Source organism: Delphinapterus leucas, chromosome 15 (genome assembly GCF_059928025.1).
Source record: "Delphinapterus leucas isolate spDelLeu-1000000601 "Yukka" chromosome 15, BTC_Dleu_Yukka2, whole genome shotgun sequence".
Lineage (NCBI taxonomy): Eukaryota > Metazoa > Chordata > Mammalia > Artiodactyla > Monodontidae > Delphinapterus > Delphinapterus leucas.
Window position 1 is genome coordinate 58,700,649 of NC_143143.1, and position 269,765 is coordinate 58,970,413.

Here is a 269,765-nt window from a genome sequence, read left to right on the forward strand (position 1 = left end):
TCCTCCTGAGTGTCTTGGAACACTTGCACTGGGGAAATCCAGCTGCCTTAAAAGAAGTCTAGCTACTCTAAGACTGCCATGCTGTGAGGAAGCCAGCCCACAGACATTCAAGTCTTCCAAGTTGAGGCCCCAGACATTCATGAAGCAGAGGGGTATCATCTCTGCTGAACCCACCCCAAATTACAGGTACACGAGCAAAATAAATAAGTGTACTTTTTAAGGCACTAAATTTGTTACACAGCAATAGATTACCAGAATACTGTGTAACTTGCTTCCGCCAAAAACAAGTCTTGTGAGGTAAACTTGATTAAGAATTGATCAAGAATGGCTGTATAATTATGTATACAAATATCATGTATAGCTAGTCATCTGTATATAATACTAAGTGGGTTCTGGTATAATATCCAGTCACTCCTAACGAAAGGGATCACTGCAGCTCTGGAAGCACTTCTGTTGGACTCCTTATTCCTTATCACCAAGGTACTGTGGCTGTTCTACCTGAAATCCCATGCCACCTGTTTCTCCACTAGTCCTTATCAAAGCAGCCAGCTCCAGGTCCCAGAAACATTAATGCCAACAGCAAAGAATTCTTAGCCTTTGATCTGGAACTGTTCTAAGTCCAGACTCTAAATAACATAGTTCTTACTAACTGCATGGCCAGGGACATTTGCTACTAAGATGGTTTGAAGTTGCCTCTGCCGGTTTTATGGTTTTTTGTTTTTTTCACTCAAGAAAAGCATTCTCTCCGTGTGGCCCTTCTGCTCTCTCTGATTTCATGTCATCATTTTCTATATCTTTGCTTGCATTATAACATTGTCTCCAGGTCATGGACATGGATGAATTTTTATATTTTTTTATTCATGCAGTGTCTTAGGTCTGTTTCCCTAGGAGCAGACCCTGAAACAGGATTTGAGTGCATAATTTATTGGGAGAGTACTCTTAGGAGAAAGGCAATAAAGGAAGCAGGATAGAGCAGGGAAGGTAGCTGATAAGATGTGGTCTTATTTGGAGCTTCAGCCTGATCTTATGGAGAGCTGTGGAGCATGAATTGTACCATAGAGTTGATCCCACCTTGAGGCAAAAGGGCCAGGATTTAGCAGCCATCACTCACAGTAGTAAGAAGGATCCAGTAAAGGAAATTTGGGAGGGGTACCAGCAGTTTACTACATACAACGAATATTTATTGAGCACTATATAGCAAGGATGAATGCTTCCCTGGTAAGATCTATCTGATCAGCTGTCTGACCTTCCCTAAGCATCAAAAGACCTTTCTCTGAACTGTTTGAAACATCAACATATTTTAGTATGCCAAAGGTCTTCTTATGCTTCTAGTGTACATGAAATGAAGTAATTCCCTGATTACACGTGTCAGGATCTCACCTAACAGGTAAGGTACTATATTGCCTGTGAAAAAGGCTGATCCTGAAACTTTGGAACAATCACAACTGGGAGGGTTCTATGTAGGAATGAAGCTTATTGAGTAGCAGCTCCCATGTGAGGGATAGGTCAACTTACAAACATAAGATCCCAATACTCTTTGGCAGGCTCTAAGGGAAAGTATTTAGGGATCCTGGACCTGGGAATGCAGAATTAGCCCCCTGAGCTATGGCAGAGCCCCTATGGCCTCCATAGACAAGCCTCACAAATATAGGAAGTGACCTTTACATCAGCTCAAGGGACAAAGCCCAGTCTTGGGAAGACATGACCAATTTAAAGGCAGAGGACTTGAAATTTCTATTGGATGAGCTGGATGCATGCCCCTTTCCCCAAATTTCTATGATAGAGAACTAAAAGCCTTCTCCTGTACATAGATTAGATGTTATGAAAACAATAATAACATTAAAAGACAACTGGCCTTGCTAAATAGTACACCCATGAAGAATGACTTCAAATTAGAGCTTCCCAAACTAAAGCCATTTTTCCCCAATTTTATTGAGATATGATTAACATACAGCATTGTATAAGTTTAAGGTGTACAGCATAATGATTTGACTTCCATACATCATGAAATGATTATCACAGTAAATTTAGTGAACATCTATCATCTCATATAGGTATAAAATTAAAGAAATAGAAAAATATTTTTCCTTATAATAAGAACTCTTAGGATTTACCCTCTTAACAATTTTCATATAACATACAAGAGAGTTTATTATATTAATCATGATGTATATTACATCCCAGCACTTATTTATCTTATACCTGGAAGTTTGTACCTTTTGACCACTTTCATCCAATTCCCCCACCCCACAACCTCCACCTCTGATAACCACAAATCTGACCTCTTTTTCTATAAGTGTGTTTATTTGTTTGTTTGTTTTTCAAGTGTAATTGACCCACAACACTGTTAGTTCCTAGTGTACAACATAGTGCTCAGTATTTCTTTTTTTTTTTCTCCAGCTTTATTGGGATAGAATTGACATATAACATCATGTAAGTTTAAGGTGTACAACATGTTGATTTGATACACTTATATTGCAAAATTATTACCACCATAGTATTAGCTAACACCTCCATCCCATCACATAATTACCATTTCTTTTTTTGTTGGTGAGAACATTTAAGATTTCCTCTCTTAGCAACTTTCAAGTATATAACTCAGTATCATTAGCTATAACATAGTGATCAGTATTTCTATACCTTCTAAAATGATCACCATGATGTCTAGTTACCATCTGTCACCATAAAGTTATTACATTATTATTGACTGTATTCCCCACACTGTACATTTCATACCTGTGACATTTATTTAGTAACTGGAAGTTTGTCCCTCTTAATCTCCCTCATCTATTTCTTTCATCCTCCCACCTCACACCCGAAGCCATCCTTTTTGATAAAAACTTCTCAGAATTATGGGTAACAGCCTGTATTAGTTTTCTGTGAGTGTTGTAACAAATTACCAAAATCTTGGTGGCATAAAACAACAAGAATTTATTCTCTCACAGTTCTGGGTTTCAGCAGGGCTGCATTCCCTCTGGAGACTTCAGGGGAGAATGCTTCCTTGACTGTTCTAGCTTCTGCTGGCTGTTGGCATTCCTTGTCCTCCTTGGCTTGTGACCACATCACTCCAATCTTTGTCATCACATTGCCTTCTCCTCTGTGTTGTCTTCTTCTGTGCATATCTCTCTTATAAGAACACTTGTCGGGCTTCCCTGGTAGCGCAGTGGTTAAAAATCCACCTGCCAATGCAGGATGCAGGGGACACGGGTCCAAACACTGGTCCGCGAAGATCCCACATGCTGTGGAGCAACTAAGCCCATGAGCCACAACTACTGAGCCTGCGCTCTAGAGCCCATGAGCCACAACTACTGAAGCCCACGTGCCACAACTACTGAAGCCCATGCCAATGCTCTGCAACAAGAGAAGCCACCACAATGAGAAGCCTGTGCACCACAACAAAGAGTAGCCCCCACTCCACTGCAACTAAAGAAAGCCCGCACAGCAAGGAAGACCCAACGCAGCGAAAAGTAAATAAATAAATAAAAATAAAGTTCCCTTAAAAAAAAAAAGAACACTTATCATTAGACTTAGGGCCCACCTGGGTAATCTAGGATGACCTCTTCATCTCAAGATCCTTAATTAATTTCATCTACAAAGACCCTTTTCCAATTATGGTAACATTCACGGGTTCTTGGGTAAGGATGTGGACAGATCTTTTGCGGTACCACTGTTCAGCCCACTACACAACCCTATACATGAAGTCAACTCATTCAATTTATTCATTTATGCAACTAATACTCATTGAGTGGCTACTATGTACCAGAGATTGACCTAGGCTCTGGGGAGGCAGCAGTGAAAAAGCATATGAAAGAAAATCCCTGCTCTTCCTCACGTCCATTAGAATGACTACTATCAAACAAATAAACAAACAAACAAAATCCAGAATAACAAATGGCAAGAATGTGGAGAAATTGGAATCACCGTGCACTGTTAGTGGGAGCGTAAAATTGTACAGCCACTATGGTAAATGGTTTGGCAGTTCCTGGAAACATTAAAAATAGAATTACTGTATGATCCAGCAATACCACTTGTGTATATATATATATATATATCCAAAATAATTGAAAGCAGGCTCTTGAAGAGATATTTGCATACCCATGTTCATTGCAACATTATTCACATTAGCCAAGAGGTGGAAGCAGCCCAAGCATCTATCAATGGATGAGTGGATGAACAAAATGTGGTAAATAAATACAATAGAATAGTATTCAGCCTTAAAAAGGAAAGAAATTTTGACACATGCTATAACATGGATGAACCTTAGAAACATTATGTTAAGTGAACAAAAAGATAAATACTGTATGATTCTACTTACATGAGGTAACTGGGAGGAGGGGAAAGTGGGCAGTGGTTGTTTAATGGATATAGAGTTTGAGTTTTGCAAGATGAAAAAGTTCTGGACATCTGTTGTACAACAATGTGAATATGCTTAACAATACTGAACTGTGCACTTACAGATGGTTAAGATGGTAAATTTTATTATATGTGTTTTTTTTTAACCACAACAATTTAAAAATTGTGTTAAAAAATCCCTGCCTTCATAGAACTAATTAGGCATACACACACACACACACACACATATTTTTTTTTTTTTTTTTTGGTGCACCACTCGGCTTGAGGGATCTGAGTTCCCTAACCAGGGATTGAACCCCAGCCCTGACAGTGAAAGTGCCGAGTCCTAATCACTGGAACACCAGGGAATTTCCTCTCCTGACTTCTTACACTATAGATTAGTTTTGCCAGTTTTTTACTTTATGTAAATGGAATGCTACAGTATGGACTCTTTTGTGACTGGCTTTCACTTAGCGTTATGTTTGTGAGATTCATCCATATTGTTGTATCTAGTAGGTCATTTATTTTCATTCCTCTACTATGAACAGTCTAGGAATCTAGCACAGGTCACTTGGTGAACATATGTACACATTTCTGTTGGGTATATACCAGAGATATACTGATAAATGTTTAACAACCAGCTTGCTAGGGGGAAAAGAAGCTTTCATGTGTAGCATTTGTTGATTCCTACAGTGTAAATACTCCCGTCATGACCTATTTCAAGCTACCAACATGATGTCACTGAATGTGGAGCTAGGAAGGTGGTGCACAGAATCTGCTCCCACAAGCCAGTGGGAATCAGCTCCAGCACTGTGAATGCCTGGGAGGCCTACCAAGAAACAGACAGATGCCAAAACAGAATTAGTTCAAGAGACTTATTAGGAGAAACATCTGTGAAGGATAAAGAGAAAGGAAGCAGGAAAAGGCAGGAAGAGGAATCAGACTGGAATAAAAAACTGACAGCTGTGAAAGAAAGGGGGAAAGCAGGACTGGTTAAGAAGAGTCTCAGACTGCAGTGCAGTTCCAAGAAAGGCTTGTCCAGGCCAAAGGTGAGTGTTGGAGCCAAAGTTTCCTGTTGGAGTGGCCCTGAATTTCACAGGAAGAGGCCTACATTAGCACAAATGTGGTGGTGGAGCCAGACTGGCGGCCGCTGGGCTGCCAGTCAGTTACACTCCACACAGCAGGAGATCTGACCATTGTATTTTCATGATCTCCACACCTGACAATATTCCTTCGTGCCACCTCCCTGGAGATGAGTGGGATGGCTTCTCAATCAGTGTCTTCTCTACACTTACTTTTCACAAGCTAGATGCACAACCCTGACTTGGCTGACTTGTTTGGAAGCTGGACTGGCCACTTTAGACTGAATAAGCCCCAGGTTTCTTGGGTAATTCACTGAAAGAGAGGGATTCTAGAGGAAGACATTCTAGGATTTCCTCCTAATAAGGGCAGATAAGTGTTCTAGTTATTAATTAAAGTAATAGGAGTTGACCATACTATATTCCTAACGGATGGTTTGTACCTTACTGATTACTTAAGGAAAGAATAGAAAAATGGAGTAGCTAGTCAGAAATAGAAGCTGGAAAAGACCTTATAATCCAAGTTATAGTTAGCTATTGAACTAAAAGCAATGTGGTACTTTTAAAAAATGTCCACAAATTCTTTGATACTCCCTTTATCTTTATAAGTTGGAGTTTAATTCCTCTCCTAGAATGTAGGCCAGGTTTTAGTGACTCACTTCTAACAAATAGAATGTGGTAGAATGCGACCATACAAAGGATAGTCAGTCTCTCTCTCTCTCCCCACCATCCCACTTCTTTTTCTCTCTCTTCACTTGCTTTGGAAAAAGCCAGTCATCATATCATGAGGCCACTCAAACAGCCTGTGGAGAGGCCCAGGTGGTGAGGAATTGAGGCCTCCCATCAAGAGCCAGCACAAACTTGCCAGATACCTGTGTGAGCCAACATGGAAGTGGATCTTTTAGTCCCCATCAAGTCTTCAGATGATGGAAGCCCTGGCCAACATCTTAACTGACCTCATTAAAGACCCTAAACCAGGATTGCCTAGTCAAGCTGCCCTCAAATTTCTGACCCACAGGAACCATGAGGATAGTAAATTGTTCTTGTAAGCCACTGAATTTGGGGGTAATTTATCTCATGGCAATAAATAACTTATACAGGCAACAAGAGTTTGGAAGTCCCCCTGCATACAACCAATGCCATAACAGAAGATATTAGCATTGAGACAACATGGCAAATCCATGGAAGATGTCCATTTCCTCATTTCCTGCTTTGGCTCAGAGAGAAGCCGTCTCCTCTCCGAGCTGACTCCCATCAAAGTCCACTGTCCTGGTGCCACTAGAAACACCATCTCTATTTCTAGAGCTCGCCCAAGGCCATAATACAGATTATTGCCTGGGTTGTGATCAAGGCCTCTGTCGCCTATGCAGAGGTCCAAGTTTCATGTTGCTGCTGAGCCACTGGCACCAGCTCCCATCATCTGAGAAGCCACTGGCAGTAATGCAGACTTCCTAACAGCGAAGTGGTTCTTGCATTCACTTGTACTGTGACTGTGGCAGGAACCCCAAGGTGGGTGAGGAGCGGCAGGTAACCCTGTATACAGAGCCAGCTGACCAAAAGCCTGGCCTGTGACTAGAGGTATGGCCCAGATTGCAGTGTTTACCAAGTTAAACAGGCTAAAGCCAGATCAGCATATAAAAAGTGGCTCAAGGAACAGGGAGAGTTTAGCTATGAACCCCAGCAAGTCAGGGCCAAGGGTATGGATTATGGACAAGATTCAAAGAAGACAGAAAAAAAGCAGACCTGCAGGAGGTCCATGGGGCAGCTTTGAAGCCTCTGCCTAAGGCCATGGTCTGGGCTTCCCCACCTGCAGGGCTGGCTTGAAACCATCAGGGCCCTTCTTCCATATACATTTCAAGGGAGTCTAAAGGTTTTTTTTCATGTGGGAAAAACTCCCCACAGAGTTGCCGGGGTTCAGACTTTGTCCCATGCTGGCACGGAAGCTTGAACATTTTATATTAACTTAGGTTCCCTCAGAAGAAAGCCCTGAGGCGAGTATTCAAGGTTACTGTGGGAGGTAATCCTAGGAAGCTGGTAGGGGAGTGGGGAAGTGAGACATGGAAGGGAAGGGAAGTCAACACAGGGTGCTTTACCAAACCAGTTTCTGGTTTCAAGGGAAACTCTGGGAAATGGTGTAGGACACAACCCCCAGGGAGGCAACAGGACTGGCGTATTTGGGGGTATTTATACACCAACTCCAGTCAGCCATTGTTGAGAGCTGCTAGGGGAAGAGGTGTCAATTACTGTGGTGACCAAAACAGAGTTGCACATATTGGTCAATCAATCTTTTTTTGTTTATAGGTCATTTAGGTGAATTGTGCGTTCATATACTTTTTGAATTGTGTGTTCATATCCATTGCCCATTTTTCTATTGGTTTATAGTTTTATTATTGATTGATATATTTAGATACTAATCTTTTCTTCATTATATGTGTGACAAATACCATTTTCTAGATTTTTGTTCAAATTTTCACTTTCTTTATGGTATCACTCAATAAAGAGACTTTATTTTTAGTGTAGATTAATTTATCAATTTTTATAGTCTGTGCTTTTTGAGTCTTGTTTAAGAAATCCTTTCCTGGGTCTTCCCTGGTGGTCCAGTGGTTAAGACTCTGCGGTCCCAATGCAGGGGGCCCAGGTTCAGTCCCTGGTCAGGAAACTAGATCCCGCATGCTGCAACTAAAGATCTCGCATGCCGCAACTATGACCCGACACAGCCAAATAAATAAATAAATATATATATTTAAAATCCTTTCCTTTCTTGAAGTTACAAAGATGATAATTTGCCAGGCATTTTTTGCTTTTTACAGATAGTCTTTAACATACCTGGCAAGTTTTTATATGATGATGCAATATTTAATTTTTAGAGATTCAATATTTAATTTTTATCATGAAAAACATCAAACATACACAAAAATGGAATAGTACGATGAACCCAGTACCCAGCCTCAAAAATTATTAACTTGTTTTAGTTGATCACTGCTGTGCAGCAAATTATGCCCCAAACTAGCAAATTAAACCAATAATAAACATTTTTATCTCACACAATTTCTGTGGGTCAGGGTTTCAGGAGCGACTTAACTGGGTGGTTCTGGCTCAGGCTCTGTCATGAGGCTGCAAATGGTTGGCCTGAGCTACAGTCATCTGAAGCCTTAACTGAGGCTAAAGGATCTATTTCAAGGTGGCTCATACCTATGGCTGGTAAGGTGTTAGCAGGAGGCACCAGTTTCTTGTGGCCTGGGCCTCTCCTAGAGCTGCTGGTGTGTCATCATGGCATGGTGGCTGGCTTCCCCCAGAATGAATGATCCGAGAGACAGCAAGGTGGAAGTTGCAATGCTTTTATAATGTAGTCTTGGAAGACATACAAGATCACTTCTACTACATTGTATTCATTAGAAATGAGTCACTAAGTCCCATCCACATCCAAGGTGGGGGGTGGAGGGGTTAGGTTCTACCTTTTGAAGAGAGGAATATCGAAAAGTTACTGGACATTTTTAAAACCAGCACATAACTCATGGTTAATCTTGTTTCAGCTATGCCTTCATCCACTTTCCTTTACCAACTGGATTATTATGAAGAAAATCCCAGGTATCATATCATTTCATGTATAAGGACCTTAGTATGATTTTCTGAAAGGTAAGTCCAGAAGAATCATAATGACTATACCATTATCTCACAAAAAGTTAACAATATGACAATAATTGCTTAGTATCACCCAACAGCCAGTTAGCATTTCAAACTTCCCTGATTTAGGGACTTCCCTGGTGGTGTGATGGTTAAGAATCCATCTGCCAATGCAGGGGACACGAGTTTGAGCCCTGGTCGGGGAAGATCCTACATGCCGTGGAGCAGCTAAGCCCGTGCACCACAATTACTAAGCCTCCGCTCTAGAGCCCATGAGCCACAACTACTGATCCCGCGTGCTGCAACTACTGAAGCCCGCGTGCCTAGAGCCCGTACTCTGCAACAGGAGAAGCCACCACAATGAGAAGCCTGCGCACCCCAACAGAGAGTAGCCCCTGCTCACCGCAACTAGAGAAAGCCCACACACAGCAATGAAGACCCAATGCAGCCAAAAATTAATTAATTAATTAATTAAAAGAAACTTCCCTGATTTATTTTGCCCTTCTCCCCTGCCCCTCTCCCTTTATACAGTTTGTATCAGACACCTCTGTGCGTAACTCCAGATCCTCTGGGGATCACCTGTCTCTTAATTCAGCAGTTGTTGCCTAGATCAGTTCTGCACAGCTCTGCACAGTTCAACACACAGGTACAGCCCGGAACCTGCTCCTGGTTTCTCTTTAATGCTGCAGTGTGGGCTACTGTGGAAATCTGCTTGGCACCCAGGCATGCACAACCCAGAAGTGCCAAGGACTTAACACTCTTTGAGGTAAACTTTGACCAGTGGAGAATGAGAACCAATGAACAACTGTTTCCCTTTCATCCCCAGAGCAACAGACCTAAGACACAGTACATGCAGCCTCTTAGGAGGTCTACAGGATTAAGGAATCACCTTTAGTGGTGGCCATCTTGATCATGCTTTCTTGTGTTGGATTTCCTTGTTTCCTTGTTTCACTTAGCATCCCTCACGCCTGCTCCCTGAGGTCACACTGCTCAATAAAGTGTGTTGGCACAGACAGAGGAATGGATAAAGAAGATATGGTACATATATACAATGGAATATTACTCAGCCATAAAAAAGAATGAAATAATGCCATTTGCAGCAACATGGATGGACCTAGAGATTGTCATACTGAGTGAAGTAAGTCAGAGAAGGACAAATATATGATATCCCTTATATGTGGAATCTAAAAAAATGTTACAAATGAACTTATTTACAAAATAGAAATAGAGTCACAGATGTAAGAAAAAAACTTATGGTTACCAGGGGGGAATGGAGGGTGGGAGGGATAAATTGGGAGATTGGAATTGACATATACACTGCACTATATATAAAATAGATAACTAATAAGGACCTACTGTTTGGCACAGGGAACTCTACTCAATACTCTGTAATGACCTATATGGTAAAAGAATCTAAAAAAGAGTGGATATATATATATGTATAACTGATTCACTTTGCTGTACAGCAGAAACTAACACAATGTTTTAAATCAACTATACTCAAATAAAAAGAATTTTTTTAAATAAATTTAGTTAGTTAGTTAGTTTTGGCTACATTGGGTCTCAGTTTCTGCATGCAGGATTTCTCTCGTTGCGGTGAGCGGGGGCCACTCCTCGTTGCAGTGCACGGGCTTTTCATTACAGTGGCTTCTCTTGTGGAGCACGGGCTCTAGGCATGCAGGCTTCAGTAGTTGCAGCACGTGGGCTCACAAGTTGTGGCTCATGGGCTCCAGAGTGCAGGCTCAGTAGTTGTGGCACATGGGCTTTTGTGGCACATGGGCTTTTGTGGCACATGGGCTTAGCTGCTCCACAGCATGTGGGATCTTCCTGGACCAGGGCTCGAACCCGTGTCCCCTGCATTGGCAGGTGGATTCTTAACCACTGCACCACCAGAGGAGTCCCTCCAATAAAACTTTAAAAAAAAAATTGAAGCAGAAAGAGGGACGCACACAAAGGGACCCATGACTGAGACAGAAGAGCTGGTTCCTTCCAGTTGTGGTGGAAGAAAGTCGCCTGCCATATCAGTAAACAAAGGATGTTGCGTCCATCTAGTCATCAGCCACTAAAGCCACCCTGAATGTTCACCCTGAGGGGATTCACTATGGAAAAAAACAGGATACTGGCCCTAGATAGTTAAGGTGCATATCAAAGGAATGATTTCAATGAGCCCAGACTCTTGCATGTTCCCATACAAAGTGCTAAATTCATTAACTCGAGATATCTGGTTTTCTTTAATTAACAGTAAACTATTGATGCTGACTACCCAGTTTTTCTTACAAAAACTCCTATAATCCTGGCTCCTCACTTACCTCTTTGGAAACATCCCTCAGAGCTGAGAGGCTGCCTCCCAGGCTTAAGTCCTCAGTGTGTCTGCTGAATAAAACATAATTCACAGCTTTAAAAAAAAAAAAATCTATGTGTTCGCACATAGATTTTTTTTTAATTATTTAATTAATTAATTTTTGGCTGCATTGGATCTTTGTTGCTGCACACGGGCTTTCTCTAGTTGTGGCAAGACGAGGCTACTCTTCCTTGAGGTGTGCAGGCTTCTCATTGCAGTGGCTTCTCTTGTTGTGGAGCACCAGCTCTAGGCATGCGGGCTCAGTAGTTGTGGCACTCAGGCTCAGTAGTTGTGGCTCGGGGGCTCTAGAGCACAGGCTCTGTAGTTGTGGTGCACAGGCTTAGTTGCTCCGCAGCATGTGGGATCTTCCTGGACCAGGGCTCAGACCCTTGTACTCTGTATTGGCAGGCGGATTCTTAACCATTGCACCACCGGGGAAGTCCCGCACATAGCTTTTTTAAAAATCAGGTTATGCTTTCTGGGGGACCCAGACTAAGACATAATTGGTTCCAAATAAGGTCCACCCTTTGCATTTGACTGGTCTGTCTTTTAGCTCTCTAATCTACAGGTTTCATGCCCTTCCATTTCTTGTCTCTTGCACTTATTTGGTTATCATAATAAATCATATTGTTTGTTCTGATGAGTTTACCACATTCTAGATTTTGCTGATCTCTCTTGCTATGGTGTTGTTTATCATGTTCCTCTGTTCCCTATGTTTCCTAAACTGATAGTTAGATCTAGAAGCTTGATCAGATCAGATTCTGGTTTCATTTTTTGGCAAGAATACTTCATAGGTAGTATTACATACTTCCTGTTTTATCACATCAGTAGACATAATGTCTGTTTGTCTCTTTTTGTGATTTTAAGATTAATCAGTAAATTCTTTTCTCCCCCCCGCAACACTGCATAGCATATGGGATCTTAGTTCCCCGACCAGGGATCGAACCCGCATCCCCAGCATTGGAAGCTCGGAGTCTTAACAGCTGGACCGCCATGGAAATCCCAATCAGTACATTCAAGGGTAGTCACTCTAATCCATCCATTATAAACTCCCCACCAGTCTTTCACCTAATGATTTTAACAGCCAAAACGAATCATGCCATAGAACTGTACTGTCCAATACAATAGCAACTAGCTACATGTGGCTATTTAAATTGAATGAAAACTGAATAAAATTAAAACTTCAGTTCCTTAGTCACACTAGCCCCATTTAAAGTGCTCAGTAGCTACAGAGGCTACTGTATTGAACAATGCAAATAAGAGTATTTCCATCATCCAGAAAGCTATATTAGACAGAACTAGCCTAGAGTCATTATTTCATTTTAATTATATTTATAATTTCTAATATTTCATTCTATCATCCTTTATGCATTTGTTAACTGTGATTGTTCTATAAAGAATAATATTCCTCCATCAACTATTTAGTTATTCTGAGGTATAGTTTGTACAGTAGAAGTATGATAAGTGCTTATGAGCCTTTGTTTACCAGTATTCAGACCAATGAAATAATTCCCTGGCATCCTCCAAAGCTGATCAAAGCATTTTGTTGTTCTATTGTTTTGAATATCATTATGAACTCATGTGCAACATGTTTGATGTCTTTCAGTTCATTACAATCACTCTTCTTTTTGATTCTCAAATTGTCCCATATAGTAAGTCAGCTCCTACAGTAGTATTTAAAGTCTGCCCCCCCCCCCCCCGTCCCCCATCCCTACCCCAAGCCAAGCGAGGCTTGTGGGATCTTAGTTCCCTAACCAGGGATTAAACCCAGGCCACGGCAGTGAAAGTGCACCGAGTCCCAACCACTGGACCACCAGGGAATTCCCTAAAGGTTTTACATTTCTAATGCAAGATGTTTCAGGTCATCTTGTACATTTTCTGCCCTAGACATGGAATCATTTTTTCAAATAGTCCTGGTCCCTTTTAGAGAAAAACAGTATTTAGAGATCACAATCTAGGGGCTAGGGGTACTCATTCCTAGAGACATGGCTGTTTTTGCTTTTAGTATACAGAGCTAGAAAAAATTTGTTTGTTTTTTTAAAGAAAATTCATCTTAAGTTCATGTCGATTTCCAAGTTCAAATTTAGGGCAACAAGGTTTCACAAAATTTTGATTCTATGTTTGTATTTCTGAAAAGAGGTACAGGAGAAATTCTGTTCTGAGAATCTTGATTCCTAATGTTATCAACACAAGTACTCATTTTCTTTGTCCTATAATACCTATAATAATTTCTGATTGAGCTGTGTCCATAATGTACTGATTGTTAAATATCTTGAATATCACCCTTACCTTATGACCTTCAAACGCTGCGAGTTAATTATTCTCTCCCTGAATTTCCTCATTTGGGGGGAACTGCTATTTTCCTACCCGTGATTTAGTAAACCTGTCAGCCGAGGAACTTGGCCTCCCCTTCTATAGGAGTGGAAAAGAATCCCAGGTCATGAGGGAGTTAACACCACATGTGTGAACTTTGGCCAGTGTAAGAAAAGAGACAGGAGAGAACCAGGAAATAATCTTTCTTTTTCACCCCTCAGTGGAACATTCCAAGACATGGCGGGTTTGCATAACTTTTAAAGAAGACTCCTGTGTAACTAAGCAACCAGGTATGTTTTCTTGACGCTTTGGTGAGCCCAGCAATAGACCACCTTGCATTTGCTTTCTTTCCTTCCCCTATTTCTATCTTTTGTTGCTCTGGGATTGTACCTCCCATTAAGGCCCCACTATGAAACCTTTGCCTCCTGCTCTGTTCCTTAGGGAATCCAGGCAAAGACAATTTCCCAGGATCTTTTCCTTTAGAACAGTGAAGAGCAGTGCTGGGAATTTAGGTTTTTAATAAGCACCCCAATTGAGTCTTATGATCAGGCAAGTATGGCTGACAATACCTTAAATCATCCTAAGGCCTCAGATCTCACATCAACAGGAAATGACCTGCTAAAGCTGTACAGAATTCAGAAGGGGATCCATTCCAGAAACCTTTTAGATATGGCCATGGAGGACAGCACAGAGAGTAGCCAGGAGGCAGTGAGATGGACTGACCAAGGAACATTGTCAGCTGTCAAAGCAAAGAACACTTCTATCAATTGTAAGTAGTCATTTATTTGGGAGGTAAAGGAGAATACTGGTAGAAGTGTAAGGAAGTGACACAGGAAAAGTAAGAGAACAAATATAGGGTGTATTATAATGCCAGTTACCATTGTGTACAATTAGATCTTAATCCCACGGTAAACTCTGGGAGCCACTGTAGGACATGCACCACAGTGTTTTTCCACTACAAAGAGTAAGGGAGCTGAAGTGTTTGTACATCAACTCCTGTCATCCACTGGTTGAGAGCAGCTCCCAGGAAGGGAAAAACATTAATTCCTCTGTACTTCTGGCCTGCTGTTCAGGTGACAAAATAGGGAACAATCAGAGAAAGCCCTTATTCAGAGAAGCACACATACTGGCAGCTGGAAGTCAGGCCAGTATGCACTAAAGTGGTAAGGACAAGGGACTTTGGGAAAGGCAATGATAGCATCTGCTGCAAGAAGTGAGAGTTTCTCTTCAATTGTGAGCTAACTGCATTATCTTAGATGGGGGCATTTAAAAAGTTGTAGGCGTGTGTGTGAGTTCTGAAGGGAACAGCAGACAATATCTGATTCTGCTTTTCAGAATCGCCCTTCTCCCATTGCATATGATTCTGGTGGGGCTGTCACTCAAAAGGCTTATCTCCTTTGTCACAAGGCATACAAATGACCCAAGTAGGCCAATCATGCTAAATCATTGTAGTAGACACTGTTGGCACCTCAGTTAGATTCCCTTTACTGATCAGGGCACCCATCCTTCAGTTCAGGTGAGTGTTGCTGACAGCTGCACTTTTCTTCAGAGAATTGCCTGCAGCAGGAGAGGGCCGATTTGCACACCACAGCCCCCCCCATCCCCATTCCACATCTAAAGATAAGGAGACCCAAGGGAAGAGAGGAGAGACAATTCTGCATGACGATTTATGCTTCAGCGCTCCCCAAGAGATGAGGTTAGACTGCAGCTGGACCCTCACCTTTGCCTAGTCTCTTCCCTGGCCCTATTCTGTTTCCCTCACTCCCTTATAAGATTTTCCTGAGAGCACTCTTCAATCAGGTGCAGCTGAATCCCTGGCTCAGGCTCTGCTCCTAGGATACCCAACCAAAAACCCATTCAGTGAGATACAATGATGGATTGGCCCAGGGGAAGACACAGGCCCTGGCATTGCTAGAGTCTTTGGGCACGTCTTTGGGCACGTCTTTGGGCACATTGATATGGACTCCGGGAAATCTGTCTGTCTTTAAAGTTATGAGCTACATTTAAGAACATTGTGGTAGATATATGTTTACTCCCTAACATATATTTCACTCTTCCTCATCAAGGATGAGGGAAACCTAGGGCTGCTGGAGGCCATAATGAGGAACCTGAGTATAAAGCCAGCACAGCAGAAGGCAGGATACTGTGGAGGGAGTGAAATGAGTCCTAGTTGATGTTGTTGGAGCTCTTAGTTCAAGCTCCACTCAGAGAGTCTTACTTTAGATTACACCTCTTTGATTACACAGGCTAATCAGTTCCCTTCTTTGTTTAAACCAGTTTGGGCTGGATTTTATAACACTTACAATCAAAACAGTTATGACAAATACAATGAGGGCAGCCCTCAGCTGCAGGAAAATATATTGCTGCCATGTAAAGAGACCCTTGGTGACAACGAAACCTACTCATAAGAAAGAAAGAATTCAAACTAAGAGATGGAGAGAAGGAGAGCAAGCAATTGCTATGGGCAATGTCTAAGCACCATAATGCTGCCATTCCTGAAATATGTTGCTCCTTTGGGTTCTCAATTATTTGAACACAAAAATTCCCCACTTTTTTCCTTAAAGGAGTACGAGTTAAGCTTTATTACTTTCAAAGGAAAGAGTTCTAACACAATACCCTTTTCTCATTTTTCCTTTGAGCCGTTTTATTTTTTCCTTACTGATCTGAAGGCTTTCTGTATATATTCTGAACTTGATCTTTTGTCCATTGTTTGCTGTAAATAATATCTTTTACTTTGTTTATGGTATTTCTCATTATTGAGAAGGTTATGGTTTTACGGAGTTTAAATCAACAAGCTTCACCTTTATCATCTTTGGATTATTGGACATGGTTCTTTGGTTGAAAGTGATGCAAGCCCAACTCAATCTAGTTCTGATAAAAAGACAATTTACTGGCTAACAAAATTGGGAATTCTAGAGGTATTTAGTCCTAAGCCACAATGAGAATCATAACTCCAACCATGTCATTAGGACCATTTCTCTCTTGGTCTATCAGTTCCCTGGGCTTCTTTCCCACTGAAGTTTCCTTCATCTTTCTGGAAACATGGCCCATATTATTACACTTCCTGGTTCCAAAGGAAGGGAGAAGGACTCTCCTGATGGATTGGGCATAGGAATTCCAGGAGAACCTGCTTGCTATTGTGGGCACCCTGACCAGTATGTATTATATATCTATTCCTGTGTCTGGTGGCTGGTTCAGTCATTTCAGACTACTCAGAATGGGCTCCACATGGACTGAAAGAGTTTGGTTATGGAAGAACTGGAGGAGGGAAAACCTGGTAAGCGTATGATAGCTACCATACTCACCTCCATCTTTTGTGTCTTGTTTATGAAAACCTTCCTTTTCCCAAATTATATTTGTATATATTTTATATATATGTATGTTTATATATTTTTTAATCTGCTCATTTTTTTTACTTTTAAAAAATTGTTTTCTTATTTCAGATCTGTATTCCATCCGAATGTATTTTTATTCATGGCATGAGGTAGATATCTAACTTAATTTTTTTCCCATATGTAAAACCTATTGTCCTAAAACCATATGTTGAATAGTCTATCTTTTCCCCACCAGTTGTAAATGTCACATTCATTACAAACTAGATTCTACATTTATATAGTTCTGTTACTTGACTATGTATTGCTCCATTGACCTGGTTTTCTATCCCTGTAATAATTCCATGTTGTTTAAATGAGTTAACTTCATTGAGAAGCCCTGCTTTTCACCTGCCCCTAAACTTCTGGCAGGCATATTTTGGTTTTGTTTTTTTGGTTTTTTTTGCGGTACGCGGGCCTCTTACTGCTGTGGCCTCTCCCGCTGCGGAGCACAGGCTCCGGACGCGCAGGCTCAGCGGCCATGGCTCACGGGCCCAGCGCCTCCGCGGCATGTGGGATCCTCCCGGACCGGGTCACGAACCCGTGTCCCCTGCATCGGGAGGCGGACTCTCAACCACTGCACCACCAGGGAAGCCCTGGCAGGCATATTTTGGGCTCTGGTTCTCTTTGATCCTATCTCCATTAATCTGATTCTTTCAATTTTTCTTTATTCAATAATTTAAAATTTCATTTAGGGAATTCCCTGGCTGTCCGGTGGTTAAGATTCTGCGTGCTTTCACTGTACAGGGCACGGGTTCGATCCCTGGAAGGGGAGCTAAAAACAAAACAAAAAAAGACAAGAAAAGAGAAAGAGAGAAGGAAAGAACAGACAAACAACAGGCCCACTGACTTATTTTGACTGTTTTGTCAGTTCCTGAGAGCTCCTGAGAGAAGTATGTTAAAATGGCTCACCTGAGAGAAGTATGTTAAAATGGCTTACCATGATTGTGCACATATCTATTTCGCTTTCAAGTCCTATCAATCCAGCTTTTTTTTTTTTTTAAACATGGACTAAGCTTTTTTTTTTTTTCAGATGTTGGCGGTAGGAGTTTATTAATTAATTAATTAATTTTTGCTGTGTTGGGTCTTCATTTCTGTGTGAGGGCTTTCTCTAGTTGTGGCAAGCGGGGGTCACTCTTCATGGCGGTGCGCGGGCCTCTCACTATCGCGGCCTCTCTTGTTGCGGAGCACAGGCTCTGGACGCGCAGGCTCAGCGGCCATGGCTCACGGGCCTAGCCGCTCCGCGGCATGTGGGATCTTCCCGGACCGGGGCACGAACCCATGTCCCCTGCATCGGCAGGTGGACTCTCAACCACTGCGCCACCAGGGAAGCCCCCCAACCTAGCTTTTAACATTGAGGACCATGTTATTAGGTGCCCACAAATTTATGATTATTATATCTTCCTGGCAAATTGCACATTTTGCCATTATGAAAAAATCTCTATTTCTAGATATTCTGTTTGCCTTAAAGTTTATTTTGTCTGATATGAATATAGCTACAGTAGCTTTCTTTTGGTTAACATTTGCATGGTATGTATTTCCCATCCTTTTTTATTCAAATTTTCTCAGTCTTTCCTTGTTTTCTTGACCTTTCTCTGTGAAGAGTACTGACTAAATATTTTGTAGAATATTTTGTCCCTTAATTTGGGCTTGTCTGATGTTTTCCTCATGACTTGACTGTGGTTATAGGGTTTGGGGATAAAAAACACAGCGGTAAAGTAACCTTCTTATCACATCATATCAGAGACACATATCAACACAACTTATTACTGATGATATTAACCTTGATCACTTGGTCAAGGTGGTGTTCTCCATTGTAAAGTTACTATTTTTCCCCCTTCCATGTTCTATCATTTGGAAGTAAGTCACCAAGTCCAGCCCACACTCAAAGGGGACAGTGAAAGGAATTAAACTCTACATTCTGCAAAGGGAGAAGCATGTCTTTGTGTATTATTTGAAATTATTCCTTAAAGGAGATTTGTCCCATCTCCCCCATTTGTTTATGTATTCAATCACCTTATTGATTTAAGGATCAATAAATATATATATCAAGTATATTTATTTTATACTCTGTGTTATAATTCAATATTACATTATTTATTTTGTTTCCCAATTTGTTTCAGCTTTGGCCATTAGGAACTCCTCCAAGTTGGCTCTGGTATCCCTTTGACTTGCCCCACCGTTTGTTGTTGTTGTTGTTGTAGTTTCTGAGCAATTTCTTTATTTCTGGTTCTATAAAATTCTCTAGGATCATTTTGTAGTTTCTTGACCCCAGACCTAAATTCAGTCCATTTCTCCAAGGAATTCTGGTTCCTTTGATTGGAGAATGATATTAGAAACCAAGATCTCAGCACTGGGTGTACTTGTTTCTATTGTAGTGTCAGTGCTCCCAGGATTTCTCAGTAGAAAGGGGAAATATACATACGTAGACTAACCCATGTAGACATGCATTTATTTCTAAAGTTATTTCTGTACCTATTCATCTGTATATGTGTTAAGCTAAACATGAGTTCATATATATTTTTTTTAATTTTTATTTATTTATCTTATATTTATTTTTGGCTGTGTTGGGTCTTCGTTTCTGTGTGAGGGCTTTCTCCAGTTGCGGCGAGCGGGGGCCACTCTTCATCGCGGTGCGTGGGCCTCTCACTATCATGGCCTCTCTTGTTGCGGAGCACAGGCTCCAGATGCGCAGGCCCAGTAGTTGTGGCACATGGGCTTAGCTGCTCCGTGGCATGTGGGATCTTCCCGGACCAGGGCTCGAACCCGTGTCCCCTGCATTAGCAGGCGGACCCTCAACCACTGCGCCACCAGGGAAGCCCATGAGTTCATATTGATTGCCTGGGTTTATATTTTTAAATTCATTCATTATGCTGGAATCATGATGAGACCTTTCCAACCAGAAGCTTCAATTTTGAGATTTGGATTATATTCTTGAAAGTTTCCTCCCACCATTTTCTTATTTCTCTCTCTGTCTCTCGTCCTTCTCTCTGTCTCTCTCTCTCTCTCTCTCTGTCTCTCTCTCTCTCTCTGTCTCTCTCTCTCTCTCTGTTCTATCTCACTATCTTTGCCTCTGTCTCCCTCTGTCTGAATTTAGCTGGTATTTCAAGGATGTGCTGGCCAGGTGCCTATTTGCTTATATATCCACTCCCTGCCTGCCCATCTTGTGCTTTCAGGGGACTGACCCTCATAGCTTCTCAAGCTCCCTTGGCCTGTGGGAGGCACTGGCAGGAGACTGGAAGGTGGGAAGAATTTCCTCAAGTTCCTTTTTTCAGTTTGTTTAGGTCTCTGATTTCCATGTTAGCAGCTGTTAGGTGACCTATGGCCATCTGTTCATATACACATGAACTAGAGTTTTAGGTTTGTGGATGGAGTTTATTGATTGTGGCCTCATAGTAACAGATGAGCAGGGCCCTGGAAATCTCCTAGGGGGACTCCCCAAAAGGTCAATTTCTGTAGGTATTTTTCTCTGGGCTGGCCAGTTTCTCTAGAGAAGGCTCCTCCTATGATCTGCCTGGTAGGGGACAGTGTATGTGTGAGTAGAAGGGAGACAGTGGATAGTGGTAGAATCCGCATGGCTCAGAGCAGGGGATGACTTCACTCAATTCCCCCATATCCACTCTAGCAGCATCACCCCCAACTGTGCCTGATCTCCCTAAGCTAAGAGCTTTGGGATCCAACCTTTCCAGATGGCAAATTCTAGTTTTCTGTCCTGATAGATGAGGACCAAGATTTTCAGCTATGTCCCCCATTCCCACCATGAGATGTGGTATTTCCAATCTCTGAGCCTTTCTGGAGTACTAAAGCACAAATTGGTTTTTCCTCTTGTTGGCTCACCCCAATTTACTTTGCAGAACTGAGAAAACTGAAAGCAATGTTAAAGCAAAATTCTAAAACGAAGAGATTGTGAGCATTTATCAAAATTAGATTTAATTCCTTAAGGAAAAAAACAGCAGGTAGAAAAAAAAAAAAAAAGGCTGGTTTTCCAGTGCTTGAAAAACAGAAGTGTGTATGTGTATAAACAGACACTGAGTTAGAGTTAATGAAAGGAATTCCAAAGACATAGGTAAGATTTCATCTGATTTTATTTATTTATTTATGACATCTTGCTAGGTAAGATTCGAGACCGGTTAACTTTCTACATGGCATTAAAATCCTTGTGTTTAACTATACAACCAGGCTGTAAAATCATAGAATCTGTTGGTTTCTAAAGTTAAACTATAACTATAGTAGACCATAAAACTGTCTGTTCCTTCAATAGCTGTGAATCAATTAGACATCTTGTGGCAATGGATTACATTCCTCAGGACTCTAGTTTCAGCTTTCATTCAAACTGGGCATTTAAGGTGTTTCCTCGAGGTATCAGGAATTGATCAATCATAATTTTGCCTTTTTTTCTGAGCGTGGAATCATTTTCTCTTTCTCTCCTATGCCAGGTAAAAAACATCTAAAATATTATGGGCATCACTAACCCAGTCTTGCCTCAGTGCCTGTTCTTTTTTCCTTGTGGGTTTTGTGTTTGTTTTTGTTGTTTTTTCTAATTTACTGTTATTTTAGTGAGGTTAGGAGAGGAAGCAGGCATTAACACATGAGCTCAATTCCTCCTTTTTTTAACCACACATTGCTTTCTGCTCTCTATCTTCCAGGAGTTTCTTAGACTGTCTGGCCTATTGGTTTTTCAGTTTCCTGATGCTTCTATAAAACTATTAGTTTCTCTTTTTCATGTTTTTTCTGGATGTCATTGGGATACCAGCAGGGATGACACTGTATACTCATGCTTTCTATATGCCATCCTCATCTAGGCTTTTTCTTAATTATATCAATGTTTGGTTCCAGATATCATCCCCACCTTTGGGGATAGAAGCCAATGGTTCCCATTATTCAAAAAAACATTGCTGTAAAGGAAATAGTAGCTATCTCGCCTCCCAGCCTCTCCACTTCTTACTCATCCCTCTCTACCCACGGAAGACAGACTTGCTGGTATTCTGGTCTTCCTTGCCTCAAAGGAGCAGCCTTTTCACATTTTAGGATTATTGCCTTGGCGGGGGTCGGGGGGGTGGGGACCACTGTTAACATAAACCCCTCAGATGGTCCTTTGGAAGGGCTTCTCTTCAGCCTTTAAAACTTTAATGGACATAAGTAGCACTAGGGGGAGCCAGTTATAAAGGCAGAACCCCAGACTCCACTCCCAGACAATGGAGGAGGTGCCTTGGAATCTACATTTTAAAGAGAGCCCCATGTCAAATCTGAGGTCATGCCAGCCGCAAATGAATAATGCAGAATGGGTTATAATATATTGAGTAAAAAGGAATCCATCCATCTATATTGATATGAACTCAACACATTTGAAGGGAGATAAAAAGGAAAGTTCTTCATAGAAGATTATCAACTAGTCAATGTGGAAGGAATTATAGAAATGGAAAAATCATTTTATAAGAATTCTAGTACTAATTGATTCAGACAGGAATCATCAATGAAAGATAAAACCATTGCAATGAAAGAGTTTGGGGAAAAGATAGTGAAAAGACCTGAAAGTGTCACCCTAAGGATATTTAGTAATTGCAAAGAGGAAAAAGTACCATTACCGTAGAGAGATCTGGTAGTCACCATCTTGATCAAGGGATTACACTTAGCATCACCACTAATGTGACAAGCTGACTGATGTGATGCACTGAGATGGATACAGTATCACTTAATATTTCTATCAAAAATCTGAATCCAGTTTTGTTTTTAATAAAATCAGATGAAATCAAGGCCCTGTGTATCATGATGTCATAGTGCTTTTAAACACAATGTCTTATTTAATGGATATGATCAATACTTTGAAATTTTCAGTTCCCTTCTACCATAGCCTCCCTTATTTTCTGGAAAAGACCAGGGAAGACTCTTGTGTAATCCTCTCAGAATCTTCCATTCTTCCTCTGGAATTGTTACCCGCCAGGCCTCTGTCGTATGAAAAGAATGAGCATGGTCTCTGTCCCATTTCTTATATCGTTGTGAAATGTGTCCAATGACAAGATCACTCTGTGTTGAAACTGCTGAAATATACCTTGAGGCCGCTTTCTTACGTGATGGTCCTAAAAGGACTACTTTAGACTTGCAGCATCTCACCAAGATTTTATGTGACAACCACTCAGTTTTTGTTCTCTCTCCTGTGTCCCTAGGACTGAGGAATGGGTCCATAGGCACTTGCCAGAGGAAAGTGGCTTAGTCAGCACTGTCTTTTAGACTTGCCTTCTGAGGCACAGGCTTCTCCTTCCATCTACCCCTCCCCAGTCATCCAGCTCACTCTGGAACTCTCTCACCAGCCCACTTGACACCTTAGAGTATCATAACACAAGGAATTGTTCCACAAGAAGACACAAAGGCCTGTGGATGGAAAGGTTGCCAAAGCAGAAGAGTGGAACGTGAGAGAGTCAGTGGTCAGCAGCCTCCTTTACCCTCATTTCTCTCTGTTCCTCCAACAGGACGTTTCTGTGTTTCCCTGGGACCTCAAGAAACAGGCTTTCCTGCAAATTCCCTGTTTCCCTCTGTTATCAAAACTACACCCCTCCCCTTTTTGTTTATATTAATGATAGAACAATAGGCACATGGTTCTACATCTTGATTTTTTTCTTTTAATGATGTATTTTGAAGATCATTGCTTATCAATACCTGTGGGTGTTCCTCATTTATCTTTCTTGCTACAGAGTATTTTGTTGCATGTGTGTACCATCACTTATTTACCCTGTCTTCTGTTGATGGACGTTTAGATTGTTTTCAATTTTATTGGTAATGCAGCAATTGATATTACCATAAAAATCTTTTGATTCAGTGAGGATTGCTTTTGGCTCAAGGTAAAAAAGAAAACTCAACTTTAAAAAACTTAAATAGAGTGTATTTTTCTCTTACAGAAAGGAGTCCAGAGGAAGGAATTCCAGAACAGAGACAGTTGCTCAATGCCATCTTCATGAAGCCAGGCTCCTCTTCCCCTCTCTGCCTTCCTTAGTGTATGACTTTCATCTTCATACTTACAGAATGGCTGCTGCTCCTCCAGGCATTGCTTCTGCATTCCAGACCAGAAAAAAGAGGGCAAAGAGCCAAAAGACAGGCCCATGAGTTCTGTCCTTCTCAAAGAACTTTCCTTGAATTCCAACCAATGTCTTTTGCTTATTGACCATAACTGAGTCATGTGGCTACCCAGGCTGCAAGGTGATATGTTTTTATTGGGTTTATTGTCACCTTGAACAAAATCAAGTTTCTTTTATAAGAAAGAAAAGGAAAATGGATATTGGTAGATAGCAGTATCTGCCACATACTTAAACAGATAAAATTTCACACATATATGAAACAAATCTATAGCATAGATTCCCAGAAGTGGAAATTTCTAGGTCAAAAGACATGTCCAGTGTGTATATTTGTGATTTTTTTAGATGTCAAATTGCCCTCCATAGACCAATAGTACCAGTTTCCACATTACCAGCAAATATGAGTGCCCATTGTCTTAACTTTGATAATCTTAGCAAAAATTAAACTTTAATTTGTATTTCTATTATAAAAGATGTTGAATATATTTTCTGTGTTCAGTTTGTTTATATCCTTTATCTTTGTCTTCTATACCTATCTTTTATTTTCCAATTTTATACTTTAGATTTTTTTAAATTTATTAGCTAGTTGTCAAGAACAATATTAAATAATGGTGGTGATAATGGGTGTTTGTTATTTTAATGAGAATGTTTCTAGTGTTACACTGCTGGTTTTTGTTTTTAGATATAAATTATTAGTCGTTTGGGAATTCCCTGGTGGTCCAGTGGTTAGGACTCGGTGCTTTCACTGCCTAGGGCCCGGGTTCAGTCCCTGGTCAGGGACTGCAAGCTGTACGGCACAGCCAGAAAAAGAAAAAAATTTATTTGTCATATTAAGATGAATCAATTAATATCTGCTTAATTAAGAATTATGTTAGGAACTGATGTTACATTTCTTCAAATGCCTTTTCAACATCTATGGACATGATTAGATATTTTTTCTTCTTTGTGCTATTAGCACAGTGAATTATATTAATAAATTTTCTAATATTTAACCATCCTTACATTTCATAAGCTTGCCTGTAGTGTGTAATTCTTTGATTTGTGGCTGACTTTTATAACCAATATTTTTTATTGTGATAAAATATACATAACATAAAATTTACCAGTTTTAAGTGTGCAGCTCAGTGGCATTAAGTACATTCATATTGTTGTACAACCACCACTGTCATCCATCTCCAGAACACTTTCACTTCCCCAGTTGAAATTCTGTACTCATAAAATAATAAGTTCCCATTTCCTCCTCCCCAACCCCTGGCAACCACCATTCTACTTTCTGTCTATAAATTTGACCACTCAAGGTACCTCATATAAGTAGATAAACAGTATTTCTGACAGGCTTATTTCACTTAGCATAATGTTCCCAAGATTCATCCATATTGTAGCATGTGCCAGAATTTCCTTCCTCTTTAAGGCTGAATAATATTCCATTGTATGTATAAGGACCTTTACATGCAGCCCAAAGTATCCACGTCATAGGTTGGGTTCTCTGGAATCAGATACTGAGATGGAGTTTGGGGTGCAAGACATTTATTATGGAAAAGAAGGGGACAGAAGCCAGACTGGGCAGAGGAAGAAATCAAACTATGATGCAGGCCCAGTGGAGCCTCAGCTAACCTGGCAGGGAATTTTTGAGTGAGTACTGCCCATGAAAGTGTCCCACATTAGACCAGAATAGCCAGGCCTTTACACCTCCACCTGACCCAGTCACTGCACATAGGCTGACTTGGGAAGGGCACGACCATGGAAGGGGTGGTTTTTTCAGCTAAGGCAGACCCTGAGGGAGCTGACAGTTGGAGGCTGGCTGCTGACATGCTCTCTGAAGCTGGGCAGCCAGTCCTTCTGGAAGGGGGATCTGAGCAACACATCTCCATGTCCACCACAATTCATCCCTCCTGGTGGGGTGCTGGTGAAGATTTGATTTTTTCCAGGACATAAACAAAGAGGATTTTTTTTCAACTTTGGACATTCACAACAGTTTTGCTGCATATCAATAGGCTCCAAAGCAAGGCATTGTCGAGAGGGAAATAATTTTCTAAATTCCATTAGCTCCATTTGACATAACAATAGCTATCTGATTGAAGCATTTCCTCCATAGTGTGCTTTCACAACCTAGGCCTTGGCCTGACAGTATCATGGAGAAGAAAAGGAGGGAGGGGCTGCAGAGAGATGATATGGAATTCACAGGCTCTAGCCTCTCTGTTCCAGACTTCAGCCTGGAGAAAGAGTTCAAGAATTCAGCTATGATTCAAGGGTGGGAGAAATCACTCTATTCCCTATTTGGGGTTCTGGGAAGAGGCCACCATGTAGAGGAGCAATGCTTTAACCTGCTAGAACCTGCTAAAGAGCAATGTACAGAGTGGCCAAAAAGGGATGCAGCTTTTCTTGGGCTCCTGTCATGACTCCCATGATCCTTGGGTGGAGCAAATGCTAGGTGAGAGCCAGTGGGTCTGTCATGGGGCAGCAGGGGCTGATGGGTGGACTGACCACCACGGACAGGGACAGAGGAGACAGGACAATGACTCAGAGTTGTCCAAAGACCAAGTAAAACCCAGTGGGAGGCTAAAGACACCAGACCAAGCTCAAACTGAGAAAGAGAATTGATCTCATCAGCTATAGATGTCAGCAGGTAGGAGATGGACACGTAAGTCCACCTCCTTATGGTCATCCACATGTCCTCTTTGAAAGTGAGATGGGTGCAAAAAGCTAAAAATCTGACCATTTCTTCTTAAAAAGACACTTTTAGTTATACTCCTGCTACACAACAGTCCTAAATCATGGTGATTTTTAACAACAAGCTTTGATTCCTTACTCATAGGTTTGAAGTTCAGTTGAGCTCTTTTGGCTTCAACTGGGATCATCTGAACTTGGCTCCAGGCCATGAGTAGGATCCAAGTCTGTTCCACAAGTCTCCTCATTTTGGGGCCAGCGGCTACTGTAACATGCTCTTCTCATGACAGAAGACAGGGTTGCAAAAAGTCAAGCCAAACCACACTCACATTTAAAGCCTCTGCTCATACCACATCCACCAACATTCCACTAGCCAGTGTAAATCTTATAGCCAAGTCCAAAGTCAATGGGTCAGGAAGTATAATGTATATTAGGGAGGGAGTGAAGAATTGGGAACAATAATCCAATCTACTGCAGGGACTAGGTATTACCTAAAAGGACCATCTAAATTATTACATTAGACTAAGGTTTCTGGACAGGACAACTTGTCTTGGGTCAAGTTCACTAGAAGGAGAGCCTGAGACGGGGATTCTTGTGCACATAATGAAAGATATATATCAGGGAAGCAGTGAAGAATATGGTCTCAGCTGAAGTCTAGTCTTAGCCTGATCCCACAGGGGAGTTCTGGAGTGAGAACTGTACCACTGAATTATCCGCCATGAGGCAACAGTTGGGCTTTTTTACCCCATGTCAGTAAACCGTTGGCTGTCTGTCTCTCCCCTGGAGTGGGTATAACCTCCCAGGCACTTCTTTGTGATGTAGCAGCTGTAGGCCAAAGACAATTCTTTGAAGAAGGTAGCAGCTGTAATCTGAGATCAACCAAAACTCACAACAGCTAGGGATTGTATGCGGAATCTGGTAAGGGCACCTACAACATCTAACATATCGTTCATGAAAGACCATATCAAAATAAAATTACAGGGGCTTCCCTGGTGGCGCAGTGGTTGAGGGTCTGCCTGCCGATGCAGGGAACACGGGTTCGTGCCCCAGTCCAGGAGGATCCCACATGCCGTGGAGCAGCTGGGCCTGTGAGCCATGGCCACTGAGCCTGCGTGTCTGGAGCCTGTGCTCCGCAACGGGAGACGCCACAACAGTGAGGAGCCCGTGTACCGCAAAAATAATAATAATAATAAAATAAAATAAAATTACATTTTCTCTACACACCCATAACAAATACTGCTATTTCTTTCCTAATATTCATTCTTCCCTATTTCCTTTACCAAAAAGAAAAACAAACAAGATAACTTAGCTGAACCAGAATAAAAATTACATTTCTCAGACTCCCTTCTAACTAGGCATGTCCACATACCTAGGTTCAGGACACCAGATGAAGGCAGAACGTCATATGGAAGCTTCCAGGAAGCCTCCTTGAGAGACAGCTATTGTCATCCTTTGCTCTTTCTTCTTTGTCCTTTCCTCTATTCTGCTGTGTGATGGCTGGAGCATGAACAGACATCTAGGGAATGAAAGCCAGCAGATGCACAATTAGAAGGGACCTTGGTTTCTGACATCACTGTGCCACAGCCACCACACCTTCAACATAGAAAGACTCTTCCACCGAGGCTAAACTACTGTTAATTAACTTTTACAGGGTAAAATTCATTCACAGAGTAGTATAATCCTAATCAGTCCAATATTCAAGCCAGATTGAAAAAGAATTTGAGAACCTGCTACATATATTTTGCCAGAGAGCCCTCCGGCAAGATTGTACCCATTTTTACTCCATTTAGCAGATATCAGAGTGTTTATTTCTCCACACTGCTTGTTATGTTTTTAGGATGGATTTAGTTAAGAAGCAAGAAGCCATCTTACTGTTGTTTCAATTTTCCTTTCCCAGATTTCTGGTCAAGTTGAACATATTTTCATCTTTTTTATTTTGACTGTTTGTATTTCTGAAACAGGAGGGAAGGGGGCAGGGCACAACCTTTAAAAGAATACCACAACCCAAAGACATGTCATAAACTGATTAGAACCAAATAGGTCCAAGATGGCAAACAAGTTGACTTCCACTAGACCTTAAACCTCAGGATACACTCACTGTAAATACATCAACAAGCTAAATGACACACCCACAGGTGCCATGACAGTTCCAAGGCTGACCATAAAGGTCAAAAAGTAGGCAATGGCCTAATTTCTGGAAATCCCTACCCCTTCCCAAAAATAGCTGGAATATTCCTCCCACTCATTAGCCTATGAAATTACCCACCTCTATAAAAACTGATAACCCCATACCCTGGGGTTGCTCTTGCTTTCTGAGATGGCCTATACTCTGTCTGTGGAGTTTGTTTGTTTCTCTCTAAATAAATCTACTTCTTAACTATCACTTTGTCTCTCACTGAATTCTTTCTGTGAAGCTCAGAACCTGAGCTTCATTAAGTCCTGAGACCAGGTGTGTGATCTCAGTTAAAAGATTGTGGGTTTGGGGGCTTCCCTGGTGGCGCAGTGGTTGAGAGTCCTCCTGCCGATGCAGGGGACACGGGTTCGTGCCCCGGTCCGGGAGGATCCCACATGCCGCGGAGCGGCTGTGCCCCTGAGCCATAGCCGCTGGGCCTGCGCGTCCGGAGCCTGTGCTCCGCAACGGGAGAGGCCACAGCAGTGAGAGGCCTGCGTACCGGAAAAAAAAAAAAGGACTGTGGGTTTGAGTCCCAGTCTGGGATTTGGCTGGATTCAAGTCCCAGTCTGAGATGCACAGTTTCATTTCTTCCTTTGTAAATTGCCTGTTCATATCATTTGTCCATTTTCTATGGGGGAGGGGGGTTATATTTTCATAGTGATTTAGAGGTTCTTGTTTATTGGAAAAAATATAAATATGTTGATAAGAATAAGGAAGGTTGATATAAAAAATTACCTGGGTACCAATCACCCAAATGAACAAATGTTGATATTCTGTCATATTTGATTCAAATCTTCTTTTAAAGAAATAAAACATTGTAGATGAAGATATATTCACCAAGTTTACCTTCCCCAGTCTCAGAAACAACAACTGTCATATTTTTATACTTTTGCTGCAATATACATGATATCATTTCAGATATGTTTATTTTAATTTACATTAATTGTGTTGTGGTGGTTAACTTTATGTGTCAATTTAACTGGGTCACAGGGTGCCCAGGTATTTGATTAAATAATCTTTCTCTGTTTATCCACGAGGATGTTTTGGGATGAAATTAGCATCTGAATCAATAGACTGAGTAAAGCAAATTGCCCTCTGCAAGGTGGGTGTGAATCATCCAATTAGTTGAGGGCCTGAGTAGAAAAAAAGGTGGAGAAAGGAAGAATTCACTCTCTCTGCCTGACCACTTGAGTTAAGACATCAGTCATCTGCTCTCAGACCGGAATTTTTATACCATTAGCACTCCTGGCCCTCAGGCCGTCGGAACCAGACTGAAACTATACTACGAGCTTTCCTGAGTCTTCAGTTTGCAGACAGCAAATTGTGGGACTTCTTGGCCTCTGTAATTGCATGAGCCAATTCCTTATAATAATATGTATATAAAACTGGTTTGGTTTCTCTGGAAAACCAAAACTATTACAAGTGTCATATAGAAAATATTCTTTTGTAGCTTACTGAACTCTGTGTTTTTGAGATTTATCCATATTCATTTAATTGTTGTATAATATAACATTGAATGAATATTCCATATTTGATTCATATTTCACACCTGATCCCCTACTGATGGATATTAAATCCCCCCTCCCGAATTTTACTATTACAATGTGGCATAAACATCTATGGACTTACTTCATATATTCCCATATGAAAAAAAAATTTTGAAGTGGAATTGCTGGATTATAGGGACATGTAAACATCTTTACTAGATATTACTAAATTGTGGTGCAAAGTGGTTATATGAATTTATACTCCCACCAGAAGCGTTCAAGAGGTCCCATTTTTCCATATCCTGACAACATTGAATAATGTGAAGCTTTTTAAAGTTTTTTTCCCAAATTAATAGGTGTGATGATATCTCATTATTTTAATTTTCTTCTCCCTCATTACTAATGATGTTGAGCATATTTACGTATGTTTATTGAATTTCCTCATCTTTGAAATGTCTATTCCAATTCTTTATGCATTTTTATATTGGGTTGTTTGTCATTTTTATTGCTTTACAGAATTCTTTGATATAATCTGTCAATAATATTCACTGCAAATATCTTCTCCCAGTGTGTGGCTTACCTTTAAAAAAAAAAAAAGTTTTTTAAAGAAATAATTCAGGGACTTCCCTGGTGGCGCAGTGGTTGAGAGTCCACCTGTCAATGCAGGGGACACAGGTTCGATCCCCGGTCCGGGAAGATCTCACATGCCACGGGGCAACTAAGCCCGTGTGCCACAAATACTGAACCTGTGCTCTAGAGCCTGTGAGCCACAACTACTGATCCCATGTGCCACAAGTACTGAAGCCCGCGCACCTAGAGCCTGTGCTCCGAAACAAGAGAACCCACCACAATGAGAAGGCCGCACACCGCAACGAAGAGCAGCCTTGGTTCGCCGCAACTAGAGAAAGCCCGCTCGCAGCAACAAAGACCCAATGCAGCCAAAAATTAAAAAAAAAAGAATTCACATACCATGAAATTCACCCATTTAAAGTATACAATCTGGGCTTCCCTGGTGGCGCAGTGGTTGAGAGTCCGCCTGCCAATGCAGGGGACACGGGCTCGTGCCCCTGTCTGCGAAGATCCCACATGCCGCGGAGCGGCTGGGCCCGTGAGCCATGGCCGCTGAGCCTGTGCTCCGCAACGGGAGAGGCCACAACAGTGAGAGGCTCGCATACCGCAAAAAATAAAAAATAAAAATAAAAAACTAAAGTATACAATCCATTGCTTTTTTTAAAAAATATTTATTTGGCTGCATTGCGTCTTAGCTGGGCACACAGGCTCTTCATTGCAGCACGCGGGCTCAGTAGTCATCCTACACTGGCTCTCTAGTTGTGGTGCACAGGTTCTAGAGCGTGTGGGCTTAGTCACCCGTGGCATGTGGGATCTTAGTTCCCCAACCAGGGATCGAATCTGTGTCCCCTGCATTGGAAGGTGGATTCTTAACTGCTGGACTACCAGGGAAGTCCCCATTGGGTTTCAATATAGTCACAAAGTTGTACAATCATCACTACAATCTAATTTTAGAGTATGTTCGTCATCACCCAAAGAAATCCAGAAGCAGTCACTCTCCATTCCCCCTCTCCTCCAAGCCGCTGGCAACTAATAATCTGCTTTCTGTCACTACAGATTTGCTTATTTTAGATCTTCCATTAAAAGGAAATCAAATAGGGCTTCCCTAGTGGCACAGTGGTTGAGAATCCGCCTGCCAATGCAGGGGACACGGGTTCAAGCCCTGGTCCGGGAAGGTCCCACATGCCGCCGGAGCAATTGAGCCCGCCAGCCACAGCTACTGAGCCCACGTGCCACAACTACTGAAGCCCGCGCGCCTAGAGCCCATGCTCCACAACAAGAGAAGCCACCACAGTGAGAAGCCTGTGCACCACAACGAAGAGTAGCCCCTACTTGCCGCAACTAGAGAAAGCCCACGTGCAGCAACGAAGACCCAACGCAGTCAAAAATAAAATAAATAGATTTCTAAAGATGGCGGAAGAGTAAGATGTGGAGATCACCTTCCTCCCCACAAATACATCAGAAATACATCTACATGTGGAACAACTCCTACAGAAGACCTACCGAACACTGGCAGAAGACCTCAGACCTCCCAAAGGCAAGAAACTCCCCACGTACCTAGGTTGGGCAAAAGAAAAAAGAAAAGACAGAGACAAAAGAATAGGGAGGGGACCTGCACCAGTGGGAGGGAGCTGTGAAGGAGGAAAGGTTTCCACACACTAGGAAGCCCCTTCGCGGGCGGAGACTGCGGGTGGCGGAGGGGGGAAGCTTCGGAGCCACAGAGGAGAGAGCAGCAACAGGGGTGCGGAGGGCAAAGCGGAGAGATTCCCGCGCAGAGGATCGCTGCCAACCAGCACTCACCAGCCTGAGAGGCTTGTCTGCTCACCTGCCGGGGCAGGTGGGGGCTGGGAGCTGAGCTCGGGCTTAGCAGGTCAGACCCCAGGGAGAGGACTGGGGTTGGCTGCGCGAACACAGCCTGAAGGGGGCTAGTGCGCCACAGCTAGTCGTGAGGGAGTCTGGGAAAAAGTCTGGAACTGCCTAAGACGCAATAGACCTTTCTTTTGGGGTGCGCAAGGAGAGGGGATTCAGAGTGCTGCCTAAACGAGCTCCAGAGACGGGTGCAAGCCGCAGCTATCAGTGCGGACACCAGAGATAGGCATGAAACGTTAAGGCTGCTGCTACAGCCACCAAAAAGCCTGTGCGCAAGCACAGTTCACTATCCACACCACCCCTCCCGGGAGCATTATGCAGCCCGCCACTGCCAGGGTCCCGTGATGCAAGGACAACTTCCTGGGGAGAACACACGACACGCCTCAGGCTGGTGCAGCTTCACGTTGGCCTCTGCCGCCGCAGGCTTGCCCTGCACTCCGTACCCCTCCCTCCCCCCGGCCTGAGTGAGCCAGAGCCCCCTAATCAACTGCTCCTTTAACCCCGTCCTGTCTGAGCGAAGAACAGATGCCCTCAGGCGACCTACGCGCAGATGCGGGGCCAAATGCAAAGCTGAACCCCAGGAGCTGTGCGAACAGAGAAACGGAAATCACTCCCAGCAGACTCAGGAGCAGCGGATTAAATCTCCACAATCAACTTGATGTACGCTGCATCTCTGGAATACCTGAATAGACAACGAATCATCCCAAATTGAGGTGGTGGACTTTGGGAGCAACAATATATATATACATTTTTCCTTTTTCTCTTTTAGTGAGTGTGTATGTGTATGCTTCTGTATGTGATTTTGTCTATATACCTTTGCTTTTACCATTTGTCCTAGGGTTCTGTCTGCCCCTTTTTTTTTTTTCTGTAGTTTTAGAGCTTGTTATCATTCGTGGATTTGTTTTTTGGTTTGGTTGCTCTCTTCCTTCTTTCTTTCTTTCCTTTTTTTAAAATTATTTTTTAATTTTTAATAATTATTTTTTATTTTAACAAGTTTATATTATTTTATTTTATTATTTTTCTTTCTTTCTTCCTTTTTTCTCCCTTCTATTCTGAGCCATGTGGATGACAGGGTCTTGGTGCTCCAGCCGGGTGTCAGGCCTGTGCCTCTGAGGTGGGAGAGCCGAGTTCAGGACATGGGTCCACCAGAGACCTCTCAGCTCCACATAATATCAAAAGGTGAAAATCTCCCAGAGATCTCCATCTCAACACCAAGACCCAGCTCCACTCAATGACCAGCAAGCTACCGTGCTGGACACCCTATGCCAAACAACTAGCAAGACAGGAACACAAGCCCACGCACTAGCAGAAGGGCTGCCTAAAATCATAAATAAGGTCACAGACACCCCAAAACACACCACCGGATGTGGACCAGCCCAACAGAAAGACAAGATCCAGCCTCATCCACCAGAACACAGGCACTAGTCACCTCCATCAGGAAGCCTACACACCCCACTGAACCAACCTTAGCCACTGGGAGCAGACACCAAAAACAATGGGAATTAAGAACCGGCAGCCTGCAAAAAGGAGACCCCAAACACAGTAAGTGAAGCAAAATGAGAGGACAGAGAAACACACGGCAGATGAAGGAGCAAGGTAAAAACCAACCAGACCAAACAAATGAAGAGGAAATAGGCAGTATACCTGAAAAATAATTCAGAGTAATGATAGTAAAGATGATCCAAAATCTTGGAAATAGAATGGAGAAAATAAAAGAAACGTTTAACAGGGACCTAGAAGAACTAAAGAGCAAACAAACAATGATGAACAACACAGTAAATGAAATTAAAAATTCTCTAGAAGGAATCAGTAGCAGAATAACTGAGGCAGAAGAATGGATAAGTGACCTGGAAGATAAAATAGTGGAAATAACTACCTCAGAGCAGGATAAAGAAAAAAGAATGAAAAGAATTGACGACAGTCTCAGAGACCTCTGGGACAACATTAAACACACCAACATTCGAATTATTGGGGTCCCAGAAGAAGAAGAGAAAAAGAAAGGGACTGAGAAAATATTTGAGGAGATTATAGTTGAAAATTTCCCTACTATGGGAAAGGAAATAGTTAATCAAGTCCAGGCAGCACAGAGAGTCCCATACAGGATAAATCCAAGGAGAAACACGCCAAGACACATATTAATCAAACCATCAAAAATTAAATACAAAGAAAAAAAAATTAAAAGCAGCAAGGGAAAAACAACCAATAATATACAAGGGAATCCCCATAAGGTTAACAGCTGATCTTTCAGAAGAAACTCTGCAAGCCAGAAGCGAGTGGCAGGACATATTTAAAGTGATTAAAGGGAAAACCTACAACCAAGGTTACTCTACCCAGCAAGGATCTCATTCAGATTCGACAGAGAAATTAAAACCTTTACAGACAAGCAAAAACTAAGAGAATTCAGCACCACCAAACTAGCTTTACAACAAATGCTGAGGGAACTTCTCTAGGCGGGAAACACAAGAGAAGGAAAAGACCTACAATAACGAACCCAAAACAATTAAGAAAATGGTAATAAGAACATATGTACTGATAATTACCTTAAATGTAAATGGATTAAATGCTCCAACCAAAAGACATAGACTGGCTAAATGGATACAAAACCAAGACCCGTACATATGCTGTCTAGAAAAGACCCACTTCAGACCTAGGGACACATACAGACTGAAAATGAGGGGATGGAAAAAGATATTCCATGCAATTGGAAATCAAAATAAAGCTGGAGTAGCAATTCTAATATCATATAAAATAGACTTTAAAATAAAGTCTATTACAAGAGACAAAGAAGGACACTACATAATGATCAAGGGATCAATCCAAGAAGAAGATATAACAATTGTAAATATGCATCCAACATAAGAGCACCTCAATACATAAGGCAAATGCTAACAGCCATAAAAGGGGAAATCGACAGTAACAAAATCATAGTAGGGGACTTCAACACCCCACTTTCACCAATGGACAGATCATCCAAAATGAAAATAAATAAGGAAACACAAGCTTTAAATGATACATTAAACAAGGTGGACTTAGTTGATATTTATAGGGCATTCCATCTGAAAACAACAGAATACACTTTCTTCTCAAGTGCTCATGGAACATTCTCCAGGATAGATCATATTTTGGGTCACAAATCAAGCCCTGGTAAATTTAAGAAAATTGAAATCATATCAAGTATCTTTTCTGACCACAACACTATGAGACTAGATATCAATTACAGGAAAAAAATCTGTAAAAAATACAAACAAATGGAGGCTAAACAATACACTACTTAATAATCAAGAGATCACTGAAGAAATCAAAGAGGAAATCAAAAAATACCTAGAAACAAATGAGAATGAAAACACGACCACCCAAAACCTATGGGATGCAGCAAAAGCAGTTCTAAGAGGGAAGTTTATAGCAATATAATGCTACCTTGAGAAACAAGAAACATCTCAAATAAACAACCTAACCTTACACCTAAGGCAATTAGAGAAAGAAGAACAAAAAAAAAAAAAAAAACCAAAGGTAGCAGAAGGAAAGAAATCATAAAGATCAGATCAGAAATAAATGAAAAAGAAATGAAGGAAACAATAGCAAATATCAATAAAACTAAAAGCTGGTTCTTTGAGAAGATAAACAAAATTGATAAACCATTAGCCAGACTCATCAAGAAAAAAAGGGAAGAGACTCAAATCAATAGAATTAGAAATGAAAAAGGAGAATTAATAACTGACACTGCAGAAATACAAAGGATCATGAGAGATTACTACAAGCAACTATATGCCAATAAAATGGACAACCTGGAAGAAATGGACAAATTCTTAGAAAAGCACAACCTTCTGAGACTGAGCCAGGAAGAAATAGAAAATATAAACAGACCAATCGGGGCTTCCCTGTAGGCGCAGTGGTTGAGAGTCCGCCTGCCGATGCAGGGGACACGGGTTCGTGCCCCGGTCCGGGAGGGTCCCACATGCCGCGGAGCGGCTGGGCCCATGAGCCATGGCCGCTGGGCCTGTGTGTCCGGAGCCTGTGCTCTGAAACAGGAGAGGCCACAGCAGTGAGAGGCCCATGTACCGCAAAAAAAAGAAAAAAAAAGGAAAAACAGACCAATTATAAGCACTGAAATTGAAACTGTGATTAAAAATCTTCCAACAAACAAAAGCCCAGACCAGATAGCTTCACAGGCGAATTCTACCAAACATTTAGAGAAGAGCTAACATCTATCCTTCTCAAACTCTTCCAAAATATAGCAGAGGGAGGAACACTCCCAAACTCATTCTACGAGGCCACCGTCACCCCGATACCAAAACCAGACAAAGATGTCACAAAGAAAGAAAACTACAGGCCAATATCACTGATGAACATAGATGCAAAAATCCTCAACAAAGTACTAGCAAACAGAATCCAACAACACATTAAAAGGATCACACACCATGAACAAGTGGGGTTTATCTCAGGAATTGAAAGATTCTTCAATATACGTGAGTCAATCTATGTGATACACCATATGAACAAATTGAAGAATAAAAACCATATGATCATCTCAATAGATGCAGAAAAAGCTTTTGACAAAATTCAACACCAATTTATGATAAAAACCCTCCAGAAAGTGGGAATAGAGGGAACTTATCTCAACATAATAAAGGCCATATATGAGAAACCCACAGCCAACATCGTTGTCAATGGTGAAAAACTGAAACCATTTCCATTAAGATCAGGAACAAGACAAGGTTGCCCACTCTCACCACTATTATTCAACATTGTTTTGGAAGTTTTAGCCACATCAATCAGAGAAGAAAAAGAAATAAAAGGAATCCAAATGGGAAAAGAAGAAGTAAAGCTGTCACTGTTTGCAGGTGACATGATACTATACACAGAGAATCCTAAAGATGCTAGCAGAAAACTACTAGAGCTAATCAATGAATTTGGTAAAGTAGCAGGATACAAAATTAATGCACAGATATCTCTTGCATTCCTATACACTAATGATGAAAAATCTGAAAGAGAAATTAAGGAAACATTCCCATTTACCACTGCAACAAAACATATGTAATACCTAGGAATAAACCTACCTAAGGAGACAAAAGACCTGTATGCAGAAAACTATAAGACACTGATGAAAGAAATTAAAGATGATACCAACAGATGGAGAGATATACCATGTTCTTGGATTGGAAGAATCAACATTGTGAAAATTACTATACTACCCAAAGCAATCGACAGATTCAATGCAATCCCTGTCAAACTACCAATGGCATTTTTCACAGAACTAGAACAAAAAATTTCACAATTTGTATGGAAACACAAAAGACCCCGAATAGCCAAAGCAATCTTGAGAAAGGAAAATGGAGCTGGAGGAATCAGGCTCCCTGACTGCAGACTATACTACAAAGCTACAGTAATCAAGACAATATGGTACTGGTACAAAAACAGAAATATAGATCAATGGAATAGGATAGAAAGCCCAGAGATAAACCCATGTAACTAATCTATGACAAAGGAGGGCAAAGATATACAATGGAGAAAAGACAGTCTCTTCAAAAAGTGGTGCTGGGAACACTGGACAGCTACATGTAAAAGAATGAAATTAGAACACTCCCTAACACCATACACAAAAATAAACTCAAAATGGATTAAAGACCTAAATGTAAGGCCAGAAACTATCAAACTCTTAGAGGAAAACATAGGCGGAACACTCTACAACATAAATCAGAGCAAGATCCTTTTTGACCTACCTCCTACGGAAATGGAAATTAAAAAAATAAATAAACAAATGGGACCTAATGAAACTTAAATGCTTTTGCACAGCAAAGGAAACCATAAACAAGACGAAAAGACAACTCTCAGAATGGGAGAAAATATTTGCAAATGAAGCAACTGACAGAGGATTAATCTCCAGAATTTACAAGCAGCACATGCAGCTCAATATAAAAAAAACAACAACCCAATCCAAAAATGGGCAGAAGACCTAAATAGACATTTCTCCAAAGAAGATATACAGATTGCCAACAAACACGTGAAAGAATGCCCAACATCATTAATCATTAGAGAAATGCAAATCAAAACCACAATGAGGTATCACATCACACCACTCAGAATGGCCATCATCAAAGAATCTAGAAACAATAAATTCTGGAGAGGGTGTGGAGAAAAGGGAACACTCTTGCATTGCTGGTGGGAATGTAAATTGATACAGCCACTATGGAGAACAGTATGGAGGTTCCTTAGAAAACTAAAAAGAGAAAAACTATACGACCCAGCAATCCCACTACTGGGCATATACCCTGAGAAAACCATAATTCAAAAAGAGTCATGTACCACAATGTTCATTGCAGCTCTATTTAGAATAGCCAGGACATGGAAGCAACTTAAGTGTCCATCAAGAGTTGAATGGATAAAGAAGATGTGGCACATATATACAATGGGATATTACTCAGCCATAAAAAGAAATGAAATTGAGTTATCTGTAGTGAGGTGGATGGACCTAGAGTCTGTCATACAGAGTGAAGTAAGTCAGAAAGAGAAAAACAAGTGCTGTATGCTAACACATATATATGGAATCTAAAAAAAAAAGAAGGTCATGAAGAACCTAAGGGGAAGATGGGAATAAAGACACAGACCTACTAGAGAATGGACTTGTGGACACGGGGAGGGGGAAGGGTAAGCTGGGACGAAGTGAGAGAGTGGCATGGACATATATACGTTACCAAATGTAAAATAGATAGCTAGTGGGAAGCAGCCGCATAGCACAGGGAGATCAGGTCCGTGCTTTGTGACCACGTAGAGGGGTGGGATAGGGAGGGTGGGAGGGAGGGAGATGCAAGAGGAAAGAGATATGGGGATATATGTATATGTATAGCTGATTCACTTTGTTATAAAGCAGAAACTAACACACCATTGTAAAGCAATTATACTCCAATAAAGATGTTAAAATAAATAAATAAATAAAATTTACGTATGAAAAAAGGAATCAAACAATATGTGGTCTTCTACAATTGGCTTCTTTTATTTAGCATAATGCTTTCAAGTTTCATCCATGTTATAGCATGGATGGTCAAGTTGGTTATACTATGTATTGTTGTACATATGTTTTGAATTTTGATTTGATCAAATGTATCAGTCTTTTCTTTAGATTTCTGATTTTTGTCTTACTTAAGAAATCCTCCCCTTTCTCTGAGTTATAAACATTAATATATTCTTTAATAATTGCAAGTTTTGTTTTTCATATTTAAATTACCTGCAGTTTATTTTGCATATGTCACATAAAGATTTAATTCTTTTACACATTGGTAGTCAATTGTCCAGCACTACTTATTGAATAGTACATCGATTCCCCCATTGTTTTGTAATGCCTCGTGTATTATACAATAAGGTCTCATATATGTTTAGGACTGTTTACCCTGTGCCATTATGATAGATTTATAGTAAATCTTAAGAGAGAAAAGGCATTAAATTTGGTAGGGCAAGTGTCCTATCCTTTTTCTTCTTTTTTGCAACTGACTTTAATGTTAATGACCATAGGGATCAGTTTTTTTAAGTTCCATTAAAAATATCCTGTTAGAATTTTGTTGGAAATTTCATTTAATTCATAGAGTAATTTGGAAAGAATCAACATTTTAATGTGCAGTTGAATAAACATTGGCTATATTACCTCTTATTCCATCTGTTGGAGTCTCTAGTCCTCCCTTTCCCCCTGCTCAGAGGTAGACCCTGAGATGAGAATTTGAGTGTAAGTCCCCCCTTATCCTCACTTTTGCTTTCCAAGGTTTAAGTTACCTGCCGTCAACCTCAGTCCAAAAATATTGAATGGAAAATTCTGGAAATAATTCATAAATTTTAGATTGCATGCCCTTCTGAGTAGCATGATCAAATCTTATGCTGCCCTACTCTGTCCTGCCCAGGACGTGAATCATCCTTTTGTCCTTCATATCCCGCCCAATAGTTTTGGTTATCAGACTGACTGATGCAGCATCGCAGTGCGGTGTTCAAGTAATCCTTATTTTACTTAATAATGGCTCCAAGGGCAAGAGTAGTGACACCGGCAATTCTGATACTCCAAAGAGAAGTCGTAGAGTGCTTCCTTTAAGTGAAAAGGTGAATATTCTCAACTTAATAAGAAAAGAAAAAAAGTCAGACGCTGGGGTTGCTAAAATCTACAGTGAGAACAAATCTTCCGTCTGTGAAATTGTGAAGGAAAAAGGAAGTCCGTGCTAGTTTTGTTGTCACACCTCAAACTGCAAAAGTTACAGCCACAGTGCGTAAGTGCTTAGTTAAGATGAAAAAGGCATTAAATTTGTACAATAAGATATTTTCAGAGAGACCACATTCACATAACTTTTATTACAGTATATTGTTATAATTGTTCTATTTTGTTATTAGTTATTGTTGTTAATCTCTTACTGTGCCTAATTTATAAATTAAACTTTATATGTATGTATAGGGAAAAATATACTATATAGAGAGTTTGGTACTATCCTCAGTTACAGGCATCCAACTGGGAATCTTGGAACATATCCCTCATGGACAAGGGTGGACAACTGTTCCTTGTTTGTGAGGTAATCACAGGAAAAATCATCAGGAGAATGGGGAAGAGACTCAGGGAAGGGAAAGCAGTCAATGGAGTACCCTTTCTCAAGCAAGTTATCACTATGGGCAACTAGAGCTTAATCCTGGGGAATCTTGAGAAATGTTGTGGAACACACACCTCGGAATCATCCCACCTGAGGAGTGAGAAGCTGGGGTATTTATACAACAACTCCTTTCAGTCACTGAGGGTTTCCAGCAGGCATTAATTTCCCAGCCCTTCCAGCCTGCTCACATGGAAGGTGGCTAGCATGCAAGGAAATGGTAAGTGCCAAGGAGCACCAACAGTGTCTGCTAAATCACCAAAAGATCTTTTGAAGGTTCAGATATAGCATGTCTCTCCCCTGCCTAAAGTTTTTTGTTTTTTGTTTTTTTTTACTGTAGAGGAATCCAAAATTGTTGGCATGACTTACAGGTTTCTTTCTTTTTAAAAATATATTTATTTATTTATTTATTTTTGGCTGTGTCGGGTCTTCATTGCTGTGTGCGGGCTTTCTCAAGTTGCAGCGAGTGGGGGCTACTCTTCGTTGTGGTGCATGGACTTCTAATTGCGGTGGCTTCTCTTGTGGCGCAGCACAGGCTCTAGGTGCGCAGGCTTCAGTAGCTGTGGCACGCGGGCTCAGTAGCTGGCGTGCACGGGCTTATTTGCTCCACGGCATGTGGGATCTTCCTGGAACAGGGCTTGAACCCGTGTCCCCTGTGTTGGCAGAAGGATTCTTAACCACTGCACCACCAGGGAAGCCCTGACTTACAGATTTCTATACACCAAATACCAGCTCCTTTCCCAAGAAGTTTGTTCTCTAGCCATATTCAAGCAGCTGGATCCTGCCAAACCCTCAGTTCTTTGCATTTGTTGTTTTCTCTGCCTCTAATGCTCTTCCCTTATTCTCTTCCTAGAAAACCCTTCAAAGAGGCAGAGCATTGGAGAAAGATAGAGCTAGAAGTAAAACTCTGTTCTAATAGTGCCAGTATTTGCTTTGCTTAGTGGGAAATGCATGACAGGATATAGAGAGGAGTGTGTAAAGTTGGGCAGCCTTGGGTTTTTTGAGTGAAGTTACAGCATTAGAGAAAAATTAAGGAGGTTCAAGAAAGCCTGAAGAGATTTGTTATCTAAGCTGTGATGTTTCCCTTTATTATTTCTTCACGGAAATTGAAAAAAAAAATTAAATTATTTGTCAAGGGAAAAAATTCTACTCTGATACTTATTTGGGCAAGTTCCTTAACCTTTCTGAAGTCCAGTTTTCTTACCTGTTTAATGGAGGAGACTATACAAAGGCCTGAATATAGGAGGTGAGAATCACTGGGGGCCAGCTTGGAGGTTGGCTACCACAAAGAAGTACACGAAAGGTGCTTGGGACACAGTGTGTTTTTAAATAATAGCTTTTATTATCACTCATTTTCTGGACCCGCTGCACAAATGTCACTTCTACTGAGAAGCCTTCCAGACCACCATAGGTAGTTATGTAATAGCTTTGCCAAAAGAATCAAACTTCAATCTGTTCAAGCTTTTATTATTCTGCATGTTCAAGACTGTGATTAGAGGCTTTGAGCGGGGGGTGGGGATCAATACCTCAGGTAAGGACTCATAGCTGGTCCAGGCCTTCCTACCTCTTCTTGTTCCTACAGCCCCAATACCATAGCTAGCCACATTTACTTCTTAAATAAAAATAAATTAGACTTCATGAAAATTAAAGCATTCTGTTTCATAAAAGATACCGCTTAAGAAAATGAAAATGCAACCCTCAGACTAGGAGAAAAAATTCCCAATGCATATATCTGGGAAACAAATCATATTCAAAATACATTTTAAAATTCCTTTCATTCAGTAATAAAATATATACAACTTAATTTTAAAAAGTGGGCAAAATAGGGCTTCCCTGGTGGCGCAGTGGTTGAGAGTCTGCCTGCCGATGCAGGGGACACGGGTTTGTGCCCTGGTCCGGGAGGATCCCACATGCCGCGGAGCGGCTGGGCCCGTTAGCCATGGCCGCTGAGCCTGCGCGTCCGGAGCCTGTGCTCCGCAATGGGAGAGGCCACAACAATGAGGCCCGCGTACTGCAAAAAAAAAAAAAAAAAGTGGGCAAAATACTTAAAAGTCACTTCACAACAGAAGATATTCAGATGCTAAATAAGAACATGAAAAGGTACCCAACATCATTATCATTAGGGAAATGCAAATTAAAACCCCACTGGGATACCACTGCATAGCCAGGAGAATGAAAGTTAAAAATTGGCACTACCAAGTGTTGGTGAGGTTATGGAACAACTGGAATTGTCCTGCACTGCAGGTGGGAATGTAAAATGAAAACAAACACTTTGTAAAACTGTGTGATGGTTTCTTATAAAGCTAAATATACGTGTACCATATGACCCAGCAATTCCACTCTTATTTACCCAAGAAAAATTAAAACATAAGGTCATGCAAAGACTTACACATAAATGTTTATAGGAGTTTACACATAATAGCCCCAAACTGGAAACAACTGAAATGTCTACCAACTAGTAAATGGATAAACAAATTACATTTTGTCCAAACTATGGAAAACTACTCGTCAGTAAAAAGGAGCAAACTACTGATATGTATAACAAAATGAATAAATCCCAAAATCATTATACTGATTCCATTTATATAAATTTCAAGAGCAGATAAAATTAATCTATGGCCATTAAAATCAAATCAGTAATTGTCTGGGGCCGAGGTGGGGATTTGATTGCAAAGCAGTCTCAGGGAACTTTCCTATGGTCATGGAAATGTTCTGTATCCTAGCTGGGGGGGGGGGGGGGGGCAGGGCACAAAGATTCTAAAACTGTAAACATTTGTTAAAATTCATTGAACTGTACTGTATTTTATTATCCATTTTATTGTAAGGAAATTATACTTCCATTAAAAAAAGATTATTGGGGAAAAACTTTGAAGAAGATCCTCTTAACTGGGTAACACATAGTATCTCAGATCATTTATGAGTAGGGTTGCCAGATTTAGCAAATGAAAAACAGGGGGGCTCAGTTAAATTTGAATAATATCTAATTGCTTATGCATATCTACATTGATAGAAAAGAAAAATATTGCGTGGTACATATACTTTAAAAGTATTTGTTATTCATAGAAAATAAATTATAAGTATCTAAATCATACATTTTTGTAATTATATTCTTCTGATCATTTGGTTCTTTTCAATAATTCCTTGTTTTGTGGTATTTGCTTATAAAATTCCTTGCAGACACAGTCTATGTTCATTTTCTTTGTATCATAGCTTCTACAGTGGTCACATCTAACTTCTTTAGTTCTTTTGTCTATTGAACATTCATTAATAAGAAAATATACTCAACATTAGCATTATGAGCCAATATACTGAACATATACTAGGATGAAGTTAACAACCCTGATAATTGCTCTTCAAATATGGCTTGTTGAAGCAAATACCATCTTTCATGGAATGAGATGGTTTTTCATTTTTCAGTATTATGTTGCATCTCTTGATAAATAACTTTTTATTTATTTTTTATAAATTTATTTATTTTTGGCTGTACTGGGTCTTCATTGCTGTGCACGGGCTTTCTCTAGTTGGGGCGAGCAGGGACTACTGTTTGTTGCAGTGTGTGGGCTTCTCATTGTGGTGGCTTCTCTCGTTGTGGAGCAGGGATCCAGTAGTTGTGGCACGCAGTCTCAGTAGTTGTGGCTCATGGGCTCTAGAGCACAGGTTCAGTAGTTGTGGCGCACGGGCTTAGTTGCTCCGTGGCATGTGGGATCTTCCCACACCAGGGCTCGAACTTGCATCCCCTGCATGGGCAGGCGGATTCTCACCCACTGCGCCACCAGGGAAGGCCCTGATCAATAACTTTTTAAAATGTTATCCAGTAACAGAAAAAGAACATTGTCATCAATTTTTCTTCCTTTCTTCTTCAACACTATACATGATGGTTCCACTGGTTCCCATGCCGGAAGAGTATTTAGTTCTTGTACAAGAATCAAATTCTTCATGAGATGGTAGTCATGAAAAATAGAACTACCATACGACCCAGCAACCCCACTACTGGGCATATACCCTAAGAAAACCATAATTCAAAAAGAGTCATGTACCATAATGTTCATTGCAGCTCTATTTACAATAGCCAGGACATGGAAGCAACTTAAGTGTCCATCAACAGATGAATGGATAAAGAAGATGTGGCACATATATACAATGGAATATTACTCAGCCGTAAAAAGAAATGAAATTGAGTTATCTGTAGTGAGGTGGATGGACCTAGAGTCTGTCATACAGAGTGAAGTAAGTCAGAAAGAGAAAAACAAATACCATAAGCTAACACATATATATGGAATCTAAAAAAAAAAAAGGTTCTGAAGAACCTAGGGGTAGGACAGGAATAAAGACACAGACGTAGAGAATGGACTTGAGGACACCGAGAGTGGGAAGGGTAAGCTGGGACGAAGTGCGAGAGTGTCATGGACATATATACACTAAATGTAAAATAGATAGCTAGTGGGAAGCAGCCACATAGCACAGGGAGATCAGCTCAGTGCTTTGTGACCACCTAGAGGGGTGGGATAGGGAGGGTGAGAGGGAGAGGCAAGAGGGAGGAGATATGGGGATATATGTATATGTATAGCTGATTCACTTTGTTATAAAGCAGAAACTAACACACCATTGTAAAGCAATTATACTCCAATAAAGATGTTTAAAAAAAATCATTCTTTAGTGCATTTTACACTTCCCTTAAGCAATGGAGTGCTTCAACAACACTGGTTTCTCTTCTTTCACTTTGCATAATCTATTGCTAAAGAGGTATTATAAACTATCAACAAGAGGTAACTAAGTTTCCCTTAAAGTCAATAAGAATTTGAGGGTCATTTTCTTTAGGATTAAAGTATGATTCAGAACTTCAAATAAACTGAGGATTCTCCATTTATTAAAGCAAGCTAACAAGTTTCTGAATGCAAGAGAAATGAACAGTACTGAATGCCAACAAAATCACAAAAATTCCTCAGTTGTTCAGTTGGCGCTTAAGAAAAAATTTCATGACAATTACATCAAAGTCAACAGGAAAGACATCAGATGTTGTAAGAGCAGCACCATGTAGAATATGAGCCAGATAGCCAAACGGCTTCCGAAGAAACATTCGTGCTTTACTTCAGCTTTGAATAAACAATGTCTGCACTTTTATGTGAACAGCTACCAACATTTGTATTGGTATCATCTCCACCAAAAGCAGTACAATTTTCTTTGTTAACTCCTAAGTCAATAAGAGAGTCTCTGCAAAAATTTGCTCTTGTTTCTGAAGTCTCATCTGGAAGAGTCTTTACTTAAAATAACCTTACAAGTGAGCCTTTTCACAAGAAGGTTATTGCACAAGCAAATTTTTCTGCTTTGTCATTACTTGAATCCATAAAAAGATGAGGCATTTAGGGCTTTGATAATCACTGCAATAGTAAATGGAGTTATTATATTTTTAATTATTGCAGTAGGTTTTGTCCTGGCATTTGAAATTTTGCTTCCAGTTTTGGAATTAGAAAATCCTCCTGGTAGCAGTACATTCAAAGAGTCATTTGAGCTGAAAGACTGATGACAATATACAATGTGGGAGACTGTTACAACTTCTGCTGTGATTATTTTATGTTCTTCATCTACATTTCTTTTAATCAAAATTTTATTTTATCACTTTCTTTGATACAAGTTGAAGAAATCACACATCTTTTACTCTAAGCTGATAGTATATGCTCGTTTATATCTGACTTTCCACCATTTTCAATACTGAATGAACACTTGCATACTGCACAAAGAGCTTCAAAAGGAATTTTCCTCATTTAATTCAGAAAATGTATCATGAAATTCACACTTGCATTTTGGCATTTAGGGGTTCAAATATAGCAAATAAAAACGAGGTAACAATTTATTTTCAACAAGGGTGCCAAGACAACTTAATGGGAAAAGAAATGGTGCTGAGACAACTGGATAGCCACATGCAAAAGAATGAAGCTGAACTTCTACCTCATATCAAGTACAAAATTTAACTCAAATAGATCAAATACCTATATGTAAGAGCCAAAACTACTAAACTCTTACAAGAAAATGTAGGGGTAAATCCCTGGATTAGGCAATGGTTTCTTACATATGACACCAAAAGCACAAGCAACAAAAGAAAAAAATAAATTGGATACCATCAAAAATAAAAATTGTGTGCTTCATAGGACACTATCAAGGATGTGAAAAAAAAATCCACAGAGTGCAAGAAAAATTTTGCAAGTTGTATACCTGATAAGGGACTTGTATTTAGGCTATATAAAGAACTATTACAACTTAATAAAAAGACAACCCAATTAAAACATGGGCAAAAGATCTGAACAGACATTTCTCCATAAAAACATAAAAATGTCTAGTAGGTATAGGAAAAGATGCTCAACATCATTAGCTGTCAGGGAAATGCAAATCAAAGCCACAGTGAGATGCCACGTCACAGCTACTAGGGTGGCTATGAACAAAAAGACAGATAGTAAGTGTTGGTAAGGAGGTGGAGAAACTGGAACTCTCATACATTGCTGGTGGGACTGTGAATGGTCCAACTGCTTTGGAAAACAGTTTGGAAGTTCCTCAAAAGATAGAGTTACCCAGCAATTCCACTCCTAAGTTATATACCCAAGAGACTTGAAAACATGTGCCCACAGGAGAACTTGTACACGAATGTTCACAGCACCATTAGCTAAAAAAAAAAAAAAAAAAGTAAAAAAGTGGAAGCAACACAAATGTCCATCACCTGAGAAATGGATAAGAAATATGTGAGATAACCATGCAATAGAATATTATTCAACCATAAAAATGAAATCCTTGTACATCCTACAACACAGATGAGCCTTGCAAACATTATGCTAAATGAAATGTCAGTAACAAAGGACCACATACTGTATGATTCCATTTATGTGAAACGTTCAGAATTGGCAAATCCATAGAAGGGGGGCGGGAAGAGAGAGAGAGAGAGAAAGGTAGATTAGTGGTTGCCTATGGCTGGGATGGTTGGGAAGAAATGGGGGAATGACTACTAAAAGGTATAGGGTTTCTTTTGGGCGTGCTGAAAATGTTCTAAAATGACAGTAGTGGTGATCGCACAACTTTGTGAATACACCCATTGAATTATAAAAGAAAAAAATTGGTAATAGCGACCAACGCAAGAACTGAAAAAGTTGTATTTAATAAATCTCATGGCTGCATCATTGCATCTGTCACAAGCCCAAATTCATATCTAACGGTAAGGTGGGAGTTGAGTCGTGAAAGGGTTGCGAACTTAATTTTACGAAAAGCAAATTGAACTCAAAGGTGAATATCTAGTCTGCCTGCAAAGGAGAGCTGTACTTGTAAGGAACAGTCTCCCTTAACAAAGTCGGAGCTGAGCCAACCCAATCCAATGTTTTGGGAAGCTAGCTTTCCGGGACTGGCAGTATTTCAGAAGCGTGAGCGTCTAGCGATTGACGGGCTTCCAGCTTTGTTAGTGTGGTTACTGGAGTAAGGAAGCTGATTACCTGTTAACTATCAGAAGCCTGGTCCCTGGAGTGAGGCACTTGCTGATTGGTTGTTGTCTAGAAGCATGGAGCTGTCAATGATTGGCTGACTTTCAGAAGCTCTGGACTGTCGTTGATTTACGAACTTTCAGAAGCCTAGCTACCGGAGTGAAGCTGTTGTTGACTGGCTGATTTTCAGAAGCCACTGGAGTGAGGCTGTCGCTGATTGGCTGGTTTGTAGAGCCTGTGTACTGATGTGAAGTTATCTCTAAATAATGGTGGTTACTTGATCAGGACTTAGAACTTGAGCAAAAAAAGTCCTTTCCTTTCTTGAATATGAAAAATAAGTACTTGTAATTTCTAGTTCCTTCTTTTGGTCTTCCCTCAGCTAAACTCGCTGGAGACACCGTAGACACTGTACAGATCTTTTATTTGTAAAGGTAGGATTTTCAGTTAGTGATTTAAGCACCAATTACTGTGGCGGAAAAATAGCTCTAATAGTTTTTAATTGATTATAAAAAGATAAATACAGGACATTTAAGGCATCCTGACAAAGTCAGTATACGACGCAGGACAAAATCATTAAATACGTCCTGTATATACAGGATGCCTGGAAACTGTCAATTACACCGAAGACTGACGCTCGCTGGGATTAGGTTTCTTGCATACGGCCCTGCAGTCAGAAACGGGTCGAGTCAGAATCTGAACTGTAAAGGGCAGGGATCCTCTGGGCCCCTGTGAGCCCCTAACGTCTGCGCAAGGTTGGGCGCGCACCGCTAACCTTAGGTCGGCTAGAAATCGGCTGAACGTCTGAAGGGAGGGTGCACAATTGACTAGCAGCGGGTGAGGAAACAGCAGCAAGGAACCGGCCTGGGAGACCGGGTCACGAAAGCCGAGCACCAGGGCGGTTCAGATCTCCGCGCCAGGGACCTGCTGCGGCAGCAGAAGGCTTTGCTGGAGGCCGAAGTGGACTGGGCGGGGCGGAACGAGGCCCCGCCCCCAGGCGCGCCAGTGTGCGTGGCTGGGGGCGCCGCAGAGTCCCACTCCACGATGCGAAGCCTGAGGACAGGCCAGAGCGGCGGCGCGGTAGCTTTCACTCTGGGCACCCACGCTCCCAACGTCCAACCTGGCCGCCTCGAAGCTTAAGAAAGACTCGACCCGCAGCCGTGCGCTTGCCTCCACCCCCAACCCGTCCCGACGCCCCCATCCGCGCTCTTTGCGCGCGCCCAGCTCCGCCCCCTCCCCCGGCTCCGCCCCCGCCCCCGACGTGCCCCCGCCCCCCACGTGCCCCCGCGCACTGCGCCCCCCGCCCACCCGGCACGCCCAGCCGCCCCACCCGGCCGTAGCGGGCCAGGAGACGCCCGCAGGCCTGAGTGACCCTCGCAGCGGCGGCGTCCTCCTCCGCCTCTCGCAGCCATGGACGTGTACCCCCCACACCGGCTGGGACTGCCCCGCGCACGGTCCCCCGGCGGCCCTGGCCGCGGGTCGCCCTCCGTCAGGTACGCGGGGCTGAGGCAGCAGAGGGGCTGGCGGGCGGGCAGGCAGTTGCGGGCTGTTGGGGTCTGGAGACGCCTCCCGCCGAAGGGCGTGGCCCGATATGGCTTCCTTGCGGACGTTTTTTTCCTGAACGGTTCCCTGACGAACGTTTCCCGAGGAGCGGCTCTCGGTGCAGAGGCTCCCACAATGGCTCCTGTATCGACAACCCCACAACGGCTCCTCTGTGAAGACCCCCTATTATGACATCCCCAACCCCATAGAACATTTCCCCCCGGAAAGATTCGCCTATCGAGAACCTCCACAGTGCCTTCTGTATGATTAATTCACTTGTCTTCCCCATAGGATATTTTCCCCAGAAACGGCCATCTATGGAGACGTCCCCTCACAATAGCTCCCCTTATAGAACCCCCAAATGGGTTTCCCTCGAAATGGCTTACCTCTCATGCTCCCCTACAGTAGGTCTCCTTTAGAGCCTTTCCCTCTCACTGCGCCTTCCCTAGAGAGTACCTCCCTCCCGCCCCATAGAAACACCCACACGGACAGCATCTTCCCTGTTGCGCGTTTCCCCACCTCCCCCTGCCCCAGCCCGAGGCTCCCTCACTCCACGATGGGGAGCTCAGGTTGAGGACAGGTGGAGGTCATTAGGGGCCTGGATAAGGAAAAAGGGGCCAGAATCCCCGAAAGCTGCGGATCCCAGGCCACAGAGCCTAGAGATAGAGCCCCCGGGTGCCTCAGTATAGGGAGGGTCCCCGCCCGCTTTCGATATATGAAGATTTGTTTCTGCTGTCTGCTTCCTGTGCCTTTGGAGCTGACCTTGATAGTCTCGGTATTATTCGTGATGGAGCTGGTTTGGGGCCGCCAGTGGAGTGTGGAGGTTGGAATGATGGAGGGGTTGTGGCAGAGACCATTGAGAGGAAGGGAGGAAGAGAGAGAAATGGGCTTTGGTTCTGCTAAACTGTCATTAAACCAGAAGAGGGTTTTTATTTGTTTTGTTTGCTTTTTCTTTATTCTAGCTACTTAACAAAGCAAATACGGTGTTGTTTCCTTGAACGAAGGTTGTCAGCTTAACATGTGAGAATGGTCTTTCCTGTATCCTTGTTATGGTATTTAAGGCATTGTATTGGAATTTTTGCTCTCAAATCTGTTTTTTTCTTTGTTTTGTTTTGTTTTTATTTTGTTTTAACTCCACCAGATTCATGGAGAACAAGAACTGAATCTTAAAATCCAGTCCCTCTCTTACTTACCGACATTCCTTCTTTCACCTCAGTTACTAACACATGTTGGTTGAGTAAGTAAAGGATGGGGAGGTGGGCCTAGATACCCTTAGTTGCATTTGGGAGTCCTAATTTGCTTCTGATTTGGCAGGTGACATTAGGTGACATATTTGGACTCCTGTTCTGCTCTTCAGTGGAATTTCAGTGGGCTTTACAGTTGCAAGTGTTTAGCAGCTTATGGTAACCATCTCCAGTCTGTCCTAACGTTTCTGGCAGCCAGTTTCACTGTTAGAAAGTATTTAAACTTTGAATAAAATAGAAACTGCACAGGATACTTTAGAACTTGAAGCAGCCACACTTTAAATCCAGGGTCTATGTAGACTTGGTGTTCATCCCATATCATCTTGAGCTTTGAAGTCTGGAGTCTTTGAGACTTTTAGGGAAAAAAGAGCTTCTGAATAAAATCCATCTCTAAAATAACTGCTTCCTTCCTTGCTTCTGGTAGCATGTCAGTATACATTTTTTTTTGTACGTAGTGTTTTTATGTTAAAAAGATCAATGTTGGCTAACTTTACTAATCATACTCAAACTCCGAATTTTCCATCACGTGGTTTGAGTGAAACTTGTTAGTCTTCAGACATGGGGTAGTGCAAGGAACCCCAAGGCCTGGAGGTTGTATACCTTTGGTAAAAGAAATTTTGTGAAAGTTTCCCACCTTTCCCTGCCGTTTTTAACTGAACGTGTTTTTCTTACTCATTCAGTTAAGCCTTTCCCAGATTTTGACATTGAACGTTTCTAGAAGGTTTGTGCTCAGCACTTTCCTGTCACCCATATTTGGCTTCTTTGCTGCACTCTGACACCTGAGTGATGAAAGAGGCGGGCCTAACTGGTGAAGCTACATTCCTAGAGACCCATAGATAGTACTTTGCAAGTGAGTGGTTCTCTTCTAGCAATGGAGTTCATTTTCACAGATGAGCAGTAGAGATCAGGAGTTAAAATATTGTTGCTTAGACCTAAAAGCTTCTTTTTAATGATATGATAGTCATCAGTGCTGTCCATCAAATATCTTTGGTTTCTGTCTCCTGGGCATGTGGTACCATTGTACTTGCTTGCACCCTTGAAGATGGATATGGCGTTGTTAGTTGCTTTTGGTCAGTGAAATGTGCACAGGAATGATGTGTATCCCTTCATGGTAAAAACTTCTGGTGTGTGATTTGCCACTCTTTCCCTCTGTTTTGGTGATTGTTGGTGCTCCGGATGGTGGCTAGTCTCAGTCTGGGAACCAGAGCAAGCTTCCAGGTGACCTATGTTTGACATGTAGAGTGAGCAAGAAGTAAGCCTTTGTTTCAAGCCACTGAGATTTTGGAGTTATTACCAAATAACTATCTTTACTTGTACTAAGGAACCAGTGGAAATAGTTGAAATATGCTTTCCTACTTCAGATCTTTTCCTGCAGAGGAATCTGATCCTGCTCAGGACTTGTTTAACAGTTTAAATTTCACTCCCGCTTTATGCAAATAATCCAACATACACTGTGCTAGGTGCTGTGGATTCAGAGCAATAAGGCAGGCCTCTGCCCTCCAAGAGCTCCTTTGTAAGTGGAGAGAGGTAAAAATCATAATACAGAGTGGTGAGAAGTAAATATTGGGGAGGAAATAGGGCTGAAGGAACAATAATGTAAGAAAGCATAGTCAATTTGGGGCTCAGCAGTTGGAAGAATGGAGTTGCCATTTACTGATATTGGGAGCATTGGAATAAGAGCAGATTTGTGGAGAAAATAGAGTTCAATTTTGGCCTTGTTCATTTGAGTTTCCTAATAGATAACAGATAGCCAAGTGGAGATATTGGATTAGCAGTTGGATATATTAGTCTGTAGTTCAGGAGAGAGATTGAAACTGGAAATACCACCCATATTACTGGTGACTCCAAAATTTTTTTTTAAAGCTATGAGACTAGATAGAGACCCAAGGAGTAAATGTAGATAGAGAGGAGGACCAACATCCAAGCCCTGGGATATCCTATGTAAAAAAGGCAGTGTAGCAGTGTCTTCCAAATTCTGAGGGGAAATGGTTTCCTACCTCTGAGATAGGGGAAGAATCAAGGATAGTCAAATGATAAATGCAAGAATAGACTATTAGATTTGGTAATGTGGAGGTCATTGGCGACCTTGACAAGAACAGTTTTGGTGCAGTGGGTTCAAGAGGATATAGAAGAGGAATTGAAGAGTGTGAGTATAGATAGTAACAGTGATGTTGTTTCAAGGATTTCTATAAGGGAGAGCAGAGTAATAGGGCTGTGACTGGAAGGGCACGAAGTGTTAGAGTTCTTTTTGTTTTTAGGTGGGCAGATAGCATGTTTGTAAGTTAATGGGAATGGTGGAGTATAAAGAGACAAATTGATGATTAAAGAGAGAGAAGGAACAGTTGCAGGGGTGGAGTCCTTGAGTAGATGAGAGGGAATGGCATCTAGGATATAAATGGATATGTTGACCTTAAGCTCAATAGCTACATGGGCAGTTCATCTGTGGTGATTATATTGACCCAAATACTGGTGAATTGGTAGCTTGGTAGTGGGACAGAGTGAATGTTCACTTCTGATTACTTCCATATTCTCAGTTAAATAAGAAGGAAGGTCTTTAGCTAAAAATGAAGAGTGGGGGAGGTGTTGGAAGTTTGAAGAGAAAGAAGGTGTAAAATTCATCCAGGAGAGTGGGAAAAAATGAGTTGAATAAGGAAATATTTTAGGGCACCAGGTGCCCATTTGGCATTTGTAGTCATAAATTTAAGGTGGTTGAGACCCAGTTAGCATGGTTGAATGCTTCCCCTTCAGCTGTGTTGAGCTGCTTGGATGTGGGCACTGTGGGAGGGAGTGGCTGAGGTAGGATAGAGGACGTAATTGGAAAATAGGAGTAAAGGAACTGAGAGGTAAGGATAGTGGAAGGGTTATCTCAGTGCATATTGAGATCATCGTGAATTAAGATGGGAGTAGTAATAGCAAAGAGACAATGATCCAGAAGCTAAATCTTGAGGGAATGTGGAGGACTGAGTGACCTACAGGTTTGTAGGTGTCTGTAACAAGGAGGGGTAGTGGGTGGTTATTGTTTGTTGGCATGAAGAAATCATCCAAAATAAAATAGTTTCTCACAAATAAAGGTGTGTTTCTAGATTAAAAGGACGCTCCAAGAATCCAGCACAATTAATTTAAAAATATCCATGCCAAGGCACATCATCATGAAATTTTTTTTTTCAGAAATTTATTTTTTATTTGTTTATTTTTGGCTGCATTGGGTCTTCATTGCTACACGTGGGCTTTCTCTGGTTGCAGCCAGCGGGGGCTACTCTTTGTTGCGGTGCACCGGCTTCTCATTGTGGTGGCTTCTCTTGTTGTGGAGCACGGGCTCTAGGTGCATGTGCTTCAGTAGTTGTGGCGTGTGGGCTCAGTAGTTGTGGCTCACAGGCTCTAGAGCACAGGCTCAGTAGTTGTGGCGCACGGGCTTAGTTGCTCTGTGGCATGTGGGATCTTCCCGGACCAGGGCTCGAACCCGTGTCCCCTGCATTGGCAGGAGGATTCTTAACCACTGTGCCACCAGGGAAGTCCCCATATAATGAAATTTTTGAGCACTATGAAGACAGAAGAATATCTATAAATCACATAGAGTCATGAATCATTAGATTGTAGCAAGAATGGACACTAGAAGATAATGGAGCAAGGAGTACCTTCTAAAAGAAAATGAGTTCCCACCCAGAATTCTGTATCCAGCCAAACTCTCAGGCAGGTGTGAGGGAACAATAAAGACATTTCACACATGCGAGGTCTCATAGTTTGACTTTCCATGCGCCCTTTAAGAACTCACTGGGTGGCGTGTGCTCTAGCAAAAAATTCTGACCGAGGAGTTCCTGTGCTGGTCTTCTTCTATACCATGTATAGGTGGGATTTTTTCCTTGTTAAGGGACTCATAAGAAAGGACCTTCTTTGTTGCTTCTGGAAATTACCAAAGGGCTGGAACCTTTTTTTTTAAATTAATTAATTGATTTATTTATTTATGGCTGCGTTGGGTCTTTGTTGCTGCGTGTGGGCTTTCTGTAGTTGGGGTGAGCAGGGGCTGCTCTTCGTTGCGGTGTGCCGGCTTCTCATTGTGGTGGCTTCTCTTTTGCGAAGCACAGGCTCTAGGCACGCGGGCTTCAGTAGTTGTGGCACGTGGGCTCAGTAGTTGTGGCTCACGGGCTTAGTTGCTTCGTGGCATGTGGGATCTTCCCAGACCACGGCTCGAACCCATGTCCCCTGCACTGGCAGGCGGATTGCTAACCACTGTGCCACCAGAGAAGCCCCGGGCTGGGACCATTTTTTATTGCCATTTCCCATATTGCTTGCCCTAGTGCTTAGGTCAGTGTCTGGCACATAGTCAGTACTCACTAAATGTGAACTGCTGTTGTTAGCCATTATGAAACACTGCTTGCACTAATTATTTATTGAATGAATAAAGAATAATTACAGGTGAAACTCTGGGCTAAGGGTGTTCAGAGAATGAAGAATCACAGTTGTAAGCTAGATGGTGGGAAGGTGGGTCACCATAGTGATTTTCTATAGAGAGCGCTTACATAAAGCCTCACAGAGACAGGTTATCTCTTCAGGTGATGTTTATTGGTCAGGTACCAATACCCGTGGTTCTCCTTTGGGTTTACAGATCTACAGAAGTGGTAATTGTCCCTGCTTTAAGAAAACTCAAAATACAGAGCAAGACTATGACCTTGTGTGTCTGAAAATGTGAAGTTTCACCTTCAGTATACTTGCTTGGATTCTGGCCAGGGAGGCTTGGTTTGGTGCTTATAGAAGTAAAAAGGGTTTGCTTAGTTACGTTTTTATGACCTTATTTCTGGCCCGGGGTGGAGGTCTAAGTATGGGTTTCCCCCAGCTATCAGAAAGTAGAGCCTTCCTAGGAAACCTTTTGTAAGGTGAAACAGCCTAAAGTGAAGGAGCAATTACCTAGGAACACATCTTGCTAACAGAGGCACAAAATAAATCAGGATAAAGCACAGATGCTCACAGACACAGTTCAAAACTATGGAGGCTTGTTGCTGTAATGCTGAGTGTAGTTACCAGGGAAGGAGCTTGACAGTGCCACTCTCATTGCTCCACTGCAAAACAGATGCTGGCTATCTTTGCTTTTCACCTTTTTTCATAAAAGCAAAAACCCTCTTCAGATTTCTTTCAGTTAGTGAAAACAGGTAGGTCTTATGTAAAAGCGAACTTTGAAAAGCAGGGGATGCCCCTGTCTGCATTTTCACATATGTCTGGGATGACTGTGTTCTGAGGACTCTTATTTAGTGAGTATAGTTGCATTAATAGTGCACAATATTGTAACAGTGTTTCCTAGCTCTTGGGCTCTTCTGTGATATTCTAATTTTTGGAGAGGGGGAGTAGATGAGATGCAGATGCCCTCAAGAGTTCCACAGCTTAAATATTGTTTTGCCCTGAAATAAAAAAGAAAAAGCAGAGTTTGCTACTTGGGTATTTAAAACTGTTTTCTGTGATTTTGAACCTAGTTCAATGGAAAGTTAGCTAATTTGGCATGCTTTTTGCTTTCAACTTGTTTGAAATAATATTAGGTTTATAGATGAGTTGCAAATATGGTACATAGGGTTCCTATAAGGCCTTCGCTCTGCTTCGTCTAACGTTAACATGGTGCATTTATCAAAACTAAGAAATTAATATTTGTACCGTACATTAGTTTACTGTAAACTTTGTTTACTTAGTAAATTTGTTTTTATTTGGAGTTTATTACTCCAGACTTTATTTGCCCAGTCTTTCCACTAATGTCTTTTTTCTATTCCAAGATCCAATCCAGGATTCCACAGTGCATTTATATTTGGCATGCTTTTAATAGTCAAAGAAGTGAGGGAAAGTACTTGTGGATGCCTTTTGAATGAAGACCTGTGAAACTGACTTTACAAAGAGCAGATTGTGTGTGGAAATGCTCAGAGACATCTGGAGAAAAGGAAGAAAATGGAAAATAATATATTGTTACAGTGGAACATAGCGACAGACTTTGAAATAACATTTTCCATTTGTGGTGGGGAGCATTCTCTGAAGTTCTCAGATTTAGTTTGTAGAGAGTCTTATATACTCCAATTTGTGAAATATGCATAGACATGAATTGCAATTGGGTACAAGTTTTAACTATTTTAGATAAGGTGACCTGTCAGGAACCATGTTTGGCAGCTGGTAGAAGATGCTTAACAATGACTTAACTGAGGTTTACTCTCTCTTGGAAAAGATGTCTATCTAGAGGAGGGCAGGCTAGTCCTGGTATGAAGTCATCAGGGAACCAGGCCACTTCCGTGTTTGTATTTAGCAAATGGATTCCATTTTCTTCATAGCTTCATGGTCACAAAATGGCTGCAGGAACTCTAGCCATCAGGTCTGTCAGGCAAGAAGGGGAAAGAAAAGCAGCATTTTTCCTAGTTGAGTCAGTTATTTCCCTTCAGCAAACTTTCCCAGAAGCCTCCACCTGATCGCTTTTGCATGTCTCATTGGTCAGCTCTAGAAGCAAAGGAGCTGTGCCTATTGCTGCTCCAAATAAAATTGGGATACTATTGGGTTGGCCAAAAGGTTCGTTCGGTTTTTTCCGTAAGTGGCTCTAGTAGTGCTTCGTTGTCTTTAACTTCATTCGAAACAATTTTGTTAGATTGTATTATGACAGCTATCATATCAGCATGCATTTAAAAAAAAAACTTATCAGGACTTCCCTGGTGGCACAGTAGTTAAGAATCCACCTGCCAGTGCAGGGGACACGGGTTTGAGCCCTGGTCCCAGAAGATCCCACATGCCGTGGAGCAGCTAAGCCCGTGTGCCACAACTACTGAAGCCCGCGCGCCTAGAGCCCGTGCTCCACAACAAGAGAAGCCACTGCAATGAGAAGCCCGTGCACCTCAACGAAGAGTAGCCCCTGCTCGCTGCAACTAGAGAAAGCCCGTGCACAGCAATGAAGACCCAATGCACCCATAGATAGATAGATATATAGATAGATAGATAGATAAATAAATTTTATTTAAGTAAATAAAAAATGTATCAAAATTTGTGAATTTTTGTGTAGCCACTTTAATATTGAAGATGGAAGAAAAACAACATTTTCAGCATATTATGCTTTATTATTTCAAGAAAGGTGGAAATGCAACTGAAACGCAAAAAAAGATTGTGCAGTGTATGGAGAAGGTGCTGTGACTGATCAATGTGTCAAAAGTGGTTTGTGAAGTTTCCTGCTGGAGATTTCTCGCTGGACAATGCTCCACAGTCGGGTAGACCAGTTGAAGTTGATAGCAATCAAGTCAAGACTTTAATTGAGAACAGTCGACATCATACCACGCAGGAGATAGCTGACATACTCAAAATATCCAAATCAAGCGTTGAAAATCATTTGCACCAGCTTGGTTATGTTCGTCACTTTGATTGGGTTCCACACAAGTTAAGTGAAAAAAATCTTCTTGACTGTATTTCTGCATGCGATTCTCTACTTAAACGTAACGAAAACATTCTGTTTTTAAAACAAATTGTGACGGGCGATGAAAAGTGGATACTGTACAATAATGTGGAATGGAAGGGATCGTGGGGCAAGCGAAATGAACCACCATCAGCCATACCAAAGGCCGGTCTTCATCCAGAGAAGTGATGTTGTGTATAAGGTGGGGTTGGAAGGGAGTCCTCTATTATGAGCTCCTTTTAGAAAACGGAACGATTAATTCCAACAAGTACTGCTCCCAGTTAGACCAGCTGAAAGCAGCACTCGACAAAAAGCGTCCGGAATTAGTCAACAGAAAATGCATAATCTTCCATCAGGATAACGCAAGACCTCATGTTTCTTTGATGACCAGGCAAAAACTGTTACAGCTTGGGTGGGAATTTTTGATTCATCCACCGTATTCACCAGACATTGCACCTTCAGGTTTCCATTTATTTTGGTCTTTACAAAATTCTCTTAATGGAAAAAATTTCAGTTCCCTGGAAGACTGTAAAAGACACCGGGAACCTTTGCTCAAAAAGTTTTGGGAAGATGGAATTATGAAGTTGCCTGAAAAATGACAGAAGGTAGTGGAACAAAACGGTGACTATGTTGTTCAATAAAGTTCTTGGCGAAAATGAAAAATGTGTCTTTTATTTTTACTTAAAAACCAAAGGCACTTTTTGGCCAACCCATTATTAGTTAAAAAAAAAAGGGGGGGAGAATGGATATGGATTAGGCACCTGTTTGTCCCTACCACAGAGAGGTAGCTGTGTGGAATGAAAGTTATATTGCTTAGGATTACTAATGGCTGTGATGAGCTACATGAAAATGCTGGGAGAAAATTCAAGTCATGGAATAGTTAAATGATGCCAACACATTTTCAGTCGTGTGTGTGTGTGTGTGTGTGTGTGTGTGTGGTGTGTATCCCTTCAGTTTGAGTCACTTTATGGTCACTGGTTAACCATGCTGGTCATGATAGCAGTAATGTTGCCTTTGCTTTTTACATTGCAAGTTGTTGCTCCAGAAAGGACATCAGTGGGAAAGGACATTTATTGACTTGAGACACATCCTGCCTTCTTGGCTTTCTTCCAAGTCTGTTTTATGGAGGGAATAAATAGTTGCCACTTTAATGCAGGGCCAACTTTCTTAAGCCCTTAAACCCTTTTCTTAGCAGTCCTGCCATAGCTTCTTGTAATCAGTACCTGAAGTCTGAATTAATGCTGATATGATAATATGTTGTATTACTCCTGCTGTTGATTTTCCCCCCAATATTTTATTATGAAAACTGTTTGGAAGTACAGAAAAGTTGAAAGAATTGTTCAGTGGACATTCATGTATATTCATACCTAGATTCTCTGCTTAATGTATTTGCTCTGTTTGCCTTATCATATAGTCATCCTGCTATCCATCCAGCAATCCATCCTATGTTTTAATGCTTTTCAAAGTAAGTTACAGACATTGGTATGCTTCAACCCTAAACATTTCCTGGGTTTGATTTCATAATAGGAAGAATGCTCTCTATTTCAAGTGACAGAAACCCAACTCAAAAGATTAAAGTAAAAAAGGGAGTGAATGTATTGGCTTACTTGGCTGGAAGGAATAGTGGGGATATAGACTTGTAGGAAGACCTGTAAGAACTAGGGCCTCAGGAACTGGAACCAAGACTCTGCTATCAAAATAGGTGCCTCTATCCATAATAACCTGAAATCCACATTCTTCCTGCACTGTGACCCTAGAGGCCATTTCTCTTCTACCTCTAAAATAGGAAATCCCTGGAAAGGACTCCAGCTGACCTGGCTTGCTTCTGGGTGAGTCATGATTGGATGCTGTGGCAGAGAAGGGGCACAGTGTATGTTACCAAGGGAAATGAAAATGGAAAGCATGCTAAGTGAAGTATATACCTCAGAAAGCTTTCCATTTGTTCTCTCATGCTGGCATAATGCTGGTGTTTGACTAGGAGAGTACAAAGGAGAACTACAAATGCAAAAGTCCTAAATAAAATAATATTACAGCCAGCCCTTCATATCCACAGGTTCTTCAAACATGGATTCAACTACCCCAATCAAAAATATATTTTTTGGGCTTCCCTGGTGGCGCAGTGGTTAAGAATCCGCCTGCCAATGCAGGGGACACGGGTTCGAGCCCTGGTCCAGGAAGATCCCACATGCCGCGGAGCGACTAAGCCCGTGCGCCACAGCTACTGAGCCTGCGCTCTAGAGACCATGAGCCACAACTACTAAGCCCACGTGCCACAACTACTGAAGCCCGCACACGTAGAGCCCATGCTCCACAACGGGAGAGGCCACCGCAATGAGAAGCCCTCGCACCACAACGAAGGGTAGCCCCCATTCGCCGCAACTAGAGAAAGCCCAGGCACAGCAACAGAGACCCAATGCAGCCATAAATAAATAAATAAATAAATGGGGAAAAAATATATATATTTTTAATTTGAGAAAGTTCCAAAAAGCCAAACTTGAATTTGCTGCACACAAGCAACTATTTATATAGCATTTACACTGTATTTACAACTGTTCACTTAGCACTTATATTAGGTATAAGTAATCTAGAGATGATTTTTTTTTTAATTTTTGGCTGCACTGTGTGGCATGTAGGATCTTAGTTCCCTGACCAGGGATCGAACCCATGCCCCATGCATTGGAAGCCAGAGTCTTAACCACTGGACTGCCAGGGAGGTCCCTAGAGATGATTTAAAGTGTACCGGAGGATGTGCATAGGTTATATGCAAATACTATGCCATTTTATATAAGGGACTTGAGCATCTGCATATTTTGGTATCTGAGGGGGTCCTGGAACCAATCCTCCATGTATAACAAGGGACAACTGTATAACAATGAAAATTCTAACCACACATGGTTTAGAAGTTATGGGGAAACAGGTACTCTGGTATATTGTAGGTGAACGTTTTAAGAAGACAATTTGGCAAGATCTATCAAAGTTTTAAATGCAGATAGCTCTTAACCTGGCAATGCTAGTCTCTACCTTGCAGAAACTTTAGTACTTGTGCCAAAGATGGCTATATAAGGTTGTTCAATGAAGCATTGTTTGCTATTTGCAAAAATAATAAAAATCCTGAATGTTCAATTATAGTGTCTGGTTAAATAAAAACAAAAGAACATAGTACAACAGTTTTAAAAATGAGGTTGTGTTCTATTTACTAGCTTGGAAAGATCTTAAGGTACAATGTTAAGTGAAAACACGTTGCAGAGCAGTTACATATGTCGTTATTATGATTTTATGTAAAACAACTCTCTCCCCCAAAAACTCACCCAAACTATGTATTACTGAGAGATTCACATCACATTGTTCACAGCAGTTTTATAAGATAAAGTGATTCAGATTGGTATGAGGATTCACTTTGTAAAACATTCAAAGCACAAAGCATATAGAATATAAGGAGGATTATTCATGTTTTAATTGTTTAATTTGAAAATCAAAAACCATAAATTATGGAGGAAAAACAGGCAGAAATAAAATTTTCAAATTTTCTCCTTCATTTCCAGGGAACCAGGATAATGAAACACAAACAAACAAGAAAATATATTTGGCTGTGTATACAGTAATTGTTACAAAAGCAGTGAGCAGTGAATTAACTATTATATATAAAATGGAAGATGGGGAGAACAGAGATGATTGTTTAGAATTCAGAAATATGGTATCTGAGGCTAACTTTATTGTCAGGAAATCAGTGAGATATATCAGGAGAAGTTCAGAGTCGGTGCCTGGTCATTCAGGTCCTGGGGCTGTTAATCTTTACTCAGCCTTGTGATCTTGGGCAAACTGCTTCTCTTTGGGTCTTGTTTTTGTCTTGTCATCTATAATGTCTAGATTTTGAGCCTGAATCCAAGGAAAGTGAGAAATACAGTATAGCATACAAGCAGCATGTTTGATATCAACAGTATTACTGGGTATATGTTGAGTCTACAGGTATTCTAAAGGAGGAACTTTGTAAAGTCGTGGGTGACCACAGGCCATCTACCCAGGATGTGCCACCTGTGCTCAGGTAGACCTGGAAGCTACAGGGCAGTGCTATTGCTGGGCTTGGTGTGTGTTTGAAAGTTTCTATTGAAAAAAAGGAAAAAAAGAGTGGGTGGTTACACAACAAACTCATAGTGGTGACCTCCGGGGGTGGGGAACAGTGAAGACTTTAGTTTTATATGTGATATTCCATTTTTTTAAATAAAAAAGGATGATAAATTAATATTTTACATAATTCAAAAAGGCACTAACATAGGTTAATTCTAGGTGCTGTAAATATGAGTGATTGTGGTTTTCTTTATACTTACCAGGTGTTTTTTTGGTTTTTGTTTTTTTTTCGGTACACGGGCCTCTCACTGTTGTGGCCTCTTCTGTTGCGGAGCACAGGCTCCGGACGCACAGGCTCAGTGGCCATGGCTCAGGGCCTAGCCGCTCCGTGGCATGTGGGATCTTCCCAGACCGGGGCACGAACCCACGTCCCTGCCTCAGCAGGCAGACTCTCAACCACAGCGCCACCAGGGAAGCCCTACCAGATGTTTTTTAATAGGTAAATACTTCAGTAAGTGAAAAGTTTAATGGTTCAGTGACAAATAATAGGCTATATTCTGGTTAAAAACTAAATTTGGGAAGGAAGAAAATATTCAAAGGAAAAAAACTAAATTTAGTTCTACCCATTAGACAAGAGAATACTATGATAATGTTTTACTCTGGGAAGAGGAAGGTCTTTCTACATTTTATATGCTTTCACTTTGTTTTACTTTTCCCTTTATTTATTTCCCAAAACAGTTGCAGGGAAAAAATCCTCTTTTTGCTCCTGTCTTCAGTATTGTCTTGGCTTCCCACCGCAGTAGTTGGGGAGCTGTTTGTTTCCTGGTCACATGACCTGTTAATGCTTTTTGTCACTGGCTGATTCTAAGTTTGAAAGCCCAAGAGCTCTTGGTAAACTTGGTAGTCAGCTAGGGTTGCGCCATGGACCAAAGGACCAACTTAATGAAATATTTGTCATGTAGAGAATGATTGAAAACTGAATCTTATATTAAACATGAGAAAGTGGGGAGGGACAGGCAACCATTTCCCAGGGAAAGAAGTTTTCTTACTTTAATCTTAGTCATCTTGCAGCTTAAATTCTGCTACTTCCAAACCCTGAGTTACTCCACATCTCCTTACCTCCAGCTCCAAATTTTTATTATGAAAATGTTTGAACAATACAGAAAAGATGAAAACATAGTACAGTGAATACTCTATGCCCATCGCTTAGATTCACCAATTTTAACTTTTTACCTTATGTGCATTCTTTACTTTTTCTTTTCTTTTCATTCTTCTTTTCTGTTAAACGTTTTTCAATTTGCAGATATAATGACACTTTGCTCCTGAGTACTGCCTCATGCATCTGCTAAGAAAAAGGACATTCTACTTTGTAACCACCATAATATTATCTCAGCTAAGAAAATTAATAGTCAATTTGAATATGCCCTGGATAATAGATAATAATATTATAATAATATATAATTATTACCTATTATACAAGGCATATTCAAATTTCCTCAGATGTCTCATAGATGTTTCCCTGGGTTTTTGTTTGTTTGTTTAAATCGAATTAAGGTTCATAAATTGCGTCTTATTATTCTTTAATCTCTTTTACATAAGAAGAGTTCTCCCTCTCTTCTTTCTGTTTTACATCACATTGGCTTTTAACTTAAAATTTAACTTAAAATTTTTTTAATTATGGTAAAATACACATGAAATTTACCATCTTAACTGTTTTAAGTGTACAATTTAGTGGTATTAAGTACATTCACATTGTTGTGCTACATTCACCAGTATCTATCCACAGAATTCTTCATCTTGCAAAACTGAAACTCTGGTACCTCTTAAACAGTAACTCCCCACTCGTTCCCTCTGGCCCGTGGCAACCATCTTTCTACTTTCTGTCTTTGTGAATTTGGCTGTTGTAGGTACCTCATAAAAATGGAATCATATAATATTTGTCCTTTTGTGACTGGCTTATTTCACTTATTATAATGTCCTTAAAGTTCATCCATGTTTTAGCATATGTCAGAATTTCTGTCCTTTTTTAAGATTGAATGATATTCCATTGTATTATGTATATACCACAGTTTATCTGTGTCCATAGACATATGGGTTGCTTCTACCTTTTGACTATTGCAAATAATGCTGCTATGAACTTGGGCGTACAGATATCTCTTTGAGTCTTGCTTTCATTTCTTTGGGGTGTATACCCAGAAGTGGAATTGCTGGATCGTATGGTAATTCTGTGTTTAATTTTCTGAGGATCACTGTGCTGTTTTCCACAGCAACTGCAATATTTTACATTCTCACCAACGGTGCACAAAGTTTCTGATTTCTCTTCATCCTTGCTAAACTTTATATTTTCTGCTTTTTTGATAGTAGCCATGTTAATTTGCATGGCAGTAATACCTCGTTGTGGTTTTGCTTTGCATTTCCCTGATGATTAGTGATATTGAGCATCTTTTATCTTTTCATGTGCTTATTGGCCATTTATGTATCTTCTCTGGAGAAATGTCTATTCATGTTCTCTGCCCATTTTGAATTGTTTGTTGTTGTTGAGTTATAGAGGTTCTTTATGTATTCTGGATATTAGCCTCTTAATAGATATATGATTTGCATATATTTTCTCTCATTCTGTGGGTTGTCTTTTCACTCTGTTAATTGTGTCCTTTAATGAACATAAGTTTTTAATTTTGATAAAGTCTAATTTATGTATCTTTCCATTTGTCATCTGTGCTTTTGGTGTCATTGGAAAATGACAGAAAATCATTGCCAACTCTAATGTCATGAAGCTTTTCCCATATGTTTTCTTCTAAAAATTTTATAGTTTTAGGTTTACATTTAGGTCTTTATTCTGAGTTAAATTTTGTATATGGTGTAAAGTCAGAGTTTGAATCCTTTTTTTTTTTTTTTTTTAATTTGCATGTGACTATACAGTTTTCCCAAAACCATTTGTTGAAAAAAACTCTCCTTTCTCAATCCTGGTACCCTTGTCAAAAATCATTTGACCATGAGCACATTATAGTAAGTGAAATAAGCCAGTCACAAAAAGAGTTTATTACTGGGCTCTCTATTCTATTCCATTGTTCTATAATCAGTGGTCCCCAGCCTTTTTGGCACCACGGACAGGTTTCGTGGAAGACAGTTTTTCCACGGACCAGGTGTGGGGGGGATGGTTCAGGGGGTAATTAACGTGAGTGATGGGGAGCTGCAGATGACGCTTTGCTCGCTCGCCCGCCGCTCACCTCCTGCTGTGTGGTTGGGTTCCTAACAGGCCGCGGACCCTTACCGGTCCACAGCCCGGGGATTGGGGACCCCTGTTCTATATGTCTATCTTTATGCCAGTACCAAACTGTTATGGTTAGCTTTGTAATAACTTTTGAAATCAGGAAGTGTTTCCTCCAGCTTTATCCTTCTTTTTCAATATTGTTTTGTCTATTCTGGGTTCCTTGAAATTACTATGAATTTTAGGATGGATTTTTCTGTTTCTTCAAAAAAAGTTTCTGGAGTGGAGGGGAGGGATAAATTGGAAAATTGGGATTGACACATATACACTACTATATATAAAATAGATAACTAATAAGGACCTACTGTATAGCACAGGGAACTCTACTCAATACTTTGTAATGGCCTATAAGGGAAAAGAATCTAATAAAAAGAGTGGATATGTGTATTTGTATAACAGATTCACTTTGCTGTACACCTGAAGCTAACACAACATTGTAAATCAATTATGACCCAATAAAAATTTATATATATATATATATATATATATATATATATATATATAAAACTATATATATAAGTTCCTGGAATTGTGATGGAGATTATATTGAATCTGTAGATTGTTTTGTATAGTATTGATAGCTTAACAGTATTAAGTCTTCCAATGCATGAACATGAATGTATTTCCATTATTGGTGTCTTCTTTAATTTACTTCAGAAGTCTGTGAATGATTCAGTTTCTCTGAATCCTCACCAGCATTTCAGTATCGTCACCATTTGTTATGGATATTTTAGCTTTTCTAATAGATGTGTAGTAATACATCATTGTGGTTTTAACTTGGATTTCCCTAATGGATAATGATGTTGAACATGTTTTCATGTGCTTATGTGCCATCTCTGTATCCTCTTTGAGAAAATGTTTTTTCATGCCTTTGGCCTGTTTTCTAATTGGATTGTTTTTTTACTGTTGAGTTTGGAGAGTTTCTTCTGTATTCTGCTTGGTTAGGTAAGTGATTTGCAAATATGTTCTCCCAGTCTGTAGCTTGTCTTTTCATTCTCCCAACAGGTTCTTTCACAAAGCAAAGTTTAAAATTTTGATGAAGTCTAATTTATCAAATTTTTAATGGATCATACTTTTGGTATCAAGCCTAAGAACTTCATTAAATCCTAAGCCCTGAATATTTATTCTTTTTTCTTCTAAAGATTTTATAGTTTTATATTAAAAATTTTAAATCTATGATCTATCTTAATTTTTGTGAAAGTTATAAAGTTTAGGTTGAGGTTCATGTTTTTGTCTATGGATATGCAGTTGTTTCAGCACCATTTATTGAAGAGACTATTTTTCCTCTATTGAATCACTTTCCACCCTTTGTCAAATATTAATTGGCTATATTTTTGTGGGCCTATTTCTGGCTATTTTGTTCCGTTCCATTGATCTATGTGTCTGTCTCTCAGCCAGAACCACAGTCTTGATTACTTTAGCTATATAATAAGTTTTTTTAATTTTTTTGAATTTTATTTTATTTTTTTATATAGCAGGTTCTTATTAGTTACCTGTTTTATACGTGTTAGTGTATATATGTCAATCCCAATCATCCCAATTCATCCCACCACCCCCACCACCCTGCTTTCCCCCCTTGGTGTCCATACTTTCGTCCTCTACCTCTCTGTCTCTGTTTCTGCCTTGCAGACTGGTTCATCTGTACCATTTTTCTAGATTCCACATATATGCATTAATATAAAATATTTGTTTTTCTCTTTCTGACTTGCTTCACTCTGTATGACAGTGTATAGGTCCATCCAAGTCTCTGCAAATGACCCAGTTTCATTCATTTTATGGCTGAGTAATATTCCATTGCATATATGTACCACATTTTCTTTATCCATTTATCTGTCTATGGGCATTTAGGTTGCTTCCATGACCTGGCTTTGTAAATAGTGCTGCAGTGAACATTGAGGTGCATGTGTCTTTTTGAATTATGGTTTTCTCTGGGTATATGCCCAGTAGTGGGATTGCTGGGTCTTATGGTAATTCTATTTTTAGTTTTTTAAGGAATGTCCATACTGTTCTCCATAGTGGCTGTATCAATTTACATTCCCACCAACAGTGCAAGGGAGTTCCCTTTTCTCCACACCCTCTCCAGCCTTTGTTGTTTGTAGATTTTCTGATGATGCCCATTCTAACCGGTGTGAGGTGATACCTCATTGTCGTTTTTTTTTTTTTTTTAAGATTTTGTTTTTGTTTTTTTGATGTGGACCGTTTTTAGTCTTTGTTGAATTTGTTACAGTATTGCTTCAGTTTTTATGTTTTTGGTTTTTTGCCTGTGAGGCATGTAGGATCTTAGTTTCCCGGCCAGGGATTGAACCCACATCCCCTGCGTTGGAAGGCGAAGTCTTAACCACTGGACCGCCAGGGAAGTCCCCTCTTTGTAGTTTTGATTTGCATTTCTCTAATAGTGATGTTGAGCAGCTTTTCATGTGCCTCTTGGCCATCTGTATGTCTTCTTTGGAGAAATGTCTATTTAGGTCTTCTGCCCATTTTTTGATTAGGTTGTTTGTTTTTTTATTATTGAGCTGCATGAGCTTATATATATTTTGGAGATTAATCCTTTGTCCGTTGATTCATTTGCAAATATTTTCTCCCATTCTGAGGGTTGTCTTTCTGTCTTGTTTATACTTTTCTTTGCTGTGCAAAAGCTTCTAAATTTCATTAGGTCCCATTTGTTTATTTTTGTTTTTATTTCCATTATTCTAGGAGGTGGGTCAAAAAAGATCTTGCTGTGATTTATGTCAAAGAGTGTTCTTCCTATGTTTTTCTCTAAGAGTTCTATAGTGTTCGGTCTTATATTGAGGTCTTTAATCCATTTTGAGATTATTTTTGTGTATGGTGTTAGGGAGTGTTCTAATTTCATTCTTTTACATGTGGCTGTCCAGTTTTCCCAGCACCACTTTTAGAAGAGACTGTCTTTTCTCCATTGTATATCCTTGCCCTCCTTTGTCATAGATTACTTGCGTGGGTTTATCTCTGGGCTTTCTGTTCTGTTCCATTGATCTATATTTCTGTTTTTGTGCCAGTACCATATTGTCTTGATTAGTGTAGCTTTGTAGTGTAGTCTGAAGTCAGGGAGTCTGATTCCTCCAGCTCCTTTTTTTTCCCTCAAGATTGCTTTGGTTATTCAGGGTGGCATCTTTAGGATTTTCTATATATAGTTTCATGTCACCTGCAAACAGTGACAGTTTTACTTCTTCTTTTCCAATTTGTATACCTTTTGTTTCTTTTTCTTCTCTGATTGCTGTGGCTAGGGCTTCTGAAACTATGTTGAATAATAGTGGCGAGAGTGGACATCCTTGTCTTGTTCCTGATCTTAGATGAAATGCTTTCAGTTTTTCACCACTGAGAATGATGTTTGCTGTGGGTTTGTCGTATGTGGCCTTTATTATGTTGAGGTAGGTTCTCTCTATTCCCACTTTCTGGAGAGGTATTATCATGAATGGGTGTTGAGTTTTGTCAAAAGCTTTTTCTGCATGTGTTGAGATGATCATATGGTTTTTCTTCTTCAATTTGTTAATATGGTGTATCACATTGATTTGTGTATATTGAAGAATCCTTGCATCCCTGCGATAAATCCCACTTGATCATGGTGTATGATCCTTTTAATGTGTTGTTGGATTCTGCTTGTTATTATTTTTTTGAGGATTTTTGCATCTATATTCATCAGTAGTCTTGGTCTGTAATTTTCTTTTTTTGTACTATCTGTCTGGTTTTGGTATCAGGGTGATGCTGGCCTCATAGAATGAGTTTGGGAGTGTTCCTTCCTCTGCAGTTTTTTGAAAGAATTTGAGAAGCTCTTCTCTAAATGTTTGATAGAATTCACCTGTGAAGCCATCTGGTCCTGGACTTTTGTTTGTTGGAAGAATTTTAATCACAGTTTCAACTTCATTACTTGTGATTGTTCTGTTCTTATTTTCTATGTCTTCCTGGTTCAGTCTTGGAAGGTTATACCTTTCTGAGAATTTGTCCATTTCTTCCAGGTTTTCCATTTTATTGGCATAGAGTTTCTTGTAGTAGTCTCTTATGATGCTTTGTATTTCTGTGGTGTCCATTGTAATTTCTCCTTTTTCATTTCTAATTTTACTGATTTGAGTCCTCTCCCTTTTTTTCTTGATGAGTCTGGTTAAAGATTTATCAATTTTGTTTATCTTCTCAAAGAACCAGCTTTTAGTTTTATTGATCTTTGCTATTGTTTTCTTTCTTTCTATTTCATTTATTTCTGCTCTGATCTTTATGATTTCTTTCCTTCTGCTAACTTTGGGTTTTGTTTGTTCTTCTTTCTCTAGTTCCTTTAGGTGTAAGGTTAGATTGTTTATTTGAGATTTTTCTTGTTTCTTGAGGTAGGCTTGTATAGCTATAAACTTCACTCTTAGAACTGCTTTTGCTGCATCCCATAGGTTTTGGATCGTCGTGTTTTCATTGTCATTTGTCTCTAGGTATTTTTTGATTTCCTGTTTGATTTCTTCAGTGATCTCTTGGTGATTTAGTAACTTATTGTTTAGCCTCCATGTGTTTGCATTTTTTACGTTTTTCTCCCTGTAATTCATTTCTAATCTCATAGTGTTGTGGTCAGAAAAGATTCTTGATATGATTGCAGTTTTCTTAAATTTAGTGAGGCTTGATTTGTGACCCAAGATGTAATCTATCTTGGAGAATGTTCCGTGCACACTTGAGAAGAAAGTGTAATCTGCTGGTTTTGGATGGAATGTCCTATAAATATCAATTAAATCTATCTGGTCTATTGTGTCATTTAAAGCTTGTTTCCTTATTTATTTTCATTTTGTATGATCTGTCCATTGGTGTAAGTGAGGTGTTAAAAGTCCCCCACTATTATTGTGTTACTGTCGATTTCCTCTTTTATAGCTGTTAGTAGCATTTGCCATACGTATTGAGGTGCTCCTATGTTGAGGGCATATATATTTATAATTGTTATACATTCTTCTTGGATTGATCCCTTGATCAGTATGTAGTGTGCTTCTTTGTCTTTTGTAACATTCTTTATTTTAAAGTCTATTTTATCTGATATGAGTATTGCTACTCCAGCTTTCTTTTGATTTTTTTCTTTCTTTTTCCATCCCCTCACTTTCAGTCTGTATGTGTCCTTAGGTCTGAAGTGGGTTACTTTTAGACAGCATATATATGGGTCTTGTTTTTATATCCATTCAGCAAGCTTGTGTCTTTTGGCTGGAGCATTTAATCCATTCACCTTTAAGGTAATTATCAGTATTTATGTTCCTGTTACCATTTTCTTAATTGTTTTTTTTCGTTTGTTTGTTTTGTTTTTTTTGTGGTACGCGGGCCTCTCACTGTCATGGCCTCTCCCTTTGTGGAGCATAGGCTCCGGACGCGCAGGCTCAGCAGCCATGGCCCACGGGCCCAGCCGCTCCGCGGCATGTGGGATCTTCCCAGACCAGGGTACGAACCTGTGTCCCCTGCATCGGCAGGCGGACTCTCAACCACTGCGCCACTAGGGAAGCCCTTGGGTTTGTTTTTGTAGGTCCTTTTCTTCTCTTGTGTTTCCCACTTAGAGAAGTTCCTTTAGCATTTGTTGTAGAGCTGGTTTGGTGGTGCTGAATTCTCTTAGCTTTTCTTGTCTGTAAATCTTTTGATTTCTCCATCGAAGCTGAATGAGATCCTTTCTGGGTAGAGTAATCTTGGTTGTAGGTTCTTCCCTTTCATCACTTTAAATACATCGTGCCACTGCCTTCTGGCTTGTAGAATTTCTGCTGAGAAATCAGCTGTTAACCTTATGGGAGTTCCCTTGTATGTTATTTGTTGTTTTTCCCTTGTTGCTTTTAATAATTTTTCTTTGTCTTTAATTTTTGCCAATTTGGTTACTATGTGTCTCGGTGTGTTTCTCCTTGGGTTTAGCCTGCCTGGGACTCTCTGCGCTTCCTGGACTTGGGTGGCTATTTCCTTTCCCGTGTTAGGGAAGTTTTCGACTATAATCTCTTCAGATATTTTCTTGGGTCCTTTCTGTTTTCCTTCTGGGACCCCTATAATGTGTATGTTGGTGCGTTTAATGTTGTCCCAGAGGTCTCTTAGGCTGTCTTCATTTCTTTTCATTCTTTTTTCTTTATTCTGTTCTGCAGCAGTGAATTCCACCATTCTGTCTTCCAGGTCGCTCATCCTTTCTTCTCCCTCAGTTATTTTGCTATTGATTCCTTCTAGCGTATTTTTCATTTCAGTTATTGTATTGTTCACCTCTGTTTGTTTGTTCTTTAATTCTTCTAGGTGTTTTTTTCTTTCATTCTTCTAGGTCTTTGTTAAACATTTCTTGCACCTTCTCAATCTTTGCCTCCATTCTTTTTCAAGGTCCTGGATCATCTTCACTGTTATTATTCTGAATTCTTTTACTGGAAGGTTGCCTGTCTCCACTTCATTTAGTTGTGTTCCTGGGGTTTTATCTTGTTCCTTCATCTGGTATCTAGCCCTCTGCCTTTTCGTTTTGTCTGTCTTTCTGTGAATGTGGTTTTTGTTCCACAGGCTGCAGGATTGTAGTTTTTCTTGCTTCTGTTGTCTGCCTTCTGGTAGATGAGGCTATCTAAGAGGCTTGTGCAAGCTTCCTGATGGGAGGGACTGGTGGTGGGTAGAGCTGGGTGTTGCTCTGGTGGGCAGAGCTCAGTAAAACTTCCATCTGTTTGTCTGCTGATGGGTGGGGCTGGGTTCCCTCCCTGTTGGTTGTTTGGCCTGAGGCGGCCGAGCACTGGAGACTACAGGCTCTTTGGTGGGACTAATGTTAGATTCCGGTGGGGGGGGGGCTCATGCCAAGGAGTACTTCCCAGAACTTCTGCTGCCAGTGTCCTTGTCCCACCAGTGAGCCACAGCCATCCCCCACCTCTTCAGGAGACCCTCCAAGAATAGCAGGTGGGTCTGGTTCAGCCTCCTATGGGGTCACTGCTCCTTCCCCCTGAGCCCTGACACACACACTACTTTGTATGTGCCCTTCAAGAGTGGAGTCTCTGTTTCCCCCAGTCCTGTCAATATCCTGCAAACAAATCCCGTTAGCCGTCAAAATCTGAATCTCTGGGAATTCCTCCTTCCTTTGCCAGACCCCCAGGTTGGGAAGCCTGACGTGGTGCTCAGAAACTTAATTCAAGTGAGTGGACTTCTGTGGTGTAATTGTTCTCCAGCTTGTGAGTCACCCACCCAGCAGTTATGGGATTTGATTTTATTGTGATTGTGCCCCTCCTACTGTCTCATTATGGCTTCTCCTTTGTCTTTGGTTTGGGGGTATCTTTTTTGGTGAGTTCAAGTGTCTTCCTGTCGATGACTGTTCAGCAGTTAGTTGTGATTCCAGTGCTCTCGCAAGATGGAGTGAGTGCACGTCCTTTTACTCCACCATCTTGAACCTGCCTCTCTAATAAGCCTTGACATGAGGTAGAGTGATTCCTCCCACTTTATTCATTTTCAGAAAAGTTTTAGCTATTTTAGAATGTTCCTTTGCCATTCCATGTAAGTTTTAGAGTAATCTTTTCTGTATCTACAAAAAATCTTGCTGCGATTATGATAGGAATTGTGTTAAACTTGTACATTAATTTAAGGAGAATTGACATCTATATTATGTTGAGTCTTCCAGTCCGTAAATACAATATGTCTCTCCACTTACTTATATCTTTTTTGGTTTCCTTTATCAGTGTTTTGTAGTTTTTAGCTTGTAAGCCCTGTGCATGTTTTGTTAGATTTATATTTAAATGATACTGTATTTTTAATTTTGGTTTCTGTGTGTTCATTTATACAGTTGGTTTTTATATGTTGATCTTGTGACTTTGTTGAATTCACTTATTAGTTCTCAGATTTTGTTTTTTGTAGATTCTGTGAGATTCCCTGCATAGGTCATTATGTCATCTGCAAATAGCAATCGTTTTATGTCCTCCTTTTCTATCTTTATGCCTTTTATTTCCTTTTTTTTTTTGCCTTATCGCATTGGCTAGAACTTCCAGTATTATGTTGAATCGGAATAATGAGAGCAGACATATTTTTCTTGTTCCTCATTTAGTTCTTTCACCATTAAGTATATTCCAAACATTGCTTTGGAGGTTTTTTTGTAGATGTTCTTTATCAAGTTGAGGAAACTCTATTTCTAGTTTTCTAAGTGTTTTTATTATGAATGGGTGTTGAATTCTGTTAGATGATTTTTCTGCATCAATTATATGGTTGTGTGATTTTTTTTTTCTTCTTTAGCCTGTTAGATGATGGATTATATTGATTGATTTACCAGTAGTGAAACAGCCTTGCATCCATCTTGGTCATGGTGTACAATTCTTTTTGTATGTTTTTGAATTCTATTTGCTAATATTTTATTGAGGATTTTTATCTATATTCATGGTAGATATTGATCTGTAGGTTTCTATTTTTTGGTGCTATCTTTGGTTTCTGTGTTAGGTGGAAGATTGTGAACATCTTGAGGGAAGACAGTGATAATGACCACTAAGTCATGGACTTGGGGTATGGGAACATCAGAAAGAATCCAGGCGGGGAAAGAGAATCCAAGGAAGGGAAGTGGTGTTGTTTGGCTGGATACACTATTGCTTGGGTGAGTGTAGGGCAGTGTACCGGAACAGAGGGGTGAGGATGAAATCTGATTGTTATGGATGGAACAGTTACTGTAGTTGGTTTATGGAGGATCTTAGATAATAATGATGTGGTAGGGCTGGGAATATGTTGACTGTAGGGAAAAAAATTAATATAGGAGTGTTAGGGAATGAATACTGGAGACAGATCTTGGACCTGAAGGTGATGTGGACAGACCTTATGGAAAGATCAGTCTCAAGCAGGAAAGTGACCAGCTCTCTCTCGGACTTCTGGGAAGGAGGAGGGATTGATATGGAAAGCACGGGGTCCTTAGAAGTGATATTAACGTCTGGTCGTGTCTCTCCTTATGCTTTGTTTGGGAGGAAGGGCATATGCCTAAAACCAATGGAATCAGAGATCTGCACAGAAATGGGAGCAAGTACCATCTACTGACACTCTCTGTGGGGGTAGTTATGATGATACATCAGAGCTTCCTTTAGGTCCTTAGGCCAGTTTTTAGTTTTTATCTGTTTGTTTTTTGTTTCGTTTTTAACAGACCAATGATGACCACAGTTAAGACAGGTAAGTGTAGAAACTCTTCTTTGATTAAACTTCAAAATTGAGAAGTCATTGGACGTCCTTCTGGTCAGCTGCTCAGTTCTAGTCCTGTCCAGCATTCATCATGAGAGGGCCTTTGGCTCCATCCTTTGTTGAGCCAGAGAGCCACTGACCATCAGTTTGTAATCAGCAGTTCAGACAGTCTTCAGACCACTTCTGCATAATCTCTTCCAAAAAATAGAAGAAAAAAGAATACTCCCTAATTTCTTGTTATGATTCTGATACCAAAGTCAGATAAGGACTAGTTTCCATCCCTAGCAGCCGTTCCCTTCCTCATGCCTTCATATGCTGGCACTCAGGAAGCTGATTTCTGTTCTTATTGCAGCTGCAGTCGACTCCGCCAGGTTCAGAGCATCCTGACCCAGAGCAGCAAGTCTCAACCCGATGGAATCCTCTGCATACTAGGTCAGTGCTTTTAACAAGGTGGGACTCAGGGCTGGGACAACTTGGCTTCTGTTCACAGGAAGATATTAATAATAGTATCATCACTGTGAGATAAGCTGTGAGTTAGTATTCTTCTCCCAGCTTTTGTTCCCCTGAGATCTGTTGCTGTTTTAATGAGGTCAGGTGAGATATCAGTGAGATAGGGAGCCTGTACCACAGAGCAGGCACTTTGTACATGTTACCTCATTTCTCCTCACAGCAACCTTACAAGAAGCAGTGTTGTCCCTTTTTTACAGAGGAGGAAACTGAGACTCTGGGAGATCAAACAGACTTGCTCAGGGCCATGGAGTGGCAGAATTCGGCATTTATTTGTTCTTTAACTGTTTTTATTATGAAAACACATCATATAATTTAAAAATTAAGACATTACACAAATAATAATGAACAAAATTTTCTAATCATCCCAGTTACCCAGTCCCACTCCCCAGAGATAATATCAACCATATTTTTTTTAACATAAAAGGAAACATTTTATGTATATTGTTGTTAATCTAATTGAAAATTTTTCACTTGATAAGTATATCTTGGAGATTTTCCTATGTCAGGTCAATCTCCTTCTTTATCTCACTTTCATTTACATTCACAGTATTGAGTCATTAAACTTGCTTAGGTCAGGTTGTTTGTCTGTCAGCCACCCAATTTCCTTCCCAGAAGCAAACCACTTTCTTGTTTGTCCTTCCTCAGATAGTCTATGCATAATTTTATTTTTTCACTTAATAGCACTTGCATTTAAACTTACGATAGGCAGTGGGCAGAGTGGTTAAAAACGTGCACTCTGGAGCCAGGCAGGTTTTGGGTTTGAATCTTGGCTTCATCACTCACTTAGCTAAGAGACATAGTTTATGGTGGGCCTAGAATTCCAGTCAAATGCTGAAACAACACTCACTGGATTCTCTTTCCAGCTGCAGCCATCAAGGGTGTGGGGGCTGTCTTTGCCATGAATTTACTTATGAATAAAATCACCTGTTTGTTACTGGACTTACGCTGTTATTTCTGTTAGTTAAGGCTCAACCTAGTAAAAATAGGCAACATAAAATTGATCATGTGGGCTACTTGAATATAGAATACTAAAGGATTGAAAAAAAAGTCTACTTATAAGAATATCACGAGACTATATATATATATATATATATATATACATATTTATATATATATTTTCAATGAAAACACAAATGTTGCAGAAATTGGTGTTTGAAGTTGGGTGTGAAGATTGAGGTAAAAACTTAATAAACCTTCAGGACAGGGACTTCCCTGGCGGTCCAATGGTTAAGACTATGTGCTTCTGATGCAGGGGCTGTGGGTTCGATCCCTAGTCAGGGAACTAGGATCCCACATGCTAAGTGGTGCAGCCAAAAAAAACCTTCAGGACAAACAGCTGTATGTGAATGTGAAGCAAGAAATCAATGACGCACTTGTGTGTTTTTAAACAGCTTCTGGGGTTTAGTGAATTCTGCTTTTTTGGGTAATTAGAGTTATCATAGCATCTCATGGTTGGTTGGTTGGTTGGATTAATCTATCCTCTAGCCTCTACAGTATCCTTCTGAGCAACTCTGACTCAACTCCCTCCACTTTGGCATTTTTCATTTAGTTATTAGGGTGTAGGAGATGTTCTCACGGAATTTCTGCTAACCTTTTTTTTAAAACAGCTTTATGGTGGTATAATTCATGTATAGTAAACTGCACATATTTAAAGTGTATGATGTGATAAGTTTTGACATATGTGAAATCCCTCTTTTGGGATTTTTCTTATGTTTTTCTCATGCTTAGACTGGGGTTATAGATTTTGGAGTGCAAGACCAATGAAGTAACATGCCATTTTCATCACATATCAAGGATACATACTCACAAGACTTTTCACTGTTTATATTGACTTTGGTCACTTGGCTAAGATAATATTTGTCAGGTTCTGCATTGTAAAGTACTCTCCCCACCCCTCCTTCCATATTGTCCTCTTTGGAAGGAAGTCACTATGAGCCCACACTTAAGGAGCAGGGATTATGCTCCATTGCCTTGAGGAGGGTAGTGTCTACATAAATTATTTGAAATTCTTCTGCATGGGATATTTGTCTCTTCTCCCCCATTTATTTATTTATTCAATCGTTTGTTTGTATGTCTTCATGGAGATTTATTTTATACTTTGAGTTAAAATCCAGTACTACTTCATTTATACCTTAGGTTATAACCTACTACTACTTCAGATTGTTCCAGCCTTGGCCGTTTGGGGCTCTTTCAGTTGGTTCCTACATCCCTCCCTTTGATATATCTCCATAAAAGTTTTAGTTTATTTAGTACTTCTGTACTTTCTGACATTATAAGATGCTTCAGTCTTATTTTGTATATTACCTGCTTCAGTCCTAGAATCAGCTATTTCTCTAAGAAGCCCTGATTTCTTTTATTGGAGAATGGTATTAGAAACCAAGATCTGGGCACTGGGTATGCTCTTTGCTACTGGGATGTCATTGCTTTTAGGCCCTCTCAGCTGACAAAGTAAGGAAATATATGTGTGTACCTTAAGTGGTGTATATATACACATCTGTAAATGTTATATAACTGTCTCTACTGTATTAAGCTAAATGTGAATTCATATTAGTGTTTCTAGCTCTAACCCATTACTACATGGATCATTCTAGCCTCCTTCTCTTGCTTATCTGTAAACTTCCACTCCACCAGTGAGAAACTTGGCACCTACCGTCTACCATCCATTTACTTGTTTAATTCCAGTATGCATGTTTAGCAGTATCAGATTTGTAGCCCAAAATTCCCCCATGGGAAACAACTTTATTAACTAAAGTGGTTACATATAGTATCTTTTACCTTTAATTTTACATGGTCAGTCTTTTTAATGTTAGCATTTTTTGTGGCAGTTTATGTAGCTGGAATCCTTAGAAGAGGACATGCTGCCCAGTCCACTGGTTATTTTTAACTCTGTAGCCCTTTCTACTTCAGGCCTTATGTAGGCCAGGTAATTTCTGCTTTTGAATCTTTTTCATCTCTTTCTTCACTAAAGTGTTGGATGGCATAAAAGAGGGTGTGCTGCTTTGATCTTGCTCAGAAAGAAGTCTTCCCATATTTGAAGTCCTCTGCCACAGGTGGTCTCTAAGCCCCTCTGGTCTGAATGCCCATTACTTTTCACTGGTCTGAATAACAACTGACAGTCCTGTTTCCCAGGCTCCAGCCATATTTCCATTCTTGGAGCTTCTTCTGCCCAGCCCCTTCCTTTTAGCCTCACGTAGCCAGCTGCCTCCTGCCCTTGACATGTCCCTCTTGTCCAGAGTCATAGCTCTGGGCCTTCACAGATATCCAGGAACCAGGTAGTATATGTGCCTGTGGCATTGAAAGGCAGTTGTGAAGGCAGTATTTAATTTCCTTTTTATTAGTCTCTGACCCAGCCCTACTAGACTGTAAGCTTCGTGAAGACCATCTGTAGGCATGTTTACTACATGCTTCAGCACCCAGCAGAGTGCTAGGCCTTGGGCCTGATAAATATTTGTGAAATGATGGATGTCTGAGGTTTCATTCACTTGTCCTCTTTTTACTTCTTTGAGTTCTTTTCAAACCACCTTAATCCCCCTTTATTTAACTCCACGTGTTTTGGTAAAGGTCTCTTTGAGAAGAGAATACTTTTCTGATGCCTATTCCTATTCTAACTGAAAGTATTAAAAAATTTTAACCAACTATGGCAGGACTTGGACTATATTTTCTGGTTCCTTCTATCCTCAAGAATTGCTTTTGATTAAATTAACAGCTTCTATGTTCTGTGCTGTTTGATTGTCTCAACTATATAGATCTTGAATCCATGTAAGAGTACTTGATGCTGAGGCCTGCTTCTTTCAGAGTTGTTTAGTTTGGCTTCTGGCACAAAACTGGTCTGAGGTGCTGCCTTTAACTTAACCACTAGGGTTTTGCTGAGCAGGGGCAAACGGTTGGGACTCATATGTTCCCCGTAGTACAGTACAGCTGATCAAAGCCTTTTTTGCCTTGCAGGAATCGATAGCAGGTACAATGAAGGCTGCAGAGAGCTGGCAAATTATCTTCTGTTTGGTTTGTACAATCAGAATACCAGTGATTTTGAGAAAACAGGGTTTTCTGAAGAGGTTCTAGATGGTAAGTATATATTGGTGAACTCTGTGTGAGAGAGGAGTAAGTGATATAGTACTTTGGATTCTTATTTCATGGACTTTTTATGGAAAAATATCAAATTTAAAATAGCCTGAAGATCCAGTATATTTTTGCTTTTTTTATTAATGAAAAACGACATTTCTTCTTTATTGATATGTTAAGTAATATGCTCTGTAGGTTACCTGCTGGATTATAAGAGACTAGTGACAAGTAGTTTTCAGAGTATGTTTACTAGATAAATCGGTTTTAGAGGAAAAAAGTAAACATCAATATTTGGCTTTATATCTTCTTGGCAAGGTACTAGTTTTCCTCTGAATTTTCCATTGCCTCTACATGCTGGGAGGTTCATATTATGTGCCGTTGTCCTATGAAAGCACTCTCAGCTGTGATTCAAGGATAAGCCTGCAGGCTACTCCTGCAAGGAGGACTTCATGTGGATCTTCAGCTTAGGAACAAAGGCTCTTTGTCCTGCTCTGTCTTTGGGAATTGTTTTCTGTGAGCTGTAATTTATGACGATGCCTGTGACTACAATGCAGACTTTCTGCTTACATTCCCCTTTCCTTGGCTCTGAGACACTCACCCTGTGTTCATGCTGCTATGGGGTGATGCCCAGGAGCTATCTCTGATATCACATACTTAGCATTATGACTTGTCTGCCAGGTGGATCAGGAGACACAGGAATAGACAAGTCAAAATGGATGAGAGACAGCTCTTGTGAAGCAGCTGGGGGACGTGTGAAAGCAAACATCTGATGTTGAAATAATCTTGCTGTGGATCTAGTACAGTGGTTCTCAACTGGGGGAAGTTTTATCCCCCAGGGGACATTTGGCAATAGCTGAAGACATTTTTGATTGTCACAACTGGGCAGAGTGGGTAGAGGCCAGAGATGCTGCTAAACATCCTACAATGCGTACACAGGACAGCTCCCCACAACAAAGAATGATCTGGTCTAAACTGTCAGTAGTGCTGAAGGTGAAGAACCCTGGCCTAGTATATGTGAAAATTCTTCTGTAGTAAAGTCCTTAATAGTATCTATCCTTATAGATTGGTGAAAGATTTTCTTTTTATTAGGAAGTACAGAAAGCAGGGTGAAATTATTCCTTCTGTTAATTTTTTTTCAATTCAAATTTAGTTTCAGATTTTGATTTTAAAAAATGCTTTCTTAGACTGTAAAACATACTGGTTTGGAAAGAATTCATCTTGGCAGCTCATTTAGACAGTTACAAAAAGGCAGATACTTGTATCAACCACACATTTCACTGCAGTCAAGGTTGCTAAGGACATTGCAGTACTGAAATTAAGGACGTAGTTTAAATCCTCAGAGGTGCTCCTTTTTGCTTATCTTGTCTTTATCCTGTCACCTAGCACAATGAGTGCTTATAAAGTGAGTGTTTTATTCCAAATTAATAAATTCATTTTTTAAATCCAAGTAACTAGAAAGCTGAGTTCACCAGATTTATCTTCTATATTACAATCCCTAATTATCTGAGAGAAAAAGAGGCAAACACAAAGGATTTATTTTAAAAAGAAACTTTTAAAATAGTTTACGTGCTCTATGCTTTCTTCTTTTACCTGACTGTGTACTCTGTTAAAATTTATTTGTAGTGATGACATCAGTCTTGTGAGATCCTGAGCATGCTTCATTAGGTTTAGTAGCTGTTGCATTATTTCTTTTATTGGATCCTAATTCTTTGAAGTATGTTACACATTAGTATAGAGTACAGTCTATACAGGAAGCCCTCAGTGACATCAAACGCTCACTATTGAGTAGGTGACCTACAGGTGATTCAGGGTGGGTCTCCCAGCAGAATGAGACGGGGCTTCTTTCCCATCCCTTGCTACCTTTTAACTCTAGCACTTAGCTGAGAGTCAGCAGTGAAGAGCCTGCTCCATACTGTGTTGCCTAGAACACCTAGGGTCTGACCAGGTGTGGAGCTCAGAGTGGCTTAAAAGGCCACCATCATGGAGCTTTATTTCATGGGGCCACCCAGCTGTGCAGTCAGCTGAGATCAGTATTCACTGGGCTTATGTTTTTGTAGATTATGGTCCGTCACACTGTGTTACTGTGTTGGCATTGCCCTAAACCTGCTGCCTCTGTTGCTTCCTGCCCCCACGCTCCTCTCTCACTTCCAGCCATCTCCTCTAGCCCCTTCCCTAGTGTCATCTTGTTAGAAAGAGGCCTAATGACTTTGGTTTCTGAGGAGCCGTAGAATGGAGCCTCTGCTTTTCTTCTGGAAGTGTGACTGCTTTCTTTCTCAGTGTTCAAACTCTTTTAATGTTCCTGCCCCGTTCCATGGCTTGTTTGTTCGTTTACTTGGTTTTATTTGCACCTTTGGGATTGCTTTATTTATTTGACCCACCAGCATCGATGGTTATTCCCTAAATCTGTGAGCTGCTGATCACTTGCCTCTACTTCCTTCCTCCCAGCCTTTCCTGTGTACAGAGTTTACATCTGTATACAATAACCCTTCCCAGGTTGCAAGTCAAAGGGTATCCTCGGGCCCACGATTTGCCTTGAGCCAGATGAGCCAGCAGCCAAGAGCTTTATACACTGATGTCTGCAGGAGAACCAGTCACTGGCCATATTTGGTGCTGTTTTCCTGCCTCAGTGGCTTTTACCTGTAGAGTTTCCAATTGCTATCTACCTCCACAGTGAAGTACACAGTTGAGTTTGGTACAACAAATTTTGCTGTATTGAACTTTGTGAAACACCCTGAAGGCTGTTCTTTTGACTTTTCTACCACAACCAGAGGGCCACAGTAGTGGAAGCATAGCATGGGGATGAGGAAATGCTTGCTGTCCACACTTGAGTGTTCTCTAGTCACTTTGAAGCACGTTGCCTAATTAAAGAATTTTCAGTTTAGAGTTTTGTTACATTGTTTCTGTAGTTTTAATGGTTTTACTGATTATGTGGGCGGAAGATGTGTAAAGGAAATGCCTTTGACAATCTTGTGTTTTAATTTTGTTTTTCTTACAGATGTGATTATATTGATTAAATCAGATAGTGTCCATCTGTACTGTAATCCTATAAATTATCGCTATCTTTTACCCTATGTGGCACATTGGAGAAATCTGCATTTCCACTGCATGACCGAAAATGAGGTGAGGAGAAACGATAAAATAGCGCTTAGAGACACTCTGAGGATATTCGTTCAGGAAAATGTATTGATAGAATGGGAACAGGAGGTCCTTAAAGAAATCAAATTGGGGAGTTCCCTGGTGGTCCAGTGGTTAGGACTCCAAGCTTCCACTGCAGGGGGCATGGGTTTGATCCCTGGTTGTGGAACTAAGATCCCGCATGCTGCACAACATGGCCCCCCCAAAAAATAAAAATTTGTGAAATGTGGTTACACAAAAAAGGTTATTTTTTTTAGTGGAACTTTTCATATTTCATTATGAGGCTACCCTAGCAATAAATTATACGCCTGAAAGAGACAAAAATGACTATTAAAATTGGGACCTAATAGTGGGCTTGTGAACCTGCCTTCCTACCCTGCTTCTTTATCCCCGGCCTGGGTCCATTCTCTCGGGCCTAGGAACTGCCCCAGGAGAATTTGATAAGCTCTGTGACATTTCCATGTTTGGATATCTTGGTATTTGTTTCTATTTCCCTTTAGACCCTTTTCAAAGATTTGGCTAGAAATCAAATTGGGACTTAAGATTTCGTGGAAATTGTGACCCAGTGTAGGTCCAGAACGTTTCTTGCCATATGAGCATTTGGGGGACTTTTGAGGGCAAGTTTTATCTCTTGCATTTAGGCCTCTGATCCATTTTGAGTTGATTTTTGTGTGTGGTGTAAGGTAAGGGAATGACGTGTTTCTGACCAGCAAACACTGAAAGTTGCCTTTAAAATACCCTCTTGGGCTTCCCTGGTAGCGCAGTGGTTGGCAGTCCGCCTGCCGATGCAGGGGACGCGGGTTTGTGCCCCGGTTTGGGAGGATCCTGCGTGCCGTGGAGCGGCTGGGCCCGTGAGCCATGGCCGCTGGGCCTGCGCGTCCGGAGCCTGTGCTCCGCAACGGGAGAGGCCACAGCAGTGAGAGGCCCGTGTACCGAAAAAAAAAAAAAAAAAAAAATACCCTCTTGATGGGAATTCCCTAGCGTTCCAGTGGTTAGGACTCTGTGCTTTTACTGCCGAGGAATGGGTTCAGTCCCTAGTCAGGGAACTAAGATCCCGCAAGCCATGCAATGCGGCCAAGCAAAACAAAACAAAACAAAAACAAACAAAAAAACCCTCTTGGGACATTTGGGACAACTAATAAAAATGCACAGAAAATATGGGATTTTGTATGATGTCTCATTAGAGCCTGTTCCCTTTCTATTTCCTTCTTTAGTATGAAGATGAGGAAGCTGCAGAAGAATTTAAAATTGCCAGTTTTGTGGACATGGTTCGAGACTGTAGTAGAATTGGCATTCCTTACAGCTCCCAAGGTGCGTATCTGACAGTCAGTCATTTTAGAACCTTGCTGGGATGGTGTGTGAATCGAATGTCCTTACTTCTCCTTTCAGTGGAGGCATTCAGCTGGGAAACCTGTTGGTCTGTTTTCACTAAAGGCAGAGAGGATCAAGCAGAATGAAATTTGGGAACTTTCCTATGCAAGCTTGTATTCATAACTGAAGTTTCTGCAGCAACACAACATGCTACCAGCAGCAGTCAGAAGAACTGATAAGGGATTTACCATAGTTGCCATCTATGCTATACCACTTATTATACTTGAAGTGTAGATGTGGGGCCTCTTGCTAATAAGAAATAGTAATTTGGGTAGCTGTTAAAAATATGCTGACAGTGAGACTCAAAAATAATGTGTAGGGGACTTCCCTGGTGGTCCAGTGGTTAAGACTCTGTGCTTCCAGTGCAGGGGGCACAGGTTCGATCCCTGGTCTGGGAACTAAGATCCCACGTGCCAACACGGCATGGCCGAAAAAAAAAAGTGTGAAAACAGAGGGAAAAAATGAACAAGCTTAGCAGTGCTTGTATCTTACTTATTAAAAAAACAAAAAAAAAACTTTGCACATTGAAGCTTGTTGTTATAAGAAAAGAAAAATTTTGATTTGGTAATTTTCCCTTGAGGAAGTTGGTTAGCTGTGTTTCTTAAGGGAAAGGAGCCAAGTTTTAATAAATTTGTCTATTAATAAATATATCCACTTAGTGATACAAGTCAGATGTAGTAGGCCACTATTTATTTATTTATTTACTTACTTAGGAAACCAGAATGTGAAAAAATACTGTAGAGAAATCTGAATTTTTGTAACTTGTTTGTGTATCTGTTTCAGTTTTATTTTGCTTGATGAGGCTGTGGTGAACTTGTGAGAAATGATGTCTAATGACCACATTAGATCAGGTTTAGACTGCTATATCCAGGACGGTATTTGATACATGTTGTACTTGATTCCTCTAGGTCACTTGCAGATATTTGATATGTTTGTAGTGGAGAAATGGCCAATTGTACAGGCCTTTGCACTTGAGGGCATTGGAGGGGATGGATTTTTTACCATGAAATACGAGGTATGTATGAAAAGCAGTGTGCCTGGTTTTTGTCTACCACTGGGCTGTTTTTATGAAGGCCCACAATGTAGGTGTATAATACTCTGAAAAGCTGGCAGTGACTCCAAAGGGCATGGAGCAAGTTAAAAGACTTGAAATGGAAAATAGTTGCTATTTAAGGCTAGTCCCCAAACTGAGCTCCTGTGCCCTTTATTCTTGGAGTTCCTCTCTGTCCTCCTTCCTCTCCTTTCCCCATTCTAAGTTCACTGTAGCACCCTAGGCTGACTCCTATGTCACCCATATTTGTCACACCCACTCACCCATTCACCCACCCCTGATCTCTGGATTAGAAGCTCCTTGAGAACAAAAGCATTCTTGTTGTTTGTAGCTCAGAAGTTCGTATAATTTAACTGTTCAAGAGCAATGAAAGGAGCAATGAGAATTTTGTATAAGTACTGTGTACTAGAGGAATAAAAGGGTTAGATTTTATGGTAAGAACGGTATCTTTTATTTCAGTATTCTTTGCATCTAGATGACCAATAAATATTTGTTAAGTGAATTAATGAATGAGACTGGGAGAGGGGATCATCCAGGGTACACATTAGGGAGGATGACCTGGTATCCACCTGCCTCCATAGGATCTGCACTGAAATGACCTGCCCCCAGTACAGGAAACCAGGGAGAGGGAACATTGACATGCTAGAAATGGGGACATACTCTTAGGGATAGAAGTAAGTGAGACCTTTGGAAGCAAGACCCAGGGCTAAGTCCTACCCCCTTCTGAGAAGTAGCAGTGTCCCTAAGAAATGTTTGGAGGCTCACCTGGCAAACCCTGTAATGTAGAGGAACGTGGGCTGTAGGGATGAAGAGACACACACCACATCAGCCCTACTCTTCTTGCTCCAAACCAGTTTTCTCACATTGACCACAGGTAGCAGAACATCAACAAGGCTGTGGGAGCTGCCCCTGATAGCACCTAATGCCCTCTAATTTAGAAGAAGAGGGGCTTGAAAGGAGGCAAGCCATAGGAGGTAGAGAGGAAACTTAAAATTTTTAGTGATAATGGTAATGTTTATTTTTAATTAATTGTATAAACTAGGCATTTATACTGTCTCGTATACGCCAGGCACTGTTCTAAGCATTTTGCATGAATTAACTTTAATTCTTACAATACCCCTCTGAAGTAGGTACTATTACCATCCCTATTTTATGGAAAGTTTAAATGAATTTCTCAAAGTCACAGAGCTAGTAGCCTGTGAGTGGCAGGGCTAGGGCCCAGTCAAGAGAGTCTGGCTTCAGAGCCTGTGCTCCTAACCCCTGGACTGCCACTAGATTAGAATTAGAAAGCAGTGCACTAGGAGGCTGTACAATTCATGCAGCTCAAATGGGGCAGGCCTCTGGCTTCTGCCTTAAGGTGCATCATACCATGAAGTCAAATCCAGGTAATGTAGATTTTTCCTGTAGGGTGGTGTTTTTAGGGGATGGGATGGGCAGTGAGGAGGAAATAGCACACATCATATTGTAATATTTACTACTGTAAGTCTTCTCTCAAGATCCCTTTCTTCAGATCCTGCCCTTCTCTGTAGCCACTAATTTTCATTCTCTCAGATACTTTCCTTTCGTCTCCATCTCATTTCCCTTGACCTCACTTCTCTTCCTTACCCTGTCCTTCCTGGTCGTTTAAGGTATGGAGTAGTTTGGCCTACTGATCAGCTCTGCCATTATACTGTACTTCTCTCTGATTCACATATTAAAGGCCTGATAACTGCCTGAGCCAGAAAAGTTCTTGCCTTCTTTGAAAGCTAGGAGGAGAACTACGGATACTTACATCTTAATTTTTCAAACTTCTTTTTTATTACATGCTCATACCCAGAAGAAAATCCTTAATTCAGAGGATGTTTTCATCCCTGATGTGGTAGGTGCCAGCATGAGAAAGGAAGCCAGACCCACATAGCATTTACTTGGTATTTAGGCTGAGCCAAACTAAGTTATGGATATAGGGAACTCTTTCTTCCTGGAAGCAGTACAGGGAAGTTCCTCTGCTAGGGCTTTCCCTGCCTCCAACTTCCTTCTTACTCTCCAGCTGCTGGAACTGTATGACCTGGTAATGTAAATTTACATTAACTAGCTCCCCAAGGGAAGGATTCTAAAATAATCCTCTGAATAATGAGAATAACTACAGAGTAAACATTCATTCATCTTTTTATGGACACACATAAGATTTTTGTACTGAAAGGTAGGATAAACCCTATGAAAAAATTCAAAAGGTAAGAAAGAGACCATAGCATATTAGATGCAGGGATAGATCAGCATGCTTTTAAAAAATATTTTCTCCAGGAAATAAAATAAAAATTGAGAAAAATATCTCTTTGTACTTTTTAAGAATGCAGTTTGTAAAAAGAGAAATGAGATAGGTAGAGCAAGCAGAATTAAAAAGGGAGGTGGATGACATGAGGAAATATTGTTATGTCTCCAAATTCATTAGTAGAATTAAGATTTGAATTTCAAAATAGAAATCAGGGAGATTGGCCAAATGGCAGAGTAGGAAGACCCTGAGCCCACCTCCTGTCACAAGCACACCAAAATCAGAATTATTTGCAGAGCAACCATCGATGAAAAAAGACCACAACCTACCAGAAAAGACCTTCTACAACTAAAGACATAGGGAACGAACCACAACAAGACAGGTAGGAAGGGCAGACTTGCAATATAGTCAGGTCCTTTTCCCCCAGGTGGGTGACCCACAACTGGAGGATAATTACATTGCAGAGGTTCTCCCACAGCAGTGAGAGTTCTGAGCCCCACATCGGGCTCCCCAGCCTGGGGGCCCTGCACTGGGAAACTGAGCTCCCAGAGCATTTGACTTTTAAGGCCAGCAGGGCTTACTATCAGGAGTCCCACAGGACTGGGGGAAACAGAGACTTCATTCTTAAAGGGCATGCACAAAATATCACACGCCCTGGGACTCAGGGCGAAAGCAGTAATTTGATAGGACCCCGGGCCAGGCTTACCTGCTGGTCTTGGGGAGTCTCCCAGAGAGGCAAGAGGCAACTGCAGCTCACCCTGGGGACATAGACGCTGATGGCAGCCATTCCTTGGGAGCTCCCTTCTATCACGTGGACACTGATGCTAGTGGTTGCCATTGTGGAATCCTCCCTCTAGCTCATTAGCACCAAGACCTGGCTTCAGTTGCCTGTAGGGGCTAGTGCTGGGATGCCTCAGGCCAAACTAACTAGGCAGGGGAACAGCCCCACCCATCAGCAGGCTGGCTGCCTGAAGACTTCCTGAACCCACAGCTGCCTCTAGACATGGCCCTGCCCACCAGAGGCTCAGGACCCAGCTCCACCTACCCGTGGGAAGGCACCAGTCCCAGAATCCTCTGGGCCCCAGCCCTGCCCTCCCAGAAGCCTGCTGCAGCCTTTGGACCAGTCTCACCAACCAAGGGGCAGACACCAGCTGCAAGAAAACCAGACTCCCACAGCCTGTGAATCCAGCCTGCCCAAAGCAGGCCAGACCCTGCCCTGAGACCACTTTGACCCCGGCCCCCTGCCCACTAGCAGCCAAATACAAGCTTCAGGACACCCTGGACCCCAAACCCAACTCTGTCAGGACACACACACACACACACACACACACACACACACACACACACACCCCAGTGATCTGACACCAGCTCTGGGATCCCTAGGCCTAGAAACCAGACTCCAAGACCCAGGTCTGCCTCCCAGGTGTCTGGTACTAACTCCAGGACCTGGCTTCACCCACCAGTGGACAGGCAACAACCCTGGAGTCTTCTGGACCCTGACTCTGCCTACCAGTGAGCCAGCACTAGTCCTGGGGCTCCCTGAGGTTTTCCAGCCCCACCAACCAGCAGCCGGCAGCCTCTGCACAAGGCAGGGCCTGGCAACCAACTGGACCAGGCACCAACGAAGCCTACCACATCACCCAGATATTCCTCTACAAAAGAAGGACCCACACAGCCCTCATGGGAGAACCCCTAGAGCATATAGCTTGGGTGACAAGGGGGGGTGCACTGCCGGGATGCATAGGATGTCTCCTACAGAAGACCACTTCTCCAAAGTTGGGAAACATAATTAACCTACCAGATAAATAAAAATACAAACAGCAACTTAGGCAAAATGAGGGGACAGAGGAACATGTTCCAGTCAAAGGAATTAGATAAAACCCCAGAAGATGAATTAAGTGAAGTGAAAAAGGCAATCTTCCCAAGAAAGAGTGCAGGGTAGTGATCATAAAGATGATCAAAGAATGTGGGTGGGGCTTCCCTGGTGGCTCAGTGGTTAAGAATCCTCCTGCCAATGCAGGGGACACGGGTTCGATCCCCGGTCCAGGAAGATCCCACATGCCACGGAGCATCTAAGCCCATGGGCCACAGCTACTGAGCCTGTGCTCTAGAGCCCGCGAGCCACAACTACTGAAGCCCGCGTGCCACAACTGCTGAAGCCCACGCACCTAGAGCCCGTGCTCCTCGACAAGAGAAGCCACCACAATGAGAAGCCTGCGCACCGCAACGAAGAGTAGCCCCCACTCGCCACAACTAAAGAAAGCCCACATGCGGCAACGAAGACCCAACACAACCAAAAAAATAAATTAAAAAAAAAAAAGAATGTGGGTGAAGAATGGGTGCACAGAGCGAGAAATTAGAAGTTTTTAACAAAGAGTTTGAAAATATAAAGAACAGCTAGAGATGAAGAATACAATAACGGAAATGAAAAATACATTAGAAGGAATCATCAGTATATTAAATGATACAGAAGAATGAATCAGTGAGCTGGAAGACAAAGTAGTGGAAATCACTGATGCTGAACAGAAAAAAGAATGAAATGAGGACAGTGTAAGAGACCTCTGGGACAACATCAAGCGCACTAATATTTGCATTATAGGGGTCTTAGAAGAGAGAAAGGTGCTAAGAACATACTTGAAGACATAATAGCTGAAAACTTCCCTAACCTGGAATAGGTTACAGTTATTCACATCCAGGAAATGCAGAGTCCCATACAGGATTAACCCAAAGAGGAACACACCAAGACACGTTATAATTAAAATGGCAAAAATTAAAGAGAGAATATTAAAAGAGGCAAGACAAAAGGAACAAATAACATACAAGGGAACTCCCATAAGGCTGTGAGCTGATTTTTCAGCAGAAACTCTGCAGGCCAGAAGGGAGTACCATGATAAATTTAAAGTGACAAAAGGGAAAAACCTACAAGCACAAATGCACTACTCAGTAAGGCTCTCATGCATATTTGTTGATGAGAGCAAAAGCTTTATAGACAAGCAAAAGCTAAAAGAGTTCACCACCAAACCAGCTTTACAACCAATGTTAAAGGAACTTCTCTAGGTGAAAAAGAAAAGGCCACAACTAGAAACATGAAAATTATGAAATGAAAAAGCTCATCAGTAAAGGAAAACATACAGTAAAGATAGGAAATCATCCATGCACAAACCTAGTAGAAAGGTGAAAAGGCAAAAGTAGTAAAATCCACAATATCCACAAATATACACAATAAGCACTTAAGGGATACACAGAAGAATTAGATGTAAAATGTGGTGGTGTTTTGCCGAAAGCCTGCTTTCTGTTATAAGGTTTGTTGGATTCGCTGGCAAAATAACCACTTGTTTCACACAAATAAACAGCTTTAATCCTTTAATGAAAGATGATTTAGCTTAATTTTAATATACAATCATTAGAAGGAAAGGAATAAGAATATTAGAAAAACATAACACGGTATATATACATCACGGAATTGAGCCAACACCTACTTCCAGATCCAAACAGCAGCTGGGAAGTCCTGAGTAACACCAGTCTGGAGCCCCAGTTGGGAAGGGTCCTGGGTGGTGCCTCCACCCCATGGGTGAGACTTCAGATCAGAGTTCCAGGGGCTTCCATTTGTAATTCCAGGCCACAAACTGATATCAGTTTGCATGCCAAAATGCAGCTCTGGATTTACTTTAGCAATGCTGTTTGTTTCACCATGTGGGTCACAAGATTTTCCAGACCCCAGGGAACTGGCCAGGTCCCCAGGGCTCAAGAAATTCCAAGACCCACTCCCTTTCTTATTGTGAGTGCTGCTTGCCTTGCTAGCAGCATTGTTAGGTGTGCAAGCAAGCATGCAGTCCAGGCTGGGTCACAGGTCAGTCAGAGGCCTGCTTCTGCATCTGAAGCCTGAACAAGACTACTTTATTAATTTTCCCAACAGATATCAAAAACAGTCATAGTGAGGGGAGGAGAGTGCAAACTGTGGGATTGTTAAAATGCATTTGAAATTAAGAGATCAACAACTTTAAACAATCAAGTATGTATATAGATCGCTATATAAAAACCTCATGGTAACCACAAACCAAAAGACTGTAATAGATATACACAAAAAAGAAAAATCCAAACAAAACACTAAAGATAGTCACCAAGTCACAAGAGAACAAAAGAAGGAAAAGGGAAAAAAAGACCTACAAAAGCAACCCCAAAACAATTAACAAAATGGCAATAAGAACATATATATCAATAATTACCTTAAATGTAAATGGACTGACTGCTCCAATCAGAAGACACAGAGTAGCTGAATGGATACAAAAACAAGACCTTTGTATATGCTGACTACAAGAGGCTTCACTTCAGGTCTAAAGACACACACAGACTGAAAGTGAGGGGATGGATAAAGGTATTCCATGCAAATGGAAATTAACAGAAAGCCAGGGTAGCAATACTTATATCAGACAAAATAGACCCTAAAATAAAGGCTGTTATAAGAGACAAAGAAGGACACTACATAATAATCAAGGAATCAATCCAAGGAGAAGATATAACAATTATAAATATATACGCACCCAACATAGGAGCACCTAAATACATAAAGCAAATATTAATGCACATAAAGGGAGAAATCAACAGTAACACAATAACAGTAGAGGACTTTAACACCCCGTTTACATCAATGGACAGATCATCCAGACAGAAAATTAGTAAGGACGCACTGGCCTTAAATGACACATTAGACCAAATAGACTTAATTGATATAGAGCATTCCATCCCAAAGCAGCAGAATACACATTCTTTTCAAGTGCCCATGGAACATTCTCCAGGATAGGTCACATACTAGGCCACAAAACAAGCCTTGGTAAATTTTTAAAAAATTGAAATCATATCAAGCATCTTTTCCAACCACAACACTTACTAGAAACCAACTACAAGGAAAAAAACTGCAAAAACCACAAAACACATGGAAGGTTAACAATATGCTACTAAACAACGAATGGATCACTGAAGAAATCAAAAAGGAAATAAAAAATTACCTAGAGACAAATGAAAATGAAAACATGATGATCCAAAACCTATGGGACACAGCAAAAGCAGTTCTAAGGGGGAAGTTTATAGCAATACAAGCTTACCTTAGGAAACAAGAAAAATCTCAAATAAACAACCTAACCTTACACCTAAAGGAGCTAGAGAAAGAAGAACAAACAAAACCCAAAGTTAGTGGAAGGGAAAAAGTCATAAAGATGGCAGAAATAAATGAAATAGAGATTTTTAAAAAAATAGAAAAGATAGATGAAACTAAAAGCTGGTTCTCTGAAAAGATAAAATTGATGAGTCTTTAGCCAGCCGCATAAAGAAAAAAGGGAGAGAGCCTAAATCAATAATACCAGAAATGAAAAAGGAGAAGTTACAGCTGACACCACAGGAATACAAAGGATCATAAGAGACCACTACGAGCAACTATACATCAATAAAATGGACAAACTAGAAGAAATGGACCAATTCTTAAAAAGGTACAATCTCCCAAGACTGAACCAGGAAGAAATAAAAAATATGAACAGACCAATTACCAGTACTAAAATTGAATCAAAAACAAAAAACAAAACAAAACAAAAACACTCCCAGAAAACAGTAGTCCAGGACCAGATGGCTTTACAGGTGAGTTCTACCAAACATTTAGAGAAGAATTAACACCTGTCCTTCTGAAACTGTTCCAGAAAACTGCAGAGAAGGAACACTTCCAAAATCATTCTTTGAGGCCAACATCACCTGATACTAAAACCAGACTAAGATACCATAAAAAAAGAAAATAACAGGCCAGTATCACTGATGAGCATAGATGCAAAAATCGTCAACAAAATCATCAACTGAATCCAACAGCACATTAAAAGGATCATACATCATGATCAAGTGGGATCTATCAATGGAAATTTGCAGCATCTGCAGATCAATCAGTGTGATACATCACATTAACAAGTTGAAGACTAAAAACCATATGATCATCTCAACAGATGCAGAAAAGGCAAAATTCAATACCCATTTATGATTAAAAACCCTCCAAAAAGTGGGCATAGAGAGAGCATACCTCAACATAATAAAAGCAATTTATGACAGAAAAGGAATCCAAATTGGAAAGGAAGAAGTAAAGCTTTCACTGTTTGTGGATGACATAATACTATACATAGAAAATCCTAAAGACACTACCAGAAAACTGCTAGAGCTCATCAATGAATTTGGTGAAGTTGCAGGTTATAAAATTAATATACAGAAATCTGTTGCATTTCTATACACTAACAATGAACTATCACAAAGAGAAATTAAGGAAACAATCCCATCTACCATTGCATCAAAAAGAATAAAATACCTAGGAATAAATCTGCCTAAAGAGGTAAAAGACCTATTCTCAGAAAACTGTATGACACTGATGAAAGAAATTAAAGATGACACAAATAGAAAGATATATACCGTGGTCTTGGATTGGAAGAAGTAATATTGTTAAAATGACCATACTACCTGAGGCAATCTACAGATTTGGTTCAATCCCTATCAAAATACCAATGGCATTTTTCATGGAACTAGAGCAAATAATTTTAAAATTTGTATGGAAACACAAAAGACCCCAAAGAGCCAAAACAGTCTTGAGAAAGAAGAACAACAGAGCTGGAGGAATCGCAGTCCCTGACTTTAGACTATACTACAAAGCTGCAGTAATAACAGCAGTATGGTACTGGCACACAGGCACATAGATCAATGGAACAGAATAGAGAGCCCAGCAATAAACCCATGCACTTATGGTCAATTAATCTACAACAAAAGAGGCAAGAATATACAATGGAGAGAAGACAGTCTCCAATAAGTGGTGCTGGGAAAACCAGACAGCTACATGTAAAAGAATGAAATTAGAACATTGTCTAACACCATATACAAAAATAAACTCAAAGTGAATTAAAGACCGAAGTGTAAGGCTGGAAACCATAAAACTAGAGGAAAACCTAGGCAGAACACTCTGACATAAATTGTAGCAATAGTTTTGTGGATCTGCCTCCTAATGCAAATAAAATAAACAAATTAAAAATAAACAAGTCAGACCTGATTAAACTTAAAAGCTTTTGCACAGCAAAGGAAACCGTCAACAAAATGAAGACAGCCTACTGAATGGGAGAAGATATTTGCAAATGATACAACTGATAAGAATTAATATCCAGAATATATAAAAAGCTCATACAACTCCACATCCAAAAAACAACCCAATCAAAAAATGGGCAGAAGTCGTAAACAGACATTTCTCCAAAGAAGACATGCAGATGGCCAACAGGCATGTGAAAAGATGCTCAACATCACTATCATCAGGGAAATGCAACTCAAAACCACAATGAGATATCACCTCACATTTGTCAGAATGACTGTCATCGAAAAGAACACAAATAAATGTTGGTAAGGATGTGGAGAAAAGGGAAGCCATCATACACTGTTGGTGGAAATGTAAATTGGTAGAGCCACTGTGGAAAACAGTATGAAGGTTCCTCAAAAAACTAAAAATAGGGCTTCCCTGGTGGCGCAGTGGTTGAGAGTCCACCTGCCGATGCGGGGGACACGGGTTCGTGCCCCGGTCCGGGAAGATCCCACATGCCGCGGAGTGGCTGGGCCCGTGAGCCATGGCCGCTGAGCCTGCGCGTCCGGAGCCTGTGCTCTGCAACGGGAGAGGCCACAACAGTGAGAGGCCCGCGTACAGCAAAAAAAAAAAAAAAAAAAAAAAACTAAAAATATAACTATCTTATATCCCAGCAATTCCACTCCTGGGTATACATTCAAAAAAAAAACCCCAAAACTCTAACCCAGCAAGATACATGCACCCCAGTGTTCCCAGCAACATTATTTACAGTTGCCAATATATGGATGCAACCTAAGTGTTCATCAGTAGATGAATGGATAAAGAAGATATGGTGTATATATATACAATGGAATACTGCTCAGCCATAAAAAAAGAATGAAAACTTGCCATTTGCAACAACATGGATGGATTTGGATGGTATGCTAAGTGAAATAAGTCAGAGAAACACAAATATGATATTTTATGTGGAATCTAAAAAAATACAACAAACTAGTGAATAAAATGAAAAAGAAATAGACTCACAGATATAAAGAACTAACTAGTCGTTACCAGTGGGGAGAGGGAAGTGGGGAGGAGCAATATTAGGGGTAGGGGAATAAGAGGTACAAACTATTATGTATAAAATAAGCTACAGGGATATATTGTACAGCACAGGGAATATAGCCAATATTTTATAATAGCTATAAACACAGTATAAGCTTTAATAATTGTGAATCACTATATTGTACACTTGCAACTTACATGATTTTGCACATCAACTATACTTCAATATAAATAAATAAATTTTAAAAATAGAAATCAATTCAGTACCTCAAAAATCTAATCAGTTGACACACCTGTAAACCTGTTCCACAGTACAGAGGAAGGAGCCAAGTAGGTTAAATCAGTGAGGAAGAAGGTAATAAAATGGAGGATAGAGAATGGAAATAGGTGACATCAAAAATGAATTAACTGAAGGTTATGTAGTAGTCTGTGTCGTCCTCCCCACCTCCCAAGTGATAAACAACCGGACATTTACCAACTGCCACCTCCACACTAGGAAAAACAAGGAACAAGGTGAGTGGATGGGTGGGGTTTCTCTATAGAAACTGAAAAACAAAACAAAGAGAACTCATTGGGTAGTGTAGCTTTTGATGGCTGAGAGTAAAGCTCTCTATCTACACTTTCACACTTAGCATATGAGGGAGTAGAGATCCTATAATAACTGCCTCCTGCCTGTCTACTCTCCCTATAAAACTTCCTGGTAGTTGACAAGCTCTGCTGAGAGCAGAAAGCATCCAATCAGCCTTTTCATTTGAAAATATAAACAGGCAGTGAAGCTCACCATACATTTGATTAAATACCTGTAACTTGAAAGAAAAAGATCAAGATTTTTTTAAAACTCTGATTGATTAAGACCAAAGATGATTTATGATATAGAGGAAAAGTTAAGATACAAAACTCTCCTTAGGATGCCCAGAGAAATGTAAGATTTGGTGACTTATTAGAATAAGTGTTATTTTGTGATAAATGAATATAAGGAAAATATGAGCTCTGGAAAATGATAATTGATAAAATTAACAGAAGTTGGGAGGTAAAGTTAGGAAAATCTCAAAATATGAAAGTTTAGAAATAAAAGAGGTAGAAAATATGAGAAAAAACTTAAAAGTCATAGAGAACTTATCCATGAGGTTTGATAGCCATTAAGTAGGAGTTCTAGAAAAATAGAGCAGAGATATCAGAAGGGAGGAAATTAAAAAAAAAAAGAGTAAACATTTCCAGTGATAAAGAGAAATAAAAGCTTTTAGCAAGCATCAGTGAGAGTAGAAAAACCTTAAATCTATCTATGCCTTTTTTGAACACTGAGGATTAAAGAATATCATAAAAATCAGAAAAAATAAATCTTATGCAATAAGACAACAGAAACTTGATTTCTCTCCTTCCCCAACCAAAAGAAACATTAAACAAAACATGTGAGGCATTGATTGTCAAGACACTAGACATCAGGCAATGAGGAATAGTGATTGCCTTGAGAGAGAGAAATAAACAAGGTGAGCCCCAAGAATGTCCTAGCTTACTACAGTTGACCCTTAAACAACAGGAGTTTGAACTGCATAGGTCCACTTACATGCAGATTTTTTTCAGTAGTAAATACTATAATACTACACGATCCACAGTTGGTGGAATCCATGGATGCAGAATTGCATTTACAGAGGGCTGACTATAAGTTATACATGGATTTTCGACTGCACAGAGGGTCAGTTCCCCAAACCCCCTTATTCAAGGGTCAACTGTACTTTGAGAAAATTTCCAGGCCATGGCACAGGAAGGGGGTACCCAGGTCGATGCCAGTGCACTTCCTGAGCTGAGTAGATGCAGCTGAGAGTCTGGTGAGACCAAGACGGCTAGAGTACTAAAGAGGAAATATTTGCTCCAAAACAGAACTCCCAAGATCTGCCAAGATTCCTCTTTCTCCCCACCCCCACATCCCAAGTATTCAACAGCCTGTTGATCTATGTGTTCATGTGTGATGTAACTACTGAAAGTGGAGGAAGAAAAAAATATCTGAAAGTATTCCAGAACAGTGCCTGATGCATGCTCAGAGCTGGGAATAGTACCTGTTCCCACCAGTTTGACTTGAAAAATGCATAATTCACAAGGGGCATTGGATAGAGTCCTCAGGAGGGTTTTTTCTCCTGTGGGGAATAATCAGCCCTGTCTGAGCACCAATCTGGACCCTCCTAACAATTTATAAAAGCAAGAACTGAAAGGATCAAACTGTTTCCAAGTAACTGCATTCCAGAACAAATCACAAGAATATTTATAGGAATACAAAAATATCTAGCACCCAACAAGGTAAAATTCACAGTGTCTGGCATCCAAAGATTATCAGTTTACAAAGAAGTGGGAATATGACTGATAATAAGGTAATCAGTCCATCAAAATTGACCTAACATTGACAGAAATGTTAGAATTAGCAGACAAGGACATTAAAAGTTATTCTCACTGTTGCATATGTTCAAGAAGCTAGAGGAAAGACTGAACGTGTTGAACAGAAACAGAAAATATAAAAAAGGCTCAGATTGAACTTCTAGAAGTGAAAATTGCAATATCTAAGATGAAAAAATATACTGGATGGCAGTAACAGTAAATTAGACTCTGCCAAAGAAAAGATTAGTGAATTTGAAGCCATAGCAGTAGAAACTATCCAAGATGAAGCACAGAGAGACTAAAGAATACAGAAGAATGAAAGAGCACCAGTGATTGCCAAATTAGTCGTAAGGACAGAATAAAGACATTTTAAAACTAAAAAAAATTTCCTCCCATTAATCTTTTCTTAGAAAGCTGTTGGAGGATGTTCTCCAGCAAACAAGTTAACCAAGGAACAGGAGACAAATTAAGCCATGGAATCAGATCCATCACGTGAGAGCACCAGGATGATAGCAAAGAGAAGTCTCATAGTGAAAGTTGCAGTTGCACAGCAAGCTTACATAACAGGCATACCAGAATAAAGCAAGAAGAAAAAGCAATGATAGATTATCTGATATCTTTAAGCCAGTGGTTCTCAATTGGGGTGATTTTGCTGTCCCTTCTTCCCCCTCCCCCCAGGTCACTTGGCAATATTTGGACATGCTTTTGATTTGCCTGGTCCGGGGCTGGGGGATGGGTTGTAGGCATCTAGTGAGTAGAGGTCAGGGATTTTGCACAAGGCAATGCACAGGGCAGCCCCTCACAACAAAGAAATAACTGGCCCAAAATGACAGTAGTGTTGCTATTGAGAAACCCTAGTGTAAGCATACTAGCAAATTAAGTGGGAAAGGTAGAAAAAATTTTAGGATTGAGTTTTTAAATTACACAAGTGAAAAGAATGAAGCTGTTGGTAGCTCTTGGAAAAACAAAATTTGTTTAAGAAAGCAAATATGAGTATGGTATGCACTTGGCCTGCAGTAAATTTTATATATTTTTTAATATATATATTTATATATATCCTTAATATTATAAACAATAACTACTGGTATAACCAAAAAAGTCATGATATTAGATAATGTTAAGGTGTATATGTGAGAAAACGTATGAGAATGGGGATAGGCGTAGCAGAGCTACATCTTTACCATAAGTCAGTATTTAATTTCTAAATTGATAAATCAAGAAATAGTGATAGAAGCTTATATCAAAATATGGAGGTAATTACCAAAAAGAAAATGTTAAAAGACTTGAAAGTGGTTGCCTCTGAGGATTAAGACTAGTGGAGGTTTGTGAAAGGTTGGAGTTGGGATTAAAATTTTTTTATTACAAGCCTTTAGGACTAGTATTTGATTTTTTAAAACTATAGGAATGTATTATTTTAATTAAAATTTTATTCTAAACAAAGACAAAATATTTTTGTGTGTATATGTATATAAATATATATATATGCCCATCATTGAAGATATTCAGAAGATATACCAAAGTCTCTGAACAGATAGTTTCCTTGAATGGGACACAAATTTATTAATATGTATAGGTTCTAGTATAGTATAAAATTTTTATTTATTATTCTAATCACTGAGTTTTCACCAAGATAGTCATTTCTAAATGTCAGGAAATAATTCTGATCATCCTAATGATACTGACTCAGTTATTTCAGTGTTTTTCCCCTTGTGTTGCAGTTGCAGGATGTGAGTTTGAATCTATGGAATGTCTACAGCAAGATGGATCCTATGTCTCTGGAGACTTTGCTTTCAGAAGTAAGGAGCTATACTGTATTTAACTTATAAATATTACAACCAGCTCAATTATCCACTAATGGTATTTAACTTGTAGAAACGCAGGATATATTTTAGTTTGCTTTAGTCAAAGAATTGAACAGTTTCTCCCCCAATTATTGTCTTGAACTTCTTGGGGGGTGGAAGGGGACCTCTTCCACTCTGAGGAAACCTCACCTGAGATGAGACCAAGCCTGCCTGCCTGGTCCAAGATTTAGGTTTTGACCTAAAGACATTCTTTCCGTTGGGCTGGACTTTAGAAAAACAATAAAGAGGGTGTCTTTTTGTACTCTTTCTCTGGCATGAAAAGATTAAAAAGTTGGTGTATGCCTTAAAAGAATCAAGAATTAGGCAGGGGTTGGCAACGTTTTTCTGTAAAGGGGTAGACAGTAACATTTTAGGCCTTGTGGGTCCTGTGTCTCTGTTTGAACTACTCAGCAATGCCATTATAGACAGTGCTTTAACAAATGAGTGTGTCTGTGTTCCAAGGAAAGGCCATAATTTACTGACTCCTGGATTAAAGGGTCAGGCATTAATTTTTCATCTGAACTTTGAAGAAAAAATTCACAGTGCACAGAGCAATTTGCAATGAGGAGCAACAAACAAAACTAAGGTATAGGTACTTTGTTTAAACAGCTCAGTAGTGTCTCTCAGGGGTCATGGATGGATATGCATGGAAAAAGAACAGCTTGTATGTAGCTTTTAATGAAATGAGCTGTGAAATCAAGACCCAACAAAAATAATTCAAAAAATGAAGACTGCACATCAGTCTCACAAATATTAATGCCTATACTTTAAGTAAAATGGTAGCAAACAGTATCATATTAAAAGAACATTCTGTGATGAAGCAGAGTTTATTAAGGGCTTAATATTTAGTTTAATATTAGGAAATCTATTAATGTAATCACTACTGATTTTTCTCCTTGGAACCATTTATGATAACTCCATAGATGCTGAAAAGGCATTTGATGAAATTGAACATCCATTCTGTTAAACATTTCTAATAAAATAGGAATATAAAAGAAAATTAAAACCTGAACTTTTTGTTCTTTAAAAAGACCTAATCATCATCATCAATCCATGGCTTGCCTAATTATGGGAAAAAGTGAAAATGCAAAAATTACAACATTAAGAATGTAAGAATGATGGTAATTCCCTGGCGGTCTAGTGGCTAGGACTCCGTGCTTCCACTGCTGAGGGCCCAGGTTCAATCCCTGGTTGGGGAACTAAGATCCCGCAAGCTGCGTGGCATGGCCACAAGAAAAAAAAAAAAGGAAAAAAGAGTGTAAGAATGTTAAATAAAATTTAACCACAGACAAATAAGAGAGATAAGTAGTTTAGGAGTTTCTGCACAGTATCTGGGACCCATGCCCCACTTGCATGCAGTGCCCTGAACGTGAGGATGCTTCAGGTCACACATGGAAGCTAGACATAGCATTGTAGTTTTGAGAACATCACAAGCATCTCTGGAGTCAATGGAATGGGACCACTCAGGAGAGCATCTTTAATTACACCTAGAACAGCAGTGACATCATGCAACTGAAGAAGCAACAGTGGTAATCATCATGGGCTGTAGACCAGGCCATTTCCTGGTTTTCTGATTTCCAGTGAGCTTGGTATTCTTAAGTGATACCATGAAGAAGTAGAAAGGAAGCCCTTTTAAAGTCTGATAGTGGACTTCCCATCTCACAGGAAGAGTGAGGAGGACTCAGGGCCAGATTTAATTTTATTTAGAAAGAATAAAGTAAGGTGATATTTCTTATACCAAAATATGATTGAGCACATTTATACCCACTACACTATGGAGAGCTCTTACAAATTGATAAGAAAAATACAACAGTGGGGAACTAGGAGACAACCGGAATTGGCTGTTCACAAAATAAGAAATAAAAATGACCATGGTTTTCCACTCCCAGTTAGGGATATAGAAAGTCAAAAGAGACCATTATTCTCACCCTAATAACCAAAACAATCTGAATATGCAACAGAATAATAGTGTAAAATCATTAGAGAGCTGAAGATGCAAGGAAACCTCAAAGAACTCTATTTTCTAAAAAAGTAGGGAACTTCATAGGACACTGTTCTCATTTCCAGTAGAGCAGCAGGAGGAAGAGAAATCTGTCACAGACAGGGATAAGAAAAAATCAGTTGACCTTTTAAAGAGCTTTTAATGGCTGTATGTGAGTGAGTCAGCACCTACCCCTCAACTCTAAACCATAGGTCTTCACAAGCGCTCAGGGTAGTCCACCAAAGATTAGGAGCCAGGCAGGAGCACTGAGAACCATCCCCACTGAGGTACTTGACACTCAGCTATAACCTGGATTAGCGCAGGAGAGCTGAGAGCAGTCGTTTGGAGGCATTCCAGGTCTTTACAGAGTATAAGCAGCTGCCCTCTTAAGGCTGGGTGCAAGGCAGCAAGGCAAGGATCTCTCTACACAGACAGAGCCAAGGGGACTAGAGAGCAAAGAGAACTCGTTAGCCACCCAGAAAAGTGGTAGCCAGCTTGTAAAGCAGGGAGAGATTGTCCATGATTCCGCAAGCTGGTAGCTCAGCTATAAAATGCAAAGAGATTTCCAGAATCTTGTCCCAGTACTCTGAGCAAAATCTTTATCAAAGTTCACACCCCACCCTCTAAATACTTGAATTTAGTGATGAAGTAAACCAAACTACAAATGCTACAAAATGCAGACCCTGATCAATTATAGATCAAGTTGACTTAGATCCCTGCTTTAGTGGCCTAACAAAAGAAAGGGATCTAGTGGCCCTTTCCTAGAGGTAAATGGTACTGTTTACCTCTGTTTTTACTGGTCTTTTATACAAAATGTCTGGCATATGATTTTTTAAAAATTACAAGACCAGAAGAAACAAGAAAATTTGATCTGTTTAAGTAACTGATAAAAATGCTAAAGAATCTGCAAGAAAATGGGACAACATGTGTGAAGAGTTGAGGAATTTTAGCAGAGACCTGAAAACTATAAAAAGAACCAAATGGAAATGCTAGAAATGAAAAATATATGGTCTAGAAATGGAGGATTTATTAGGTTGGCTAATTTATCAGATTAGACACGAATGAAGAAAAGTTCAGTGAACTTGAAGATAAGTCAATAGGAAGTTTCCAAACTGAAGGACAGAGAGAAAAAGAGCAAAAGGGGTGGAACAGAGCATCCAGTATCTGCCAGTGTCAAATGATCTAGCATAGTAGATCATTGGAGTCCCAGAAGGGAGAGTAGAGAGAAAATGGGGCTGGAAATTTAAGTTGATAATGTCTGAGAACTTTCCAAATTGATGAAATAAAATACATCGATCCACAGATCAAGAAGCTCAGTAAACCCTAAGTAGGATAAAATAAATATGTATGAAAATGACTATAAATTTGTGCAGGGTTCTCTGTGTTGAGTCTACAAGTGTTAATAAAATTCAAATCCAACAACCAAAAGAAGTTAAAATACAATTCTAGTTGTTACTTGTGCCTATAAAAAATTTTTTAAAAGGGAGCCAATCTGTACCCATATTACTTCTTAAAATCTACTTTTTTTTCTTCTCTCTTCTCTTGCTTAGCTGCTTCATAGCCTCCAAAGTTCTCTTTAAAAACTCTTTTTCTCTTCAATATCCAAATACTTTTCTGTTCACATGTATTTTCTCTTTGCTAAGACTGGTAATCTTATAGTCAGAATTAGCATCTAGGCCTTAATTTTTACTGGTCAGTCACTGCTGGCAACTCTTTGATGGCCAGGGATCCTACAGCTCCATGCTTCTTAGTCAGATCCTGCAAAGAGAAAATGCATACTGCTCTGAGATTTGATTTAGAAAGATGTTCAAAATATGTTTGGTGAGAAAAGTAAAAAGCAGAGTGTATTTCCATCTTTGTAAAATAATTTGTGTTCAGTGTCTTAGAAACTAAAGATGGTAGTCTCACTGGTGGTTGTTACTAGTTTACTTATTTTCATTTTCTTGTATTTATTACATCATGTAATTCTTTTTCTTCCTCCCTCCCTCCCTGCGTTGGGTCTTCATTGCTGTGCATGGGCTTTCTCTAGTTGCAGCGAGCGGGGGCTCTTCATTGTGGTGCATGGGCTTCTCATTGCAGTGGCTTCTCTTGTTGTGTAGCACAGGCTCTAGGTGCACGGGCTTCAGTAGTTGTGGCACGTGGGCTCAGTAGTTGTGGTGCATGGGCTCTAGAGCGCAGGCTCAGTAGTTGTGGCACATGGGCTTAGCTGCTCCGTAGCATGTGGGATCTTCCCGGACCAGGACTCGAACCTGTGTCCCCTGCATTGGCAGGCGGATTCTTAACCACTGCACCACCAGGGAAGTCCTACCTCGTGTAATTCTTAAAAATACTTTTAAATATTGAAATTAAGCTTCTTTTCCCTTTTTGAGTCACCTGAGATCAGACACTGCCGGATGCCAGCATAGGGGCAAGAGTTCTGTCTGAAGTTCAGGGTCCTTTCCTGGTGGCCAAGGGCCAAGGCACACTGGCATGTTTCTTGGGGTTTGCAGACTTCTTCTGCTTATCTGATCTTGATATCCATCTGGGCCTGTCTTCTGGATTCGGCCTTCAGGAGTCTGAGCAGAGAGACTTTCTCTTCTTCATCATCAGATCCAACGAACCAATTCTACCTCCATACACAGTATCCATTTCCACAAATGCACTGTTTGTGCTGGGGAAAAATTGGAGAATAGTGTGTCTAGTGGAAACCACACAGGCTCTGGGTATCCCTTACCTAGATATATTTTCACTTTTGCTAGTTGTTAGTATTGCATCCTTAGGTCACTTTACCATTTAGTACCTCAGTCTCCTCATCTATAAAGTGGGCATAGAGAAGTACACAAGGATATTAGGAAGATTTGAATACAAACACACACACACACACACACACGTGAAATCTTCCATTTCAGTCATAGCATGGATTCCCAGTGGTCTAGTGGTTAGGATTTGTCACTGTTGGTCATAGCATGGAGCTGAAGGCAGTATTTAATGATTCATTCCACCTTATTCTGTAATTAGTACTGACATATCCACCTCCCTCAGGGAACTTTTTTGGGAGCAAAGTGCCTATCTTTTCTGTGTATCCCCCAAAGCACACAGTGTTTTTCCGTAGAAGATAGCCAGAAAATGGTGACTGCCCAACTGTATAACTCTACTTCTTATCGTAGACCCAAACCAAGGTGAGTGTCACCATGTAGGCCATTAAAATAGAAACATACTTTTGAGTTTGTTTCTAAATAGAATTGGAAAACAGAATAAAGTGTATTCTGTACTAATAGCTATATTGGTCCTTTTTGTTTTCCTAAGCCTCACAAAGTGAAGCATTCTGGTATAGCCCAAGGGATTGGACAGAGCCAATCAAGGAAAGCACAGACCCACAATGGGTTGCATAGCCTCAGATGTGACTTGCCTGAGGCCAGTGATATGCATTATGGGTGTCTGAGAGAGAGAGCAGACAAGTTCCAGGAAATCAAGGTGGAGACTCAGATGTTCTTAGCCAACTCCAGCTAGCCAACAGGAGAAGCAGAGAAATTGACAAGTACTGCAGACATCTAGTATGTAAGGCCTGGTAATAAGCACTTTCTACAGGTTATTTCATTTAATTCCTATAATATCTCTGTAAGGTAAATAATAGCCCCCGCCATTAAGCACATAAGGCATTTGCGGCTCAGAGAGGTTAGCTCCCTTGCCCGAGGTCACACAGCCAGTAAGAGGCAAAGCAAAGTTTCCAGCACAGGTCTTTCTGAATCTAATCATAGTTTAACTTTTGTCTGCTTGTGTGTGTTTTAGGTTTCTTCTCATGTATGGATTCCACCTCCTTCCCTTTGTTCCCACCCATCCCTCGCTAACTGTCTGTTGAAGAAACCAGATCATTGTCATATGGTTGTCCTTACTGGGATTTTTTTTTTAATTTATTTTATTTTTGGCTGCTTTGGGTCTTTGCTGCGCTCGGGCTTTCTTTAGTTGAAGCAAGTGGGAGCTACTCTTTGTTGTGGTGCATGGGCTTCTCATCGCGGTGGCTTCTCTTGTAGCGGAGCACTGGCTCTAGGTGCGCGGGCCTCAGTAATTGTGGCTCACGGGATCAGTAGCTGTGGCTTGCGGGCTGTAGAGCGCAGGCTCAGTAGTTGTGGCCCACAGGCTTAGTTGCTCCACAACATTTGGAATCTTCCAGGACCAGGGCTCGAATCCGTGTCCTCTGCCTTGGCAGGCAGATTCTTAACCCCCGTGCCACCAGGGAAGCCCCTTACTGGGATTTTGTTGATTGCATTCCCATGATGTAGTTTAACAGTTTCCCTGTCTTCTGTATTTCCTGATTATTAGTAATTGAATCTAGAGGTTTAATCAGTTTCAGGGTTGATTTTTAGAGGGAAGATTACTTCATAGAGGGTATTGTGTTCCTTACCAAGAAGTACCTGTATCTAATTGATTCTCTTTATTTTGTGAACAACCATTGATATGCAATCTTCAGATCTTTACTTCATTAATTAGAGTCTTAATTCACTATTGCAAAATGGTGGTATTCCAATTCTATAATTCCTTCTTCATTTATATTCTCTAAAGAGAAATATTCATCTTGCTAATATTGTTTATGCAGTGGTGACGTTCATGTAGGAAAAGCAAGATAAATGCTTGAATTCTTGCTTTTACTTTTAAGTTTTCAAAATAAGGTTGGTTCCCAACCATTTTCCAAAAGTAACCAGTAAAAAAAAAAAATAGTTTTTTAAAATATATCTAATTTTGAACTCATAGATTTAAATATATTTGATATGTTTCTGTCCATTGCAGTTATCATCTTTACCGATGCTCTAAATTGTTCCATCTTTGGGCTGTGGTCTCACTTCAAGTTGGTTACAAATCCTTTTAACACAATCTTAACAGTCCTCAATAACTTCTCTGCTATATACTGTGACAAGATATTCCAGGCTTATCTTGTACGTTTCCTGTCTCAGACCTGGAATTGGTCATTTCTCTAGTAAGTTACGGTTTCTTTGAGTGGGAAATCACATTTCAGCACCAGTCTGGGTGCTAGATGCTCCTTGCTCCTGGTTTGGTCATTGTTTCTAGATGTCTTCAGTGGATGAAACTAGGAAATTCTCTTCTCTCTCTCCCTGCTCCCTCGCCTTTTCTCTCCTTGTGTGTGTGTATGTGTGTATACACATATACATACTTATCTATACATGCACATGTATATACATACATATGTACACACATATATACCTGATTTTTATCCTATGTTATATATAAAACATACTCAGAAAACAATATCAGCACTGTCTCCTCCGTATTACTGAAAATAATTTTAGACATATATTGACATATATGTAATGTAATACATGTGCGTGTATATAAATATCTATATATAAAATAAACAAAATACAGATTGTCTAGGCAGCAAATAGTGAAGTCACTTGAGAATGTTGTTTACACTAAGTATTCCCAGCAGAGATCCATTATGCTTTATGCCTAGGACCATTGCATGTCTAACACAGAGTTCATAGGTATGAGTACTTGTGTATCCTTAAAGAGAAGAGTAGGGAAGAGCATAGATCCAGACAGCCAGTTTTAGTGCAGCAAACAGGATGCCTGCTGTAAGCAAGGCACTAGGCTGGGTGCTTGTCATGTACACTTACACAGTGTGAGATGGACAGTAAAGAGAACTATCCAATTTGAGTACAAATTAACAGCAACTTCCAAATAAGGACAAAGATGTCACTTGAGTATCTCAGTCAAGCAAGTCATAGCTGATATTTTGGGTTAACTGATGATGCCTTAAAAAAAAAGCCGGGAACACAAAGCAATGTGTAGTGGTTGGGAACAGGAATGAGTTCAGAGAGGAGGCTGAAAAGCAGCTGGGATGGGGGAGGGAGGCAGGCTGTATGTAGAGGAGAGTCAGCTGGGAAGGTGCAGAGTTCCTCATACTTGTAGGAGGAGAGGATGAGGGAGGAAAGGGCTCTGGGCCACCTCTGGCCCCACTGAACTTCTAACTAAAGTCAACTAATTTGTCCTTAAACAAAGCTTCACTCTGTGAGCTTATGGTACTAGGTGTAGTGTCTCATAAATAGCTTTAGGTGACTCATAAATAACTCCCTCTTCAACAAGGGTTGCTAACTGTCCTTTTTAAAAACAGCTTTTTTTTTTTTTGCGGTACGCGGGCCTCTCACTGTTGTGGCCTCTCCCGTTGAGGAGCACAGGCTCAGCGGCCATGGCTCACGGGCCCAGCCGCTCCACGGCATGTGGGATCTTCCTGGACTGGGGCACGAACCCGTGTCCCCTGCATCGGCAGGCGGACTCTCAACCACTGCGCCACCAGGGAAGCCCTTAAAAACAGCTTTTAAAGGACATTACTGCCCTTTTTTTTTTTTTTTCCGTTATGCGGGCCTCTCACTGTTGTGGCCTCTCCCGTTGCGGAGCACAGGCTCCGGACGCGCAGGCTCAGCGGCCATGGCTCAGGGGCCCAGCCGCTCCGCGGCATGTGGGATCTTCCCAGAACGGGGCATGAACCCGTGTACCCTGCATCGGCAGGCGGACTCTCAACCACTGCGCCACCAGGGAAGCCCATTTACTGCCCTTTTAAAAAAAAAACAAAAAACCCCAGCTTTATTGGAATATAATTTATATACCATAAAATTTACCCATTTTAAGTGTACAGTTTGGTGATTTTTAGTAAGTTTACAGAGGTGTGCAACTATCACCACAATTTGAATTTTAGAACATTTCATCAACCCAGAAAGTTCCCTTGTCCTCACTTGCAGTCAACCTCCATTCCCACTGTCAGCCCTAAGCAAACCACTAATCTACTTTCTGTCTCTAGATTTGTCTTTTCTGAGTATTTCATATACTGTAGTCTTTTATATATGGCCTCTTTCATTGGGCATAATGTTCTTGAGGTCCATCCATGTGGTAACATGTATCAGTAGTTTGCTACTACCTTTTAAACAACATATTTAAACGGTCTGGTATTTTGAGATCAGATGCGGCTTCATGATTCTGGTTTTCTAAAGTACCTCCTTGAATGACCACATTATCTTTTCATTTTCTTTCTAGGATTTGGTGGCTTTTGAACGTCAGTGGACTAGCTTCTTCGCCAGTTTTGACACAGAAATTCCCTTCTTGCTGGAATTGTCTGAATCTCAGGCGGGTGAGGTATGTAAAGGAAGGGTTAAAGAGAAAGAAGAAATTGGCTAGTTTATTTATTGTTTTTATTTTTATTAAAAATTTTCTCAGGGCTTCCCTGGTGGCGCAGTGGTTGAGAGTCCGCCTGCGGATACAGGGGACACGGGTTCGTGCCCTAGTCCGGAAGGATCCCACATTCCGCGGAGCGGCTGGGCCCGTGAGCTATGGCCGCTGAGCCTGTGCGTCCGGAGCCTGTGCTGCACGACGGGAGAGGCCACAGCAGTGAGAGGCCCGCGTACCGCAAAAAAAAATTCTCAGAATACAGCACTACCGATCTGAATTTGGCTATCATTTCCTTAAGATTTGTTGCATGCTATAAAGAAGTTTTTAACTCCCATGCCAACCCCTATATAAGAAGGTTTTTTTTTTCTGTGCAGTTTCTCTACAAGAAAGATACTCATTTGTCAGAGGTGGTGCCCCTATCAGCCAGGAATTCTGTTGGGCACCAGTTAATAAGCCTAGGAATAATTCTCCACATGTGAATAGCACACCTTTGTCAGTTGAACCTCTAGGTAATGCCAAGCTTTCTTTCTAGGCAGACAACAGTAGTGAAGTTACTAGGTTCAGGATAAGCCCCACTCCATGAGTAAACTGAGTTATGTAAATCAAGAACTAAGGCACAGGGGCTTCCCTGGTGGTCCAGTGGTAAAGAATCCGCCTTCCAATGCAGGGTATGCGGGTTCGATCCCTGGTCAGGGAACTAAGATCCCACATGCCGTGGGACAACTAAGCCCACTTACCACAACTACTGAGCTCGCACGCCTCAACTAGAGCCCGCGTGCTGCAAACTATAGAGCCCATGTGCTCTGGGGCCTGCGCGCTACAACTAGAGAAGAGAAAACCTGCAGGCCACAACTGGAGAGAAGCCCGCGCACCACAGCAAAGAGCCCGCGCGCTGCAACAAAAGATCCTGCATGCCTCAATGAACATCCCGCGTGCCACAACTAAGACCAGATGCAGCCAAAAATAAATAAAATAAATAAGTAAATAAAGTAAGTAAGGCACAAAACTGGTTCCCAAACTATTTCCCAAAACTAGTCAACAGGAAGGATCAAAAGAGTGATCTTGAGCTTGCACTTGAGCTTACTTTGGGCTTGCCCTGCCAGTCCTCAGTTCTGCTGTGTTCCACTGTGACCCAGGACAGGCCCTACTCCTGCCCTTTGGAACTGGAGTTGATCTTTGTTGCTGTGCATTTTACTTTTACATTATGTTATAAACCCCACAATATATTGGGGTTATCTTTGTTTAAACAGTTGTCTTTTTTGTCTTTTAAAAATCTTAAAAGTATTTTTTAAAGATTTAAATAATTAAAAAATCTTACATATCTGCCCATGTAGTTAAAATTTCTGGTGCTGTTCATTTCTTTGTGCAGACACAGATATCCATTTGGTATGATTTCCTTCGCCCCGAAGGATATCATTTAACATTTTTTGTAGTGTGAATCTTCTGATGATTAATTCTTCCAGCTTTTGTATGTCTGAAAAAAAATTTTATTTCACTTTCTTTTTTTTCTAATTAATTATTTATTTATTTTTGGCTGCATTGAGTCTTCATTTGCTGTACGCAGGCTTTCTCTAGTTGTGGCAAGTGGGGGCTACTCTTTGTTGCACTGTTGCAGGCTTCTTATTGCGGTGGCTTCTCTTGTCACGGAGCATGGGCTCTAGGCACTTGGGCCTCAGTAGTTGTGGCTCACGGGCTGTAGAGCACAGGCTCAGTAGTTGTGGCACATGGACTTAGTTGCTCGGCGGCATGTGGGATCTTGCCGGACCAGGGGTTGAACCTGTGTCTCCTGCATTTGCAGGCAGATTCTTAACCACTATGCCACCAAGGAAATCCTTCACTTTCATTTTTGAAAGTATTTTTGCTGTATATAGAATTCTAGGTTGACAGTTTTTTCCTTACAGTACCTGAAAGATGTTGTTCCACTCTTTCTCACTTGCATTATTTCTGATGAGAAGTCATTGATCTTTATCTTTGTTCTTCTGTACATAACTTGTCATTTTTCCCTCTGGTAGCTTTTATGATTTTCTCTTTCATTACTGGTTTTGAGTAATTTGATTATGGTATGTCTCACTATAATTTTGATCATATTTCCTATGCTTGGGTTTTGTTGAGCTTTTTGGATCTGGATTTTTAGTTTCATCAAGTTTGGAAAGTTTTTGGCCATTATTTTTTCTGTCCTCTTTTCCTTCAGAGACTCCAATTACTTCTATATTAGGCCACTTGAAGTTGTCCCACCTCTCACTGATGCCCATTTCAGTTTTTTATTTTTTTTAATTCTTTTTTTCTTATTACTGATTCTAAGAGTAAAAAATATTCAAAAAGATATACTCAGTGAGGGCTTCCCTGGTGGCACAGTGGTTGACAGTCTGCCTGCTGATGCAGGGGACACAGGTTCGTGCCCCAGTCCGGGAAGATCCCACATGCCGCGGAGCGGCTAGGCCCGTGAGCCATGGCCGCTGAGCCTGCGCATCCGGAGCCTGTGCTCCACAACGGGAGAGGCCCCAACAGTGAGAGGCTCGCCTACCGCAAAAAAAAAAGATATACTCGGTGACATGTCACTCCTGGGTTCTTACCTACCATATTCTGATTCCCACTTTCTTCCCACCCTTTTTCCACCCATTCCATTACCAGTAGGTAACAGATCTCTTCAGTTTGTGGTTTATGTTTTCTGTCTCTTTTGCACAAATGATCAGATACATAGGTATTTTCTTATATCCTTTCTTTCATTGAAGAGTAGCATACCATATGTAGTCATTTCCACTTTGCTCTTTTCACTTAACAGTGTATCCTGGAACTCTCTCTAGGTCAGTTCATTCTTCATTATAATTCATAGTACAGTTGACCCTTGAACAACACAGGCTTGAACTACCTGGGTCCACTTGCATATTTTTCAGTAGTAAATACTACAGTACTACACAGTTCAGGATTGGTTGAATTCATGGATGCAGAGGAGCCGCGAATTCAGAGGGCCAACTATAAGTTATATGCAGAATAACCCCTGTCTTATGTATGTGTATTTAGGTTATTTTGCCGTTGCAAACAGTGCCATAGTAAATAACTCTGTGCTTATGTATTTTCATATTGTTGGAGGTTTGTATACCTAGTAATGGGATTGCTGGGTCAAAAGGTAAGTGCATATGTAGTTGTGTTAGCTATTGCCAAATTTCCCTTCAGAAAGGTTGTCCTGATTTGCATTCCCACTAGCAACATATGAGAGTGCCTGTTTTACCACAGCCTCACCAATAGAATGTGTTGTCATACTTTTTAATTTTTGACAGTCTCATCGATGAGAAATGGTATCTTGGTATTATTTTAGTTTGTGTTTTTCTAATTATGACTAAGCTTGAACACTTCTTCATATGTTTGAAGGCCATTTTATATTTTATTTTCATGTCTTTTTCCCATTTTAATATTGGTACAATACTATTAACTGAGCTATAGAGCACAGGTTTTAGGTCTTTTGTTCCTTGTTTTTTACGAGTTCTTTATATATTTAGGCTATTACCTTTTTGTCTGTGATATATATTCCAAATATTTCTTCCTTATTTATCAGTTGCTTTGTTTATGGTGGTTTTTTGCTATGTAAACTTTTTATCTTTATGTAAATTTATTAATATTTTCTTTTATTGCCTCTGGATTTTCAGTCATATACAGAAAGGCTTATAAATCTAAGGTTAAAGAGGAATTTACCCTTTTAGTACTTGTATGGTTTAATTTTTAAAATTTAGATCCGTAATTCACTTGGGATTTTTTGTGTATATGATGTGAGATATGGATCTAATTTTATCTTTTTTTCCCAAATCCAGTTAGAATCCTGACTATGCAGCTCACTAGCTCTGTGACCTGGGACAAGTTAATTAAATTAGCTAACTCATCTGTAAAGAGGGGATCATGATAGAATGAATTGCATAGGTTGTTACTAGGATTACAGTTGACCCTTGAACAGCACTGGCATTAGGGACCCAGACCCTCCAGACCCTCCACACAGTCGTCAATCTGCATTTAACTTATAGCCAGCCCTTTGTGTACACAACGCCTCCTTATACGCAGACCTTCCATATTTGCGGTTCCTTGGCATCCGCGGTTCCACATCCACAGATTCAACCAACTGCCTGTCATATATTACTGTGGTATTTACTATTTTAAAAGATCCACATATAAGTGGACCTGTGCAGTTAAAACTTTTGTTGTTCAAGGGTCAACTGTACTTGAGATAATACATTTAAATGGCTGTCACAGTTCACATGGTAAACCCTCAATAAACTTTAGCTGTTATTCCTTTAATATATAAAGAGTTTTTACAAATCAGTAAGACAGACTCCAAAACTCCAATTGATAAACATACAAGAGGATGTAAATAAACAGTTAATTACCAAAGCGGAGTCCAAATGGCCATTGAACATATCTGAAATATTCTACTTCATTAAAAATCAAAGGGGTATAAAATAAAAACAACAATGAGGTACCATTTTTCGTTTGTCAACTTGACAAATATATTTTTAAAAGGACATTTATTGGACAGTGCTTACCCTGAGATAGGCACACTCAGATATTGTAAGTGGAAGTGTACATTGATCAGACTTTTTTGAAAAACAATTTGGCAATATAGTTTTGCCTTCTTACCCTATAATTTCCTTTCCAGATTTGCCTTAAGGAAATAATCAGAGCTGTAGATAAAATTTATGAAAAGTTATTCATTACAGTATTATTTATGATAGAGTTAGTAGCAATATAAATTTCCAAGAATAAAGGACTATTTAATAAACTTTGGTACAATCTATATATATTCTATGAATATACCATAGAAGAAAGATTTGAAGAAAATGTACCAGAACATTAATAGTTCTTAGAGATTGTAGGTGGTTTTTATTGTATTCTAAAATAAGCATATATTATTTATTTAATGGGGGGGAAACAATCAGCATTATTTAAGGGGATTAGAATTGCCTTTTGAAGTTTTGAACTCTTGACAGAGACCCTGCATATCAGTGTTTGATTAGTGTTTAGCCTAGCACTATGCACATCAAAGCTGAGAAGTACTTCTGTGGTTTCCTGGGAAACTTCTGTCAGTACTTCTAAGTCCCTTGGATTCTCCCTCATTACTCATTTTAAATTAGTATACTAGAATTAATATATATTATAATTTATAGAATTAACATAATTCTAATTATTGGAAATGTAGAAAAAAATTTAATAGAAGAAAAAGATTCCTATATGGTTAGTAACTTAGAACACAGATGGTGGTTTGTCCAATTTCCTTTCAGTAGTTAAAAACTGTAAAATTTGACAAGGATTTTTCTTTACCTTCCTTTTCCTTTCTTTTTCTTTTGCAGCCTTTTATCTTTTTTTTTCTTTGCTAATTGTTGTTTGTTTGCTTTCTATCCCCAAAATTCATGTTGTTATCCACCACATATGTCCTCCCATGTTCTTATAACAATCTATAAACATGCATCTCTCTCTCTCTCTCTCTCTCACACACACACACACACACACACACACGCACACACATACTATAAACACACATACATGCATATATGATGGGTTTGTGATTGTTTTATAAAATTGTGATCTTAATATATATAATGTTGACTTCTTTTTTAGCCATTCAGAAGTTACTTTAGTCATGGAATGATTTCCAGTCATATAACTGAAAATAGGTAAGATTCTTGGGAAAGAAATTGAATGGTAATAGAGAAAATGGGGTTGACAAGGGGGTGGAAATGGGGGAGAATCTAAGTACAGAAGCTGGAGTCAGGAAAATATGGGTTGACTTTAGTCATCACAGAGTAAGAAATCCATACTCTATAAAATTGTCTGTTTCACTGCTTTTGTATTTTTGTATTAAAAAAAGTTTTATATTAAGGTGGCTTTTAAAACATTGTAACTTGCTAAAATCTAAAGAAAGGAATTTTTTATTCCATCAGTAACCCAGCAAAGCTAGAGGAAGCAGAGTGTCCAAGGGCTGGGCAGTGATCAACAGTGGCTTGTTGGGAAGTAAAAGGGATTGGGCATAAAGGTCCAGCCCCAGGAAGACATGGGAGCAATGAGGGTTGCTGCATTTGTTTTCTTGAAGTGTTTCCTTCAGTACCTCTTTTGCAATGATAATCAGGAGGGCCCAGCAGCGGATAGTTCCTCTGATGGATAAATGCGAGTAGATCTTTCCTTTCTTTTCTTCCCCAACTGCAGTCCAATCTGGTAATGAGACAGACTACCCTGGCTGGGACTCAGAGTCATCTTTTTCTGCACAGAGTCTCACTTAACTTGAATTAAGCATCAGAATAGAATCAGGGTCATTTTTACTTTTAACAGCCCCAGTTTGCCTGAAGCTTAAGGAAGTATGTTTAAGAACAATGAGAAGAAATACAAAGGATTTTCCACATGACGTACTCTAAGGGCAATTTAAGGAAAGAGTATGGGATAAAGAAAGCTGTCTTAGTCTGTTTTAGCTCCTGTAACAAAAATACCATAGACTGGGTAGCTTATAAACAACAAACATTTATTTCTCCATTATAGTTCTGGAGACTGGGAAGTCCAGGATCATGGCACTGGCAGATTTGGTGTCTGGTGAGGGCCCACTTTCTCATAGATAGGTGTCATTTCACTCTAACCTCACATAGCAGGAGGGGCAAGGGGGATCTCTCTGGAACCTCTTTTATAAGAGTTTCTTTTATAATCCTGTTCATGAAGGCTCTATCCTTATGACCTAATCACCTCCCCAAATCCCTGCCTCCTAATACCATCACTTTGGGGGTTAGGATTTTAACATGTTGAATTTTGGGAGAACACAACATTCAATCCATAGCAGAAACTATCTTTTTAAAATATCCTTTAGTCATTGACTGTTTGTTGACAAATAGGTGTGACATACTAAGCAAGAGATACATGATTTAAAAATAAACCAGACACAGCCTCTGCCCTCATGGAGTGAATAGTGTGGTGGAGAAATAAGACATTAATCAAGCAACCTCACAAAGAAATATGTAATTGCAAACTCTGATTGACGCCTTGAAGGAAAAAAGAACATGGTACTGTGAAGACCACACTGGAGAGCTGACCTCTGGGGGGAGATGAGATGTGAATGATGAGTAAAGATAATTAAGGGACAAAAGCAGTGGTCCTGAGATGAGAACGTAAGGAACATAAAAGAAATGTGTGTCGAGGAACATAAAAGAAGATGAGTTTGGCTGGAGTGTGGAAGTTGGGAGAGAGTGGCCTTATATGGAGCTAAAGAAGCTGGCCAGGCCAGACCATGTTAGTCTTTGTTGGCCATGTGAAAGATTTCAGCCCTTCTCCTGAAAATAAAGGCTTTGAATGTTTAAAAGATTATCTTCTCTGCAATGTGGAGAATGGATTATAGGAGGGCAGAGTGGAAGCAGAGTGGAAAGCAGGGAAACTCTGAGGAAGCATTGCAGCCAAGAGGAAAGAGGGAAGAGAGGGATGGGTGCAGGGACGGGTAGGTGTGGTGGTGAGAACATTTGCAACCCTACTTTCCTCCTTCCCTCCTAAAGCTACTTGGGAATGGTTAACAGCTCTATTGTTTGTCTACAGTGTGAGTATCACAACTGCTATCATTCTTGAAGATGTATATTTCTATCAAAATGCTATTGTATAAAACTGGGATTTTGCTCCATCTCTGTATCATGGACAGCAAACTTACAGAACTTTCTCCTTAAGCAGCAGGACAAGCTAAAAATATAAACATGGCTTGGGTTTAGTTATGTCCCTATGGGTCAGTAGGAGGAGTCAAAGATAATCTGGTATCTCTTCTCAACCAGCAGGGAGCATTAGGTGGACTGTACTAATCACCTTGCTCAAACTGCAGGATGACAGTCAGAGAAGCCCAAGAACTCACTCATTTGGAAGTTTCCCTAGCCAGTAATCTCTTCACTAATTACATGTTTTTGATTTGCCACTCTAGCCCTAATAGGCAGCCATTTGTTCTCTTTGGTAATCATTCCACACGAGAGAACCTGAATGCTGGCAACTTTAACTTCCCTTCTGAAGGGCACCTGGTACGCAGCACTGGTCCCAGCGGGAGCTTTGCCAAACACATGGTGAGTGGCTTGACTACCTGGTGCTTAATTGGTTTTATTATCAAATAGGGAGGAGGGGAGCTGGATAAATGGAACCTTTCCAACTAGTGTATTGATTTAACCTTGAACTTGAAGTTGTTTTGGTGTGAAAAGTGATTAAAAACTGACTGTGTATTTTTATATAAGTACTAGATATGATTTGAAAGTATCATATTTAATTTTTAAATATTGAAGGGAAAAGGTTAAAAAAATACTTTCACAAACCAAACTTTCAGTTATCCAAGTAGTATCAACAGTAGAATAAGAATTTTAAATTAACTTGAAAATGGACAGTCATTCCAAGCCTAAATTTGTTATATCTTGACTGTTACATTTCAAGTGTTAAAAGAGAACTATCATCTAGAAATCTATATCCAGTGACAACCTCCTTCAGTAATGAAGGGGTAATCAAGACATGCTCAGATGAAAGAAAACTAAGAGAATTTGTTGCCAGCAGACCTACCCTAAAAGAATGACTAAAGGAAGTTTGGTCAAAACAAAGAAGAAATGATAAAAAAAAAAAAAAAAGAAGGAATCTTGGAACAATAAGGAGGACAAAAGAACACAATGATAAAACCAGTACGTTTTTTTGGTATACTTTAAAATAGTGAATTTTATCTCAAAAAAATTGCAAAAAAAGAAACCAACCCCAGTGCACACCCACATTGTGGATGACTTAGCCAATTTCTGTTTTTAGGTCTGTATGACTCCAAAGCCAAAGAGCTTTCGGTCATTAACTCAGTAATCATTATTGAGTGTCTACTATGTGCCAGTCACTGTGCTAGGTGCAAGGAAAATATAGTCATGGTCTTTGCCTTGAAGGATCTCACAGACTAGTAGAAGAGTCAGTGAGGATGGTGCTGTAAAATGTTTGGAGCAATAATTTAGCCATCCATTACACACCTTAGAATGGCTGAAACACTGACAACACCAAATGTGGAGCAAAAGAAACTCTCATTCATTACTGGTGAGAATGCAAAATGGTACAGCTACTTTGGAAGACAGTTTGGCAGTTTCTTGCAAAACTAAACATACTTTTAACATCAGTCATGCTCTTTGGTATTTATCCAAATGAGCTGAAAACTTAGGTCCACACAAAAACCTACACAAGGAATTTTTTCTTATAACATCACTTTTCATAATTGCCAAAACTTGGAAACTTGGAAGCAGCCAAGATGTCCTTCAGCAAGTGACTGGATAAGTAAACTGTGTTACATCCATACAGTGGACTGTGTTTCAGTGATAAAAAGAGCTATCAAGCCACGAAAAGACGTGGAGGAACCTAAAATGCATATTGCTAAGTTAAAGAAGCCAATCTTTAATGGCTACATAGTATATGACATTCTGGAAAAGGTACAACAGTGGAGGCAGTAAAGGGAATTCCCTGGCGGTCCAGTGGTTAAGGATTCCACGCTCTCACTGCCACTCTCACTGCCGAGGGCCTGGGTTCAACCCCTGGTCGGGGGAACTAAGGTCCTACAAGCCACGCAGTGCAGCCAAAAAAAAAAGAAAAAATGGAGACACTAAAAAGATCAGTTGTTGCCTGGAGTTTGGGAGGAAGGGAGAATAGATGGATCTTAGTGGATTTTTAGGGAAGTGAAACTGTTCTGTATGATATTGTCATGATGGGCACATGTCATTATACATTTGTATAACCCATAGAATGTACAATACAAAGAGCGAACCCTAATGTAAACTATGGACTCTAGTTAATAATAATTTATCAATATTAGTTCATCAGTTGTAACAAATATAATATTACAAGACAAATAATAGGGGAAATTGTGGAGGCAGAGGGAAGGACAGGAGATAATGTGGGAACTCTCTGTGCTTTCGGATCAGTCTTTCTGTCAACCTAAAACTGCTCTAAAAAAAAATAGTCTATTACCAAAACAAAAATGTAGCAGGTTATTTATACAACTTTCTGTAATAATTGGGGTTCTTTATTTTACAAACATGAAAACCTAATGAAGTCAAGGAACTTACTGAGACCTGGTCCTGGGGTGGTGGGGGGCCTAGTTATGAACTTTCATCTTCATTCATCTCTGTTTCAAGGTGACGTACTTATCTTTTCCATTTCTGTGCCATTTGTGAATAATTTACAAATTAACAGGTGATATTAAATCTGAAAATCCAGATTATCTGAGCAGTTTTACATTACACATGCAAATTCTGTTGTACCAATTTCCTTTTTAATGTAAATGTCAATAACATTTTTTTCAAGTATAGTCGATTTACAATATTGTGTTAGTTTCAGGTGTATAGCACAGTGATTCAGTTATACATATATATGTGTGTATGTGTACATATATACACACACACACACACACACACACACATATCCTTCAGATTCTCTTCCCTTATAGGTTATTACAAAATACTGAGTCTAGTTCCCTGTGCTATACAGTAGGTCCTTGTTGGTTATCTATTTTATATATAGTAGTGTGTATATGTTAATCCCAGCCTCCTAATTTATCCCTCCCCTCACGCCCTTTTCCCTTTGATAACCATGAATTTGTTTTCTATGCCTGTGAGTCTCTTTCTGTTTTGGAAATAAGTTCATTTGTATCTTTTTTTTTTTTAGATTCCACATATAATATCATATGTATTTATCTTTTTCTCTCTCTGGTTTACTTCATTTAGTATGATCATCTCTAGGTCCACCCATGTTGCTGCAAATGGCATTATTTCATCCTTTTTTTGGCTGAGTAGTATTCCACTGTATATATATACCACATCTTCTTTATCCATTCATCTGTTGATGGACATTTAGGTTGTTTCCATGTCTTAGCTACAGTAAATAGTGCTGCAATGAACATTGGGGTGCATTGTATCTTTTCAAATTATGGTTTTCTCCAGTATGTGCCCAGGGGTGGGATTCCTGGATCACATGCTAGCTCTATTTTTAGTTTTTTGGGGAACCTCCATACTGTTCTCCATAGTGGCTGCACCAATTTACATTCCCACCAACAGTGTAGGAAGGTTCCCTTTTCTCCACACCCTCTCCAATATTTATTATTTGTAGACTTTTTTTTTTGCAGTACGCAGGCCTCTCACTGCTGTGGCCTCTCCCGTTGCGGAGCACAGGCACCGTATGCACAGGCCCAGCGGCCACGGCCCACGGGCCCAGCCGCTCCGCGGCACGCGGGATCCTCCCAGATCGGGGCACAAACCCGCGCCCCCTGCCCCAGCAGGCAGACTCTCAACCCCTGCGCCACCAGGGAAGCCCCTGTAGACTTTTTGACGATGCCATTCTGACCAGTGTGAGATGATACCTCATTGTAGTTTTGATTTACATTTCTCTAATAATTAGTGACATTGAGCATCTTTTCATGTGCCCTTTGGCCATCTGTATGTCTTCTTTGAAGAAATGTCTATTTAGGTCTTCTGCCCATTTTTGGATTGTGTTGTTTGTTTTTTTGATATTGAGCTGTATGAGCTGTTTGTATATTTTGGAGATTAATCCCTTGTCAGTTGCATCTAAACATCAATAAATTTGATGTTAATATAGGCTTACATAAATTTGTGACCTCATCTAAGGAAGCAGGTTTGAAATACATGGCACCTTAAAAAAAACCTTTAGTTAGGGAAAATTTGGAAATCCAAGGAACATGTTTTGAGGAAATAAGCCTATTAACCAACAATTAGAATTATATACATGATTTTTCATTTAGGATCATGGCAGTATTGATCATATTCACTATGGTATAGTTTAGATTAGTCAGAATTAAATTTTTATTTCAAATCTATAACTTGGATTACAGAAAAATGCCATATATTCTCTTGTGACTTCCTTAATGGAGTAAAATAGAAGGAATGAATATTTGTGTCATATTTAGCTGTTTTTAAGATACTGTGCTAGGCTTCCCTAATGGCACAGTGCTTGAGAGTCTGCCTGACAATGCAGGGGACACGGGTTTGAGCCCTGGTCCAGGAAGATCCCACATGCCACGGAGCAACTAAGCCCATGCGCCACAACTACTGAGCCTGCGCTCTAGAGCCCGTGAGCCACAACTACTGAAGCCTGCACACCTAAAGCCAGTGCTGTGCAACAAGAGAAGCCACCGCAATGAGAAACCTGCACACCTCATGAAGAGTAGCCCCCGCTCACCGCAACTAGAGAAAGCCCTCGCGCAGCAACAAAGACCCAATGCAACCATAAATAAATTAATTAATTAATTAAAAAAAAATAAGATACTGTGCTAATTTCCTTTCCTCTATTTCTTATGGTAGCATTTTTGCATTTTGTACCTACTATCCTAGGAACCCTGATGAGATTGTTGGATTTTCAAAAGAGAAAAAGGACATCCATTTCCATCTGTATAAATGAACAACTAAGAAGGGAAGAAAAATAAGAATTTAAAAATCTAGAGAAATTATTTTCTCTTCTGGATGGCCTGTGTACAGAGATAAAATACAAGTGCAGCTGGGAACCTGGGTATCACCTCCTTTCCTGAATTTGTAGCTGCCTTCCCACATGTGCATATCATGTCAGCCAAGGTCCAAACTGTGAAAGTTCTGCACTAAACATTAATGACAGTCAAAACCCAAGCACATTTTGTCTTCTTTTCTTTCTAAGTTGTTAATTCTTTAGCATCCTGGGCTGACCCAACAGCAGCCTCACAATGTAGCCAAAGTTATAAAACACACACGAGATACCTTTGGAAAAACAACAATTAAAGGTGACCTTTTGGGCTTTCCTGGTAGCGCAGTGGTTGAGAGTCCCCCTGCTGATGCAGGGGACACGGGTTCGTGCCCCGGTCCGGGAGGGTCCCACATGCCGCAGAGCGGCTGGGCCCGTGAGCCATGGCTGCCGAGCCTGCGCATCCGGAGGCTGTGCACCGCAACGGGAGAGGCCACAACAGTGAGAGGCCTGCGTACCACAAAAAAAAAAAAAAAGGTGACCTTTTCCCCTGTGCGTTTAAAAAATAATAAATCAGCTGTTGGTAAAATAAAATGGATTTCTATTAACTATACACTTTTTGTTTCTCTAACAGTACACACTTAAATCCCTGCTCCTTTTTTACTTTTTTTTTTTTTCTGATATCCAGGTAGTACAATGTGTTTCACCAAAGGGACCCCTTGCTTGTTCAAGAACATACTTTTTTGGAGCTACTCATGTTCCTTACTTGGGTAAGTCCATGTAAGTTGTCATCTCATCAACTTATCTAATGAAAAGTTTCTCCCATGAACTAGAAGTGGACTTGAGATTTACTACTTTCCTCAGAAACTCATTTTGTAGCCTGTAATTCCTTGTTGATGTGCCTAACACATTTCTCACAATGTATTTCAGGAGGAATAATTATCAGCTCAATATATATTAGGTCCAATCATGTGTGAGACCAAGTGCTTGGTATCAGAGGGAAGGCAAAGATGCGTCAGCTGTAGTTGGAGATAGCAGGAGGAGATATGGGCTGCGATGGGAGTTTAGATGACTCAGCCAGGTGCCTGTTGTTCTAGTGAGGAAGGTGAGGAAGAGCCATGGTAGAAGGGTACCCATAAGCTGGGAACATTGACAAGAGCAAGTACTCTATGCTGAGGAGCCATTCAGAAAGGCTAGGCTGACTGAGACTATCCTCTTTGCTGAGGTAACCAGAAGCTGCAGACATCCAAAGAGACACAGAGAAGAACTCTTGAATGAATGAGGGTCCCAGCACTGTTCCACAGAGGAGAGTACATCAGAAACCAGGTCTTCTCCTGAGCATTGTTATATAAGCCAGGAAACTCTGAAAGAAGCATGACTTGGGTTGGATAATTAAGAGATGAAGAAAGAGGCAGAACTGAGCCTGCTTACTTATACCTCCTAATTTAAAAATTTAAAAATAAAAGCAAAAACATTCCAGAGATGAAGATTCTACATGTCTTCTCTCGTGTTTAGTGGTGATGCTGATTGGTTGTCAAGGTCAGTGTCAGGGATGATGGTCTGGGAGGATACTGGCAGAAGCTAGGTTTCACTGTTGTTTGTGCTTGTACAGTATTTAACTCAAAAGAAAAAAGTGTAATTCTTGACATCTTCAAATTAAGAAATTCTAAAAAAAAAAAAAAAAAAAATTAAGAAATTCTAGCCTCCTTGTGAAAGTGTTTGCATCTCCTGTAATCTTGTCACATTCTTAATACATGGTCCTCTTTCACAGGAGATGACAACAAGCTGCCCAAGAAAACTGAACAAATGTAAGTCTTCGTTTCTATTACATTTTTTTCTTTCTCACATTGAGTTACTCAGATGTTGAGATTGTCCCATTTACCTCCTTTTGAGATCAGCATTGGGTAGGACATTTGGCTTAAGAGGTGAGCAGAGGGATGTTCCTGGTGGCCCAGTGGTTAAGAATCCACCTTCCAATGCAGAGGACGTGGGTTCTATCCCTGGTTGTGGAACTAAGATCCCCACATGCTGCAGGGCAAATAAGCCCGCACCACAACTACCGAGGCTGTGCTCTCTGGAGTCCACGTTGCTGCACCTAAGACCCAATGCAGCCAAATAAGTAAATAAATAAATAAATAAGTAAAATAAGTAAGTAAAGTAGAGCTGTGTAGTCTCCCAGAATGTCCCAGCCCCTGTCTTTCATCTTGAAGTCTAGGCTAGAGACACTGCCAGGTTTGCCATCTGCTCCTCTCTCCAGACTCAGAGACTTCCTGCCTGCACACCCATGCATTTAAGTGGCATAACGCTTCTTAATATATTTTCTATATAGTGCATTTTTTTAATAGGGCTTTCCAAAAAATAAAACATCCTGAAACCCATTGGTAGAACCTGTGTGAAACCACATCTGGTCTGAGAGGTGTTTCCTCTGAATTTGACACTGAGACTTATGGAACAGAGCTAGGATCTCAACTCAGGCCATGCAACTCTCTAGAAAGGGCCTAGTGTTGACTTCTCTCCCGCCCCCCGCCCCCCAGTATAGCAGGAAACCAAAGACAAGAAGTAAACTCATTAATGCTTGTCTGCTTGGGCTACCGTAACAAATTACCACAGACTGTGTGGCTTAAACAACAGAATTTATTTTCTCACAATTCTGGGGACTAGAAGTCCAAGATCTAGGTACTAGCAGAGTTGGTTTCTGGTGAGGCTTCTCTCCTTGAGTTGTAGACCACACCTTCTTAGTGTTGTGCTTACATGGAGAGAGAGAAAGATCTCTGGTGCCTCTTCCTTTTTTTTTTTTTTTTTTTAAATATTTATTTATATTTTAGCTGCATTGGCACATGGGATCTTTCGTTGAGGTGCACGGGCTTCTCTCTAGCTGTGGCATGTGGGCTTCTCTCTCTCTAGTTGTGGCACACGGGCTCTCTGATTGTGGCACGTGGGCTTATTTGCCCCATGGCATGTGGGATTTTAGTTCCCCGACCAGGGATAGAACCCGTGTCCCCTGCATTGCAAGACGGATTCTTAACCACTGGACCACCAGGGAAGTCCCTGGCATCTCTTCCTCTTATAAGAATACCAATCCTACTGGATTAGGAGCCCACACTTTATGACCTCCTTTAACTTTAATTACCTTTTAAAGGCCCGGCCCTATCTCCAAATATAGTCACACTGGGGATTACGGGTTCCATATGAATTTTGGGAGGATGTAATCAGTCCATAATAATGCAGGAATTTCTGAATTCTGTAAAGGGATTTTCTTTCAGAATTATGAAGGTAATAGAGTTCTGTTATTACCTAATTAAATATCCTAGCATAAACTAGTTAGGTCTGTGCTTCCCAAAGGCTAACAGTGACAGGCCACAGAGAATCATTTAAGGATCTTTTTAAAAAGATACATTTCTCAGGCTATAGTAGTTCTCAGAACTACTGAATCAGAATCTCTAGGGTAGAACCCATAAGGCTCTGTTGGAAAAATATAAAGTAATATAATCACACTTGAAAATTTGAGAAATGAGGAAAAAAAAATAAGATTAACCATAATTCCTCTTCTTAGACACGACCCGTTAGTATCTCTTTTTTTTAATATATTGATTGATTGATTGATTGCTGCATTGAGTCTTTGTTGCTGCGCACGGGCTTTCTTTAGTTGCGGTGAGCGTGAGCTACTCCTCATTGCAGTGTGCAATCTCATTTAAGCGGGCTTCAATGAGTGGGCTTCTCATTGTGGTGGCTTCTCTTGTTGCAGAGCATGGGCTCTAGGCACGCAGGCTTCAGTAGTTGTGGCACATGGGCTTAGTTGCTCCATGGCATGTGGGACCTTCTTGGACCAGGGCTCAAACCCGTGTCTCCTGCGGACCAGGGTTTAAACCTGTGTCCCCTGCATTGGTAGGTGGATTCTTAACCACTGCGCCACCAGGGAAGCCCCACACATTAGTATCTTAATGTGTATCTTTTTGTTGTTTTGTTTTTTAATTATACGTATAGGTTTTGTGTAGCTGTAATTGTAGTGTGTATACAATTTTTGTGTGTGGGTTTTCTTTACGTTAGCAGCAAGTCAACCACATTCTCATGTGTTGGTGGATATGTATAGTCTTACTTTGTACCTGTTTGTGTTTCCATGCCAGCTGTGCTTAGCCATTGCCCTGGACCCTCATTCTAGACCCATAGACATTTTGCTTAAACCAAAGTCCCTGGTGCTCTACTTCAGGGACTGGTGTTGAGAGGTGCTTGGGCCCACATCAGGAGACTTGTTAAGTCACAGGGCTGGTGGAATTGGGGCCTAATGGAGTCCTACTGAAGGCAACAGCAGCACCATCCAGGCATAGAGCAGGCCCTTCCCTAATCACGGGTCTCAGGCCTCCTGTCCAGGCCTTTCTGTGAGTCAGAAGCCAGATAGCTTTGTACTGAACTCATGCCTGAGGGTCTGTATAGGACAAGGCCAAGCAGGGGGTTGGCCTGAACCAGTGATGGTACTGAGTGATGTTTGAATTAAGCTGGGTGAGGGAGGGAGTAAGGATATCTTTATATGTCTTTGGCCTCTATAAATCTTTGCCCTTAGTGTTGAGATGTGGAGGATTCTTGTCATACCTGGAAGTGGCCAAGCTGTTTGGCAGTGTCCCTGACGGGCACTTACCTACCTACCAGGACATACCCCTCTGCCATGGCCTGGTCAGCAATCTTCAGGATATGTTGAACCTTGGAGCTGTCATTTTGTTATGTGTTGTTTCTCTTTTTCTTCTACCTTATTCAAATCTCTTACCTGCAATGCAGAGGTGTGGTGTGAGAGCCAAGGAGGAAATTGAAGGTGTTGGCAGTGTGATGTGGCACAATGGAAAGGCACCAGGCTGAGAGCAGACCTGAGTTCCTCTACAGGCCCTACTTGTTTCTTCTGTAAGATGAGAGTGTTAGACCAGATCATTTCTGTGTTCTTCCTGCTATCAAACTGTTGCTGAGTCCAAGCTTGCTCTGCTCGCCACACAACAGGCCAATAAATCGGGAGACGAGGTGTTGAGGCAAGGAGTAGAGACTTTATTCGGCAGACCAAGAAGGTGGCCAAATAACCATCTTACCGGGGTTTGGATGCCAGTTTCTTTTATAGAATCAGAGAGGGAGAGGTGGTGAAGCAGTAATGTAAAAAGGCCATTTGTCTTGCAGAATATCTCCTGCACTGGGAAGAGGTTGTGTTAATTTCTTCTTTTCTGCAGCCATTCACAGGTGGGCAGGGTCAGGATGTCTCTCTGTGAGCTGAACAAAGGCCTTTTAGTTTAACAGTCAGGCAGAGGGTCAGGGTTCCCTGTGGCAGGCCATTATGTATGCTTACAGCTATAGATAGTGATTATAATAATAACAAAAGCAATGAAAAGCAAAGGTTAAAGTAAAAGAAACAGAACCAACAGTGGAGTCAGAATTTGCTCTTCCCTGTTCCCTTTCGCCTTCCTTTACCTGTTACAAGATCCTCAGGCTTAAAAATAAACATATTCTTAGATAAGGCAGTTACTTGCCAAACCCCTCCCTTGCCTTTGAGGCCTTGTGGATGAGCCCCTTCTCTCTGTAATTATCCTAATAAGACCCTGGGTCTCCTTCCCCTAAGGCAATGGTTCTCAACCGAGGGCAGTTCTACCACATTACTCCCACCAGTCCCTCCCCAACCCCCCATCCCCAGGGATGTTTGGCAGTGTCTGGAGACATTTTTGCTTGTCACAACTGAGGTTACTACTGAGAGGCCAGGAATGCTTCTCAACATCCTATAATGCACAGGGAAGACCTCTCAACAAAGAATTAGCTGGCCCAAAATGCAGAGATTGAGAAACCCTGCCCAAAAGGGAACCAGACTTGGATTTTCTAGGAATCTTCATGGCATTCCCTGTCTGGCAAAGAAAAAAACCTTCCTTTTTAAATAAATTTATTTATTATTTATTTTTGGCTGTGTTGGGTCTTCGTTGCTGCTCACTGGCTTTCTATAGTTGCGGTGATAAGGGGCTACTCTTCGCTGTGGTGTGTGGGCTTCTCGTTGTGGTGGCTTCTCTTGTTGCCGAGCACGAGCTCTAGGCACTCAGGCTTCAGTAGTTGTGGCACGCGGGCTCAGTCGTTGTGGCACTCGGGCTCAGTAATTGTGGCTCGCGGGCTCAGTAGTTGTGGCTCACAGGCTCTAGAGTGCAGCATCAGTAGTTGTGGCCCATGGGCTTAGTTGCTCCGCGGCATGTGGGATCTTCCCGGACCAGGGCTCGAACCCGTGTCCCCTGCATTGGCAGGCGGATTCTTAACCACTGCGCCACTAGGGAAGTCCCAAGAAAAAAACCTTATAATGTCTTTGGGAAGCGTGAAGTCAGATAGGAAGCGCAAAGTTGGGCAGGAGCAGGGGATGCTTCCCCTCAAAAGCATACTCTATTCTCTAGATCAGGTGAGCTATTTAGAAAGTGGTCTCCGGCTATTAATTTGCATTTAGAGACTGTCATACAGAGTGAAGTAACTCAGAGAAAAGCAAATATATATTAACACGTGTATGTGGAATCTAGAAAAATGGTACAGATGAACCTGTTTGCAAGGCAGAAAAAGAGACATAGAGAACAAATGTATGGACACCAAGGCGGGGATGGGGAAAGGTGGGGGATGAACTGGGTGATTGGGATTGACATATATACACTAATATGTATAAAACAGATAACTAGGGCTTCCCTGGTGGCGCAGTGGTTAAGAATCTGCCTGCCAGTGCAGGGGACACGGGTTCAAGCCCTGGTCCAGGAAGATCCCACATGCCGCAGAGCAACTAAGCCCATGTGCCACAACTATTGAGCCTGTGCTCTAGAGCCCATGAGCCACAACTACTGAGCTTGCGAGCCACAACTAGTGAGCCTATGTGCCACAACTACTGAAGCCTGCCCACCTAGAACCGGTGCTCTGCAACAAGAGAAGCCACCACAATGAGAAGCCCACACACTGCAGCCAAGAGTAGTCCCCACTCGCCGCAACTAGAGAAAGCCCGTGTGCAGCAACAAAGGCCCAACACAGCCAAAAATAAATAAATAAAATTTTAAAAAAACTAAACAAAACAGATAACTAATGAGAACCTGCTGTATAGCACAGGGAAGTCTACTCAGTGCTCTGTGGTGACCTAAATGGGAAGGAAATCCAAAAAATAGGGGATATATGTATATGTATAGCTGATTCACTTCACTGTACAGCAGAAACTAACAGAACATTGTAAAGCAACCATACCCCAATTTAAAAAAAATTTTTTTCGTTTAAGTGGAGCGAGTCTTCTCTTCAATTGGATAATCTCTTTTGCCCCCTGAGGGGTCCCACCCTGAGGTTCCAGTAGCAGCCAGCCCTTAGCAGGCCTGGGGAGGAGACGACTTGAAGGTGTGCTGTGGTTGGTTCCTGGAAAAGCAGCAAGTCTGTGTCATGATACCTTTCGGGTCCTCGTAGAGGGTCAGGGAGTCTACATAGTTTTCTTCTGTTGGATCACAAACAGGGAAGGTTGGTCTTTTGAGCAGAATTAAGAAAAGGTGGTTCTTATCATGGTTTAACAAGAGCAAAGTAAAAATTGGAATGGGGCATATAGCTTTTAAAAGGTCTAGAAATCAACAAGTTCTGTTATTATACTTTTCTCATTCTGTTTAAAAATCTGTTTCTTAGAGAATGTCATTTATGTGCACGCAGCTTTTGATGAAACCTTGTGTGATGCTGTAGTTAACCCTTATTTTTTGTTTTTAAAGTAGGCTTTTGTCACAGGTATATGCTGCTGTTATTGAGGCTGTTTTGGCTGCCATTGCATGTTATGCTAAAACTTCCAGTCTAACAAAGGTAATTTAAATACCGCATTTCTATTTCCTTAGTAGTTATTTTAATGTGAAACTTTTTATCGATCTGTTTTTAATTTGGACACCTTATAGTACTTAATTTTGTGTGTGAACTTGGGCACCAAAGAGTTGCCTTTAGTGTGCTGAGCTTGTCTTATGAATGACAGCTAATCAGCACTTCTTTGTAGATATCTGGTTGTGTTAAAAAAAAATCATTCTGTAGTATATTGTTTTACTTAGTAGTTTTTTAAAAGTCTTTCAAAAGTTAAAAAATAAAGAAAAATATAGATTGTTCTGTGAATTTTAATAAAGTTAGATAAGTTGATTTTGAGCTACATAGTTTTATTTCCTATAATTCTGTGTTTTAAAAAATTAACTAAAGATTAGAAATTCTAACTTGTCTTTCCTAGACAGGCACATGTGTTCCCTTTCTCTGACCGTTTACTTCCTTGCTGTTTTGTGGTTAACCTGCTGTGCTGAGTTGGATTCTATATCTGACCCAGTGACAGATGAGAACGAGTTGGCTTGATGCCTCCCAGTGCCAATAGGACCTTTCCTGAATCAAACCATTTGACATTGGAAAGGTTGTGTTGTAGATATCAAAGAGACTATCGCCTAGTCACCAGTTCCTTGTCACCAGTTCCTTGCCATCTTCCCTCCTCACTGAACTTGCTTCCCCCTGTACTTGGGATTTCTCAGCCCTTTAGCTGAAAGTTTATGCAAAACAGTAGGTTATTCTTCAGTATCAGTTCTGCACCTTTGTTTTTTAACTGATTTTTTATAACTTTAGTTATTTGAATGTGCTTAGCATCTGGGCAGAAACACTGAGGGCAGTGATATCTCGAGGGGAGGAGAAAGCGCTTTTCCAGGCCTCACAATGGCACCGTCCCAGCTGGTTACAGGTCACCAGATCAGGTTCCAGTGCCCACCTGCCTGAATGAAGTGTTTTCATGTGAACCCAGCCCGAAGAAAGCAGGCTCCTGTTTCCCCTAACAAGATGTTTTCACTTTAATCTATTGATGTATACAAAGTAGTCACTTAGAGGGGATGGGAAGTGTTCTCCTGGCCATATGTGAGAAGGGCCCTTCTAAGTGTATTCTTTCCTGCTGTGAAAGCTAATTGTCTCTGTTTTGTTACTGATTTTACAGGCCAAGGAGGTAGCTGAGCAGACCTTTGGATCTGGGTTAAATTCCTTTGAGTTGATGCAGTTTAAGGCAGCCCTACAGTAAGCAATAGCTGATATTGTCTATAAAAGCTTTTCTTTAATGCTTGTGTTTTAAAAACCCTTTTCTCCTTTGTATTTGATATTCTGTATCCCCTTTGAGAAATGTTCCAGTAAATCAATAAGATATGTGAAGGAGAGTCATTCATGATCAGGGTTTTATTTGAGAGGCCAAGGAGCCAAGGATGGAGGAACTGTTTGAGAGTCAGACACACTGCCTGAGGCTGGAATGGGAAGCAGGTCAGTATTAGAACTGACAGACCTGGGTTCAGAGGTTAGAAAGATGAAGCTGGGGACATGAGTGGTGAGGTTTGTTAGGATTAGGGGCCCTGGGCACATGAAGATGGTCACTGCTTAGAAGAGAGTTGCCCTGAGCCTCATCTGCCTCTCAGATGGTAGAAACCCCTGAGCCTGGCCATGTCTCAGGGTCTAGAAGGTCTGGGAATTTGGCTTCCTGGCAGTCTTCCCATCACACATGTCCTGGCATATCACAGTGGATCTCTGTTTAGTCTTTGTCCATAGCTAAACCTTCTTGAACCCAGTCCACTCAAGCTTCTGTCCCATATGAGGACGACTTGGTGTACTTTTTTGCGAAGGAGACAAAAGACACCAATATCAGAGAGTTTCTTTAAGGACACTTCTGGGATGTGCCCTGTGGTACCTCAGTTCCATACCCCACATTTTCTTACATCTGCAGCCCTGGGTAGTGAGAAGGAACATTTGGAAAACTAAGTTAGTTAATGATCTAACAAGAAGAATTCTATTGCTATAGCTCCAGGAGTGTAGGAAAGAACCAGAACTCTTTGGTGCAAAGCTGTAGGCTTGCTTCAGGTTTCTTTTCCTTTCTTCTGGGTCTTCTGAATCTTGTAGCTCTGACCACGAGAGGGGAGGGCTAGAGGAAATTTGGTCCCTTAAGGCTGTGTGCTGACCTGAACTGTCTGTTCCTGGCAGACCTGAGTTTAAGGAAGCTTCTTTGCTTTCCAGCTGTGTGACCTTGGGCAAGATAGGGAGCTCTCTGTGCATCTGTTTCATCATCTTCCTGCCCTGTAGAGTGATTGGGCAAGTGAATGGTAGCTGCTGTCTCAGTGGGTTCTCCTCTCTTATCATCGGCATGGCTGACAAAGTCATTCCATTCCTCCTGTCCTCGGGGCCTTGCCTAGCCCACTCTGCCTTTCTAGGGCAGGCCACACTCTCAATCCCATGGCCTCCTATGCATGGGGTGTACCACCCTGGCTGGAGGAAAGAACGAGGAGAGAATACATTCCAGGCAACAGGAGGAGAGTCTTCCAGGGCCAGCCCTCCACCCAAGAGCCCTACTTCCTTCTCTTCACATGGTCACTTCCCTCAAACTGCACCAAATTAGCAAATCTTCTCCCAAGAGGAACACGGGAAGTTAGCATATGACTGACCAGTACTTGTTAAGGCAAAAAAATTAAATTTAATTCAATTTAGAAGCTTTCTTTTACAAAAAGAGTTGATGCCAAAAGGGTTTTCTGGTTATTCCTCAGTTCTGAAGGCCTGACCATGCCCATTATTACATAGCAGTTGACTGTGGGTAGCAGTCTGACTCCGAGCAGGGCTGGCAGCTTGACTTCAAAGGTGGTGAAGAGGAGGAGGAGCAGGAGAATATGTCAAGCTGTGGGCCAGAGGCCTGGGGCAAGTAGAGGTTTACTCTCAATCTGCCATGGATGGCAATCACATAGTTCTCTCCTGCTCTGTCCAAGAGTCAAGATAGCCCTGAGAATCTGAACAGAGGCAGGGCCGTGACTGGAGTCAGACACTGACCCCATGTTTGCTGATGGCATGATGCCCTAAGGCAGGTAAGGACGATACACACCTCACTGGTGGCTGTGAGAGCCCAGCACAGGTGCATTGCAGTGGCAGGTGTCTGGGGAGGATGCCAACACAGTGGTCACAAAAGCAGACTGACTTTTGTTTTATTTTGTTTTGGGTCTACAGCTCCAAGATGGCTTTTCATATACATGCTGTGAATAATCAGGGAAGGTAAGTATATGTTTATGGTGTGTCCTCACTGGGGGCAAGTTTTAGGAGCAAAATGAAGAGCAACTACCTTGTAACTGCTGGCATGGATGTTCTTTTCACCCTTCTACACCTGGCAGTGGCATCACTCCAGGGCTGGGCTTGGAGGTGGCTGTGCTCAGCTGAGGCCCTTTGCCCTGAATGCTTTCCACTGAAAGACTAGGGTGGGTTGGGGGCTGGACCTAGTTCCCTCCAAGTGGAATTCTGCATACATGCAACCCAGTGTTCTGAAAAATCCCTGAGAGAGATCTGAGTGTGAGTTGCTTCCAAGTTGAAAAAAAGAGAACACTGTAAATTTAATATATGTCTCTCCCATCAATTTCCTCTTGTAGAATTGTGCCTCTGGACAGTGAAGATAGCTTATACTTTGTGAAGACGGTAAGCAGAGCTGTTACAGGTCAGCTGGCAGGGAATGGCCTGTAGAGGACATCTACAAGGGGTGAGGTAGGAGTGGGTGGGAGTCTTAGGCAGCCCACCCCTTACCTGAGAAAACTAGTCTACTTTCAGGACTGTTCCAGCTGCAGTGGTGGTGAGCCTGTGCTTTCTGAGGGTGTCCAGCAGCTGTACAAGGCTTACCACATCCACACTCCCATGTCTAGGTGCCCCTTGGGTGCAGAGTCTTAGCTGGGAAAGGGGGTGGTGAGGGTGTGGGGGTGGTAGACACCTCTTCCTGAGATTAGGAAGGCTTCCTCCAAGTGGCTGAGGTTTCTCTGACCTCACATGGAAATGGGAGCTGATGACAAGCCTACCTCAACACAGACCAAGTTTTCAGTGGCTTCTCTGTGTTCCAAGGCCTGTGTTGATGCCCTTTTTTTTTTAAAATAAATTTATTTATTTATTTATGGCTGCATTGGGTCTTCGTTGCTGCCCGCGAGCTTTCTCTAGTTGGGGCGAGCGAGGGCTGCTCTTCGTTGCGGTGCACGGGCTTCTCATTGCGGTGGCTTCTCTCGTTGTGGAGCACAGGCTCCAGGCACGCGGGCTTCAGTAGTTGTGGCGCGTGGGCTCAGTAGTTGTGGCTCGTGGGCTCTAGAGCATAGACTAGTTACACGGGCTTAGTTGCTCCGCGGCATGTGGGATCTTCCTGGACCAGGGCTTGAACCCGTGTCCCCTGCATTGGCAGGCAGATTCTTAACCACTGCCCCACCAGGGGAAGTCCTTATGCCCTTATTTAACAGGCGCTTATGAAAATAAAAACAAACTAACGTTAAAAAAAAAAAAACTGGGCCTGAGGCTCCTATGAAGTGGGGTAGTGAGAACAGAGCTTTCTGACCTACGTGCTGAAGGCAGAACTAATGGGCCAAGGGAATGGGTGTAGAGATGCAGAAATATTGGTCCCTGAGGTGAGCTGGCATGGTCTTGGGGAGCCAGGGTTTCTAAACCAGTTGCTCCCAGCCACATCCAAATCCTCTGTTTACCCCAGTGTATCCTGATATGAAGAAAATTGGCAAGCAATGCATAAGAGGATGGTGGACATCCAGCCAAGATTCTGGTTGTAGTATATATGGGTACAAGTTGTACCTTCAGTCCATTCTGTGGCTACTGCCTGAACCTTAATTTCAGTGAGCTTTTGGTCACAGGGAAGTGGGTGGGCAGATGTGGATGACTTGGTGCAAATGCATGCCCACTGCCATCACCAGGGGACAAGCATAGTGTTATCTCATCTACAGAGAGTGATACAACATGGGTAGTTTTTTAAGGTTGTGAGTAGTTTCTGTGCTTATAACATACCTGCTCCCTGTCTCTGTCAGTATTTTGTGGTGATGTTCTTTTAGAGCTAATGGAGACTTTTTTGTGACATTATTAAGACACTGGGAAATACTTTCTGATATTTAGGTAATAATACTTTGTCTCCTTGCTGGACTTTAGTTTCCCTGACTTCTCTTCGTAGACTCTTGTGCAGTGCTCTGGAAGATGCTTTGCACTGGAGTAGGTGATTAGCAGTCCAGTAGAATCATACTACTGTGTTAAGTACACATTCAGCAGCAGCTAATGAAATAGGAAAGAAAAGGTAGGATGTTGGTGCTTTCTGTCCAAATCCTATCCTCCCTTCCAGGCAAAGATGAAGTTCTGTCTCCTCCTCCAAGCCTACCCTACTGATTTCTCCCTACAAGTACTGTATTCCTATAGGAATACATAATTAGGGAATAAATTACATAAATTAGGGAGTAATTCTATAGTAATGTGTCACATGATGACTTCTATGTAAGAATGCTCTTGTCTCTCCAGCTATACTTTATAGGTTTCCTGAAGATAGGAACGATGCTTCATATTTTTTCTCTCCCCATGCCACATGTGGGAAGTACATAGCAAGTGTCTAAAAAATGCTACATGTATTCTTTTTAATGTCCTCTCTCCTCTTCCTCAACACCAGAGGCCAAATAGGGAAGTGGGGGATTAGGAAACCACAGGATTTGTCTTCCTAATTGATTTGGGAACCTAACTGATCATTGTCACTTAAGAGGAACCATGTAGCCCAGGAAGGCTCTGTGTCTTCAGATACTCAAAATTCTTTGAAACAAATTTAGATAAACCTTCCAGTTGTCATGCCTAATGAGAAAGTTAACTGAAATATAAAGCCTGTCTGTCACTTTGTACATTCCTTTATCACGACAACATGGATGATTAAGGACTTTAACTATGGTTTTTTTCCTTTCAACTCTTCTGCCATCTTTTTGTTTTCTTCTTTATAAATTTATTTATTTTTTATTTATTTCTTTTTGGCTGCGTTGGGTCTTCATTGCTGCGCGGGCTTTCTCTAGTTGCGAAGAGTGGGGGCTACTCTTCATCGTGGTGCTGCACGGGCTTCTTATTGCAGTGGCTTCTCTTGTTGCAGAGCTCAGGCTGTAGGCGTGCAGGCTTCAGTAGTTGTGACACATGGGCTTAGTTGCTCCGCGGCATGTGGGATCTTCCCAGACCAGGGCTCGAACCCGTGTCCCCTGCATTTGCAGGCAGATTCTTAACCACTGCACCACCAGGGAAGTCCCCTGCCATCTATTTGAGAATCTAGCAGTCCCTTCAAGAGGCCTAGGTCTTTTGTCTCTGTACTGAGGATAGAGCAGGGATCCCATATGAGGACAACAAGGTGTGAAAATGAGCTCTGGCTTTAGGAGCTCTGTACCTGGCCATTCAGCATCGTCAGGCCAGGAGGGCCCGGAAGTGCTCATCGTGCAGCTTATCCTATGTCCTTCACCAGATCTTCACGGTCATCTCAAACTCTAACTCTGGCTTGTACCAATTTCTGCATTTCCTCTGCTAGATTCATCTCAGAATTATGTCATTTTCAGTGGTTTTTAACTAAATTATAGCCTTCTTACCAGCCATTCAGGAGCTTTCTCTGAGTTGCTCTAGTTTTTTTCTGGCCTACTGAAGCCTCTATTTTTATTTGTCTTGGCCATTAAAGCTCGAACAGCTTTCTTTTAATTTTTTGGTACTGAAAGGAGCATTTGCATGTTTTGACAGGTATCCAGAAATATCCATGAAGACATGTATCCCCCTTTCCAGATTTGTTCAGAACTCGAGCCCAAACCAAAGAAGGAGTGGATGAACATGTGGACACACTGGGATGTGACACTGGTCATGGTTAAGAAGGAAGGCTGTTGCATTGCCATTTAGGGAGGATAAGCAATTTGAGGGAATTTACAGAAACGTAAAGATATTCTTCATCTAGCCCAAGTGTGCCTCTGACCAAGGAGCAAAAATCCTGGGTGATCCTGAAGTCATCTCCCAGTTTGAGATGTATTTCAAGATATACTTGAGTTTTCCTTAGAAATTCTCCAGTATTCTTTTGCCATGTGCCTTAGTATTTTGTGGTCTGTTTCTTATGGATTTTTCCCTGTATGTCTAGGACTGACAATTGGACTAGCTCTGGTTTCTTATTTGATACAGGCTTGTTTGACCATCTATGACATTCCTGACTTGCTGGGAGGAAGTGGGTGCTTAGGATCTGTGGTCTTCTCAGAATCATTTTTGACATCTCAGATCTTGGTTAAAGAAAAGGGTAAGTGTATGTCATCTTTGGAAAGCAAAACTTGAACTTGTTTATATGTATATATATATTTTTGGCAAAATAAACCATAAACTAAATAAAAAGACCAGCAATAAACTGGTGAAAATATTAGAATACTTAAAATAAACAAAGGGTATATATCCTAATTTATGAAGAGCTTTTATAAATTGATAAGAAAAAGACAAGCTACCCCATGGTAAATGAGCAAAAAATATGAGCAGGCAGTTTACCAGAGTGGAAAACAAAAAAAAAATTTTAATATTTTAAAAAAATATATATTTTAATGTTTATACATACACAGACACACATAATTGACCCCTGAACACAGGTTTAAACTACACAGGTCCACGTATACACAAATTTTTTTCAGTAAGTACATACTACAGAACTACATGTTCCATGGTTGGTTGAATCCGTGGATGTGGAACTGTGGATACAGAGGGCTGACTGTAAAGTTACACATGGATTTTCAACTGTGCAGAGGATTAATACCCCTAGCCCTCACATTGTTCAAGGGTCCACTGTATGTATATGTATATATATATATATGAATATGTACAGCCTTACTAGTAGTCAGGAAAAAAGCAATTTGAAATAATAATTAGCAAATTATGTTAGCAAAAACAATTTTTTTTTACCCATTATGTTAGCAAAAAATTCTAGAGAATGATAATATCCAGTGCTAGTAGGATGAGCTTGATAATGTTTTGTTTGGTTTTTAATATGTACATCTGTACTACCTTGACAAAAATTAAAAGTATAGATAAAATGGACTCTTTATTTAAATATGTATTTCTATTTGGTGTAAAAAGAACAGAGTTAATCACATGGGGAAGCCTTTCTCCATCCCCTCATTAGACTCCCTGTACCCAAATGAGGAAGTTTTCATTTTCTGAAGGCCTCAGACTCTGTATACTAATAAGAGGAGCCCTCACTCCTGAGAAGGGGAAGCAGTCTGGGGCCTGCAAGGTGGGCTCTGGTGGTGGGCAGTAACCGGCATATCTATGGTCTTCCTGCAGATGGCACTGTTACCACAGAAACCAGCTTCATAATCCTGACAGCTGCCATACCCAGATTCTGCTCCTGGCTGGTTAGTGTCATTCATCAGGTGAAAGTGGACATAAACGTGGAGAAACTGGGGAGAACGTTTAAGGAAGAGCCTCTTCATTGGGTCCTGGTGGGATGTCAGATCCTTACCTAGCCACTTTTCAGGAATAGAAGTTTTTATCTCTGCTCTTTTTCTTTATACAGACGAATCTAGTTTCTTTAACTTTCTTATAATCTTGGAAAAGTTCCAAAAGAAAGGAACTCAGTTATCTGGGTCCTGTTAAATTGTGAAAGGGAAAAATTAACACCCTCATTTTACAGATGAGGAGACTGAGGTTTAGAAATTGACCAACCTGTCCAAGGTCACAGGGAAAGTGAGAAGTGGATCATGTGCTCCCTTTTCTGGTCAGAATAGTTGCTGCTGAATTTTTACAACCACGTCTCTACATGTGGAATCGTCCCATCTTCATCTGTGGGACTTGATCTGAAACTCTGGTGCCTTGGGACACAGAAAATATGACAGCAGTGAGTCTAGTAATGGTCTGAGTACCTATTTCAGAATCTGTTTATATTCTGTTTCTACAATCCTGACATGAATAGAGGAGAGCAAGAGTCATCCTCTAATGTGAATATGTTTAAATGAGAACACATTCAAAATACTTTAAAATGTTCTCTTTCCTTCACCCCTAAAAATAGTTTTCTCCGAAGTGAAATGTAAGTGGAGACTAACATATCCTCTCCACATATCGTAGGCTCATTTAGCTGGACTTCAGGTCCCCATGAGAGAGCCCATCATGGCCTGGTGCTCTGAGCTTTGTGACCAGCAGCCAGCTCTGCCAGCCATCAGGGCCTGAGAACACTGGATTTGGTGGAGGGACTGCTCTCGTAGAAATATGTGAACACAAGGGAGACCTAGCAGAGTTTTGCCTTTGAAGTAGTAAACTGAAAATCTGCATTCCTTTTGGACACAGGTAGAAGATATTGAAGTAAAATTTTCTGAGAAAACCCAGCAATCGGTTATGGTAAGCAGCCTTCTTATTCTTAATGTTAACATCATATCAAAATGAAATGTAAACAGTTTATAAAACAACTTAAAATATTTCCTCTTACTGCTAATCTAAATGTTCTGTACCTTCTTGTCTCATTTCCTTTTTGTATTCTTCCCCTTCCCAGCAGAGCTCTAGAAATAACCATGTATGGGGTACAAACTAGAGGGATTCTTTCTGCCACTTAAACCTTTAGGTGTTTTTTCAAAATCTCCCAGTACTTTTAAAAGCAGATCTCAGGGACTTCCCTAGCTGTCCAGTGGTTAAGACTTCCCGCTTCTAGTGCAGGGGATGCGGGTTCAATCCCTGGTTGGGGAACTAAGATCCCACATGCCACGTGGTGTGGCATAAATAAATTACATACATGCAGATCTCAAATTGGCCTAGACATGTAGAGCTAAGAGGTCAAGGCTTTAGGCCAAGGAGAAGCTGCCTCTTTTATCAGAGGATATAAATCTACGGGAACATGAACAAGCATTGCAGACCATGGTGCCTAGACTCAGAGAGGACCTTAACATTCTTTTTCTCAGCACGAGTCACGAATACCAGTAACATGGCAAAGAGCCAAGCAGTGCCAAAGGCCATGAAAGAAGCTGGGTAAATCTGAGGCTGACTTAGCAGCCTCTGTAGATGGACTAACTTGGGCAGGACTTTTGATTCTCTGAATGTTTATGCTGTAAATCACCTGCTCTTTGTGTTTGTTTTTTAAAGGGAGATGAGTGTTTCCTGGGCACTTTTCTAACTAGAGGAGAAGGGGCGTATCTTTATTCTAGTAATCAACAGTCTTGGCCTGAGGAAGGTGAGCGGCTCTGACTTTTCTGTTTTTGACTCTGTCTGGGTACCTCTTTCACAGGTTTCAACATGAGTGTTGTAATTAATAATACATCTGATATCTGAAAAAACTTGTTGGTGTAGAAGTGTTTTCTTACTTACTTACTTACTTTCTTACTTACAAAAGCTTTCTCTTTTGATCTGTCCATTTTCCAGATGAGGAAACTTGTGCTAGAAAGGACTGGTGCCAGAACTGCACCTGGTCCTCTTGCTGCTGCCTGAGGATTGCTCTCAGAATGGGCTAGAGCAGCAACATGTCCAGAAGTAGGTTCTGTTGGGCCAAAACAAAACCTGGGTTAGTTTTTTACTGCTGTGTAGCAAATTACCACAAATTCGGTAGCTTAAAACAACATGCATTTATTTTCTCACAGTTCTGTGGTCAGAAGTCCAGGAAGGCTTTGTTGGATTCATGTTTAGGGTTTCGTAAGACTGAAGTCAGGGCATTAACCAGGCTTATATCTGGAGGCTCTGGGAAAGAACCTGCTCCCAAGCTCATCCAGGTTGTTTGCAGAGTGCATTTCCTTCAGACTGTAGGACTGAGGGGCCTCTTTCATTGCTGGCTATCAACTGGGACCACTCTTAACTCCTCCTCCCAGGAGTCCTTGCCCTGTGACCCCCTCCATCTCAGCAACAAAGAACCTTAATTGTGTTGAATCTCTTTCACACTTCGAATCTCTCTGAACTCCTCCTCTACCAGGCAGAGAAAAGTCTGCTTATAAAGGGCTCATGTGATTAGAGGAGGCCCAATCAGATAATCTCCCTTTTGCCATATAATGTTACATGAATACAGGAGTAACCTAAGAGGATGAAGATCATGGGGGCTGTTTTAAATTTCTGCCTATCACAGTGTGCCCTCTGGGCCCCACGATTCTCACATGCAAGATATAATCACCCCCACCCACAAGCCTCATTCCATTATGGTAACAATTCAGAGTCTTAAATCTCACCAACTGAAAAATCCATAATCTCATCATCAAGATTATTTAAATCAGCTGTACGTGAGGCTCTGGAGCTATTTCATAAAGTACAGGTCCTGAACACAATTCCTTTCCATCTGTAGCCCTGTGAAATTAGAGGCAAGTTATCTGCCCCAGCCCTCACAACATACAAGGTAGGACTGGCATAGGATAACAGTTATAGACATTCATATTAAAAAGGGGGAAAAATGAAAGGTAAAAAGGAGTCCCAACCCCAAGGCAGCTTTGAAATTCAGCTAGACAAACTCCAGTTCCTAGATTAGGTTTCAAGGCCTAGGAATAGTCCTCCATGGCCCTTAGTTCTGCCCCCTGGGCTCTTGGTTCTACCCTCTAAACTCTTAGTTTTGCCCTCTAGGCTCATGACTCTGCCCTCTGGTCTGTGGCTATACCTCTGTCGTTCTTCCTTTTCATGAAGGTGGCACTTTGTAGCTGACTAGTTTTATCAGCCTGCTTCTTGCCGCTAGAATTTTGGGGGTCCAACAGTCTCCTTTCATTTTTCTATTCTCTCTATCCCTTTCAGTCCAAGCTGGCAGTGTTTCTGCTGATGTAGAATTCTCAAGAACTGTTTTGGTCTTACATGGATTTCCTGGGGATTCATTCCATGCTCCTTTTTGGTTTCCTCAAAATAACATTTTCTTATGAGTCCTATTCTTTCCCTGTTAGATAAGCCTTTTTTGTGGAAGAGGAGTTATGACTTACTCCACAAATTCCTCATCCTTTACTAAGCAAATTCTCTCTCTGGATAATTTGTTCTTCTTGAAAATATTCTCTCCAGTGACAAGTTGCTCTCCATGTTCTCAGATCACTGGTTAAACTTGGCTCCTCCGTTGTCATAGAAGATAAAGCACAAGGAGTCCTGGTTTTCGATCCACAAAATGCCAGGTAGCATTTTTTATCATGCTGTGCCCCCTGCATTTCTGCCTCTCCAGATCCTGGTGCAAAAAACCAGGAAGTTAGGAACCTTTGCCAAAGACAGGAGAGTGTGTGACAGTACCCCCAGCCTTGAGGCAGAGTTGCATAATGTTTTAAAATCAGCTTGTAGACACAACACAGAGGTGGTTGTGCTGTGTCATAGTTGAGCCAGTTATAATATTTAGCAAGGATATTTGCCAAAATTAGTTTGCACCTTCTTAGCAAAAGTCCTTGTTAGAAAAATAATCTTACACTGTATTGAGTTATCCAGCAAGATTCAGTGTATCCTGAGGTCTCTACACACGAATAAAGCCAGGAATTTCTTGGGCCTTGTTAGTCACACACTTGAGAGCTTAGATTTCACACTTTCTTAGTTCCTGAGAAAAATGTAGTTTGAATTTAGGAGATGGTTTTCTGAGGCAGGAAATTTCAGTAGAGCAGAGAATTTAAATAGGAGTATCCTCTGGCTGTGTATTTAGCATTTCACCACTTCAGGGCTCAGGTCAGTTTTATAGGGTTTGAAGTTTATACCACTTCAGGGCTCTCTTAAGGAAAAATAGTACATACAGAAGGGTTAAGTCTCTTCTCTGGGCCTTGAAAAGGGGCTTGAGCAGGTGAGGGGTCCTGAAGCTTAAATGTCATTTGGATCTAGGTAAATATGCCTGGAGTTGAGACTGAGATTTATCTGTTCCCATCCTCTGAAGGCATTTAAAGAGCTCATCAGCATGCATTATCTTGATTGATCTTCGTATCTTGAGCCCCATAGAAGGTGAAAAATGGGTCTGAGGTTATAGTACAAGTTAGTGGTGACATCTCGGGGGGTGGTCCAGGTCTTTTGATTTTTGGTCTAGGGATGGCCCAGTGAACTACTTATGGACAAAAAGAATAGTACTTCCTTTACCTTGAAATGTTTCCAGCTCTGGTATCTTTTCCCTTTCCCAGTTAGTGACTTCTGCTATCAAAAGACTTTTTGTTATGCAGCTTCCTTTTCATTCATTTCCTTTATGTGCCCTTCTCTTCCCTACCCTGCTGACCTTGGTCAGGCAAGCTGCCCAGTACCTAATCCTCAGGAGCCTGCTTTAGAGTTTTACCACATATGCCTATATCCCTAAACAATGTCTTATTTTTGAATTTAATACAAATTAGGATCATACTCTATCGTGTTCTTCTGGGACTTGCTTTTTTCACTCAGTGTTCTGGTCCTAAGTAAGATTCATCCAGATTGTTGTGCGTAGCCATAAGGCTCATTCATTTTCATGGTTCCATAGGATTGCTTTGTATGAAAATATGCTGTTTATCCTTTTGACTCTTGATGGACATTTGGGTTGTTTATAGTTTTTTGCTATTGCAGACAGTGCTCTCATGAGCATTCCTGTACTTGTCTCTTGGTGCACCTGGCACCAGGACAGTGCCTTACAACACATCTTTCTTGTGGTATGTAAAGACATAATTGCCATCTATGGTCTCAGTCCTCTGATTTTCCTGTTACATTTCTGGCTGATTGTACCAGCCAGCATTGAGATCTCTGGTACGTTGGTCTTCCCTGAATGTTTCCCACTTGTTGTTGTTGTTTAATATTTATTTTGTTGTTGTTGTTGTTGTACCAGGTCTTAATTGCGGCAGGCGGGCTCCTTATTTGTGGTTCTCGGGCTCCTTATTTGAGGCTCACCGGCTCCTTAGTTGTAGCATATGAACTCTTAGTTATGACATGCATGTGGGATCTAGTTCCCTGACCAGGGATCGAACCTGGGCCCCCTGCATTGGGAGCACAGAGTCTTATCCACCACGCCACCAGAGAAGTCCCATGTTTGCCATTTGGATTGCTTTGGTTTTTGATATCGCTACGTATGGAATTTTCTGTGCTTTGCCCCCAGATAAAGTCAGCCACTCCAGCAGGCCAACCTCTCTCCTTCATAAGACTTCTGCACCACAGAGCTGGAGGGGAGGTAATGTGAATAGCCCCAAGCTAAAATACCATAGATTTCCACTGTTCTTACCAAGCTTCAGTAGAATTCCTTAAATGCTTCTCAGTTTTGTTGTATAACTTTGGTCCGTTTCCAGAGTCCTTAACTAGTTGTTTTTGACAGTCCAGTTTTATGGCTGCTTCCTGGGGAGAGAACTTTCCAGACTCCTCACAGCCATTTCAGAAGTCCCAACCCTGAGGCTTTTGAAAGATATTTTCACTTGCTAAAGAATTGTAGGTTGACCATTTCTTTCTGTGCTTTAAAGATGTTGCTCCACTCCACTGTCTTCTTACTAACATTATTTCTGAGCAGAAATCTACTGTCATTCTTATCTTTGTTCCTTTCTATATAAGGTGTCTTTTATTACCAGCTGCTTTTAAGATTTTCTTTCTTTTTATCACAGATTTTAAGCAGTCAGATCTTTATGTGACTGGTGTGGTTTTCTTCATGTTGCTTATGCTTGGGATTCATTTAGTTTCTTGAATTGATGGATTTAGAGTTTTCCTCAAATTTGGAAATTTTTTGGCCATTATTTCTTCAGTTTTTCCCCTCTCCTTCAAGGATTCCAGTTACATACATTTGGCTGCCTAAAGTTGTCCCACAGCTCCCTGATGCTCTGTACAATTATTTTTAGTCTTTTTTCTCTTTATGTTTTATTTTGCATAGTTTCTACATATTCTGATTTACTAATCTTTTGTTCTGCATTGTTGTTATGAGTTTGTTAAATTAACATTTGTTGAACGGAACACAGGCTGCTGGATGGTGAGCCAGGTTCAACAAAAGACCACAAAAGAAATTGAAATGGCATGCCTTGAGGGGCTACATGGAGGTGTGGGGGGCAGGGGGCAGTGGTCAAGGCAAGGTGCAGGCTGGACCTGGGTACCTGCCTTTATTAGGGTCTGTGGGTTGGAGTGCTTTGGGATTCCTTAGACTTTTGGCTAAGGCCAAACTGGTCAATTCAAACCAAAAAGAGTGGAATTTTGGTAAGCTCCATGGAGGTCTTATATAAGGGGCATACAAGGGGAAGGCACTAAGGAGGCAGGGGAGACTGTTGATGACAAGGGCTTCTGGGAAAGTCATATCAGGAACTTACATTTGCTTGTGACTCTGCAGGCTGTTGTCTAGGGCACGCGCTTGCATGAGGGGGCTAGTGTCAGTTTACGGCCCGTGCAGGCCGCTTGGCCAAACAAGATGGATGCTGAGGTAGCAGTACCACAGAGTAGCTAAGCTCTCAACAGTTGTCATGTCATTAGTCTTATCCAGTGTTTTTTTCTTCTCAGAAGTTGTATTTTTCATCTCTAGAAGTTCAATTTAGACATTTTTTACATCTTCCATATCTCAGGTTAGCATGGTTCAGTCTTTCCTCTAGCCGCGAACATAGGGAATACAGTGATAATAACTGCTCTATTTCTCTTCTACTCTTATCATCTGGGCCTGTCTTTTAAGCTTTGTTAGGCAAGAAGCAGAGCAGCATTTAGTTTAGGACTAATTTTACCCCGGTAGTGAGGCAAAATCATTCTGAGAACACTACCTGCCATCCCTATGAAGTATGAGGTTTTCCACTGTGGCTGGTGCGAATGGGCAGAATATCTGGTGCAAAGTATGAATTGATGGTCATTGTTTTACATGGGAATATCCATTTTTTCCAGCACCATTTGTTGAAAAGACTCTCCTTTCTACTTTGAATTGTCTTTGCACCTTTGTTGAATATCAATTGACCATATATCTACTATTTCCTACAAGCCTCAGTGAATGGTTGGCCCTCGGGCAGCACCTTCATTATCCCTGTAGCAATTTACAGATTCCAGAGTATTTTTTCCATCAGGCACAGGTTTTTTAGCAATGAGGAGCAGAGATGCTGGTACCATTGACACATAAAGTCTGAGAACTCTGGTGACCAAACTGAGTTTCACCTTCCTGTGATGGGAAGGCCCAGGCAGTGGCCATCTGCTTCATTCTACACCCTCTCATGTGTTCCCTTGTGCTGATATGAAACTGTTGAGGGACACTTTAAAAGAGAAATTTATCTGCAGCACTGAGCATGAATGAATTATATAGCATATACCTACAACATACATATTACCCACAGTTGCGTGTTACCTACAGTGTGGATGACTCTCAGGAACAGGATGCTGAAACAAGTAAGCAAGTCACAAAAGAACACATGTATTAAGATTCCATTTGTATGAAAGTAAAAGAGACAAGACTAAATCATATATAGTTTATAGATACATTGAAGTATGGTAAAGCTACATAAAATTTGGGATGTTGGTTCCCTCTGGGTGGAAGAGAGAGGGCCTTTGAGGAAGGACATTGAGGAGGCTTCAAAGGCACTAGGAATACTTGATTTCTTAAGCTGAGTGGTGCATATACAGGCATCAGGGTTTGTTGTTGTTTAGGTTTTTTTCTTCCTTTTTTTTTTTGGTACGCGGGCCTCTCACTGTTGTGGCCTCTCCCGTTGCGGAGCACAGGCTCCGGACGCGCAGGCTTAGTGGCCATGGCTCACAGGCCTAGCCGCTCTGCGGCATGTGGGATCTTCCCGGACCGGGGCACAAAGCCGCATCCCCTGCATCGGCAGGCAGACTCTCAACCACTGCGCCACCAGGGAAGCCCAGGTTTTTTTCTTTAAATCATATGTGTATACTTCACATACTGTCACACACACAGAAGGAAAATTACCCAGCCATTGCATCATAATATTTTCCCAGCAGTGATAATATTCCCTCTTTACACAGGCTGGACCATTGGAGGATTTTTATTTTATTTATTTATTTTTTAATTAATTAATTTATTTATTTTTGGCTGTGTTGGGTCTTTGCTGCATGAGGGTTTTCTCTAGTTGTGGCGAGTGGGGGCTAGTCTTCGTTGTGGTGCACGTGCTTCTCATTGCGGTGGGTTCTCTTGTTGCGGAGCATGGGCTCTAGGCACGCGGGCTCAGTAGCTGTGGCTCAAGGGTTCTAAAGTGCAGGCTCAGTAGTTGTGGCGCACGGGCTTAGTTGCTCCGCAGCATGTGGGATCTTCCTGGACCAGAGCTCGAACCCGTGTCCCTTACATTGGCAGGCGAATTCTTAACCACTGCGCCACCAGGGAAGTCCAGGGGTTTTTATTTGTACAGCCAGTTGTCTGAAGGAGGAAAAGCCAAATTCTTCATTAACATTTGGTGTCTTATTTTGCCCTGAGGGCTCGTTCCTGTTAGATGTCCGGGGATGTAGAGGTCAGTCAAAGACAGCCCTGCTGTAGTCCCCTGCTACTTCTTGGGTACTGAGGGGGAACTTCCTCTTACCTTGGGTTTTCAGACTCACAGAATGGAGAAGGAATGAAAGAGCCCATTAAGCAAGGCACCAGGGATTGGTTAAGGAGCCAGGGAGATCTCATCAGGAATTGGCTCCCCCAGTCACTGAGAAGCCCTTGCAAAGGCATGTCCTATCAGATAACAGTTTGACAGTCACAAGTCCAGAACAGATACTGGAAGTGTTACTACTTCAAATGGATTAGGATCTAAGAGACTGGGGCACTGGCATTGGACCACCCAGTGAGAGACTTCAGTTATCTCATGTGTGCCCTGAGAATAATAACAGAGTTACTATTCCCAGAGCAAAGGGTAGTTGCAACACAGAACAGTCTGCACCAGTACTAAAATCAGCTCTTGCCCTGTGCCAGGCCCCATAGTGAGTACTTTTCCAGCACTGCCTTGTGAATTTCTCTCCGCCTCTTTTCCATTTTGTTTTGAGGCTTTAGAATCTAGGGGGAGAAGAAGTGCTGGAGATGACCACCCTGATCCACTTCTTTTCCCATCTTCCCAGTGACTACTTGGAATGTACCAACTCTCAGATATGTGCTGTTTTCTGGAAGCTTTGGAGTGATTCTGAGGTTTGTCCAGGAGGCCTTTGAGTGGTACTTGTTCCTGAGAAGCTTCATGTTAGAGGTATACAGGTGGACGGTGAGCCCAGGACATGGAAGGGTCCAGATACTAAGCAGTAGGTGGGGGAGCAGTTTCTACCTGATTACACCTGTTGACCCCTCTTTCCTCTTTAACAGTAGGTAGAGTCATCTTGTGGCTGGAGTTTAAGAAGTTGTGGTGTTAGGAGCGTGTTAAGGGCTTTGGTTGGGCCCTGGAGGAGTTGATGGAAGGAGATGGCAGTGGTGGGACTACCAGGCAGCACTGAGGGCTTGTTGAGGTTGAGCAAGCAGAGAAGGTACTTCATCATATTAGCCACGAATGGGCTGTGGGTAGAGCAGAAGTAAAGGGAAAAAGAGAATTGAAGTGGCTAGCATGGTACAGTGCCCTGGCATCAGACAAACCTGTGTTCTGTACTTGGCTCCACTATCAAGCAGTTCTATGACTTTTGGGAAGATCTCTCTAAGCTTGAATTTCCCATCAGTCCTCTAAAAATAATACTAACTCTTACAGTTGTTGCAAAGATGGAAAACTATAATGTATATGACATGGTTGGTGCTTAGTAAATACTAAATAAAATCTGTTCCCATCCCTTTCCCTGACAAAACAGAGATCAAAAGTTTGTCTTGTCCCTGGGGATTGGCCCTGAATGTGGATGAGAGGAAAGTCAGAAATTTCTGAGCAATAAGGGAAAAATGGGGGAACTGAAGGCTTCAAAGTCTCAGTGACATCACGGGATGAGGTTTGGGGAGTGAGATAGTTAAAAGTATCATGGCATTTTGTAGTCAGAGAGTAGGTTCTGGAGCTGAAGATTTCAGAAGTTAAGACATTCTGGGTGCTGCTTTACTGGTATGGAACTGGCATTGAGGAGCAGCAAGGCCAGAGCGTGGCATGGCCCACCCCCTGATCTCTCAGAGGGAATGGGAGTGTCGGCTTTGGAAGAGAAGACTGTGAACACATTCAGAAGCTGTTTGAAGTGTTGTAGCATAATTAGGAGGGCAGTAGATGTGAGCAGTGAAGGAAAGGAGGGGCATGAGTCTCTGAGGGAATGAAAATATTGTGCCATTTTGGGAGGGAATGGTCTGGGAACAGCAGTGATGAACCTTGGCATGGGTGCAGGATGAGGCTGGGGCATGAGGAGCCTCCACTCAAGAGGGCCATAGGGCAAGACTGTGTGTAGGTGAGGCTAGGTTTTACTTGTTAGAGGGTAGGAGACTTACAGGACTTGAACCATTGAGTGCCTTGAACTGGGCTGGCTGGTAAGGTTGGCATTAGTTCCCGCTGACTGGTTGTCTTGTTCATTTGTTGAGATTCAGGCTTCAAACCGTCCTCTAGTACCTAAAAACTGCCTCCACCTCCCCCACTTCTCCCCACCCCCCATTAACATGCACACACACAAGCACACATACTCTCTAGGCCCCTCTCTGCCTCCTGAAACCCCACCTTTTCAGGAAACCTTCAAAACTTGGCCTTTGCTCTTCTTGTCATTACAACTTACACAGCTTTGGGGCTGCCTTTTTAGAACTACAGCTCAAGGAATCAGTCCCTCTTCTTGGTCTCATGTCCTCTGCCTCAGCAATAAGATATTGGCGGTTTTCCCCAAGCCTGTGCCTTGAGCTCTAAGAAATACTCTATCTCTTCTCTGTTTGTGAAAACATGGAAAGAAAGGCTATTACAGGAATAGGAAGGATCCAGCTTGGACCATTCCAGAGAGCAGCTTCACCTACGGGTCTTATGGGTGCCCTGGGTGCTTCATTTGGGTCTCCAAAGCAAGCCCAGGCCCAGCCTTAACCCTTGTCACCTTAGTGTCCATCATTTCTATGATCTACTCCCTAGGGCCCATACTGAGCTGCTGTGTAACCTTGGCCACCCAGGAAACAAGCAGCTCTCCTTAAACCTGAATCCTTATTCTAAGGAACCCACACTCAGTGTCCATGTCCCACCCATCTTGCTTTTGGGAACTACAGAACAGCAGTCTCCAGTGTCTGTAGAATTCACTTATTGCCTAACTCACATGTTCCTTTCCTGGCAAGGGGCTCTTAAGCACCCTTCACCATTCTTTCAACAGCTGATGCCCTAGTGCTCTTTCTTGGGCCTTATGTGAGAGATGTGGTCATTTCAGAGCTGAGCCACCTTCTGCCAAAATAGTAGAAAGGAGCATCTGTAAACTCAGTAATGGAGCAGATATACCCAAAGTCTTTTCTAGTGTATTTCCCTGGAAGACACCCATAAGTGAATGTGAATTTTGCCTCTCTCCATCAGCTGATAACTTACTCACTTGTTGCTTTTTCTAATTCTTATGCAAAGACTGTATCTGATGCCTCATTTCTCTCTGAGGCCCTAGGAGGGTACATTGGCTTTCTCAGAGCACAGTTCTCAGCATAAAGATCGTTTAACTTAAGCACTTCAGATGGTCTCTAGTTACCACTCTGTCTTGGCCTGGAACCTGCAGGAAGAACGCTGTGATACTGGCCCCCAGAATCCAGCCCTCCAGCTCTTACCAGATCTCTTTTCCTTCCAGGGAAAGTACATTTCTTCTCTGGTGGACTTCTGTTTTCTGACCGTCATCACGGAAATATCATCATTTCCAAGGATCACATGAATTCCGTTTTGTTTTATGATGGGGTAGGTGTTTTACAGTCCATGGTTTTGATGTTCAGAAAGATACTCACACTTCTGAGGGAAAATCAAATAACTCCCTGTCTTCCCTCTACCACCACAGGGCAGGATGTTAGGAACCAGCGCTGCCCTTGAGGCAGGCAGGCAGGAAAGTCATGGAGAGGCTTTTGTGAGCCATAGGTGTAGCTATGAGTTTCCCCTAGCCTGTACCCTTTGGCCAGGGCACAGCTCATCACAGTGTGACACCAGAGCAGAGGGCAGGCCCTCCACCCTGTGTGGTCTCAGCCTCAAAACCAGCTTGTTTGGGAGCCGGGACAGAGACCAGGTAAAGTGGTTTGGTCAGATAGCTCTGAAAATGAATTATGTGAGCAAGTCAGAAAGAGTTATGTCTTTCTTCCACATAGAACCTGGTTCCTTAAAGGCTGTTCAAAAATGCAGGCAGACCAACCAGACAGGTTAGATGGCTATATTAGGTGAAAGCTTTGATATTTGATATTAATTAGGTTAAAGAGTCTTCCAACATCAGGAAGGAAAGGGTGAAACTTAAGGGCTGGAATGATAAGTTACCTAATTTTGGGGTGGGTGGGGATGGATTTTTAACTCATATCAAAAATGAAAATAAACTTCTGAGAAAATTAAATAGTTTAAAATTTCATAAGTAGAAAGAAGGGTGTAGTTACAAATTATTTTTCTTATGAGAACTTTTTTAAATTTAATTTTTATTTTATATTGGGGTGTAGTTGATTTACAGTGTATTAGTTTCAGGTGTACAGCAAAGCGATTCAGTTATACATTTACATATATCCATTCACATATATCCATTCTTTTTCAGATTCTGATGAGAACTTTTAAGATCTACTGTCTTAGACATATATATTATTAAATGATCACCACAATAAGTCCAGTTAAGGAGAATATAAAAATGAATATTTATTAAATCTTTAGGGACAGGAAGACTTTCTAATCTAAGCTTAGAAGTGATACAAGAAATTCTAAAGAAACAGTTTGTCAGATTTGACCACTTAAGGATTTTTTAACTTCTTGCTGATAATTTATTGAAATATACTCTAAGTGCAATTAACTGGCTACAAGGACTTATTGTACAACACAGGGAATATAGCCAATATTTTATAATAACTATAAATAGAATATAACCCTTAAAAATTGTGAATCACTATGTTGTACACCTGAAATTTATATAATATTGTACATCAGCTATACCTAAAAAAAAGCATGTAAAATATCTCATAATATTTTTATGTTGATTACATTTAAAATATTTTGGATATGTTCGATTGAATAAAATATATTATAAATACATACATACATACAGTTAACACTATCTGTTTAAAGTTTTGACAGATGTATGTATTCATGAAACCACCAGCACAGTCAAGATACAGATTTTTGTCACCCCCCAAAAGTTTTCTAATACCTTTTTGCAGATCATCTTTTCCCCCAGCTTCTGGCTTTAGGCAACCACTTACTAGCTTTCTGTCACTGTAGATTAGTTTGCATTTTCTAAAATGTTATATAAATGGACATCATACATTCTGTACCCTTTTGAGCCTGGCATTTTTCACTCAACATGATTTTTAGGTCATCCATGTTGTTGTGTGTATCAATAGTTTTTCCTTTTTATTGCTTTATTGATGAGTAGTATTCCACTGTATGGATGTAGCATAAAATTTATCACACTAATAATTTAAAACTCTAAAAAGTATTCAAAAGGGGAATTAAAAGACAAAAACACAAACCAGGAAAACTGTTTTTGGTGATTAAAAAAAAATGAGTTGCTGTTTCTTTTCTATGAAGAGCTCTAACTTTATCAACATGAAAACACTGAGTGCCAGGTCATGGATGTTCAGAGGACGTGAGGTTAGTTAACAGATACGTGGAAGCACATCAGATGCATGCTACCACTAATGTAAATTACCACTAATGTAAATTAGTAAAGAGTAGATAAAAGGTACAGTGAAGTAAACAAAAGGTGAAGTGGAATTGATAATATGAATGTCCAGTCATAGTGGTGGGCTAAGAGGGGAGTCAGATGCAGCCTTTGAAAATGTTTACAGATAGTTTACAACAACATGGTAGATGCGAATGGTAGATTAAGTTTTAAAAGCAAGATATGAAACTGTAAAAGTGAATATGATTTCCCAGTACATAAAAATGGGAATTCAATGAATGAATAGGAAGAACAGACTAGAAGGAAAAGTACTAAAATGTTAGCTGTAGTTGGAGTTGGGTGATGGGACCTTGGATTAATTTTTTTAACCTTTATTCTCTATTCTATTTTTATATTTTTCTCAAATTTTTATTTAATGAACATACGACTTTCATAATGAAATCTTAAATTATTAAAAAAAAAAAAAAAAGGGACTTCCCTGGCCGTCCAGTGGTTAAGACCCCACGCTCCCAATGCAGCAGGCCCAGGTTTGGTCCCTGGTTGGGGAACTAAAATCCCACATAACACAACTAAGCCCATGTGCTGCAACTAGAGAAGCCCACAGCCAAAAATCAATAAATAAAAATTTTAAAGTATATATAAACTGACTTTATAAAAAAACCTTTTCCTCTAAGATCAGGAGCAAGACGAAAATACTTGCTTTTGCCACGTCTATTCAACATAGTATTGGAAGTCCTAGCCAGAGCAATTAGGCGAGCAAAAGAAATAAAAGGCATTTAAATTGGAAAGAAAGAAGTAAAAGTAGCTCTGTTCATGGATGACATGATTTATATGTAGAAATTCCTAAAGATTACACACACACACACACAAACTGTTAGAATTAACAAATGAATTCACCAATGTTGCAGAATATGAAATAAACAGATAAAAGAACAGTTGCATTTCTGTACCCAAACTGTGAATAATCCGAAACGGTTCTTAAAGGAAACAATTCCAATAAATTTAACCAAGGAGTTGAAAGACTTAAAACACCAAAATCCACAAAACATTGCTGAAAGAAATTAAAGAAGACCTAAATAAATGGTAAGACATCCCACGTTCATTGGCTGGAAAACTTAATATTAAAATAATATGATAGTACTACCCAAAGCAATCAATAGATTCAGGGCAATTCCTGTTAAAACCCCAATGGCGTTTTTTGCAGAAATGAAAAAACCCATCCTGAAATTCATATGGAATCTCAAGGGACTCCCTTGCCAAAATAGCCAAAATGATCTTGAAAAAGAAGAAAGTTGGAGGACTCACACTTCCTAATTTCAAAACTAGCTACAGAGCTACAATAATTGTAACAGTGTGATATTGGTGTAAGATTAGATATGTAGACCAATGGAGCAGAATAGAGAGCCCAAAAAGAAAGTCTTGCTTATATGGTCAAATGATTTTCAACAAGGGTGCCAGGATCATTCAATGAGAAGAGGACAGTCTTTTCAACAAACAGTGCTGGAAAAACTGGATATCCACATGCAAAAGAATGAAGTTAGACTCTTACCTTACACTGTATACAAAAAAAACCTCAAAATGGAGTATAAGCCTAAATGTGGGAACAAAAACTATTAAATTCTTAGAAGAAAACATAGGAGTAAATCCTCGTGACCTTGGATTAGGCAGCAGTTTCTTGGATTTGACACCAAAAGCACAGACAACAAAAAAAAATATGTAAGTTGGACTTCATCAAATTTTAAAACTTCTCTGCATCAAAAGACTCTATTAAGAATGTGAAATGCAGCCCACAGAATGGGAGAAAATATTTGCAAATCATTTATCCGATAAGGGATTAATATCCTAGGAAGAGATGATATTTTCAGTTTAGGAGAAAAGACCCTGTACTTCCTATATCTCCTAAAACTGGGTGTGGGTAAGCACATCTATAACTGAATCCCAGTAAACCACGTAATGTGAAAATAACTGGACTGACATTCACCATATGTGTTCTGACAGTAGATGTGAGGGCTTGTATCATGCATATGGCTTTTCTCAGTGATGCTCCCTCTTTTTCTCTTTAGGATTCCACCAGTATTGTTGCTGCCCTTCTGATAGACTTCAAAAGTTCATTGCTTCCCCATCTTCCAGTTCATTTCCGTGGATCAAACAATTTTCTGATGATTGCCCTTTTCCCCAAATCCAAGATATACCAAACATTTTACTCAGAGGTAACATCAATCATTATTCAGCAAAACAATTACTACCCTTTTTCCTAGCAATTTAGTTGCTAAGGCAATGTTTCAGGGCTAACAGTGAGGTGCTGAGAGGGAGAGTTGGGAGGGCTGGTGTGAGGGTGGCTGCTTCTGATCTTTTTGGGTCCTGGAATAGACTCTTGCCATTGAAAGGTGAGAACCTAAAGGAACTGAACAAAAGGCTTTCTAACTTCTAAGAAAAATATTCTTTGTCCCTTATAAGTCATAATTAGACTCATTTTCCTTTTAGCTACTTTATTGAGTTGTTAGGCCCTACCTACTGGGTCAGAGCTCTCTACCCCACCCCAAACTCTCCCTCCCCATGGTTCATAGGCCCTGCCCTTGCAAGTGGTTCCACCTGGCAGGCTGCACACCATAGGCTTTCAGCACAGATTGCACGAGTGAGGGAGCTCACCAAGAATTATACAGCCTACTTAGAGACCAAGCAGTAGCCAGAGTCATACAAATGGCCAGTCTTATTCTGGTGGAAATGCTTGGAAAGGTGTGATGCAACAGCTTTTGAGAGGACAGTCACTCCCTCAGGATAGATTTGTAGAACAGGGAGGAGGCAAGAACTGGCCTTGGCTGCAGAGCAGCTTTTAGGACGTGTCTGTGTCTCCATCTTACTGCCAGCTGGTCCTTCTACCTCCTTGTGCTTGTCCTTTCAGTCTAGGAACCTAGAGATTCTCTTCAGCTATTCCTCTGCCTCTAGGCAGGAGTTGCTTGAACTCCTTCTGTCTGTCCCTATCACCAGGGAAGACATGCCCCTGCTGCCAGAACAGTATTACCTGATACCTTCCTCTGTGCTTCCTGGCCTCTTAAGGAGCAGAATCCCTGGGAGAAGAACCCAGAAAGAAATTCTAGTTTTTAAAAATACAGAACAGAATTGCTTCAGGCCTCTAATTTTGGAACAAACTTGTTTGTTATGGTTTTTCTCTGTACTGACAGTCTAGATTTTCAACAGCCATCAAATCCCCATGTGGGTTCCATATCCTGTTGTTGGGTTTAAAGTGTTCTTTGCTCAAATTCTGTTTTGTTTAGGTCTTCTCCCCCTGGCAACAGCAGGCTAACTCAGGGCTGTCTTTAAAAGTGATCCAGGAAGATGGATTATCTGTGGAACAAAAGAGATTGTAAGTGGCTGCCTTCAGTGTTTATGCTTGCTTCCCTAGGCTGTGTGTGTCTGCTCTCTCTGCAGGATGACTTGTGTTATGTAACACAGGGGTCCTGGCTTCTGAAAGGGCCGACACAATCATTCCAGTGCTGCCAACTTGCAGGTAGCCAGTGCCCTTGGGGAACAAAAGTCAAGAGAGATGAAATCCACCAAGAATCAGACACCTGTAGTATTACCAAAGGTTTTAGGCCAGGCTTCCTATGTGGGCAAACCAGTCATCTTGCATTAATGCCGAATTTTGCTTAAGTCAGTGAGATGCTTGTTTTAGAAGTATTGACTCTGTCTCAGGACTTTGGCTTGAAAATATCAGAACAAGTTATGTAAAGTATGTTTGCTGTAGAGAGATGGAATTCTAATCTGTGAGCCTTTGATATTCCAGACACTCCAGTGCACAGAAGCTCTTCAGTGTCCTGAGCCATTCTGCTGGGGAGAAACGGAGTCCTCTAAAGCTACTCTCAGCCAAACTCCCAGAGCTGGATGGGTGAGCTCTGTTTTTCTGTTTCTGACTTTTGAAATGTCAGAAACCTCAGAGTTGGTGCTTTCTAAGCTCCATTTTCTTTCTTTATAGCTTCTTAAGAATAATTATAAAAAGTAGTAGTGACACACCATATACAATTTTATTCTCTAGAGATATTCACTAAGGTTTCTTTTCAGCAATTAAATAAGTTTATCATGTGAATGGGCACATTCAGGCAAGGCTGGTGATGGTAACATAATAGCATTGTCTTTCTTTTTCTAGGTTTCTCCAGCATTTTGCCGTCAGCAGCGTTAGTCGGGAACCCATGATGAGGACCCATCTCCCTGTCCTGCTGCAGCAAGCTGAAATCAACCCTACTCACACAGTAGAAAATGACAAGGTACAGCAGCTCACCAAATAAGCTGGGAATTCATGGGAAGATAATCCTGATAGCCTGCCCTTAATCTTCAGTGTCAGTTAACAAAAGGAGCTCAGGCAGAGTCCCTTTTATAAGACTCTCCACCTCCCTGGATACTGATGTAATGATACACATGAAACCTGCTCTATATAATGACTGTGTACAGGCATCTACATTAACCCCAGCTGAGCCCCATAGCAATGATGAAACCCTGGCATATTGCTGTGCCTTCCCCTTGCTCCTCCAGGTCTTCCAAACTCCTGCTCAGTACTCTCATGCCATCAGCTCTTTCTGGTTGCAAGGACTTACCTGACATATTGAGCTTCGTAAGGGGAAGTGTTAGCGAGACCTTGCTAGCACCACCAGGATAAGGTGACACTTTATAAACACTGTCTTCCCAAGAGTGGATTTTAATCTGCTCCTGCTTCACACGCCTCTCCTCTTGACTCCTCCCACCATTTCTTTGGAACCATATGTCATAATATGCTCAAAGAGGGCATTTATTTCTGTGCAAATCTAGAAGACACTCAGCTGCAAAAGGAAATAGAAGCATTAAGCAGTCAGAAGCCTCATTTTTCCCTTAAGCAAGAGTTTAAAAATGAAAATGTTATATTTTACATATTTTTTTAATATATGTATTGATATTTCATATAACAAAGTGCTACAGGACTGGCCTTAAAGTAAGAAGGTATCTGGCTGTGAGCATGTTTGCTGGGATTTGAGAGGCTGAGGCGTGGGTGCTGAGGAATGGGAACCAAGATGGAGAAATTTGGATGGGAAGAGTATAAACAGAAAGTCAGTTACATGGAGTACTGCCCACAGGCACAGAAAGGGATACAGACTAAGGGTCTGGTCAGAGGGGAGGAGGGAGAACTGTTTCCCATAAAAGAGGCATCCATAGCCATCTCTGTGCTGATGGGACTAGCTCAAGTGATGAGTGCCACCAAGTTGAACTTCACTCCAGACCTGTCCCAGTGAGTCTTGTGTATTGTGCAATAAAACATACTTAAAGAAGCCCTTGCCATGCTATGTCACTGACATCGTTATCCTTCAGCAAATGCATGGTTCCTTTCTTCCTCTGCTTGACCCCTTCTTTGTTGGTGAATTTCTTGAGTTGCTTTGGAATGTCTGCCTGCAGAGGGCCCTGTTTTCATGTGGTCGTGTGCCAAGATTAGGAAAGTGCAGCCTGGCACCTCTTCTCCCCATCAAGATTGAGAAGTGCTTCCTCCACCCAGTTTGTTTCCTTAGCTCAGGCCCTGTGGCTTGGAAGGCACAGGCCACTCCCCTCCTTCGCTGAGTTTACGACACCAATTTAGCCTGTGGCATTTTTGTCCCAAACCTCCTTTCTGCCCAGTATTTTCCATTATACTTTTTTTGTTTTTTTAGCTTATTGGGTATAGCTGCTTCACAATGTTGTGCTAGTTTCTGCTGTACAGCGAAGTTAATCAGCCATATTTATGCACATATCCCCTCACTTCTGGATTTCCCTCCCATCTAGGTCACCACAGAGCGTTGAGTAGAGTTCCCTGTGCTATACAGCAGGCTCTCACTAGTTATCTGTTCACACATAGACTGATCTAGTCACAGCCTGCTCCGTGGAAATTATTATAGTAACGCTACATTGTTGTATATGGTGTTTGCTATGTGCCAGACACTGTTGCACGCATTTTGTTTACATATATTAACTCAGCTAATCATTACATCCACCCTGCAAGGTAGATTCTGTTGTGAGCCCAAGGTCACATAGCTAGTGAGTGCTGGTGCTGAGGTTCAAACCCATAGAACCTGGCTCAAGAAGTCAGTTCTTTTAACCTCTTACACAATGCTGCCTCCCAGTTGAATCACAAACCCACATGGCTTTTCTTTCATGTAGGTAATTATCAGCATTGTAACTGGCCTCCCAGGCTGTCATGCTAGCGAGCTCTGTGCTTTTCTGGTCACTCTGCATAAGGAATACGGCAGGTTAGTATGGCTGCTGCCTTTGCTTTGGGGAAAGGGATTCTATGTCTGGGTCTGCCTTGGCACTGGGAAACCTTCAACACGCACTGACCTTTGGTGTCACTGGTATCGGCGCAGTGGTCATCCATCCATCCATTCATTTAACACATTTATACCGAGTACTTTCTGTATGCCAGTTACTGTTCTAACTGTAGGGGACGAATGAACAAAACAGATGAGAAAATCTCTGCCTTCATGGAGCTTGTATTCTAGTTTGGCAAGATAGGCAGTTAACCAGATAAGGAAAATAGTATATTAGCTAGTGAAAAGTGCTATGGATAAATTAATGCAGAGAATGCTATAGGGAGTGCTGGGCTGGGGGAGGGATTCCAGTTTTAAATTGGGTACTCAGGGAAGACCTCACTGAGAAGGTGACATTTGAGCAAAGGCCTGAGGAAATGGGGGAATGAACCCTTGGGTATCTGGGCAAGAGCCCTGTAGCAGCAGGACCAGCATGGGCAGAGACCTGGGAATGTGCCTGGTCAGCAGGGGAATTCAGGACCAGGTGGTTAGAACTTGAGAGCTGGTGGATGTGATCCTTCCGTGACCACAAGGGGACTGCGTGAGCTCAGGTGGAACTGGGACATGCTGGCTTAGGCAAAATTGGGGAAATCATTCATGCATCACTTCCATTTGGCTGGCAGATTGCTAAACAACCCTTGCCGACCAGGCTTTTTTTTTTTTTTTTTTTTTTATTTGCGCGGTACGCGGGCCTCTCACTGTTGTGGCCTCTCCCGTTGCGGAGCACAGGCTCTGGACACGCAGGCTCAGCGGCCATGGCTCACGGGCCTAGCCGCTTCGCGGCATGTGGGATCTTCCCGGACCGGGGCACGAACCCATGTCCCCTGCATCGGCAGGTGGACTCTCAACCACTGCGCCACCAGGGAAGCCTCCCGACCAGGCTTTTAATAACTAGTTGGTCTACCTCAAAGTAAGGGATCCTGGGCTTCCCTGGTGGTGCAGTGGTTAAGAATCCGCCTGCCAATGTAGGGGACACGGGTTCAAGCCCTGGTCCAGGAAGATCCCACTTAGTTGCTGCGGAGCAACTAAGCCCATGTGCCACAACTACTGAGCCTGCGCTCTAGAGCCCGCGAGCCACAACTCCTGAAGCCTGTGCACCTAGAGCCCATGCTCTGCAACAAGAGAAGCCACCACAGTAAGAAGCTCGCACACCGCAACGAAGAGTAGCCCCCACTTGCAACTAGAGAAAGCCCACACACAGCAACAAAGACCCAACACAACCAAAAATAAATAAATTAAATAAATAAATTTATTTTTTAAAAAAAGGCAAGGCATCCTGCAGGAGGCCATATAGCAGAATTGAGAAGACTGAAATCACCTAGAAGTTTGGGAGTTTAGAGTGGGAGATTGTGGGGGGGGGCGCTGTGGGGAGCCTCCTTCATAAGTACTCAATAGCTAACCAGTTCCTCCCTCATTTCCATTGCTTTTGTTCTGTAAAGAATCTGAATTCTTCACCCTACCCATTATCCCATTATTCTTTTTTTTGACTGTGCCACGTGGCATGTGCGATCTCAGTTCCTCAACCAGGAGTTGAACCTGGGCCACTGCAGTGAAAGTGCCGAATCCTAACCAATGGGCCCCTAGGGAACTCCCCCTCCCCCCATTACTTATTCTTAGCAAGAATTTTACTGAAAACTGGACTGAAGCCATTTTACTGAATGATCTTTCAGGAAGTGACTGCCTGTTCAGGAGTCTTTCTCAACTCTGAAATCTGTTGGTCATGTGCTTATCTGACCTTTTTTCCTGTGGCAAGGCATTTCCTGCCAAAAGCTCCAGTGGTAGTGATTGCAGGATACAGGGCTCCCCACCCAGCCAGTGCACTCTGCCTGTTTCTGTGGTGCCAGGATTGCTTTCTCCTGTATGGGTTCACTGGACAGAGAGTCTGTGGGTGTACTGGTCACATTTGAATCCACTGGCAGAGCCTATGGGCCTGGTCCTCATGCTGAGATTACACTTGCCATTTCCAGGTGGATGGTATACCGTCAAGTCATGGACAGCTCCGAATGTTTTCACGCTGCCCACTTCCAGAGATACCTTTCCAGTGCCCTGGAGGCCCAACAGAACTGCTCTGCCCGCCAGTCAGCCTACATACGCAAGAAGACCAGACTACTGGTGGTGTTACAAGGGTGAGTGCTGGAAGCCTTTTGGGGATAGTGGGGTAGGGTGGTGACCTTGCCATTATTGTTATTTCATGTGTGGCTAACTTGGGGCACAGAACAAACACACATGCATGAGAAGTGTCTGTGTTACACAGATATGCCTTCAACAAGAACTGTTGCCATCCTGTGGCCCAGAGTGACTGGTGAAGATTGCACACAAGTTTTAAGTTTGGCCTCAACATCATAATATCCTCAGAAGGCAGAGAGTTAGGGAGGTGGTTTTCTGGGCAAGATTCTTTGATAATTCTTCTAACAGTAATGGTCCCTAAGCTTCTTCCTTTGCCACGGAGGCAAGGGAGCTTCAGTTTTTTCAGTCCTCCCTCCTGTGGAGTTGCAGAGACAGTCCCCACACTCTAGTCTCGAGCCCCATCATCCACGGAATGGCTAGTGCAGGAGGGTTTCCTTGGACCCTCAGTGAGGAGCATGAATAATCCAGTTGGGCAAGGAGCTCCCTGTGAGGACAGTTTCGGAGTGTGTACCACTGCTTGGGGAGCCCTGGCTGCAAGGAGCTTCCCTTGACCTGTTCTAAGAGCTTCCAGGGAGGAAGCAGGCCCATCATCCCCTGGGCCCAGAGGAGAACGTGTCAGATCAGGAAAACATGGGCTGTGCTCTTTGCTGCTGTCATTATAGTTGGTGATAAAGAAGCTTTTGGCAGTTCTCACAAAGTGCTTTTGTGCTATGCTGTGTTTTTTTGTGCTCATAATAATTAGTATTTGCAACTGGCTAATTATTTCCAGTAGAGAATAGGCCCGGATCCAAAACCCTGTTTGGTCTCTGGGGTGTGATGGTGAGGACTGGAGGAAAGCCAGGCCGATGGTGCTGCAGGAGGCAGGTGGGAGTATGTGCCCTGCCAGGCCATCTTTCCTCTTCTTTAGATCTTGTTCTTACACCTGCTTTGGGCTTCCCTTCTGTTGACCCTTTTGTCCTACTAGTGGGCTGAGGTTGTGGAAGCCACAGAGCCAGAAGGCTAGAAACCACTTGTTTTCCATCACTTCTAATGGTCAAAGGAATGGGTTGGCCTAGCTTCATCACCTCCTGCTGCTTCTCCAGAGTTGAGTCATTGGGGGTGTGGACCTGGAGTCAAATTTGGTAGCTTGACATTGTGCAGCTGAGGTCATTTCCATCTTCCATTACTTTAGAATTGTTGACTCCTTGTCTCTAACTGTACAAGTCTGCAAAAGTGCTAGCTGTCCTGGCTGCTCTGGACTGCAGTGACAGTGTATGGCCAGCCCACTTGTACTCTCAGACCCAGTTCTTGCCCAGTCATAGCCCCAGGACACTAGGAACCTCAGATGGATTTCCTGCTGTGGTGCTCACTATGACACTGTTATTAAAGGCTGGGCCCATTCTCTTGAGGCACAGCAGGGAACACATGGCAGCCTCTTTGTAGCATGTCCATCTCCTTGGGGCTGGGCCTTAGAGCCCAGTATTGAGGTTGTTGGTGAGGGGACACCCCAGAGGCTTCTCAAGTTGAGAATTTTATTCCTTGAATGTGGCCTTTATTTTGATTTACAGGATTCTGTGCTGTAGGGCAGAGTTTTCTTTTGCCCCTAGAGTGGCCTGGTCCCATTCTACTTACTGCAGCAGGTGGGCAGTGGTGCTGAGCTTTGACATCAAGTGGATTATTAGGTTGTTGTTTTAAAAATTAATGTATTTTGAAATGATAAAATTTTAGGAATGGAGGACTGATTAGTGGTTGCCAGGAGTTAGGGATGGGAGTTGGGGGCAGGAGGGAGGTGGGTGTGGTTATAAAAGGGCAACACAAGCGAGCTTTGTGGTGCGGAACTGTTCGGTATCTTTATCGTGGTGGTGGAGCCTACACAGGTGACAAAATTGTATAGAACTTAATACATACACAAATAAGTAAAACTGCGGAAATCTGAGTTTTAATAATTTTAAGGAATTTGAGGGGCTGTGTTTGTTTATACTCTGGAACATTGTAAAATTATTCTTTACATTATCTACATTTAAAACAGTATTGCTCAAAACAAAAATTGAATGTAAAACGAGGTAAAATTGTAGGCTTAAATTGCAAATGTAAAATAGAGCCCGAAAGACAATTGTATGGAATAGGTTGTTTCAGAGGAAAGAAAGTTAAAGCCCTGCTGGGTTTTTCATTTCTGTTTTTGGGGGGTTTTTTGTGTTGTTTTTGCAGTACGTGGGCCTCTCACTGTTGTGGCCTCTCCCGTTGCAGAGCACAGCCTCCAGACGCACAGGCTCAGCAGCCATGGCTCACGGGCCCAGCCGCTCTGTGGCACGTGGGATCCTCCCGGACCGGGGCACGAACCCGTGTCCCCTGCATCGGCAGGCAGACTCTCAACCACTGCGCCACCAGGGAAGCCCTTGTTTTTGTTTTTAATAAAGAGAATACTGACAAGAAAGAGGCAACACAAAGAGTTAGTTTTTTGCCTTCATCATGCAGTTGGGGCAGTTTAGCCAGAGTGGCCAGGTACAGGCTTCATCAGTTGGATCGGTGTGCATCCTTCTGAGGTGAGGGCTGCCTCCTGCTGTCTGGAAGCCATGCCCAGGATGGTTATAAGGCAGGGGCTGGGCAGTAAGGGAGGGCATTAGCAGGCACACCATTAACAAGTAGAGTGATTGACACCAAAGACCTGCTGTCTGCTTCAGTGGCTCCTGGCTGCAGTGCCCAGATGCTTCACCTACTCACCAAGAAGCCTGGGGCCTGTTTTTTGCTCTTTTTTCCATTAAAATCAGTGAAAATTAATGTAATCCTCTGAAAACTTGGGAATTCCCCAGTCACCCTGTCTAAGGGAAATGTATTGTATTAAAATTGCCAAAATCCTCAGGACTGACTTATAAATGTTTCAGTTCTTTTTTTTTTTAATAAGATTATTATTTTTTTTTATTTATGGTTGTGTTGGGTCTTCATTGCTGCACACGGGCTTTCTCTAGTTGCGGTGAGCGGGGGCTACTCTTCATTGCGGTGCACCAGCTTCTCATTGCAGTGGCTTCACTTGTTGTGGAGCACGGGCTCTAGGTGCGCGGGCTTCAGTAGTTGTGGCTCGCGGGCTCTAGAGCGTAGGCTCAGTAGTTGTGGTGCACAGGGTTAGTTGCTCCGCGGCATGTGGGATCTTCCTGGACCAGGGATCGAACCCATGTCCCCTGCATTGGCAGGTGGATTCTTAACCACTGCACCACCAGGGAAGTCCCTTTCAGTTCTTTTTAACCCTAAGAAATGAGAGTCTCTGCAGCTTGTACCAGACATGGAAAGTAAAAAGCCCCCAGACACTTTTCTTTAGAAGAGGAGGAAAAAGCTGATGCTGAGGAGCAAGGCTAGGGCACTTCACCATGAGCATTAAGGCCATTAAACACAGCTACAAAGAGATTTAAGGCAGTTTGTAAGCTTCAGGCCTGCTTACCAGAGTGTTACTGCAGTGTGAGGGGCTCTCCTAGCATCTAGGACCATCCAAACACTACAGAACCAGTGGAAAGCACTCTACATGGTCATATACACACATGCCCAGGCAGTGGGAGAAGCCTTCAAGAGAAACCAGGGAGCAGAGGGCTCGCTCTTTGTAGAACCTAGCACACCATGTTCTCTACTGAAGCGCTCACTGCTGTTTGGTCAGGACTGAGGCGGACCTGGGGTTGGGGGTGCTAATGTTGTTGTGTGGAGTAAAGTCAAGTACCGTTGTACAGATGAATTGTTTGTAGGAACTCAGGAAATAGCCCAGGCAGGCTGTACCTATCCCCCCAGCCCCAGGCTAAGACCAGGTCTGTATGATCAGCAAGGCTGCCCATCAGATTTGCCTTTTCCTCCTTAAGAATTGACCTTTTGTGATAGACTGGGTCAGTCAGGACAATGTTCTTGGAGTGGCCAGGGGTCTGCCTGGAGTTCAATGTCCAGTTCATTCACCTGCCTTGCTTTAGGCACCATTGATTACAGCACCCAGCAACTACCTTACATTCTTATTGCAGAGACACACAATAAACAAATTAGAAAATACAGTGTATGTAGCTGTAGTCAGGGTGAGGTGGGGGTGAGGGTGGGGAGTATCAAGAGAGAGGATTGCTATATCCCATAGGCTGCATGAAGTCAGAGGACACCTCTCTCATAAGATGTCAATTGAGCAGAGACCCGAAGGGGGTTGAGGCAGTGAGGCTTGCAGACATCTGAGGAAAAGAGCATTACAGGAGAGGGGACAGAGAGTGCAAAGGTGAAATTATACCTGGCACATTCAGGGAAGAGCCAGGAGGTCAGAGTAGTTAGATTCAGGTACAGGAAGAAATAGTAAGAAATTAAACTCATCCCTGCAGTGTGGGTCAGATCTTAGAGGGCTGTGTGGGCCATTGTAAGAGCTTTAGCTTTCAGGCTGAGGGGGATGGAAGCCACTCACTCAGTGGCTTACCTGATGGGGTTAGTATGACCCCTCTAACTTTTGTGTTGAAAACAGGTTATAGGGAGATACAAAGACAGAAGCAGTTTGGACTCAGTGGTAGAGTGGGAGTATGAGCATAGTTATATTTTAAAGATTAAGAAAAAATGGAGTAAAAGAAGATGCCAAACAAACCTTTGGCCTCGCAGCTGAAAGAGTGGAATCTCCTCTGCTGAGAAGGACAAGACCTCAAGAGGAGCAGATGTGGGAGAGTTGGATCAGGAACATATTAAGTTGTAATTGAAAACATCAAATTGGCCCTGGAGGGAGTTCCAGGCAGGAGATACAAATGCAGTTGGTGTTTGACATGTGTCTACTGACTTGGAGATATGTCTCATAATCCCTCTTTCTCTTGCCTGCATGTTCTGTGAGATGAAAGGAGAGGAAAGAGCTATTAAAGAAAATATACCAATGCGGGAGCTCCTAACTTGATTAGAAAACACCAAGTCCCACCCTCAGAGCCCCAGGGTCACCTGCAGGCTTCTCATAAGGGGAGTGGGCAGTAGGGTTCTTTCTTCCACTCACTTTTGCGGTTAGAACTAATGGAACTTGGAAGTACAGAAGCACTGTGGACTCCAGGGGCTCTAAATCATGAAGTGGGGTGACCCCAAGGAACCTAGTCACAGTCTCCCCCTTTTGGTTTTCCTTCCACCCTTACTCAGCCACTCGGCAAGCATACCCCTCTTCCCGCACTCTAAAGCGCCAATCGGTAAACTAATTATTCCCTTTTTCCCCCCCAGCTACACAGATGTTATTGATGTTGTCCAGGCCCTGCAGATACATCCAGATTCAAATGTCAAGTCCTCCTTCACCATTGGTGCCATCACAGTATGTGTGGAGCCCCTGAGCTGCTACATGGAGCACAGGTACATACTTAGGACCACTTCTGGCCCACAGGGTGTGTTGTGTTTAAGTGTACAGAAAGCAGTTTTCTCCCATCTCCCAGTAGGAGGCACATCTTTACGTGTGTTTATCTTTTGGAATGCATCAGTCTACCTTATATGTAATAAATGCCCAGTTGTCATTTGATTAGTGCTAGGTCCTCAGAGCTACCATTTGGACTGGCAGCTTCTCACCACTTTGTGCACTGAAAAGTCACCCTTCTAGGACAGTGGGACTTGAAATAGCTTCTCCCAGAAAAAAAGAATGCCTATGGCAGGCTTTTATTTTCCTCTTTACTGCAGGGGAGGGGCTTTGTGTCCCAAGGCACTTGGAGTACCTCACAGATACTTTTTCATGTGGTTAAGCCATCTTAAAGCATCTTACCTCAGTTAATGACACTTATTCTCATTACAAACAGGTGAACTTTTTTTTTCTACTTTGGAAGTAATATAATAACAAAGAAAATTGAGTATAATTCACTCATAATCTCACTCAATGTTAACTATTATAATTTTTGTGAATTCCTTTCTGGTCTTTTATGTGCATGCTTTTTTACAGTTGTGGTATACATATAATTTTATATCCTTCTTAGGTTAACGTATAGACATGTTATGTAAGTGAACATATATATGTTCCTGCAGTTACAGTGGTAATTACATTTTGATTGGGTATGTAATCATTATGTGCATGTATGGACATAATAGTCTTAACCAGCTCCCCATTGTTAGTCACATAGGATGTCTCCAGCTTTTCACTATCATAAATAATGCTATGAGAACATCTTTATCCATATAAATTTCTGAAATTTCAGATAATTTCCTTAGAATAGATTCCTCAAAGATATATTATTAATTAATTGTATGATAGTTTTATTACTCTTTATTCATATTTCCAAATTGCTTTCTGAGTGGGTTTTGCAGTTTATACTGCCCCAGTGGTATCTAGAAGTACCTATTTCATCATGAGAGAAATCCTCACTGAGAAGTTTCAAACATTACAGTGTCCCTTCATAGAGCTATTTGACTTCCTCTCCCTTTAGCCTAGCAGAATGTATCCAAGGTCTTTAATCATGTGGTTTTTCTGGCTAGTCCATATTATTGTCATCTCCTGGTAACTGACTGATCTATCCTTAGATCTTCATCTGAAAAAGCTCCCTTCTTGAGTCCCAAGTTGATATCTTTAGACTTCTCGTAGAATTTACATTAGAAGTTACTTCCCTAGTCACCTTAACTGATCCCAAGAAATGTCTTCACCATTCTCCCTTCTCTTTAGCTCTGACCTAGGTTCTGCTCTCCCATAATAAAGCTAAGGTGGTCTATTTTTCCTTCTGCCTTAGGTTAGGTTATTGTAGTGAATGCTGAGCATCCCCAGTGTACTTCAGAATGCCATATTGAGTCTTACATGCCACTCTTTCTACCATCCATGTCTCTTCTTTTTCTGAAGTTTTTACTTAAAGATGAATGAAAGCAGAAAGGGGTCTAACAGGGGACTAGACACTATCAGACATATTAACATAGAAAGGTAGGAAAAGATAGTAATAAACAAAGAACAGACAAAGGTTACACTCTAGACAAGCACTCTTCTACACCGTCAATAAAAAGTTAAGGAGAAGAGAAACTAACAGGGTGGTGAGGGAAGAGCTCAAGGAAGAGATATAAAAGGTCTGGGGAAATGGGGAGGAGGGATCTTCCTGGGGTATTGGAAATGTTCTAAAACAGAATTGTGGCAATGGTTGCACAACTCTGTAAACAATTTACTAAAAATAATCATTGAATTGTACACTTTAAATGAGTAACTTTTATGGTGTGCAGGTTATAAATAAAGCAGTTAAATAGAAAAGATCAGGGGAAAAGGAATTTAGCTGACAAAAGCAGCTGAAAGATAAACTGTTAGAGTCCTAGAAAGAAAATAAAAATTTCACTATAGAAATGAAAATCTCAAAGCAGTGAGAAGTAAAAGTAGACACTGCTAAAACAAAATGGAAAGGAAATATGGAATTCCCGGGAGGTCCAGTGGTTAGGACTCCTCCCTTCTACTGCAGGGGGCACAGATCCAGTCCCTGGTCAGGGAACTAAGATCCCACAAGCCACACAGCCAAAAAAAAATTTTGAGAGGAAATAGACAAAGAAATGAAGACAATTAGAGAAAAGAGAGGAATTATAGAATACAGATTTAGCTTTTGCGAGGACAGAAATCATTTCTGTTTAATGCTTAGTACATAGTAAGTGCTCATGAAGTGTCTATGGAATAAATGAGTGTGCCAGCATGTGAGGAATAAGTGTCCTTGAAGAGAATTTAAATAAGTAAATCAATAAACAAGCTAAAGATAAGCATATAATCTCTTTAAATATAGAAATAAGGGTAAAGTATATGAATTATAGTTATGGAATATAAAAATATAAATGACAAAATCAGGTGGGTTAAAAAGTATAAGAGATTAGGACTTCCCTGGTGGGGCAGTGGTTAAGAATCTGCCTGCCAATGCAGGGAACACGGGTTTGAGCCCTGGTCCGGGAATATCCCACATGCCATGGAGCAACTAAGCCCATGCGCCACAACTACTGAGCCTGCGCTCTAGAGCCCGTGAGCCACAACTACTGAAGCCCACGCACCTAGAGTCTGTGCTCCGCAACAAGAGAAGTCACTACAATGAGAAGCAAGCACACCGCAAAGAAGAGTAGCCCCCGCTCACCGCAACTAGAGAAAGCCCGTGTGCAGCAATGAAAACCCAATGCAGCCAAAAAAAAAAAAAGTATAAGAGATCAAAAATAATATTTGTCAATAAATCAAAATTACTGATTTTGCTCAGTTTTTAGATATTAATGAGAAATTTCCAAATTTACTTTTGAATCCATTCCAGAAAGTAATTTACTATAGTGATTTACTAATGCTCTGTTGGAAAACTAATGATTAGCCCCTGTGCATGGGCTGTGGAGCTATTCTGTTTCATGTGCATGGGGTGCATGTGGAATAGAATAAGAGAATTATGGGACTCATGATCAAGAATAGAAAGTTATTGGGACTTCCCTGGTGGTCCAGCAGTTAAGACTCTGCACTCCCAGCACAGGGGGCCCGGGTTCAATCCCTGGTCAGGGAACTAGATCCCACATGCCTTAACTAGAAAATCCCATGTGCCACAACTAAGACCCGGTGGCTCAGCCAAGTAAATAAATAAATATATTTTTTTTAAAAACTTGGTTAAAAAAAAAAGAATAGAAAGTTATTAAATAACATTAATCCCATTCCATTAAGAAAAAAAATTAAGTGGGCCAGTGTTAAGCCCATAAGTTTTTTTTTTTTAAAGAAGATGTTGGGGGTAGGAGTTTATTAATTAATTTATTTATTTTTGCTGTGTTGGGTCTTCGTTTCTGTGCGAAGGCTTTCTCTAGTTGTGGCAAGCGGGGACCACTCTTCATCATGGTGCGTGGGCCTCTCACTGTCGCGGCCTCTCTTGTTGTGGAGCACAGGCTCCAGACGTGCAGGCTCAGTAGTTGTGGCTCATGGGCCTAGTTGCTCCGCAGCATGTGGGATCCTCCCAGACCAGGGCTCAAACCTGTGTCCCCTGCATTAGCAGGCAGATTCTCAACCACTGTGCCACCAGGGAAGCCCAGCCCATAAATTTTTAAAAAGCAAAAACAATCTGGGAATTCCCTGGCAGTCCAGTGGTTAGGACTTGGTGCTTTCACTGCCATGGCCTGGGTTCGCTCCCTGGTTGGGGAACTAAGATCCTACAAGCTGCATGGCATGGCCGAAAGAAAGAAAGAAACAAAGGAGGGGGAGGGAGGGAGGGAGGAAGGAAGGAAGGGAGGGAGGGAGGGAGGGAGGAAGGAAGGGAGGGAGGGAGGAAGGGAGGAAGGAATCCATCCTTACATAGCCAACTGTGGTAGATTAAAATTATGGCCACAGCAGAAGCAGTCCTTCCCATCAAGACCTGAAGAGTCGAATCTACTTCTCACCTGGGCATTGTGACATCAAGAAGCATGGACATCAAGAAGCATGAAACAAGCCAAGGCTTGAAAAGCATTTACACATTGGGGTTTGCCCTCTCTTGCTTCTGGGAGCTAAGACCACCATATGAAGAAGCCTGGGCTAGGCTGCTTGAGGATGAAAGACCATGTGGAGAGAGAGGCCCAGCCATCCATTCCTACCATTTGGACTGAGACCCCAGTTGGGCCTGTGAGTGAGACCATTTTAGATAATCATCAGCCCCAGCTGAGCTGCCCCAGGCCAAAACAACTGCCCATTCAACCTATAGAATCATGAGAAATAATAAATCATCATTATTTTAAGCCACTTAGTTTTGGGGTGATTTTTTATACTGCAACAGTGTAAGAAAATAGGTACACATATACACTCTTTTTTTTTCCATACACTGTTGATAGGAATGTAAAATGATTTAATCTCTTTGGAGACAAATATGGCCATTCCATTGCTCAAATTTTATCATACAGTTATATTTTTACAAATGTGCAAAGATATATATGTATAGGGGTGTTTGTTTCAGGCAGAATTTTTAATTCCAAACAGTAGAGCCCGCCCCAGCATGTCTAGCTGGGGAGGAATTTACTAATGTACATTATAGCTTGCAGAGTCTCTAGGAGGGTCAGGCTGTATTGGCTAGGCAGCCAGGTGGAACACTCAAACTTCCTGCAGGGCTGCCCCGGTGAAGGGGATATCTCAACCACTTCTTCCACCAGAAAATGGAGTCTGCTTACCATACATTCCCTCACTCACCATGCTCATTGCCACTTGGAGTCTAGTTGGTAGAACTTCGGCCATATGCCTGCACCAGACGGCAAGAAAGGCTGGAAAAGCAGTTTTCTGCCATTTACGCCAGGGATGGGCTTCCTAATTCCAAGTCTGGGAAAGGTGTTTAGAAGGTACTGGGCAGTCTGAAATATGACAGGTGTGCTCTGCAATGTTCAAGACAACACTATTAATAATATCAAAGAACTGGAAATAATCCAAATGCTCAATTAGTAAGTGACTTGTTAAATTTGGGGATATTCATATAATGGACTGCTATGCAGGCATTTTTTAAAATCAAGTAGATTTTTATCTTCTAACATAGAAAATGGCCATAATATTTTATGAAGTGAGAAAAACAAATTACCAAAACAATGTGTATTTTTTAAATGTTTACTTGTATACGCATAGAAAATATCTAGAAGGATACATGCCAGACTATGAAATAGTTGTCCCTTCTGGGAAATGACCAGTTCCTTGGGGGCAAATGTTGGATGATGGGGAAACCATTTGATATTTTATAGTATCACGTATATGGCTTCTTTTAATGTAGCAGCTTTATTGAAGTTTCTGTGGATATACTTATTCTGGACATTTCATATAAATGGAATCATATAATATGTGGCCTTTTGTGTCTGGCTTCTTTCAGGGTTCATCCATGTTGTAGCATGTGTCAGTGTTTCCTTCCTTTTTATTGACAAATATTTCATTGTATGGATATATCACATCTTTTTTATCCATTCATCAGTTGATGGACATTTGAGTTATTTGCATCTTTTGGCTACCATAAATATACTGCTATGAATGTTTACGTATTAAGTTTTCATATGGTTGTATGTTTTCTGTTCTCTTGGGTAGAATTACTGGGTCATATGGTAACTGTATATTTAACTTTTTGAGGAACTGCAAACTTATCCAAAGCCACTATACCATTTGCATCCTCATCAGCAATGTATGAGGGTTCCCATTTCTCCACATCTTCACCAATACTTGTTATTGTCTGTCTTCAATAATATTACAGTTTAGGGCTTCCCTCGTGGCGCAGTGGTTGAGAGTCTGCCTGCCAATGCAGGGGACACGGGTTTGTGCCCTGGTCCGGGAGGATCCCACATGCCGAAGCGGCTGGGCCCGTGAGCCATGGCCGCTGGGCCTGTGCATCCGGAGCCTGTGCTCCGCAACGGGAGAGGCCACAGCAGTGAGAGGCCCACGTACCGCAAAAAAAAAAAAAATAATAATAATAATATTACAGTTTAGTAGGGAGGACGATATGCAGAGAAGGAAAGGAGTGAGCCAACATTTGTTTTCCACTGTTTGTTAGACACTGTGATGCTTTACCCCTTTCAAACCTCAAAATCCCCTTTAGGTATTTTGGGAGGCATTTAAGGTAGGCATCATTACCATGTTTTACCATGAGGAAGCTGTTGCTCAGAAAAGTTAAATAATTTTCCAAATGCCACACCCATGACATGTACACAATTAATCATGATATAGGGTAGGAAGTGCTGTAATAAAAGATTCATGTAATTTTATAAGAATTATAAAAAAGCAATGATAACTCATAGTTGGATTAGTAAAGAAAGCCAGCATATGAATTTGAAGGACAGGGATGCCAGAGGTGCCAAGATATGAGAAGAAATTGCATGTATGTGCAAGTCCATGTGTTCTGAGTATTTTCTTTGCAGCTGTTTAAAGTGAGCAGCTTAATGGCCCTCTACCCTGTCAGGGGTTTAAAACATGAGCATCCAACCTGTGATTGTATAAGATGCCTCGAGGGGAAACATTGCTCAGCCTTGTCTAAGATGCCACTGGTGTGAATTTCTGTGGGCTGCTGCAAGAAAGCAAGCAGGGCACTGAGAAGGGCTTTTAAGGGCAGGTACTCTAAAGTCACAGGTACTTACTTGATGGGGACAGTCATTTTTCTAAGAATGCATTTGCTGTGTGGCTGGCCATTCAGTGGACTATGAATGCAGTGAAGTCAGTGACCTCTATTCTTGGGAGACTCTGGTGCGGATGTCTCTTCCTTTGCTCCAGGGCTCCTGACCTTGCTCAGAGCACATGGGGATTCTCCCATGGAATTCTTTAGAAACCATGAAGGAGTCAGGCAAGTGAACTAGATCCACAGCCCAAAGTTGTATTCATCCAGCACACTCATCCACCAAATTTGGTTCCAAATGCTGTGTGTCTGGCTGTTGTCAGAAATCAAATTAAAAGATGAGGATTTGCCACCACCAAGAAAATTGCAGGAGAGAACTCCCCTCAGTGTTTTGAACAGCACTAATACCTGCCAACTACACCAGCAACAATTCAGAGGGTGGCTTCATCAAGCATCTTATTTGCAGGGGAAGAAAGCACAGGAGCTCTGTGGTGCCAAATGAACCTGGGTCCCTGTATAAGCTCTCCCATTTCCTAGCTGCATGTGGGACCTTGGGCCAAGTGCTTAGCTTGCTTAGCCAACCTAAACCCACTCTTTGTGGTTTTTAGGTACCCAAGGCACAGGGTGGATGTGAGAATAAAATTGTATATATGAACTGCTTGCACAGTGCCCAGCCCATGGTAAGAACTTGATAAAAGGCAGCTATTCTCATTAGTGTTAGCTTTCTTCTCTAAGAAGAGCACTGTGGTGTTTTAGAAGTTTTAAAGCACTGAGAATATGGGCTTTTCTCTGGAGCTTACTGCAGAGCTACAGTTGTTAACTCACACTTTGGATTAGTCACCCTCAATCCAATCAGTCAGTTTCCTACATTTCATTCACGTTTGAGCTCAGAATAGGATTAAAGGGAAACCCGGATTCTGTTGTGCACATAAAGGGAAATATGGCAACTTTGGTACTGAAGGCCCTTGGCACAGTTAGGCAAAATAATTCTCATTTTCCCTTGAAATTTCCCCTTTACTGTCAGGACAGTATCTCTTTGGGAGGGTGGAAAAGAAGACCAAGTTCTCTTTCTCCATTTCTTATAGTCTTGAGAGCTGGCCCTGTCCTCAGTATCCCCTCTTCAACATTCCACCAAGAGTTGGCCACTTTGGGACTTCTGTGGGGTTTCTGGCTTAGGGGACTTTGGTTCAAAGCTATGAAAACCTTTTGTATAATCATGGCTATCCTTAATGTTCAGTGTTGCCTGCCCGTTGCCCCACTGAGTAAGTCATCTTGTATGTTAGTGATACTCACATTTTTGTGAGAAATAACCAATGAAAATTCTGAGATTAATGGTTTTAAAATATTTCTTTTTTCTCCCTAGATTTCTCTTTCCTAAATGTCTCGACCAGTGTTCACAAGGTAAGCAATATGCTCTGTTTTCGCTTGCAAGCCTTTCAAATTATGTTTAGATGCGACAGACTTTTCTTCGTGCTCCCACCTACCATTCTGAAATCTAAAGCAAATAAAACTGATCCAGGGAAAACTTGGGCATTTTTTGCTTTTATCATACTTGATAGGCAGATTTCTTCCGAGAGTTTGTCTCTTAATGATAATAAATTGCCATGGCAACACCTCTTCTGAGCTGGGCTTAAGTCTGCCCTGGCCTTCCAGCTAATGTCAGTGGACTGAATAGGTATTCCTAGCCTGTGGATCAGCAAGATTTTGATGCATTTCTCCTGTCCCATGAGTGAGAGTATGGCCGAGTAGAACCTCCTCCCTTAATCCCCTGCTACATATACTGAAATTTTCCACGTCTCCTTTATAACATTTAGAAAAATCCACCCATCCTGTAGGTTATACTCATCCTTGCATTGTCCTACCATCTGGCAGCCTGGGAGCAGCACTTTTTAGTCATATTAGCTATGATGGCTGGAGACCCAGAATAAATTCTAAATTTCCTACAGTTAGTGATAAAATACTTATTGTTGTCAGAAGGCCTGGGGTCTGGGCTTCCTGAAACAGCCCAGCAAGTAGAAATTAGATGGAAGAAAATAACTCAGTGTCACCAGCACGGTTTTGCCTTGCTGATGCCATTGCCAATCCACAGGGAATGGAGACAACAGAGCATTCGTAGAGCTGTTGTCTTGGGGAAGAGCTGAGCTGGAGGCTGTGCAGGGCAGGAGGCCGGGTCACTGGAGAGAAGAATGTGTGTGTTGGACTGCTGCACCAGGGAGTCTCAAGTCTAGGTTTTAGAGGCCCCTGTTGCTTCCTAGGCACTGCACCCCAGAAGCAGAGTTGAATGGAGGTTGGCTGGGTCTATCCACGGTGTCCACCCCAGGTAGATTAAAGAGATTTTATAGGGGCTGGGTTAGTAGGATCCGGTAACAGACTAGATGGGGGGACATTGAAAAAGGGGGTATCTGGAATGACTCCTAGGTTTCTAGCTTGGGAGATTGGAAAGGTTGGTGGTACCTATCCTTGAAATAGACTACATAGGAGAAAACATAGGTCCAGGAGATAACCAAAGAGAGCTGTCTGGTCCTTCGATAAATGTTTGGAAGTCATGATCAAAGCCAAGGGTGTGGGCTGTAGTAAGCCCCTCTGACTATATGATGGATCATATAGTGATCGATCACATAACTGATCACATGACGATTGCCACCCTAGTGCCCCTTGGCTTCTTGACACTTTCTCCTTCAGTGCCCCTCTTCTTTTTTTGCATGTGGGAGAAAGATGATCAGGCTACCTTGGCAAAGAACCTTAAGCAAGTGTTCTGTCTTTACTGTCCATGAACCTGGGCCAGTATTAAAAGAGGAAAGCTCTTTTAGGCCAAGACAGAATGAGTTCTGTCTGGGATTTTGTAGGCATATTTCATTAACACTGCCTTCCAACTCATTGTTCAAAGGCAATGTGTGTCAATTCTGTGCTTATATAAAGAAAGCTGGGGTGGGGGTGGGAGGACTTCCCTGGTGGTCCAGTGGTTAAGAATCCGCCTTCCAATGCAGGGAACTCGGGTTCGATCCCTGGTCGGGGAACTAAGATCCCACATGCCGCGGGGCAGCTAAGCGCATGCACTGCAACTACTGAGCATGCGAGCCACAACTAGAGAGCCTGCATGCCGCAACTACAGAGCCCACACGCTTTGGACCCCGCATGCCACAGGAAGAGAGAAGCCTGTACACCACCACAAAAGATCCCGCGTGCCACAACTAAGACCCAACGCAGCCAAAAATAAAATAAATAAATAATTTTTTTTTTTTTTTTTTGCGGTACACGGGCCTCTCACTGCTGAGGCCTCTCCCGTTGTGGAGCACAGGCTCTGGACGCTCAGGCTCAGTGGCCATGGCTCACGGGCCCAGCCGCTCCGCGGCATGTGGGATCCTCCCGGACCAGGGCACGAACCCGTGTCCCCTGCATCGGCAGGTGGACTCTCAACCACTGCACCACCAGGGAAGCCCAAATAAATATGTTTTTAAGAAAAGAATTAAAAGAAAAAAAAAAAAAAAAGCCAGGGGAATTCCCTGGCAGTCCAGTGGTTAGGACTGCCACAGCCTGGGTTCAGTGCCACAGTCACTGCCACAGCCTGGGTACAGTCACTGCCACAGCCTGGGTTCAGTCCCTGGTCGGAGGAGTAAAAAAAAAAAGAAAGCTGGGAATGTGATCAGATGTAGACAGATAACCTTGAGGCCATATATGCTGTTTTCTGAACTGCAAAGGGCTTGTTAAGTGATAGTGCCTTGGTAGACATCTTCCCCTTACATCTGGGCCAAGAGGACACTATAGACTGATCTGACCTAATTCACCATGGGCATGGACCCTCTGGGGAGAGAGGAGATAAAATGCAAGTATTTCTTCTTCCTCAGAGATTTGGTGGCTCTCTTAGAGGTAGAATCTGCCACCGGTAGACAAACATCTTACGTCCCAAGGGAGCAGTTGCCTCCCTTCGCTCCTGTTCATGAGTCAAGCTCCCTGATTCATTGCTTTTACAACAAAGGATTATTTTACAATGAGAAAAGCACTGTATTGCAGCCACAAGATGATGTGTATTACAGAAATCCAAGGATTAGGAAATAATCTCAATGCTTAAACAACAAGCAAGGCTCATTATAATGCTGGCTTTAAAACAGAGCGCAGATAATTTACTACCATGATCTGCTTTTAGATGTATCTGTAGATAGACAAAAGAAGTGAGATTTGTATTCTTCTGGGCTGCTGGAAGTCTTTAACCAGACTGGGATGGTCAAACAGACCTCAGAGATGTTTCTCCACTCTTGGGAACAGGCCAGTCCAGGCTGCCTGCTCACTCACAACCCAGACTGGTGAGGCGTTGGCCAAATCAGAGTATCCACTCCTTGATAACAGAACAGAAGGAAGCTCCCGGCCCAAGCAAGATGAAACCGCTCATGATGGCCTCTTCACCCTGTGCTCCAGATAACTGCTGTACCTTGCCTTGAAGATGGCATTTCCTCTTGGCAGGTAGCAGATTGCATAGCTGGCCTAAGGAATGCTGGGGATAATCCTTTTGCTTGTTTCTCCACAAAGCAAAGCCCCTTTTATATGTCCAATTCCTGACCTAGAATCCAAAGCCCACAGTGTTTGTCTACATGGTACTCATGGGGCAGACAGGACTTTGGGCAAGGTATCTGTCAGAGACTCAGATCCTAGCCTTTTCTCAGGCAGGCCAAGCCTGTGCTTGTGACCCTGCTGCATGCCACTCAGGTTGGCACATTCGCAGTAGTCTGACTCTCCAGTTTCTTCTGCCCAAGTAGATGCTAAGTAGAGTCCTAGGGCCTTTATAGATCTTCTCTCAGCCTTTCCTGACTCCTCACTGCAAGATCCACCCCAGCTATTCTTGTCTTCCACCCCTGGTAATGTCATGGGCCTCTCGCAGGAGCCGGCTCTCATAACTGCCATCTCTGGAATGTGCTGAGCCTTCTAGAACCCTGCCTGCCACCCCACTGTGCCACATTCTGGGCCTGGCTGCCTGGCCTTGCTTTACTCAGTTTCCAAAGACCCCAGCCACTTCCTGTGGCTGCACCAGGACATGGGGTTCTGGCAGTAGGCTCACCAGACTGTCCTCACTGCCTCCCCACAGCCTGCAGAGTGACCTTTCTAAATGGGAATGGAAGCACAGGCACTACCAGTGTCACCTTTGTTAGGAGGCTTTCCTAAAACTCTGACTGCAGATGGTCCATCTTAATGTTAAAGCTTATGAACAAGGAAGGCATGTGAGAAACCTTTTTAAAATAGAATAAACAAAATGCAGACATATTCTCCATTTGAATTCCTAAGTCTTGTACTGTTACCACATCTAGGCCATACCTGAAGACCTTGAGAATAGAAGTTTTAAGTGTAGGAGAAGCTGTTAAGAAAATGTGGTTCTGTGTATTCGTATATACTTGTATATGCATAGACTATCTGAGGAGGCACACCCAAAATCTGGTTATTAGTGGTTGCCTCTGTGGAGGAGAAATAAGGCTCAGGGTGCCAGAGAAGAACACCCTTTTGTACCTTACGAATTTTGCACCAAAAATATGTATATACTAATAAATCTTAGAAACCTTTCCAGATGGCTGTCTGATGAATAGTACTTGCTCAGACCTGCAAGTGGGAGAATTTTTGGCATGTGGGTACCCACGGCTTAGTTTCTTAGGCAGCTGCCTCGGAGGTCAGGTTGCATGTGTCTTTTATTACACTTCATTTATTCGTTCATTTATTCAGCAAATTTTTATCTAATGCCTGCTGTAACCCAGTCCTGGGGGATTAAGAAAGGCTTCTGGAAGAGGTGCTATTCAAATTGTCTACACCCTGAAGGAGGAGTTGGCCCTCCTTCAAAAAAATGAGAGAAAGGATGGCTCCAGGCAGAAGAAACAGCAAGATTGAAGGCCTGATGGTGATTAGAGTATGACTAGGGCCCTGAGGAAGTGCATCATGCAGATAGGTCAAGCAGGCCAAGAAGTTTAGATATCAGCCTAAAAATAATTGGAATGCATTAAATATTTTAAGTAGGGAAGTGACTTGATCAGATTTATGTTTTTGAAAGATTACTCTTACTACAATAGGAAGAATGAATTGTAGTAAAGGAAGCCTGGAAGTAGAGAGAATGAGCAGTAACCTAGTGAAGAGAGAGCAGTGGTCTAAACCAGGCAAATGGTAGCAGGGACTGAGAGTGGAGGATGGACGATGGCCCAGGTTTGGGGAACTAGGCAGTCGGTGTGCCTTTCACCAAGTGACCACTTGGATGTCAGGGGAAGCCATTGAGGAAACTCACCCTTGAATCCTCAGAGGTCTCTCAAGCACTGTGCAGAGGCATATAGGCCATATTTACCTAAGGCCGACTGACTTGCTGTGGAGCACTAACAGATACCTGCGAAGAGCAGGACTCATGTCTCAGAACCAAGGAACCAATAGATTCCCAAACAGTGTGTAAGCACGCAGGAAGCAGATTATGTGCTCAGCAGTCGAGCCCTACCTCCTGACATCTATGATCCTAGGCATATTGTATACCCTTTGTGTGTGCCTTGTCCCCATTGTAACACACGACCATTGACATGAAGCTCCTAACCCCTGTTCCCTGGTTGCGAATGGAATGTGGTTATGAGGTTAGATTCAGTCTTCAGAGTTTTGGAACACTTTTTATAAATATGATTGGTGAGAGGAAGGAAGTATCACTAACTTCTGCCTCAGACCAGAGGCAGGGGCCAGGGGTCCTGGAAGTTGCCTTCAAACCAGTGATAGCCACTCATCTAAACCATGGGCTCAGCACCCTAGGCTGGTGAGAGTCATGTGACTTACCTTCCTGCTTGTTGCTGTGGCTAAGGTGTGCCACAGCCACCTCTGTCAGTCTGAGGAATCAGTCCAGGCTCCTTGGTGTACATGTAGGGGTCCCATTCCCAAATGATGAGATGGTGGTGGTAGTAGTGTCAGGTTGCATTTAATGAGTTCTTACTCTCTGTAGCCTGTGATAAAGCATTTCACAGATAACCTGGAGGTATGTGTTCCCATCTGACAGAGGAGGAAATTTGGGCTCAGAGAGAAAGTTGAGCAATTTGCCTAATGTCACCCATGAATAATTAGTGGAACCGAAAATTCAGACTCAGGTTTGCTTGGCTCTAAAACCCACGCTTTAATCTTTACCTTATGCTATCTTTTTACATATATGAAGAAGATAAATAAAAATATAAGCCTTATATTTTAAGCACTGCCCGTGTTATTCAAAGGAGCTCTCGTAGTTCAGAGAAAGGGAGACAGCAAGGTGGCATGAGGGGAGGATTGGGATGATAACGGTATTAGAGAAGATTGTAAGGAAGAAGTAAGCTTTACCAAAAAAATTTTTTAAAGGGCTTAAGTGAAAAAACAAGGTACAGAATGGTATAGTATGCCACTGTTTGTGGGAAAAATGTATACATACACATTTACTTGTAAATACTCAGCACATATCTGGAAGAAAACTCTGATAAATATGGTTGCCTCCAGGGAAAGAAGTAGGTTGCTGGGTAGGAAGGGAATTTACTTTCTCTGTGAACTCTTCCGTACATTATGAGTTTTGCCCTCAAAAACTAAGTACAGCTAATTTTTTAAAAAACAAAACACTTGACTGAAGTGAACAGTAAGAGTCCTCTGTACTGAATATTCATTATTCAGGATCCTACAATTACAGGGTTACTTAGGAAAGCTGAAGTCTCATAATTTAGAGACATTCACTTATGAACTAATCGTTTATAAAACTAGTCTCGGGCTTCCCTGGTGGCGCAGTGATTGAGAGTCTGCCTGATGATGCAGGGGACACGGGTTCGTGCCCTGGTCCGGGAAGATCCCACATGCCGCGGAGCGGCTGGGCCCGTGAGCCATGGCCGCTGAGCCTGCACGTCCAGAGCCTGTGTTCCTCAACGGGAGAGGCCACAACAGTGAGAGGCCACGTACCGCAAAAAAAAGACAAACAAACAAAAAACTAGTCTCTATTAGTAAAAAGATTGATGATGAGCATTGAGTCTTCTTAGGTATAGAATTAATTATAACACCTATGAGAATGCTATTACAAAATAGAATATAAATGTTGAAAATCTCAAAACCCTATAAATGAAATTATATTTAATAAAAAATTAGGAGGCAACAAGAGAGAGAGATTACCTCTACATCTTCTCAAGTGGGAGATCAGTAAATTTTAAAGCTGTTAAGTCAAGTTGTAAAGAGTTAGTTATACTCTTTAAAGATACAAAATTATCCACTCGGGCTTCCCTGGTGGCATGGTGGTTAGGAATCCAACTGCCAAGTCAGGGGACACGCGTTTGAGCCCTGGTCTGGGAAGATCCCACGTGCCGCGGAGCACCTAAGCCCAGGCGCCACAACTACTGAGCCTGCGCTCTAGAGCCCACGAGCCACAACTGCTGAAGCCCACGCTCCTAGAGCCTGTGCTCCACAACCAGAGAAGCCACCGCAGTGAGAAGCCCGCACACCGCAATGAAGAGTAGCCCCCGCTTGCCACAACTAAAGAAAGCCCGCATGCAGCAACGAAGACCCAACACAGCCATAAATAAATAAATAAATAAATAAATAAATAAATTTATAAGAACAGTAAAACTTAAAAAAAGTATCCACTAGAGGAACTATAAAATTATTAATGTAACCAACCAGAACATGATAGTGGAGAAGTGGGGCAAATTTAAGGGTATATGAACTTCCTTGTCTGTCATATGGAAAAGTCAAAAGACATTGTCTAAAGGTGACATAAGGATAGCTATCATAAGAACATAAAACAGACTATAAGCCCACCACTTGTCAGAAGGAAAGCAGAAAACAATGCAGAAATCATATTGCTAAAAGTTAAAAAAAAATTTTTTAATAGAATTCCACGTAAACAAGGTAACAGAAACAAAGTGTCAGTAAATATAAATGGAATAAACACCTATTAAAAGGAAAAGTATCTCAGATTAAACCAAAAAGTAGAATCTAATTATATGATGTTCTGTACAAGAGAAGCATCTAAAACTAAGTAAGGATGGTGATGAAAGAACGGACAAGATATAACAGACTAATGCAAACAAAAAGAAATGAGGTTGATATTAATAACAGCAGGGTTGAATACCAGGCAAAATATTGAAGAGTCTAAAAAGGGCAGTTTTGGGACTTTCCTGGTGTTCCAGCGGTTAAGACTCCGTGCTTCCACTGCAAGGTGCACGGGTTCAATCCCTGGTCGGGGAACTAAGATCCCACATGCCGCACAGCACGGCTAATAAGTAAATAAATAAAAGGGCAATTTTTAATGATAAAGGACACCATCTACAACCTGTCATGAATATTTCTGTACCAAATAATTCAAAAGAAAGCATATACCTTTAAGTTACTATGTTACTAAACAAGAAATAATTTTTCTTTTTATTGAGATATAATTGACATATAACATTGTATTAGTTTCAACTGTACAACAGAATGATTTGATGTTTGTGTACATTGCAAAATGATAATCACAATAAGTCTAGTTAACATGCATTGCCTTACCTAGTTACAAAACAATTTTTTCTTATGATGAGAACTTCTAAGATCTACTCTCTTAGCAGCTTTTAGTTATTCAATACAGTATTATTAACTATAGTTACCATGCTGTACATTACATCTCCACGACTTATTTATTTTATAACTGGAAGTTTGTACCTTTTGACTCTCTCCTCCCATTTTTCTCACCCCCTGCCCCCTGCTTCTGGCAACCACCAGTTTGTTCTCTGTATCTATGGGCTTGGTTTTTGTTTTTGTTTTTGTTTTTAGATTCTGCATATTAATGAGATCGTATAATGAGATCATACGGTATTTCTCTGTCTGACTTATTTCATTTAGCATAATGCCCTTGCGGTCCATCCATGGCAAGATGGCAAGATTTCATTCTCTTTATGGCTGAGTAACATTCATATATATATCATTATCATATATAAGATAGATATATATAAGATATATCTATCTTATATCTCCTTTATCCATTCATCCACTAATGGACACTTAGGTTTCCATATCTTGCTATTGTGAATAATACTGCAATGAACATGGGTGTGCAGATAGCTCTTCAAGATAGTGATTTCAGTTCCTTCTGGTATATTCCAGAAGTGGAATTGTTGGATCATATGGTACTTTTAATTTTTTTAGGAATCTCCATCCTGTTTTCCATAGTGTCTGTACCACTATAGAATTGGCATTCCCAGCAACTGTGTACAAGTTTCCCTTTTTTCCACATCCTCACCAACACTACTTATTTCTTGTCTTTTTGAGAATAGCCATTCTAACAGGTATGAAATGCTATCTCATTGTGGCTTTTTTAAATAATGAATTAAGCATTCAACTTAAGAAGTTAGAAAAAGAACAAGAACTTTTTAAAAACTAGATTATAATAAAAAAGATTGAATCTATAAACCAGATATATCTAGCATGTTAAGCAACACTATGGAGATGCAATCAGCAAAATCTAGACTGAGAGAAATATACAAGATGCAGTTTTTCAACAAATAAATCACAAAGAAGTAAGAAGAAAACTATAGATTGAAAGAGAATTACGAGATGCATCAGTGAAATATAATGTATGGGCTTTGTTTGGTTCCTGTTTCCAAAAAATTAAGAAAATATTCTTCAGACAGAAAAGTTTGAATGTGGGCTAGATATTTTATATTAAAGAATTTATTGTTAATCATTCATTTTTTTAAAGAGTCCTTATGATAATACATACTGAAATATTTTTGGATGAAATAATAGGATGTCTATTATTGGCTTCAGAATCATCCAGTGGGGAAGGAGAGGAAAGGAGAAAAGGTTGGGGTATGGTATAGAAGAAATAGTTAGCCAGATGTTGATCTTTCTTGAAGCCAAGTGATGGGCTCGTGGGCATTCATTATACTATTTTTTTCTACTTTTGTATATGTTTGAAATTTTCACAATATTAAGTGAATAAAAATGGTTGAATAACACAAATGCAAATGGTATTATAGCAGAAATGGTGTGTATGCTGTGATCCTAGCCATGTAAAAATAAGTATGGAAGAGGTATTAAAATTGTGTTGGCATGGTGGGATGTGGCAAATTCTCTGATTTCAAAATTATCTGTAGTGCTGTGGATTTTACTTCTATATTTTCACAGAAAGGTTGAGAGTGATTGTGGCCCACTCCACAACCTCTCTTTACATGCGCCACCCTTCCTTACTGTGTCACTCTGTGAATATCTTTGTTAGCGCTTACCTTGGAACTGTGGGTCCACGGGTGAGACTTCTTGACTGTGCACTCTTTGAGAATGGTTAGCACCTGACATATGGTTTGTGCTTGGTACATGTCTGTGTTCTGAACTGGTGAAAAGTCACTGGCACCAGTTCCTGATGAGGTTAAGTACATGGGATATAGAAAGGGCCCTTAGATGAAAAAGCTCCAGGTATCAAAGCGGAATTAAGAAGACAGGAGGTTAGGAGGTGAGGCAGCTACAGAGTTGAGGCCATTCACTCCAAGAGGTTGCAGTGGCAGAAAGAGGAGCAGAATGATGGCTATGTATATCAGTGTTGGGTGGCGGGTGTCTACATGAGGGGGCTGCTAGAAGGGATGATCAGGGGAGGGAGCAAGGGCTCACATTTGTGCAAACCCTCAGCCCCAGTCAGGACTCTATAAAGGCTGAACTGTTTTTGGTTTTGTTCCCCAGGCCTGGTGAGTAATGTGGTGTTCACCAGTCACACCACAGAGCAGAGGCACCCTCTCCTCATTCAGTTGCAGAGCCTCATCAGAGCTGCCAATCCTTCCGCAGCCTTCATTCTTGCAGAAAATGGGATTGTCACCAGGTAAACTTACCAGTTCACTTCACTCCGCAGGACCAGCCACTTTCTCAGATGCAGCAGTCTGGCTATGGCCCACTGGGTCTTTCCACTGTATCAAAGACCTGAGCATTTATAAAAGTCAGGTCTTGAAGTGCTTTTTTTTTTTTTAATTAATTTATTTTATTTTTATTTATTTTTGGCTGTGTTGGGTCTTTGTTGCTGCAGGTGGGCTTTCTCTAGTTGCGGCGAGTGGGGGCTACTCTTCATTGTGGTGGCTTCTCTTGTTGCAGAGCACGTGCTCCAGAGCGCAGGCTCAGTAGTTGTGGCTCATGGGCTTAGTTGCTCCGCGGCATGTGGGACCTTCCCGGACCAGGGCTTGAACCTGTGTCCTCTGCACTGGCAGGCGGATTCTTAACCACTGCGCCACCAGGGAAACCCTTGAAGTGCTTTTGATGCTGTGTAAAAATCACCAAGAGGACCCCACATGTTAGTATCCTGTACTGGTTTTTTTTTTTTTTAATTTTTAAATTTTTTTTAATATATATAATTTTTCATGTATCACATTGGCAATTTATTTATTTATTTTTGGCTGTGTTGGGTCTTTGTTTCTGTGCGAGGGCTTTCTCTATTTGCGGCAAGTGGGGGCTACTCGTCATCGCGGTGCGCGTGCCTCTCACTATCGCGGCCTCTCTTGTTGCGGAGCACAGGCTCCAGGCGCGCAGGCTCAGTAGTTGTGCCTCACGGGCCTAGTTGTTCTGCGGCATGTGGGATCTTCCCAGACCAGGGCTCGAACCCGTGTCCCCTGCATTGGCAGGCAGATTCTCAACCACTGAGCCACCAGGGAAGCCCTCCTGTACTGTTTTGAGATGTTCTGTTTTGATGCATTCACGTTCTCATCATTAAAGGATGGAAGTCAAGACTCTCTCAATGTTCTTTGTGTTAAGATGTGAGAGAAATGGCATAGAAACATGGGGAAATTATATCTTTACTTCATAGACCTGGGTTCAAGTTACAAACTAAAAATAGAGAATTAGTGACTTTGTGTGTATGTATGTATGAAAACATTTTGTCATATAGCAGTTTTGTTTGCTCAATAAGGTGCTAAAAGGTGTATACTTTTCATATAGTTTTGACTTTTGAGCAATGCACATATTTTACACATTCAAAAATTAAGTCAACAAGGAGGGAAAAAATACAAACAAAAACGTGAATCCATCTGTATACCAAAGTAATAAGAGCCGTACATATGCAAAATAATTCAAGTAGCTTCTGAGCATAATCCTCTGTTGGAACCCTGATTCCAAACAACATCACTGATTAGAGAAGGGAGATTATAAATATGAAATGGGAAAGGTAAGGAAAAACCCTGCAAATGTTGGAGTTGAATTGGGGGACTCGATATAAATTCCTTATTTCAAAAAAAAAGTATATTCCCTAGCTCTTTCCATTAAAAGGGACCAGAAATAATACCCTTTCCATTAAAAGGGACTAGAAATAATAATAGTAATTAATACTTCTACCTCTAGATCTTAATTTCTAAATACCAATCCCCACTATAAAGTATCAGGACTCTTTGGAGAATTGGCTGATTGCAGGTTTAGGGAGTGAAAGTACAAGGTGAGCCTAGTACATTTTGTGACAAAAAAGCAGGGAAGTATTCAAAGATTAGTGGAAATATGTCAAAAGGATACAGAAGCTAGCTTAAGAAGCTCCCACTAGGCAAATTTGGGACAACTTGAGTATATGAGAGAACCATGATAATAATGGATTATATAGCACGTGGAGTAAAATGAGTCTGTGGTGATACTAAAAAAAGGGAGAGGGACAGATCAGTAAAGCTCTTCTTTATAGAAGAATGCTAGCTAATAAAAAAATAAGGATTTATAGTACTAGAAAGTCACTATTTTGTAACCTTTCGTATAATACTTGATTTAGGCAAGAATTATCAATGGATGCTAAAAGCAGTGGATGACAGATTGTTGAGGAAAAGGATATTCACTTGTCTCAAAGTATCTGTCACGGGACTTCCCTGGTGGTGCAGTGATTAAGAATTTGCCTGTCAGTGCAGGGGACACGGGTTCAATCCCTGGTCTGGGAAGATCCCACAGGCCACAGAGCAACTAAGCCCATGCGCCACAACTACTGAGCCTGCTCTCTAGAGCCCGTGACCCACAGCTGCTGAGCCCATGTGCCACAACTACTGAAGCCTGCGCACCTAGAGCCTATGCTCCGTAACAAGAGAAGCCACTGTACTGAGAAGCCCACACACTGCAATGAAGAGTAGCCCCCGCTGTTCTGCAACTAGAGAAAGCCTGTGCACAGCAACGAAGATGCAATGCAACCATAAATAAATAAATTAAATAAATAAATGAATAAATAAAAAGTATCTGTCACTCCACAGACTGCTTACTACTTACAAAGAGGGAAAAGTACCTTCACAATGGAGAGGTTTAATCTAGAAGACATGACATTGACCAAATGATTAAACTTAGCAAGACCACTAATGGGATAAACTGACATCGTGTGCCTCCTTCGTGACACTGTGGGAAGGACACAACATCACTTGGCCATTAATCTTGCCAGAAATGCTTAGCTGAATCTAATCATGAGGAACAACCAAACAAATCCAGGTTGTGGGGCACAAGACAGCTGGCATGTACTCTTCAAAAATGTCAACTCCGGGCTTCCCTGGTGGCGCAGTGGTTGGGAGTCCGCCTGCCAATGCAGGGGACACGGGTTCGTGCCCCGGTCAGGGAGGATCCTGCGTGCCGCGGAGCGGCTGGGCCCGTGGGCCATGGCCGCTGGGCCTGCGCGTCTGGAGCCTGTGCTCCGCGGCGGGAGAGGCCACGGCAGTGAGAGGGCCACATACCGCAAAAAAAAAAAAAAAAAAAAAGTAACAAACAAAAAAAGTTGGAGGAATTGTTCCAGACTGAAGGAAAATAAAGATTATAAATTAATGAGCAATCCTTGATTGGATCCTGAGTGCCCTATCCCCCCAAAAAGGGGAAATTTGAAAATGGATGTATATTATATCAATACTTCTCCAACTTTAATGTGCATATGAACCTCTTGGGGATCTTATTAAAATGAGGGTTCTGATTCAGTAGGTCTGGAGTAGGCTGGAGATCCTGCATTTCCACCAAGCTCCCATGTGATACCAGTGCTGCTTGTCCTCAGTATTAAATTCCCTCAGTGTGATTATACTGTTGTGGTTCTTCAAGAGAATGTGCTTGTTCTTAGAGATGCATAGTAAAGTATTTAGGGGTGAAATAACAGAAAAAAAAATATATGCATGTACTTGTATGTGTGTATGGGGGTGTAGAGAGTAAGCAGAATGTACAGGTTAAGGTTAATAGTTCTAATTAACCTGGATTTTCTGTATGTTTTCAAAGGAATGAAGACATTGAACTGATTCTCTCAGAAAATAGTTTTTCGAGTCCTCAGATGCTACGATCTCGATATCTAATGTACCCTGGCTGGCAAGTATCATCATTGAAAAGTAGCTAAGATTTCTTTATAAACTCAGTGATTTATTTATTTACAGGAAAGAAAAAGAAAGTGAAAATACCAGGTGTGCTCTAGGAGGGTGACAATGGCAGCTGCAACAGCCTGCCATGTCCCAGTAACCACTGGCCTTGCTGGAAGCCCAGTGATCCACATCTTGGGGTCCAAATTGAGACCCTTGCTGGATGTTGAGACTTAAGGAGTCATCTTATAGGCCTTAAGCACAATGGTATCCTTTGTTTCCTCTAGCCTCTAGTGAGAGTGAGGTGGCCGGCATGGAACCAAGGAGTTATGACCCTCCCGGGTGAGAGAGTCTCTCCTGAGAATAGTCAGTCCTCTAGGGTTCCCATCTGACAGGTAGGTTCCCTGCTGTTGTGGCCCAGGGGATGTTCTGTGCTCTGCAGGTGGCCTCCTAGCCTGAACCTGTCCTCCAGATAGGAGAGGAAGAGAAAAGAGAGTGTGAAGTGCACTATAATCATATTTCCAGCATCACTTGAGCACTTACTGTGTGCTACACGTTGTAAGACTTCGCTCTCCAGTCCAGCAGCCACTAGCCACATTTGGCTAGTTAATAAAATGTAAATGTATATTAATAAAAATAAAGTAAAATTTAAAATTTAGCCTTTTAGTCACACAAGCCACATTTCAAGTGCTTAACAGCTACCTGTGACTAGCAGCTACTGTCTTGGACAGTTCAGATCCAGAACATTTCCATCACCACAGAAAGTTCTGTTCACAGTGCCACTCTAAGAGTTCAACCTGTGTTATCTCATTCATCCTCAAACCAAGCCTGCAAGGTGGATTCCATTTTTTTCTTCATTCTAGAGATAAGGTAACTGAGGCAGCAAGGACTTAAATGTCTTGTCCAAAGTCCCACAGCTAGTAAATGAAAGAGTTGGGTTTCAAACCCAGGTTGTGTGGCTTCAGAGCCTTTATTTTTTTTTTTGAAGTATAATAGATTTACAAAGTTGTGTTAATTTCTGCTGTACAGCAGAGCCTGTACTCTTAACCACCATGCTGCACTTGTCCCTGTATGGAATGGATAACTAGTTTTGCTCTGTTGAAGGTTCAGGGGAAGACAGTTAAAGCTTAGCCAAAATTGATCCCTCATATTGATTTGGATCATCTTTATTATCGTCACTCACTTCCCTCAGCCACCTCTGTGAGTCCTCCAACCACCCCTTACATCACCAGTATTTTGTACCAGCAAAAAACTGATTGTACTATCCTGTTTAAAAAAAAAAAAGGTCAATATGTAAAATTGAAGGTTTTCAGGCTTATTTTTAGAAGGAACCTCTGGTTTGAGTCACATCATACTTAAACAGTGAGTAAGTGGATCATTCCTTATGCCTGAACAAGACAATAATATCTTAGCTAAAAAGAAAAAGATGGAGCTTCTGGGGTGAAACTCTTCTCTCCAGTGGCTGCAGCTACTGACCTTTTTGCTGCCCACACCTCTGGGCCTGGTCCTGAGACTTCTGTCGTCTCCACCTGGTGCCTAGGGAAGCACCTATTCTCCAGTCCATACCAACTCATTGTGGGCATGGCATACATTAACCTAGCTCAGGGCACAGACTTTTCTGGAGGCAGACTGATCTAGGACAGAGACAGGTATGAGGGAGTTCATTAGAAGGCTCTGTGAATCTAGAGTCTGAAATCTTCCTTTATCAGGAAGATCAGTCCTTGTAGAGGATCAGAGATGGAGGGGCCTCAGAATCACCCTTCAGGCCCTCCCTTCCAAGTTCCTTCCTAGGAATCAGATGATTTACTCTTTTAACAAGATGGCAGTCATCAGATTCCTGCTCATCGCTGTACATTACTCCCCTCTCTCCTTGGGTGAGGGCCACCACCTCAGAGTGAACAGGCCTTAGCTGCAGGATGTGCTCAGCTTTGTGCTGTGCAGATTCTTAGCCATTCCCCTCCCACAGCCCTCTGTTGTCATCGACCCCACCCCCACCTCCCCTGGTAGAAGGGCTTGTTCCTAGTCTGTAAGGAAACCTTGTACTATTCCCCTGGCCCCGCCAAATTCCCCTAAGGATACAGCCTCTGAACACAGAAGCCTGAGAAGCCCGTGGTCTCCAAATCTCATGTTTGGATGGGGAGAGAACAAAAAGAACATGTCAGTCTTGCAAAAATGTTATGCCACCACCTTACTTTAAAGAAGTTGCTTTAAAGAGTAAGATACTTTGAACAATGTAAAATTCAAAACTGCAGTGCAGTTTTCAAGCAAAGGAAACTAATATGAAAATACAGTAGACTGGAGGGAAGTGTTTGCATCAAATGTGACGGAGGGTTAATATAGTATTTGGAAAGCTTGTTTAGATATTTAAGAAAAGTAACCCATATTATATAGATGTGAACAGTCCACTTAAGACCAAGTATAGATGGCAACTGTGGTAACAGAATTCCATGTACATAATACTCAAATGCAAAATGGTGTCTCACTGTTGCTTTGATTGACACCTGTTACATTTAGGCAAAAATATCTATAAAATTCATTGCTGGAGGAATTGTTGTGAAACTAGTACACTCATCTACTGCTGGGGGTGGTATAAATTACCCATGAGATGTTATGCCCTCTCCTGGACTGATTCCAATCAAGGGATTCATCTCAATGAAATCGTTCAAAAGAAGGAATGACAGTTTCATAACTTTGGAAGCTGGGTGGTAGGAATTCATTACACTACCCTTCTATCTTTGCATATCTCTGAAATTTTCCATAATAAAAAGTTAAATTTTTTAAATGCTGCGTTCTTAATGAGTCTGTGGCAGTCAGTATGTCTGCTGAACTCAAAACTGAGAAAATAGATCAGAGATGCCCCAGCCCTTTAGTTCCTTCTGGAGAGACTGCACATCCAAATGTACAGTCTGTTAAACTGCCCTCAGTGAGGGTGGGGCATAGTGGGAGCCCTGAAGAGAGTGGGAGGGGATCCTGAGGAAGAGCTCCAAAGGTACCAGGAGGGACCCCTAATCCCAGTTGGGATACTGGCAAGCTTCAAAGGTAGAGAGGGGGTCTTTGACTTTAAGGGATTGCTAGTCCAAAGAAGGTAAGACCTTCCTGCTCTAAGGGGGCAAACATGCTTCTCAGTCTCAAGATGAAAGAGACATAAATGCTTTCAAATAAGTGCTTTGTACACAAAATGACGTACAATTAAGGGAGAATTCAAGTATGATAAGTGATATGTAGTTCTTTCCAATGTAGTATGTAGTAACACTCAAAGCCCCAATTACTTGTATTTATAATTTTTTAAACCTTTTAAGGTATGAAGGTAAATTTGATGTTGGATCGGTCTTTCCATTAATGGTTCAGATTTGTGTATGGTTTGGTCGTCCCTTGGAGAAGACTCGCTTTGTGGCCAAGTGTAAAGGTAAGCCTTGACCGGGACATGTCCCAGACACTGGTAAAAGAATGCCCCAGAGTTGTCGCCGCTTCCTGGCACCATTTTAGTATTCTGTGTGTGCTGTCTCTTCTCACCATTTGGGTCTGAAAGCAGGCAGAAGAATTTGAGGACCCAGGAGTCCCTTACCCCTGAGAATAGTGGCAAAGCCACTGGGGGAAGATCTGGTGGGGGTACCTGTGAACCCTGGACCCTAGAGGAGGTGCCTTTCCAGTCCCTAACCCTCCCAGCTGTGCCACCCTGGACTTGGCCTCTGCCCCCAGGTGAGTAACAACCCTATCCTCTTCCTCCACCAGCAATTCAGTCCTCTATCAAGCCAAGTCCCTTCTCTGGAAACATCTACCACATCCTGGGCAAAGTGAAGTTTTCAGGTAACTGGGCGCTTGGATTTGGGAGCGCTACTCTGTGGAGTGCTCACATCTCATGATGTGAGTTCATAGCCTCTGCTGGTGCTTTGCAGACCACTGATGCCTCTTAGACTCTCTCAAAAAACCCTCCCCTCTGGGTCTTACACCATAGGCTCCTCCAGTCATCCCTTTCAGTCAAGGTCCCAACCTTTCTCCAGGTCCTTCTGCTCTGCAGTGGAGGATCTGTTTTCCTGCCCCTGGATGAACCTGCCCAGGGCCTCTCCTCACAGCTCCTTGACTTCCTTGTTCTAGAGACTCACACTCCACCCGTCTTGAGCCATCCATGGCCTCCTCCTAGACCTGTCACCAGGAGCTACCCCAATGCTGAGCCTTCCAGCTCTGGATCCGTTTCTGCCAAAGTCTTCAAGCCTTCCACTTGCCTTCTCCTCCCCTCCGTTCAGTAAACCTGTTTATCAGCCTTTGACCCCTGCAGCCCTTGCAACCTGAAGTCTGTCAGTCCTGGGCTGGGGTTCAGGGAAGGTGTGAAAACAAGGAGCCAGTTAACTCAACATTGAGAAAGAGCAGAATGTTCCAGGGAAAAGGCAGAGCATGTGCTGTGGATGTGAGGCAAAAACAGGCACGTTTCAGGAACCAAAAAAGGTTTACTGTGTCTGGGTCCCAGGGGAGGAAGTGAGGGAGTGTGTCTGTTAGGGTATCTTTGGCAGTTATAACAGAAAACCCCAGCTCAACTAGCAGGTGTTAGCTACATAGCAAGAAGTCAAGAGGTCTGGCAGCATAGCAAAGCCAGTGAAGACCCAGGTAATATATGGCTTTTGTGTTCTTACATTCTTGGTGTCAGCTTTTCCTCAGGTTCCCACCCCTCATGGTTGCCAGGTAGTGCTGCAGGTCTAGGTGTCACATTCAGACACAACAGCTAGCTGATGGAAGAAGCTGGCTCTTCCTGTGGGTGTCTTTATCAGTTCCTCAGCAGACTTCTCTCATTGGCCAGGATCGAGTTGCCATTGCCCATGGGGAATTGGTATTGGAGGAAGAGGGGGATGCTGGGCAGGTAACCGGGGGTGTCTGCAGCAGGGAGCCACTGAGAGTTGTAAGCATGGAATCATCTGGGTTCAGATAGGAGAATTAGGTCGCAGAGCCTCTATAAAATAATCTCTCAAGGTCCTTAACCTTTGGCTTAATTTATGTTATTGAATCTGAAACTTTGGCCCCACTCTACAAGCCCCTTACTCAAGCCCACTTCCCTCAGGCTCTGACAGACCCCCACCTGCTCATCCCTCTCCCCTATCATCACCTCCTTTTCTTTTTTATTTAGACTGACTCTTGACCCCTTTCTTGTTAAAGGTAAACCTTTCTTTGTTTTAGATCTCTTTCTCATCATGCCTTTTTGGGGAACCTTACCCTTGTGTCTCCAGTATATTTTAGCCCCCAGCGCCTCAGCTTATAAACCCGATTACATCTTTCCTGTTCCCATGCATGTGTCCCTCCTGCAGCACTTGTACTGTTGAGCTTGCCCTCCTCCCATGGACTTTCAGACCTCAGCTGAGACCCACCCCCTCCACCTCTACCAAGGGAGCTTTCCTTGCTTCTCCTCAACTACCTCTTTCATAGGGGTGACCCCAGCCATTCTCTTCTTCTAATGACTGTGTAGATGTCTCCCACTCAGGGTCCTACAGTCTTTCAAATGCCACAGATGCAGAGTCAAACTCTTCTTCTCCCACTTGCAAACCTTTTCTTCCTCTTGTAGTCCCCTTCTGGGTTAATGGTGTCCACCTGATCACCCAATCAGCTTAGCTAGAAACTTACATTGTTCCTCCCTCTCTTACTTCATCCTTTCTAATTTGCTGCCAGTCATGTCAGTTCTCCCTCCTGCATGTCTTGTGAATCTGTCCCCCACAGCTGCACTAATCCAGTCTTAGTGTAGCCTTATCCTTTTGGGGCAGGGTCTCAGGGACTAAAGTGTTCTCCTTGCAGACTCTGAGAGGACCATGGAGGTCTGCCACAACACTCTGGCCAATTCCTTGAGCATCGTGCCAGTTTTGGAGGGACCCACGCCACCGCCTGACTCCAGAAGCACACCTCAAGGCAGCAGCGGGCAGCAGGAATGCTACCTCGTGTTCATAGGCTGCTCCCTGAAGGAAGAAAGTGTCAAGGACTGGCTGCGGCAGTCAGCTAAGCAGGTGGTTTCCAAAGCCCAGACAGACCTGGCACTGATATGACCAGACACTTCAGAGTTGTTGATGGACCTGAGGCAGAAGCCCCTCCACCTTCTCCCTGCTTTCTCCCCACTGGTTCACCCCTCACAGGCTCAGCCAGCGTTTTCAGGGACTCTGAGAGTGGGAGGAAGCCCCTGGGGCAAACTCCAGGCAGACTTGTTTTGCTGCCTACCCTGCGAGCCCAGGTGCTCAAAGCCATTTCCAGTCCTGCTTCCCAAGGCAGGCTGGAGTTATTATCAGATGGCTTAACCAGGACCTAGGTGAAACTTAGTTGTTTCATGTGGACCCTGGATCAGCTTAGTGTTCTAAACTCAAAAATGTCTTCTTAGCTGAACCTAATTCATAGGCTCTCCTGTCTTCTGAGCCCAGCATCTCCTGTACTTTGGTTCTCTCTCTAGAAAGGAAAAACAACAAAGATATCCTTAGAGTCCTTTGCAAACCAAGACTCCAAGCATAGACAGCAGTGATCCCGGAGGCCCTGGAGAGAGGTACAGGGGAAGAGGAGGCTTGCCTATAGATCCACACAAACATCTTTAGTCCAATACTACAAAGAAAAAAAATCCGGACTGGAGTTAAAATCCTTTCATATGCTGCTAGCTTTGGGTTCTAAGCCTCTTAGCACAGTCTGAGCTTAAGCTTATTCTAGAGCTCTGGAAATAGAGTTGGCTGGGGCCTGGGTCTTCTGTACATGCTCAGTTGGGACCTGTCTTTTATACTAAGGAATGGCTGCTTGCAGACTGGGTCTTTCTCAAACTCACTGGATAGACTCTTAAATGGTATTTGACTGTGAGACCTCCAGTTGTTCTTTTGTCTGCATGTCTGTCACTGGTGGGGCCTAGGATTGAGAATCTGCAAAGAGGCAGAAACATGCCTATTTGCAAATGCATCAGTCTCTTTTCTGCCGTTTGTTCCCCCCTGGCCCGCAGGACTCTGTGATGGGAAAGTGGTCTTCTCAAGGGACAGACAGGCAGGATATTGTATCCAGTCCATGACGATGCTTGTGCTTCCCTTTCTGGCATCTCAGTCATGTAACTGGCCCCCAGAGCCCTGAGCCCTCACCCTCCCGTGTACCCATCAGCTCTGTTGAAAACTGACACCTCCTTACATCTCTGCACAGAAGCCTCAGAGGAAAGCCCTGAAGACCAGGGGGATGCTGACCCAGCAGGAGATCAGGAACATCCATGTGAGTACCCTGCCCTGGGGGCCTAAGTCCCCTCAGTGTCCCAAGGATGTTCTTGTGCAGTTGTATCTTTTAGGATTCCTGAGTGAGGTGGCTGTTTGTAGGGCATGCTGGAGGTCCTGCTTCTCTCAGGCCACAGAGGGAAGCTGGGTAAAGAGAAACCTCAGCTCACCTGGTCTTGCAGCCTCAGTGAGAAGGACGGCGTGGCCTCTGGTGTGATGTGGTTACGAAATTGAGGAGAACTAGTGCCTGTGGGAGAAACAGGTGACATGGAGGTCTGTTTTGTCACCGTGTTCAAGCAGCTGCAGAAGTCCTTTCCTCCTCCCATTCCTCTGTCCTAGATAAACCACAGAGAAACCAGCGAGGTCCCAGGTAAAAACTCTAGATCCTGAAGCTGCTCATGGGCAGGTTGTGAAATCCTGAGGCCAGGACGAGAGGCCCTTTGAGGAGCCCTCTCAGACTCCAGGCTGACTCCCAGGCTCTACCCCAGTTCCCATACCCACTGAGGCCTTTTCCTGATGGGTTTGGGGGAAAAGGCTAAAAGGGACAGAGAGTCCAGGTCTCAGCATGAGCTGCATCACAAGTCCCAGTAATGAGCAGGTGGGGCAGGACTCTGGGCTTCCAGAAGCCCCTGCTGTGGATTTGAGGAGGGCCCCTTTATTCCGACTCCAGGGCCTGGGCATCTCTGGGTGTTCCTGCTGAGGACACCATGGGCACCTCAGAAGGCAGGCAGTGTGTGTTTCCCCAGAAGCACACCTTAAATAAGGATTTGAGCGCAGGTAGTTTATTTTGGAAGTGATTCTAGAAAACACTATTAGGAAAATGGGAAAGTAAGAGAAGGGAATCGTGTATTGTCAAACCAGTACCACTGTTGGCATCTGGGGCTTGGTCCCATTAATAATCCCAGAGTTCCTCCCTGAGAGGTGGGAGAACCTCTGTCAGTCATTGTTTGATGGCTGTTGTGAGGATGGTGTTAATTCCCTGGCACACCTAGCCTTCCACAGGGCAAAGTGGGCTATTTTGCTAGGGTAATAGGCTTGTTTGTTTTGGGGTGTTGTTTTTTTTTTGGCCGCACCACACAGCATGCAGGATCTTAGTTCCCCGACCAGGGATCAAACCCACGCCCCCTGCAGTGGAAGTGCAGAGTCTTAACCACTGGACCACCAGGGAAGTCCCTGTTTTTGTTTTTAATGAATGAGTGAATGATAGAAAATGGTCAGATAATTCTAACAGGACTCTTCTCCTACAGGTGAAACGCCACCTGGACCCCCTACCTGCAGGTTACTTTTATAATGGCACCCAGTTTGTCAACTTCTTTGGTGACAAGACTGATTTTCACCCACGTATCCTTGGAATCTGGGGCAGAGAGGCTGGGGGGGTGTGAAAACCTGGCTGTAAAGAGGGTATCTGCTAGAGCCATCATAGCCTAGCCCCTGGTGCCGGCTGGGTTTGGGAATACACAGCAAGCCACAGAGGCTGACTTTTCATTTTGTCCTCTTAGAGTCATTAAAATTACATTTATTCTTCATTCAGTGATGGCTGAGGTTACTCTGGGGGTTGTAGTTTAAATGCAGCTGTGGTGACATCCTGTGGTCATCAGGGAGTCATGATTTACAAGTTGGAGACTGGGTCTGATTACAGTAGTTAATTTGTGAAAAGGTGGATGGGGTGCTGCTGTGGGCTAGTGAAAGCTGAAGGGCTCAGTTCTTAGAGCTCATGAAGGGCCCTGTGTCAACCCCTGTCACATTCTTTGCAGCTGTGGTGCTGCCAGTATATTAAAAAAGCCAGTCAGGTACCTTCTGTGCAGGCTGAGCACTCACTACCTCAGTGTCCCCTACTTACCTGTCCACGCATTCCTCTGGCCTGGGCAGCTCCCTTGGCCCCAAGGCTCAGGGCCTTCTTCCTTAATGAGGTGCCAGTCATGGACCAGTTCATGAATGACTACGTAGAAGAAGCCAACCGGGAAATCGAGAAGTATAACCGCGAGCTGGAGCAGCAGGAGTATCATGACCTCTTTGAGCAGAAGCCCTAGAGGAAGAAGACCCTGGAGATGGATGTTTTAAAACGGGGTGTCTTAACCTCAGCTTTTCCAGAGGCCCCTCCCTAGAGGGGCTATCTTTGTTCTCCTTGGCCTTTGTGTGCTGGCTTGAGTGCATGTTGTCTTTATTCTCTATACAGCGCTGAAGAGCATCACCTGCACCACTGATTTGGCAGGGGAGGGGGGTCCTTATGGAGGATGAGCAGACAGGGGCTGCCCTTTGTGCGTAGCCGGCAGCCCAGGACCTCTGGGTCTCTGATAACAGTATTTTCTTTGGGCTGTTGCAGCAGTGTGTGAGGGTGGGAGGAGCATTTGGATTGCACAGAGTGGCTGCTGGGACATAAAGAATCCTGGCTGCCAAACTGTGGCCATGCCTGGGGGCCCAGGCCACCACAGGCCTTGGGCCTCAGACACCACCCCAGGAGAGCCTTTCACCCCAGTGGAGTGCCTGCCTCCCTGTTTAGGCCCCTTCCACTGAAGGCTTGGGCCCTGCTGACCCTGTGCCCAGTTCTAGAGGGAACAGCACAAGCCCTGGCCAATCCCAACCCACAGAGCCAACAGCTTGGGTGGAGATCAGCAGCTTATTCTAAAATGAGGGAATTTCCCTTACGGACTAAACAGAGGGGAAAGACTTGTTGCTTTCCAGAAGTATGTGGCTTTTGAATTGACACAACCAGCCCCCCTTGGGACTGGTTTTGAGCCTCCTCATGTCATCACTCTGGTTTACCTCATTTGGGGACGAGAAAAACTGCTGCTCAGGTCTCCCTGGTGACGCTTTGCCTCACTGTTAAGGGCAGTGTCCTGCAACTGCGTAGTCTTACGCCCAGGGTTCTGGTCACTTATGGGGCATCTTCACTTGAAGGGGGTTCAGTCTCAGCACCCATACCTCCCCTCAGTCTTGCCAGGGAAGGCCTGGTTTTCAGCCCAACCTTCAGGAATCTCATGTCTCCAAGCATCGTTGCTAGTCTTGTATTGTTTGGCTCTAGGGGACCAGGAATTTCGGAGAATTCCAATATCCAAGTTAGAATTCCTTCTAGTAGCTTTGTTTTCAGCTGGACTAAAAAGCAGAGGGGAATTTCAAGTGTATCCCTTGCCTGACCTCCAGAATTAGTGTGGGGAAGAGGAAGGTCGCAGGCACAGATACTTAGGTGATGTCTGTTAGGACTTCAGCGCCTCAGCTGCCTAGATTGTAAATGCTTTCTGAATTTCACGTATTTTTTTGCATGCCTTAGGAAGGAGCACATAGGCAAAACCAGCAAAGTTTCTAGTAATGTAGAGGGGTTTTTGAGAAAGGATCCTGGCGCAGAGGAGAGACAGAAAACCGATGGAGCACATGTAGTCTGTCACACAGAGTCCTGCATACAAGTAGTAAAGCAGTTGTTAAGGGCTTGTTAGTAACGTGTACTTATATTAGAAAAAAATTTTTCATTTGAAGCCAAATGAACAATACTCCAAATACCATTTAATAAGAACTCTTGCTTGAAGAAAGGCTTCTGAAAAGGCCCATGTGCTCCAGTCTCAGCTCCCAAAGCTGCTGGTGACAAGGGCCCAGGTGTGGAGCCCCATCTGGGAGCCCCTCACTTCTAGCTGGCCAGAGGCTGGGGTCCACAACGGGCCTGCCTCTGCTTCAGAATCAGTAACAGATGTTAAGTGCAATTGATGAAATAATAATGAGTTACTGTAGCTTCCTTTAGCTCTACCGAGCTCTTTTTAAAAACTCAAGCAGCCTTAGAAAAGGGAGCCAGGGGTGGGAGGGGGCGGGGGGCGGGGCGGGGGGGAGATGACAGGCCATCTCCTCCAGGTGGGTTGCTGTGAACATTTAAATGAAAGCTCTCTTTCTAGGAGCTTGAGCCATTTCCTGGCTGCTGCACAAAAGAGTTTTTAAAGAGGGGTCGGAGCCCGCCCATAAAAGTGGGTCTTAAACACTGCATGGGGCTGTACCTCCTGATGGTCTTGGTTTCTGACCATTGTCCATAGAAATGCTCTCTCACCAACTTGCCCCACTGTCCCAATTCCTCTCCTGTTAGAGGGGAAACTGTGATTACCTCAACTTGAATATGAAACTGTGATTGAAAAAAGTCAAAATGTTAAGTTTCAAAGCCAAAAAGGCAAAACTGGCTGAGGCTTCCATAGACACTCCTCAGCCTGCTTGGGAGTGTGAAGGGCACACTGGCGAAAGGGCATTCCTTGGGGCGTACTTGCAGTGCCCCTGGTGAAGAGGCACACTAGCGGTGCGCTGTGTGAGCTCTTTGAGGACTGAGGCCGGGAGGATGCTTCCTCCTCACACTGCCCCTTCTGTAACCTTTGGGGCCTCTGGGTCTTGGATGTGAAGATTAATATCCACTTGATTCCTCTGGACACTCCAGGTGGAGGTGTGGGGTCTTAAGACTGTCTCTAGAGGAAGGGCCATGACACTGTGTTTGAAATTTTGACCTTAGAAGTGGATACCAGAGATCCAGCCAAAGACATCAGGTTCCTAGGGATAGGCAGAAGTCCCCCAGGGTCTTACATGCTTTCTGCCCACTCTTCTATTAGCAGCTTCAGTTTTATATCACCCCGAGTGAGTGTGATAGTGTTGAAGTCGCTGAAGTTATAGGTTATTTTACATTTTGATGTGGGATTTTTCTGTTTTTGATTGGAAGGAGGCAGAAATTGGAGAAAAGGGATCACCCTAGGAAGGGGCCGCTGGCAAGGAGTGGAGTTGGCCCCACAGAATCCTGGGGGCTGTGACCTGAGGCCTGGACACCAGGCCTTGTGGGTCTCAAAAAAAAAAGTACCCTCCTAAATTCTATTAGGATTTCAGAAATTTTTTGCACAGTAATAAGCTCTGGATTTGCTCTTTGGGCTTGTCAAAAGGGAAAAGTTAACTCAAAGATTGTAAGCTATTAAGTATTCCAGCCATGTTGCTGACCTAGATGGATAGTTGTACCTCAAAAAGTAGGTGAGAAATAGCTTCCTCACTGTTCCAGGTTGTCAAATACTAATGACAGAAGAGCTCACTCACGTGCCAAAATTCACTTTATACTAGTTTTTCAGTGCTTTAATATTCATAACTTAAATTTTAAAACTCATATTTACAAACACTGCTGTAACTTCAGTGAAACAATTGTGTGATTGAAGCTTTTTGCTTATTATAGTATTTATTACACTACTTAATTCAGTAAATATATAAAAGTAGCCTTCAATTTATTTTTATATTATTTTCATGTTTTTTACCTGCAGTTGTGTATGTGAATTTATCTTGTTAACTGAGATGTAATACTGAGGACCAATAAACTTATCACTGAACAAGCAGGGCCTCCAGTAGTTGCCTGTTGTATTCCCAAAGTGTCCCTGGGGGTTCAGGAGGTGGCCTTCCCCCTGGGACTGGGGACCTCCCCGCAGTTTTTCCCCGGGACGCCTCTTTGCTGGGGCTGCCTCAGGAGGAATCCTTGGGAGTTCCACTCCCCTCCCCAGACCCCTGAGCGGCCGCGGAGAATACAGTTCATATGAGGAGACCACCGTGGCTTGTGGTGGGCACTCTCTGGGAGTCCCAGATCCCAAGGAGGGGCTCGAGGAAGCTGGCTGTGGGCACAGGGGTCTCGCGGAGCCCCAGAGATAAGCTGTCCCACCCTCACCCAGAGAAGCCGCATCCGCAGTCCCGGCGCTTGGCCTGCGGGGCACCCCGCCTGTGCCAGGCTGCCTTAGGAACCACTGCTTCACAGGCTGGTAGCTTGGTTTAATCCCGGCCAAAGCTCCGTCAGGTGGCCGCTCGTCCCGCTTTACAGTTGGGGGATGAGCAAGGCGTGAAGGGACAGTAGTTGGCTCGGGTGGCAGAGTCACTGCCCTCGCCGGGTTAGATCCGAGCACCCCTCCTGGCGCTCCCTAGGTCAGGCGGGCCTTGGAACTGCACGGTCTAAGGGAGAGGTCTGCCGGAACCCCCGGAGCTCTCAAGGACCCACCCCGTGCAGGGGCTTCTGTCATTTTGGAAAAAGGGCCGACTAAGGAGGGGCACCGCCGGCGTCCACAGAGACCCTGCTTCCTATCCCACCCTCAATGCAGGGGCCTCCGCACGAAGGAAGTGACCCACTGGGAAGATCTGGGAGCTGGCCTGAGGGGGAGGGTGCAGACTCCACAGGCAGCCTCCCTCAAATGGTTGGGAAGGTGGTCTTGGGTTTGGAGGCTCTATGTGATCGCAAAACTGTGCGAGGAGCCAAGAGAATTGGGGGAGGGGTCTTGGCCTCAGTACTATACACCCTCCTCAGCACCGGCTTACCCAGAGCCTCCCAACACGACCCCTCCCTCCCCGCTACGGCCCCCGACCCCCCACCCCCCGACACACCACCGCACGTGCCATCCTACAGGGCTTGAACCTTGAAGGAGCTCCTGTGCTTGCACTTCCCAGAAACCGCCAGCGTTTGGGGATTACCCCCAAATAATTGTCAGAGAGAAGGGGGGACAGTAAATGGCAAAGAGCTCCAGGACTGGATGATCTTTGAGGGCCAGGAGGACTTGGAGGCCAAGAAGTCCAGGGATGGGGAAAGGGGTCCTCCCCACCAGTGGCCCACAGTAGGGGCCAGGGACTACTGAACTGAACCCTGAGGGCATGCTTGACCAAGCCAGAGTCCCAGAATCAAGGAATCCTGGTGGGATAGACATGTGGAAAGTGATTTGAAGCAGGAGGTGGAGCTGCTGAAAATCACAAGGCTCTCTGAGGAGCACAGAGAAATGCTGATGTATTAATTTCTATCATATATTCTAGGGAACAGTCATGCCCGAAGAAAATCTGACCACAGTCCTACTGCCAGCTCATGATGGAAAGGGAATGGCTTCGTTGCTCTAAGAGGAGTCCAGGGTAGTACCAGCTTCAAGTTCAGCTGGTCTCAGATGTCATCAGAGCCCCCTCTCTGTCCTTAATGGCTTCACTCTCCCCTGGCAGTAAGCTTCCTCTGTGCCACCCAACAGCCCCAACACCCCAAAGGCAAGACCTGACCTCTCTCTCCAAAGGCAGGCCCAAAATCTGGGGTCACATTCTCATCCCTGAATCAGTCACAGTGGTCAGGAGTATTCTGATTGGCCTGGCCAGGGGTCACTGCACATTTATGAGGGCGCTTCAACATCATTTGGGAGCTGAGTTCCCCAAAGAAGGGTTTGCTCCCCTGGATCAGCATTGCACATCCACCTGAAGGCCATTTCTGAGCTTTTCTGTTAAAGTCAGATACCTATCTGATTTAATTTTTTTTTGCTTTCTGCTAGTCTTTTCTAGTACAAGTGATAGCAAACATAGTTGTTCTGTTGTGGTGGTGGTGATGGTAGTAGTGACTTTTAAACAAGGGAAGAAAAATTTTAACTTGAAAATGTTCTATTCACTAAGATAATTGCCCCCCTGAAGATGGAGAAAAGGCTCCCTACTGCCTCTGTATACCCAGGGACACCAGTGTTCCATGGGAACCTGTTTGATACTTTTTTTTTCCTAAATAAAAGAAGGATCAGGAATTCCCTGGTGGTCTAGTGGTTAGGATTCTGCACTTCCACTGCTGTGGCCCGGGTTCAATCCCTGGTCAGGGAAATGACCCAACCAAAAGAAAAAAAAGATCATGTAGACTGTAATGCTACTCCACATTGGTGGGGGTGAGAACTGGACTAACTAGAGAGTGATTTTGAAGGAGCAATTGACAAGACGAAATGACTAATTAAACAAGAGCCAAAGGGATGAATGACCTCAAGGTAGAAGTGGAAAAAGCCAAAGTGGAAAAAACCCCAACATTTTGAAACAATTCCAAAATTCTTTTGTTTCATTCTCCAGAAATCTGAAGAAAAATAAATTTGTTTATCCACAAATTATTCCTGTTTTGCCCAGGCCTCAGCATTGCTAAATTGACTAGCCAAAATAATTTGGTTAAAAAACTTGCATCAGGGTCGACAAATTTTATGTCAAACTAATAAATGATTATAAATCTGTAAAAAAAAAAAAAAAAAGCTAACCAAATGAAGTGTGACTATATTTCCATTTTATCCTACCATTACTACTGTTTTTCCATACCAATAAACAGGTTTAATTTTTTTCCTTCATAGCTTCAAAATTTTAAGAAACTTTACATCTTTACTCTGAAATTTCATGCCTGGGTGAATGTACAAATAATAGCAAAATAAGGACAACAGGAGGAGGAAAGATGGTTTGATAACCAAAAATTCATGGAATTTTTTAACTAAAAAAACTATTTCTAGATAACTAATAGGAACCTACTGTATAACACAGAGAACTCTACTCAATACTCTGTAATGACCTATATGAGAATAGAATTTTAAAAAGAGTGGGTATATATATATATATATATATATATATATATATATATGTAAAACCAATTCACTTTGCTACACAGCAGAAACTAACACAACATTGTAGTCAACTATACTCCAATAAAAATTTTAAAAAAAAGCACTCGATTTCAACCTCTTTGTTTTATAGATAAAAAGGATCAGAGATGCAAAGAGGCTGAACATTTGCCCGAGGGTGTTGCCCTATATGCCTTCCCCACTAACTTTTCCTTTCTGTGCATCCAGCTTCCTTGCAGGAGCTGGGAGGAGCTGGAGGTCATTTGAAAGACAGCTGAAGTGGGGCGGCAGGCAGTGTCAGCCCTGAATAGTGAGCTCGAAGCAGAACCTTGGGCAGCTCCTTGACACGGGGGATCAGTGAGAATGAGAGCCATGGATAAGGAGGATGTGGGGTACACATAAAGGCTAAGGAGGGCAGTGATGACCAGCAGGGTGATAGGCCACCTGGACTCACCACTTGGAAGGACTCAGGTGGCTGGTGATGGGGTTCAAATGAAGTGGGGCCTGGGGGTAGATGAGGGTGGGGAAGTTTGGGGGCCAGCTCTGCTGGGAATGCAGATTCCTGGCCCCTCATAGGGATACCCTGGAGCAGGATGAGTGAAAGTAGGTCAGTGTTTAGTGGTGTCTGTCTGCCAGGGGTTTCTTGGCTGAGAAGCTGGGCTGTGGAACTGGAACCCAGGTCAGAAGGAATGAGGGCAGTGGGGCAGCTCTGGAACCTTCCTGCTCAATATCCTGCTGTCTAGCACTAGATTCTGACTCTTGAGTATGGGGGGCACAGAGGGATATTGTCCTGAGGGGAGCAGGTCCTTCTGGCCCTCCATAGGGCTCCTTGCCTTCCTGGCTGCCCTTATAGGAACCTGGATCTTCCCCTCAGTAGGGGTAGATGGCAACTGGGAGAAGGCTTCATGCTGTGATATTTGAGCACCAAAAGGTCTTCCTCTCACCTACCCAGGGGGCCTGGAGGTGTCCCCCAGGAAAGAGGGGAGGCCAGTGGAGGCCCTGTTCCCTCCCTCAGCCCCCTCCAGCACCACTGGAGGGATAGTGTGGGAACATCATCTCTCCTCCCAGGAACAGCAAGGGGGCGGTACAGCCGCAGCTGGAGAAGGGCTGTTAAGGGGCTGGGAATGCTGGTCAAGGCTGCCTGCCCTGGGCAGCAAGGAGCCCCAAGAAGCTTGTGACTCCAGGGAAAGCCTAAGGCTGCAAGGTGCGGAAAGCCATGCTTGCCAAGGGTCCAAGGAAGGTGAGGGCAGTAGGAGAGGGCAGATTGGAAGTAGAAATACGGGGACTTGGACATCTGAAGAGTCCAGGTGACAGGAAGTAGGCAGAGGGAGTCAGGAGTATCTGGCTGGAAAACCTGAGTGGGAGTGGAGGATGGCAGCTGAAGAGGTCATCTGGGCGGCTTCATGGCTTGAAAGCCTCCAGGAACTGTACATGGAGGTGTTGGTCATGTGTTCAATATGTCATGAGCACCTACTACACCAGTGCTGCGCTGGTGAAAGACAGCATAGCCTTGCTCTCAGGGAGATCCCAGTCTAGCCTGGGAGACAGCCCAGGCAGTAAAGAAGGCTGTGCTGCAGAGTTGGGGGACATGGGGATCTGTGATGGAAGAAAACAGGAACTACTTTAGATGGTGTGACCAGGGAAGGCATCTCTGAGAGCTGAAGGATGAACTGAGCCACAATAAGAGCTGTGGACACACCTTCCAGTACTCAGACTCTCCAGGCCTGGAGGCAGGTGGGGGCCGGTTGTGTTGTAGGAACTGTTGGCAGCCACATGGCTGGAACAGTGCTCCCCTGGGAGCAGGAGGTCTGGGATGAGATGGGATTTCCCTATTTAGGCAGGTGCCAGGTTGTACAGCACCCCCTACCCCACACCCCTACTCCCCTAGGCCACAGCAGGGAGTTTGCTTTTATTTTTTTCCTAAATGCCATGAGAAGCCATTGGAGGTGGAGAATGGATGATGGGTGGGGGCAAGTCAGAGGGCCAGATGATGGACCAGGCTGGGGATGCAAGTGGGCAGAACTGAGCTCTATTTTGAAGGTAAACCCAGCAAAATTTACTCATGGATCAGATGTGAATGAGTCGGGGGGACCCCCAGGTCCAGAGCAGCCAGGTGGATGGTGGCGGAGAGTGGACTCGGGAGCTCTATTTTGCCTGAATATCATCTGAATTCCCTATTAGCCATCCAGGTAGGGGGGGAGGGTGTAAGTAGGCTATGCCATGTTGAAGTCAGGAGCTCAGTGACAGGTGTCATGAAATCTGGTGGCCAGCTGTGGCTGGTAGAGAGCCATGGATCTAGGGAAAGATCCAGGGCAGGCCAACACTCCTAGGTCCGAGGAGGTGAGAGAGAGAGAAGGAAATGTTGCAAGAAAAAAGGAGGGGTACTTCCCAGGTGGTCCAGTGGGTAAGACTCCGCTCCCCTAACGCAGGGTGCCCGGGTTTGTTCCCTGGTCGGGGGGCTAGATCCCTCATGCATGCTGCAACAAAGACCTGGTGCAGCCAAAACAAATAAATATTTTTTTTAAAAAGGAGGGATTGGTGGTGTTGGGTGCTGCTAGGGGGTGGGGGAGGGGCTGGCAGAAAGCTGAGGCAGGATGATCTTGAGAGCAGTTTCAGTGGAGTGGTGCGGACAAAAGATCGGTATGCATCGGTGGAAGAGAGGTAGGAGGGGCATGGATACAGAGAACTAGAGACAACCCTTGGAGAAATTTGCTCTGAAGTGCAACTGAGGAAATGGGTGGTACCTGGAGGGGGGAGTTCAAGGGAGTATTTTGGGTTTTGTTTTTTAATGAGATACTATAGAGTTACTTCTCCAGGTTCTAAAATCTATAGGCATAGTGGCTAAAGGAGAAAACTCAGTTGAAACTCAGTACTTCGGAAAGCCATTAAGCGCCTTGTGGAACCCAGAATTCAAGGTTGTGTCCACAGCCCAGTAAAGTCTGAGACTTCAAGGATGGGAATGAGAGGGAATGTGTGTGTTTATGTCCAGGTCCCTAAAACCCCTGTGTAAGGACCCACTGGGGCATGGAGGGTGGGGGGGAAGATGGGGAGTGTGGGGGGAGGGAGACCTGGAGCACCTGTATTTGCCCTCAGCCTCTGGTCCACAGAGGGCAGGTGGTGGGTGGGAGGACTAAAGGAAACAGCTTCTCACTTTGCAGCAGGGGTGTGGGGGTCAGGGGCTCTCTCCAGGACAATCAGGGGAATAGAAACCACAGGGGCAGAGTGCAGGAGGCTATAGTGGGGAAGGGGTCAGAAGGGGTTGGTGTCAGTTTCTGTGAGAGTCAGGTCCATAGACCACTGCGGGAGATCTTGACTGTGGGCTCCTGTTTCCTCAGTGAGCTCAGTCGTAAGGGCCTCAGATGAAGGAGGAGGCTGCAGTAAGGGGATGAGAGGTGTCCCTCCATTACAGGGTGGCTTCTAGGAACAGCTGGTTTGGAATGTCCAGGTGTTTGGGAGCTGCTGATGACATGGGGAGGCAGATGTAGAAGCCTAGGCATTCTGAGATGAGAGGGGCTGAGGGCAAAATGGGTGTCTTTTCAGGGGTCCAGCCCCTGCACCTCCCACATGGAACTTTCCTTCCTGGGCAATCAGCCTGCCTGTCTTCAGCTCCTCTTCAAATCTCCGTCCCCCACCCCGCTGTCTGGGGGAGTCTGTGCCATGGGCTGCGGGTCTACCTAAATGGTGACCTAGAGACGGTCCCTAGGCTGAGTTGAGGGGATACCCATGAATGGAGGTGACCCCATGTCTCCAACCAAGCTCTGCTCACCACAACCAGAGAAGCATGTGGCCCGCCCCGAGTCAGTCGTGGTCAGAGTCCCGCAGGTCTCCTCTGCAGCATCTTCTGCAGTAGCAGGGAGCAGGTTGCTCCGGGCCATCCTGACCCCCAGGCCTTCATCTGCCAAGGAGGGCACCCCATGAAGCTTTGCTCCTAATGCTCTCTTATCTCGCTGGGAGGCGAAACCAGGTCAGCCTCACCCGATCTATGCATGAGGCTGCCCCAACGCACCAGGAACCCTTGGGGGCCGCAGGGAAGCCCTCGCCGTAGAGGTGGGCTCACCCTGGGCTTGCTTCACCTGCCCTCTTCCATGCCTGGGGGACAGAGGCGGAGAACTCCTTTCCAGTAGGAGGTCAGATGGGGGGATTGCTGCTATTCCTCAGGCTGGTGGCCAGTGTGGAGGGGATGGGGGGTTAACACTTTGTTATGGGGAGAGTTCCTGGGTCAATCCGGGGCCTGAGGGCTGTGTGCTCATTTGCTGAGAAGCCACCAAGGGTCAGACCAGGGGTTCACCGCATGGGCTGGATTTGCCTGGCCGCGCGCACCACCGCCTCCCTACACAAGAGAGCTCGCGCCCCACCCCGCACCCCTCCCCCCGAACACATACTCTGCTTGCAGAGGACCAGGCGCCGGAGAAGGCACGTCCCCGGGCCGGGCTCCCTCGTGTCCGGGAAGGAAAACCGGGCGGCAGGGCCATCTTGAGAAGGAAAAAAGCCGCAAGCCAAGACCTTGACCCAAGAGAAGGCCGAGGGCGCAACGAGGCCGGGAGAGAAACCGCGAGGCGCGCTGCCAGTAAACCCGACGCCGCCGAGCCGGGAGGGCAGCGGGCTCCGCGGGGCAGGGCGTAGCCCAGAGAACGCGCGCCGGCCCGTGTAGTTAGTCGGGGCGCGCTTCCTGGAGGAGGACTAGGAGGATTTACCGCTCGAGCAGCCGGGATGAATGGAGGGGGCGGGGCCCAGGAGGGCTGGGCCCAGCAGAGGCCCCCTGCCGAGAGGAGGGGGTGAGGGGGCCCGGCCAAGAGCTTAAAGCCGACTGCAGGGAGGCCCTACCCAGGCCCGCCTCACTGCCTCAACTCGGAGGGTCTTCGAGCTCACCGACCTTCTTCCCAGAAACTTCGCAGCCCCGCTCAGCCCCTAACGCTCAGCGCGCGGGCCCGAAGAAGCCCAGTCTACGCGTTCTGGCTAAGTCGCCGCGGGCTCCCGGGAGTAGCCCGCCCGGGCTGAACAGGAGCGCGGGTGAGGGCGCGGGGCAGGCGGACGGGACCCCGCCCGGGCCGCGCTGGGGAGGACCGTTGGCGCGGCATTAGGACCCAGGCGCGGCAGAGGCTTGTGTCACCGGCTCCAGCCGCCGGCCCGCCCTGGACGCCGAGGTTGCGGTCCCGCGGCACCTGGTGAGGAGCCAGGGCGTGCGCACTGGTGTGCAGCCGTCCCGCGGCTGATCGCTGGGGCCATGGCCGCGGCCACCAGGCGCATGTTCCATCTCCAGCCATGCGGTGGGTGCCTGCGGCTGGAAGGCCGTCCGGTCTCCGTCGCAGAGGCGTGCTAAGCTGGGACGCGGAGCCGTCGAGGCGCTGGGGGGAATGCGGACGCCGCCGGCCTGCACCGGCCCCCGGCGTGGTGGGCGAGAGGGTCGTGGGGGCTTCCCAACCGAGACGGGGGTGCCCGGGGTGAGTTCAGCCACGAGGGAGTGGGAGCCCGGGTGGGTACGCGGGTGGCTGGGGGAAGCCCAGGACGACTTCGTGGGCACTGCGCGCTTGACTTAACACCGTTTTGAAACTCAACAGTTTTTCAACCTACGAGGTAGCTGGTGGAGGGGTGGGGGGCTTGCAAATGGCGGGGCGGAGTTTCGGGGTCCCTAGCACCTGGAGCGCCAGGGTCTTCGCAGCCGGGCGTGCAGCCACCTCGGAAAGCCTCACTTTACGTTCTACCCGACACCTTCCCGCCCCTGGCGCAGCGCGGCAGCCTGCCCACTCTTAGGGATCCTTGGGCCTCTGACTGTCCCCTGCGCGGCCGCAGCAGTCTCTCCGTCGCCGCTCTGACGCCCGGGGTTTGTACGACCGTCTATTTACGTGCACTTGAACCGCCCCGCATGGGAGTAGCATCCCCACCCTTCCATACCCATCGTCATCCTCGTCCTTTGTCCACCCCTGCAGCCTCTGGTGCTAGCTTTACTGACCCCGCCCCTCCTTTCTATGCCACCCGGGCTCCCGCCCCGGGAGTCCGTCCGCATCCTGCCCCCCGACCCCCAGGGTCTCCGAGTCTGGAGGCGCTTTCCTCTCGTGCACGCGGCCCTTCCTGTCGCTTCCTTCCTCGCACAGCGAGGCACAAACAGTCCGGACCATCCATCCGGGGCCCGGCGCTGAGAGCGCGGACAGCTCCCTTCCTCCCCCACCCCGCGGCATCTCCCAAGAGGACCAACGGCTCCGCCTCCCAGGAGAAAGTGGGTGGTGCTGAGGGCAGGAGGCCGTTGCCGGGTCGCCCCAGTGTGACCCCTGGCGCGTGAGGTTGGGGGCAACTGCACGTGTGATGGGTGTTGATGGCACCAGGGACCGACGTGAGAGTGAGAGCCGAAATGTGCTGGAAGAGCCCCAGCCCAGTTACTGGGCTTGGCAGCGAAGGCTTGAGAGAGGGAGGCCGGCTTCCACAGGGAAGGTGGCCAAACGGGTCTCCTCCCTCCAGACTCCAGCAACAAGCGAATCCTCCCTTCCTTCACCGGGTACTGTTAATTACTCCTGGAGAAAACATGCTGAAAACATCTCCCTGTCTGCCTTGGTCCTTTCCCACCTGGGCAGCCCCTAGCAGATGGGCTGAAGAATAACAGGCCTGGCTTCCTCTGGCTCCTCAAGGAGCCCCTGTCTTGTAACTGTCCCCTGCTCCTTTTTCTCCCAGGGTCTCTGGGAAGGGTAAGAAAGACTCAGCAGGGCTGGTGTGTGGTGGGCAGCAGATGTGCCCTGTAGACTGTCCGGGGCTGGTGCATGGAGCTGGTGACAATTCTTTGGCTTGCCTTGCAGAAAACTCTTCTATCATGTCGCAGAATGGATACTTTGAGGATGCAGGTGAGTACATTTCAGGTATGGGTGTGTGTATATAGAGAGCTCCTTGGTCAAAAGTCTCTAGGGGACCTAGTCCATCTACCTGGGTACTCATGGTCCTCTGCTGGTGCTGGGATGCCTTTGGATTCTACCCTCCAGAAGGTTGTGATGTGGTCAGAGGGGCAGCTGACACTGCCCTGGACTCTGGCAGATCTCTGGTGGTCCTGTGGTCCTGGGAGGGCAGGCTGCTCCCATCCTGCACTATGTGGACCATCTGATAGCCCATGGTTTTGCTGTTACAATGCTCTGGTTGTCTGACCAGCTTATAGGCTAAGTGTTGTGTGTGCCCACATTCCTCAGACCCCACCCAGCCCTGTGAGGGAGGGGCTGCCATTGTCCCTCTAAAGAATTGTAACCTCTCTGCACCTCAGCTTTCCCTGCTTGCACCAGCCTAGCTCTCTCCCTCCCCATATCTCTGGGCTGGCTCTGTGCTGCCTCTCCTGAGCCCAGATTCGGGAGTTGGCCTCAGAGGGGTGTTTAGTGGGACAGTGCTTGGACACAGTGGTGATGTGCTCCTGCCCACGGTCCCCAGGGCATGGTGACTGCATGTGCCAGGCTGCTGGTGGGCAGGTTAGGTATGTGATTGGGCTATAGGGTGGAGATAGGGCACACATGGCATCCCAGGAGCCTTGCAGGGAGTTGGTAGTGTCTGCTGGGTAGGTCCTAGATAGAGCCCAGGATAGGGGAGAAGAGGGACAGTGTGAGAGGCATGCCGGGGAATAGTGGGTGCTGGTGGGGGTGACAGAAGGGAGGTTGGGACAGTTCGGGGCTGGGGAACCAAGCATTCTAAGCAAAGCAGGTCTAGAATTGGGGAGGAAGGTGTTTTTCATGGACGTGAGCTCCATGACAAATGGGGGAATGACATCTTTTGACTTAATAGTTCTTCTCTGGGCTCTGGGTGCAGTGCAGACCTGGAGTTAGGGGTCACCAGTCCATGATGGCCTTGACAGTGGAGGCCTAGTGCCTCCTACCCAGAAAGGGCCCAGACTGAGCACAGGACATGGGGGACAGGGCCTGGGATGTGCAGAGGAAACCAGTGGGAGGGGGTGGAAGTGAGTCAGGGTGAGCCACTGCCTGGCAGGTGGAGGCATGCTGCGGACCCGTCCCTGTTCCTGCACAGGTGTTTTTCAGGCATTGGTGGGGTCTCAGCTACAAGGGCCCCTGGGTAAATCACAAGTGGTGGACCACAGGGGACCTACAGGACAGTGAGGAAGAGGTGTCAGCTGGGCCAAGAGTAAGGCAGGGAGGGCTCTAGGTGGACTTGCCAGAGAAGAAAGGGTCTGTCAAGCCTTGAAGAAGGCCCTCCAGGGAGGGAAGCCCTCAGCTTGGAGGACAGGAGCTGGCATGCCTGGGGTGCTGGCCGCCTGGCCTAAGGAGAGATTGAAGTGGGTGGTGTGGGACTGGGCCTGAGGGGCCAGGGGTAGCAGGTCTGGCTCAGGCTGTCATCCCAGAGGCTGTGGGGAGCCCCAGCAGGACTCAGGGCAGATTGGAACTTTTTCATGTCATCAGGAAGGCTTCCTATAGGAGGGGGCCTGTGTTGGGGGTCAGTTGCAGGAACTGAGAGGCAGACCATAAGAAAGGGGCAGCAGGTTCTGTGCTCTGGAGTCCCAAGGTACCATAACATGCCCCCCGCCCACCATGGGTGGAGGCCTGAGATGAGGCCTCCTCTGGGGTCCTGTCACCTCCGTCTCTGGCTCTGTTTATCTGGCTCTCTTGCTTCCTGGGCCTTGTCTGATGTTGGACTAAGGTCTCTCAGCCCTGATGCTTTGCCCCACATGCCCTCCCTGTGCCAATGAGGTCCGGATACTGCAGGGCTCTGGCTTTCCTTGAATCGTTTCTGGGGAGCCAGACAGGTCCAGGTCCCACAACCTGGAGGTTCTGAGAAGGCAGGGGCCAGTCAGTCTTAACTACATCATTGTACCATGTGCCTGGCTCAGTGTCTGTGGAATGAACATGTTCTTTCTCTAGCTAAAGGATATGTGTGGCACAGAGCAGTGCAGGGTTCCCGCTGCTGAAGAATGTTGGAGAAAACCATTGGGTGGGGGGTGCCAGCTGGCTGCCATACTCAGGGGGCTGGGCCAGGATCAGATATTGGGCCTAGCTGAGGCTTCCTTCCTAGCCTGCTAGAGGCCTCCCTTACCACTCACCAAGATTGCACCAAGTGGGACAGCCCAGGGGCCCCCGCCCCTTTGTCCTGTGTGTAGCCAGGCCCTCTGGGGGGGTCTCTCTTGGTGGTGGTTGGGGCTCCAGGCTACCTCAAGTGTGACGTGGATGATGCCTCTGAAACCCGTGAGGAGAGCCTGGGGGATGAGGCCTTCGACACGGTCAACTCCTCCATTGTGTCTGGCGAGAGCATCCGCTTCTTTGTCAACGTCAACCTCGAGGTGCAGCCCACCCAGTCTGGTATGGGGGTTGTAGCAGGGACGGGTCGGGGGAGGCACGCAGGGGACTGGGGACTGGGCAGATACGGCCCCGCTCCACCAAGAGAGACCTGAAGGGCTGGGGCCGCCCCCTGAGCCCCCGCTTTCCTCCAGCAGAGAGTGAATCGCCTGGAGGCTACGGTCTCCTACACACCTCCCGCAAGGTAAGTGGCCCATTGACCGGATGGGAGACATTTGGTCCTGGGCCACTAGCTGGGGGTGGAGCTGGTTGCTTCCCTGAGAGAGCTCACACTGATGCTGGATCTCATACTAGCCCAGGGCCCGGCTGCTGGGGCCAACCTCGCTGGTCTTCTCTCTGGGAAGCGGGTGTCGGGTCCTGGTGGGCAGGGTCAGCCGGGGACCACCACAGAGGAAGGACCCAGACAGCGACAGGTCCTTCTTATTTATGGGCCTGTGTGGTTCTGTGTGTGGGGCCCCCACAGTACCTGAAGTTAAAGAACTTTGAGGAAGAGATCCGGGCGCACCGGGACCTAGACGGCTTCTTGGCACGGGCCAGCATCATCCTGAACGAGACAGCCACCTCCCTGGATGACGTGCTACGGGCCATGCTGTGCCGCTTAGCCCAAGACTCCCACAACACCGAGCCCGACTGCAACTTGGACCTGCTCATGGCCATGCTTTTCACTGATGCCGGGGCCCCCATGGAGGGTAAAGGTAAGGGCTGTCCCTCTGCCTGGGCGGGAGGTCAGGGAGGTGGGGCCATCTGACCCTCCTGTTCCTTCCACTCTGTCAGCAGTTCACCTACTGTCAGATACAATCCAAGGGGTCACTGCTACAGTAACGGGGGTGCAATACCAGCAGTCGTGGCTCTGCATCATGTGAGTTGCCAGGCTGCCACAACTGGCCTCCCCACGTCACCTTGGAGCCAGGCATCCAGTCCCTGTGGAGGCTGGCTCGCTCAGTTTGCGGGGAGAGTGAGGAATCCATCCCATTTGGTCTTTTTTTTCCTCCCTAACAGAGGTCACTGGGGTCATAGTTGGGGGCTCGGGGAGGGGGGAGCCCCAGCTCCCAAGGGTGGCAACTGTGTGCTGTGTGCCCTCTCTGTCCCTGCCAGCTGTACCTCCAAGGCTCTGCTGAAGCGGCACGTGTGCATCAGCCGCCTGGTTCGCCCGCAGAACTGGGGGGAGAATTCCTGTGAGGTGCGGTTCGTCATCCTAGTGCTGGCCCCACCCAAGATGGTGAGGAGGGGTTTCGGGTGGCTGCTCTGTTTCCCAGGAAGGAGGGTTCCAGGTTACCCTGCCCTCTTCTTGGAGGCATCTCTCCCAGTGCTGGAGGCACCACAGTCCTGGCCTCTGAAGGCCACATTCTCACCCTCTCTGTTCATCTCTGCCCTACTGGGGTTTATCTGAAGCATACTTTGGTAGGTCTTCATCAACGCCTAATTTCCCCAGAAGTTGCCCAAAAGGTTCTCTTTCTTTCCTGACTGAAAAGAGATACTTTTTTTTTTTTTTTTGCGGTATGCGGGCCTCTCACTGTTGTGGCCTCTCCCGTTGCGGAGCACAGCCTCCGGATGTGCAGGTTCAGCAGCCATGGCTCACGGGCCCAGCCTCTCCGCGGCATGTGGGATCTTCCCAGACCGGGGCACGAACCCGTGTCCCCTGCATCAGCAGGCAGACTCTCAACCACTGCGCCACCAGGGAAGCCCAAGAGATACTTTTTAAGATTATTACTATTCAAACATAGGGGCCTTTCTTTGGCCTGCCCAACCCTAACTCTACAGTTGGCTATGATTTGTTGACCAAAGATCCCCACTCCTTCCTGGGGCATTTACCCCCCAGCCAGGGGCATCTCGCTTTTGTGGGGGCTGAGACTTATACGTATATTTGGGGAATCTTCTTTTATGGAAAAGGATTTTAAAGTCATTAAAAGAAAATGGCTAGGGCCCCTCCCCAGGCCTGGGAAGGGCCTTAATTCTTAAGATTCCACTGGCTTCTTGATGATTCTGCCCCTGCCTCTGGTGTAGACTCAGAGCTTCGGATGGCCCCTCCCCAGGCTTTCTCTAAGCAAAGGGGGTGCTAACGGGATCGTCCCTCCTAGGGCTTTCATAGACATGCCGTGAATCTCTCCAGATGTTACTTTGCTGGGGAGAGAGGAAGGGCATTTAGGGCAGCGGGCAGCTCATGGGTCAGAGGGAGTGACAGCTGACAAGGTGGCCAGAACAGCTGGAAGGAATAGAATCCCTAGGATTGAGTGGCTAGACTGGTGCCTTGAGACACGCCAGATATCCTGACACCTGGCTCCTCCTCGGGGGAACAAGCCTGTTCTAAAGCTACCAGAAAGCACAGTGCGCACGGTGCAGCCCCGGGACTGTAGCTTTGGGCAGCACGGAGTGGGGGGTGGGGGTGGTGCATGCTGCTCCCAGGGGACCTAGGATGGGGAGGTGAGACAGGCTGCTGTGGTGGAGGTTGAACATTGAGTTCATGGACGGGGTTGAGCTTGGCCAGGCAAGAGGCAGAAGGCCGGATGGGCCTGGAACACCTCTGAAAATCATAAACCAGCCGACCGTGCAAATGCCACCAGTGAAAAGTAGCTGGGTGAACATTTTTCTCCATCATCATGATTTCATTATCCACAATTACACAGATTTAATACCTGAGTTTATTTAAAAAAAAATACTAGGTTGATGGTAGTTCTAGTGATCTGCTGACCTGGTGGAAATCGTGGCAGGGTCCACTATGCTTGAACTCTGGGGGACTACACCCAGGTCATGGGGAGAGCACCTGCCACGTGCTTGGGAATGTCTGTCCGTGAATGGCCAGGCCGGGGTTGGGCACCCTTCGCTCTACAGTGGCTACAGATGTGATTCTCTTGCCCCATCCCCAGAAAAGCACCAAGACTGCGACGGAGGTGGGACGCACGTTTGCCACGATGTTCTTAGACATCACCTTCCGCCAAAAGCTCCTGAAGACCCGCACGGAGGAGGAATTCAAGGAGGCCCTGGTACATCAGAGACAGCTGCTCACCATAATGAGCCACTGTCCGAGCATCAGCACGAAGGACTACAGCATGAGCTCCATCTGCACCCACAGACCCCCGCAGGTGCAGGGCAGAGGTGGCCTGGGCGGGCAGCACAGGGCAGGGACACAGGGCTGATGGATGCGTGTCCTCTTCCCAGCCCCCACGGCACAAGGACTTTCTCCCCATGGGGAGGGGCATCCGGGAGGACATCGCGCGCAGATTCCCTGTGTACCCGCTGGACTTCACTGATGGTAAGTGGCCCATGGCCCTCCTGGAGCTCGGCCTATAGCTCAGGCCCCAGGCCTGTCCTGTGTCCCCAACACACCCTCTGCCCTGTCTCCCATTCCTAGGCATTATCGGGAAAAACAAAGCTGTGGGCAAATACATCACCACCACCCTGTTCCTCTACTTCGCCTGCCTCCTGCCCACGATCGCTTTTGGGTCCCTCAACGATGAGAACACGAACGGGGCCATTGGTGAGGGGTTGGAGCCTGGTGGGGCATGCCGGGTGGAGCCCAGGGCCACGGTTCCCCCCTGACCGCCCCGCTTCCTCAGATGTACAGAAGACCATAGCTGGGCAGAGCATTGGAGGCCTCTTGTACGCACTCTTCTCCGGGCAGCCGCTGGTGGTGCTGCTGACGACGGCACCCCTGGCCCTCTACATCCACGGTGCAGTGGGGGCGGCAGCGGGGAGATGCTTCCTGAGGTCCCTGGTCCCAGCCTGGCCCTGACTGCTCACTCCTGTCCCGCCGCCTGCAGTGATCCGTGGCATCTGTGATGACTACAATCTGGACTTCAGTACCTTCTATGCATGGACAGGCCTGTGGAACAGTTTCTTCCTCGCGCTTTATGCCCTCTTCAACCTCAGCCTGGTCATGAGTCTCTTCAAGAGGTGACAGGGCCTTCCCTAAGCTTCTGGGACTCACAAGCAGGAGGGAGACCAAAGCCAGGGGCCTGGGTCAGCTTCCATGCCAGCCTCTGAGGCCCTGTTAACCCTAGAGCAGATGGGGTGCCCCCACCATATCACTGCTCCAAGGGGAAAGCCTAGGACCCTGGTCCTCTTCATGGCAGGAGGTAGGGGCCATGCTGAGGCTCGGGGAAGCCTCCCCGCTACTAACAACTCACCCCGTCTGATGAGGCATATCCCCTGCTGGCAGGTCAACGGAGGAGATCATTGCTTTGTTCATTTCCATCACATTCGTGCTGGATGCTGTCAAGGGCATGGTCAAAAGTGAGTGTATTGCCGGCGGCCACCTGGTGTAGGGGAAGCTGAGTTGAGATGGGGGGCTATGGACTGTGCCCAGAGCAGCCAAGAAGCATGTAAGCGCTAAGATTGCTTCCATGGCCCAGGGTGCTCTGGGAGCCATGACTGGCAAAGAGCAGCAGGCCCACGTGCTAGAGGGTGACAGAGCTGCCCTAGGCAGGATCAGAGGCCCTGGGCCAAGCAGGATTTGCTGTCAGAAATGGACAAGGGCAGGGTGTGGGGTGGTGGGTAGACAGGCAGGCCAAGGGGTCCTGGCTGACAGAAGGCCAGCTCTCTCCCCTCCTCCCCCCAGAATCCCTTCCTCCCCTCGGGGCTCCTTCACCCCCACATCCAGGAGGAAGCTGCTGGGCCCCAGGCTCCCAGAGCCCAGATGGCTGAGTCCTGTTGGCCTGTGTCCACAGTCTTCCAGAAGTACTACTGTGGCCACAACCACGGGAACTACTACGAAGATAGGTCTTCCCCGGTGAGCCTGCTGGGCCTCAGCCCCAGCCTCAACAGCAGCCTCCACGCTGCCCTCAACACCAGCCTCCTGGCCGGCCCACCAGAGCTGACTTCAGTGGGCAGCCAGGGCCCCGAGCCCCTGGCCCGGGACACAGCTGTGCTCAGCCTCCTCATCATGTTGGGGACACTCTGGCTGAGCTACACCCTCTACCAGTTCAAGAAGAGGTGAGGGCGCCCATTCAGGGGGAGGGGAAGGGAGCACAAGCTGCAGGCCACGCTGACACCCACCTGCCTCCCTAGCCCCTACCTGCACCCCTACATGCGTGAGATCCTGTCAGACTGTGCCTTGCCCATCTCAGTGCTTACCTTCTCCCTCATCTCTTCCTACGGCTTCCAGGAGATTAAGAGTGAGTTGGGACTAGGCGTGTGGTGTGGTGGGGTGTGGTGGGTTGCTCTGTGGGGGAGGAAGTCTTGAGCAGGGGCCTGTACCTGGCTGCAGTGGGCAAGTTCCGCTACAACCCAAGCAAGAGCCTGTTCGAGATGGCCGAGATGCACTCACTATCCCTGGTGGCCGTCAGCGGCGCCATGGGCCTCGGCTTCCTCCTCTCCATGCTCTTCTTCATCGAGCAGAACCTGGTGGCTGCCTTGGCTAATGCCCCGGAGAACAGGTTCGCAGGGCTGGGGAGGGAGGGGTAAGCATGTGTCCAGCCCTCCAGGGGCCATGGGGCTTTGTCCACATGTGACCCTGCCTGCTGCAGGCTGGTAAAGGGCACTGCCTACCACTGGGACCTCCTGCTCATCGCCATCATCAACACCGGGCTGTCTCTGTTTGGGCTGCCCTGGATCCATGCTGCCTACCCCCACTCCCCGCTGCACGTGCGGGCACTAGCTTTGGTGGAGGAGCGTGTGGAGAATGGGCACATTTACGAGACGTGAGTGTGAAGGTGGCCCCTCGAGACGTGAGGCCAGAGTCACGTGGACCCTGGGGTGGGGGTAGCCCTGGGCCACATATGACCTAAGGAAGGATGTGGCTCGGGGGATAAGGGCCCAGAAGTAACAGAGCCCAGGAAGCACATGTGGCCTGGGATGGGCACAGCCCTGTGGACCAGGCCAGAGGTGAGCCAGTGCGCTGGGACCTCGCAGGATTGTGAGTGTGAAGGAGACGCGGTTGACCTCCCTGGGCGCCAGCATCCTGGTGGGCTTCTCCCTCCTGCTGCTGCCCTTCCCGCTACAGTGGATCCCCAAGCCTGTGCTCTACGGCCTCTTTCTCTACATCGCGCTCACCTCCATCGACGGCAACCAGCTGTTTGCACGCATGGTCCTGCTGCTCAAGGACCAAGTGAGTGTCTGGCCCTGAGAGTGAGGGGTGGGGGTGGGGGATATGGCTGCAGACCTGCCCACACCTGGTCCCTGCCACCCACAGACCTCGTACCCACCCACCCACTACATCCGGAGGGTGCCTCAGAGGAAGATCCACTACTTCACAGGCCTGCAGGTCCTGCAGCTGCTGCTGCTCTGTGCCTTTGGCATGAGCACCCTGCCCTACATGAAGATGATCTTTCCCCTCATCATGATCGCCATGATCCCCATCCGGTACGGGAGGGTGGCCAGCAGGCAGAAGGGACTCGGCTGGGCGGGAGACAGTGGGCTGGAGTGGCTACCCTCAGCCTGTTCCTCCCTGACCCAATGCTTATCCTCCTGCCTGTTCCCCCTCCCCTCAGCTACAACCTGCTGCCCCAAATCATTGAAGCCAAGTACCTGGACGCCATGGACGCTGAGCACTGAGGTCCTGACTACCAGGCCCTGGCCACACCCCATTCGCCCATCCCTCTGGGTCTTCCCAGGCTGGCTCTGTGGCTGTGTGTGGGTATCTTGGGGTGCTGCTCTGTACTGCACCCCCTCACAGCTGTCCCAACTGGCCTAGGGTGTCTGGGCATTGAGGGGGCTCCAAGGTGTGTGTCTGCTCCTCTTCCCATTAGCCTTTTGCTTTGGGTCCGGAACTCTGCTCAGGGCAGCTTCTGCCCAGGGTGGGACTAAGCAGGATGGATTTTCTTTTGATAAAAGAGCCTGAAAGAGAAACCATTTCCTTGATTGTGTAAGGAACTTGCTGTATGCACATTAGAGAATAAAGCTCCTGTTTCTATGCTTCTACATATCGCCTCCATCCATGCTGCCCTGCCCCAGCCTCTGAAGGCCACCTGAGCGCCCTGAGGAGGGAGAAACCATCCCAGGGGAGGTGGGATAAAAGGGACTGATTTGTTGAGTGCCGCCTAAGGGCTATTACTTCCAACTCCACACCGTAGCTCAACAGGGAAACATGGAAGGTCCAGGAGGCCTTTGTTCTGCCATGTTGCCAGGAACCTGCAGGGAAAGGGGGCTTGGGGCCAGTGAAGAGCCCAGTGGCTGGTAGGGTGGGATGAGCACATTCATGGTGCTGCTTGCAGGATGGGTAAAGTTCAAAGGGGACAGAAAATGTACTGTGTATCTAGGACAGAACTCTGAGGAAGCAGCTGAGGAGCAGACACAGAGGGGTGCCCCGCTCCAAGTGCCACGTGGCAAGTGATCCTTCTTTGGGGCCCCCACCCCAGTAGCCTGTGTTTCCTGCAGGTGGGGCTGTGTCCAGGATCACCAGGCAAGGAGTAAGCAGGCCCCCCAGCACCCCACACCTGAGTTCCAGCCGGACACCACCCACGCCAAGCAGACAATTCAGAGAAGGCTGAGCACCACCACCGGCACTTCCTGAGGAATCAACCCAGCTGGGCTTCACAGACAAGAAGGGAGCAAAGGGATGAGGTCCTGTCCTCACCCACGGGTGCTGATGAATTTTAGGGGAGGAAACAACTGTTAAATCTAGGCCCTGGGCCGTGCTGCTAGGACTGAGGAGGGGATGTAACTTAAGCTTGGGAGCGACACACCAGCATTAAGGACCCCCACCCCCCGCCCCCCAACAGGCTTTTCTGATTGTCCTTGGGGTTGGGCACCTCCTCTTTACCAGAGTAACACCTGCAGGAAGGCAAGGGAGCCACCCCAGGCCTCTGAAGTCCCTCCCAGGGAAGGGCTTCACCAGGACTCAGTACGGGTCTGGGGTAGCTGAGCCGGGCCTCCTGAAGGGCTCAACTCAGCTGGCCCCCCAGGCTGAACCGTGGCAGGTCAACCCAACTGGGGTCAAGAACTCCATCCCTCCTCCCTGCCATAAAAATGAACCTGGCGTTATAACCATAAACCAACATTTTAGCTGCTCTAATGTACACCAGAATAAAGCAAAAGCACTCAGCATCCCACACTGCCCGCCCCCCAACCCAGCAAACACAATAGAGGCCAGCTGGGTGGTGGCATTGCTCAGTGGCTGGGTGGGCGGGCAGCAGGGATGTGGCATGGAAAAGTTCAGCCCATGATCAGAGACTTCAAGGACAAAAAGAAAGATATAATACTCCAGCTAGCAAGGGCACACAAACAGCCTCGACACAGCACTGCCCTCCTCCAGCCACCCCGCTACACCCGTTTTGCCCCCCACCCCCCGACCTGAGGGGTTTCCTGCTCGTGCCAAAGGGGACTCAGGAAACAGACACCTGTCTGGGGCAGGTTTCAAAGCAAATATACCCAGTTTACTTTGGAAGCAAGTACCCTCCGGAATTTTTATTTGCTGCATTTAAAAAACATCTAAGGCTGTTTGTGTGGTTCTTCCCCAAACCCTCAACCCTGCCAAGGCCAGTTTTAACACCCAAGGTCCTTTCCGGATTCCAGGCCTGGAGGCTGTAGGAGACCACTGAATCCCTGAGGACAAGAGGATGGTGTCCTCTGGCCAAAGTTTCTCCAAGCAGAGCCAGCTGCTCCTGACGGCTGGTAACACCCCCAGGAAGCGGTAACCCTGAAGGCGGTACTTGGATGGGTGCCTGCCTGATAGAGGCGGTTTCAGGCTAGCCCTCCCCGGATCCTCAGCCAGAGTGGTCATCACCAGCTCCAAGTGGAGTCAGGTTGCCAAAGTATTCTTGCAACTCAAGCAGGGCCTGGAAGCGATGGGAGATGGTGTTCTTCTCAGCCTTGGGCATCTCTGCATACCTAAGGGGCAACAGTAGCAGCTCAGAGAAGAGGGGGCCCAGATTCAGGGAGGTGTGTACACCTCACCTCATCCTGGAGCCCAAAGCTCAGAGTCCCTAGGAAAGGGTAGTGGGCCTACCAGCTCCTGGCAACCAGAGTTAATTTTTTAAAAATCAGTCTTAAATTCCCCTGTAGGTAGAAACCCATATTAATGAGTGTGAAAGGATCTTAAACTGGTTCTAGTGTGTCCAAAAGTCATCAAAGGGAAGCTGGGGACAGGGGGATGAGCTGCATGCTTTATCAGCTTTGTCATCTGTTGACGGGAAGCAGTGGGGCCTGACAGAGCAAACACAGCAATCTCCTCCAATGCACTGTGGGCCGGGCAGGTGGGGGCAGGGGGCAGCAGATGAGCCTTGAACAGCCAGCCAGTGGCCTGCCATCCATGGCAGGACTCCAGTGAGGTAAGAATCCCTACTCCAGGTGTCACTTTCACATCTATGCTGTCAAATATGGTGGCTACCAGCCACTGTGGCCATTTAAACCAATTACAACTGAATAAAAATAAATTCTGTTCCTCAGTTGCTCTAACCACATTTCAGATGCTCCGCAGCCACACGTGGCTAATGGCTACCGGATTGCACAGTGCAGATATAGAGCCTTTGTGTCACCAAAGTGCTGCTTCATGTTGTCCTCAGCCCTGCCTGGCTGTTGTGAGGCCTCAGGCCACACTCCCTAAGGGCCCCCCTCCAGCTTGACAAACCCGATTCCAATAATGGCCAACATGTCCCGTGTAAATAAGCGGGGGCTAGCATGAAATACTGAGAACTCCTGGCACTGTGGGGGTGTAACGTGGTGGCCAAGTGCTAACATTTTTCCAGACTAAATGGGGGTCAGATAGTCATCCAACAAAGCTGACAAGCCCAGGTCAGAGCAGGGAAGCCACTGAAGCTACAAAGCTGCTCTGCGCTGAGCTAAGCCCGAGAGCCCAGGACTTCAGCTATGCCCAGCTGCCTCCCAGCTGTGGACCGGGCCACCCAGATTCCTTGCATCCACCCCAGCAGAGCTGCCTTCAGCCGGAACGGCACCTCAGAGCCTGCCCCGCCTGTATCCGTGTGCCTGCACCTGGGCAGGGCGCTGACCCAACCCAGACCACGGCCATCCCCACCCCACACCCCTGAAAGAAACTGGGGCTCCTTACGTCTGCTCATATCCATCAGGCTGAAAGCAGGGGTCCCAGCCAAAATCCCGGCAGCCACGGGGCACCACAATCTGGCCCTGCCAGAGGAAAGGGGGACAGGTGTGCCACTGGGTGTGGAGGAGATGCACTGTGAGGAGGGCAGTAGCCAGATTGAGTTTGGTTAGTTTATGAATTTGGTTAAACCCTATTTACTCAAAATATATTATTTCAAGGGGTCCATGGTGCCGGCAAATGTTTGCTGAACACAGATAAAATGCAGAGCAGGACGGCTTGCTCCCCACAGACAGGGAGGAACCACATGTTTGATTAGCCCACAGATACCCCTGGGACCAGCCTCCCTCTCTGAAGCTTTGACAAACTGTGACCTCACTGAAGAAGAGAAGCAACTTTGAAAGACTGACAGAAAACATTTTCTCCTAATAGGAAGTTTGAGGGCCCTGAACCTTGCAGCCAAGCCCTGTGCCTGCTACTATTACTGCATTTCTCAAAATACAAGGGAGGCTCTAACAAATGAAACAACAAAATAGAAATTACTTTGCACAATGTTCAACACAAAAATGAGCTCAGTAAATACTGGCTGTAATAGGCAAATTCCAAAAGGAAAATGTGACAAAGATAACCAGTGTCAGGCTTCCCTGGTGGCACAGTGGTTGAGAGTCCGCCTACCGATGCAGGGGACATGGGTTCGTGCCCTGGTCCGGGAAGATCCCACATGCCGCGGAGTGGCTGGGCCCGTGAGCCATGGCCGCTGAGCCTGCGCGTCCAGAGCCTGTGCTCCACAATGGAAGAGGCCACAACAGTGACAGGCCCGCGTACCGCAAAAAAACAACAACAACAACAAAAAAAAAACAACTTATAAAATACAAGGGAGGTAGTAGAGGATGGGGATTAGCCATATAAATTCCAAGTCATTCAGACCAAAGGCAAATTCTGCTTCTGCTAATGGGGAGCTGTGTGACTGAGGCCAGTTACTGAACCACTCTGAACTTCACCCATGCAACAACTGTTTTTTGAACACCTCAGCGAAGCAGGCACCAGGAAAACAGAAAATCGTAGCCTTGCCTTCACAGAATGGAACTCTTAAGCAAAACAAGCATTACATCAGTAAACATTAATTATTACCAAATGCAAAGTGTCTTTGAGGCTACAAACTGGGAGCTGGGCTCAAGAATAACAAGATGGGGAGCTCAGGGAAGGCCTCAGTGAGGAGGGGACACTTTGGCCACATAAAGGACTAGGGCAAGAATATTCTAGGTGGACGACACAGCTGTGCTGAGGTCCAGAGATGGAAAAGGCTTATCATACACACTGCTGAAAGGACAATGTGGCTAGGGTTTTTTCGAAAGCACAGGGGAGAACAGAACAAGGAGGAACAAGGCTACCTCAGTTAAAGTCAGGGCTGGCAGCAACAAAGTACAAACAGCAGCCCAAGCCGGGGAGACAATAGTGAATGGTCGGATGAAAGTGATCAGGCCCCGTCAGCAGCATAGCTGCTAGTCAGTCATGGTGCAGGAAGTTGGGCCTGTGGTTGTTCATACTTTTGATTTTTGAGAGAACATTTCTGTGAAAGTAGCAGACCACTAAAACTAACTGTTAAAAATGTAACCAGGCAATATGATCCAGCAATCCCATTTCTGGATATATACCCAAAAGAATGAAAACAGGATTTTGAAGAGATATTTGCACACCCACGTTCATAGCAGCATTATGAACGAGCCAAAAAGTGGAAGCCACGCAAGTGTTCATCAATGAATACAGGCAGACCTCAGAGATATTGTGGGTTCAGTTCCAGACCACTGCAATTAAGCAATTATCGCAATAAAGCAAGTCACATGAATTTTTTGGTTTCCTACTGCATATAAAAGTTATGTTTACACTATATTGTAATCTATTAAGTGTGCAATAGCATTATGTCTAAAAAAAGTGTACATACCTTAATTTAAAAATACTTAATTGCTAAAAATGCTAACCATCATCTGACAATGCAGGATTGCCACAAACTTTCAATTTGTAAAAACATAATATCTGTGAAGCTCAATAAAACGAGGTATGCCTGTAAACGGATAAAGGAAAAAGTGGTATATATATATACAATGGAATATTATTCAGCCTTAAAAAAGGAGATCCTGTCACATGCTACAACATGGATGAAACTTGAGGACATTATGCTAAGTGAGATAAGCCAGTCACAAAAAAACAAACACTGCAGGATTCCACTTATATGATATATCTGAGGTAGCTGAACTCTTAGCAACACAAAGTAGAATGGTGGTTGCCAGGTGCTGGAGAGAGGAGGGGAAGGTGGAGTCATTATTCAATGGGCATAGTTTCAATTCTGCAAGATGAGAAAGTTCTAGAGATCTGGTGCACAACAGTGTACACTATTGTATTGTACACTTAAAAATGAAGATGGTAATTTCTGTTACCTGTTTTTTCACCACAAAAATTAAAAATCTAATCAGGGAGTGTAAAGTAAAACATCTGTGGACAGTCCCTGGTGGAGCCACTGGCATAGGGCTATGTGAGCTATGGTGGGACTCTGGATTCTATCCTGAGCAGAAAGGACAAAGCAGAGAAATGATGTGCCTCAAGGTACACTCCTGCCACGGGGAAGGGATGGATGGGCTGGGGCGGGGGGGGGGGGGTGGGGGTGGGGGAAGCAGGCCAGCCCAGAGGGTGGTCTGGACCCTGTGAGAAGCAGCTGAACCTACGGTCTGATAGGTAAGCATGGGGGCACTGAAGGGCAGTTTTGAAAGGAATGAGTTGGGGGGAGAAGGAAGATTCTATATGAACATAAAAAGTTGGAAAGGCTGTGAGATGTTCAAGGGAAGCTGTTGCCTCAGCAGTGGGATGAGGAGATTCAAGCTTGGAGGAGTCTGGGCTATAGATGTAGCTCTAGGAGTTGTCACCTTCAGTTTCCACATCTGCTTTTCAGGAGAGCATACACTGCAGAGCTCTGGGTATACCAGGCCCCAACAGCTGTAAGCCACTGTGCGTTTCCAAACACCAGACTCAGGGGTCAAATAAGTTTCGGGATTGAGAGCACTTCTAGCTGTGGTACCCAGGGGCGCGCCCTCCCCACTACAGTCCTGCAGCATCATCGCGAGTCACAGCGCCCTCTGGCGGCACTCGGGGGAACGAGCATGGGTACTCACCGAGGTCCGGCCCCTGAAGAGGCGCACAGGCTCGCTGGGGTCCCCAGTGCTGAGCGCGAACGTGCAGAGTGCATAGGCCGACTTGTCTTGGAACCCAGCCAGGAGCTGGTGGAGACCTGCGGGCACGTGCAGTGAGGGCTCAGCGCACTCTACGCTGCCCGGCCCCAGCCCCCTCTCCGCACTCAATGGGCCCAGGTGGCGAAGGGGAGTTATACATATCACCAAATAGGCCCTGCGCTGATAACCCAGGAAGCTGGGTGATGGGGATGTGGGGTTCCTTATTCTACCACTGTGGGCTTCAGGGTATGCGCTGCTGGGACCAGGAGGAGCAGCAGGGTGTCCCCCTCCCCGCCCCCCACTGAGGCAAGGACAGCAAGAAGTGGGGCCAGTCCCTCTCTGAGCCAGAATCAACTAGAGCCCCTTTGTCCCTCAAACACAAAGCTCTCACCACCCACTCCCACCCCATCCACTCCTCCCAAATCTCAGTGCTCCCTGGCACCGGGTGTATAGGGAGAGTGTGAGCTGTAGATTATAGATGGGGAAACTGAGGTGAATGGAGACTCCGTGAAGGGGATGGAACCCGAGATTCCTGATTACTAGTTGGAGCTCCTCCCGTAGAACCCACAGATTCTTAATTTCAAACAGGTCTAAAGAAAGAGACATGGGGATAATACCTTCAGGCTTTAACTTCTCCAGAAACCACTTTCTGCAAGAGAAATAAAGGTGAGTCAGACACCACAATCAGATGGATGTTCTTACCACCTTGTTTCTGGGCTGCATCCCCCAGGGATTAGAGCCCTGGAGAGCAAAGAATGTTTCAACTCAAAATGAAGAGAAATAATCCAATAGGAAAAAGGAAATGGAGACAAAGAGGCAATCCACAAAAGAACTGATAAACCAGTGAAGCCCTCAATCTCACTGGTAATTAGGGAAATGCAAATTAAAATTGCATGTGGTAACATTTCCCACTCCCGCCATTACAAAATACTAAAAAGTCATAAAACAGTGCTGGTAAGAATATGGAGCAATGTACACTATAAGTGTGTAGGGGTGCTACTGCCTTGGCAAACAAATTAGCAATCCAAAAGTTAAAGATACAGTTAACCCTTGAACAACATGAATTTGAACTGCATATGTTAGCTTATACATAGATATTTTTCAGTAGTAAATACTAAGTAATATACAGTTGAATTCACTGATATGGAAGGCCAACTGTAAGTTAAACGCAGGTTAACCCCCCCAAGTTGTTCAAGGGTCAACTGTATACATACCCAAGACCTAACAAATTGGGGTATTTGTACCCTAGAGATACACAAAGACCTTCTGAGGGGGTCCAGGGTACTGGATAGCTTTAAGGAAATCCATCTGCAGATCTCAACTTCCTTATTTCCTCTCTCCTGAAACTGATCTGCCCACGAATGTACCTCTCCAATGGGTGAGTTCCCCTTGCCCATCTCAACTTACACAATCACATTCTCACACTTTACAAAAGAAAGGTATGCCTCTTCCCCATCCCTAATCCTCCCTCAAGACAATCTGACATACTGGTGTTGATGCCAAGACAGTGAATGACCCGCAGTATCAAGTAACAAATCATTTCAAAGTTCAAGTGGTTTTGTGGCCAGGGCCCTGCAAAAGGGTGGGGGAGCACTCACATGTAGGGGCCAGGGAGGCCCCCAAGGGCGTTGAAGCACAGACAGGTGTCCTCCACCAGTACAGGGCCCTGCACCTGCAGCACAAGAACATGTATCCCTGAGACCCGCGTCCAGCAGCAGGCCCCATCTCCACCCTGAATTCCCCTGCCACCCAAGCCAGGGCCACACTCACAGCTAGCTGGGATGTGCAACAGCAGCAGCAGATAGAGGTCCATCTGCTCTGGGTAACAGCTGTTGACTAATCTCTTATCTTCATTTTAAAGGTAGGGACATCAAAGCCTTGGCAGGTTGTAAAGTTTGCTCCAGGTACAGTGACAGGAGAGCTGGGATTCATACTCAAGCAGCCTGTTTACAAAGCACTCTTTTTCAGTTCCACAGAGATGTGTGAGTGCAGGGTGGATGTATGTGGGGAGAATGTAGAGGTGGAATGTATGTACCTGAGAATTGGGAAGAGTGAATTATGTGTGTGTGTGGTCATCTAGGGGGATACTATGCAGTCAAGGTTGAGAAAGGAAGGCAGTATTCCAGAGCCAATATTAACTGACTCCAGCCTAGCTAAGCCTGGAAACGTCCTTCAAGTCATTATAAACTGTGCCCACCATATTCTCTACCCATCCCCAGCAGGCACAGACCCCAGGAGCCACCAGGACAAGAGGCGCAAGTACAGGACACGTGTGGAGCAAGCACCTGGCGAGCTGCCTCCTGACACTTCCGAATGGAAATCTCATCAGGCTCTCCTTGGTACTCTGGCACTTATCAGAGAAACAGACACACAGTCAGGTCACAGAGAGAGAGAGAAATTGAATCATCTTTTAAAAATAGAACTAATCAGAGACATACGGTCAATCTTCTGTGCCACCAAAGTGCATGGAAACTTATCTCCTAGAATCTGAATGACCTGTTCCAAAATGAAAGAACATTTATCACCATTTGTTTAACTATTCCCCATTACTACACAAGCTGTCACCCACCTTTCTCGTCAGGTAACTCTCCTGTCAGTCCCCTAAAGCTCACCAAGTCAGGCCCACGAGCCTCACCCCAGCCTTCAGGGTCCCACCCCAGCAGGTCAGTTCCCCCATCTCCTCACTCTCCAATCCCTCCATCCTACTTCAGGTCTCTGTTTATGCTAACCACCTACCTAGAACACCCTCTTCCCTTCTCAGTGCTCCCAAAACCTATCCTTTGGGCCAGGAATTTTCTATCAGGGGTTACCCAGAATTCAGGAGATCTGTGAACTTGGATTAGGAAAAAAAAAAAAAAAAACGTTTTATTTTCACTAACCCCTACCTGAAATTTAGCATCCCTTTCAATAGTGAATATAGAAAACAAACACAAATAGCATTAGCATCTCCTGTGATATTTAAACCTATTAAAATCACAGATGTTGTCATATCCCATTACAGTTGTAGCAGATATCTCAAAATATCATTTACAAGGGGCAGAGTCAAGATGGCGGCGTGGGAAGACACAGAGTTTGTGTCTCCCTACAACTAGGGCTCCTGCCAGATGGTGGTGGGGGACCTTGACGCCCAAGGAGATGGGAAGAACCCCCAAGTGAACGGCTCCTGCGATGGGAGCTCTGAGTCTGAACCACTGGACTAACAAGAGAACCTCAGACCCCAGGAAATATTCATTGGAGTGAGGTCTCCCGGAGTTCCTCATCTCAGCACCAAGACCCAGCTCTACCCAACAGCCTACAAACTCCAGTGTTGGAAGCCTCAGGCCAAACAACCAGTTAAACAGGAACACAATCCCACCCATCAGAAAAAATGAGAGGGTAATAAAGTATGTCACAGATGAAGAAGCATGGTAAAAACCTATAAGACCAAATAAATGAAGAGGAAATAGGCAAGCTACCTGAAAAAGAATTCAGAGTAATGGTAGTAAAGATGATCCAGAATCTCAGAAGTAGAATGGAGGCACAGACTAAGAAAATACAAGAAATGTTTAACAAAGTTCTAGAAGAACTGAAGGACAAACAGAGATGAAAACACAGTAACTGAAATGAAAAATACACTAGAAGGAATCAATAATAGGATAACTGAGGCAGAAGAACAAATATAAGTGAGCTGGAAGACAGACTGCTGGAAATAACTGCCAAGGAGCAGAATAAAGAAAAAAGAATGAAAAGAATCGAAGACAATCTCAGAGACCTCTGGGACAATACTAAACACACCAACATTCGAATTATAGGGGTCCCAAATAAGAAGAGAAAAAGAAAGGGTCTGAGAAAATATTTGAAGAGATTATAGTAGAAAACTTCCCTAACATGGGAAAGGAAATTGCCACCCAAGTCCAGGAAGCACAGAGTCCCATACAGGATAAATCTTAGGAGAAACACACCAAGACACATATTAATCAAACTAACAAAAATTAAGTTCAAAGAAAAAATATTAAAAGCAGCAAGGGAAAAGCAAAAGATAACATACAAAGGAATCCCCATAATATTATCAACTGATTTTTCAGCAGAAACTCTGCAGGCCAGAAGGGAGTGGCAGGATATACTTAAAATGATGAAAGAGAAAAAACTACAACCAAGATTACTCTACCCAGCAAGGATCTCATTCAGAGTCAACAGAGAAATCAAAAGCTTTTCAGACAAGCAAAAGGTAAGAGAATTCAGCACCACCAAACCAGCTTTACAACAAATGCTAAAAAAACTTCTCTAGGCAGGAAACACAAGAGAAGAAAAAGACCCACAAAAACGAACCCAAAACAATTAAGAAAATGGTAATAGGAACATACAATCGATAACAACCTTGAATGTAAATGGATTAAATGCTCCAACCAAAAGACACAGACTGGCTGAATGGATACAAAAACAAGACCCGTATATATGCTGTCTACAAGAGACCCACTTCAGACCTAGGAACACATACAGACTAAAAGTGAAGGGATGGAAAAATATATTCCATGCAAATGGAAATCAAAAGAATGTTGGAGTAGCAATACTCATATCAGATAAAATAGACTTTAGGGCTTCCCTGGTGGTGCAGCAGTTAAGAATCTGCCTGCCAATGCAGGGGACACAGGTTCGATCCCTGGTCCAGGAAGATCCCACATGCTGTGCAGCGACTAAGCCCATGCAACCACAACTACTAAGCCTGCGCTCTAGAGCCTGTGAGCCACAACTACTGAGCCCGTGTGCCACAACTACTGAAGCCTGCGTGCCTAGAGCCTGTGTTATACAACAAGAGAAGCCACCTCAATGAGAAGACTGCACACCGCAATGAAGAGTAACCCCTGCTTGCCGCAACTAGAGAAAGCCCATGCACAGCAACAAAGACCCAACACAACCAAAAATAAAAAAATAAAATAAATAAATTTATTTTTAAAAACAGACTTTAAAATAAAGACTGTTACAAGAGATAAGGAAGGACAGTACATAATGATCGAGGGATCAATCCAAGAAGAAGATATAACAATTATAATCGCTTATGCACCCAACATAGGAGCACCTCAATACATAAGGCAAATGCTAACAACCATGAAAGCAGAAATCAACAGTAACACTATAATAGTAGGGGACTTTAACACCTCACTTACCCCAATGGACAGATCATCCAAACAGAAAATAAATAAGCAAACACAAGCTTTAGATGACACAATAGACCCGATAGATTTAATTGATATTTATAGAACATTCCACCCGAAAATGACACAGTACACTTCCTTCTCAAGTGCACATGGAACATTCTCCAAGACAGATCACATCCTGGGTCACAAATCAAGCCTCGGAAAATTTAAGAAAATTGAAATCGTATCAAGCATCTTTTCTGACCACACTGCTATGTGGAAATCAATTACAGGAAAAAAACTGTAAAAAACACAAATACATGGAGGCTAAACAGTGCACTACTAAGTAACCAAGAGACACTAGAGAAATCAAAGAAATAAAAGAATACATAGAAACAAATGACAACAAAAACACGATGATTCAAAACCTATGGGATGCAGCAAAAGCAGTTCTAAGAGGGAAGTTTATAGCAATTCAATCGCACCTCAAGAAACAAGAAAAATCTCAAATAAACAATCTAACCCTACACCTAAAGCAACTAGAGAAAGAAGAACAACAAAAACCCAAAGTCAGTAGAAGGAAAGAAATCATAAAGATCAGAGCAGAAATAAATGAAACAGAAATGAAAACAACAGCAAAAATCAATAAAACTAAAAGTTGGTTCTTTGAGAAGATAAACAAAATTGATAAACCCTTAGCCAGACTCATCAAGAAAAAAAGGGCGCAAATCAATAAAATTAGAAATGAAAAAGGAAAAATCACAACTGACACTGCAGAAATACAAAGGATTATAAGAGACTACTACAGACAACTATATGCCAATAAAATGGACAACCATGAGGAAATGGACAAATTCTTGGAAATGTACAATTTTTCCAAGACTGAGCCAGGAAGAATTAGAAAATATAAACAGACCTATCACAAGTAATGAAATTGAAACTGTAATTTAAAATCTTCCAACAGGACTTCCCTGGTGGCGTAGTGGTTAAAAATCTGCCTGCCAATGCAGGGGACACAGGTTTGATCCCTGGTCCGAGAAAACCCCATATGCCATGGAGCAACTAACCCCATGTGCCGCCCTACTGAGCCTATGCTCTAGAGCCCACGAGCCACAACTACTGAGCCCATGTGCCGCAACTACTGAAGCCCGCCTACCAAGAGCCCATGCTCCATAACAAGGGAAACCACCACAATGAGAAGCCTGTGCACCATAACGAAGAGTAGCCCTGGCTTGCCGCAACTGGAGAAAGTCCACGCGCAGCAACGAAGACCCAGCGCAGTCAAACGTAAATAAGTAAAAATAAATAAATTTATATATAAAAAAAATCTCCAACAAACAAAAGTCCAGGACCAGATGGCTTCACAGGTGAATTCTATCAAACATTTAGAGAAGAGCTAACACCGATCCTTCTCAAACTCTTCCAAAAAACTGCAGAGAGAGGAACGCTCCCAAATTCGTTCTATGAAGCCACCATCACCCTGATACCAAAACCAAAATATGATATCACAAAAAAAGAAAATTATAGTCCAATATCACTGATGAACATAGATGCAAAACTCCTGAACAAAATACTAGCAAACAGAATCCAACAACATATCAAAAGGATCATACATCAGATGCAAGGATTCTTCAATATACGCAAATCAATCAATGTGATACACCATGTTAACAAATTAAGGAATAAAAACCATGTGATCATCTCAATAGATGCAGAAAAAGGTTTTGAAAAAATTCAACACTCTTTTCCGATAAAAACTCTCCAGAAAATGTGCATAGAGGGAACCTACCTCAACATAATAAAGGTCATATATGACAAACCCACAGCAAACATACTCAATGGTGAAAAACTGAAAGCATTTCCTCTAAGATCAGGAACAAGACAAGGATGTCCTCTCTCACCACTCTTATTCAACATAGTTTTGGAAGTCCTAGCCATGGCAATCAGAGAAGAAAAAGAAATAAAAGGTATACAAATTGGATAAGTAAAACTGTCACTGTTTGCAGATGAGATGATACTATACATAGAAAATCCTAAAGATGCCACCAGAAAACTACTAGAACTAATCAACGAATTTGGTAAGGTTGCAGGATACAAAGTTAATGCCCAGAAATCTCTGGCATTCCTATACACTAACAACGAAAAATCAGAAAGAGAAATTAAGGAAACAATCTCATTTACCATTGCAACAAAAAGAATAAAATATCTAAGAATAAACCTATCTAAGGAGGCGAAAGACTTATACTTGGAAAACTATAAAACACTGATGAAAGAAATCAAAGATGTCATAAACAGATGGAGAAATATACCATATTCTTGGATTGGAAGAATCAATATTATGAAAATGACTATACTACCCAAAGCAATCTACAGATTCAATGCAATCCCTATCAAACTACCAATGGCATTCTTCACAGAATTAGAACAAAAAATTTTACAATTTGTATGGAAACACAAAAGATCCTGAATAGCCAAAGCAATGCTAAGAAAGAAAAACGGAGCTGGAGGAATCAGGCTCCCTGATTTCAAACTATACTATAAAGCTACAGTAATCAAGACATTATGGTACTGGCACAAAAACAGAAATACAGATCAAGGTACAGGATAGAAAGCCCAGAGATAAACCCATGCACATATGGTCACCTAATTTACGACAAAGGAGGCAAGAACATACAATGGAGAAAAGACAGCCTCTTCAGTAAGTGGTGCTGGGAAAACTGGACAGCTACATGTAAAAGAATGAAATTAGAACACCACCTAACACCACACACAAAAATAAACTCCAAAAAATAAAAAAAAACTCCAAATGCATTAAAGACCTAAATGTAAAACCAGACACTATAAAACTCTTAGAGGAAACCATAGGAAAAACACTCTGACATAAACCACAGCAAGGTGTTTTTTGACCCACCTTCTACAGTAATGAAAATAAAAACAAAAATAAACAAATGGGACCTAGTTAAACTTAAAAGCTTTGCACAGCAAAGCAAACCATAAACAAGACGAAAAGACAACCCTCAGAATGGGATAAAATATTTGCAAATGAAACAACGAGCAAAGGATGAACCTCCAAAATATACAAACAGCTCATGGAGCTCAATATCAAAAAAAGAAACAACCCGGGCTTCCCTGGTGGCGCAGTGGTTAAGAATCCTCCTGCCAATGCAGAGGACACAAGTTTGAGCCCTGGTCTGGGAAGATCCCACATGCCGCGGAGCAACTAAGCCTGTGCGCCACAACTACCGAGCTACTGAGCCTGCGCTCTAGAGCCTGCAAGCCACAACTACTGACCCCCTGTGCCACAGCTACTGAAGCCCGCGCGCCTAGAGCCCATGCTCCACAAGAGAAGCCACTGCAATGAGAAGCCTGCGCGCTGCAACAAAGAGTAGCCCCTGCTCACCACAACCAGAGAAAAGCCCGCGCACAGCAACGAAGACCCAACGCAGCCAAAAACAAAAATAAATTAAAATAAAATAAAATACATTAAAAAAAAGAAACAACCCAATTAAAAAATGGGCAGACCTAAATAGACATTTCACCAAAGAAGACATACAGATGGCCAAGAGGCACATGAAAAGATGCTCAACATCACTATTAGAGACATGCAAATCAAAACCACAATGAGGTATCACCTCACACTGGTCAGAACGGCCATTATCAAAAAATCTAGAAACAATAAATGCTGGAGAGGGTGTGGTAAAAAGGGAACCCTCCTGCACTGTTGGTGGGAATGTAAATTGATACAACCACTATGGAGAGCAGTATGGAGGTGCCGTAAAAACTAAAAATAGAACTACCACATGACCCAGCAAACCCCACTACTTGGCATATACCCTCAGAAAACCATAATTCAAAAAGAGACATGCACCACAATATTCATTGCAGCACTATTTACAATAGGCAGGACATGGAAGCAAACTAAATGTCCACTGACAGACGAATGGATAAAGAAGATGCGGCACATATATACAATGGAATATTACTCAGCCATAAAAAGAAACGAAATAGAGTTTTTTGTAGTGAGGTGGATGGACCTAGATTCTGTCATACAGAGTGAAGTAAAGAAAAAAAGTAAAGAAAGAGAAAAACAAATACCGTATGCTAACGCATATATATGGAATCTAAAAAAAAAATGGTACCCATGAACCTAGTGGCAGGGCAGGAATAAAGACGCAGACATACAGAATGGACTTGAGGACACGGCAGCGGGGTAGGGGGAAGCTGGGGCGAAGTGACAGAAGCATCGACATATACACACTACCAAATGTAAAATAGCTAGTGGGAAGCAGGGGCATAGCACAGGGAGATCAGCTCGGTATGCATTAATAAAGCATATGTAACTGGATCACAAATATTTATAATATTTTGAGAATTGTAAATCAATAGAATTGATTTCCTTTGTAATCCTATGTATTTTATTTTGTACATTTAAAAATATTTTCCTGAGAGAGGGTCCAGAGGCTTCATCACTCTGCCAATGGGGTACCAATGAGATGAAGAGTTAAAACTCCCTATTTTAGGCCAACTTCAAGTCCATTTTCTCCAGTGAGCCTCCTCTGGCCACTCCAGCATCTTCTTTTTTTTTCTCCTTTTTCTGGGGGGCCGTGCCACATGGCTTACAGGATCTTAGTTTCCCGACCAGGGATCGAACCCGGGCCCCGGCAGTGAAAGCTCGAATCCTAACCACTGGACTTCCAGGGAATTCCCTCCCTCTTCTTTAAATGTGGGAGGGCCACATTCTCAACCAGAGGTAGAGATGGCCTTGGGAGCTGGCACCCACCATCTTGCATGGGGCTCTGTTCAGTGTGGCACTGCCTGTCTGCCTGTCTGGTCTGGCCTCAAGATCCCAAACCTTTTATCAGCACAGGGCTCTGACTTCTGAGGCCACCCTGTAACATCACGCAAGTGTCATTGGTCCCTATGCTGTAGACAAATGACCCTAATGACTGCACCCCATTGATCTGCCTCAGACATCTAGTGGGTGTCATCCTGACTCCCCACACATGACCCACCTCCTTGACCATGGCTGACTAAGTAAGGGCAAACCTTTGATCCAAGCAAGGCCAATCAGAGCTGATGTCTGGCAGAAGCCTTACTGCCTCCTCCATCAGAAGGGAAAAATGCAGAAAGACCTCAAAAGGAAAAGGGATGAGCATCCAGAGAGAACTAGAAGGACAAATAAACCCCTCGATAGGGACTCCTGAGAAAGACTCCTCAAGCCCTGTGGGACAGCATACCATTGTATTCCCACGATTGTCACCTGGCTGTTTACATGAGCTCCCTGTGTCTCTCTACTATTTGCAGCCAAAGCGGTTCCATCAACCCCCAGAATTCTCAGAGCTGACCACAAAGTCCCTGTAGGCAGGAACTTTGGATCCACTGCCTCCTTCACTCCTCTCCATTGCGCTGTGAAGCAGACCTCCTGCATAATGGCCATTTCACAGATGGCGGAAAGAGGCTGGGAGAGGCTGAGGACCGCATTTCTGGACCGTGGTGGGGTGTGGAACTCAGCTTGGATGCCTCTCCCCACACCCTGTCCGGCCCCTGCCAACCCCAGGCCAGCAGCGGGGTCTGGATCCGCTCCAGAGGGGTGTCAGGGTCCCGGTTTGGGACCTAGCTTAAGAGGTGACCTTTGGGACAAGTGTTAAGGACCCCACCACTCCTTCAGCTCCCGATGCCCCTAAGCTCACAACCCCTGTGCCCGGATTTGTCAAGGCCCTCCTTCTATCGAGTCCAACCCCGGGTCACCCCCACTCCGCACACGTGCTGGTCCACTCCACGCGGCCCATCCCCTTCCCGATCGAACCCATCCCTCCGGGTCGGACTCTGTTCCCCCTCTGCTCTTCCACCCGCGTGCTTCCCTCCGCCTGGAAGCCACTTCTCCGCCTTCTCCCCAGCCAACCTTGCCACACGCTACCCCCCAACCGCCTCCTGGTCGGCTTCCCACCCCTCCCGTCACCTCCTCCAGCTTCTTGGCGTTCCCCGTGACAAACACGATCTTCTTCCCGGACAAGGAGGCCGCCATTGTGAGCCACAAGTATCTGGCAGGTTCACCGGATGCCCCTCTACTTCCGCCTGGCGGCGGAAGTGGGTGGCCCGTTTTCCGGCCTCGGGTCCCAGGAAGGCCGGTTGTGGATTTTGTTGCGTGCTGTGCGCTATGATGACGGCGGCAGGTGCAGTCTGGGCACCTTAGGGGCGGGAAGGCTGCGCTGGGCGCCCAGAATCCTTGCTCAGATACCCGGGAGCACAGCGCCCTTTTCGTTTGAGCAGCCTGGGGCCCCGGGCGCTAGAAGGGAGGAGAAGGGCTCGGCCCTCCTGCGTCGGATTTGCTGGAGTCTTCCCAACGCTGGAGGTTGTGTAAGCCGAGACCAGTTCCTCCCGCAAAGAGACGCTCTCCTCAAGGTCAGAAGAGACGGTTCCAGCCACCTGCCCCACCCCTGCTTTCGCCCCTCTCTGGAACAGGGACACCGAGGAAGCAAAGAAGCCCAGCGTACCTACCTCGAGGCTGGTGATGAACTGCCTAGGCTCTGGACGATTCGCCTTAACCGCGGGCACTCTAAAGCTGTCTCTGGAAACTGTTTCCTTCTGGACAAGGGCCCCCAAACCTGGCTCTTTATCCTGACCTCACCTTCAGCCTCGCTTCCTTAGCTCCTCCTTGCTTGCCAGCTCTGACTATGATCTTAAACTTGGCATAGCCTAAATCTAGCCCGGTCTTTTCCCCTATCTCCCAGATTTGCGACTTCAGCATTTCGACTCCCTTATTACCTCATCCCTCCAGTCCTTTAAGTCCATCATCCCTTCTCAGCCACATCTTTTCATCCCTAACACAGCAAAGAGTAGAAAGTGCCCCAGCAGACCCACCTGTGCGATAGGCCTTGACCCACTGCTGACACCCCCACTGGGCAATTCAGCTGTCTCCCTGCTTCATGGACTCAGCAACCAAAGGTTAACAGTAAGGGCAGATTCAGGGCCAGCTCTACTCCTGGTGAGGCAACTCCTGTCAGAGGAGTGTCATCGGAAGTCTGGAGGACTGTCAATGCCTGTATGAGTTATTTTCGTTAATGTTAAAGACTTCTAATAATCTGGATGATTTTTTTTTTAGATCCCAGAATTTGTCCTCTTGGGGGGGGCGGAAATCCCACTGCTCAATGACTTTACCATAGCGGGAGTATTGCATAGGCCAGAAGCCCTCACTGTGTCCTAAGGCAGGTCCTGAAGTTTCCCATTCTACCATGTGATCCCTTTCTACCATGTGATTTGCGAGGCTCCTTGGAGTTGGCCTGAGAAGTAGTGGGTTACATCAGGAAGTGGTTGCCTTCCCTCTATGTCATTTGTCTTCCTAATTCATGAAGTCATGGTGAATCTTCAGGGAGGTGGAGGGGCAGAAGAGGTTCCCGTCAGCAAAGCCTCCTTCCTGACTGTTGAAAGCTTCAGCTACGGGGTTATTAAGCATGGAGTATTGGAAATGAGTATTCACTTTAGATAGACCTCACTCTAAATCTGAAGGTCTTGGGGAATTCCCTGGCTGTCCAGTGATTAGGACTCTGTGCTTTCACTGCCGTAGGCCCGGCTTCAGTCCCTGGTCAGGGAACTAAGATCCCACAAGCCAATAAATAAATAGTAAATAGTTAGGTAAATAAATCTGAAGGTCTTGGAGCCCAAGAGCTTGGCAGGGTCGGGGGGAGGGGAGGAAGGAGATGTGTGAATACCTAAAATTGTAGGCAGAAGTTTGTGTATGTGTGATCTTTAGTTAGGATCCTTGGTTGCAAGTAACAGAAATCCTCTTAGGCAACAACAAAACAAAAAAGAAATGTATCGATTGCTTCACTTAACTGGTGAGCCAACGTAAATAGGTTCTTAGTTTCTCTGAGCAGAAAGGAAGGGGACTGCATTATTCATTCATTAAGTAGCCTATGCCAGAATTAAAATGTAAATTTTTTAAAATTATTATTTTTTTAATTTTTGGCTGGGGTTGGGTCTTCGTTGCTGCGTGCAGTCTTTCTCTAGTTGCGGCGAACGGGGGCTACTCCAGTGTAGTGCGTGGGTTTCTCATTGCGATGGCTTTTCTTTGTTGTGGAGCATGGGCTCTAGGTGCGTTGGCTTCAGCAGTGGTGGCACATGGGCCCAGTAGTTGTGGCTAGTGGGCTCTAGAGCACAGCTCAGTAGTTGTGGCGCACGGGCTTAGTTGCTCCACAGCATGTGGGATCTTCCCGGACCAGGGCTCGAACCCATGTCCCCTGCATTGGAAGGCAGATTCTTAACCACTGCGCCACCAGGGAAGTCCCTAAAATGTAAATTTTTATTTCCTTTAGCAAGGAATATGACAGAAAATCTCTTTGGAATTGCACTTCCCTCATTGTGGAGGAAACCAAGTTAAGCAAAGAAGGACAATTCTTGCCCTCAAAGGAGATTGTCAGGTCCTATCAATTCTGCCTCTGAAATAGTTCTTGAATCAGTCCCCTCCTCACCAGTCCAATGCTACTGTCATGAATCCAGCCCTGTTCCGTTCTTACCTGGACCAGGGCAGCAGCTGTCTCACTGTTGTTCTCCCTGCCATCTTCCACCCCACTCAGTCTGCCCACAAACCTTAAGCAACATGCTTAGGGTCCAGGACCCTGACAATCTGAGAACTCCAAATGAAAGCTGTGAAAGTGATATAATCTGAGGCAGCAAGGAAGTTACATCTATTGACAGTTTCTTGTTTCACCCTTCCAAACAACTTTCTGTGCACATGCAAATTACACACAAAAATGTATCAAGTCTTAATTTTTACTTTTTAACAATATTTTTTATTATGGAAAATTTCAAACTTGCACAAAAATGTCAAACTTACCAAAAAAAAAAAAAAGCAGTATAATGAGCCCCTATATAACCACTGACCAGCTTTAACGATTATCAACATTTATATGTTTTAAAAGCACTGTCCTGCCCTTTTTGCTTGTTTATAAATTATGAACTATTTCAAAATTACAGAAAATCATAAATGCTCAAGTTCCCACCATTCCAATTTAACACATGTTAAAGTGTTAACATGTGTCCATATTTTTTCAAATCCTTCCCTACACACACATCATGGGTCCTGGGATCTTTATGTCATCATACACACAAAATCTTCATACTACTGTAATAGCAAATTCCTAGTAGTTTAGTTGTTCTTTGCTTTTTAAAAAATCTTGAGTTTACATCCTGTCCCTAGGTTTTTTTTTACACAACTTTATTGAGGTAGAATTTGTCCCCAGTTTTTTTTTTGTTTGTTGGTTTTTTTTTTTTTTTTTTTTGGCTGCACCACATGGCATGTGGGATTTTAGTTCCCAGACCAGGCATCGAACCCGCGCCCTCTGCATTGGAAGTGCTGAGTCTTAACTACTGGACTGCCAGGGAAGTCCCAGTTTTGTTTTTCTTTTTTAACAGTGTCAAGAATTAAAAGAAAATTTAAATTCCCTGTGAGTATTTAATTTCCTAGTGCTCACTATGGAAAACTGGATCAGTAATTCTTGTACAACCCAATAAGTTACTTTAAAATTGCAAGTCTGAGTACAAAAGTATATTACAATTTATTTTTTTGAAGATTTGGTCTCTACTTTTAATGAGATCAGATGTCACAGATACAGGCAAAGCTCTGCTGTTAATGCCATCCAACTTTTTCCCTCCCCAAAGGTAACTGCTATTCTGAAGTTGGTATGTGTCATTCCCAAGCATCTTTTTTACTTTTTCTGCATATGTGTGCTTCCATAAACACTGTGGTATTATTTAATGCTTTTAAAACATACATAAATGTCACGCTGCACATAATCATTTGCAATAATTTCCACTTAACTTTTTTTACTCCCCCAGAATTCATTTTAAAGTTAAAAATTAGGGCCTCTCATTTGCAGCAACACGGATGCAACTAGAGATTATCATACTAAGTGAAGTAAGTCAGAAAGAGAAAGCCAAATACCATATATCTCTTATATGTGGAATCTAATATATGACAAGTGAGCCTATCTATGAAACAGAAACAGACTCACAGACATATAGAACAGACTTGTGGTTGTCAAGGGGGAGGGTTTGGGGGAGGGATGGAGTGGGAGGTTAGGGTTAGCAGATGTAAGCTATTATTGATATATATGGAATAGATAAACAAGCTCCTATCTTCTGTGTTCCTATAGCACAGAGAACTATATTCAGTATCCTATGATAAACCATAATGGAAAAGAATATTAAAAAAAAAAAAGAAAAGTAGGGAATTCCCTGGCAGCCCAGTTGTTAGGACTCTGCTTTTACTGCCAAGGGCACATGTTCAATCCCTGGCTGGGGAACTAAGATCCTGCAAGTTGCGCAGCAAGGCCAAAAAAAAAAAAAGGATATATATGTATAGCTGAATCACTTTGCTATACAGCTAATTCATTCATTCATTCATTGCTGTACAGCATATTGAGAAAAAAATTAGGGCCTCTAAATTAAGTGTGCGGCCTGGGCGGGGCCGAGTGGTGGGCGGAGCCTAGAATGGGAAACGGGAGGGGCCACATGGGCGTTAGGCGGGGTCTGGGAGATCCCGGGCCTCAGGCTGGACGCGCTGGCTGGTTCCACCTGGAAGCCGTTGTCATGGTGGCCCCGGTAGTGTACTTGGTGGCGGCGGCTCTGCTTGTCGGCCTTATCCTCTTCCTGACTCGCAGCCGGAGCCGGATGGTAGCAGGTAGGAGATGTCGCCACGCCATGGCCGGTGGGGCCGCGCGTTCTCTGACTCCGGAGCCTCTGTAGGCCGTCGAGCCGCGACTCCTGCGCATGCGCCGGCTTGCCTGGCTGGGCTGACGAGATAGCCGCGCCTTTCGCGGCAGGCAGGCTGCGCGCATGCGCATACGTGCGCGAAGGGGGATCAGCGGGGAGCCGCAGAGCAGGATTGCGGCTCGGGGACAGAGTAGCAGGGTACCTACGCCTTTCTCCTGGCCCCAAAAGAGAGCCTTGCCTCATCTCTCCCCTCGCCCCTTGGCACTGCAGAAGGGCCAGGCCCTGACGGGCACTCACATCCGTCATCCGGGCAGCCCTTCTCTGCGCCAGTTGGGGGATCCACAGGGGTTTCCCATCCCTCCCAGGCTGGCTCCAGAGCAGCTGACGAGGAGGGGGAACCTAAGTTTTCTACCTACCCACGAGCTGAACAGAGCATGAGGTGGCTCCAGGAAGCTCTCTCCTTCACTCACAAGAATACCCATGTGGCCATGCACCTTCCTCCTTGTTTTGCACCCCGCCCGGAAGTCCATGTCATCCTCCAGGGCACAGAACAGATACACCTGTCATCCTCCATCCTGCCCCCCTCCCCATCATTTCTTATCAGCATATGGGTTTGTGTATATGTCTCTCCCCCTCCTTGGACCCACAAGCTACTTAAGAGCATCTGTGGGGGCGGGGGCGGGCACAGAGAAGCTGAGGTAAGGCAAATAACCAACAAATCTTCCTGAGAGGAGAGACTCAGCCCTCGGGTGTGCTCTCTGATTGGGGTGCCAGATAAAACCATGGCAGGTGGTGTTAGGCAACAGATAAATGCAGTCCTGCCGTGGGCATTCAGATGAGGTCTGGAGAGGTCAAGGTGGGCTTCCTAGAGGAGGTAGAGCTTCAGCTCCATCTTGCAGGGTGGTAGTTTCCTGACAGGTCACCTGGAAAAGTGGGTCCTTGGGAGGAAAGAGATAAGCAGCACAGGTGGGAGGGATGGGGTGATCTTGCTGCATAGGACCAAGGTCTGGGTTTAGGTTATGAAGGCCTCCACAGTCAGGCTGAGAAATTGGGACTTTGTGCTGTGGGCAGCGGGAGCCTGGAGGAAGTTGAGCAGAGGAGGGTGAGGCTTCCAGGACGCTGTTCCCCCTGCCATGAGGTGGTTTGGGCTGCCGGACAGAATCATGGTTCTTCTCTTCCCTACAGCTGTCCAAGAGCCTTTGCACAATGAGGAGGAGGCAGTAGTAGCAGGCCGAGTGGCCCAGCCTCAGCCCCTGGAGCCCGAGGAGCAGAGAACTGGGGGCAGGCCCCGGCGCCGCAGGGACCTGGACAGCCGCCTGCAGGCCCAGCGTCGAGCCCAGCGGGTGGCCTGGGCAGAAGTAGTTGAGAATGAGGGGGAGGCCGTCATCCCAGGTGAGAGGGGCCCAGCCTGGTGGAGAAAGGGCCTGGGTTAGAGGGTGAGGGGACCCTCAAAGCTGGGCAGAAGAGTGGGGTGTGAAGCCATAGTGTGGGAGGGATATCTGGGAGCCATAGGATATAGTTAGGGGAGACTTAGGATCCAGCCTTTGCTCCCGGGGACTAGCAGCTCTGGACCCCGATCCCTATTCCATTGAGCCAACCCCCTCTTCCTTCATTTTGGCTCTCAGTGTCCAAACAGGAGGGCAGGAGTCTTTTATTTATTTATTTATTATTTTTGTCTGCACTGGGTCTTCATTGCTGCGTGCGGGCTTTCTGTAGTTGTGGCGAGCGGGGGCTACTCTTCGTTGTGGTGCTCGGGCTCATTGCGGTGGCTTCTCTTGTTGCAGAACAAGGGCTCTAGGCACATGGGCTTCAGTAGTGGCGGCACGTGGACTCAGTAGTTGTGACTCATGGGCTCTAGAGTGCAGGCTCAGTAGTTGCGGCACACGGGCGTAGTTGCTCTGGATGTGTGGGATCTTCCCAGACTAGGGATCTAACCTGTGTTCCCTGCATTGGCAGACGGATTCTTAACCACTGCACCACCAGGGAAGTCCAAGGGCAGGAGTCTTTAGATTGACCTAGAGAGTTTTTCAGTCCACTCCTTTTTTTATTATTATTATTTTTTTGCGGTACGCGGGCCTCTCACTGTTGTGGCCTCTCCCGTTGCGGAGCACAGGCTCCGGACGCGCAGGCTCAGCGGCCATGGCTCATGGGCCCAGCCGCTCCGGGGCATGTGGGATCTTCCCGGACCGGGGCACGAACCCGTGTCCCCTGCATCGGCAGGTGGACTCTCAACCACTGCACCACCAGGGAAGCCCAGTCCACTCCTTCTATTCCAGCACTCTCCTTGTGTGGGTACACTCATTTCCTGAGGGCTTAACCCTTGGGTTAGAGTGCTTTCTTTATGGCTATGCAGATCTAAAGTTATCATCTGTTTTCTTGCCCCATGGTTCCCTCCCTTCTCCCCCACACCTAACACACGCCCCCCCAGATGAATATCTGCGTGGCAGAGGCCTCTAGAGGGCAGAGCTGGGCTAGTGGTATTTGCAAGTGAGTGGAAGGAGACCCCCCATAAGGAGAGGTACAAGGGGTAGGGTGGACCCATCATCATCAGTCCTCCGTGGCCAGGACCTGAAGTGTCCTTCTCTGACCATACTCAGCCCAAGAGGAAGAAGACATCGAGAAGCCAGTGGAAACTCACCTGTTAGGGAAAATTGGAGCTAAGAAACTGCGGAAGCTGGAGGAGAAACAAGCACGAAAAGCCCAGCGTGAGGCAAGCAGGAGGGATGGGGTGCAGCTCTGAGAAGTGGGAAAGAGTCTTCTAAATGGCAGACCCTCCCCTCGAGGCTCTTTGCATGCTGGGCTGGTATTTGATGCTCGCCTGTCTCTGTCTCCTGCAACGTTGGTCTGTGGCCAGGACTTGCCTGGCCTGGCCTGTTTGGGAGGTGGGCAAACTCTAGCTGGGGGTGGAGATGTGCCCCCCATGAAGGCCTTTCTCCAGGCAGAGGAGGCTGAGCGTGAGGAGAGGAAACGCCTTGAGTCGCAGCGTGAGGCAGAGTGGAAAAAGGAGGAGGAGCGGCTTCGCTTGGAGGAAGAAGAGAAGGTGAGCCAGGCCCCCGATGCTGACTTCTGACAGCTGCCCAGGCAGCCTTGATACCCATGCCGCTTCCCAACACCTCCAGCCTAGAAGAGGGGCCTTGAGCCAGGTGCAGGCCCTGGTTTATTTGGTCCCTGAGCTCTAGGCACAGCCTCTGTAAAGCTGCTGCTGAAAAGTGAGCCTGAGACTGAAATTTGTGCATGTGATTTAATGGACACACCTAAAGCATTTGAAGAACATTGAGGCAGAGTGGCTAAAGCAGGGTAAGGAAGAAGGAAAGGGGTCAGAGAGGTAAGGTGGCAGAGGGGGGGTTCTGGATCCTAAGGATCTTGAGGCTGTTAAAGGGCATTGTAAGAGATGGTGGATTGTATCTGTACCAGGTTCTGTTTGGGGCCTGGCATAGAGAAGATGCTCAGGGAAGGGAGGCCACTGCAGTAAGGGTGGTGAATCAACCTTTGTTTGCCAGGTGCTTCCTTCCTTCTGAGAATCAGATGCTGAAGAAAGGCAACATCACAAAGATGTGGGGTATATAGGGTGAGAGCCAGGGCTGCCCAGCTGGGAAGACCCCATAGCGTGGTGCCTTTGGCCTCTACTGGCCCTATTGTCCAGGGACACTGGATGGCAGGAAGCCTGGCTATGGGTGCTATAGCAGATGGGCTGGAACACAGCAGAGGGGAGGCATTAGTTGAGAGAGTTTTTTACCTTTCTGAATATTGAACTTAATAATGCACCTTAAATATTCTGGGACTCTTCTCCCCTGCACCCCAGATTCCCTTATTATTAACATCATACCTTACTGTGGTATATTTCTCACAACTAATATTAATACATTATTATTAAGTGAATTTGGCACATTATTGGGATTTCATTAGCTTTTCCCAAATATCCTTTTTCTTTCCCAGGGTTCCATCCAGGATACCACATTACACTTAGTTGTCATATCTCCTTAGGTTCCTCTGGCTTGTGACAGTTTCTCAGACTTTCTTTGCTTTTGATGATCTTGACAGTTCTGTGACCTGTTGGGCAAGTATTTTGTAAAATGTCTCTCTGTTTGCGTTTGGCTTATGTTATTGTCACGGTTAGACTGGGGGTTATAGATTTCTGGGAGGAAGACCGGAGGTGAAGTGTCATCCTCACCACAACATAGCAAGGGTACATGTTATCAACTTGACTTATCACTAGTATGTTAACCTTGATCACCTGGCTAAGGTTATATTTGCCAGATTTCTCCATTTCCCATGCTTCTTTGGAAACAAGTCACTGCACAGCCCACACTTAATGGGTAGGGAGCTATGCTCCACCTTCTTAAGAGGAGAGTACTTACATAAAGTATTTGGAATTCTTTTGTACAGATTTATCTTTTCTTCTTTATTTATTCAGTTGTTTTATCTTTTTAAAGCAATTTAAAATTTTTTTTTCTTTTTTTAATTAATTTATTTTTTGGCTGCATTGGGTCTTCATTGCAGTGCACAGTCTTCTCATTGCGGTGGCTTCTCTTGTTGTGGAGCACAGGCCCTAGAGCGCACAGGCTTCAGTAGTTGCGGCACATGGGCTCAGTAGTTGTGGCTTGTGGGCTGTAGAACACAGGCTCGGTAGTTGTGGCGCATGGGCTTAGTTGCTCCACGGCATGTGGCATCTTCCCGGACCAGGGCTCGAACCCATGTCCCCTGCATTGGCAGGCGGATTCTTAACCACTATGCCACCAGGGAAGTCCCCAATTGTTTATTTGTATCCACATGGACTTATGGATATTTATTTCAACTTTGTATTATAATCCAAATGCTATCATTTTTTTTTTTCCCGCCACGCCACGTGGCTTGTGGGATCTTAGTGCCCCAACCAGGGATTGAACCTGGGCCCTCAGCAGTGAAAGTGCGAAGTCCTAACCACTGGGCCGCCAGGGAAGTCCCATCCAGTGCTATCTTATTTACTTTTTTGCTTAGATTGTTCCAGCTTTGGCCACTGGGAGCTCTTTTAGTTGGCTCCTGTGTACCTTTGACATACCCTTATTGTTTAGTTTTTTTTAAGTACTTTCTTACTTTTGACACTGCAGAGTGCTCCAGGCTCATCTTGTATATTCCGTGTCCCAGCTTTAGCTTCATGTTTAAAATAGATCGTTCTGAGAATTCTGGAAAATGGGTTGATTTGGGGCGAGACTGTTGCAGTACGTTGTGCTGGTGATAGAATGACATGGGTGGATCAAGTTTTCCAGAAGTTAAAGAAAGAAGTGGTAGATGGGGCCTCATTTCTGACCAGGGCATATGGCCAGATGGTTGTGTGATTCACTGAGCCAGGGGCCCAGGAGGAGTACCAGATGTGTGGGGAGTAGATCACAGGGTCTTTCTGGGACATAATCAATTTGAGGTGCCTGTGAGACAGCCCAGTGGGTGCGCCACTTGGGCAGTCGTGCGTTTGCAAGGAGAGATTTGGGTGGGGATACAACTGTGGCAGCCACTGACAAGGACAGCATATTGATGCTGTGGGCATGGTGAGGTGGCCCAGAGAGTGAAGGAGAAAGAAGGGACAGGGCTGAGTGATGGAGGAGGCGGGAAGAATGGCCCAAGGAACAGGAGGAAATCCAGGAGAGGGTAGGGTCTGGATGCCAAGGGAGGGAAGAAAGGATGGTTGCCTCTGCCCCAGGCCACTGAGAAGACAGGGGTATGAGGCCTGATGGTTGTCCTTTGGCTTTTGTGGTTGGAGGACATGGGTGAGACCATAGCAGGACTTGTTTTGGTAGAGCTGAGTATGCAGAAGCCAGATTGGAGTGGGCTGGAGGGATGGCTGATTGGTGGGAAAGGGAAACTGGGTGTTTGTTCACGAAGTTTGGACGTGACAGGACAGGAAGTGGGAGGGGAGGTGACTGGAGGATATTATGGGGGGGTTCATGGCAGGATTTTCAGGGAAAGGGGAGCTGAGCAGCATTCATCTGGGAGGTGATGGAACTGATTGAGAAGAGGGATCCTGCTGTTCAGCTTAGGGGCCAGAGGGATCAAGGTCTTAAAGGAGCTCTGTCCCTGAGAAAGGGCTGGTCTGGATGCTCTGCTGCCCTGTGGGGGCAGCAGAGACCAGAACAGGATAGGGTGGGCACTCACCCCAAAATATCTGACTCTTGCCTCTTCTGTGTCCACAGGAGGAGGAGGAGAGGAAAGCCCGGGAGGAGCAGGCCCAGCGGGAGCATGAAGAGTATCTGAAACTGAAGGAGGCCTTCGTGGTGGAGGAAGAGGGTGTGGGCGAGACCATGACTGAGGAGCAGGTGGGCCCACTGCCCCTAGGAAACCCCTCCCTGTGCCCAAAAAGACGAGCCACCCTGTCCCAGACACCCCGCTGCTCCTCACCTGCCTCCCCAGTCAGACAGTGAGTGGCGGGTGGGCATCAGGATCAGCAGGCTCTAGCGGCTGAGACCTTGTCTTTGGGAGAAGTGGCGCCTCGATCCCCACACCACAGGAGGCTCTACTGCTTACGCAGGTGGTTGGACAGGCACACAGGCAGGGCAGGCAGGTGGCACTCAGATGGGCAGGTGTGTAGGCATAGACCCTGTGGCCCCTGCCAGGGGGATACTCACCTTGATTTCTCTGCTCCTCTAGTCCCACAGCTTCCTGGCCGAGTTCATCAACTACATTAAGGTAAGAAGCCACAGAGCAGAACCTGGGTGTCAGCTGCCTGCTTCTTGTGTGCATGTTGGATGCATCTTCAGGGCCTGGAGGGAGTAGGCCTGAGCGGGGGCTGCAGGCGTTTCACTCAAGCTCGTGCAGGAGTGGGCAGGTGGAAAAAGAGAGGCTGAGCTGCTGGGCTCCTGGCCAGGAGAGTCCCTTCTCCTCTGACCCCAAAGGTGGAGAAGGACCTGGTCTGTGTGGGAGGTGCGAGTCTATGATCGCTTCCTCACGCTTAGGGTTTGACAGTTTCCCTGCTCTTTAGACCCCATGCTCAGTGAGTCTCTGTGTTTTCAAGTTTCTTCATGCGTGTTTTCTGCCAGTTCTGTCATACTGAGGCTCTACTGAGGTGAAACAAGTATCCCCTGCCATGTGTTCCCAACCAGTAACTTGGGTCTTCCGGGGGATATAGGATGATGTTTCCTTTGGAACCTGGGACAGGGCAGCAGGTGTGCCCCCTTCTGTCTACAGCTGTAGCGCAGGCCTCCCGGATACTGCTCCGGGTTGCGTTGCATAAGCACGTCCTGCTCTGCTTTGCTGCTAAGCAACTTCTCCTCTCCCACAAAGGATGCGATGAGGGGAGAGGTTTTCAAGTGCAGCTCAGGGGTGCAGAGGCGGCTGAGGGAAGGAATGCAGAGGGAGCAGAGGCGGTGGTGGGAGTGGTAACCAGGGGTGCCAAGGAGCCGGGGGCTTGCTAACCCTCCCCCACCTCTCCCAGAAGAGAGCAGGGTTTAGACACCTCCCAGCCGGCGAGGGGCTAGGCTCACAGCTGGGGGCCAGGGCTCCCGAGAGGGAGAAGGCTCCCTCAGACTGCCGCCATTCCCCTCTCATGGAGCCCATTCTCCACCCTGGCACACTTGATTGAGGGCTGCAACCCTGGGAAGGGTATCTCACACTTTCCTGCTGCTGTTTGGAGCTCACTGTCCCCACCTACCCAGTGGGCAGCAATGTAGTCTGAGTCTCTCCTCCAGGAAGCCCTCCTTCATCAGCTTCAGGTCCCCCTCTCCAAGGCAGAGGCCTGAGAAAAGGTACCCAGGGAAGTGCCAGCCCTCGCTCTCAGCACCTCTCTGGAGGGGCCATTTTCTGGGGGTTCTCCAAACTGTTTTGGAGTTTAGAAGTCTCTCCAGCCTGTGCTAGCTGATTCTCCCAGAGCTGCTGTCTGCAGGGAGAAGGAGAACTTCCAAAATTCAGCCTGCCCGCCTTCCTCTTGGCTCCAAGGGGATGGGCCCTTTCGTCTTAGGGTTTCAGAACTGGAGGGACATTTCTGTGAGCAGCAGTTATGTGCACAGGCATAGCTTGCTCTTGTTACTCCACTCTTCTTTCTGACTGAGGCTGGGTTGGTTGGTTTGTTTTTCCAAACATACTTTTGGCCCCAGCAGCCCCTCAGGCCAGGTTTTCAGGGACCACCTGGGGTGACTCCATATTCTCACTCTGAGCTGTCGCTTGGAGCCCAGCACCCACTCTCTGCTTTGTAGGTAAAGGCCGGCTGGCCAGGTCACCTTGTGCTTGCCCACACTCTGGCCCAACTGCCACTCACTTGCCTCCCTGCTTACATATTCGTTTTGGCATTTCAAACAGTCACATGCCATCTGCAGCTGGGGCGGTATCACCGTGTCACTCCTACCCCAGCTCATTTGCTATGGAAGACTCACAGAAACGCAAAAGACCGCCTTCTCTCAAGTCATATGCCGTCTGTTTGCGGGGGAGGCGGGGGCAGGTGCATGCGTAGGATCCAGCAGTGGACCCTCAGCTGCATCCCTGGGAAATAACCTTTCTCCTGAGGATGTGAGGGAGGCACGTGGCACATGGCTATGTGTGGAAAGCACTGAGCAGTGTTATCAACAGTTATGTTAAGGGGGGGCTCATACAGTGTGAAGAGGATGGGTAAAAAGAAGTATGGGCGTGTCAGGGTTGTGGTACTCTCCAGGCCAGGGGGGCATTGAGCAAAGGCGAGGCAAGAATGAGCTTCTACCGAGGCCCTGGCTTATTGGGGCCTTTTATCTGCTCTGTTCTTCTCCATGTTCTTACACTCCTCCTGGCGGGGCTGTGAGCTATGTCTTTTTCAACATTGCTTCCCCAGCACCTTCTCAGTACCTTGTCCTGGCAGGTTCTCAGCAAATACAAGTTCTAGAAAAAGTTTTTTTAAATAGCTTTTGGTGACTGTCACCCCTCCCCTTCATCTCTATGGTGCTTCCCCTTCCAACCTGCCCAAGATGTTAGAAAGATACGTCTGATTGCAGAGGAGAAGGTGGCAGCTGTGCTTGGTTCTCCACTTGTGAGTCTTTCTCAGGGTGGTCTTCAGTCCAGGAGCCTGGGGGACAGGTGGTAGTTTTGGGCAGGTCTCTGCCCACAAGCAAGGGAATGAGAGAGGTTATGAATGTGTGTGTCTCTCCATATGGGTAGTTGGGAGAGTGCGTGAGTAGTGTGTGAAGGGAGCAAGGCTCTCCCATAGGAATCTGCACAGTGTTTATCCAGCCACCCAGAGCAGATCGGATCAGAATGCCAACTTCAGAGGGTTCCAGTGCTGAGAAGGATTTGCCCAAGCTCAGCCTCACTCCCTTTCCTCCTTTTGTTTGTAGCAGTCCAAGGTCGTGCTCTTGGAAGACCTGGCTTCCCAGGTGGGCCTGCGGACTCAGGTAAGCCCTACAAGGTAGCCTGTTACATGGAGTGTGGCCGTGGGGTCTGTGTGGCTGTAAGAGAGGGCCTGCCCTAAAGATGGAAAGTCTTGATGCCCCTTCCACCCTGCCCGCAACCAAGAATGAGTAGAGTGTAGTAATCTCTTGGCACCCCAGGAATCCTGCCTTTCTAACTAGTTGGAAAACAGGCAGGGAGAAAAAAGAAAAATGTCTAAACCCCATCACTCTTAGCAGCCCAAATCCAGTTACCTTGACAGCTGTCTTACAACAGTCTATACCAGCCTTCTCGGCCAGATGTCACCAACGATTCTCCCCTGGTTGGAAGAGAGACTCTCTCAGGGGTCCTGCAGGGTCCCAGGACCAGAGCCCTTTCTCTCTGGGTCCCTCCAAAGGAGAAACATGGAGTCACATTGCAGGGTGGCCATGAGAAGGAGAGGAGGAGATTTGGCTATGGTGGGAGGGAGGTTGCGAGTGCCTTTTCTGGGGATGGCAGCACCCATCTCTGCTCTGAGAACTGTTCTCCTCATAGGACACCATAAACCGCATCCAGGACCTGCTGACTGAGGGAACTCTTACAGGTGAGAGGATAAGAATCAGTCATTACGGGCCCTGGCCTTGGGGAGTATCTAGCCATGTGGGGCTGCAGGGACTTATTGCAGAGGTAGGATGACCACCCCGGGTTGGGGGAGCAGTGTACTGAGGAGGGGGATGCAGTTACAAGGAGGACGTGCTAAGGCCTGGGGATGGCTTTGAGTGACGAGGACAGGCAAGGAAGCCTGATTTGACTCACCTAGTCAAGATTGGATACAGCCAGGAAAGGCCAAGTAGACAGGCAGGAGGGGTGGGTGGGTGGGCATCCTCAGGTCAGGTGGGGAGGGCTCAGCCCCACAACCTGCATGTCCCCACAGGTGTGATTGACGACCGGGGCAAGTTCATCTACATAACCCCGGAGGAACTGGCTGCCATGGCTAACTTCATCCGACAGCGGGGCCGGGTATCCATCACCGAGCTTGCCCAGGCCAGCAACTCCCTCATCGCCTGGGGCCGGGAGCCCCCTGCCCAGGTCCCAGCCTGACCTAGCCCTTCCCTCTTGGACTCAGAGCTGGCATGGTCTAGCTGGCTATACATCTTTATCCCTCCCTTCCATCCTGGGGCAGTGATGGAGTGTGGCCAGGCAGTTATAGATTAAAGGTCTATGAGCACTGGTGAGCTTGGTGTGGCTTGGTGTGGCAGAAGGGGTGCTAGGTGAGCAGATGAAAATCTCAGCCTCAGAATATATCTTGGGAGTGGGGGTGGGGTCCTTTGGAGGCAGATACAAGTTCTGTTCTTATCAAGCATGCATTCATCCATTCATTCAATAAAAAGCGTTTACTCTGTTCCTTTGTGTCCTGCAAGCCCAGCCCCCAAGGCCTGGATGAGGTCTTACTCCTCCTCCCCTACTTTACCAGAGCCAAAGTGGGAATCCTCTTGGGCCACATCTCCCTGAACTGAGGAAGGAGTTCTCACCATGAGAGCCCTTAGGAAGAAGAGTTAATGAGAAGTGCCAAGGATAGAGTCCTAGGGAACATCAGCCTTAAGAGGGACGGAAGGGAGGTCAGGGAGGAGAGAGGCTGGGCCAGCTGCTTGTGGGACAGGGAGAAGAAAGGGGAAGACCTGTGTGAGCTGGATAGAATTGTGCAGTGGAGGGACATTGCTTCATATAGTACCTCACATGAATTCAGCTCTACATCCTTGACAAAAAGTTTGAATGGTGTGGGTGATTCCACCCACTGGTGGATGTGAGGACCATATGCTCGAGAGTGGGTTGAGATGGGAGATGTGTGTCTCCTGTAGGGTCAGCACTCTGGTTCCTGTGAGCTGTTCATGGCATGAACTTCCTGCTGTGCTGAGGGTGAGGCATCTGTTCAAATGTGTATTTTTTATGCAAGATGGCCCCTAAACACAACCACCTACTTCCTCTAGTGCCTGGTGGAGGAGGGCAGCTTTCTGTTCTGGTCTAGGAGGAAACGGTCTGTGTAGATGGTCATGGGGAGACAGGACATCAGGCTCCCAGAACAGAGCCTTCCTGAGGGATTGTCAAGGGTGATTTTGACTCATTTGATGCCATAAGCATAGACTATAGAACCTAAATTCCAAATAAGGCATAACTCTGCTACTTCTATCAGCGATAGACACTTGAAGTCACCTGGAGCTGGGAAGGGCCACATGCATTGTTTGGAAGGCCATCTGGGAGCCCACAGCCTAGTAAGAAGGAAGACATAGACATAGATAACCGCAGTAAGAGATAGAAAGATAAAATTCCAAAGAGAAAAGAAGAGCTTACAGTTAGAGCAGTGGTTCTCAGCCCTGGTTGCTCGTTAGAATCACCTGGGGAGTTCACCGCAGTCTCGTGCCAGGCTGCACCCTGGACCAGTTCAATCAGAATCTCTGGGGTTGGGGTCCAGGGAACATAAGTAAGAGATTACAATGTGTAGCCGAGGTTGAGAGCCAGCGAAGGAAGTGAGGGTGGGGTGGAAAGGCAGGCTGTAAAGTTGCAAGTAATTAAAATCCCCAGTGGAAGGAGCTTCTCTGGAAGAGCAAGACAGTAGCTCCAGGTCTCTTCCATCCTTTCCCTCAACCATCCTCAGCCACTGCCATCCACGTAGCAAGATGACTATGGCGGCCCAAGCCGCCACATTCTACCTTCAGGACACTGCCCACAGACCTGGAGTAAGAAAAGGGCACAACCCTTCCTCATATCCCAGAAGGCTTCTAAGACTCTGGGATAGGGCTTCCCTGGTGGCGCAGTGGTTGAGAGTCTGCCTGCCGATGCAGGGGACACGGGTTCGTGCCCCGGTCCGGGAAGATCCCACATACCGCAGAGCGGCTGGGCCCGTGAGCCATGGCCGTTGAGCCTGCGTGTCCGGAGCCTGTGCTCCGCAATGGGAGAGGCCACAACAGTGAGAGGCCCGCGTACCGCAAAAAAAAAAAAAAAAAAAAAAAAGACTCTGGGATATGAGGACTTCCTGGCAGTCCAGGACTTAGAAGGCTTCTAAGTCCCAGGGGCTTAGTGTAGAGGGGGAAAACCTATAACCCTCTGTGCATTATTTAGTAATCAATCTACTAGTCTAATAAAAGTATCAAATGAATAGTTCTTCAGATAGTAAGCGATTAACATTTTTCTAAATATGTACAAACTGTTTTAACAACTAATAAATGAAAACTTTCAGGTTTAACCACTTAGACAAATTTTCAAGTGTTTAAGCATTAATTATTACTTAAATATTTCTAAGCATTTAAACTCCCCAAATTAGTACAGTTGACCCTTGAACAACACAGTGGGTTGGGAGCACTGGCCCTCTGCACAGGCAAATATCTGCGTATAAGTTATGGCTGGCTTTCTATACGGAAGTTCCTCCCTATCTGTGATTCTGCACCTGCGGATTCAACCAACCACAGATTGTGCTGTACTGTAGTATTTACTGCTGAAAAAAATCTGCGTGTAAGTGGATCCAAGCAGTTCAAACCCATGTTGCTCAAGGGTCAGCTGTATATGAAATTATTTTAAATACTTTTATACCTTAAAAAGTTGACCAGACACACATGGTATCATAGCGATTACATTACTGATCTGTACATGTCATGCTAAAACTGATTATAAACATTTAAATACCATGGATTTCCATTTGCTTATTCACTAACTCCATTTTTATTTTTATTTTTTCCTGAGGGTACAGTTTTTACTTATCCTGGAGCACCAGGGTGGTTTTTTCAGGTGGCTGAGAATATAAATGACTGAAGGATGGTGATTCAGAACCAGGGACCTATCTGAGTCCTCAGCCTGTTGTGTGGCTCCTCTTTCACAGATTTCCCCCTTCCATCAGGAACTCTAGACTGATGGCTTCAACCAATCAGATAAGTTTTGATTTTTGTAACCCCTAAATTACACAGTGCTTGTTGTGCTAGTTCTAGGTGCCTTATCCTCACAGCCCAGCCCAACAGGTCTATTTTGAAAGCACTTTGCTCCCAATAGAGTCCAGTGTGGTTCAGTTAGTTTCTATCACTACTTTTTTTTTTTTTTGGCCGCACCGCACAGCATGCAGGATCTTAGTTCCCCGACCACGGATTGAACCCGTGTACCCCTGCAGTGGAAGCACAGATTCTTAACCGCTGGACTGCCAGGAAGTCCTACAACTTTTCTTTTTAAGGCACCTTCAAGGTATATTGACAAGCAGAGGTTGGAGAGCCATATAATAAACTTGTCTTATCAAAATGGTTGTTTACAAAATTGGTCAAGAGTTGGAAAATTATTAAATACTAAGTATGAGGCAGGATGCTAAGCACCCCAGGGAATCACAGTAAACAAAACATGTCCCCATCCACAAGTGGGGGCAGGGCAATGCTATTAATATAGCAGGGATACCACCCATCATTCAGCCAACAGGTGCACGGCCTGTAATTACAAGGTGAGGCCTTTTGGGCTGAGGAGAAGCCAGGTGTGCAGAATGTAAAGGTTTGTGGTTCACTGAGGGGCATGGAGTGTTGGGTGGAGGAAAGGAAAAGGTGGGGGCAAAGGTGAGACAGGGTGGAAAGGGAGCTTGGGACTCAGCTGGGAAGGGTGGTAAATACTGAGCCCAGAGATTTGGGCTGTATTTAGTGAAGTGTCAGGGGGATGCTTAATTAGTGTTTTAAATCACTAACTCATTTCTTAAGCCTTCTTCGCAATCTCCATATCCCACAAATCTTTATTACTCTATCACCTCCTCCCTCCACGCCCCCGTTGTACTGTTGGAGGGCACTGCAGCAAGCCTTCACAAGTGCATGCCCCAGACACCTCCAGTCCTAAGCCCTGGCCCCAAGATTGGAGACAACTATTCTACCAATGCTGTGTTTTTCAAAATTTTTTGACAGTATCTCTTACTAAGAAATCCGTTTTACATCATGTGTGTGTGCATATATAGAGATAATGAACAGGCTAAAGTTTCACAGTAATCCTTTGCTTATCATGGTTTGATGCATGTTGATATTTGTTTCTCTATTCTTTTTTTTTGGCTGCCCCGAGCAGCCTGCGGGGTCTCAGTTCCCCAACCAGGGACCGAACCCGGGCCATGGCAGTGAAAGCGCAGAATCCCAACCACTAGACCACCAGGGAACTCCCTGTTTCTCTAACCCACTCACAGATCTCGACCTACAGTTTGAAAAACAGGGTTCTAAGGAGCCTGTTCCTTTTGTATTGACAGGGCAGTATGAGTGAAGAGTTGTGTATCATACATAACTTTTAGTAGTCACAGAATTGTACCAAAAGCAATGTAGACTATAGTGGGGACATTGAAAAGAATTTTTTTGCTTGGTTTATTCTGACACCATATATAATTTTTGACTGGTTAATGCAGCATTTGATTACTCGTTACAGGTAAGTGTGTAAAGGAACCTCATAAGAGAACCTACCAAATACTGATACTGTAACACTAAACTTGTTTAAATATATCCCTTTATATAACCTGCTAGATTTACTCTGACCAATTTTAGTCACTTTAACTTTCTTATATGATTTTACAACTTGACTTAAATTTCTAACATGATACAAAAAACGCATCCATAATAATAATAATTACACCAAAACTAAAACCAGTAATGTTATGACTGTATCGTAACTGAGTAACTGAGATAAATACTTCTGTTGTTTTATTTTCCTTTATTCCTCATCAATGAGGTAAGTCAAGTCACTTTTTTGTTGAGCTAAACCTCATAGTAGCTGTGTAGACACACGCTTCATGTCTAGTTTGACAGTTGTCTTGATGCCTTTTTAGTTTGTGTGTATTGGACACATGGGAAATGTGGGCCCCCAAGGCAGGTTATAAAAGTTTCATTTAACCACCAGTGTACCTATCTGTAATGATAATGTACAGAGTTTACAGAAAAGACTTTCTGCTGGACAAATTTACCCCAGATTTTATAAAAATTAAATCTGGTAACATTTTTGGAGTTTGCAAGTTTCCATAAGATTGATTAGAGGTTTGGGCATGACCATAATTTCCATGATGCAATAATAATTTAAAATATTATTTTGCTTGGGGCTTTAAGAAGGACCAACATGCTTCACAAATAGAGGTGAGTGCATAAAACTCACCTGAGATGGCAGATGGGGTGGTGACTTGTATTCCTTTTTACCTTGTTTCTAAATATCTTGCAGTGAGGTTTATATAATATAGGTACAGATAAGTCTGTTTGTTAGTATTATATAAACAAAGCATCAATTATGTAAAAACAGAAAAGAAAAATGTTACAGAAAAGAAAAATTCCTGGGGAACATAAAGCCATCTCTGTCTTAGGTAAAATGTGCCATTAGTAAAGAATAGTGGTAAAAAAGAGAATATAGTCTAATAATGTTTTTGTATTTTTCCTTTAAAATTTTTTTCATGGGCCGTGTGTGTGTGTGTGTGTGTGTGTGTGTGTGTGAACATCAGCAGTTTGTAAAACACCCCAGCATGCTTGGGTCATCAACATTTCACTTATAGTTTTATATTGGTCTAGATAACCCCCAAGACTTTTACTGGTCATTCCTAAGAATTTTTGTCCCAATTAGGGAGGCTTTTATTTCCTTTATTTATAAAACAAGCTGGAAGAAGCTTTAGTACAAACATCCAAACTTTAGCATGGATTTAAGTGCCTGCTCCTCAATTTGGCATCTGGAGATAACTGCCCAGTCATCCCAGAGAAGAAGCCCCTAATTCCCTTCTGGATAACTTGGTGGGTAGGACGCCCAAAGGATCACAACAGCCTGCTAATTTGATAGGTTTTCATTTGCATCTCTTCAATATCAGCTGAAGATGTTTACAACTGCTTATTAGCCATTTGTATTCTGTGAATGATATATTTCTATCTTTTACCCATTTATCTATAGACCCAGGGTTTTTGTGGTTTCATTCATCATTCAGCAAATGAATGTTGAGTGTCTGTTATGTGCTTGCATTAGTTTTCTAGTGATGCTGTAACAAATTACCACAAACTTAGTGTTGTAAAACAACACAAATTTATTATCTTGTAGTTATGTAGAAGTCCAACACAGGTCTTACTGGGCTAAAATCAAGGTGGGCTATGTTTCTTTCTGGAGGCTCTTCTCCATCTTCAAGAGACCACCCATATTTCCATGGCCCCCATCCTCCATCTGCAAAGCAAGCTACGTTGTATCTCTTTAACCATACTTCCATAATCACATCTCCCTCCCCGTCCCCCCGCAATCCACCACCGACTTCCTCTTCCATTTTTTTAAAAAAATATTTATTTATTTGGATGTGCTGTGTCTTAGTTATGGCATGCAGGATATTCACTGCCGTGTGCAGGATCCTTAGTTGGGGCATGTGGGATCTAGTTCCCTGACCAGGGTTCGAACCCAGGCTTCCTGCATTGAGAGTGTTGAGTCTTAGCCACTGGACCACCAGGAAAATCCCCCTCTTCCATTTTTAAGTACCCTTGTGATTACATGGAGCCCACTTGGATAATCTCCCAATTTTAAAGTTATTAGAAAACTTAATTCTATCTACATCTTAATTCTCCTTTGCCATGTAACCTAACATAGTCACGGGTCCTGGGAATTAGGACTTGGACATCTTTGGAAGGCCATTATTCTGTTTACCAGAGTATTAAGATGGAAATATGGAATTTTAAAAAAGGATCCTGTCTACATAGGTGCTACAAGCTAGTGGGGAAGACAGGTGATTAATCAATCACACAATTTTCTTCTTTTGTCTCATTTGTCAGATTTTGGCATTAAGATTATTCTACCTTTATAAATTAGAGAGCTTTCCTTTATTGTTAATTTTATTGAAGTATAAAAAAGTTAATTTTATTAAAGTATAAAAAAGTTGATTTAAAAAAGTGTTAATTTCTGCTGTACAAAGTGACTCAGTTATACATACATATTTTCTTTTTCATATACTTTTCCATGATGGTTTATCACAGGATATTGAATATAGTTCCCTGTGCTGCACAGCAGGACCTTGTTTATTATTCCTATATATAATACTTTGCATCTGCTAATCACAAATTCCCAATCCTTCTCCTCCTCAACCCCCCTTCCCCTTGGCAACCACAAGTCTGTTCTCTATGTCTGTGAGTCTGTTTTTGTTTCGTAGATATGTCCATGTGTGTCGTATTTTAGATTCCATATAAAAATATCATATGGTATTTGTCTTTCTCTTTCTGATTTACTGAGCTTAGTATGATAATCTCTAGGTCCATAGAGCTTTTCCTCTTTTCCTATGATTTAGAATGACCTGTTTATAGATAGGTAGAACTCAGCCATAAAACAACCTAGGGCCAGTGCCATTTAAAAGGGTAGACCTTTGGGACTTCCCTGGTGGTCCAGTGGTTAAGACTCTACACTTCCACTGCAGAGGGCACAGGTTCGATCCCTGGTTGGGGAACCAGATCCCACATGCCACGTGGTGTGGCCAAAAAAAAAAAAAAAGTAGATTTTTTTTTTTTTTTTTTTTTTTGTGGTACGCGGGCCTCTCACTGCTGTGACCTTTCCCGCTGCGGAGCACAGGCTCCAGACGCGCAGGCCCAGTGGCCATGGCTCACGGGCCCAGCCGCTCCGCGGCATGTGGGATCCTCCCGGACCGGGGCAGGAACCCGCGTCCCCTGCATCAGCAGGTGGACTCCCACCCACTGCGCCACCAGGGAAGCCCCAAAAGGTAGATTTTTAACAATGCTAATTCTTTTTGTAGTTATTGATCTTATTAAAAACTATAATGTTTTAATGTTTAACCATTTTTCTGTCTGGAAGCTTTAGTGCAATAAAACAAAACATTGAAAAAGAAAAGCTCATTTTGTTATAGATAAAATGATTGCATCCTAGGAACCTCTTTCATACTTCAGGCTTGCTTCCCTCCCCTCCAGGTCTGTAACTTGAGTGCACTTCTTCAGCAAGATCTTCTATCTTATTCAGAATTGGGATCCCCTGCAGTCTCAACTTCTCCTTAGTACTTACCACTTTCTAATTCCCTATATATTTTACTTATTGTCTCCTCCCACTAGAATGCAAACTCCATTGGGGCAGGGATTTTTGAGCAAATATTTAATATCTAATAGTCTGTCTAAATTTTCAGAGCTTACTCACCTGTTTATTCTTGCAAGCAAACTTCTTTACCTTAAAAAAATATTTTTTTACAAAAGTAACACATGCTTGTTTTAAAAAGTGCAAACATTACCAAAGTGCCTAGAGTCCTCTCTTCTGTCATACTCCCTGAAATCCCACCATCTCAAGGTAGCCACTGTTAATAGTTTGGTATGTATCTTTCCAGACTTTTCTATGCGTGTACATATATATTCTTTAAAAAATAATAGAAAAATTAGAGTATAGTGTGTATACATGTGATTCTGCCACTTGCTTTTTTGGACTTGCATTGCATTGGTTGCATTGTTATTCACTTGACCAATCTTCTCTTAGCAGACTGATGTATTTAGGTTTAAAAAAACTTTTTTTTTTTTACTATTACACCATTATGTCAATGACTGTCTTTGTACATCTGTCATATTATTTGTGATGGTATTTCTTCCAGAAATGGAATTGTTGGGTCCGAGGATATACACATTTATCATTTTAATAAATTACCCAATTGTCCTCCCAAAAGGTTGAACCAATTTATACTCTCAAAAATATTTTGTGGGGATTCCCTGGTGGCTCAGTGGTTAAGAATCTGCCTGCCAGTGCAGGGGGACACGGGTTCTATCCCTGGTCCTGGAAGATCCCACAATCCGCGGAGCAGCTAAGCCCGTGTGCCACAACTACCGAGCTCGTGCTTTAGAGCCCGTGCAGAAGCACTGCAATGAGAAGCCCATGCACCGCAACAAAGAGTAGCCCCCGCTCACGGCAACTAGAGAATGCCGGCGCACAGCAATGAAGACCCAACGCAGCCAAAAAAAAAAAAAAAACACTTTGTGATTTTCTATTTCCCTACATCCTCACCAACGTGGGTTTTTAATTCTTGTTAGCCTGATATACTCTTTTCTTTGGCTGTGCCTCACGGCTTGCGGGATCTTAGTTCCCGGGCCCTTGGCGGTGAAAATGAGAAGTCCTAACCACTGGACTGCCAGGGAATTCCCTGTTAGTCTGATATACTCTTGTTTTAATTACTTACTCTTCACCCCATTGGTGAGGCAGAGATTCCCTCCTTAGGGTTATGGGGATGGCCAAACACAATACCTGACACTGAGCAGGTGAGATTGACAGCACATATACTCACAGCCCAGGGGAGGAGAACACCACAAGCCACCCAGGGCCACACAGGTGTTGCACTCAGGAATACAGTGAACAGCCAGGGACTGTGGGAGGCAGACTTTGTAGCAGCAAGAGGGTGAGTGCCCACTGGTTCCTGCAGGGGATCTGATTCGCTTGTTTGAATAAATCTGAGGGCCGGCAGAGAACTGAAACCCACTACAATACTCAGAGATAAGCAGAAACTGCACCTCATCCATTTGATAAGGAGGATTGTTTGACTAGGGCAACTTTCAGTTAGGCCATTTGAGGCCCTCTAGATTTTTGTCAAGAAAGCACAAAATATTGAATCTTAATTTCAACCATTCCTGGTTAATTATGAGGGTTCTTTGGGGTATTGATTTTTGAATGACTTTTTGGCCTCTATTATGATGATTGTTTTTCTCATTTAACACACTCATGGATTATTAAGTTCATATACAATAATATTTAATTTTATTTCCTTGATTTGTATTTAGGATTTTTTTCCCCCTCTGAACTGATAAGTATGACTGGCTTGTAGTTCTCCTTTCTGATCCTCCTTTATTGCGAATTGTAGCTTCATAAAATGAAATATTTACCATTTTTGGTTTTCTGCGCTCTGATACAGACTTATAGGGTGAGGATTATCTGTTCACTGAAAGTTTGAGAGAATTCTTCCATTAAACCATCTGGGCCTAGAGCCTGTTTTGGACATCTTTCTTGGATAATATTTTCAACATCTTTCTTATTTTTATAATTTTATTTCCCAGAAAATTGTCCACATTATCAAGGTTTTCATATGCATTAGAACAGAGCCAGATATGGTTATTCTCTTATTTTCTTGGTGCTCTTAAGATGCAAAACCACATTCTCCATGACATAAGAACAGAGAACTATAAAGAGAGATTAAGTTGAGATCAAGACAGAGGTGGGTAGAAAATGGCTAAAATGAAAGGAAAATAAACAGAATGAGATATTTTATTAGAGAAAACAGCGTATCTTTGACTCTGAAGAAAATTAAATCAGTGATGTTGAAAAAACAAAAACAAAAAACTTGAGATAGTGTCTCCAGGATTCAGAGAAAAGGGACAAAGAGATTTCATTGACAATGGCAATCCAACGTGATAATTTTAGGGGAGAAAAATATCCAAAACAATCTGTTCATAGAATGGACAAGAAAGAACATAGAAGAAAACTTTTCTCAGTTGAAAAGAAGACCTTTTTTGTTTCTGTAAAAGTAACAGAAAAATGCCTATACTGAGAATTATACTGGCAAAATGTTTGAATTTTGAGGGTAAGGAAAAATCCCAACAAGCACCAGGTGAGTTGCTTGCCTAAGAGACCAGCCCAGGGACTCCCCTGGTGGTCCAGCAGTTAGGGCTCCACGCTCCCAATGCAGGGGACTGAGGGCTCCATCCCTGGTCAGGGAACTAGATCCTGCATGCCGCAACTAAAAGAAGCCCGCATGCCACAACTAAAAAAAGATCTGGCATGCCCCAAAGATCCTGCTTGCTGCAACTAAGACCCGCCACAGCCAAATAAATACATAAATATTAAAAATAATAATAATAAAAGAGACCAGCCCAGCTTTGTTACCTTTTTTTTTTGAGCTATAATTGACATATAACATTATATTAGTTTCAGGTGTACTTGCTACCATTTTAAGAGCCAAAAGAATGGGATAAGGACAAGAGAGTCTTGATGGGGATAGTTTGAGATTCAAGAATTCTATAAATAGTCAAGCCACCATGTGTGTAAAGACAGTAGAAAGGCATTCTCACCTAGGGCAAAAGACTTAGAAAAAGGTAACATCCCAGAGTTCTCCTTGAAATCACCAGTCAAGTGGGAGATGAGTCTGAATGAGGAACAGAAAAATTATTGCATAAAAAACTGGCAGTGACATTGTTACTAATTAAACGAAGGGTTTGCAAAAGCCAAAAACGATTGAAAAAGAGGATTTTTTGACTTTAAAAAAAAAATTGTAAAAACAAAAGCTGGGTCTAGGGCTTCCCTGGTGGCGCAGTGGTTGAGAGTCTGCCTGCTGATGCAGGGGATACGGGTTCGTGCCCTGGTCCAGGAAGATCCCACATGCCGCGGAGCGGCTGCTCCCGTGAGCCATGGCCGCTGAGCCTGTGCGTCCGGAGCCTGTGCTCCGCAACGGGAGAGGACACAACAGTGAGAGTCCCGCGTACCGCAAAAAAAAAAAAAAAAGTTGGGTCTATCATCCTAGATTAAGTGGACAGATAAAAGTAAGTGTGAGGGCAGCAGGCCAAGAGATGGAAATTTCTCATTACACAAGGAGGAACATAAAAATAAATGATTTGTCATTGACTTTAATAATTTGTGAAATATAAACTGCATTTTTATTTGATAAAGGCAACAACCAGGAGAATTAAAAACAGGCTTTCTGCATTGCAAATCACTATAGCAAATAAAAGCAAATATGGAAAAATTCAGAAAACAGGAAATAGCCAGAAATAAAAACCATAAAATAAGATGACAGATGACCAAACAAGTCATCTGTTAACAGTAGAGCTACAATGGGTTAAATGCCAGCCGGAGTGGAGACGCTGCAGTTTTTAGGACAGACACTTTGTGCCTCCAGGCTCTTGCTAATTCTGAACCCTAGGCCTGGCTTGCTTGTCTACCCTGTTCAAGGCTAAGGCCTCACTTCCAGACAGACTTCTTCCTCCCGGCAGTCCTCCCGGGCCACCAGGGGCGGAATGAGCACTCTTCTCACAGACCTGGCAAGCGCGTGCGAAGCTGGTGCTCCAGATCTGAGACGAACCACCTTACTCCCTCTCACTCCGAAGGGCCGGGCATCCTGCCAGTTTCGGCCCACAGGGTGAAGCAGTCAAACCCTGCTCGATTGTAATGTTATGTCTTTTTCCTTGTCACCCGCCTTTTCCCCCACGACGGTGATCCTCCGCGACAATCAAGTTTCAAACCGGTTCCGATTGCTGACGGACACAGTCACGACCCGCGAAGCCTCCCCTATGCCCGCGAAGGGTCTTCCAAGCGCGTTGTCGGATCCACTCCAGACGTCTCGCCCCGCCCCCACCTTGCAGACTTGCAAGGTCTCCAAGGCGTTCGCTGGGAAGTCGCGTCCCGAAGAACGGGAGCGCGAGAGGAATAGGGCTCGGGGCTTAGCTTCTAGAGCCCCTTCCCCAAGTCAGAGGGGCTCCTCCCTGTCGCCAAAGATGTGGGGTTCAAGGAGGGCGCGGTCCTACTGGATTTGTTGAAGAGCAGAGACTGGGGGCTGAGCCCAAGGGTCTTGAGGGTTAACAGGGAATGAGCAGGGGGCTCGGGGCAGACTCGCGGCGCCCTGGGGTGGGTGAAAGAGAGGGGTCCCACGCGCGGGCCTGGACGCAGCGACGAAAGGGTTAAGGCATTGGGCCCCGCCCCAGCCCCGGGATTGGCGGGTCCCGGGGGCGTGGCTGGAGGGCGTGCCCGCGTTTGCCGCAGCCGCGAGTGGGCGGGGCCCAGGCGGGGAGCGGGAGGGGCGCCGAGCGCAGCCGGGCCCGCGCCTCGCGCCCAGCCGGGCGGGCTTCTGGCTGCGCCAGCTAGCCGGACCGGCGGCGCCCGCGCCGAAGACCCCGCATCGGACCCTGAGATAGCGAGTAAGTGAGGCAGGCGCACTGCGGCGCCCCTCCTGGCTCCGACCTGTCTGTCGCCTTGCCCGCTGCACCGCGAGGCTCGTTCGGTAGGACCCGGAGCCGGGGAGGGGGCGCGTCCCACTGCTGGGATCCTTGGGGGTGAGGGGAGTGAAGATGAGACCGATGATGTCATGGATGCTTCGCAGGGCCTGGGGGAAGGTGGCGGCCGGAGGGGGTGCGGCCCGGATTATGTCACCTCTTCCCTCTGCGCCCCGCCCCCCGGGCCACACGCCTTGGTGGGGAGCACCGAGAGGTGCGGGAGGGATTTCCCCCACCGCAGAGACCACCCCACCCCCGGGCACCTCCTCGGGATGGCCTGTGGCTGGGGTATCTGTCGTGGGCAGCGCCCGAGCACCCGCCACCCCCCACCCCCACCCCCGTGCGGGAGGCTCGTGTGTGCGCGTGTGTGTGCTCGGGGTGTGTGTGGGGGGGCGCTGTCAGCCCCCTCACTCCTGAAACATGGGATTTATCAGAGCCAGGATCTAGGGGATGGGGCCCTTCCCCCTTTGTCGCCAAGGGAAGATGGATCTTCCCTCACACATCCCAACCAAGAAGTTCTGGAGACCTCTGCACCCCCAAAAGCCCTACAGTGCCCCTGATACCTTTTATCCCTCAGTCCTTCTTCTCGGAAGCCCTTCCTGATTTTCCTGTCCGATTCACTGCCTCTTTGCATTGCTCATAACTAGCATTCCCACACACATTCTCTCTGTATCTCCTCAGTGCCAGGGGCCAGAGATCCAAGACTCTGCCGTCCATTCCCCCTGGGGGTACTCACAGGCCAGTCTCAGAATGAAATATCCCTGGAGTGGCCTGAGCCAAGTGCTCCAAGGCCACCCTACCCCCTCTCCCAGGGTAGATCAGGGATGCTGTCCTGGGAGGCAGCATTTGGATTGGTCCTTGAAGGATGCAGGATGGGCACAGAGAGCTGAGAAGAGATTTTGTGTGTAGAGTGGAGAGGGGCTCAGGTCAAGGGAAATAGGATGAGCAACAGGAGAGGCCTTGGGGGCCCTGCTTCAAGCTCTGCTCTGGTTCTGAGGGCTGAGAGGAATGCCAGGCATTTACCCGTAATACATTCACTTCTTAAGATTCCTGTAGGGTAGGTGTGAGAACCCACGGTGGAATAACCTGCATGCAGTTCCACCCCTAATCAGTTGAGCTGGGATTTACACTTGGAGCTGATACCTCCATAACTCTGTCTATTGCACTTGGTGCAGTAGAATTTGGGCAGAGCACAGAAAAGATCGGCTTTGCCCTTTAGAAAGGGTCCCTTGGCAGCTGCACAGGGGAGGGAGTGCTGAGAAAGAAAGCCCAGTGAGGAGCCCCCTGCAAAGATGCTGGCAGGAGGGGCTGCTGAGATCTTTAGGGGGTGAATGGGCTGAGCTTGGGGCCTCTGAGACCCAAGAGAAAGGTGGGGTATTCCTAGTTTTGGGAGGGACACAGCTATGGTGGGGTGGGTGGTCACTGTAGGATGGAAGGACCTGCCCATGTAACCCCCAGGTATTGTCTCTTTGGCCCGTTCATGACCACTAATACTGTGTGTAATGTCCTAGGCACTGAGAGCTGATAGGACAGAGATAGAGGCAGAATCGGGCAACAGGCTGTCATCCCAGGTTGTTGAGCTGAGGCCATGAGGCTGTCTTTGCCGACCACACTCAGCTACCTGGGCTAGTTCAGGACCCAGACCCACAAATGAAGCTCAAACCCTTCCCCTGGGCTCAGTTTCCACCTATCAGGGAAACATACGCCCCTGTTTATCCTACCAGTCCCTGCTGGGGTTTTGTGGAAAGAAGCTGCAGCAGCCCAAGCTTGGGAGAGAGAAGGGGCAGGGAACGCTTGTATGGGGCTGACCATAACAGGTTAGAGTTATGGCAAGAAGCTGTTTGGAGAGCGAGACTCCAGGGAGAGCTGCAGTGGGTTGGTAGTCAAAGATTCCCCAGGTAAACCACAGGGATAGGAGGCTCAGGAAACAGTTCTGGGACCTCATTTCCATCCATCCAGGACTCTGGGCATCCAGGCCTTCCTGGGGACCACACACAATCCAGGGAAACAGTGGGTCAGGGTGGAATATGATCAGCCCCAACCTATGGTCAGATTCTCCTTTACTGAATCTCAGAGAAGGTAGTATTGCATGTTTGTACTGCACCTTACAGTTTGCAAAGAACCTTCCTGTCACTCTCATGATCAACATGATCACTTCTGAGGTTTGCTCCTGTCCACACCCAGGCTTCTGGTGGCGCCCCCTTGCCTAGATCTCTAATCTCACTATTGATGCCTTCCTTCAGGATATCACCACACTCAGGTTTCTACCATGTTAAATTCTAAAATTAGAAGAGAGCCCTTGGATCCCAAACCACCTTAAATTACTGCCTTCTCTGGCCTTCTCTTAAAAGAGAGGGGAGGCTTCCCTTGTGGCACAGTGGTTGAGAGTCCGCCTGCCGATGCAGGGGACACGGGTTTGTGCCCCGGTCTGGGAAGATCCCACATGCCACGGAGCGGCTGGGCCCGTGAGCCATGGCTGCTGGGCCTGCGTGTCTGGAGCCTGTGCTGCTCCGCAACGGGAGAGGCCACAACAGTGAGAGGCCCACATACCGCAAAACAAAAAAAAAAAAAAAAGAGAAGGGAACTCTTCCATCTTTCCCTTCAGACCCCCCTCCTACTCCTGTAGTCTGGCTCTGCCTTGCACCACTTTTCTGAAATCATTCTCTCATAGACACGTGATGTTTCCACTTGCCAAATTCAGGACACCCCCGCCAATCCCAATTTTACCTGGTCCCTTTAAAAAAATTTTTTTAATATAAATTTATTTATTTTTGGCTGCGTGGGGTCTTCGTTGCTGGGCGCGGGCTTTCTCTAGTTGCAGTGAGCGGGGGCTACTCTTCGTTGCAGTGCGTGGGCTTCTCATTGCAGTGGCTTCTCTTGTTGCAGAGACGGGCTCTGGGCGTGTGGGCTTCAGTAGTTGTGGCTCACGGGTTCTAGAGCGCAGGCTCAGTAGTTGTGGTGCACTGGCTTAGTTGCTCCGCGGCATGTGGGATCCTCCCGGACCAGGGCTGGAACCCGTGTCCCCTGCATTGGTAGGCAGATTCTCAACCACTGCGCCACCAGGGAAGCCCTCGCCCCTTTTTTAACACCAGGAGCTGCCCCCACATTCTTGCAGCCCACTCCATCTTGGTCTTCAGGGCCTGCCTTCTCCTGGCCTTCTTCCCACTCCCACACCACCTCCCAGTCTTCTGGGGCTCTACCACTCGAGCTCCATGCTGGGCGCCACCCACACCACCCTTGAATGCTCATGATTCCAGTCTCTCTTTCCATCCGGTATGTGACAGATATCTTTCTCTGGTCTTCCTCAAATCACCCATTTCCCCCAAACATTCTCCTCCTGTCAAGTTAAGGGTGTCACACCCATCCTGGTGCCCCAGTCCAGATTCCTCCCTTGCCCCCACCCCCTGAACACCATCTGTATGAAATTCTGTCCGTTCTTCCTCCCTGCCCAGATCTTCCCACTGGTTCTAAGCCTCAGGCCTCACAGCCTCCACCTTCTCAGTCCCTAGCTGCTCCCTACACTGCATCCAGAGGTGGCAAGAGAAGGGGGTCATGCTTAGAATGGGAGGGGGATATCTGGGCTGGAGTATACTGGGAGTGGAGACAGCATGGCCAGGGTGAGTCAAGAGGCACGTAGGGCTTCCCTGGTGGCGCAGTGGTTAAGAATCTGCCTGCCAATGCAGGGGACACGGGTTTGAGCCCTAGTCCAGGAAGATCCCGCATGCCGCCAAGCAAGTAAGCCCGTGCACCACAGCTGCTGAGCCTGCGCTCTAGAGCCCTTGAGCCACAACTACTGGGCCCGCGTGCCTAGAGCCCGTGCTCTGCAACAATAGAAGCCACCGCAATAAGAAGCCCACGCATCGCAAAAAAGAGTAGCCCCCATTCACCGCAACTAGAGAAAACCTGCGTGCAGCAACGAAGACCAAATGCAGCCAAAAATATATTAAAAAAAAAAGAGGGAGGCACCTAGGGCACCAGATGAAAGGAGGCACTCACTCTCAGGGTCCTGCACTTGCTGATCCTGCACCTAAATTGCGCCCTAGGTGCCTCTCTTGACTCACCCTAAGTCTCAACCTTGTGGGACATGTGGAACAGATTAGCTTAAGGGAGCAATGTAGTAAAGTCCTGTTCTCCACACCTGGGGGGTCGGGGGGAGAGGCTGATAGAATGGAATTTTACAAAGTCAGTGTGGACTGGTTTGTGGTAAGTTTTCCAACCACCTAGGGCTGTAATTCCAGGTGTGATGGCCAGAAGACTGAAGGGCAAGAGTTTTGTTAAGGCTCCCCTGGTCTGGGGCCTGATAGCACAAACACAGCATTAAAAATGGGCATATGGGTAGAAGACAGTTTGAAGTGCACTCAAGGGGCCGAGGGCTGCTACCAGTACCCCTTCACCTTGGCAGAGAAGGAAGGCTCCCTGCCTGGTTTCTGGTGGGAACAGGGGTTAAAGGCCTGAAGGGCGCCCCCTGCCATTTCTGGCACACGTATTTGAGCGTCTACACTCACAGCAGGCACTGCCTGCTCCCACTGCCTGGCTGGATATGAGGATCTCTGGGGCAGGTCTTCCCAGGTGCGGACTTGAGACAAAGGAACCAGGAAGCGGGGCCTTCCTGAGCGCAGGTAACCCGAGGCCCTGCTCCCCCTGCTTCTGTGGGCCGGCCCTGGGGGAGGAGGGACGCACGTCCACTGAAGGGCTCAGAGAAATTCACGGTGAACTAAGCAGGGTCAAGGTCCACAAGGAGCGGGGGAGGGGAGTAATCCAGGAAGTCTTCCCGAAGGCAGTGAATTCTTGGAGGGGTTCTGCAGGCGCGGAATCCTCCTGGGCGCCGCTGGGCACGGAGGCCCCGCTCCTGCCCCCGCCCACTTGTAGGAACAGCAGGCCAGGAGGGAGGCATGGCAGGCGCCCGTGCTGGCGGCGCTGCGTCCTCTGCCCCGGCCTCTGCCAGCCCGGGGGCCTCTGCTGAGGTACTGACCATGGGTAGGGGGCCCTCTCGTGCCAGGCCCCCATGCGGCAGAGTTGGAAAGACCTCCGGGAGGGCCCC

The 269,765-nt window shown here is 44.0% G+C and overlaps 4 protein-coding genes across 16 annotated transcripts; 3 read left to right on the top strand and 1 right to left on the bottom strand.

Moving 5' to 3' along the window:
- Nucleotides 1-50,259: 50,259 nt before the first annotated feature.
- On the top strand, nucleotides 50,260-198,695 carry DNAAF9 (dynein axonemal assembly factor 9). 6 transcript variants are annotated; one of them, XR_016387886.1, is made up of 37 exons: nucleotides 50,260-50,452; nucleotides 75,923-76,002; nucleotides 80,026-80,145; nucleotides 83,138-83,262; nucleotides 84,492-84,588; nucleotides 85,557-85,663; nucleotides 100,158-100,235; nucleotides 109,285-109,383; nucleotides 115,018-115,073; nucleotides 117,335-117,470; nucleotides 122,540-122,621; nucleotides 123,623-123,659; nucleotides 129,567-129,654; nucleotides 130,799-130,875; nucleotides 132,832-132,876; nucleotides 133,245-133,290; nucleotides 136,798-136,909; nucleotides 137,938-138,008; nucleotides 138,937-138,987; nucleotides 139,723-139,810; nucleotides 150,115-150,218; nucleotides 154,185-154,331; nucleotides 155,397-155,485; nucleotides 155,906-156,007; nucleotides 156,266-156,383; nucleotides 158,275-158,363; nucleotides 160,388-160,546; nucleotides 165,717-165,842; nucleotides 173,841-173,878; nucleotides 184,121-184,256; nucleotides 187,625-187,711; nucleotides 190,998-191,104; nucleotides 191,431-191,505; nucleotides 193,474-193,679; nucleotides 194,833-194,898; nucleotides 195,080-196,238; nucleotides 196,815-196,841. XR_016387886.1 is itself a non-coding variant. In XM_022592877.2 (37 exons), exons 1-37 carry the CDS (start codon nucleotides 50,370-50,372, stop codon nucleotides 196,925-196,927), a joined length of 3,534 nt encoding a protein of 1,177 aa, XP_022448585.1. In that variant the 5' UTR covers nucleotides 50,260-50,369; the 3' UTR covers nucleotides 196,928-198,695. The 6 variants fall into 6 exon arrangements, 1 of the variants encoding a protein (XP_022448585.1); XM_022592877.2 differs by having other exon boundaries at nucleotides 196,145-196,238; nucleotides 196,815-198,695; XR_016387882.1 differs by having other exon boundaries at nucleotides 194,833-196,238.
- On the bottom strand, nucleotides 184,407-236,864 carry ITPA (inosine triphosphatase). Of its 7 annotated transcripts, none has more exons than XM_022592870.2 (8): nucleotides 236,740-236,862; nucleotides 228,105-228,162; nucleotides 227,952-228,016; nucleotides 227,265-227,338; nucleotides 226,284-226,315; nucleotides 225,610-225,725; nucleotides 222,455-222,581; nucleotides 216,774-221,277 (listed from the first exon to the last, which is right to left on the bottom strand). In XM_022592870.2, exons 1-8 carry the CDS (start codon nucleotides 236,803-236,805, stop codon nucleotides 221,189-221,191), a joined length of 627 nt encoding a protein of 208 aa, XP_022448578.1. In that variant the 5' UTR covers nucleotides 236,806-236,862; the 3' UTR covers nucleotides 216,774-221,188. The 7 variants fall into 7 exon arrangements, with proteins under 7 accessions (XP_089752754.1, XP_022448578.1, XP_022448579.1 ...); XM_022592871.2 differs by having other exon boundaries at nucleotides 222,455-222,531; nucleotides 236,740-236,861; XM_089896625.1 differs by having other exon boundaries at nucleotides 227,897-228,016; nucleotides 236,740-236,795.
- Nucleotides 209,504-219,506, top strand: SLC4A11 (solute carrier family 4 member 11). 2 transcript variants are annotated; one of them, XM_089896631.1, is made up of 20 exons: nucleotides 209,504-209,738; nucleotides 210,034-210,078; nucleotides 212,365-212,517; nucleotides 212,649-212,698; nucleotides 212,978-213,209; nucleotides 213,289-213,373; nucleotides 213,610-213,733; nucleotides 215,379-215,594; nucleotides 215,671-215,764; nucleotides 215,864-215,989; nucleotides 216,069-216,182; nucleotides 216,273-216,405; nucleotides 216,671-216,744; nucleotides 217,179-217,443; nucleotides 217,519-217,625; nucleotides 217,718-217,886; nucleotides 217,977-218,150; nucleotides 218,362-218,557; nucleotides 218,642-218,811; nucleotides 218,940-219,506. In XM_089896631.1, exons 1-20 carry the CDS (start codon nucleotides 209,549-209,551, stop codon nucleotides 219,001-219,003), a joined length of 2,781 nt encoding a protein of 926 aa, XP_089752757.1. In that variant the 5' UTR covers nucleotides 209,504-209,548; the 3' UTR covers nucleotides 219,004-219,506. The 2 variants fall into 2 exon arrangements, with proteins under 2 accessions (XP_089752757.1, XP_089752758.1); XM_089896632.1 differs by having other exon boundaries at nucleotides 212,652-212,698.
- Nucleotides 236,865-241,261: 4,397 nt separating the features above from the next.
- On the top strand, nucleotides 241,262-252,188 carry DDRGK1 (DDRGK domain containing 1). Its single transcript, XM_022592869.3, has 9 exons — nucleotides 241,262-241,458; nucleotides 242,676-242,882; nucleotides 244,088-244,200; nucleotides 244,429-244,530; nucleotides 247,655-247,777; nucleotides 248,109-248,147; nucleotides 250,754-250,810; nucleotides 251,340-251,388; nucleotides 251,719-252,188. Exons 1-9 carry the CDS (start codon nucleotides 241,269-241,271, stop codon nucleotides 251,883-251,885), a joined length of 1,047 nt encoding a protein of 348 aa, XP_022448577.1. The 5' UTR covers nucleotides 241,262-241,268; the 3' UTR covers nucleotides 251,886-252,188.
- The last annotated feature ends 17,577 nt before the right edge of the window (nucleotides 252,189-269,765 follow it).

What these genes read in the sequence shown, in the direction of transcription:
- DNAAF9 (XM_022592877.2), top strand. Translation starts at nt 50,370, where the DNA reads ATGGACGTGTACCCCCCACACCGGCTGGGACTGCCCCGCGCACGGTCC. An exon ending in TGGAGACTTTGCTTTCAGAA is followed by an intron (nt 100,236 to 109,284) that starts GTAAGGAGCTAT and finishes TTTTCTTTCTAG; the next exon opens with GATTTGGTGGCTTTTGAACG. An exon ending in CTTTGTGGCCAAGTGTAAAG is followed by an intron (nt 191,105 to 191,430) that starts GTAAGCCTTGAC and finishes TTCCTCCACCAG; the next exon opens with CAATTCAGTCCTCTATCAAG.
- SLC4A11 (XM_089896631.1), top strand. Translation starts at nt 209,549, where the DNA reads ATGGGTGTTGATGGCACCAGGGACCGACGTGAGAGTGAGAGCCGAAAT. An exon ending in TCCTACACACCTCCCGCAAG is followed by an intron (nt 212,699 to 212,977) that starts GTAAGTGGCCCA and finishes GGGCCCCCACAG; the next exon opens with TACCTGAAGTTAAAGAACTT. An exon ending in GAACACGAACGGGGCCATTG is followed by an intron (nt 215,990 to 216,068) that starts GTGAGGGGTTGG and finishes CCGCTTCCTCAG; the next exon opens with ATGTACAGAAGACCATAGCT.
- ITPA (XM_022592870.2), bottom strand. Translation starts at nt 236,805, where the DNA reads ATGGCGGCCTCCTTGTCCGGGAAGAAGATCGTGTTTGTCACGGGGAAC. An exon ending in GGTGGCACAGAAGATTGACC is followed by an intron (nt 228,017 to 228,104) that starts GTATGTCTCTGA and finishes TTCTCTGATAAG; the next exon opens with TGCCAGAGTACCAAGGAGAG. An exon ending in GGAGAAGTTAAAGCCTGAAG is followed by an intron (nt 225,726 to 226,283) that starts GTATTATCCCCA and finishes ACGTGCCCGCAG; the next exon opens with GTCTCCACCAGCTCCTGGCT.
- DDRGK1 (XM_022592869.3), top strand. Translation starts at nt 241,269, where the DNA reads ATGGGAAACGGGAGGGGCCACATGGGCGTTAGGCGGGGTCTGGGAGAT. An exon ending in CCGGAGCCGGATGGTAGCAG is followed by an intron (nt 241,459 to 242,675) that starts GTAGGAGATGTC and finishes TCTTCCCTACAG; the next exon opens with CTGTCCAAGAGCCTTTGCAC. An exon ending in GACTGAGGGAACTCTTACAG is followed by an intron (nt 251,389 to 251,718) that starts GTGAGAGGATAA and finishes ATGTCCCCACAG; the next exon opens with GTGTGATTGACGACCGGGGC.